Genomic DNA, 251,460 nt, shown 5'->3' on the forward strand with positions numbered 1-251,460 from the left:
TTAGAAGCTAAGAAAATGGTGTGAGTTCAATTTTTAATGGTGTTGCTGCAATTACTGCATCTTTTCCTGAATATTAGTACTCTAGCTACTTTATTTTTCATTCTTCATCTGCAGTAATTAAATGAAGACTAATGGTGATCCTTCAATTAGAATGCCAAAGATTCCATTATATTAACAATCCCAAAAGCACAGAGGGTTGAGGGGGGAAGGGATCTGGGAAGGAATCGGTTCCTTCGGTCCCTTCACCCTCTTTGTGGCCCTTCATTAGACTTTCTCCTTCATGGTCACAACACTTTCGCACTGGGGAGCCCAGAACAGGACATGGCATTCCTTGAGTGACCTCACCAGAGCTGGGCAGAGGGGAAGGGCTGCTTCCATCAACTTGCTGGCAGCAGGAATGGCCTGTAGGCCATCCCACAATGTCTCCGTGATTGCAACAAGGTTGTAGCCCTGCAGATGCACACAGACCTCTAAATCATCATGTTTATTCCCTGTGTTATGTACATGCACTTCAGAGAGCATCCTAGAACCCAAAGGCCTGGATTTTTCCAGTGATGTTGCTTTGGTCACAAGCAAATTCTGGAGGTGTCCCTGTTTAAGTCTTGTTTTCTGCTTTTGTGACAATATCACCCCATGCATTTTGCTAATCAGCCCTATCCACCCCAGTCTCACAGGACTGCTGGTAATTGTCCCTCCATTGCCATTCCTAGTTTGAATCCTTGAGAGTGCCCTTGATCCCACTGTCCATGTCACTGATCCAGATGTTGCACAGCTCCAGTCCCAGCATTGACCCCTGAGGAATGCTACTTGTCACTGGTCTCCACCTGGACACTGAACCACTGACCATCTATTTGGGTGTGACCATCCAGCCAATTCCTCATCCACTGATCCATCAAATCCATGTCTCTCCAGTTTAGAGACATGGACATCATGCAGGACAGGGTCAGATGCTTTGCCCAAGTACAAGCAGATGACATCAGTTGCTCTTGACTTATCCTGTCCATGTTATTGTGATGATTTGCAAAGCAGAATTTTGAGAAAATAATCTAATGTGATTAAAGATTTGACATCACCTTGTTGCTGGCTTAAAAAGTAGGATTTTACTTTTCTTAAAATCCTACTTCATATAAGCCAGTGGGAAAAGAGGCTTGTCCCAGTACAGAAGAGCAGGATTTTTACAAGTTTATCTCAAGGCAGTGTCAAAAGTAATCACTAAAGTCACTCATTGGGTCAAGCTCTGTAAGTATTTTTACAAGACAAATATTTGAGTCAAGTTAGCTTGCACAGAAGGGGAAAGGGATTCTGGTGAAGGTTTTGCTTTCTGCCCCATGTGAGCATGTGTGTAGAGGAGAAAATGTTGCTTCAGCTCAGCTGTACATGGAGACAGCAAAAGTGCTGCATATAATTCTTTCTGGGTTTATTCATATAAAAGGAATGTGTGACATTTAGCCTGAATGGAGCCTTTCAGTGCAATGCATGTACTTAATATGGTTAAGACTTTTTTTTTTAAAATATGCTTTAAAACTATGTACCCTTCTGCTCATGATAAATTAATTTAGTATACTAATAGGATCAGTGTTGCCATGTACACAAGTTTAAATTACAAGCAGAACATCTATTTATGCTTGGTTTTCGAGTTGTCCCACATGCTCTGCTGAATAATTTCAATTGCTTAAACAGTTTGTAAACACTGACTTAGTGTCTCATGTCAATACCAGAAACTTCACCAGAAACAGCTCTGCCATTTCTGGAAATTACAGTTTTTTATGAGTCTGTCAAATAATTGATTAACAGTTTCAGTGGTTTTTCATTTTGGAACACGAACTCAAAAATGGACAGGGGTATAGTGACACTTGGAAGGGCCACCAGAAGTACTGAAATATCCTGTTTCGCAGCATAAACTGCTTGAAATATTAGAGCATTGCACAAGTCATGTTTTGCCTGTAGGTTTCAAGGATGCTTGCTTATAACAGAAGTATCACAGAGTTTTCCTTCTTCTTGTCATGCTGCCTGGCAAAAAACTGATTCAGAGTTTGTAGAGGAAAACTATATATATATGCCTAAACATTTATTTTTGGTGTATTTGCTACCCAGTGTCAGGTAACACACCAACTCCTCCTTTTACTTCTGCTTCCCAACTGGCTTCCAGTCATCTTAGCTTTGTCCTAACCTCTCCTCAGCTTGTTATCCCAGGCTTTTCACTCGGTCTTACTCTCCTTTTTTTTTTCTGTATTATACATCCACTTTCCCACTCACCTGTGTGCCCAACAGACCTTGTCTCTTCCTTCTCAAAAATCATCTCCCAATGTAAGTATTGATGGGAGATTCCTTCCTTTCTAGGATTTCCATTGCAAGCTATTCCTCTTTGCCTTCTTTGCCAATCAGCCCCAGCTACGTGAAAGATTTAACATTTTTTTTTTCCAGTGCTTTTTATAGTACTGTGAGGGAGGGGTAGAGTAGGCAGAAAATCAAATTAATTGAAATTAAGTACTAAAGACCCAGAAAATGCCAGAATTCTCTTGATATGTGGCCTTAATTTGTACCCATCTGCAGGGTTTACTACAGCCCTGTCTTCAAGTACATAAATTTACACTCTTACTCCTTCAGAAGCATGTACTAAAATATGTATTTATAGATTTCTTTTTTCTAAGGTGCTTTGTTTAAAGGAGAAAAATGCAGAAAAACAGATACTGAATCATCTGTTAAGCTTCTGAAAGTGTATTGCCAAACCACTGTGAAATTATCTATTTAGCAGCTGATCATATTCAAAGCCAAAATGTCATTCAGAGTTTCTGGATAAATTGATAAACCCTGCAGTACTCCTAAGTGAGTACTCAGAATGACTGGCTTTTAAGGAAGCCAAGGCACAAGAAATGACTCTGTGAGTGAACAACTTGTTAAAAGAGAGGCAAAATTTCAGGAATATAGAGGCAGCAGAGATTTGTCACCACTGAAATTCTTCATATATTGTCCTGCCTGCCTTATCATAGAACCACAGAGTGGTTTGGGTTGGACTAAGGGACCTTAAAGACCATCTCGTTCCACACCCCTGCCATGGGCAGGGACAACTCTTAGAGCTTCATCCAACCTGGCCTTGAACACTTCCAGGGGTGGGTATCCACAGCTTCTCTGGGCAACCTGTTCCAGTGCCTCCACCCTCACAGTAAAGACTTTCTTTCCAATATCTAAATGTGCTCCCTGTCAGTGTGAAGCCATTCCTCCCTGTCATTAAATGTACTTGTAGCCTCTCTCCATTCTTCTTGTGGGATTAAGTGAGGGCAGGCAGTTACAGGAGTGCTGTGCAGTGAACTTTGCTGATGAGAGTTTTTTTAGGTAAGGATGGGACAGATTAAAAAGAATTCCAGAAGGATCTTCTAAGAAGGAATGACTGTAGAATTAAATGATAGATTACATTAATGTCTACAATTTGTTATAAATTTATTCAGAGGGAGGAAAATCCCAATTGCACATAAAAATATATCTAAAGTGCAAATTATTGAGCTTATGGGAGTTCCATGAAGATGTCATCTTGGCTGCAGTCAAGAAAGCACATCAGTTGTCTTCCTCACCAGAAAAAGGAGAGAGTACATTGCTATGTCACTCAAGGTATCTTGGGATCACCTGCATCGTGTGCAGTTATGGTTCTCTTGACTCCACCAGAGATCAGAAGTTATGTCCTAGAACACAGAAGCTGTGAGAAAGACTAAAAAGATAACGAGAGGTGTGGAATGGTTGCAGTACAAGAAGCAACCAAGTAAGTTCACACTTAGTGCAGAAAGAAGACAAGTAGAAAGGGTATATATAGAAAAGAAGTATCTTAAGTTGCAAAGGGCATGGAGAAAAAAGGGTGGTCACTGATTTGGTGAACCCTATTCAGCACAAGACCTCAGATACATCAAAGAACATCAGCAGGACCTACGCTGAAAACAAAGAAGAAGAAAATACATGAAATACACAACTGAGCCGTGGACCTCCTTGCCAGGGGATAGGGTAAATGCCAACTATTTGTACATGCTCAGGAGAAGCCTAAGCAAAAGATAAATCTTTTATCTTTTCTAGTATGGTTCTTAACTTGCTCAGGCCTTGGTCCAGACTGCTTCTCTGACACGAACTTTGCACGAGAACATTTCCTATGAGTCTTATATCCTACCATTATAGAGGATAGAAATGTGCAGCTAAGAAATTTGTGTTGCAGTCAGCAGGAAAGAAAAAAACACCCTCTGATGAGAAATATAACAACAGCCAGCCAGACTAATTCAGTAAATGGCTAAGAACTGCAACAGCAGAATTGTGGCCTGCCATTTGGAGTCTTAAGGAGAATAATCAGTTGACAGAGCTAGGGGAAGTAAACAAAACTTCTGACTGGAAAATGGAGATTTTTAGCAAGAAGGAAAACACCAGCTTAGTTGAAGACAGCTGGACACAGTACTGAAGGAAAGCACAGATGTCCTAATTCAAAGGAGTCCTGCTGTGTTTGAAAAAGACGAGACAAACAGCAAGGTTAAAACCGAGTGGATGTGTACAAATGTCACTGCCCTTGTGGGGAGAAAGATATATAAGGGTAGATGGATACAGCAGACACAGAAATCCTGCACTTCACTAATTCCTGGGCCTACAAATAGGCTCTGGATACACAAGAAATCCCAGTGACCTACAGCAGTGGGGGTAATAAACTGTTTGTACTTAGGGATTCCTCCACAGCCACCCATTCAAAACTAACGGATTGCAGAGGTCAAGAACATACTCTGTCTTGTTTTCCTTTATCCAGTCTTGGATAATGATGTTGAGTACTGGCCAGATATCCATGTTACAATGTCCAGCAGAAACTAAAAGCACTATCAGCAGCATTTCATGTAGATTGTTTGCATGAATAGCATATTACTTCCTTTATTTCTATGGGTTTTCTAAAATTGGAGGAAAAATCCATCCAATAAGTCTTTGCTGTGTATACTGTAAAAATTCATTACAAGTTTTATAAATCTGGAGACTGCTTCTATATTTGTCTCTTGAATAAGTTAGTCTGCTGTAAGATAGCAAGACAGACATATGTTTACCATATATACTGGACTAAAAACTCTATTGCAAGAGGAAGGATTATGCAGGTAAGCCACTGACATTTTGTGGATAGAGAGACAGAAAGTTCCTTCTTTCCTATCAAAGGAAGGAACTGAGTTAAAATATAGTTCAACAGGACTAACAATGGTTCTTGGTAGCTATTGCTAGATATAAACATGAAAAAAAAAGGAAAAAAATGGAAAACTAAGTCAGGCTTACATACATACATGCTTACTTACATATATTAAGACATTTTCCATGAACACTTAAAACCTCAATATTTTCTCTTAGGATAACATATATATAATATGCAAGATAAAGGCATAAAGAATGATTTGACCAAATGTTACAAACACTGTTCCTGTAAGTAGTGTGGTTGGTGGTAACAATGGAAAAATTTCAGGGAGAGAGAAAGCAAAAAGATGAAACATTTTTTAAGCCCTGATACAGTACTATGGGCCTGAAAACAGGGGGGTTTTGGTCCTCTGAAGAAGATAAAACTGTGTGAGTTTATATTAAGATCCTTGATTAAAGATAATTTGTTCTCTTCATTCCTTGTCATTATGGAGGACATGGATAGCCAATAATACTGGTCTGCAGCTTAATTAAAATTGTACTTGGAAAGATCTGACCTGTTGTGATTTCTAACCAAAAAGAGAAGTCTGGAGTAGAATCAGTCCAGATTTTAGTAGAATAGTACAATATTCTAGATTTTTAAAGCCCTAAACTCTGTAGTTCCTATTTAACAAAATGTAAAGAAATAAACTAGCAATCTTAAAACACCAACAGCAACAACAAAAAGCTACTAAAATAACCCAGTAACAAACCTCCCCCAAAATAGCCAACTAAATACCACCACCCCCAAACTCAATCATTTTATTCAGAGTAAAATGAAAATCTTCCTAATTTTGTTTATTGATTGGGATTGTTCTGAAAAAAACTTTGCTCCTGTCTGTCTTCCACCTTCCATCCTAGGTAAATCCATTTTTAGCTTTGATTCTCCTAAGGTGATCTTCAGCACTTTTCAGCCTAGATCTACCAAAAGCCCAACTGGTCTCTTTCCATACGCAGAACTTTCCAAGCTCTCTCCTGCCCCAGTCAAAAAGTGACAATTGCAGCCTTGGTTAAACCTCAGATGACTTTAAAATTGTCAGATGAATTTCAAGCATATCCTTGCAGAATTTCTTCCCTGGGCAAGTGCTTTGTGGAACTACAAGTGGGAAAAAATGCCTTTTATTGAGTTAGGAGGGAGGAGTGAAGTAACACTTTTAATGGAAACTATTAGAAATGCTCAGCTACAGGATCTCTATAGCAGACACATAAATGTGCAGCTGCTGAGGTAGGGACACACTCTCAAACTACATGCAGGGTGTAAATCTCTGTAAATATGAGTATTAAGCTTAGCTTGTCAGAGAAAAGGGTGTACTTCAAAATGTCTCTGTAGGTGACAAAATCTGTAAGACACTGTAGGTGTGAATCCCAGGCACTGGTTGCCATTTAACTGCTGCTCTGTCCTGCTCATACCTTCAAACTTGCTTCTGATACAGTTTGGCTAAAATGGCAGGAGAACTGTCCATTCCATATAGGAATTTGTATCACTGCCTGTGTAACGCTGGATGGAAGGATGTTGGAGGTCGTACTTCATTGAGTAAGTGGAGGTTATGAGCAGGCAGGAGGGGAAGCTGGAGAAGCTGTGCTGCTGCCTGTCAGGGTACACAGCAGTTAAAGACAGGGCTGGGTAATGACAGCGCTGGGATGGTGTACAGCAGTAAGGGGTGTCCGTCCATAAATACAGTAGGAAGTTTTCAGCAGTGGTCTGACAGGAAAGTCTACACGGAGTCAGATTTCAGAGCTGGAGCAGTGAATTGCAGTGAGTCACACAGAGAGCCTGAGTGCTGCCTTTGTTCCACTTGTGTCTGAACGTTGGAGGCGAAGCAGCAGGCTCCAGTTTTTATTAACTTCTTATTTTCATAAGCATAAAACTCATGTGCACTGCACTTTTTTCTCACTTAAGTTCTTTCCACTGACTTTCAGAAAATGCTCTCATGGTAAGAACTCTTGCTTCTAAGTTTTACTATTTCTATTCTTCCCCCCATGTGTTTCTGTGTTACACTCTCTGGTCTCATTCTTCCCCCACCTCCCCTTTTTTTTTTGGCACACCTGCTCCAGGCATGCCTGGTGGACCTGGGACTTGTCGCTCCTGCTCTTTGGCTTGTCAATCCATGCTGGTGCAGCAGCTCAGATCATAGAAGGTAAGGCTTCTCCAAATCATGTTTATAATTTGAGAGTAAATGTGGATTTTAAGAGTTGCTTTCCTAATATGGAAAGACACTCTGCCATTTCAGATCTTCATTTTATCTGCTGCTTATTGTTCATCACTTCATATAGGAAAGCTGCTGTGAGTTAGGAGCTTAAATTCCCATTCATTCTGGATGAGTGTAAATAAATGCATTGGTTCTCCAGCTCTAAGGCAGCCTATCATGACAGCTTTCTCAATATATCTTCAGAGTTAGCAGAAAGCACTTTAAGGAAATTCAGAATACTGCATGTTTTTACAATTAGGATTGATAGATGTGTCCCTGTGGGCATATCAGGAATGTGCCAGGCATGGTGTGAGTGCAAAGACATAGATGTGATGCTCCTTCCAGTGCATAGAGATTTCTCCTGGTAAAAGTCTGAACAAATTGAGATTTTCTAATCTCTTGAGTTAAATGTTTCATTTTACCAGTACAGTCTTCATGGACTTTCAGTGAAAAGTCTTTTTGTAATTTCAGATCATACGTTCTTGTAACACAGCCAAATTCCTCGGCATCTCCGGAAGGCACAGCCTTACATTTAACTAGTGAGGGAGAACACTGATTTAAAAGTTCACATGTAAATTTGAGAAAAACGTTTCACATATTGCTTTGCCATTAGGAACGGCGATATTTACACCAAAGAGCTTTTTTAACTCTCTTGCAAAACTAGTTGGCATTTGTTATGTAAATGACCTCTAGATAACTGTGTGACAGGAGCATTAGAAAGTATTGATGGGAAGTCGATACCACACATGAAGACTTTAATGTTATTCAATGGTTTTTGCCTTTTCATTGACACTTTCAGTGTCACTGACACTTTGGCATCTTAAAGCCAAAGACCCAGGTAGTTATTTCAGCAGGAGAAAAACCCACAGATTAGTTATCACTAAAAAATGCTATAGGTACAGATGAGAAATATGTAATGTTGTACATGTAATTAATTAAGGAAACAAACAGAAACCAGCTCTTAGAATTAAGAAATGTATATCTAAATGGTGACTGATACATAATATATTGTCTATCCACTGGAGGCAGATCTGTTGCATCAGGTAAAAGTGTTTTTCGTGAGCTGATGAATGACAGTGCCTGAGAGAGATCTGGACAGGAGAGAACCAAATTTTGGCAAACACAAGTAAATGATCAGAAGATCATTAGAGCTGCAAGTAAAGTGACAAAACCTGCAAATATTTATTTGACACACAACTTCTTTTTTGGTGGATCTGTGCTTGTTTCTATTACCTGAAGATCTGTTTTTTTTAAAACTCCTACATGTGAAAGTCAGATCAGATGTCAAAAGTAGGAAAGATAATCACTATTGTCTCTGGACAGTTTCTTCCGGTTCGGAATTTTACTGCTGTTGGAAGGACTCCTAACCTTACCATGAATGAAGATCAAGTGAGGTTAAGGAAGTGTCCTAAGATCACTGGGGACTTAGGCACTGCTCTGGGAATATGTTCCATCATGATTGTCTTGACCTTATATTCCCTACTCGTCTGTCTGTTAATACAGTTCCTGTTCCCAAATGTTTACTAAATTTTTTCACATCTGATTTTTAAGTGCTTGACATAATGGGGGTCTCATGCTTTCCACTACACAGCACCTTTTCCTAACACTTGATTTAAATTATTTCATCTTCTGTAATCAGGTGTTGAATGCCAGAGACAGGAATAATATTCCTTTCCTTCTGGTGCTGCAAATACATGACTAATAGAAATCCTACCTGTAACTGAAGAGAAGAGTTTCATACTTTAAATCTTTCAGTCTAACTTCTGGAGAAATAACCTCATTTTCCTTTCTCACAGTTCCTTTCAGCAGTAGAGTGCACAGAAATAAACTGTGTATTTAAGATGAAAATGCTTGGAGACACAGAGTGATGAATTGGCCCTCTGGTATTCAGGCCTTTTGCTGCTAAACATGTGCTTTATCCAGTGTCCTTTTGGTCACTGTCTCCTTCTAGGTAACTGCTTTCCAGGATACTCCAGCCCTGTGAATAATGCTGTACTGCTTTTCTGAGCCCAGCTCTACTCTCTACCCATGGCACAGATGGGTATCTCTAAATTCATCTGAATGAAACAGAAACTGTGAATGAGTAAGTGCGGTTTAGGGGAACAGCACAGGTGCCTTCTGTTGTACCATTGTACTGGCTACATGCAAACAGGAAAAAATACCTTGAGATGTTCTTGAGTTGGTTAAATAATGGCATGAAAATTGTTCAGGGATTGAACTATTCACTGAGGGATTGGGAAGGGGTAAGTTATTTTTTACAAACCTGAAAACAAAGCAGTGACCCTCAAATTTAAGAAAAATTTGCCATCTTCGCCTTCTCCATCTTTGTCCTCTTGTTTTCCCCAGGGGAACACTGAATTGTGGAGCAGGGTTGAGAGTGCTGCATAAAACAAAAGCCTCAGCAGATATCCAGCAGAGGGCTTGAGATCTTTTATGACTTTGTGAGAGATACTAGAAAGACTAGTTAGAAAATTTTAATCAGTTTCCTATCAGGAACAATGTTTTGACCAAGTCTTGTTTCTCTTGAGGAAACTGTGTGGTTATGATTATTTCCTACATAGAAAAAGGGGGGGCAGGGGGAAAGAATGATGGGAAGTTGTCATTCTGATGACAGTCTTTGAAATTCTTTGAGAACTTCTGGGCTCTACTTTAACTTTTTAGTAAACTTGTGACTTTAACTCTTTAGTAAACTTGTGAGATATTGGGTCTTTTAGTAGAAGTGTTGCTTTCATTTCCAAGTTCTAGAATTTCTGGCTATATTTCATGGTAAAATAAAACAGCAAATAAATAAAAGAAAGTATATAAAAACTTATATTTGAAGTAATATACTAGTTGTAAAACAAATATTTAAAATTTTGAAATATTTGGTTCAGAACTTTAAAATTCTATTGCATGGTCTGCAAATTGATGGGATTTGGTCTTTACTTCAACAAAACTTTTAAGAAATAATGTGACCTTGCTCCAGAGTGAAACTGAACAGTTCTGAAATCTCAGCAGTTTCTCTGAGTTAGAATGATGAATTTTACCATCTCTATTGAAAGTTTTTAGTCCGTTTCACTGCAACATGTGCAAATAGGTAAGAAATAAACTGTTTTCTTCCTCTTCACCCAAATGTAGTGTTATTTGAGCCATGAGGAGCTTTTGCAGTTTTTCTCTTGTGTTCACAAAAATTTTGCAAATACAGTACCCTATTCCTCTTGGGTTTGTGCAGGAGAACTGAAGACATGTCGGTGTCTTAATGAATTACCTCATCACTTCTCTCTTGTTCAATTGACAATTAAGCATGGATCTATCTGTTCATGAAAGCGTGGTCTGTCTTATTTATCTGGTACTGCCTTGCAGTAAGAGTCCCTGGCCCTTAATCATGCCCAATAATGTATCTTGATTTACACTAATTACCCCGGCTGCTTTTAACATGATTTGCTTCTTCAACAACAAATTTGTTAGTGAACAGAAGGTACTCAGAGCAAAGCCTTGAGCATGCTGGCACCCAAACTGTGGACAGACATAAAGTTAGAAAATGTCAATGCTAGCCCTGCTGAGGTTTGAGTGATAGACTCCTCCCTATGATTTGCTCCAGCTTCTTGCAGTAGTGACATTTATTTTTCTAGGGTATCTAGGCATTTATCAGTGTTTCTCAGCTCTTTACAGTCAAATCAGTGCCTGCATTTTAAAAAAATATTTTCAAAACGTTTAAATGTGTGTGGTTCTGCAGTTTATGTTATGTTTATGAGCTCTAAAAGAAGCTTTACAAATTTCTCATTGACATCTGGGTTTTATTATTAGCCAAGCTGAACAGCTCTTTCTTGGCCTAAGTAACATGCTTAGCTATAGTTTACATAAAGTAAATATTTGTCTCTTTCATTGGCCTTCTGTACACAGAGGCTGTCATTAGGCTGTTGACATAAACTTTGCACTCCTGACCTGCTGAGTTTAATGGAGGAATTGTGAATTATTGACTTTCATTGGCTGACGATCAGCTGGTGTGATTCTTACAAGCAGAGAACCGGAACTTCCCTTCACAGCAAACTGACATCATGAGCGTAAACAAACTTGTCTATGCATCCAAAATCTTGTTTCTACCAAGTAATTATTGTATGTGCTCAAATGTGTGCAGTCACACGTGTGATGAGGATGGCTCAGTCCATTCTTTCCAAAGACAGGACACAATTACGGTGATAATAAAGCACACTCCTCCTTAAAGAGAACTCAGATGGCATTGCAGTCCTCTTGTACCAGAATGAGCATTTGGACATCATCAAGCTGCAATTGAGTCTAAATTGAATGAGCCACTGTGATCCCTCAGGCACGTCTTCAAGCTGTTACCAGCTGTTGTGCATGTTTTCAATGTGGAGCTGAGCCTGATTTCGTAGTTGATAAAAAGCCTTTCCATGCAGAACACAGTAATTTACAATAGAAAATCACTTTGTTTCAGTTGGGGTCATCCCTTTCAGTAGCTAAAGAGATTGATAACACCAGTAGAACAAACCTGACTTAGAAAATTTGTTCCATTCTGTCACTTTCTAAATGGATTCTTTTCCTATGTAACACTCTCTACATGTTAATTCTCTTGGACAATAAACTACATGCTTCCTAAGCAATGCTTCCAGGCAACAGAAGACAATTTTTAGCTTTTTTTTTGAGGCCTCAGAAGAGGAAACCAGCTGGGGTGGATATAGAGTTATAATGACTGTCTTCATTTCCTCTCTGGAGGTGTCCTTGGGCACACTAGAAGTCTGGAGTAAGCCGTTGTTTCCATGATCTTGAACAGAACTCAAAATCACATTTGTGCTTGTGTTTGCCACTTGCATTTAGATTTGAAGGATCTTTTCAATAAATGAGCGTCAGGAGGAAAGATTTGACTGTATTATTACTTATGTTTGGTATATTCAAAGGGCTCCAAAGAACATATTTCTTATTCTAACATGTTAATTATGAGATCAAATGCTTGTTTTGGGAGACGTCTGTCCCTTTGGTTGTGATTTCTTTCCCTTTCCTTTGCTGTGTTAGCCATGGATCAGTTTTGTTTTCCTTGTAGTGGTGTCTCACATTTGACCAAATTCATGCAGTACCTTTGCCAATTTATGCAAGTGTGCCTTGGCTAGAAAGACAGTCAATTTTACAGTTCAGTGAATTCTGATTGCTTTATTTAGGCTGTCATTGATGGTAACTATTTAAGAGAGTATGTCTATTTATCATCATTAATTTTAAGTCCTCAAACAATCTTCTCCAATTTGGCCAACCCACACGATTACAGCAGGTTCATTAAACAACAAAATCAAACAGCAATTTAGACTGTGGTTAATTCTCTTCATGAAACCTTCCCACCTCTAGTAGTTACTGCTCCCAAACCTAAAAATTCATAAATGTTGCAGAGAGTCAAATACAGGTAGAATTCTCCCAAAGAATTAGTAAAATGAGCAAACCTCAGTTTTAATGTATTTGCATATGAGCAGCATGAAATGACAGATGTATTATTCAGGATACTTTCTGGTCAGAAAACCTTGGAAAAAGCAACTGGCAGAGCTGAATGTGTCCTGAAAAAGAATTGCAGTATTTAAAATCATTTGTGGCTGCCTTACAGCCCAGTCTGAGAAGAACTGGGGTCTGTACCAAGTTTTCCTGAAGGGTTCTGAGAAGAACCAGGGTTTTCTGGAGGCATTCAAATATGTTTTATTCTAAACATTCAATTGCTGGAAGCCTAAATCTGGTAACAGTGATTCAGCAATGAGATTTGAATATCAACTGCCCCATCACTCATGGTCTTTCGCTTCATCTTTAGTACAGAACACAAAATATTAACAAGTAAGGGCTTCAGCCAGTTCATTCTATATTTGGGAACCTCTTGGGTCTTATAATACTGTGTCTACTTCCTCTGCTGCCACTGAATCCACTTCTTGCTGTGAAGAGTTACTTATAACTGCTCAGGCAGCATTAAATTCCAGTTCTATTTGTGACATTTCTTCCTCTGAACTGTGAAATCAGAGTCCCAGAGTGCATAGCCATGATGTCTGGCTATGCTTCCTTGGAAAGCTGAATATAGCTTTTGATTTTCTCTGTGCTTTTTTGGTGGTTGGTGACCAAGAGGGCATTATAGCATCTGTCATTACTCATTGCATTTTATACTCACTGCCCTTCTTGCAAGTGACACACATAACCTAACTCAAGGAGAACAGAACCCACCCAGAAACCATTTTGAATTTTGTGCTGCCCGCTAAAGAGTAAGTGGATGACTCTTGAGAGGAAAGAATAGAGCTCCAAGACATGCTTCAAAATTTCCTATAAGCTGGGGATGTTTTGAATAGCCTGTAACTGGGGTTTGCTGAAAAATAGTTTCAAAACATAAACCTGTGTGACAGCCATGCTCTGATTCATCTCCAGTGGTACTTCATATAAGTACACTCAAACAGTAAAATGAAACATATGAGAGTTGGAAACAGGGTCAGATAGCATGGCAAAAATACAGCGACACTGTCTGAGAGCATGGAGAATGAGCTCAGGAAAGTCAAAACCCAGCTGGAATTAAATTTAGCAAGGGAAGAGAAGAGCAACAAGAAAGGCTTTTACAGGTATACCAGCAGAAAAAAAAAAAAAAAAAAACCAGATTAAGAGAAAATGTGGATCTGCTGCAAAATCAAATGGGGCAAGGAATCTGGTGATGGGGCATGGAAACAACCCAGGTACTCAATGCCTTCTTTACATCACTTTTTAGTGCTAAGATTTCCCTCCAGGAAATTAAGCCCCTGAGCCCACTGGGAAAGTCTGAAGGCATGAATTCAAGTCCTCCATTGAGGCAGACTGAGAGAAGGGACATTGAAATCAGCTGGACATCTGCAAGTTGACAGGACCTCATGAGACATGTCCATGAGGGCTCTTCAAACTGGCTGATATCATTGAGATAGAACTTTGGAATGCAATCTTTGAAATATTGTGGTGATCAGAAGTTCCTACAAATGGAAAGAAATCCAGTGTCACTCCTATTTTCAAGAAGAGCAAGGGGATCTGCAGGCTGAGCAGCTGACCTCAGTTCCTGGGAAGGTGTGGGAGCACATAATTGTGGAAGACCTAGTAAGAACAAGGTGATTAGAGTAGTCAGCACAAAATGGGATGGGGAAAATCTTGCTCAGGAATCTCATAGTCTTAAGCAATGAAATGACCAGCTCAGTGTGTAAGGAAAAAACAGCTGATATTTGTGGTCTTGTGTAAGACTTTCAGCACTATCTCCTTAACATCCACGTAAATAAACCCATGAAGTAAGGACAAGATGAGTGGGCAGAGGTGTGTACTGACACCAGCCTGACCTACCCGTGCTCCAAGGGGTGTAACCAGGGGTATGAAGTGCAGTCACTGGGTGCCAGTTACCACTCCATCAGTGTACTGCTCTGTGGGGCACACTGAGCCCAACACCCCTTCACATCCTCATTCCCAGATGTGATAGACTGAACCCCGAACATCTCAGGTACAATCTGGTCCCATAATCAAGAGTGATCCCTTCAAAAATTTTACAGCTTGAGTGCCGTGGCTATTGGAGCCCGGCTGGCTCTTAGAACTCCAGCTCAATGCCAGGAGAGGGGAAATGCCTCGGTATGGGGATTTACCAGAGGCAGAAGCTTTAGAGCCACTTGCTCTAAGATGCCACACACAAGCCTTGACAGGGACCAGGCAGAGGAGAAAGGAGGAAGCTCTCTATCTTGAGGTTCCACAAGGAAGGGCTTACCCCAGCTAAGGAGATTAGATACCAAGAGCCCTGGACACTCCTGTGCAAGGGGTTTTATTCAGATACAAGTCGGGGGGGGGATGGAAACAGCTAACCAATAGGGAATCCTCAGAGGAGGAGTGAGGGGATTACATCCAGTGTCTGGGACACATTGGGGTAGAAGGGTGGAGAGGATGGGTCACATGGGCCAATGGGGCTTCCAGGAGTCAGGGAATTCCAAAGGGGTGTTGCAGACAGGGATTGGCCCGAGGTTTAAGTGGCAGAGAAGGTTTGAGAATCAAGGGCTGGGATGCCTTGACAGGCAGGGAAAGAGCTGGAACAAGGGGTGGGGAATGACATGAGAGACAGCTTGGAGGGAGGGTAAAACCCAGGGGTAAACGAGCTTGGGAGAACATGGGGGTACAGCAGAAAGAATCACTTTACAAGGAATCAATAAAATAAATTCAAACCACAACACTTGAGCTTGTGAGCCATCCCATTGGAAAAAACAGGCAATTAGAAAGAGCAGATCTGTTTGAGGTTGGAAAAGAACCATATAGCTTTTCTAAATTTATTATTTTCTCCTCTTTGACAGTACCAAAGAAATGGAACCAGGTGACATTTCTTCACCTGTCCCTTTTTTCTTCACCATTATGCATATGCACTGTATCATGGTATGTTTGATGTCTTAATTTAATAACTAACAGCTGTCAAACACACACTGCAGGTACAATATTTCTTGAAATATATTAATTTAGAGTTGTTGCTGCTTGTCCCTGTGTTTCTTTCTGTCCCACAGAAGATGGCTGTCTCAGCACTGTCATGTTGCATGAGAAGATAAATCTTTAGGTGTAAAAGAGTGCTGTGGATAATTGAAACAAATGTGCTGGTAGCTTGAGTAAATATTAGGCATTAATGTGTACATGGTGGTCTGCAAAGCAAACTTTGGGGAAAATTATGCAAAACCTAAGGCTTTTCTAGGAATCCTCTCATTTTTGGAATTCCTAACACCAAAACGTCCATTGATCAGGAATCCTGCTTGCCAGTGCTTTGGCTGCCTCACAGAGGGAGGTGTGAGGGAGCAGTGTGTCCTCACAGTAAGGATTTTCACTTCTGCCATCCTGCTTTGGTTAGCCATGGACCATCTTAATACACTGCGTCACTTCTGTGAATGTGATGCTCTTTTATTCTCAGAGGGACAAATCCTGAGCTTTTCTTAGTCTTCAACTTTCCAAAGGCTGTTCCAGTTCCATCTGTTTCACCACTGTGCCAAACCAGCTCAGCTCTTGACTTGGTAAGGCGGAACCACTCATCTGCAATGAATGCTCCACAGTTGTGCTGCCACTTTGTGGTGCTTGTGGGTGTGGGTTTACATGACTCGAACCCTTTCATGCTTTTCACAGTAAAAAACAAGCAAACATTTCATCCTGTTCAGGCTAGCCATGAATGTGGTTTAACTCACATGGTTTGGTTTTTTTTCGTTTCTGTCTTAAGTTTCTTTCACATGCGATCACAGGAAAGTTATAAAAGACGTACTAGTTTTGAAAGTTGTCTCAACTGAAAAAATCTGGCTCTTGATCAAAATACCCTATTAGTTATTGTAGTGAAATGGTATTAATGTAAAAACACTCACCTGAAAGAGTTTTAGTTTTCAGTGTTCTATAAAATATGTCATATTAGTGTATAGCTCCGTTTGTTCTTACCAAACCATACTTGACTGAACTCAAGTACTGCTTAAGGTGGCCTTACAGTATAATCAAGGCTTTGACTCTACATGTATTTTTGTTGGGTTTTTTGTATGTTGGATTTTCAGGGGGTTTTGGGGGTGTATGCTTTTTTTCTGATGCACTTAAAGTGAAACTTAAATCTGTCTCAAGATGCAGATCTGACAAATGAGTACCACATGGCAACATCCTGGTCCAGAGATATGATGAGTTGGGGAGTGGGTGTGGTGTTCAATGCAAGTGTAAACATTCATAAAATTTCAAGGATGCTTTCTCAGTGGAAAAATAAACAAAACCACTGGTGACCTGAAGTATTGTAGACCATTTTTTATACTTCTCTTACAGAATTCCAAAAGACAGGATGGAATTGTGGCAACTCTGTTACTGCTTTGCCCACATGAGCTCTGACTTGTTCAACAAAGAAGTTTTCATTAAAAAAAGGAAGTGGGGATAAAACTGCTGCTCCAACTAGGAGTTAACACAGATACTCCCAAGTATTTATAGTATGAGTGTTAAATGAATACTTGCTTGCAAGTCCTCTGATACACTGAAGCTACTCATATCTTAAGTGTCCTATTCCAAGACATATTGTTTCCAGACACATTGCAGAATTCCCATTAAGAGCATTCAAAAGAAGAAGCTACTGTCTCATTTAGCTCCTATACAGTCAGCCAAACAATAGTAAATACAGTAATAATAGTAAATTTAGTACAAATGCCTGAAACAACTATGGGGAAAGCAAGACTATTTACATGAATACCTTGTTTTTTCCTCTGTTCTGTGTGTAATTACAGTACCATAGCCATACACTGAAGTATTTTGGAAATATTAACTATCCCTGTGTGTGTGATACGTTTATCTGATATGAACAAAAGGTTTTCCTGTTTCTGAATACTTGGCTCTGCTGTGTTTTCTTCATGGGTGAATTTCTAAACCTAGGTCAGTGTAACACAAACAATGCAGACTGAAATCATGAAGGAAAATTCATGTGGGACAGTCTGTTAGAATGACACCATCATCAAAGTGGTTGACAGGTGGTGTTTATTTCCTTACTGAGGAGACTGTGACAACTGTGTGCCTCCAACTTCTTTCAGCCTTTCAATTTTTGATTCACAGTATGTAAAAGGAGCAATCTTTGCATTTTGATACCAGAAGAGGCAGGGAGACACTCAACACTTGTCTCCACATCCTCTTGCATCTGCACAAGGTTCGGAGAGGAACTTGGTCATAACCTGTCCTGAGGTGGAACTGGATCAGTTTGACAGGCTTCAGATGGTTCTCTACCTCTGCAATGAACATGAAACAAAGAGTTCTCAACTGACAGTTTACTTAAAATACATCTCATAAGTTGTAGGGAAAGCCTAAAGATTGAGGGTCACATTCACGTTTTCTGTGGGTTTCCCAAACTGAGCCTGTCTTGCTGCAGTTTAGAAACTTAAGGCATTCTTCATCTGAAGATGAAGCTTTTTGTTAAGCAGCTAGAATAGCCTGCAGTGCACAGCACTTGTTTCTGACAGCCTCTCTCTCTCTCACTTCATTGGTATATCACCATTTTGTCAGCTGCTCCTGTTCAATATTCTATTATTGTTGACTTGTAGATCCTAGGGGTCTCTCTTAACAACTTCAGCCACCCTGTACCTCTGGAATTTTCCACTCTTGGGCCAGGTGATGACGTGGTCCTCATCATCGCTGTTTGAATGGTGGTAGAGACAGCAGAGGCAGACTCTTCTTAGAGGATAAAACAGAGCAAAAGAATAAGTAGCAGCCAAAACATGCAACAAAGGAAATTTTGATTGAACAAGTGGGTAAAAAATCTTCATCATGGCAGCAGTTAAGTCCTTGAAGAAGTTGGTGAGAGGGTTTGTGGAATCTCCATTCTTACAAGTATTCTAACCTTGACTAGATAGGGCTCTTGACAACATTATTTTTCAGGATCGCCCTGCATTAAGCAGCACATTGGATTAGATGACTTTTGCAGGGCTCTTGCAAACGATTTTTTCCTGTGATTTTTAAAAAGGGAACTTAAAATTGGGTTTTGCCTAATTAATTTGTTTCTGAGCCTCATTCTCAGTGATGTGATCACAGAAAAGGGCAGTCAAAGATGAGGAAAGTGAATGTACTTAATGCTAAAAGACCTGGATTGTGCTTGGCTCTCAGTCCCTTGCTTTGTTTGTGAGCCTTGTTTGTGAGCCTGAGAACAATCAGAGACTGATAGGCTGTTAATACTTATACCCAATAACCATATGGAATCAAATTAGCCTTTTCCACTTTATATGCTTGTCTAAGATAGGTCACAGGATATACCCTTTTCATTATCCATTTTTCTCTTTTTTCTTTTTCCCTTTTCCCCTTTTCTCTTTTCCCTTTCCTTTTTCCCTTTCTCCGTTTTTATTTCTCCATTTGCCTCTTTCTCCTCCCTTTCAATTTCCCCTTCTGTTTCTCATTTTGTTTTGTTTTGAAGTTCTGTAGAATGCTTTGGGGAAAATAATCTTGGAGCAGAACACAGGAACATGTTACTATAACCTTATGATTTCTCATCTTTCCTCGTGGTTCTGCTGATCATGAGGCTCTTTAAACAATGCTCTTGTCCTCCCTTTCCAAGAGAGTAGAGGTGAAAGATTTTTGAAATTTATGTGCCTTCTTGCTCTCTGACCTTTCAGGGACTCATGGCCAGGCAGGCTACACTGACCACAAACTCTGTGGTCCATCCTTCTCTGCAGCTGTTTGCACTCAGTATCAGAAGGACCCCATCACAGTGACTTCAGGCACAAACTTCAGCTGTTTGGGACAGAGGCAGACTGGACCTCTGCATTAACTCAGGCAAACCTGTTATTGTCATGACTGTGATGGCATTTGCTCCTGAATTATTGTCCTTCTACTAATGCAGTAGATAAACGCTCAATATACAAAGTCTCTGATTTCAAGAAATACTTCTCAAACCAAAACAGACCCGAGCATGGACACGTGTCTGAAGACAGAAAATGAAAAGCTGTCATATTAACTATATGGCTAGCAAGACCAATATAGTACATAGGAGCAACTGCATTTTTTTTTTTGATGCAGTTTGTCCTGTTTACATATATTTTGATTTTTGCGATACAGAAGAGTATGGAAGAGAATTTCCCCTCTGTCTACCTCCAGGACCTAATTTTATATCTGGAGCTAGTTATTTTAAACTATCCTATTCTATCTGATAGGCTTGGCTCGAATTTAAAAAAAAAATTCAGACTAGAAGACTGTCCTAAATGGGCCAGAGTCCTAAAATATCAGTGACTCTGTGAGGTAAGCTGTGATTTATTGTTCTTATTCTGTGTCATTCCTGCTATATGCATGTCACAGAAAGCAGCATTCTAGTTTAGGGTAATCACTGAACATTATGAAGGGTTTCTACCCGCAATATTAATGGAAATTTTAAACTTAAAACTAACAATGAGTCCTTTCTTAAACTGGTGCTTTATTTAGCTCTTAAAAGCTAATCTCAGCCCTGTAGGATCAAGGCTTGAATAAACAAAAAAGAGTATGCTGCAAGATCAAGAAAGCAAACACATATTTCTTCCCTTAGAGGCCAAAATTCATAAAATGCAGTAAAACCTTGCTCAGTTGTACTATCATTGTCTATACTGCTTTCTCCTCATTTTAACTCAGAAACAAATATATCTGTTCTTTAACTGGAAATCATTCTGCTGGAAGAGACTTGGGTCTGGATTAGTTGTGATATAAATCACTAATAAATTCTTATGTGTATTTCTCATGATATAAAGTTTTACAGACATGCCACCTTACAAAAAATTAGTTGGCTGAATTCTGTCTTTGCAGAGTACAAATTGCTGCACTTAAAAAATTCTTTGTGTCTACTTATTAATCTGATTACACATTACATGTTTCTCTAGATACAAAAAAGTTTTGATGCTCCATTACATGAATATATTTTTTCATTCATAGTTTTTCTTCATTTTGAAGCCATATAATGAATATATGTATGCTCGAAATATATACTTGGGAAGATGTTACTGTAGTTTTCATTTTCTTGATAGCAGGTGTAGGCTGTCAGAGAGCACCAAAGGCAGGCTGCTCTGCAGTGGTCAGGGAGCAGGAAGCCAAACCTCTGAACAAGTGACCTCACCAGCAAGGACACGGTTCCACAGAAAGAAAGCAAAATCATCAGAGTGTGCTTGTTGATGGCAGCCAAGTTCAGCCAAGAGTCTGTATCATTGCACAAGTCCACAGTGATGAGGGAGCCAGAAAGTCAAGCCAGGAATACAAGTTTTTGGGTAAAGCTCTGGGTCTGAGTCAGCAGAACTCATGGCTGGCTGGACATGGACTAGCCAGCTGCAACATAGCACAGGCACGGACCAAAGGCAAGATCCTCAATTTAAAGGCAAAGGCCAAAAGAAGGAGTGAGGGAAAGGCCCGCTGTGGCTTCTTCAAACTGTTTTTACAGGGAATGTTAATGCATGAAACCTACACTGTCACAGAGCAACGGAGTTTCTGTACCTGCTCTGGAGGTGAACTTCTTTGTTACTGAGTTGTCTTCGGAATCTCTGCTGGTCAGAGTGACTCTGAGATACGTACAAGCCTCTCTTTTCCAGCCTGGCACTCGAAAAAGGAGTCAGAACTCTTCTATTCTCATTTTCAAGGTTGCTGATTGTTTCTTATCTATAAAATTCTTTCTCTGACCCGCCGAGGTTTGTCTGGCAGGTCGGGTTGAGGCACACTGACCGCCTCAGAGGTGGTGTTGTCTTTTTATACTAAAAACTACGTGTACATTATTGACAATTATTTCCCAATACCTATCACCTATGTTAGACAGTGAGCTTCTACTCTAAGCCAATCTAAAAGTGCCACCATCACTCAAAACATGGAGGCTAGGAAGAAGAAGGAAAAGGGACAAGGCATGCCCAAATTCCTCTATCTTGGGACCCCGAGCCCCCATTCTAAAAACCTCAAAAATCTATTTTTCACCCCGTGATAAATTCATTATCATTATACTTAAGCTCTCTTGACTTGTAATTCTGAATATAAAAGATTTCCATGGGTCAAGATCAGAGGCACAGGGGTCTTGGGCTCTGTGCCAAGGTCTCCCAACCCCCTGACAGGGTCTCCTCCAGGGCAGCCAGAGGAATTTCCTGGGTTCCCACATCACAGTAGCACAGGCGTTGTATGATTTGGAGATTGAAAAGCTTAGAGATGTCACTATGCAAAACACCCTCTTTTTCACAGCCAGATGTTACTCTGTCACTGATGATGATGATGATGATGATGATGATGATGATGATGGTGATAATATGAAATCTTTCTGGGTCCTGGGATTCCGTGCTCCATCATACTTTTACAGGACTATTTATGCTTACACACTGAGAAAAAATGCCTATTTGCCAAAGCAGAGAACCAGATATTTTCTGAATTTGCAATGCCATTTTAATGATTAAAATTAATAATTAATGAGGTAATTAATACAATAACTTCCAACAAGAAAACTTAGAGAGACCTGTGTGCAGCTCATAAAGCTTTTGGGGTACCATAACTTATCCTTAGATGCATGATATTTTATCCAGAGAAAACCATGTTGCCTTCATATTAATAGTAATTTGGTTTTAGGTTTGCTGCCTTGCATCTGTTGTTTTAATATGGCCAACAGTAGAAATTTGAGAGATGCAATGGCATGTGCTACTTGAAAACCTCCTTTCTAGGCAGACAAGAAAAATAAAGGTGGCCTGAAATTCTCTTTACTCTGTCTGACAAAACCCAGTGGCCTTGTGGCAGCTGTAGAACCTGCTGTATTTCAGAGATCAGTTTTGTCTGTGTTCATGGTTGTCTTTTTTTCATGCCAAGGGTACTGACCAAATTTTTTGTAACTGTCATTTATGAAACTGTACATTAGGAATAGTATATGGGAATGGCCACATTGCTCAGAGAGAAATTGCTACTTATAACTGCTTCCAGCATGCTCTTTCTCTGTATTGAAGCATTTCATGCTACAGCCAACTGTTCAAACATATAGTTCTGTGTGTGTAGAACAGTGACACTTTGAAGTCTGGATAATTTCAAAACACAATGTCCTCTGCTTTCTGAACTCAGTATTGTTACTGGCTTCTTTTTCCCCTGATTGTTTTGAATTTCAGCTAAGTGAAGGCAGTTTTGCAGTAGTTGAATGTAGCTCTTCTCCCAAAAAGTTGATTGCAATGTGTTGCATAGAGAAAGTAGTTTTATTTTCTTAAGCATTTCTGTAACACCTCTGACCCCTGGCCATAAACCAGCACATTTGTGAGGGGAGGTGCTCCATGTATCCAGAGTGAGGATACACAAGTCTGACACAGAGGGCAGCCCTTGATCTACAGAGATTAATGAGGGAAAATTGCCTTTGGATATCTGTCAACTGCTAAAAAATTTTGGTTGCAGCAGATGGTCTTGGGTTACTACTAAAGGAAATGAACATTAATTTGGATAAACTAGATGCTAAAATTCATGCAACAGCCTGAATTTTTTTAAGGACTTTTTTTTTAAAACAAGGACTTAATTTAAAAGACGGAAAGAATACAGCTCTTGTTCCTCCAGGAACAAGCTGACCAGTAAAAAAGATATAAGGATTCTGCAAGGTGTGAAGGATTAATTTTCTCAGCAGACAGTGTACTCCAGAATTACTCATTTTCTTGTGCTCTGACTTGGGCACCAGCCGCCACTGAGGACTGAAGCAAGCAGATGTGAGGTAGCAAGAGGGTGCCTTCTTTGCTGCTGACAGACTATGGCTCACGCTGTACAGAAAAACAGCTGGCACCTGCTGAGGCTGTGCTAGGGATTTTATTTACATCTTTTACTTCCACTGTAGTCCAAATTTGGTCCAGTTGCTGCTGGATGTACCCTTTCTGCTGGATAAATCCTACATTTGAAACTGTGCCAAGGCCAAGGGAAACCTGCTATCATTCAACATAATAAGGGGTTTTAACTTGTACCTTTGCCTTCCTTAAAAAGGTTTATGCTTTCCCCACTTAAAAGTTTGACTACAGAAAGACTGCAGAAGTGAGATTAAGCTGCAGAATCTTCTTTCTATATATTTACTCTAGATAAAGTCATCATTTGCTTTTCTTAGGCATTTCTGATACTCTTGAAAATGACAATAGCAATAATAATTTGGGTTTCTTTTTAATGTAAAGTGAAACATTGACACTTTCTCAACGATTTTCCCCCACTTATTCTGTAAGATATGAAACGTTACTGACATTGGAAATGTGTTCCATCATCTCCCAGTTCATTGGTGGTTTCAGAGAGTTCAACTCCTACCTCTGTGTCAGCCACAAAATGGAGATTTCTGTATTATGGAACTGTCCTGAAGCCTTGAACTTGAGATATCCATGTGAATTGAAAAAATCAGTTACAATTTTGTCCTTGATTTTACATAGCATGCCAGACCCATCTAAAGAAGCATGATTATATTTTGGCAGAAGTTCATTGGCACTCACATGTTTTCTAAAAGTCTTTAATCAGTAGGCTTTTTTAAAACCTTACTTCATTATGAAAATCCTCCTCAGAACAATTAGGAAAAAGAAATCGGAGCTATGGACCTGAATAACAGGAGTAGTATTAATAAGTGGTATTTACTGTGGGAGATGAAAATTCAGGCCAGCTGGATGCTGAAATGAATACAAAAGCAATGGAAAACTGGAGCCAGAGGGGTTGAAACCTTTGCTGTTTTCTGCGAGCTTGGATCTTAAACCAGCACACGGTGTGATAAAGCCAAAGTAGCATCATGAAGACCCAGCACTGCCTTGAAAACTGAAACTGCCAGAGAAAACAGTAAGGGCAGATGGGATATACTGAATGCTGCCAATTTTCTTTCAGCTTTGGCAGTTAGTGACTGCAATATGATCAAACTGCTGCAATCTATGGCTAATGAGTGGTTCAGTCATTCCGGGTTTGAGCTGGAAACGTTCAGTAGACACTGGAATGGTGTCGACAAAATTGGTGTCAAGGCACTTTGGTAGATGGCTTCATTGCACAACAATTAGTAGTTGTCCAACATAATTATGAGTGCTTTATAAAAATTGCTATTAATTCCATGGATGAATGTGGATTCCCTGCTGTATCGAACACATACAAGTTCTTGAACAGAGAAAGCAATTTTTTGAAATTACTTGGAACCTTATGAATACTGTTAAGATCAAGAGGATTTTCATAAAAGATATAAATCAGAGAAAACATTTTCAACCATCTATATGGAAAGATTGTGAATTTGTTGCTAAATTTTGTTTTCAGAAATTCTGATAAAAGTTTGAGCCTTGAGGAAGAAAGGAGAAAAAATTGTCTTAAATGAAAAATTTTATAAATATTAGAGAGGAATTTTATTTGACCAGTCTTGAATTTTTCTAGTTCTAGAATCTGCAATGAAAAACGACCTCATGAAATTTGCTAACTGATTCTTTGTGTTTTATTAATAATAAGCATAAAGATAACCAAAAGTCTGTAAGATGTCATTATCTGTCTCCCTCAGCTGACTTAAATGGGAAATGTGAAATAACTGGAAGAATTAAGAGCTGATTTGTCTTTCTACATTATGTAAGAAGTTGTACAAACAATTTTAATTGCATTCAAATGAGATAAATGTGTCATGTATTACAAATTATATATATTTCTTTCTTTAATACTATAATGGCCATAGTGCTTGATTCAGAAAGCCTGGACAGGATGTTTGGATGTTGTTATTGCTGTATTTGTTAAAGGAAGTTATTTATAAAGCAGGTAATCAAAGGGAAAACATTCCTGTGATGACTGAAAAGTAGACAAAAAATACACAGACAAAAGGCATAACACTGGCAGTGTTTCAATCGTTTCATCACAGTCTACAATCAATCAGAATACTCAAAAGTAGAAGACTGAGTATGAGAAAGATGTAGACCTTCGTGAGTGTGTCCTGAAGAGGGCCATGAAGGCAATCAAAGGGATGGAGCACTTCTCCCATGAGGACTGACAGAAAATTGGGGCTGTTCAGCCTGGAGAAGAGAGAAACTTTTATGGCACCTTCCACTGCCTTGAGGGGGCTTAAAAGAGAGCTGAAGAGTGACTTTTTACAAATGCACTTTGTTTTGGGACACGGTGAATGGCTTTAAGCTAAAAGAGGGTAGGTTTAGATTATATATCAGGAAGAAATTCTGCTCTCTGGGGGTGGTGAAGCACTGGCACAGTTTGCCCAGAGAGGATGGGGATGCCACATCCCTGAAGTGCTCAAGGCCAGGTTGGATGGGGCTTTGAGCAGCCTGGTCTAGTGGAAGGTGCCCCTGTCCATGGCAGGAGGTTTGGAACTAGGGGATCTTTAAGGCTCCTTCCAGACAAAACCATTCTATGATTCTATGATATTCTGCCTCTGAGCTGTATAAAAATAAATTTTAAAACAATCAGAGCACAGTCAGACACTGAGACATCTCACAGAGCCCCTGTCTCTCCCTTGCCATATGCCAAGTTCCACAGTACATCCTAGTAGCTCGGGGTGGGTGCTGAAATGCAGTTTGGTTTATCTCAAGGAGGTAAATTCTTGCCAAGTAGTTTTGCTATACATTTGCTAGGCTCACTGCTGGCTTTTCAAAAATGACAGCATATGCTTAAAGTGCAAAAGTAGTCAGAGTATTGTAACATCAAGACTTGTTTGGAAAAATACTTTGCAATGTTTTCAGTAAGATTCTGCAAGATTTCTGGGAGTTGCTAGTTTAAGAGGATGTATTTATTTCTTAATGTATGCCTCATTTGTATCATTTTCTTCCTCCACATTCTCCATGTGCTTTCTTTAATCCTATTTCAAGGATTAAAACATTTATAGTTTTTTTAAAAAGTATTTGCTTGGTCATCTGCTCATTTTTATGTTATCTGTTACAGGTCACAGAGGGGTGTCTATTCTGAGGCTTTTGAGCTCATAGTTCTCCAAGACTATCTCTTGTATACCAGCAAAAATCCCATATCATTTAATAAATCTAATATTGACAAGTTTCTTGATAGACTGTTAACAAGATAACAGAAAAATTTTACTCCACAGTCCTTCTAAAATAATAATATTTGTGAAAGGAAAGCTAACATAAATGCTAATAAATTCTGTCATGATTTGCTTCCGTAAAATGTTCTGGACTAGATCACTTAGAGTGCTGTTAGTATATACAGCCATATCAAGCATGTTAATTATAAAAAACCCTCCCTTGCTGCATGGAAAATATGAATCATTCCACAGTGTGTATGATGAGTGATGAAATAAAAGTCTGATTTCCTGCTGGTTACAGTCAGATTAAAGAATTACACAAGGATAAATCAGTTCTGTAAGAAGCACAGTAACAACTAGATCCACTATTACCCATTATCACAGAGCTGGACAACCTGTCTGTGACTAAGAAACATCTGTTTTAGTAACTCTTCATACAAAGGTGCTTTTTCTTTCCATTTTAAATAAAAAATCCTTTAGCCCTTAGCTTTACTTTTGAGGGAGTCACTGCTGCCTATCAGTAGGATGTCTGTTAACTTTTCACAGTAATGCTGTTGGATAGGATTATTTTGCTGTAGCTATGAGAAGCTTTGCGAGATGTGAATTTAACATCAATTTAGCCAGAAAATACAAAACTGTGTTGTCAAGAACAGTGAGGATATCACCAGACAACAGAGGAAAACTTTATCATCTTTTTAAAAGCACTAGGATGCTCAGCCTTTTAAATACACCATGAGTTTTGATTGTCCGAGACTTGTTTTGGAAATTTCACATTCCTTTTCTAATAATGAGATGATCACGAATAAGAAAACAGGCCCAGCCACAGCTCAGGAGAGTATTTGAGTACGTCCCTGCTTTTAGATACATGAGTGCTCACATCTGTGGGGTGATGTCCCAAAGGTACATCCCTAAGTACCAGTCTGAACCAGTCTAAAAAACACCATCCTGCAGCCTTGAGATATCCTGCCTACCTTGAGATGAGGCTTGAAAATATCCAGTATCTTCTGAAACTGATGGAAGCAGAACTTGGCAAGCTGCTCTTCTATATGTTCCAGGATGTTCATATGAATTATTAGGAGGGAAAATACCTGGCAAGCAGAGCCATATGAATGTTTTGATGTTAGTAGCCTTGGCATTTACCATGCCTGGATTTTCACAGCACTCCAGGAGACTGCAACGTCTCCCAGGTTTCCTTTTTACTGCATTTCCTAACATTTGTTTCTTACAGCTCCCTCTCACCATCACATGCTTCTCTATAACCTTTTTGTAGAGGTTTCTTCAATTCTATCTACAACTCTTCTGCTCCACCAAGATTTTTCTAAAGTCTTGTTGCTTCCCTAGCAAATGGGTAGAGCAGGCTCAAGTGCATGCATTAAAGTTTGTGAAATATGGTATCAGCATTCTCACAGTGGAGAAAATCCCAGTAATAGTCACAGCTGTATGGCAGCTACAAAAGATTATTTTCTACCTGTAAAACAAAGTCATGGAAATGTAGGTTGGAAGGAAAGGAACTCTGAAGATCATCTATTCCAACTTTCCACTGAAATTATGATTATTATTAGATCAAATCAGCTTTGGCTTGGCCTGGTTAGCCTTAAACTTCCTAGATATGATGGGCCTACTTGGAGATCAGTATTTTAACCCTTCTAATGGGTCAATATACATGGCATTCCCTATAGCCTGGCAATTGAAAGCAAAACATCATGTTTTTTGGGAAGGTGGTTCTGCAAAGCAGCACTGGCAATGTCATCTTCTCCTGTGTACACTTTTGCTCCATTCCACCCTGGTAAAAAACTGAATTCCAGTGTGTGCTAGAAGGGTTTGTACTCCAAGGCCAAGGAAGAAGTATTTGGTTTTATTATCTTAAGCAGTTTCAGTGTCAGCATTGAAGAAATGGGAATGAAAAATGAACTTACATTTTAAATACATAAATGATGTAATTATTTCAAGAGAAGTTACTTTCATTCTGTAATCAAATATTTCTACATTATCTACTTATTTCACTGGCATTAGAAAACAATTTGTTTTGAAATGTGTGCATGGAAATTCTATTAAATAAGCACAAAATTCTGACTGCTTCTAAATATGATTTGCAAAATCTGTGCTTAAAAATCTGAGTTATTAAATGGGATTCTAAAATAAATAGTTTTGTTCCTCACAGCCTTTTATAACCCTTAGCGCGCTGGGGACAAATGAAGTGTTGCTTCACAAAAGCATATTTAAAACATGGCAGTGGCTCCTTTTTTTAACAGATCTGCACCTAGAAAAACATCTTTCACAAACTGTGAAGCAAGACTGCTGTAAATCAAACAGTAACTCCATTGATCAATGTAAGGAATGGAAGAAATTCCTATGGAATGTAGGAAACTCTAGAAAGAGAAAGGTAGCTACTGGAGCACTTTGTACAAAGAAAACAGTCAAACAGTGTGTGCTTTGAAAAAAAAAATCTCCTTTTCTTGCAGCCATGATTTGGATCTGATGTTCATTGAAGCATTTAACATTTAGATGATGTGTTTACCAGATGATACTTTGCTGGGCTTCATTTTTTCAGCTAAAACACATTTTGTCATAAGTGAATCTGTTTCACAAGCTAAACAATAAATTTCCATCCATTTTTACCATTAAAATGAAAACTGAGAAATTAATTTTAAAACTGGTTGTCAGGAGCATGGCTACCATAAATAAGTATGATGGAATTATAAAAACATGAATAAAAAAGTGAAGCAGGATTATGTTTCAGTGTCCAGTTAACTTGCTTCTTCTTTCAGCTTGGGCTCCTCTCGGAAACTAAATAGAAAAATGTGACAAATATTCAATAGTAATTTCAATTTACCTTTCCTTGGCTCTAAATTGTTAAAAGTTGAAACTAAATGTGTCCTGTAAAGCACTGTTTCTTTTCTGTAGTGGAGAATGTTTAGTTCACTGAAGAGAATTAACTCTGGGAAGTATAATAGTGGAGTAATGCCTGCACTGTAAAAATCTCCTGTGGATTTGGTTATATTTCACAGTTTCCAACAGAAAATAAATTGAAAGAAAAGGCTGCAAATCTGTCAGCCAAGTAGAATAATTTCAGCAGTCAAAACCCAATCTTCTGAAAGAGCTGAAGGAGTTATAATTTTCACCTAGAAGTAGGTCTCAGAATTGGGCAACCCAGGAATTTACGAATTTAAACATTAATTTGAAACACATTTGAACATTAAGCTCATTAACTGAGCTCAAGACTCAGTCCCATCATATTGGCTCCACAGTACCAGCAAGGAGACAAACAATTCCTGGCAAACTGTAAAGGCAGACTCTACAAAGCTAAACTGGAAATTTCTGCCTTAACATTAGGTGATGAGGACATTTTTAAACAATTGCAGAAACGTAGGAATCTAAATTTATTGTATTCTTAAACCATGCCAGAATTACAATCCAAAGACATTAGGCATGGCTTCATGTTTTATTTTACAATGAGATAATTTATATCAATGCATCTATTAAAATAATTATTTTTGTGCAACAAGAATTGTGTTGCACTGACTTCATCAATTAAAAAAGGCTAATTAAAAAAAGTTGTAGAGCAAATGCAAAATGGGTGCATGAAAATAATCACAGTCCACAAAGTATTTCCTATCTCTCTTGGGGGATTTTCTTTGGCTTGAACAAAATCTCCTTTTTACTCAAAAATGTCACAGTCAGGTGGTTTTATTGGTGATTACAGTAAGCAAATGCTTCAGTCCTGTTAGCTGTTAACAACCCAACAGTAAAATAAATTTTCAAAGGGAAGTATGGTTTTTTTCCCAGTTGTCTGTGGAGGGTATGTGCTTTGTTTTTCACTTTTCAGCATATTATTTCTCTGCCTTCTGTCCACTACATGTGGTTGGGTTGGGTTTTTTTTCAGGAGAGAAAACCACAACCCTTCCTACTTGAAGAGCTCCACATCTTCATGTTTGTTGCATTTGGGTACAGGAAGCATGACACAGAATTAGGCTTTTGTTTTTATTCTCTTCCACTGCTGGGCTGAGTACAAATACAAGGACTCATTTCAGACTTGTCTCAGTGGAAATGAATGAGCAATAAATATCTGATTTTTAGTTTGGAATATCTATAGCTGCCACATAGGCAAAACTGGATCGAGCAGCATAAGGCCCTGCTGTTAGCAAACACTTCACCAACTGCTTCAAAAACTAGACTGAGCAGCTCTTGTTCAAAAAAAAAAAAAAAAAAATCTGCTACCACATACTGTTTTAATGTTTATGGGAATTCCAGAGTGGTTGTATAATTTAAATTAATTTGTCACACTTGCATGTTTTGTATCATGTAGTGTCAGAAAGAAATTTTTTATCATTTTATAGTGACAACAAGATAAGTTAATTTTTTATAAAATTGTATTTTTATGTAGAAATGTGTCTATACACACATGTACCTCAGCAGCTTTGATCAACAAGAGAGCTCAGGCTTGTAGGCTTTTGGTGCACCACCTGCTATCATGTTAACTACCTGAGCAGTCTGGCTGTTTGCCCAGCAAGAATTATTCAGTTTTTGGTTTTTAGACAATTTCTCCTTAGTGGCACATTATGTTAAATGACACAATAATTATGTTAATAAAGTGATGCTTCCAAGTGGGAAGTCAATCAGCGGGTCTTTTCACTATGAAAAGAGGACAAAAAAAAAGGGGGGGGGGGGGGGAAATAAATACTTTATAGTCCATTTATAAGTTGAAGGGGACCTCTGGAAGTCATTTGGTCTAGTCTCCCTGCTCAGCTGTTGCCCAGGATCATGTCCAGGCCATTTTTTAATATCTTCAAGGAAGGAGATTCCAGAAACTCCCTGCATAACCTGTCTCAGTGCTTAGTCATCCTCAGGGTGAGAAGGGGTTCCCTCATGCTCAGAGGGTTTCCTGTGATTCAGTTTGTGCCCATCCTCTCTTTTCTAGTCCATGAGCACCACTGAAAAGAGTTTGGCTCCATCCTCTTTCCATCCTGGCTTCATGGTTTTATATAAATTCGTAAGATTATAATAATTAGTCCGATCTGTGTGTCAGATCTTTGGCACTTCTTTGAGAAAGTTGCCTCTTATAGCTACAAATATAGGAGACTTCAAAGGATCCAAGCTCTCTTTTCTCCAGCCACATTTCCTCTGGAAAACATATGCGTGACTGCCTGTAAAAATATGAATATATATATATAAAGAAGCTCTGTCAGGTTCTTTTCAGCTCATTCCTCCTTTGCTTACAAGGAGTTCTTTGCCACACCCTGAAGTCTTTGACACTGTGATCAAACCAACGGATAAGGGTACCACTTTCTCCAAAAGTGTTTATGAAGAAAAGTCAAGAAAGGAAGGACAATGGTGAAAACATCCATTCTTTAATATCTCCATGTATTATGTTGCCATTCAAATACAGCACTACTTCATGAGTAGATTGTTTGTCACTAGCAGATCTGCCATTAACTGTGTTTCTAAGTAGATATTACTTTTTGTAATTAATAGCAGTTACTATTAACCACCAAAAATTGCCAAGTCAGACAGATGTAATAAAGATACTGACAGTATTTCTGGTATTCCTTTTGAGCACTGTTGTTCCTGCTGATCAGAATGTGTATCTTTCTGTTTGTTCCCTTTCAGTCTGGCACAGAACCTCTTCTGGGACACAGTTCTAGATATCAACTAAGTGGTTTTTAAAACCTGTCTTTATTCTCTGGCCTACCAGAATTCACCAGGTTACTTCAGGTCACTGCAGATGTTCAGAGTCCAAATATGAGAGTGTAGCCAAATATATTAATATCTGTGTGACTTTGGCTATGTGGTCATGTAACAGAACCACAAAATTTCAGCTGCAGAAAGAGACATCCTGTCAGATCCAAGATAAGCCTCTTGCCCTGTTGAGTCTGAAGTCCTGTATTTGCATTTCATAAGCCAAAATAATTTTGTGATTCTTTTCCTTACTTCAAAATAACAGAAAAGCTCCTACATATGACCTCACAGGCTGTATCAGCTAGTTCCTTGGTGTTGCTCCAAAGCAAGCAATGCAGCTGCCAGACAGACCCCTGGGAACTGACCTGGCTCACAAGGAAGCTAATCCATATGGAAAAGTTCTTGGGGATGGATCTTTCAATCTCTGCACTGCAAATTTCAGTGTTCTGTTTATACCCCCTGCATTCAGCTGCTGTGATCTTGCCAAATTGTAATTTATGTTTCTATGGAATATACTTAGCATTTTAACAAGAAGGTGATGATTAAATAAGAAAGTGATGAAATAACTGATGCCTACAAGTTTGGGGTTGCCATCAACCATGTGTTTCCACACTTGCAGTCTCAATTTGGGTATTGAGAGTGGCTGCTGTATTATGTAAAATTGTCATTGCTGTACTGAAAGCAACAGAGCTACCATGATTCATCCCATGTGAAAACTTCTTACACTTCTATTTTTGACTGTATGTCCAGAGTTCCTGAAAAGCAAAGAACTATTTAACAGCAATATCTTTTCCTCAATTTTCATAACTGTTTCAGGTTTAACCTACTACAGCACGATTCTGCTGTTCTTTGAATACTTTTTATTACTGCTGAATTTTGTGCACAGAGTAGCATGTACAGAGAAGGTGAAAGCTCACTGACTGTAAACTGAAGCCCTAATGTTCAGCTTCCAGGGAATGAACCTGAACATACCGAGGCTTTTGTCAGCAGGATTTGTGACCTATGGATGCCAGAAGAACAGGTTATCTCTACGATTCCAGAGCAGTCCTGTTAATTGCCACTTGCCCAGAAAAGTGTATGTTGGTATTTTTTGGGGAAAAAAAAAAATAGACCATATAAGAATAATATTCTTTTCAAAGACTGATAAGGAGGAGGGTAGTTAGATCCTGTTCACCTTAAATTTTCTTGATGGGTCTGCAAATGTGAGTAGGGAATGGGAGACAGAGAGGGGAGGTTTAAAGGGTTACTGTGACATTTTTGTTGACAAAAATGTTGACAGACTCAGAAGAGACTGAAGACTTTGGTGCCTGTTGGCTTGTACAAGCTCATTACTGCTCACAGGCCTGGCAGCATGTGCTGCATGTGCCAGAGAACAAGACTAAGCTGTGGTACATTCTCAGGGAAAAGGGTGACAGCACTGCCTGTGAGATTTATCATAAAGCTTGCAGTTGGAAAAATGCCTCCTGAAACTGCAGCTCAGCACATTGGATGGCATGTCTTTGTCCAGTGGTTTTGCCAAGAAGCTGCTAAACAAAGAACAAAGATGAGGTGGTGTTTGACTATATAGGGAATGTTGGAGGTGGGGGGTGATTCCAGCTGATGGTGGAAGAAAAAGGAGGTGGGAGAAGACAGCTGAAAGGTCTGGAGAACTCACTGCTTGCAACATGGAAAACACAGCCTTTAGGCTGCATGATGCTGTAATTTCCACTACCTGGAGACTTCTGTTGGAGTCTGACCCATCAAAAGGCATGCTTTAATTCAGACCTAATTAGAATTTTACGCAACATAGCTGTCCTATTACTAACACACAGCTGTGCTTATCATGGGCGAAATTGGTGCAACCAGGGTCTTAAAATACAAATGAGGGCTCAGGCAGTGAAAGTATAGAGCAAAGCATATAATCAATGCCAAAAAATGCCAATAGCATTCTGCTTTGTTGCTTATTATGTGAGTTTCTTTTTTTGACTTTCCGAATCTTCGGTTCAAACGAGAATTAAGAAAAACACAATAAATTCTAAGAACATCACTCTTTCTTATCACAACACTAATGGCCTTGAGAAAGTAACCTTTGAAATTTAAGCCAAAAGAACAACATTTTGTGTCAACCAGCTTTTTAAAAGCAGAAGGCCAATATGCCAACACATTTTAAATGGATTTATAAACATTGGATGCAGATGTAAATCAGCTATATTTTCCAGGTTAGGAACAGTATGCAGTTGAGACTTCTCTGGGAAAGACTTTCAACTGTATATCAAGTATCAAGAACTAAGAATTACTGGTGTATGCTACTTTTATCTCTTTCTCTATTTTCAGTTCTTGTCTCAAATAACATTTGAGGGAACTAAAAATATAGTATTTACCAAGAATAAGACTACATCTATTCTCTAAATTCTCTGGAGGAAATGAAATTATTTTTGGCCATGCATGTGTAAAACATAATATATCCTCTGTGTGATTAAAAAAAAAAAATCATTTTCTCCCTTTGTTCATACAGCTTTAAATCCTGAATAAAATATAACAGATGTTTCAGTTATTCTAGGCAGAAGCTATTGATTTTAATTCACACTGTATACAAGCAGTGGAGAACTGCTCATGAGGGCAATAAGCTGCACACACATCACAATTAGATCAATGATTCTTCATGATAGTAGACCTATTAAAATTAATGTTACCAAGCTAGAAAATGTATTATCTTCTACTTCCCTCTGAGTCAGTGTTCTTATGGTTAATTGTGATCTGGCAATCTGGTCTCTCTGATTAAGTCATCAGGCAGTGATCAGTGATGTCACAGCTAGATAACTCAAGATTTGATACATACCTGTGTACATAAAAGGTCTCATTTACATGCTAGATCCCGATTAAAACAGTGAACTGCATTGCTGGAAGGTCTGATCAATGGGGCTGTTCCAACGTTGCCACAGGGCTCCTGCCATATTTCCGTGGAAATACACAAGAGAAATGCAGCTTTGAATCAGGGTGAAAGGTTGTTTCATCTCTCTCAAGTTTCTCAAGCCCCTGGTTGAGACTGCCCTTTGGGTCTTGTGATGACAGGTAGACAAGGATGGAGGGAAAAGGGGGAATATGTACCTGAAAATCCAGCTGCACCATAAGGAAGGACTCCTGGTCATCATCTACATAGAATAACACATTTCATGGCATGGTCACTTACTTCATGATGCCTTTTTGGAAAAAAGTCAGCAGTTTATTGGTGTTCCATGGTAGTATGTCAGTGAAAATAAAAAAAAATTATAAGTCTTGTTTGTAGAACTGGTTGACACTTTTTGAACTATTTGACAGAGACAGCAGTGAGTAGGTCTATATCTGAGGATTTTATCTGAACTTCCAGGGTTTCTGGTTGTGAAAAAGTCCCAAAAACATGGATAATGTAATGTATGAGGCTGTGCATATTTGAAGCTGGGTGAAAGCAAAGTCTCTGCACTGCATTCTCCATCTGTGTGAAGGGGGTAAAATACCTATATCCAGCATCTCATTTTTGCTTCATTTGTCTTCTAAAGGAAACTTCTATTTCTTCTTAATAAAGATAGCAATTCCTCTAAAAGATACTTGGCAAAATATTTGTTTATGAAGTCAGGGAGCTGAAACCAGATTTGCTTAGTTTGCTGTTGCACGGGTCCATGTGTGAGGTCCCTAGTGGGAAATCTGTGGTTTGTAAGGAGTAAAAGTTGTTACTCCACTGAGCTGGAAAAAAGAACCCCTTATATTTGTGTTTAAGAGGATATCTGTAGGCAGGTACTCCAGTAATGCTTTGAGTCTAACTTGGTTTCACTAGGAAATAATGCACCTATTATTGCAGCACGTGTCTGTGCAATGATTTCTGAGTCTGCTGATTTTGAGCCCGAACTTCTATGCACCAAATCTGACAAAGACACGGAGGCCTGATGGCCATTAATTCCTTACAAACCTCATGGATCAGGAGCAGAGTAAGGGTGGGAAACATACTTGTGTCTCCACTTAGAGAGGGACTGTTTGGAAAAACAGCATATTTGCATAAGATGCCTTAAATGCTGGAAAAGCTTTAGTGAGTGCTTACTCTTTCCTGGCAACAGAATCCAATCATAACACAAAATTCTAGGAATTTATATCAAGTAATCGTTGTAAAACCAGAAGGTCTTTCACTTAGGACTTTAGCCAGAATTTCAACCTAGAGCTTTTTGACTAGAGATGACATTTTTATGATATCTTGTTTAAAATCAAGCAACTTTTTTTAAAATTCAGTGTGTTCACTGGGGAAAGGCAAAACACTAGGAGCATAATAAAAGCATATGTGATTTATACTAAGATATAAAAGTACTGTAGCACAGCTCTTGGGAAATGAAATTCTTGGGAAATAGGAAGATGGAAAAAGAAGGACTATGTTGGCTAGATTTTATTTCTATGTTTTTACTGGTACATTCATGCTCTAAAGGCATTTAGCTGTCAGAAATGTTAATGTTCAACACAAGACACTTCTAGTATTTACTGTTCCCATATCATCTACCTCACAATCTTTTTTTAACTTCTCTGAATCCTGGCTTTTTATAAATCAAATCTATTAGCTACTAAATCCAATAGTGTAAAGAATACATGAGAATACATTTAGAAGAATAAAAAGAATTTATAAATATCAGGTGTATAAATTTAAGAACATTTATGAAAGGGATGCTCCTGGAAGACAATAGAAATCCTCCCAAGGACTTGAAAATGAAACATTAGTAACAGAATATCGACTTCTGTTGCTTAGCATAAAAGGATGGATAGCTTAGTCATCTGAGAGAGACACACTGTCCACCAGGTCTCAAAGTGCTGTGGAAGAGTCAAGTCATGCATAAAAAATCCTCTATTTTTCAATATTTTTCTCGGTTTATAGCCCATAATTTTTAAAAATAAAAAACAACAATAACAAAACCCCAAAACAACAAAGAACAAAGCAAGAAGTCCAAAACATAGCCTCAGTTATTGCAGCAATATTTATCTCCTTCTGTTCTCACCTAGTCTGACCTGGAATGAAGTGATTGTCTACTCTCAGCTTAGCTGTGTGAGGAAGGTCTTATAATGCTGTGCCTAAAGCTCTAAAGCTGCGTTATAAATGTATCAGCCCCTACCACACAGAGACCATGACAGACTGTAGAAGCTACAAAAATATCTATCAGCACTTTGTTTCTTTCATGCTCCACTCAAAAACTCCCTGCAGGCACTGTTTCCAGCCGTATTGGAGATAATGCTTGTCCTTAGGAGCTCTTGGGTAGGGTCTGCTTGCAAGAGCACACTGCACACAGCATACAAAGCTGGCCTTGAGGCTCACTGACCATACAGACTTTTACTGCTGTGATGATGGAACAGATGTTCTGACAGTGGTGTGGGCAGGCAGCATGACATCTGTCTTCTTACACAGGCACTGAGTACATACATGATTGTCGGGAGCAGGATTTCCTGACAAGAGAGAGCTTTCTGGGTCATTCACAGGGTCAGAGGAAAAGCAGGAAGGCATGACACTCGTGGGAAACACAGGGAGAAGGCAGTGTTCAGGTCATTCAGGTGTGAGGAGCAAAGGAGCATTTCTGGCTGAAGGCTTCTAATTTTCATTGAGCAAATTGTAACTCACAAATCCCACCTGTCCATATCCTTCTTCTGCCCCTGTTCTAAGACAAAACCTTGTAGTGGAGACAGGGTCTGGCAAAGACAGCAGGGGCATCTGCAGGAGCTGCTGATTAAGTGTTCTCTATCCTTGCTTCCCATTCAGCCTCTTTATATGGGATGAGAATTTATATGCAGGTCAGTGGGCCAGACTATGCCAGTGTCTGTTTTTCCACATTTGGGCAGAGACTCTCTGCTGGCATGTACAGCTGTTAAATCTAAGAGCATCAGCTCTCCCTCTGCCAGAATTTTAAAAGTGAACTGTCTTCATCATCATCTTAGAAATACTTTTTTTTTTTTTTTTTTTTTTTTTTTTTTTTTTGCAGTGGGGGTGTTGATCATTTTCTCGCTTAAAATTAAAGATAAAAAAAGAGAGAGGGACAGAGAAAACAAGAACAGCAATATATCAATATACCCCCCCACCCTAAATCCCCCAAGAAAATACACAGAAGACAATGTACTTTGTCTGATTTTCAAGGTCATTGTGAAAGAAGAAGGGGAGTGTGATAATTCACATCTGCTTTGTTGGACACGTAATGGAAATTAAAACATCCTAGCTTGGATGCTGTAAAAGAGCTTTCACAGCAGACACTGACACTGGTGATTCATAAGCAATGTTCTCCTAGGCCAAAGCTCCCATCTGATTTATGAAGTGCGGTGTTGCTTCCTAGTGGTGAAATGCAAAAGCTCCTGCTCTCCTGCAGTCATCAGGGGCTGCTTGTCTCTCTAGCTGGCAGTCAGACTGCTCACTCACAGTTGCACACGTGCAGCACCACAGACTTTATTTCATAAAGTCAGTGTCCAGCCTGGTCACAGGTGCCTGCTGTTGAACAGCTGCAATATTTGATGCAGACTCTGTAATTCTTACACAGGTTAGCTTTGTTGAGTTATCTTTAGGGGTCTGGATGTCCTAGCAAGTCTGGAAATCTTTTTCCATGAAGGACTTCTGTGCTATTTGCCTTTGCTTTTTCCACTAATGCATAGGGAATGTATGGAATATATGCAACTGTAAAGAAAAATGTCTTGAAATTGATGGGCCTGGTACATCCCCAAAGGATTAGCATGAGAAAAAGGATCCTTTCCACAGGTAATTAAATGGCTCTAAAGGCCTCATAAGTAGAGTGTGAACCTGGCATGATAGGAGCACAGCAAGTCCACATTTGCTCTACAGTCCTCACTCTCAGGGGGGCTGCAAACTCAGAAAAAGGACTCTGAGTTTCCAGATAGTGCTTTCAGTCTCTTGACCTGGTTATCAGCTCAGTTAGCTTTGCCTCACTACTGGAGTTGAATGGCTAAATATTTCCCACTTTTTCCTCTCATTTGTTTGTAAGGAAAGAAGGACAATGAATACTTAGTGTATATACTGTATTTTTTATTCTCTTCTGCAGTGTGTTTAAAACATAGGTTTTTGTCATTATAGGAGAACAGTTAATTGAGTACACATTAAAAGCCTTGGGTTTATGTACAAAAAAAAGGTGCCCAAAAATATGTAGAAGGACTTCTAGTAAAACAACTGACAAAACAATAAGAAAATAGTGCAGTATTAGATCAGGGTTAAAAAAAAAAAAAAAGGAAAACCAGAAAAACAGTATGAAGACAGTATGTTGGTGGTGGTTAGTTTGAAAGCATTGAAATGAAATATAGTTTCTCAAACAAGATAAAACAGGGATTGGGGAGAGACCCAAACAGTATTTTGTGCAAAATAGAGGTCTATTTAATTAACTATATTTAAGCTCTTTCGCCCGGTAGAGGGCAGAATGACAATGACATTAAAGCAGGAGCCGGCAGAAAGTGTTGGAAAGCGGTTTTCTCAAAGGAATGCCTGCCCTGCTCTGGCGTGTCAGCGAGTACCCCGATTCCAGCTGGCTGCAGCCTGACTTCCAGGTGTGCAACACCACCAGGAAGCGCTTCTGAGGTTTCCTGAGGCATCTGGAAGGAAATGCTGCTGCCTTTAAAACCAATATATTCTATTCATGTTGTCCAACAGCGTATTAATGGCAGCTAAAAATGTGTCCAAGCAGAGCCAGCACTGTTTTTCCTGGTAGCAGCAATGATGCTGGCCTCTTCCATTTCGTGCAGCACATCTGGGACTGTGTTACAATATTGCCCTTCTTTTTATCTCTGCAGTACTTGATTGAATTTTATTTGCTAGATGTGGAAATCCTTCTCAGCTTAATGGTATTGCTATAAATATTTATTGTTAGTTCAAAATAAAAGCACTTTGGCAGCAGGGAAGAAGTAATTCTCTTACTGCACATCGTAACTGCACTCTGTATAAAATAATTTCCTGTTACACTTACAGTATCTCTTTGAAAGCAGAGTAGAGACAGCAGAGGCACTGCACCACTGAGACAGAGATGGTTTATTTATGCTGCTGGAAAGGGAGTTCCAACCTGGAGTTATGATAATTTGGATGGGAAGAGGACAGGGAAGCAGGGTCACCTTGGCTCAAGTTTACAGAGAGAGAAGTGCCTGATCTTGGCTGCTCTGAGCCTGGTTTGGTTATGAAAGCCTCAGTAGAGTACTGCTTTTATCTCATTTCCTTAAAAGAGCACGGAGAGGAGCTGCCAGCAAGGCTCATGCAGCTGTGGACAGCAGAGGAATGAGCTGTTCTTGCACAGGATGAGAGTCAATCTGATGCTAAGACTATGACAGCTGGTTTTAACTCACTTAAGGGAGGACTTGTGTGGCTCCACAGAGATGGATCACCATTTGTTGTCTTAGATAACATGAGTTCTAACATCATTATAGTGCAAGGATTTCACATCATCAGAGCTTCATACCTCCTCTATGTTTCTCTCAGGCAGCTCCTCTAAGCACTGACTGTTCCTGGTCCTTGCAGCAGTCCTCTGACACCATATCCCACCAATCCACTCTTTTATACCACTTGTTCTTATTGGCTACAGGTGTGGCCTGTTAAGATCAGGCCTGCTTCTAATCTTTAGTAATTGGTCCAGCTGCAACTCATTGGGGGATAAGATTATCTTCTATACCACCTTCATTTACCCATACTGTATCCCCCTACATACAGGTACTTAAAGTAGCACAGCACTTACCTATTTATGTAAGGGAATGAGAGAGTATTTTTATTCTAACATTAATAAATGGAGCATTAGAGACACATAAATTTTGTCAGATATAATTGAAAACCTGTGGCTGTAGGTCTGAATTTTGCTTTTAACTGTGTCTCTAGGTCCTCATAAATCCATTAAGAGCTGGGTATGAGCTGTAACATGGAATTTGGCTGGACATTTCTTGTTCTGTTTTGATTTTCTGCTGGATAGATGCAAGTTCTACCTCCAACCTCACTGAAGTGCAGACTCTTCCTGGCCCTCCTGACTTATTTTACTCAAATGAAAATTCCTGACTCTTTGCTGTCTTTGCTGCCGTCTTTTGTTTGTCTCAGAGGCTAAAAGAGCTCGTGTTTGGGGCTCTGTCTGTTACTGTTGGGTGAGTGACTGGGAAACTGCAACTAGACCGCAGCTCCACACATTGTGTGGGGAGAATGAATGGCTCCTTTCCAATCACTAAATCTTCCCTTGAGAATGGGAAATGTGAAAACCACGGTTGTATTTATTGATTTCTCTCCTAGGATGCATCCTGCTGTCCAAGCCTGATTGCTGAACATCTTAGATATTGCCCATCTCCTTTCCTGGTCGCTTTGCCATGACTCTTTGGATGTAGCTTTGGTATCAGTGTACAGTTCCTATATTATCCCTCCAGATCACTATTTTCCTTACCTTCTTACCCTTGTGTAATGGCTTATGTAGTGCCATTACACTGTAGTAATGACACTTCATAAGCCATTAGGTACCACTTAAGGTGTAGTACACCTGTTTGTAGTGCAGGTTTCTTTATGTGTTTGTGTGAGTGAATAGGAAATGTGACCCAATATTAGACTCACAATCAAAATATTGTTATCTATGTTTGGCCAGAAAATAAGTATATCCACTTTTTAAGCTGTTGGGGATGGGGAAAAAAATCTATCTGGCAAAGCATTTAAAATTGTCAAAGGGATTTGGTTTCTGGATGAGGAGCTAGTTTTTCTAAACAAAACATCTATACTTTCAAAAATATTTCAGGGCAAATGTTTCTGTATGAAGCACATCAGCCTTTTTTTCAGTTAATGAGCTCCCCTTGGAAGTGTTGAAAAGGTGTGTGGGTGTGGCAGTTGTGAACATGGTTTAGTGGTGAACACGGTGGGGCTGGGTTAACATTTGGACTCCATGATCTTGGTGATCTTTTCAAACTTTTTTGATTCTCTGATAATAAAGTACAGAGAATAAAATAGATTAGGATTTATTTCTACTGTGCTGTAGCATCTTTGGCACAGGAAGAACACTTTACTATTTCTTTGCAAAGCCATTTGTACAATGGAAGACACTTGGCCATGCATAGTCCAGGCTGGTGCTCCATATGAGCAATGAATAACAGAAGTACATTGCAGTAATTTTTTTACAGAGCAAAGAATAAGATTCTTTTCTTTTGCCTGATTTTAATCAGGTATTTTAAGCAGTTTTTCAGTTCATTTTGCTTGTGGTGTTCAGATGCACTGTCATACATTTTCCATTAATGATCCACTTGGATTTATTCAGCCCATATAGCTGTTGTAGTCACAGGTAACTGAGTAAATTTAAAAATTGAAAGATTATTTCTGTATAGATTCAGATCTGAGTTGGTCATTATGATTAAAAATGTTATCTTTTCTTGCTTGCTTTTACTTAGAAGAAGAAAATTGGTAGTTGTATTTGTGGTATGTTGCTAGAGTGTGCCTTCCCAAGGTTCTAGGTAAAATTGGGTGCAGATACTTAGCTACTGTCATTGCTCCTCCATTATCTGGTAGGAGTTTTCTCTCTGGGCATGTTTGGCAGAGATACATAATTCTGCCTTATGCCAAAGCATAAATGCTCTCCTTTTAAAACTGAGTTTTGGTTGCTGAACAGTATTTGTTATGTATGCAGTGCAATTTAGGAGATAAATGTGAAATTAGGGCATAAATAAAATCTAACCTCTGTTGTAGACACAGGTAACTGCAAGGGATGAAGCAAACCCACTGTAAATTTTAGCCTCTTTTGTGAAGCTGTGCCATGCTGTTTGTAGAGAAATATTGCTGGTTTTTTTGAGAAAAAAAGGATCTCAATATATTTAAGAAATCAAATGTTGCTCGTTTTCCATTGAATTCACTATGCAAGCACATTCAGCATTTTTTTGCAGTTTATGGACAGCTGAAGTAAATATATCTTGCAGGAAATACTTGTTGCCATTCAATTTCACCAAATGTTCACCTGTGCCTTCCTTTAGCATATGAGTAATCTCCCTTAGTCAAAGGACAAATAATGACGTGTGTACATAGCTGGTTATGTTTAAGCACTACCTGGACTGTGGCCTGAAGTACCAGAAGTATGTCCCTGGTATAAAAACACTGCATTTCAGTTTTTCAGGCTTTTCTTAAATCATGTGAATCAAATGCGCTGTGTATCTCAAAGACGAATAACACTTCTTTTCTCACTCACAGAGCGAGGCTCGAAAGGACACCTTGACCTCACGGAGTTAATAGGAGTCCCTCTTCCTCCTTCTGTCTACTTTGTCACGGGCTATGGAGGGTTCCCAGCTTACAGCTTTGGTCCTGATTCCAACATCGGCCGGCTGACCAGTGCTATCATCCCATCGCCTTTCTACAGAGACTTCGCTGTGGTGGTCACCGTGAAGCCAAACAGTGATCGTGGAGGAGTGCTCTTTGCAATAACAGATGCCTTCCAGAAGACAATCTACCTAGGACTGAGGATTTCGCCAGTTGATGACAGCACCCAGAGAATAATCATGTACTACACAGAGCCTGGATCCCATGTCTCCCGAGAGGCTGCTTCCTTTAAAGTGCCGGTGATGACTAACAGGTGGAATAAATTTACTGTGACTGTTGAGGGAAATGATATTGCTTTGTTCATGGACTGTGAAGAGTATCAGAGGCTTCAGTTTCAAAGGTCTGCTCGAACCTTGGTGTTTGAATCTGGCTCTGGCATATTTGTTGGTAATGCAGGAGCCACTGGACTGGAAAAGTTCACAGTAAGTGCTGTCTGATAAATTCACATGCCTCAGTGTTTAATGCATGTACTCCCTACCCAAGAAGTCTTGCTTGATGTGGTTATATCCCAAGTGAGGATCAAATCATACAGCTTGTATTTTCCATACCTAGCTAGGGTTTGACAGTGAAGTTATATAACCTCTGGTTTAATATACAAATGTTCTGAGAGCCTCAGAATTTTATTAATAGTCCAGATATCAAGCACAATCTTCAGTTTGAATATTAGAACATTTAAAAGTAAACATGTCACATAATTTTTTTTGGCCTTTCTAAGAAGGGCAGATTTCAGAGAATTAATTTTCTTAATTTCTGAGAATACTGTACTATTAAGCTAATGATTGAAATTCTTATTAGTTAGGTATTCATATTCAACATCAGAAGGAGAATGATGTCATCAAAGGTAAAGATAGTTGGAAGATAAGGGTGTATTTTTACAATTTATTTGTTATTTGAAGCTTCTCAGGTGCTTTAGGAAATAGAATGCACCAAAACCACTACTACAAGGCTCCCAAGCCTTCTTAGATTGAGTGCAGGCATCCTTTCTGCTGCATCCTGACTGAAATTCTCAGCCACTGAGAGCAGACGCTGTGTGTGAGATCAATTCTGTCAAATGGAAAAGAAAATGTCACATTTTGTCTGTCCTATTTTTGTATTTCCTGTACTTCAGAACTTGTACTGTGTTTTGTGAGATTAATGTCTCCTCTAAATTAGTCAAACAGCAGCACAAAGCAGAGTGGATCTTTTTCTTTAGGGAATAAAGATGTTCTTTCCAAAATTCAGGCGTACTGGCAGGTTGTGAGCTCCACCTGGTAAGCAGCAAGTTTAATGTTCTTTTATCATTTGTCTGACTAGTCTAGAATCACAGAACTACATGGATTCTTAGGAAATAAAGGGTGGAAAGTGATATGTAGGAAAACTGCATGGTGGTGCTACCTTTCTTAGGCAAATAGGAGGACTGGAGTATTGTGAGTGCCTGTGAATCACTAAGTAAGATTGAGAAACATTCAAGAAAAGGAAACCACTTTGGTTTCTGTCTTGGTTTGAAAAGACAGGTGTCTGCTAAGGAAGGCAGGAGCTTCCCCTGAAATGGAAAAAAACCCCTCCCTCTGAATTGTCATAATTTTGAAATTATGGGGCTCTCAGGCAAAGATATGGGAGCTGGAATAACAGTTCTTTATTAGGGGAGAAAATTAAAATAAACAATGCAGTAATACAAAACATCACTGACAGTCAGAATACCACCTCACACCCTGTTGGTCAGGGTGTTGGTAGCAGTCCAACTGGAATTGTGGCTGCAGTCCTCCTGCAGTGACAGATGTGGTTCTGTTGAAGCAGTGATCCTGCAGAAGGGTGTAGTTTTCCTCTGAAGGCCCAGTGGTGGTGTAGAGGGGCCTGGTCTTCCTCTGGGAATCCAGTGGAAAAGGCTGACTCTGGCGTTTCAAATCTCAGATTATATCCAGGTAGGAATGTTTGACTCCTTCCTTTGGGCAGAGCATCTCACAGTGGGATGATGTAATTTTATCAGTCATGCAGTGACACTCAATGGCCCATTAACAGAAGATATCTCCCAGGAGGGAGGACAGGTTTGTAGAATAGAGAAAGAAAAACTGCCCAATTAACAGAAGATAACTGCCCCACCTCTAACAGATGGCAATAGAATACAGACCCCCACCCACATCTTGCAACCCAGGACATTATCCCACCTGGAAAACACATGCGATGATCACCAATAAATCTGTAAATATGATGACAGAAGTGCATGGTGGATGACACTGTAATGCATTTCCACGGAAACAAGCTGTTCTGTATGCTATATTGAGTACATAAATTTCAGCCAATACTCTGAGTGCTTCATTAGCACTAATTGTGACTTGTAGTCTAGGTTCCCGTGCCTTTATTTCTTCTTGCATCATATGTCACAATCGCTTTTGAGTAGAAAAATGAAATGCTTGAACCTCACTCAAACTCTGTTTCTATGCCAAGAACTGTTTACATTAATTGCCCAAAACAGAAACAAATCATAGCAGTTTGTGCAAATGAATAGATGTCAGATGTCGGTTTGCTCTGGCTAATGGGAATTCATGTGTCTAAGGCTGTGGTTGTCAGACACAAAAGGACATAACTATCATCAGTTCTATTGAAACCAAAGGAAAATCTAGCCCTGATGCTTGTAAAGAAAAGAAACCAGACAACAGCCAAGTACAGCTGAATCACTGATGATGCCAGATGCTGCAAACCAGTTTTCACGGGCAAGGCAGAAGCAGCTATGAGACCCAGAGAGGGAGTAAATATCACATCCCTAGCACCCCTATCATGCAGATTGGTCCATGATTTTCCTAGTTGGAGGAATAGGCTAGCAGTAACATTTGGGAAGCATTAGAGCTCTCCACTTTGCTTTCTTTATCATCCAGGGCCACAAATTAGAGCAAGAGGAGAAAAATGTGTTCTCCAAATGTGATTCACTTGTACTGTGAAAGAAAAGATCACTTCCAGGAGACTGCTTAATTGGTTGTGCCTCCTTTCACGTATGATTTTTCAGTGAACTGTTCAGTCAGTCTGACATCGTTCAATATCTGAGTTGCCCATTAAGTTTTGAGAGAAATAGGATGTTGAGATTGCAGAGCTTTTGCCTCAGAAGTCCAGCAAACTCAGGAGGCACTAAGCACATGAGTTTCATAGTCTTCAAAGGCAGATAAATTAGAAGATTTTTAAAGATAGAATCAAATTTTTTATTATTTTCTAAAATATTCTAGGTTGTGTGTTATATGCAAACAGGTTCTCTACCTGAATATCTGTCTTTGTGCTCTATTGTGCATCATGTCTAACTCTGTAAGATCTTGTAATAAGGAAACATCCCCCACATTTCTTAAAGCACTTTAAGTCTTTGCACAAACAATAGTTAAATGTTTTAAATGAGATTGTTACTCCTCCTTCAGCATGTCAGACTGAGAAGAACAGTTTGTGACTCTGAAAAAGGAAGCAATTATTATCAGAAAATCCATCTCCTTTATTTCCGTTCTGGAAAGTTTTAAACTGGCTTCTTCCTGACTCACTTTGTCACTTATTGGGGACAAAGTGACTTACTCATCCCTTCCCATCCTTTGTCTCCATTTTTAGGGTTTTCACATGCCACTTCTGGAGCTGCAATGCATTTCTTACCTAAAAAGCCAGAGTTTTTTACAGTGTGACATAATCCATAATTCTTCAGCTGGGACACTAACAATGCAGTGTGATGATCAAAGTGTCATTGGGACATAACAGTTATTTTGTTCTGGCAGCTTCCGTTTGCTCTACATGTTGTAAAAGAAAAATTTGTGAACATATTTATGTCTTAAATTTGGATTACTATAATGAAATTTTATACTTTGGACCATTTTCCAAGTAAATCAGAACACAATTTGGGGTATTTTTTTACTTTGTTTAATTCCCACTCCTCCACCCTCACTGCCCTTCACACATGCTACTTAAAATATTACTTCCTTGAAATGTTTTTGGTGTTCCTTGTAGGGCTCGATTCAACATCTGACAATCAAATCTGACCCAAGGGCTACTGAAGATCATTGTGAAGATGATGACCCTTATGTAAGTATTCATATAAACACTACCTCAGAGCCTCAGAGATTTCAAAGTAATTTCCATTTGACATCTTTCATAACACTAAATGTGGAATTTTTTTCTTGGAAACATCATCTCATACTTAAAACATTCTGTGGGGTGGATTTTTTTTCCTGCACAACCCCCTAACCTATTTTTTCAAAAAGTATCAGTTTGTTTCGTCTTAAAGAGCTTTCAGGAAATGAACTGTGGCTTTTATTTTTCTGAAGGGTCATTTTCATGGAATGCTGTAAGTACTGAAATAAGTTAACATCATAATGACACTGAAGCTTCACCAGCCAAAAAAGGGGCATTTTTCTGCATTAAATAGCCAGTTCCTTGGAGATCATGCTTTTTTCCCTGACTTGTATGAACTTCCTCACAATAATTGGGTTTTGCACAGGCTTCAGGGGACAGCAGTGGCAATGGCAGCATTCAAGAACATGACAGTTCTGAGGCACAAGAAGCCCTTGCACCTTCTCGTCTTCCCATAAGGGTAAATTTATTTGATTCATCTACTTTAAAATTCTGTTTTAATATTACTCTTCTAAAGGGTGGGGTCTGGATTTGATGAATAGCTTTGATATTTGGCAATTTCCAAAGGCTCCCATGAGAACAATGTGCACCCATCCATGAGAATGATCGCACAGTTCCAGATAAAAATCTGGTATATTTGATAACAATCAGCAACCAGGTCTTGGGAAGAGATCCAAGATCTTTGGAAGAGTATAATAGAAGATTGGGAAAATATATATGACATTTCCTGGAAACACTCTTACTCTCCACCAATTTTTATCTCAGGAAATGCATGCACCAAGACCATATGTGGTTTGTAGAACTCAGCTGAGTCATTCATCCTTGAATTTCTTGCTTTGCTGTTTGGGATTTTTTTAACACATGAGAATTTTACCACCCTCTGATTCCTGCTGCATAATTCCTTAGCTAATTTAATGGCATGTTTTGTGAAGGACACGCACCTTTTTCTTGCCCTTCTGAGCATGCTGACTGTGGCTGCTCTCATTTGGTGGTTAATTGACTGGATAACAGAGTAAACAGCTGTTTCTTACCATTTTTAGAGATTTCCAACACTTTGTGTCCTCCTCAATTTTTGTACCTTAAATATTAAGGTACAAAGGCTTAAGGCTTTTATTAAGGCTGAAATGTTAAGGCTTAAATATTCTAGTCCATTCCACACAATGAATCTTTCCATGCTGCTGGTGTCAAATGTGTTTTTTTTAAATACAAGTTCTCATTGGTTCCTTTAGAGAAAATCAGTTTTCTTCTGAGAAATGCTTTCATAGAAACTATGTTCACATTTGTCCGATATTGTACACACTTCAGCTATTTCACTGTTGAATGTTACAGAACCCATGGGCAAATACTTTTTGGTTGTGATGTCCTGTCCTTCACTTACTGTGTTTCCAACCCTTTTCATACAAAGACTTCCCTTTTAGTCCTATCCACTGCTGAGTTTCCCAAGAATATTTTTCTGCAAGAATTTTAACTCTTCTAGGGTCTACATTAATGGAAGAAAAGCTTTTTTTTTTTCTATTATAGACTTAAATTCTCTGATCCCTCTTTTTATAATTTTATTAAGTATTGACCCAGCCTCCTGTTCCCGATGTGTTTGAATAAAATTTTATTAATTTTTTGCCTTTTACATGTAGCTCACCAAACTCATTTTGGCCTGCCTTGTGCTTTGCGCAGAATCACAGACAGCTGAGTTTGAAAGGGACCTTTGAAAATTTCCCTGTCCAAGTCCCTTTTCAAAGCAGAGCCAAATACAGCAGGTTGCTCACTAAACAGGTTGTTCAGTGCTGCTTGGTTTTGGATTTCCTCAAGAATGGAGACTCCACAGCCTCCCTGTTTCAATGTAGGTTTTTTCCTGACATAGAGCCTGAATTTCTTGTCTTTCAATGTGTGTCCACTGTCTCTTTTCCCTTCACTGGCTATAGAGAAGGATCTGGTTCTGTCTTCTTTACTCCCTCTTACAAAGATCTTCTACACATTGATAAGATAATCCTGAGCCTTCTTGAGGCAGTCCTTGCTCTCCCAGCTTCCTCTAAGTGATCAAAAGACAGGCAGCTGGCCCAGCTGGTACTGCTGCATGGGCTAATTCCTCACTGGATGCAGGATTTGCACTTTACTTTTCCTGAATTTTTGCAGCCAGGTAGGGTTTTTCCAAATGGCAGCAAAATTGCCCTAGTGCTTGATGACTCCTCTGCATTTTATGTCACACCACTAAATTTAATCCAGGAAATCTTACTGTGGCTTGACTTTTTCTCATTTGGATAAAACTGTAGCTCATTCAGGAAATATGTCTAGCTTCTCTATGCAGAAAAATATCAATTCTTTTAGCTATTGTTTTTAGCTTCTGTTTAAGAATCTTCATAATTACTGCACTATTCAAAATTACACACAGCAACAGTAGAATTTTTGGCTTTTATTCTTCCTTATGAAAGATGTGATTCAATCCCAGCTGGCCACTAAGCACCATACAGCCATTTCCTCATTGTCCCACCAGTGGGATGAGCATAGAATTGGAAGAGAAGTCAGAAGACTCGTGCGTTGAAGTAAAGACACTTTAGTAGGTAAAGCAATACTGAGCTGGAATGAACCAGACTGGAATGAACCAAGCCAAAGGTCCTGCCTGAAAACACAGTCTCTGACAAGTGTATGTTGCTTGTGGTTTCCTCCCTCTCCATGGGTTTCTCAAGTATACATCCCTTGCTTTGGAGGAATGGAGTCCCAAGGTACTCCAGGATTTTTTCTCAGAATTCTGGTTTGCTTCACAGATGTGGTAGCTCTGATGACTGTGCTTTGAGGAAGGTAATGTAGTGATTCTTCATTTAACACATGTGATAAGCCTTTACTCTAAACCGTTCTTTGGGATTTTTTTTTTTTTTTTTTTTTTTAGCCTGAAGAAACGTTGGCTGAGCCAGTGGAAGCCCCCCCAACCATACTGGCTTATCTGGAAGAGGATGATTTCTCTGGAAATCACAGATCAGAAGAAACCTCAGAAGCAGCTAAATCTAAAGAACAAGGCACTGCCTCAAGTTTTGGGGCTTTTTTTGGGGGGGTGGGGTCATTTACATTCTCTGGTTTTGAGTCTGTCATTTTCCTGTGTATGGAAAGCCACTGTCATATTTTGAGTGCTGCCAGGAAAGAAAAATCCTATGGTTTTGGACATCCTGTGTGCTAGAAAAGAATTGGCACATCAAACATTTGGTCTTTGAAACTGCAGTCTGTTAAACTGCAATTTATTAATAGCAGCAAAGGTAAGTGGTAGCAACTACAACCCCTGTTCAAAACATCTCTCACTTCTCCCTCCATATAGGGGCTTATCTCAGACTCATTGTTGTTAAACATGCAGAGGATGAATTTACCCTTCTGTAGAGTGGAAATTTCAGTTACAGAATTGTAGTTCATATTTTAACATCTTTAAAAAAAAAGTACTTGTCTTAAACTAAGAAAGTGACCTGAGGAGCTGCTGCTGTGACAATCTACAAAAAAAAAAAAAAAAAAAAAAAATTAGTTCAAGTGTTAGGCAAAGGGAATGAAAGGGGAAAAATCCTCTTCATCCAGCTCAGGTTGGTGAGAAGCATGGCACCCCTTGAGCCATACCTCTGCAAACAGTCTTGCTGGCTCTAGAACCACATGGCACCTTTAAAAGGGATCTGAGATGGATATTTATGTGGCGACTTGTACAGTAAAGCACAGCCTTTCAGTAAAGCTGAATCCTGCCAAAGACTAAGCTACTATTTACTGCTTCTATTGCCTGCAAAGGATGTGAATGTGCCTAATGCACCAGTGGGGTGTTTTGGGTGCAAGTGTAGGCAGCAAAGCAATGACAGCAAGGCATAATGCTGGGAGGAATCCTGTTCTCCACTGCTAGGGCAACTTCAGGACACTCCTAGAAAACAAACAAAAAAATCTGAATATATTAATAAGGCAAAAGACAGTGTTGCTATTTTAACTCCACCCATACTTCAGATAGTACCTGTTGTAATTAACTCTCATTTGTTTGTGTTACATGGATGACAAATAGGCAACCATTAGACTACAGCTTGAGGAAAACATGATGATGCAATACAGTTCTGGACATTAAAATGTTTTGTAATTTTACTCTCACCTTTCTGTTTTTTTTTTTTTCTTTCAAACTTTTCAGAGTTGCAAAATGACTAATATTAATCTTTGGAATGTATTTTAATCATAATCTGAATAATTTCTTTTTTCATAAAACTAGTAGCATCTGTCTCTGATAAATACCTCTGAGCAGGTTTTGTTTTGCTCTCTCATTAATAAGTGATTATTTTATTTAGATTTAGCTGTCATGGAAACTGGACAAGGCAACAGTGAGTCTACCACTGTCACACAGAAAACATTAAGAGAAGAAGATGGCTCTGGTGCTGATGTTTTGCCAGGAGTAAGCAGAGAGGAGGTCGGTATAACAGGTGGATCACATGCCTAATCTTTTAGTTCCAAAACAGGAAAATCTGGGCTTTGAAACATATGGCACTTGTAAGGCAGTGTGCAACCTGAATTCTGTGTGACTCTACAAATTAGAATTACACAGGTCACCCATTTGGAATCCTGTGAGCTACTGGAATACTTGCCCTATTTGTTTGTATGTTTCAAAATAATCATCTGGCAGTACATTTTTTATTGATCAACATTCCTACTTCAACAGCCGCCACAGATTTTTCTAAGCAAAAAAACAAATAATGACCTTTCCTTCCTCTTGCCTTGAGACTCCTACATCAAAAGTTTATTCTTTTTGTTGCTTGAAACTACAGTCATGACAGCTTCTTTTTGCCAGTAAACACACTGTGTCATAAATGACAGAAATTTAGAATAAAATTTCCTCATTATGTGTGCTTAGTTCAGGTGTTTAAGGCTGCTCCTTGCAGGGTCTTCTTGTGTTCTTGTGTTTACTGTTGTAAAACATTAAGTCAAGGATCGTCCATTGGAGCTGACATAAAGAAGTTTTAGTATTTGTTGGAGAGCTTCCAAATATAATTCCTCTAACATTTTCATGCCGGCATTCACATATTTTTAAAGCAGCAATTCTAATATTAGTTTATATAAATAAATAGATTAACCACATATCAGATGAACTATTACCTTTATTTTTTTTTTCATTTTGGCCATTTTTCTTAAATAAAAATTCAGTCTTGATTTAGGAATCGTCCACATTAAGCTTAAATCTGTTGTGACAAGTAGTTGTGCTACTTTCTGATCTTTGTTTTCCTTAACTTTATTTCAATTTCTACATATTTTTCATTACTCAGGATGATTGTATATTATAATAATGACCAATCATTTACAAAATAATACTTATAAGGAGTTGTTACAGCCACTTCTCTCTCAGTTTTTGCTTCGTTTCATACTATTAATCACTGCTCAATGCTCCAATCTCTCCCTTTGTAAGACCTTCTGTCCTCCAGGAGGGCCAGAAGCACTTCCCAGTTTGGAATCATCAGCAGACTTGCTCATGGTGCATTCAATTTCTGCACCAAGATCACTGAGAGATATATTGAACAGAACTGACTCTAAAATGGAGCCCTGAGGAACACCCCTGTGATCAGGCACCAGCCAGATGTGGCCCTGTTCACTGCAACCCTTGAGCTCTGTCCTTCAGCCAGATCTTCACCCAGCACACCATGAACCCACTCATTCCACAGCTGAAAAATTTGTCCCAAAGGATGCTGTGATGGACAGCATCAAAAACTTTACAAAAACCTTGGGAAATTACATCCACCTCTGTCTCTTCATCCTTCACCACTGAAAGATAGCAAATTAGTTAAACAGGATTTTGCTTTGTGAGCCCAGGCTGAGTGTTCTTGACAAGTGCAGCGTTCTTTAAATGCTTTTCAGTGGTACTCAGTATAATCTTCCCCTTAATCCAGCCTGAGTTTAGGCTGACAGGTCAGTAGTTCTGCATCTTCCCTTACACCCTTTTTGTAGACTGGAATAACACTATCTTCCAGTCAACAGGAACCTGCCCAGACTCTCAAGATCTTTGGCAAATGATTGAGAGGGGTCCTGCCATACCATCTGCTACCTCCCTCAGTACTCTAACTCTGAATCAAGAATCCTGTTATCTCATTCAGGCTATAATCTCTACCCACAGTCAAACTAAATGGATTCTCTTCTAACACTTTTCCAGATGGAAAAAAATTGTGTAATTAGTCCAGATTAAAAAAAAAAATTCCTGGTCTTTGGGACCTTTCCTTTTGGCAAAACCCTATTGGTCTTTTAAAAAACCATCTTACAGTTCCTTCACTGAAAGCTGTCATCCTGTTAACTTGAAAATGCTTTGAGGGTTATTACATTTCACCCCTCCTCGTTTCATTAGCTGCTAGCAGAACTCAAAATATTTCATTGGTATTTTAAAATGTGAGTAAATTCTAGTGCTTCTTTCAAAATACAATACTGACTTACGTGTTTTGTTCTGTATACTGGTTTTTCATTGAAATATGTATTTATGTCCAAGCTTCATTCCTGGAAGGTTTTGTTTTGTTCCTGGAATATTTGAATTATTCCTTTTGTTGTTATTACTTTCTCTTGACCAAATACTAATGTTTAGCAATATTTTAGTCTTTCTGTCGTCCGTTTTCACTCTTTGTTATCATTGTTTCATCTTCTGCCACTTTTTAACCCATATGTAACTCTCCTTTGCTAGAGTCGTGGATCTTGGGGAAGTTGGCTAAAAAGCTCCAAAATATATCTTAACTCTTGCAATTTTTTTCCCCGGCAGACTGAATATGTGAAAACTGTATTTTTTTCAACTCTACGCTTAGACTGTGCAGATTTATGTGGATATGAAATTAGATCATGGTCATTTGCATCTAGGTAAATTGCTCAAAGAGCAATTTATTTGTAGGTGCATGAATGATCTTTAACATGGATTGTCTTTGCTGTATGGAATATACAGTTTGCATGGTGCCTGTCAGGTTCTGACTGCATTGAACAAAGCAAGGGTTGGAGCAGAAAGGGAAGGGAGGGGCAGCTAGAGACAGAAATGGGGAAAGTAATACAACACGTTTTTCATATTTCACGTTTTAATTACTCAGGGCCAGAAAGGTCAGGAAGTAGAAGACGGATCCACAGAGTCTCTAGGAGGGTCTGGAATAGAAGATGTGGAAAATAAAGATCAAGGACCTCCTGGATCTCCAGGGAAACTTGGGCATCTTGGTCAGCCTGTGAGTATTTTCTCTCCATTGAAAGAAAGCATGTATTTTAGAAAGGGTAATAGTGATCCATCACACATGCATGGAGAGCTGGAACTCTGCTCACACTGTCCACACTCTGGACAGTGTGCACAACCTTGCACACTCTCACCAGTTACACATCTATGAGATGGGTTTTAGCCCAGCAGCTCGGGAGGATCCTGCCTGCACTGCACACATGCTAGGGGCAGGGGCCCAGGGACAACCACCAGGAAGCAAAGGCAAACAGCTGCTGTGCCAGCATACAGATATTCTCAGAGCAGCAATTCCACCAACTCCTTGGGCAGTACTGCAGCACCCTCCCAGCTCTCACATTTGAGTGTGTACAAAGGTGCAGAACTCACAGGCCCCCTTCAGTGGCTTCTTTATATCCAGGATGTTTCACACTTCCTGGATATAAAGAAGCCACAGATCCTTGTGAACTATCAGCACAAGATTAAAGAGAGGTGAAAAACATTGCACTGTGTTTGATATAGTTCTGGTTTGTCATTTTGTCACTGCATGGCACATTGCAATTCAATTAATTGCTTTTATCTTTTGTTACTTCTATGTTACAGTGTTTTATTTATCTTTCTAACAAAGATTTTCTATTTTAGGGCATTCCTGGTAAAAATGGGTTACCCGTAAGTACTTTTTATACCTATTTTGGTTAACTGAATTAATAAAAACACATTTTTTTATGAGGCTCTGCTACATTGAAGCTTAAGTAGCAAAGTGTTTTCTTTGTATCCTCTCTTTAGAAAAAGGTTTTGGTGCCATAGTTGTCACCCTCAGGTTGTTAAGAGGGCAAAATCCAGGTTTCTAAGAGAAATTTTTGATTTCCCAGTTGCAAAGAAAGTAAGGGGCATGGCATGGCATAAGCAGCTGTACCAGGAATTCAGCTCTGGTGGGGCTGGCTTTTTTTGCAGAGGGGAATTTCAAAAGGGGACATACTCAGACCCTTTCTAGAGGGGTGCTTCATAGACCCTCCATAGATACATGATTCCATTGTGCCTGCTCCAAACCTCAGTTGCAATTAACTTTGTAGTTAATTGAGAGTACTTTTGAGGTAATTGAGATGTACCTCTCACCCCTTAACTCTTGTGCATTAATTCAGCTGCACCTTCTGTTCATCATTCCTGCTTTCCTTTCTCTGAGTTCTTCTACTTTACCCTTCTCTGTCACATTTGCTGTCCTCTTCCCGGGGTGTTCCTTCCCAGCTTCTCCAGATAACTCCCACCCCTGGGTCAGTCCACCCCCAGCTGCAGAAAGCCAGCAAAGCACACAAGAACAAGCCCAGAGCTGTCACATTCCGTGCTCTTCTCAGCTGCTGTATCTGTCCCCCACTAATGTTGTGCTGCCTGGCTTCTTTGTTTGCTTTCTCATTTGTTTGTCACTGCCACTTTGTGCATCCTTCCCTCTGCAGGACCTTACCACCCAGAGGCTGGCACCATTCCCATGCCTGCTCCTCCTTTTCCGTTCTAACATGTGCCACTGCTGGGAGCTTCCTGACCCTTCCTGCCCCCTGCAACTGAAGCTCAAATGAAACTAGTGTCTTTTAAGATATTAAAAAATAATTCAGTGGTCATTCAAGGGGTGCATTATTGAGCTCCTTCCTGAATACTGCCTTCAGACACTGGTATGTTTAAAGAAATATAGCTAGGTTTGCAAATATTTAACCAAAACTCAGGTTTTGTACCATTAGGGTGTTTTTGGACAAGAAGTTTATATTTTATGCATTAACAGAAGTCTGACTACTTTCATGCAGCATATCTTCAAAGAAAATTCTATGAAACCAATACATTGTAGAGAAAATTCTTCAAATGTAATTCAAATGCTTCAAAACCAATTGTCTTCTCCTTGTGAACACAATCCGAATTTCTATTATTGTGACACATTTTGTGACAGTGTCTTACATTTTTTGTAGTTGCTCTTTTGTCCATGTGCATCTGGTTTCCATTACATATACCCATGCAGCTTTACTTCTGGTTTGGTGGGGCTTCGCTCAGCAATGAAATTAGTGTGTTCTGCATTCATGTTGGTGATGTGTTTGCTACTTTTCTATGAACCTGCTACCAGTTGCTCTACAGGAAAAATCATCATAGGAAAAAAAACATCATTCAGTCTTAGAGATACATTTTTCTCCCTAATGACTTTATATAGCCCATCTTTAAAATTAGGACAGTCCTAAAACTTGTCCAGTAGAGTCCATAACCACAGATGTTCTGATTCCCAAAATGCTAAAATAGTGGGGAAATATTATTTATTTGCCTTCTGAATATTGTCTTGAGTGTCCTAACTGAATTCATAAGCAGCCCCATTTTATAATAGCACTGACTTTAAAGCTGGTGGAGTTCTTTCTAGCCAATAAACAAGCATCTAATGGAAGAGCATATGCATATTGTATGTAGGTGATATGAAGATGTAAAGAGGAGTAATTTGGAATTCATTTGACTGGTGAAGTTTAGAATGGAAAATGGGGTGAATCTAGTATACCACATTGCCAGTCAGAGGCTAATCTTCAGGAAGGATACTAGTTTGTAGAAGCTGGATAGATTCAAGTTGGTTAAGAAAAAAAAAATATTTTAGTAGATGGTGGGAGCAGGCTTAAGTTAATGGTATGATTTTGTGCACTCAGAGCAGCAGCTGGCAGTAGTGTGTAACAAATATTACAGTTTTAAAAATCCTTGCCATCAGTGCTATGGCAGTCCTGTTAGCACTCTGCCAAATCCAAATGCAGCCTGCAGGTGTTTCCATCTGTATCCCCCAAACAGGCCTCTCTTCTCTGTGGGAAGAGTAGGCACATTTTTTGGGCACTGCCAGGAGCATTCTATGCCAAGTCTCTTACTTCATCCCACTGTATAAACCAAGAGTTAGAAAGAACCTAGCACCATTAAATCCAGCCTCTGCTGCTAAGTGTACAGCCTGTTCAACCTACGTGAAAGAAAATGTCCAATTTAAAAAAAAATTATTTCTTTTTAGGGTAAAAATGGACTTCAGGGGTTACCAGGACTGAAGGGAAAAGCAGGCCCAAAGGGTGAAAAGGTATGTGTCCTGTTAATACCCAACAATCAATCAGATACAATTTATTCTTAGACATGTATTAATTTGGTACACTCTGAGAATCACAGGAAGAATTTTTAACATCCTACTGTTCATTCATGAATGGCTGGATGGCACCACACCAGAATCATAAGTATTTTTCAAGGATGTGAATAAACTTCAGCAGTAGAAAAAGTTGGGCTTTCACAGAAGAGATAAGGAGAAGTATTGAACACTTAATAAAGAAAAGTCAGTTGTTGTATATAATTGCTCTGGGCAACTTACTCTACTGGCTAAGTGATTTAACAGAGGCAATATAATCATATTACCATTGGGAAATGAACATAATTGAAATAAGAGTTAAACCATCTGAAGTAACAGCTTGTATCTCTTCTGAGATGAAGCAAGACGTAATGGATTAATCTATTATTAAAGTATGTGTTGTACACAAAATTGACGTACAGATAGCAAGTCCAAGTGTCAAATTAATTAATCCCTTTCATCTGTTTAACAAAACAATACAGACTTCATAAATTCACAAACATGACCCATATAAATCTCATCTATTCAGATTAGTTTGAAATTATTCAGAATAATTTTAAAGGTAAAATGAGTCCCCAGTACAGGAATCAGGTAAGGAGATTGCAGGGCAGCCCCCCATCTCTATGTCCAGCTGTAATAGGAAGATGTTGAGCAGAGGGCTCTCACAAACCCTAGAGAAGTGAAGGCATGTGGGGCAGTCAGGGAGCATCTCAGGTACATCATGATGGGGACACTCTTGCTCTCCTCTGGGACCTGTCTCAGGTACGTGTCCACAAAACCAGGGAGCGTGGGAGACAAACAGGAGGACTTACAAGTCCATGCACAGTCACAGGGCTACCAGCCCTCAGAGGTTACAGAGACATGGTGGGATTACTCACCACAATGGGAGTGCTACAGTGTGTGGATACAGGCCCTTCAGGAAAGACAGGCTGGGAAGGCAGGTTATCATTAAAACACCCTATCAGTTGTCAACAAGCATTACAGGCACATAAGTGTCATTTGACAATTAGCTTTCTAGGTTTCTTGCAAATCTGCCTTGGTCCTTCTTGTGACCAGAGTTATTTCTAGGGTACGTGGTACTGACATAAATAATTCGTGTGTAGGAAACCATAAAATCAGCCAGGATTCTTTTAATGAAAACAAAGCAAATAGAAAAGATGCCAAGATTATTTTGCAGCTGCTACAGCTGCAGCTCCTGTAAGGTGATCATTCCAATCTTCAGCAACAAGGGCTATACCTACACTGGCTGATGGAACAAGCCCAGGAACTGATTTGCTGATGGTTCAGACTTGCAGCCGTGGTCCCTGACAACATTTTGGCCTGTATCAAATAAACCTCACTCAGGCAATGCCTCAGGCCATCAGTTGTTAACTGCTCCCATCACACTGCAAGATGAGACTGAGCATAGGCTCTGTACTCTTCCAGTGCTATCCCAGTAAGCTTTTAACTTTTAAATACTCATGCTGATGGATTTCAGTGTATGTCTAAAGTTATTTCATGCAAAATGCACAAGAAAAGGTGCTCAACATACTGGCTTTGAACATGCAGGGCTAAAAGGAGTCCCAGAGTCAAGTACCCAAAGGCCATCCAGCCTTAGTTTATGGATCAGAATATCCATCAGAAGGAGAAAATTCTAGCAGCAGGAGAAGTAGCTTAGCTGTAGAGAGCAAAAGTTATATTGGAAAGGAAAATACTCCACTAGTCTATTCCTGATTGCTTTTATGTCTACTTAGTAAAGACATCTTAAGCTTCGTTTTTCATTTAAAAATTGGATGAATATTTTCAAGGGACACTTCAAAGAGACACTGTGTGAAGTTAGCAAAATAGTGCTAAAAATCCTAATGATAAGTTCAAGAGCACCGAGGAAAGCTGACAGCTTCACAATCAGAGCTTTGTCTTGGCAATACTTTAAACAGACAATTCCTGCAGTAAAAACAGGACAAATAAGCTCTGATCCTCTTTTATACATGTGAATTATTCTTAAGTTATCAGTTGTTCAGCAAATTGCTTCAACATCCTAATCAGTATGATTTCCTAGGCCTGGCTGTGTTGGTAGAGTGACCAAAGCTTAAAGAACACACAAATATTTATAACTGTTATGCTGTCTAAAGACAGTCAGCACCTTTTCCAGCATAACAGTATCTAAATTTCAGGAACAATAGTGGGATCCACTTTCCTCTTTCTTGTTCTTCTAACTGAAAACAGAAAGCCAGGAATGAATGGGACACTACATATCGGTGGAGAATGGGGAGCTGCTGTCACTTTTCCACCATGGTCCATGTTCTGTGTAGAGATACAGCCATGAGATTCTCCTTGGGAATGGATACAGTCAGGCTTCCTAAAAATGACCATGACCCGAATGTGATATCTGGGGTTTTTTTCTTCCTCACAGCGCACACAAAGTGGAAGAAATTGCATGAAAACAAGCACCAAACAAGCACTGCCAGGAAGTAATGTAATAGTCATTGGAAAAAAGGAAGGATGTGTTAAAATGAATGAAGAGCATCTGTAACTGAACATGCTGGCAGACAGTGAAAATAGCCCCAAATTAATTAAACACGCTCTCTGTGGAGATGACTGAAGTATCACTATAGGAACCATTTGACAAAGCTGCAGGGAACAAAGAAACTGAATGAATACATTTATCTAATGAACTCTCAAGCATAAAGAGCAAGTGACCAAGAGACAGTTAAAAGTCAGTGTTTCCTGCTATGTAACCAAATATGTGAATTTATAGAACACAATTTAAATGCTCATAAGCCCAGATAGCAAACTGGAAGGTTAGAGGGTAAAGCACAGATCAGTGGAGGCAAAGCCTCCACTCTTGGCTCAAGTGAAAAATACTGGACTTGAGCAGAAAAATTATTATAAGTCACAAACCTCTTAAGCTGAAGCAGTACAAGCTAACTTCAGCAAAATGTCAGAGGTGATGTAAGAAAGACAAATTATAACAAATGGTAGTAATTATGAGAGGAAATGGCACATATTTGAACAGCATCTTTCATTGCATTGGCAGTAGATAAAGGTCAACACACAGAAGAAAAATCATGTTATGGTAGTATTGAAAAAAGCAGTAGAGAGGTTAGCAATAAAATCAAGAAATTTACAGATTGAATACCATGGTGTGACCACATTGACTACATTTTTCTGTGGTTTGGTTTGGTTTGGTTTGGTTTTGAGGTTTTTTTTGGGGGGTGGGGTGAGGGTTCCAGTATAATACACCCTAAAACTGCAAGATCCACAGCTAAACCTTTTCCTGGCAAGACATATGCATTGCCTAATCTTGTTAATGCTACTTGTACATTTTCAAATTCATTGCAGAAGTTTGAAAAAGAAGAGTTCTTTCTTCCTCTTCCAATGCAAAGATCATGTTCCTTGGGAGCTTGTCTTAGAAATGAGCCAAGTCCAACCCTGCTCATGGCATCTGAGCAGCCACTCTTGTGACTGGAAATCCACACAGATTGTAGCTAGTGCTTATAGTCTTTATATGGTTAAATCCTTGCTGATTTATCTTAATTCCCATTTCAGGGTGATCCTGGTGAGGGATTGCCAGGACCCCCTGGACTACCAGGACCCACAGGACCATCTGCTCCTTCCAGAGGATTAGTGAGTATTTGGGGCTCTCTGTCAGTGAGCTCAGCTTGCCACAGAGGAATCCAGAACTAAATAGAAGGTTTTCTCTGGGAAAGTAGCCTGACTGCCACAGAGATAATCATGTTTTCTAAAACATTCATGCAGAAATGCAAATAAATGTCTGACTGAAGTGTGTGAATACTGTAAGCTACATAAACACCCAGTATTCAAATTTTAAAACATCGGTGGATGTGTGTGCAAAAGCAACAATATATGGGAGAACACAAAACAAAACTTTCCACAGAAAGGCATTCTAAACTTAAATTATTAATTTCTTTCTGCTACTGAACAGAGGAGTGGTTTGACAGTCAGTTATGTTTGCTGTCATTAAATACTAGAACGCATACCCACATGATGACAGTGTTTGTATTTTGAATGCTCAGTACTCAGGCAATGTTAAAGAATGAATTTCAGATCCATCTCACTGCAGCACTTGGACTTTTCTCGCTATATCCATGAGGGTACATGTGCACGCAGCTAAAGAAGGAATCTGGTCTGAATTTTGGGTTCATGGTGTGAGAGCTGATTTTATGCTTAGACATAGTTCACCACTGACACCAGTGGAAATCCTGGGGTGGACTTTTACACAAAACCATCTGTCACACTGGGTATCATGAGTGTTGAACAAGAGAGTTTGAAATATATTCCACTGGCCAAATTGGATTATATGCTCCCCTGATTTAGTCTGCTAAATTAAGCCAATATATTTCTGCAGCATAAAAACAGATTGACAGTGTTCTGCTGCACTGCTGAGCCTGCCCTGATGCTGACTTCAGGAGACCAGCAGGGCAGCTCCAAATCCCTAGGACAAGGTGCTCCGGGCCAACAGTTTTACCCAGTCAAAGGTCACTTCTACAAACGTGGCAGGGAACACCAAGTCCTACACTGCCTTTACTTGCTTGTTCTCTGTGATAGCAAGTTTCAAGGCCTTTCATTCTGTGGTGAGGTGGAAGAAGTCTCAGTGCAGCCAAGGAATGCATCCTTAACTCCCAGACATTTGAAACATTAGCTTTGGTGCTGTGATAACTTATTCAGATAGTGCTTCTCTCTGTGCTTTTCTTTGTAGTCTGCAAAATGTACACAGCTGTGAAACTCACCAAGCACTAAACACTAAGGTGTTTTTTCAACAGGAGGTTTTAGAAATGGCTTCAGTATATTGATTTCTCTTTATAAAAGAGAAATCAATATACTGAAGCCATTTTTTTTTTATTCCAGTTGTGGTAATCTCAGAATTAGGCTTTTTAAAGGAGGGATGCATTGTAGGAAACCGGGGTTATTTGTAAGATCTGCATTTTAGGATATTCTTAATGTTGGCAGGTACCTCTCTGAAGTTAAAATTTGTCTGAGACATTACTTCAGTTCACTTAATGAGTCTCATGGCATGTGTGTCCTGCAGGACAGTTATCCCTGTGCTCATAGAGCACCTGCAGGTTAGTACAGTGCTCAGTGACTACAAAAGAAGATGGTATGAAACACCAGAAACATACGTGAAATGTTTTTGTTGTATTATAATTTATTTTACCAGTGACAGACTGCTGTAAGGATATTGATGATAGCTGTATTTCCTGTTAATGTCAAGTGATGTTTGCATTTGTCATCTTTAGAAGCAATAATTTAAAATGGAATTCTCCTAATTTCAGAATAGACTGGAACCTGAAGAATCGGGTTCTGGAGATACTGACAGAGAGACTGAGATTTTAAGGGTAAGCAAACAATGATATTTCTCATTATGAAGAGTTTTATTTTACTCATGCAAGTTGTAGAATTTTTCATACTGCAAGTTTTATTCAGGCTTCATTTACAGCATCTAGAAAGGATTTGCAGGGTTTCTTTTCAAGGTCAGAAAAAGTCCAAGTGCTTGTAAGTGGGGAAGAAATATGAGACAGGAGACAGCCACCAAAGAAATAATGGCAAGAGGACTTTTTGAAATGAGAAAATGCTTTTAATCTGACTATGAGAAGACAGTGAAGAGAAGAGAGATGGGAATCATAGATTCATGGAATCATAGAAAGACCTAAATGTCATCTTGTTCCAGCCCCCCTGCCATGGGCAGGGAATCCTTGCACTAGACCATGTTGCTCAGAGCCCTATCCAGCCTGGCCTTGAACATTTCCAGGGATGGAGCATCCACAGCTTCTCTGGGCAACCTGTGCCAGTGCCTCACCACCCTCAGAGTAAAGAATTTCTCCTTAATATCTAATCTAAACCTACCCTCTGTCAGATTGAAGCCATTGCCCCCTATCCTGTTACTACAGACCCTTGTAAACAGCTCCCCTCCTGCTCTCTTGTAAGCCCCTTTTAGTCAGTGAAAGGCATTATATGGCCCTAGTCTTTGCTTTTTTCAATTTGGAGCACCTGTTCTAAAAAAAAAAAAAGTGTATCTGTATGAAATGCTCTATGGTGCAGCTTTCTGGTGAACTGAACATCAGTAACATTGCAGCTTTCTGAGTTCATTATGGTTCCTATGAACTCCAGAATGCTATACACTGGAGGCCTCTGCTTTGCAGCACAGCTAGTGATATTTTTCATTCTCTCAGATTGGTTTCTATCTCAGGACTCCTCTTCTGTTTCTTTTTACTCAAAAGTGCTTAATACCTTATTCCCAAGGCCCTTCAGGAAGGGAATTGCCACATGCTGAAAGTTAGCAATCCTGCCTAATTTAGGAGCCTCTTCAGATGCCCTTTGTAGGTGACAAGACAGATGAGTGCCCTGCAGAAGGCTCTGTTCACTGCACTGAAAATCCAAGATGAGCCTCTTCCAGATAGAATCCTGTACATGGCCCCAAGTCAGAATTAAAGATTTCCTAGTGCCATGGCCCAGAACTTCAAGCTCTCTGTCCCTGCCAGCTAATGCAACCAGTAACACAGGTGGACTTGGACGTGAGAGGGAATATTTGCAGATGCACTGTTCCTCCTAAGATAACGTTTTTGCTCATTTCATTCCATTCAATTTAAATACCTCTGCTCATGTCCATGCAGGATCGGTCTTTAGGGCAGAGGCCAGTTTTACAGCATTAGGCAGGTATTGACCATGAGTAGGGATTCTCAGTGCTCCAGCAATAACATGGAGAAACCCAATGAAATGGTAGAGGAGAAAAAGCCAACCACTTCCCTCTGTACAATGATGGTTTCTTTATGGTTAGGTCTCTTATCATTGGATCGATCCTTGGGATTTATCTGAGATCTCCACTGGGTTACAGAGAGCTGACACAAATTTTTGGTTTTCAATGTTTCTATTTCAATGCTGTGAGGGGGCACAGTTCAGAGAGCAGGGGTGAGGGAGGTCAGTGTGACCCTGTGTAAGGGCATATCTGTGAAACCAAAATTGGGCTGGAAACCCCAGTTGAGTTTTGTGAGCCTGAACAGTCCATGTGAGCTTTTCTCTGTTCCTTGTATATCAAAATGAACCAGGCTAGGATAATTTCTAACACTCCTGCTGATTTATCCAGGGTCTTCCGGGGCCACCAGGCCCCCCAGGACTGCCTGGTCTTCCAGGAAACCCAGCACCTGATTCAGGTGTAGGACCTCCTGGGTCACCAGGAGAAGATGGAGCTTCTGGGGAACCAGGCCCTGAAGTGAGTACCCTTTTGTGCACAAAGCTTGAATCTTATGCAAATTTATACAAGGGGAAAAAAAAAAAAGTCTTGTTAACCAAAGCACAGCATTAATGTACATTTGACAGACAGATACTGGTGAATCTGGACCAGAATAAAGAAAAATTAAGAATGCTTTTGCTAACACTGAATAAGGTTAAGTGTCAGTTTTCCTGTGGTGCTTTCAGGAAAATGAAGTTTGCTAAATCACATATATAAGCTTCAGAAAATTTGTAAAATAAACCTAAATTTTCCTCTTTCCTCTTCCATCCTTTTCTTCAGCTAAGTAGAAACACTTATTCCCCTGCACAGGTGAAATATAATTCTACTGTAAATAATGTTGCTAGAGATTGACTTGCAAATAAATTCTCAGTAAAGTGTTCTTTTCAGTGAAGAAAATATTTTTTTTAGCATTGAACAGCTTTAAAATCCCCTCTGGAATGATGAGATTAGCTCAGTTTTTTGGAGCATGGTGCTAATAAAGCCAAGGTTGTGGGTTTGATCTCTGTGCTGTCCATACATCTAAGAGCTGCACTCAATGACCCTTTCCAATTCAGAACAATCCATATATTTCCATCTATTTGCTAATTATGGTTCCCTTATTCCCTCTCAACCATCTGCCAGCAGCAGTTGTTCTCAGGACAGGGTTTGTCCTGCCCATCACATGACCCTCAGAGTGAGTCACCATTTCTGTACCTGACAAGGTGTCATTAGCACGTATCAAGGGACTGTACAGGTGACAGGTGTTAAAAAGGAGATCTCACTATTTCTCAGCTGTCTTGGAGGGGATTTTTTTGAGGATAACCAAGTTGGGAGTTGATACAAAAAATGTTTGGCCATCCAGGTGGAAAGCAGCATCTTTTATGCAGAAAGAAATTAGGCACCTGAAAGTCTTAATATGGGATTCAAGGGTCAGTGCATGGCAAGCCAAGGAAATCCATTATTCTCTGCATCTACTGATTGTTATATGGATGGCAGTATAAAATAAAAAAGTCTGAAATGCTGACCAGATTTCATCTAATTGCTAAACTCCCAACAGCACTCTTTTTATTTTCTGAATCCAAGACAGATCAAATTGTACTGAGGATTACAAATGTAATTTTAAGTAAATGCATTGGCAAGTCTTATAAAAAAGACAGTTACCCTAATGTTTTATTTACTGCATTTGATAAAATGCAGTGTTAGATTAAAAAGTTCTCTCTAACAGCTTCATTGCAATTCAAACTTTCCTGACTGTGGCTGTCTCCATATCCTTAGAATATGAAGTAATTCAAATGGTCTAGGAAATAGTACTAAAATTTGCCATAAAAGAATAATGTAAAAAGGAATTAAAAGAAAGTGGAGAAATAAGTATTGATTCATTTTTTTATTTTTAAAAATGAGTGTATTCCCTCTTGTGTAATTTGGGATTTCACAGGCAATAACATTAACTACTTGTAGACAGTCAATTTTCTGATGCAACAGAAATCATTGTTTCAGAATAGTTCCTGGGAAACGTATCCGTTAAAAAAAGTAGAAGCTAAATGTTAATAAAACTAGTAAAGAACATTTTCAGAAGAATCAATCCAGGACAAACCTGCAGCCTTCTGATGGAAAACTCCAGCTATTAAGAATACAGACCCATTCATTCCCACAATTTCAGATGACCGGAGAAACTGCCATTCTGCTATTCAAAGATTTGCACACATTTGCACACTCTGGATAAATGAAGTGAGCTCAATGCCCAACAGAAATGTTTTGGTTGGGAATCCTCATTAAGTACCAATTAACACATTTGTGTTATTAAGGGTTTTCAGCTGTGAATAATAATTCCAGAAGACCAGCCAATCACTTGAAGTTGGGGACAGGCTGAAGTTCTTGCTAAATCAAGAACTTTGTGATGTAGCACCTCTTCTCTCTACAAACATGTCTTAGAAATGTTTCAGTAAAGGCTGCATTTATAATGGGAAATTCCCCCACACAAACTGCTTCATGGTGCATCTCGTACTGATATGGTATTGATCTGATTAAACAGACATTTTCTAAATGCTACATGAAGTTAAATTGACTCATAGCATTGTATAGGGATAGTTTCTATCATAATTTTTTGTTTGAGGTAGCTCACAAATGCATTAATATTCCCTGACGAGAATAACAAATGTCCCAGTGTTGCCTGCTAGCTACATAAGAGAGACCCTGCGAAAGCTCTTGAGGAAATTAGCAATTTTAGCACAATGAAGCCTAAAATTGCCAGGCAGTAGAGTGGAAGTAATCAGTAAACTTTAGAATAGTTATTGTTCTTAGCTCGACCTCTTTTCTTGCTCTCTTTTGTCTATGTAATCATGCCAAAATACAATATGATAATGTTTGAAACATACTGAAAACATTTCTGATTATTCTCAATATTTAAAAAATCCATTAGTTACTCTATGACTTACAGTGCATCCAAAGAGCAAAAGCAGGGTGGGAGGGACAGAGAGAGCCAGAAAAATGAGGCTTTGGGACAATTCTGAAAGCATCAGAGGGAAACAATATTTTCTGCCTGCTTTGCTTGCCATTTATATCCTTCCCCGAAACAGATGAGTAAATAAATATTAAAGATCCCCAGAGGCCAGAATACTCCCCTGTAAATGTAGTCAAAGGCTTTCAGAACCCAATTTTAAAAATGTAGGCTGTGAAATATACCTCTTACCTTTCATGCATGTCTAGTTACTGTAGGCTTGACTTCAGTACCTGTACAGATTTATTGGTTGACCCTACAAACCAGTCTTTCCCAGCCTGCCTGCTCACTCAAATGCATGCAGGATACAAGTCATGGATACAACACCAGAAACTGGGTGGAGAACTTTTCAAGGCAAAACTAAAGTGAGGTGTCATGAACAGCATGAGCGCCGTCAACCAAAGCAAAGTGGCGGCGCCTTTTCTTCTGCAGGACTCTTTAGGAGTGCTCCTGAAAGTGTAGGAATGCACCTCCAGGCTCAGCTACCCAGGGACACCTGGCAAAGTGAGTCTGAATAAGCCAAGTGCTGCCCCATGTGGGGAACTGAGGCTCAGCCTCGATGTTCCTACATGAGGATATCACTGGAGTTTTATGGATCAAGACCTCTGTCAACCTACAGGCTTTTCTCCTTGCAGTGACAGCACAGAAGTCTCCTGTTTGACACCATTCCCGCCATACCACAAGTGCTTTTAGTGATTCTACCACACAGAAACCCTGGCCATGATTTTGTCAATACCGAGGTTTCCTCAGCTGGGTCTCATCCAGCTCTGACATTGCCAGAAGTGTAGATAAAGGAGGTGCCTGGGGATCTCAACCCCATCGTGTCTTTTACAGCGTTGTCAAAACCTGCTTGGGTAGCACCATAATCTCTCATGCTAAGGTCATATTTACAATATGCTGGGGTTTAATTTTGCTTATAATTTATGATTGTTGTATATAGTTTTCTATTAAAATACATTAAAATACTGGTTTGATACAAAGCTGAGCTCTCAGAAGACAGGAAATCAAAGTGTTAAAGCCTAGTGGCGACTACACATTAGTCTTTCATAATGCTGTATCATCAGTTGGTCCCTAATGCTTAAACACATGTTCTAGAAATCGAGCTCTCAAGTGGCACCTGCTTTAGATTTTCTGTCATTCACAGGGCCCTCAAGGTCCTCCTGGCCGTGATGGAGTGGCTGGCCCACCAGGAGGGAAGGGAGAAAAGGTGAGTTAAATGTCTCTCTTGCTCCTACTTCAGTGCAAACTCTTTGTCAGTTCTAGGCTGTAAAAATCATAAGCAGTTATCCCTGCAACACAATAGCATCTGGCTTCAATATTTTTTAAGGGAATCCAGATACTGATGGCTTATTAGAACACATCTCAAAAGGCATATTCAGAAATCCAGAATTTCCTATTGGCTATTGTCTCATTTTCTGAAGCATGCACTAAGGGATACGCAGTGTGAACTACTCTGTGGTCATTTGCCTCTCAAAAACCAGTAGTGACTGGGCTCAGACAGGTGAGTCTGGAGGGGAAAAGAGAGAACTCCAGTTAGCCCAGCCTGGCACAGAGTGACAGCACATTATATGACAGGGGAGAAGAGTCTGAAGGAGCACAGACTATTTGAATTGGCAAACAAGAGACAAAGCCATGGCCTACACTGGCTGGGCAGCAGATGCCCATCAGTGAAATGCTGATGGGTCAAGGTAAGGACGGAAATATCACTCAGCTATTACTGTCACACACAAAACAGACTTGACTTGGGGAAATTAATATACTCCATTGCTAATCAAAACATCATTTGAGCACCATTTTTTTATACCCCACTTCAAGAAGGATGTGAAGAAAACAGAGTACAGGATAATTTCATCATCTAGTGAGCTTCAACAACACACCCTACACACAAGAACTTGAAAGTAAATTCCCAAGTGCACATTTTAAGCTCGCACACTGTAATAGAAATGAAAAGGCAAGTCTTAAATGGCCAGAATATTGATTTATTTTTATCTCTGGAGGCTGGAGGTTCTGAGTTGTGATATCAAAAGCCTGAGGCTGGTGAAAGTGCACACACATGGGAACCAGCAGCCATGCAGAAAGTGCAGTATGTGTGTTGCAAAGCAGGCACCTGAAACCCCTGTCCATTGTAATCAGTGGTATGTGTTTTACATGGGGGAGCCTAAGAACAGAAGAAGTCTGGCTGAAGTAAACTGAACATGAATCACATACTATAGGAGGAGATTGATGGGGAAAGAGAAGTAATTTAAGAGAAATTAAATTTCTTTTAAAATTATAATCTGCTAAAAAAAGGTCTACAATATTTTGCCTCACTCAGTCTGTTGGTGCATTCTGTATATTTGATAAAAGTTCAATTAGAATTGAAGCACTGTGTATCTGCATCTGTTCAATACAAGTAGAAGTATTTTTCAATTTTTACTATTTTTTTCTGAAAGCCTTGATTTATTTTATATTGCAGTATCTGTTTTGTTCTTTATTTCAAATTAATCCAGAGAAAATAACAAGAAACAACAGGATTCACTGAAAGTAAATTCAGTTTGTTCATTGAGTGACATTCGACATGGAGTTTAGCCATTGCTTTTAGAAAAAATAACATGATCATATTACTCCTGCTGCTTACTCATTTTTTTCAGACTTTACTCAAGAAATATTTCTGCTGAGTGAGTAAGGACAAGAGTTTGCCAACATAAAATTATTCCACTAGATCCAGAGCAATTTTGAATATAATTATTAGTGTGTATTATTATTATTATTGTCTTTCTGTCTATTCCGTAAAATAGAAATGGAAAAAAAACAGTAGGAAAGTAAAGTGTATAAAAGCAAATGTTGATAAAATCTTCATTGCAGCAGAGGAACCTGAAAATATTCCTAGCCATCACATCCTGTGTTTGGAAGGGTGCCCTGGACAACTTGAGTGGGAGCAATTTCCAGTTCTGTTATAGCCCATAAGAATTTTGACATAAATTTTTTAATTTATGTTCAGAAGCATGAGAATGTGATCTGCAATGTTGAATTCTCTGTGCTCCAAACCCTTAAAATCTGCAGCAATATTTGAAATATAAGATTGAGTCCAGTCAGCATACCAGACCAGAGCTGTTAATGTGTTATTGTAATTCCTGAGTTGCAGAGTGTTTTCTTTTTAACTGAGAGGTCTGATGTTTCAGATAAAGGGCTTCATGTAAAGGACATCAAATTAAACAACACAGAAATCTGTGGGCATTTGTATTAAGGAGAAATACCAGAAATGTGCTTTTGTTGCATAATGGTCTTATTCTAAGAATGTGCAATTTATTTTCTTTTACAGGGTGATCAAGGTCTACCTGGTTCTGCTGGTCCAAAGGTAATAAAAAAGTGTCTTTATAGAATGACAGTATCACTGTGATACAGCACATTACTGACAAGGGCTGAGAAATCTTAGAGACTCTTGTTGTGTAACCTAAGTTTCTCAGTTGGCCAGCATGCTTCCCTACGGAGTGTCGTGTAGTCAGGTAACCTTGGCTGGACACAGCTCTATCACTCCCCTTCCAAGAGGGACTGGGGAGAGAGAATAAGATGGAAAAAAGCTTGTAGGTTGAGATAAGGTGGTGTTTACTAAAGCAAAAAGAAAGTGAAAGTTTGCCTGTGTATAAGCAAAGAGAAGAAAAGTTTAATCTCTACTTTCCGTCAGTGAGTAATGTTCAGGCACTTCCCAGGAAGCAGCTGCTCTTTAAGGCAAATACTATAAAACAACAAATGCCCCCATTCCTCCTGTCTCCCACAGCTTTTATATCTGAGCTGACATCATATGGTATGGAATTTCCCTTTGGTTAACTTGGGTCAGCTGTTTTTACCTAGCTGGGTTCCCTTCCAGGGTATTGCCCACTTCCAGCCCACCTGATGGGAGAATTGTTAAGGAGACAGTGCTGATGGTGTGCCAGTGCTGCTCAGCAGCAGACACAACACTGGTGTGTTACCAACTTTTCTGGCTACCAGTGCAAAGCACAGCACTCTGAGGGCTGCTGGGGGGGAAACAACCTCCAGCTCAACCAGAACCCACAAGCATCATCAGCAGGTTGAGAGAGGTGATGCTCCCTCTCTACCCTGCCCTCATGAGAGCCCACCTGGAGAGCTGTGGGACCCCCACCCAACACAAGGAAAGCATGCACCAGTTGGAACAAGTCCAGGGGAGGGCCATGAACATGATCAGTGGATGACCTTTTCCCTCGGATGTTCAAGGCCAGGTTGGATGTGGCTTTGAGCTGGTCTAGTGGAAGATGTCCCTGCCCATGGCAGAGGGATTGAAACTTAATGAGCTTTCCAACCCAAACCATCCTGTGATCCTGTGAAACTACTTATTTGCCTTTACTTAAACAAATTCGGTATATCAATAGTCTGAATTTTTATTTTAGGGTGATACTGGAGTCACGGGATCAATAGGCCCCAAAGGAGAAGCTGGCCCTATTGGGTCTCCTGGAAAACCTGGACCACCAGGACCTCCTGGGCCTCCTGGGCCCCCAGGACCTCCTGGACCACCAGGACTAAGTTACAGTTTGGGATTTGAGGTATTTTGCTCTTCTGAAATTTGTTGTAACTATGGATATATTTCCTCCAGAAGAAAGACAGTGTGATCACCTGTATATTTCACAGGTATTTAAGTCTGAATTGATGACACAGTAATTGTTCCGGATTGAAATTTGCCAAGGACTGTAAATACAGAGACATATGTTGCTCATTTCCGACCTCATGGTCTGTTCTACTTAGGACAAAAATGTTCTATTGAAAATATAAAATTGCAGGTGTTGCTTTTTCTACTTCTGAGAATAATACCTTCATCACTTAAAAATATGAGATCAGGCCAGCTCAAGATAAGTTTCGCATATCATTTCAGAACTGTTCATTTGGGTGATGTTGTTGGAGCAGAAAGTGGCTTTGCAGTAAAGAAAGGCAAGGGAAGAACACTCAGGTTCAAGAATCAGAGCTGATGCATTAGCATTTTTGCGAAGAGAGGCCAAGAAAGTGTCATTATCAATACTCATATTTGTGTCTTCACTTTTTTCTTCCTTATTTTCCATGCATTTTTCAATTCTAATTTACCTGTGTGGCTCAGCAAAGTCTTTCTAGAGTTGTTCATGTCATGGGATAGAATAAAGGTGGCGCAGTAACTCAGGGTAGTCTCATCAGAAAAGTTACCAAAGTTACTGGCCCTCTGTAGAATGGCAGCAGTAAGGTGGTAGTGTTTAAAAGATACCAGTTTTCCTGCACACTCCTCTTAGTATCTAACCCAACTCTTTTGTATTTTTCTTTTCTTTACTCTACACACACTTTGAGGTGTCACAGACGTGACCACTGGAGCTTGTCTAGAGACCAAATTTGATTTCTAATGTCTGACTGAAGAATATTGTACTATGTACACTACTGGTTAATAATCTCACTGATGTCAGTGAAATTCAGTGGACAAAAATCTCTCTAGCAGTCCACAAGTTCCTAATTGCCAGCACTGAAATTGTAAGCAAGAAGCAGCTTGAAGTGTAAGCAAACAGTCCTTTGCCTTGTCTTAGGCACACTACACTGGTACACAGTCTCCCTGAATAAATATCTACTTGTCTCAGAATGAGTTAAGGACCACTGGCAAGTCACATCTTCATCCCAGGCCTGGTCTGAGTTTTAGCCCGGAATGATGGCTTCTCTGACTTACAGACATCTTCTGTGACCTGTGAGGACCCACTCTTTGAGAGATTCTCCACTTTTCACCATTAGCGCTATTTGAGTAAAAGGCAGTGTGCCCTTATTATGTCACCAAAGAGTTATCCTAAAATTATGTGCTTAGGGTCAAGCTCTGCCACTTTTAATACCTAAGTCTCAGAGGAGCAAACTTAGCAGATGAGCAGGAAAGGGTGAAAACTGGGAATCCCTTCTTTTATGGATGCAAACACAGAAGGATTTGAGCCGTAACTGTAGTGACGGTGTCTTGAGTGGCTTCATCTTGAACTCTATCTAGTCCAAATAAATTGGTATGATTGTCATTTCCCTGAGAGGAATACTACTTTAAACAGGCTTGCTAGCTGTAGCTGATCTTTTGGATGCCCACCCCTGCCATCTGTTGAGGCAGCACCATGGTCTGCCAGTTTGTTAGGGTGACACTACCTTTTGGTTGGCAGTCTGTTTATTGCGGTAAGGCTGCTTCTGCAAAATACTCCTGTTAGCACTTGTTAGCGTCTGTGATCAGCTATGTGCAAAAACCAAATGGCATGGTGTTTGCTGGCACTTATGCTTGCCAAAAGAACAGTTTGAGCTGCAGAAGGTACCTGGTAAACCCATTAAAAACATGCAGATGTCAAAAGAGATGATGTGTTATATAAAGCAAGCATCAAGCACTCTCTTTAAGGGAAAAACAGACTGGCACAGTGCAGTCAAGGGAAAGGGCTCAGAAACACAGTGTGGTTTACCCTCCACGGTGAGAGTTTGCTTAAACAGGCCAAAGAGAATATGAGGAGATTTTCTGTTGGTGATTGGTACACTGATAGCTGATGGAGGAGCAGTATGAAAGTCTGAATAACATTAAATCAATCTCAGGTGAAGTTGCACAAAAGGTCTCTCACCTTGGTCCCCCAAAAGGAAGGACCTGATTCCAGCTGTGCATTCCTTCTGCTTCTCTTACTCTTGTGGAGTTGGCAGAAAAGGTCAGAAGGACAAGCTCTAACTTTTTCAGTGGAGTCAGGTCAGATGATGTTTTCCATACATTGGTGTTGAGCTGTCATTCAGTAGTAGCTGCAGGTGATCTGACTGGTGTCTCACCCTTCCCCTTACACCATCTCCTGGGTGCACCACAGCTGGGCTAAGCTGGGCCATTCAAGTCACTACCTGGCAGAAAGCTAAATGGGCCAGGAGTGGGTCCTCTAAACAGGGTAAGCGTACACAAGGGCTTGTTGTCACTAGGAGGTGGAGGTTCTGCTTTGCTCCTCTTCCTTCCCCATCTGCAGACATTCCTGGCACATTCCCACCCTTCACATGCACTAACATTCAGTATTCCATCAATTCTTCCACGAGCCAATTTAATGTATTAAAATTTTAGAGAGCACTCGCACCCCAAAAGTAGCATATTTTCTGCCATTTGAGTCATCTAAAGGAAAGGGAGGGGATTCAACACCCACTGCTGATGTTGCAAATGAAGGCTGTACGGCTGTGAGAAGGGAAATAAAACAAAGATTAAGACTTTCTCTTTTCAGAAAAAGGAAACAATTAAGCCAGCACAGCTGCAACTAAAACTGCAGCTAAAACCAAGTGAACAGTTCCCTGCTGGCATGGCTCATGCAGGCGTTTTGAAGAACAGTCTGACAAGTTTGGACTAGGCACAAACCAGGGGATAGGAACATGAGAGGCGCTGGGCCTGAGACAAGTAATTATGGCAGCCTGCACATTTACTTCTTTACTGCTTTGTAACTGGCAGCTCCCACTTCTGCCATGTATCTGGAATGTCATAGTACAATGAAAGCTGGAGGGAGGCTCCTGCTTTCTGTTTTCCTTGAAAACTACTAAAAAATCCCCATGGGAAATAATAGGTAGTCTGCTCTCAAGGACTCCCACTACACGGAGACTTATTTCTGAAGTTAGCAGAGGGCAGTGGAAATGGACAGTGGGCTGGAGCAGATGACCTGTAATGAAAGACTCAGGGGACTGAGCTTGTTTAGTCTGGAGAACACTTAACCTTAATCTCTGTAAGGTTCCAAGGCCTGAGTTTCCAATGTCCCAAACAACCTGATAGGAATTCAGGGCTGACATTGCTTTTGACAGGAACTTGGGTAGGCAGCCTCTGAGAGACCTTTCAACATAATTAATTCTACAATTTGATGGTGGAATTTTTTTCTGCTCAATTTCAGAAAGCAGTATTTTAGGCAGGAGTTCAATATTTGACTGTAAGAATTGGGAAGAACCTTTATTGGTGAAAAGTGATTGCTGCCTTTAAACTGCAAGCTCTCCCTGCCATAAATCAGTTCTGCCCTTACTAGGCATTAGTGTTTTAGTAGCTGGGTGACAGGTAAATGCTGTACTGCTTAAATTGTGCTTAAACACAGTACTTACTGTCTCACTTCTGCTTGATGCTCTTCAGCCTGAAGTGCCAGAGCAATGGTGTCAAGTTGGCAAGACAGTAAAGACCAGAGTTTCTGTAAGGAAGACCAGCATGTTTTTATCACATTTGAGCAAAGCCTATCTCCAGAACATCATCTGTTTTTCTCTGAAAAAAAAAGTTGATGAGAAAAGATTAAAATATTTGTGTTCAGTATGTTTCCAGTTTTTACAGAACTTCAGAAAACAGAGCAGTTGGAAAAACAAACAAAACAACACAACCAGGAAAAAAAAAACCCAAAAGATAAATTCTTAAATTCTGTAGCATTTTGTTTCTTCCATTAGGATATGGAAGGATCAGGTAGCATCGACCTGTTAAGTGAACCAAGAATTCCCAGACCAAGGGGACCAAAGGTGAGTGGGTGTTTTAGGGGAGGGGAGTGTAATTTGTTACTGGGTTGTTTGGTTTGTTTTGGGGTTTTTTCCAAACAGAGGTTTCCTCCATTCTGCTTTTTGGACGCATATAGCCCCAGTCAGCTCTAGAGTGAGAGTCACTACATTGAAATGGATTCACTTGCCCTAGAATGTCATTAAAATAACTGTGTCCTCCAAAGAATCTGAATGGTATTTCTCTGACACCTCATTCGCTAATGATTATTTTTTTTATTCTGCTCTGATGTATGTTTGAGATATCAAAGGGTGAAATAAGGGTTTTTATGTTATCTAGCTCTCTATTTCTCCCTTCACCCTAATAGATTCCTTTCTTGCATATGAAGGTGACTCACACATACGAAGATTAAACTCAAATGTTACAGTTTGACAAACAAATGTGCTTAATACAACTTTTAAACGAAAAATTTATTCCCAGTAATGTGGAAGAAATGTCACAGACAAAGGGATGCTTTTTTCTTCATCATTGTATCTCAGGAGATTTTTTTTGCTAGTGTGGGCCACTTAAATCATCAAGTAGGGAATATGGGAATATAATCTATCAGTACCAACCAGATCATTTGGATTTATTGTCATTCTTAACAATAGAAGGAGTTCCAGTGGTTTAGTCTGGCCACAAAAGGAGACAAAGGCACAATCCAGTAGCTACTTAATGAATCTCTGAGGAGCAGCTGCAAGGATGGTGAAGCTGAACTGCTCCTGGTAGTGCCAGATGGTACAACAGGGGACAGTGGTGACAATTTGCAGCTTGTGATGTTCAGGCTAAGCCTTAGGAGAGGGCTGTTCCCTAGAAGGTTGGAGCAACTGCCCAGGGAGGCTGCAGAAGGTCTGGTCTTGGAGCTATGGAGGCTTTGCTGGACAGAAGCACGGCTGACCCGATCTGCAGCTGGTGACAGTTCTGCTTCAAGGGGGTGATTGGATTAGATGGCCTCCATAGGTCTGTACAATCCTAGGCCTGTGATTCCATGAATCATCAGACACCAACTGAACACTGGAGGCAGGAGTGGCTTTGAGCAGCCCTTCATTGTGTTGGTTTAAAGTACTAATGATTGTTAGTCAATGAAGCTGCAGCTGATGGCTTAGAGAACTTTACCCCCTCTTATGTCTTTTCCTAGATACTAAAAATAGTACAAAAATACAGTTACAAAAATAAGTATTGAATCTGTTTGCTGAAACAAGGAGGTATCCACAAGCAGGGCCAAAATTCCACATTCTGACCTGCCTGAGTCACAGCCTTACTCTCACATTTGGTTTTATAACAGGCATTGTTTCCAAGTCACTCAGCTATAAATATTCAAAAAATATCTTGTTGCAGTTAAACAAAATTTTCCTGTTACTGCTTAATTACTCTGCAAAGTTTGAGTCAGTACAGAAGACAGATGAGAAAAAGAAAATAAGAAAAATAAGAATTTTGCTGAAATCATGAAAATGTTTTTACATACTTAGTGGTACTTCACTTTGAGCCATTTACACCTTATCACAACTCCAGAGTAACTCCAGAGTGGTGCTTAGGTGAAAACTGAGAATCTGCTTCAAAGGGGGCTGCAAATCAAAACAGCTGCTAAGAAATAAATTACATTTATTGGCACTGTCATTGTATCTGTTGAGATTTCTACTAATCTTTTATCAGAAAATAGTGATTGGGGTTTGAAGGAGAAATATAAAATTTTTTTCTGACAGCTCAGTATAAAGTTTCAGTGGTGTTTTCTCATTATTTAGCAATACCATTTATATCTGCCTTCATATTCCAGATAAAGACAATTCAATTACTTTGTTGAATTCCTTTCTCTTCCATTCAACTTTCCACAATGTCCAACAATGAACTGCTGTCCATTTTACCATCAAAGAGCCATAATTGTTCTTTACAACCAGTGTCACCATATAGAGATGAGAGGAATTTGAATTTCCAAATAATTTTTGAAACAAACCTTTTGGGAAACTGCTTTTAAACCTGGCAAGACTGTGTCATCTCTAAACTGGCAGCATATCTTGATTTCAGCCAAGAATGCAAATTCAAAAAATTGTAAGCACTTGAAAGCAATACATCACAACAAATGCACTTGGACAAATTTATTTCTAATATTTTCTAAAACTATGTATAGTATGCAGTGACAGCACAAAAGTCGTATTTGTAAGAAAAGGTGCATTTTATTGCTCTCTGTTAACACTACAGGTCTCCAGCATTGTTTTTGGAACAGTCGTGGTAGTGAGTTGCTTTTTTTTTTTTCTGAAAAAAATGTATTTTGAAGTGCCATGTGGATTTACTAGTAAATTTTTATAGGGTTCTGCAGGAAGACCTGGACAGCGTGGACCATTAGGACCAAAGGTAAAAACACTTGAAAGGTAAACTATATTGCTTTAGCATATTTTTTTATTTCTATATTCCCAGAATTTACCTGAGCATAACAGCTTTCCTTTAAGATTCATATACTGATTAAGCTGGGACAAATTTTGTCCCCATTTACACTGGATATCTATGCAAAATGTGTATTATTAGAATAACTTCACATCCAACAAGAGCAGTGAGTAAAGACTAACTGGGCTATTACATTCCATCACATCTTTGTTAAAGTTTTTTTGGACATCTGGCAATTTCTCTTTGTTGCTCATTTATACATCACTCTGGTCTCAGAGAGGTTACATGTATGCTGTTGAAAGAGAAATCTGCATGACGAGGCCTTCTGATCCCAGAAAGTGATAGGAAAACATTCTGGAAGGTGCTGGGGGGAAGAAGGGAGGAGCAAGGACTACTTTGCCTTGGTTTTATTTGAGCATAGAAGTGACTGAATTTTTCCACTTTGATGCTGCTACTGGTTGTGTAACCAATGAGGAAAAAATGGAGAGATGACAAATCACAGAAGAAAAGGGCAGATTTGCAGAATGGGTCCTTAGATGGGAAGAGGCTTTTCCTATTCCCAGTAAAGCTTGACTACCACTCAGGTTAACAGTGCAGCATGATAACACCTTAAATATGAAGTCAAAGAAATTTAAAGTCTTGATTGTCCTGGGAAATAACATTGAAAGAGCAGGAAGTAGAAGATGAGAAGTGGCAGTGCCCATCCTCTCACTGTGAAATTTTCGCCTGAACTTACACCCAGCACTAATCACTGACTGCCCATTGCCAGCAATAACTGCACACACCTAATTCATAGCACAACAGCCACCAAAGATTGGGCCAGCCCCCTCTGTCTAAAGCCTGTAAAGCTCAGCTTCTAGGGCTGAAAAAAGTCCCTCCATAGTATACTACTCCTGTTACTGCTGGAGCACATTACTTATGAGTGAAAAACCACAATTTGCACAGCACGTGTTGGTGAGTGATACTGCAGTGGACTGGCAAGAATAGATGTGCTCTCACATGATGCTGCTCTGTGCACATGTGTAGGTGCCGAGTCTCCACACTGTAAACACTTTTTTTTTAAGAACTTATTCTCTGCCCTTAGCTAGAAATTTTGTTTCAAAGAAATTCTGCTTCACAAAGATTTCAGAAATTGAGGTAGCAAGATTCCTAGGATTTGGGAAAGGGGCTGGAGTGGTAGAGATAGTCATAAACCTTGGCCAAGAGACCTCACCATCACCTTGGTTTAATCATGAGTCATTCACCCCCGAGATACAGGAGAAACAGAAAGGAACATGCTACTGCCTGACGTCTTACAAAACCGGGTATACTAGGGCAAAATTAATATAAAATGGTTATAATACACTATCATTCTCATGGGGATGAATTTTACACCCACTTTTCATGATTATAAATGACTTCACTAGGCAACAGCGGCAAAATACAACAACCACCCACCTCCCAAAACCAAGAGCTAATGCATCACGAGGCGTTGAAGGTATAGCTCTGTTTCGTGCATCAAACACCCCAGACAAGTACAGCTGTCAGAGAAGAGTAGCTAGGATCAAATTTTTTCTCTTTCCTAGCAAGTAAGCATGGATCCAAATTCTGCTTTCACTTTTATTATTATGAAAAGCTGTTTTTGTTAAAAAACAGTCTACAGTCTTCATACACTCTTGAATGTATGAACTCCCAAAAAAGCAGTAAGCATAAACACAGCATTTGAGGCAATGGCTGATTTATTCCAGTTTATATTCTCTATCTTCAAAGAAATAAACTAAATGGATGTTCTCTGTTAGAAAATTAGGAACCATGTCTGCTTGGGGCTAAAATCCTGCAGAATCAATCCCAAAGGTGGAAGAGTGCAGTGCTCATTATTTCACTCCTGGTTTGACGCAGTGCCTGGGTAGGTGGAGAGAGCAGCAGTGTGAGGGGACTGAGTTAGCTGGTTTGGAGGAAGATGGTGAGTCCTTTGTAGGGGCACAAGGTGGTGGCTGCAGTGGTAGAGCTGGGGAATGTCACCATGAGCTGATTTCAGATGTCAAAATGAGGCTTTAGGAAGGAGGCTTGGTTGATGCTCAGCGAAAATAATGAGTCATGACCACAAACTCTTCAGATGTGGGTGGCAACTGGGTGGTTAAAATCTCAGAACCAAAGCACAAATGTATGCTGGGTGGTTAAAATCTCAGAACCAAATCACTTTACCAAGAATATGCCATATTTTTGCTAATTGCTTTACTCCATTTGGTTCCTTTGTTTTTAAGGAGAGTAGCATACATGTTTTAAATCCTTGCAATTACTGCTCACTTTGATACTTGAGCCCTACTGTGTCTCTGTTTCAGGGAGAAAGAGGCAACATGGGTCCCCCAGGTTCAAAGGTGGGAAGTTTGTTTAACCTGATCTAAAACCTCAGCTGTTTCTTTCCTCTGTTTCTTTTTATCTCTTCATGCACTTAGGAAATGCACTTCATGAATGTTTCTTAGTCTGGCAGCATATTAGAGCCCAGGGTGTCTTCACAAACCCCTTTCTCTGGTGAATTGTGAGTATCAGGAGCCAGTTTAACCTGGTGCTTAAGACTTCCGCCTAAAATATTAAAATTGTATCTAAAATTCCATCTAAAAGGTGCTTGTCTTCAAAGGCATCTTGCAAAACCCCGCACATTTTCACCAGAAGGAAGATAAAAATCAGCAAAGCTTAGACAGAAAACTAAGTTCCACATGCCTCTGTTCCTTCATCTGGTGGTGTGTAGCTCCCAGCCCACACCAGAGCGCCCCACAGGTCTGTGCTGCAGTAGGAGGCTCATGTCTGTCTTAATCCCTGCCTGTTCTGCTTTGGGCTCCTCTTGGAGCCCTCCCCAAAACTCCTGTTGGGACTGTGCTGCTCCTTGCTGCTCCCTGTCTGACCTGAGTGTCTTTTGCAGGCATAAGCCAGCAGAGAGCGCTGATGTGACTCATAGAAAATTTTTTAAAATAAATTTTTTTTAAAATAAAATTTTTTAAAATAAAATAAAATAAAATTTTATAAAATAAAATAAAATAAAATAAAATAAAATAAAATTTTATAAAATAAAATAAAATAAAATAAAATAAAATAAAATAAAATAAAATAAAATAAAATAAAATAAAATAAAATAAAATAAAATAAAATAAAAAAAAATAAAATAATAAAATAGCCTTCTCCTGCATTTGGGACAGCCCTGGAATCAAAATTTACTCTAGGAAACAAGATAAATGCAGTTGTACTTGCTGAGTATTTACAAGAGTATTATCACAGTCTTCTAGCAGCATCTGCTTGTTTATTTTTTAAAAATACCAACAATGTAGCAGGACTCTTCTTGCCATAAATTCCATCTGCTGTACATATTATGAGTGTTGTCATTTCACATAGATATTTGTCAGCATGATAATTAAAGCTGATGCACTGACACACAGGACAGTCGTTTAACTCTTCTTTACCAGTTTGAGACTATAGAATATTTTCTTTATGATTCATACATGTCCTTTCTTCTGAGGTCCTTTTTCTAGTAGTTATTATGTTTTATGTGAGAGTACTTTTGAAATATGTGGATATTTTAAGTGGAGTGTCTACAGAATTATTTTAAAAATAAGCAATTTATCCCTTTGAGCCTCAAACTAAAAAAGATATTTGTTCTCTTGTACCTGAGCAATGAGCTACATTCTTAAAATATGATGCAAGTTAGAATTAAGGATGTCTCTGGATACATTAGTTGCAATAAAACACCTTACCTCTCCTGAACCTTTTCTGCCCATTTAAATTTCATTAAGAAAACAAATGGGAGAAATTACTCAGCATTTGTAATGGTAGGAAGCTATCCTGCAAGTATCAACATGCCTGAAATGACAACATTCTCTTGTAGAATAGCTGTTGTTCCAAGGTTATTTCCTCTGCCCATTTACCTTAGCTGCAGATAGATGCTTATAATTTTCCATAATCACTAGAGAAACTTATTTACTGCTCATGCAGAGATGAAAATCCTAGTAGCTGCTTTGATGCCTAAATTCCATTAGCTGTCAGACACCCTTTATCCTGTCTATAAAATTGTTTATAAAATGAAGAATAGAATACTTCAGAAATCATACTTCATTCCTGACCCACATGCTTCACTGATCACTGACAAAAACAGAAATAGCAGTGGCAATGTCCTCTCTTAATGAAGCAGGCACATTAAATCTCTTATGGTGGTACTACCTACTGTTAAAACCCAAAAAATAATTTCTTCAAGCAGAGCAAAAAGTTGGAAACAAAACAGTATTTTCCAAAAACCAAAATGAAGCAAAAAAATCCCCAGCATATTTTAAAAACCCTCAAAGCCAAAAAAAAAACCAAAAAAAACCCTCAAAACCACATACAAAACAAATACCCAAAAAACCCCACCAAAAAAACAAGCTAACAAGAGTAATTGGTCCCTTGGATGAATCATTAGGCTGCTCTGTGTCATTTCCTTTGCTCTTTCATATGATGCAGAGAAAAACAGATGCAAAAAGTGTAGCTCACTGTTTATCTGGTCCTTTAAGAATTTAGAACTTTCTTTTATCCATTTCTCTCAGAGGAAGCTGCATTATCCTTAGTGCTTCTGTTTTTCCCATAGAGCAGAGTAGCTGTCAGACTCCAGCAGTCCTTTATGGGCCTGTATTAAAACAGAGCAGGGGGTGGTTTTGCCCCACACACTGACTCCTGTCTACATCCAATGCCAATATCTACATCCCTTCTCTTCCTGCAGCTTGAGAGTCTCTTAGCTGAAGGGTGGAAATCACTCATCAAATGTATCATTTGAGGAAAAGTAACAAAATTCACCCTTTTGCTAAGCAGGGGTGGAAGCAGTGAAAAACGATTGAAGCTGCAGGGGAAAAAAAGCAGTAAGCCTGCTCTGGAGAGGGGGAAAGAGCAGGAGGAGTGGAGAGAGCAGATGACTAATGAGATAATGAGCCTCCCCCAAACCTGCCCACCAGCCCCGTATCGTGACCCTCCCCAGTGGCAGCCTCCTGCAGGTGTGAAACTGAATGCAGTTTAGAGAGAATAACTGAATGTTCTTTGTGGCAGGGGATGCCGGGCACAGATGGAAAACCAGGCTTTCCTGGCATTGCTGGGCATCCCGGAGAAGTGGTGAGTAGGGTTATCATCCTCTCTGGTCACTGACACACACTGGCTCCCAAACCTACCTCTTACAGGTCAGCAGGATCAGCGCTCACCAGCAGAGTGTGAAGAGCTGGGGCTGTGCTTGTCCTGCCTAACCTGGAGCAGTTACCTCAGACCAAAAACACAGAAGCAGAGTGTAAGAGTGTACCTTGCCCATACCTCCCTCATCAGTCACAAGAGATACAGGCATCTCCAGAGGCTAGTTCTGATTCCTCAATGCTCCTTCTGCTTTTAATTATTCAGAAATCAGCTCTGCCTTTAATTAGAGGAAAGCCAGCAGGCTCAGAGGTGATTTTAATGTATTTCTCATGCTTAAGACCCTCGAGGATTACAGCGTGCTTTGCTTGGGAAGTCCCACGGCTCATGCCCTGGCGCCTTCCTCTCACTTGTGCCAGACAAGTGTCTGCATTTCCAGCACAGGGAGTTCTACAGAGGGGCTGATCAAGCTTAGAAATAAGCTGCCTGAAAGATGACAGTTTAGCTTCCCTGTCTTCTCCTATCGGGTCCCCTGGGAAATCCTGGGCACATCTGATGTGGTTGGTGCCGGAAAAGGACAGCACAGCCAGGGATGGCTGATTTCAGCGCAGTGAAAGAAGGGTTCAGTGGATTAATTCCCAGCTAATGAAATGTTTTGTGCCCATTTGCTTCTAGTTGTCTGTGAACTCTGTCAAAGTTCTGAGAAATACTTTTAAGCATCAACCTTCAGAAGATCTGAGTTGAAACTAGTTGGCCCCATGTGTGTTTTGAGAGAGCTGGGAATTGATCGTTCTGTACATGAAATTCACTGCTGTGCTTTTCGTGAAGCAAGAGAGAGCACATGTCATAATTTTAAATCACTTATGCTCTTTTTTTTTTTTTTTTTTTTTTTTTTTTTTTAATCACCTGAAGGGTCCAAAAGGAGAGAAGGGTGACCCAGGACCTCGGGTGAGATTGTGTGGATTTCATTCTTTTCGAGAAACCTATGTGAAATGTTGTGCTTAGTGCGTGGGTTTTCCACATGAAATGCTTTTGAAATAGGGTGAACCAGGACAGGACGGGAACAGTATTGTGGGACCACCTGGACCACCAGGACCACCAGGACCAGTCATAGCAATACCTGAGGTAAGTGTGCATGTCGAGCATTGAGGTCTGTAACTCCCCTTACAGAGAAGAGGGCACAAGTGGTTAACACACTGGCAATTCTGCTGCTCACATTCAGGTCATAAGTCTATCCTTCAAAACAAAAAATCTCAATATGTCTCTGTATCAAATTATTTAGTTTTGAAAATGTTGGATTGGAAGAAATTGGGTAAAGAGCTTAACTACAAGAGTTGTGAGGTCATATTGAGCATCTCGCACAAACTCTTTAGGTGATTCTGCAGGAGTTGTGAACATGAAATAGAAACCAACAGAGAAATACAAAATTGGGAATATTTAACACAGCAAAGCACCTGAGGCACAGCAGTATGTGGGGGAGTGTAATTTCCTGATTGTTGTCCACTATACAAACCAGAGCACTGACTCTGGAAGCAACAAAGGGTAGAGCAGTATAAGCCCATAAAAGCTCTCCAGTATGCTTTAAATGCAGGTATATTTTCAGTTCGTTTTGCTGTGTGTACATCAGCCTTTGCAAAAACAGTTCTATATGCAGTAATGAAAGCTGGAGATTAGGATGAATCCCACTTGGAGCTGATGACAAAAATCTTAGTAGTTGGCCTGGTGTAACATTAAGATCTGGAGGAACTGTGAGTGACTGCAGGAAACTTCACCTCTGAGAGGTGGAGGTGCCTAAAGCAGCCGGACATGTCCACTGCATATAAGGGCAGTAAGAAGTGGTTTGCAATTGCAAGAGAAAATGCCCAGCTGAGAAATCTATGTTAAGGAGAGCTTGGCACCATCATTATCATCAAGCTGAACTACACATAACCTTTTTTGACTGAAACAACTGAGCTTTCACTTCGGCTTCTGCTACCAATAGCAAATATAGCATCAATTTTCATCCCATTGGACACATCACCCATCCTAACTGAAGTGGTTTTTTCTTTACTGAATTTACTGGGAATCCATGCAGAATTCTAGGATCTTGGATCCTGAGTCTTAGATGAGCAGAATTGTAGACTTACAGAAATGTTGGTTATGTTCAAACTGCTGCTCATAGTGGGACTGTCAGCAGCTCTACACTTTATTCCAATTCTGTTGGAGTTTCTGGGGAACTGCTCAGTAGTTGTGATAGAAATGCTGATGTAAAATTCATGCTCTTTCTCACAGCCCTGCCACGGTGCCACTGTGGGACCTTAACTCTTATCAGTGACTAAACAGCTCTGTTTGCAGTAAAAATGAACCTCAATGTGTTGCTCCATAGCTCATTAATACTTGAAAAAAAAACACTGGGACAGCCTTAGAGGGGGGACAGTACATATAAAGAACATAAAAAGATTATTGAAGCTGACATAAACTAATGACACTTGCTTGCTGGAGGCTGCATGGCTCCCTACATGGATTAGTCACAGTCCACACATCTGTCAAACATGTAGCTATGTCTGAAGAAACCCAAAGTACATCCTCTGAATCCTCCTGATCCCCTGTATGAACTACTTTTACCATGTATTACAGAAATGTATAGAGCCTGGTAGAATCTGTATTGCATTAGGTGTATTACAAGTCCATAGAGATTCCCATTTCCTTCTCTAAGTACTTTTGGGTTTTAGAAGTAAGCTCTTTTAAAAAACTGAGAGCATTTATGGCTTTCTATACGTTTGTAATTTAGGTGTTCTGGGGAGGTACAGCAAGAGCTGCCAAATCCTCTGTATTGTTAATCAGAAGATTTCTCTAAGAACTTGTTGTACTGGATTTTGATACAGTTAATGAACCGTGTGGGGAAGTCTGTGTCACTTTGTATGACATTGAATTCTTCCTATCTCACAAATGCTTGTGTAAGAACAGGACATTTGTTTGCAGTAAGTTTGCTGAGATAGACATTAAATTATCCAAGTGTGTTTTGTTGACTCAGTCTCTCATCTTTCATAGTAAGCTTCAAATATGGAAAAGAACTATTCCAAGCAGACCTATCAGTTGCAGTTGGAATTGCAGAACTAAAATAAATATCACTGCCAGCTGTTGTAATGTGGATATTGGCTTGATGTGGGTAGAGCAGCAGAGATCAGTGACCTGAGTGAACCACAGGGCACTTGGAGAGATCACTCTCCAGGTCAGGGTCATTCATTTAACCATTGTGTAGCCAAGAAAAATACTTCTTGAGCTGCAGAAGTCCAAGACTTATCCATCAGAGTTGGAAGGAAGTTTTCTTAAGAAGGGCTGTGTGGATACAACTAAACCGACTTTATGTTACTTGACAAAAAAATAAGCAAATAAAGAGTTAGTTCAGTTTCAGCACTGTTGAAATATTTAGAGCTGACATGGGCAGCTGTGGCTCGGGGCCAGGCCTCACCAGTAAGAATCTGGCTGATAGCACATAGATCGAGCTGCACTGAAAAGTGGACCTTGATTTCTTCCTCATTGCACCTGGCCCCTATGTGAATGGAGGAGATTTAGTTCCTTCCAGAACCGCTTCTCATACCATGAAAATAAGTGTTAGGGGAAAACTGAGGTCTGTAGTGGAACCTATCCATTTCCAGGCTTCTGCAGTTCCCACCAGCAATGTGGGTCTCAGAGGCTTCCTGTCTTTGCTGCCTCCTGTGTTGCCTCCTGTGATTGAACTGGAAGTCTGTTCTGATTCATCATGTTTTAAAAAAGTGTCCCTCTGTTTGCTGCTGTTTGATATTCCAAAATACTAAAATCAATATTTCTCGTCCTATATTGGCTATTTCACTCTTTCAGAGCATAGTTGCTGATACTCAGTGCATTTTCATGAATGGAATCGTGAAAACCAGAAAACCATAATATTTGTTCCTATGATTGTATCACACAAATTTAGTTTGGTATAGTACAGAAGTAATTTTGAATAGAGAAATGTAATTGGATTTAAATTTCAAACTTTCAAACCTTTATTTTTGACTGGCACTATTCACCCATAGTTTAGGTACAAGAAACAAAAGTCAAAAAGAACTGTTAATGCTGAGGATGTAAAGCAGATGTCAAAAGATTTTGTTCAGCCTGTTCTTTCTATAATTCTGACAAGGCCAGAATTTCTGTAATTCTGACAAGGATTTTCCATATTATAGAAAGAAAGGAATTTCTATATTATAGAATTTCTATAATTCTGACAAGGCCTTTTGGATGCAAAGCTGTAGGTTTACTTAGAAACCAATCCAGACAATCATCCTAAAATATGGAAAACAATGTTGTCCTTACAATTGTAGTTAGCACTTTCTGAACTAATTTAATGTGTTGAAGAGTTATATTGCTGGATTGTTGTTATTAAAGCTGTTTGCACTTCCAAACCCGATGATGAATAATTATATACCTGGAGGAGGCTGTGAAGAGTGCAATCTTTTCCTCTAATCATCACTCTTCTACCTTTTGTTTTCAAATGTTCTTCAGCATTATGTAGAGGTTTTCCAATCACAATTTCCATTTGCAGATCAGCTGTATGTGTAAAATATACAATGTGCCTGATCCCAAACTCAGCAAAGCCTTTGGGATTCTTTTCACTGACTTCAATATAGTTTGGATTGAGCCCAAAAACAATGAATAATGAGTGATTCCACAATGAAAAGACCATGTAAACCCAGGGCTCCTGGATTTCTCCCACCAGATAAAATAGAACAATCCCAGCAGCAGGACTCTTTTATTACTGTCATCAAAGTAGCAGCCTGTGTCCTGTTCCTTTTCTGGGCTGTGTAAAACTGGAAATAGAGTGAGACCGAGAGCATCATACTATCCCTGAAGAGTGCAGCAGAGTTCTTGCAGCCTGGGAGATGGAGTGCTGCCTGTAGGAGCTAAACCCTATTTTTACTTGACAATTTTTCCGGTGGTTTTTGTAGAACATGAGCACAGGGAGTAGAAAGAAGAACCCAGCAGAAGCAGCAAGCTTTAGCTGTATGAATTATTCAACATGACCTCAAAGTACAGAAAGCTGACCATACACTGCCATGCTTAGATGACAATGGGTAGGATAGGATAGGATAGGATAGGATAGGATAGGATAGGATAGGATAGGATGGGATGGGATGGGATGGGATGGGATGGGATGGGATGGGATGGGATGGGATGGGATGGGATGGGATGGGATGGGATGGGATGGGATGGGATGGGATGGGATGGGATGGGATGGGATGGGATGGGATGGGATGGGATGGGATGGGATGGGATGGGATGGGATGGGATGGGATGGGATGGGATGGGATGGGATGGGATGGGATGGGATGGGATGGGAGGGGATGGGAGGGGATGGGAGAGGATGGGATGGGATGTGTGATCTGGATTAGAAAAATAGTATTCAGAGACTCGTAAGAGTATTGGAAGTGACCTCTGGAGGGCATATGGTCAAACCTCCTATTCAAAGCAAAGTAGTTTCAAACTCAGTTCCTGGATACTGTATTCATAACAAATGTTGGAAAATATTGTGGTCTGGTCATGTTGATCTACACATGGCTGCAGGCAGTAAAAGAAGCATTCAAATCTCACAAAACCTCAGTGACAACGTGTTTATTCATGGGCTAAGCAAACCCCTGGCACCTGAAGGCATGCCCTGTCCTGGCATTGAGGAGTGCTGGACCAGAGCTCCAAAGGTCCCTGTCCATCTTTGTTATTAGGATTCTGTAATCAAATTATGCAAAAAAGCCTGGGCTAATGGGGACCTCACCAACTCCAGGATAGGAAGCAGTGCAGTGAGCTGTTTCGGCATCCTGAGACTCCTGGGTGGTGCAGGAGCTGCTCCACATCACAGTCTGGGGTTCCAGGCTAGTTTCAGACACAACAGTGTGATCAGTGCTGACTTAGGAATCACAGCATGGCACTGCATGGTGTGATGCAGACATGTCCAGAATATAATTAAAACTTCAACTCTGCAGCAGAGGATGAGTGTGCTCAGACTGATTCACCATCTTAGAATGCCAGTGACACACTGGAGCATAAAACCTCCATTTGATCTTTATCTTGCTGAGATATGCATAATGGCTTCAGGCTGCAAAATTTGGTGTCTTAGCTTTCAAGTTAAAAATGTGACTCAGTTAATTAAATTTCTGAAAGCATTCTGAGATCTTTACAGAATTAATGTAAAATAAATTCTAGGGTTTTTTATTCCAGATGTATAAAGAAAATTAGAAGTAGAGAGCCTTTTCTGTAACCTTATTTATTCTTGGGGTTTTTTTAATAGTTATAAAGAGATAACTTTAATTATAATTTCCAAAAATGTGTGTGTGCCTTACATAAACCATTTGAAATAACCTGTTCCTTAACCCCTTTTTCAGTTGCTTCTCAATGACACAGATGGAATTTCTAGTTTTACTGAAATTAAAGGACTCCTTGGGCCTCCAGTGAGTATACACTGCTTTATTAAATCTTCAGATTTGCTCTATCTTCAACATCTTCTTTTGAGTATCAACTAGAGATGAGTTTCCTATATATTAGTATTGTGTTTCTGCTAACTTCAGCACCAAACTCTGTGAAAGTACTTACAGGCAGAACTGAGCTCTGTGTAAACAAACTACTTTTACACATTTGTATGGAATAAATTGGCTTATCTCTGATTCTGAACTATATGCTCAGAATTATAGAAATATAGAACTGTTGCAAAAGTAGAGACCAAGATTTACATTTATTCCAATTTTTTTCCTTCGTGTTTTTCCAGTCACAAACCATTGGGATAAAAAGTATTTTGCCCAGTTCTGCTTGAGATTTCAACTAGAAATGCTAGGCTCCTGTGTGTGAATTTTGTCTCACACAAGTTATAGCTATGAATGAAAAACTTGGAATTTCATAAGAGAACAACAGATGTGAAATTGAAGTTCTCTTCTAGCTACAAAATAGTTCCGTCAAATACTTGAAATCCTGAATGCTTCTTGAAATCCTGAATGCTTCTTCAAGTTCCTAGGACTGGATCCAAAGAGAAATCTACATTTTCCAGTCGTGGAGTCTGTTCAAACTTGCCCAAAAGTGTACAGCATGTTGTAATTTGCAAAATCTTACCCACCACAAATTAAGCACCTTACTTTACAGCCAGTTTCATTTGTGAATTCTAGTTTGTGTATTTTATTTTATCTGTCTTCTTGTTGGTGAGCACAGTGATCTCCTCTGCATTAAATCCCTGATAAATCAAGGAAAGTCAGAATGTTCATAGCCAATAGCAGAATTGCACTGTACATAGATTAAGTTTGCAAAAACTTTGTATCTTATTATTACAGCTGCCCCAAAACAAATATTTACTGAACCTGCCATTGAACTGGAAAGAAGAGCAGTAGCTCCAGCAGCAGCTTGTAACCTTTTTCTGCTAGCCTAGCATGGCTCTTTCCTACTGTTAAACCACAGGACAACTTCATTTTATTGTGGCTGCATCCAGCCATGCTTATGGTAAAACAATTTTCATGGAAGAGTATTTTCATGTATTTCCCAAAGACCTGGTTCTCCTAATCCCTGGACATAACAGGATGCCAGGACAGTGTGGGTCCCCTTGTGTGAGCTCTGCCACAGTACTTGCCAGAGGTAATTCAAACCTTTGTTTCGTGATAGATGTTAGAGTCACATTCCCACAAAAAAAGAAGCAGGTCCTGTAGCTTGAAGAGCAGCTGCAGTGAGAAAGATTTGAACCTCAGACTCAAAGCTCTAACCCTAGTCAGGAAATTGACCCTAGTCAGGTGCAGTCTCATAGTGGATGGGGAAATAAACATTCTGCTGATCTGAACCAAAATTAAAGTGTCTCTCTGCAGTTACCAGAGCAAGGCTATCTTAAATATGCCCAATACAAATCCCAATCTGTGATTTTATTCACAGCCCATTACACACTCTGTTTTCTATCCAAAGACATCCAGGACCAAAAAGGGAAAGGTGAGTGGCTGCTGTGGTCTCTGTGCCAGCATCTAGAAAAGATTCAGAGGAGGCTGAATAATGGTTGCATGCCTTTCATATGTAGAAAATGTCATCCTTTTTCAGTCTTCTCTGGATATCTGCCTCACCAGTTTTTGCAAATAAATTAGAAGCATAGGGTGTTATGGAGGTTCACACCTTTACTGTCAACTGAATGAAGTTCTTAATTCAGTAGCAGATGAGTTGATATTCACAAATCACACAATACATGAAAAATGCATATTCTGTTTTGCAAGTCTGTAATATGTGTTTGTAAGGGTGTGAGTGTTTTAATTTTGCAGGGGCCAGATGGCAAGCCAGGTCTACCAGGATTTCCTGTAAGTATTAATTGCCCAGGATTTAAATATATTTCCTAGGATTTTTAAGTATTTTTCAATATAGTTTAATATTTTTTAAAATGTATAAAATTTGCATGAAGTCTAATAACTTTTCATAGAGGATGCTGCAGGTCTTACAAAGTTACCAACCAAGCTAGAAATTTATTCTGTCAGAAATTAAGTGTATTCTGCTAGGGTCATCTCAGTGTCAGTTCTGTAGTTTAAACCTGGGTGTAATTAATGGAAAATTACTACCTAAGGGAAGCCTATGCCATATAGGAGAAACAAATGGAACAAATGGAATTCTAAATGTTATCTGTGTGTATATGCATGTAACTGTGTTAATCCTCAGGCTTTTTTGTCATCACTACAGAGTACAGGAAAGCCCTATAAGATGCTCTCTTGTTATTTTATCCTTTAGGAGATATTTATGATTTTTCATAATAACATACCAGGGCTACCATATAAGCATTTCACAACCATAGTATCAAAAGGTGCCTTTTGCTATGCGACCTATCTATTGCATTCATTGTCTGCCATGCAAACATGTATAAGCATCTTCCTCCATGACTTAGACATGGGACTTGGAGGGGTACCAAGTTTGCAGATGATACTAAATTGGAGGAGCTGTTAACTCCCTCCGAGGCAGAAAGAGCCTGCAGAGATGCCTACATAAATCAGAGGGCTGAAGGATCACCAGCTGTACGAGGTTCAACAAGGGAAAGGGGCAGATTCTGCACCTGGGATGGTCACCCTGGTTGTGCATGTAGACCAGGGAATGAGATGCTGGGGAGCAGTGCCAGGGAAAAAGACCTGGAGGTCCTGGTTGGTGTCAAGGTGAATCTGAGCCAGCAGTGCCCTGGCAGCCAGGAGGGCCAACCATATCCTGGGGGGCATCAGGCACAGCATGGCCAGCTGGGCAAGGGAGGGGATTGTCCTGCTCTGCTCTGCATTTGGGCTACCTCAAGTCCTGGGGACAGTTTTGGGTGCCACAGTGTAGGACATTAACCTGTTAGAGAGTGTCCAAAGGAGGCCTGTGAAGATGGGGAAGGGCCTTGAAGGGAAGCTGTGTGAGGAGCAACTGAGGTCACTTGGTGTGTTCAGCCTGGAGAAGAGGAGACAGAGGGGAGACTTCATTGCAGTCAACAACTTCCTTGTGAGGGGAAGAGGAGGAGCAGACGTTGCTCCCTTCTCTATGGTGACAGGTGGCAGGACCTGAGGGAATGGCCTGAAGTTGTGTCAGGGTAGGTTTAGGTTGGATAGGAGGAAAAGGTTCTTCACCACAGATTTTTTGGGCACTGGAAGAGGCTCCATGGAGAAATGGTCACAGCACCAAGCCTGACAGAATTCAATGAGTGTTTAGACAATGCTCTCAAGCACATTGTGTGACTCTTGGGTGTCCTGGGCAGAGCCAAGAGCTGGACTTTGATGATCCTTGTAGGTCTATTCCAGCCCAGAATACTCTGTGATTCTGTTATTATTTGGCTTATGACTTCAGATATTATTGTTCTAATTATTGTATTCATATTCTGTGTGATGTGATGGAATTACTTTTCCTTGTTATGATTGTTCAACTGTTCAGAGCATGCATATGGTCTCAGGATCCTTTGTCTATTGCCTGAGAACAATTAAGCAGAAAACTGGGAAAGCTGACAAAAGGTGTTAACAAAATGCTGGCAAATTGCCTCAAATTCCACAGAAGGTTTCTTGCTGAGTCCTGAATATCACAGAATGCAAAGAAAGGGGAAAAATAACTCCTTAGACATACATTTCATTTGAAAAAGAGCTGATAACATTTAGAAGGTAATATAATGAATTCTTGGTCTCTGTCCCTTATAGAATTTCTACAGACATGAAAATACCATTCTTCATCTCACCTCATGTCTTTTATTTATCTCTTGACAAATGCAGAAATTATGTAGACTTGAATTTAGATCGTGGTGGGTAAAAAGATTGCTTCTGAATGTCCTGATTGTAAAATACAATTTGATCTGATGGGAATGCTTTCCCCACAAAGCAGATAAAGAAATAACCTTGTTTTCCAATAGAAAAACTCTATTTCATATACGCTTTCTTTTTTTTTCTTTTTCTTTTTTTTTTTTTTTTTTACTCTTAAAAATATACCTTCAGAAATTCTGTTGAAAATCAGTCTGGCTGAATGATCATGGAGAGAGAGGATTGAGTACAGAAGAAATAGAGAATTTTAGGTTGAATTTTCACTCTTATTAATGTTTGCATATTTCCCTTTGTGAATGTATGTATCATCTACACTGTGATAAACATCAGGTATTTTTCATTTTGGTCTTTCTAAAAGGCTTTCCTTATGTGATATCTGGTTTAGGGAATAACTTTATTCAGAGAGCAATTTAGTCTAGTAAGAATTCTTAGATTGCAACCAGAGTGATTTAAGTTCAAGTTTGCCAGTAATTTAAAATTACATTTAGTAAAATAGCCTAGCTCCATATTGTTCACAAATATCACTGTGGATTTATGTACTTGTTTTTGCTTAGGGCCCTCGGGGTCCGAAGGGTGATACTGGTTTGCCTGGATCACGAGGACCTAAAGGACAACAGGTATGAAAAAATGCATAGGGGAAAGTATAGACTGAGAAATGTGTTAGATGACAAGTACTCAGTGACATTAAAAGTTTAATGATTCTAATTTTTGTAGGAATTGGGATTTTAATAAGTTCATGTGAAAAATGTACTAGGGGGAATGTGAAAATGCTAAATGACATCCCCAGATATAATCTTACCAAGAGCTAATCTTCCTGCCCCAGTGTTGAAATTCATCAGTGCAGTGTGCACTTATCAGGTTAAGTCTCTTTAAACATTAAACATGAAGTGAACTCTTCTTGCCAGCTGATTGTTGTGCTGACACCCTGGGATCCTATCCAAAAGCCCAAATAAAAAAAGATCGATCTTTTCCTCCTCCTATGCCAGAGAGGGCTTTGCCTACAGAATGAAGACTGCAATTTTCAATTCCCAAAAAAAGTTTAAGACTTGAGGTGCTCTCTTCATAGGATTCTTTCTCTTGTTTCTTCACAAAAAGTGTGTATTTTATAGCACTGCTGAGAGGGTACTAAAGACTGACTCTGTTCTTCTGTAAATACTGCAGCTCTTCCAGTTTTTTCCCCTTCTTATCAACCTTCAGGAAGCAGGGGACAGGAACATCTAATATACTGGGGATACCAAGAAAGAAAAATAAAAACACTTTCTGCTTATTCTAAGTAGCTGAGCTCACTTTCTCACAAGTAATAGGAAGACTTGGAAATGGTTAATTATGGTTTAAATGGGGTAGCAGATGAACAGCACTGTCATTGCTCAGAAGGAAAGCTCTCAGGCTGTGAATACCAGTCCCTGCTTATCATAAGATTTCCTGTGCTTATACAAAATGCATTAAATGATCAAGCTCAGCCTTAGAACTGGTTGGGTGATTTTTGGTTTAGGTTGTGGGGGTTTTACTTTTGTTTTTTTTTGGTTTTTGTTTTTGGTTTTTTTTTTTTTTTTTTCTGGTGTCCACACTGGCAAGAACCCAAAGCTTTGAAAGCATTTAATTTTGGACACACCAAGAACATGGTGTTTCTGAGCTGTGAAGACCAGGCTACGCTCAAGAGTGATGAAGTTTGGGAACCCCAGTGAAGATGTACAGACACCTTTACTTAAAGGATCGTGAAATTCCACCTCAGGTCCATAAACTCAGAAGATAAAGTCAGTGAAGCCAACCAAGTCTTAGGGAGACTCCAAAGTACCCAAAGTATCTTCAGGGAGGCTTCAAAGACTTACAACAGTTTAAGAACCTGTGAGAAGAACTGAGTCACAGCACCTAGAGTTCAATGAAAGGTCTATAACCTGTAAAAAGAGGCAAAATTTTGATCAGCAATGCAATTGCTAGCTTCAAGCCAGATTTCTTCCATGACATCTTGGGAGAGATGTTGTAGCAAGCTGCCTGAGGTAGGAAGTGGAAAATTACAGCTGAATGATCCAGCCTGGGAACCATGTGCTTAGTTCTGAGAAGTGATAATTCATGGTGGAGGAACAGGAATGCAGAGGGTCACACTTTGAGTGCTGGGACTTGACCTTCACTAAAGTTCATGAGGTTGCATCATGCAAGGCACAGAGAGAGAATGAGTCATGCTTTCCTGATAGTAAAATCTGAACATTTACTGGTCTATCAAGATGGGACATTTCCAGCAGGGTTTACTGACCATTAAACTGATGGTACACAAGAAGACACCAATAACCTGTCTGCCTTTGGCAGAGACCTTTTGTGAGCACTGCATGTTTCACATAGTTACTCTATGGAGGGCAAATTAAGTCTTTTTAAAAAATAAGAACTAATTCTTCTCAAGGAGGTATTTTTAGTGTACTTTTTATTATGTTTTTAGAAAGATCATCTCTTTTCTTCCCCAGAATCAAGATTCACCCTATTCATACTGATATCACTTTATGTTTGATATCACAGCATGACTAATCTGTCATGCTTCAAACAAAAGTAATACTGCCTTGACTTCAACTGATTCACTGGGAACTGCTTTGTAAACAGTAATTACTCTGATAATTGCAGGGTGAAAAGGGAGAACCGGGAGCTATCATTTCTGCTGATGGATCTTTAACTGAATTATTAGGAAGAAAAGGGGAGAAGGTGAGCTAATACTGTGTTGTGTTCCTCCAGAATTATTTGGTGGCCATGTTACCAGCCACCTCTGCTAGACATTGCAGGAATTCACCTTGTCCTTGCTCTCTCTGTGTTGGTCCTCAACAGGGTGAAGCTGGAGTGATGGGACCAGCGGGACCAATGGTAAGATGATTCCAAAGATGAATTAGTTTTTATTTTTTAATTTTGCTTTGGCCTTACAAATATTAGTAAATGTAAAGGTAGTATGGTTTAGCTTTTTTTTTCCTTCTGAGTAGGGATGATAAGGAGTATTTGTGTTTCAGGGCCATCAGTATCCTTCAGGAAAGAATATTTGTTACATATGTGGTGCTGTAACTGCTGACTTGGTGCAGAGCTTAAATTCTGGTAGAACAATTGTGTCTGTTCCTGTCTAATCTGACAGTGAAATATCATCAGAGCCAGAAACTTACATGATTTATGACTCTGAGTGAACTGGGCTTGTTGAGCTCTGAAGATAAAAGACTGAGAGGAGCTCTAATTGCTCCCTGCTGCGGCCTGAAACGGAATCACAAAAAAAGCCGGGTCCTTCTCAGAGGTGCACAGGAAAACAACAAGTAACAGAAATCACAAGTTCCAGCTTGTGACATATATAGATATAAAGGCAAAAAATCACATTAAACATGATTAAACACAGAAATAGGTGCCCAGAGAGATGATGGATTCTGGAACAAGGTGTTGATTGGCATGACCTAACCTACAAGCCTAACACTCAAGTTTGTCTTGTAAGCAAGGGGTTGTGCAAAAGGATCCCTCTCATTCCACCTAAATTATTCTCTGTTTATATGATTTGCATTAAAACAACTAACTGCATCAGCTCAATTTCTGTCAATGCCAACAAACTGCAACTGAGTTGGATTCTGAGAAAGCTGAACACCAGGCAGTAGAGTAAGACCATGTACCAAAATCAGGATTTAGAAGCCTTCTTTCAAGTATTTGGTCTGATACTTTTGACTGGACATGGGAAGCTGTACGAAAGCACAATAAATTAGTTATAAAATAAGAACAGTTGCCCAGACTCAACAGTGTTAGGATGCCAATTTCTTCTAGTTTAGTATTCCAAAATCAAGGATGTCAAGGATGTTTCTTTGCTTCTGCTTTTGATGTAGCCTGGTCACTGTTGTGCCTTAGTGAATGTTAGTAAGATGTTGACATTTCTGCACACCAAAGTGAGTAGGAGGTTTTTACATCAGTTTCTGTAGCCTTCCAAAGGGGATAACTGGGTGTGCTGAGTAACTGCTTTTTTAATTGCTGTGTCTCAGAATACCCTGAGGAGTCTATCCTAGCTTACCAGAAAGGATGCTCCTCTCCTTCTCCTTGTATGACTGCAAGATGATTTACCCTTTCGACTTGACACAGAATAACTTTGAATGAAAGTGGACTTCAGAGATGATCTTCTGCACACCACTGCCTGGAGCAGGTCTCTTTAACTCAGGAACTTGTCAAATGAAGTTTTCAACAGTGAAATGAAGTTTTTTTCTTAGGATAGAAATTCCACAACCTTTCTGGGCAGCACATTTGGAGTAAAAAAATTTGTCCTTATATTTATTTGGAATTCCTCATGTTCTGGCTAGTGTTCGCTGCTACTAGCTGAGCATCCTGCATCCAGTGGACATGTCCTTTTCCTCTCAGCCCCAAACTGTGTGTTTTACATCTCCTTTTATATGGCCACGGGTTGCTTCATACAGCTCAGCAAGCACACAAGGAAGTACTTGCCAGCACTGGTGGGAATGGTTACACTTCAGGAAAGTTTGGCACATGGAGCCTGTCTCAAGGCTTTGCTCAGACAGTTCCCTTCTGAGCGCAGAATTCCCATTTGATCATCGCTGCTAATGGGGTGATACAATTTGGGGTGGTCCATAGAAAAAAATCTACCTGTAATTAGCATGAGGCCTGTGCACCCAAAATATACAGACTTCAAGTGCTGCCCCAGAGACTCTGACAGGTAATTTGTTAAATGTTTTAGTGCAATGGTTCTGTTCCACTTTGCTCCGAGAGAGTCCCTGGCCCAGGCACAACTTTGAGGTAGTGGGGCACTCTGATTGTTCCTCTCTGCTCTCAGACCCATGCACAGATTTCCAGAATTTAAAATCAAAACCCTAGTCATTGCTCTGCTCCTCTTTGAGACTTCAGCTGGACAGAAGGTAGGATCACCGGAGCTTGGAGCACAAGGAGCTACAGAGAAATAGTAGTTTGGCAGATGAGAGCTAGGGATAGTCAGGAGGTCAGTACCATTGTTAGCAAAAGCAGAAGCAACAGATTGGATCCAATCTCCTGCCACCAGAGAAATGAGAATGTTTTACTTGCTGGGTTATGCCATTCCCTGTGGGTGAAGGAAATGGCTGCTTATCACTGAAGGAGAGCACTTAGTGAGAACCTCAGTGTCAGCCTGCCCAGATCTTCTGTGCTGCTGTAAAAGAAACTTTTGTGGTAAGCAAAACTCCTGTGGCTTCCACGCTTCCTTCTTTCACTTCTAGCTGTGACTGCTGGCTTCTCTCAGGGAGTTGCTAACACCTGACAGGCTGGGCTGGCACTTAGGGAAAATAGTAAAGGTGGCCTCAGCTGAGTTGACTCTCACATTGGTAATGTTTGAAATCCCAGTTAAAGCATGGGATCAGACAGTGCTCTTTTTTTTAACTGAAAAAGAAGCCTGTTCCTAATTGTCCTCACTGATGATCAAAGCTCAGATTTACGTAATCTTTAAAGGCTCAGGTACCAGGGCGTGAAATAGGAAAATGCTTTTGGATTGCTATTTTTTAACATTTTGGATTGCTTTTTTTTTTCCCCCCAAACCTCATTACTGGATGTGGTATCATGGAAAGGTGAATTTTGACATTTTGGGGCACAATATTGAAATTCACCAGCAATCTCTTGCCTGATTGAGACACAGGCATTAACTTTGATCTCATGGGTAGAAATTACCTTCAAACAGGAAATAAAATAGAAGAAAAGTCTTAGCAGCTGCAAGTAGTTTCAGCTGACATTAGTGAGCTTTAAGTTCTGATCACAATGGTGACATTATAAATTAATATGTTCATATGGTAACTGCTTATGAATTTCAGGTCTAATCCCGTTTTCAGTTTCAGCAGGAGAAAAATTACAACAATTAATCCATGAATTTCAGCTAGATGATAAGAGAAATTATCTTCTTCATCAGATAAATTTTTCATTAATGTACATATCACTTTTCACTGAAAAGATATCATGTGAAGGGTTAAACACACCCACTGTCACATGTAAGTGGTATCTGTGTGAGATCTACAGACAGATTATTTAACAAGTAATGCAAGAAGGAGTATCTCAGCATTTCAGCAGACTAAAAAAAGGAACTGAAACCAGAAAGGCTGGCAAAATGTAAAGAGGTTGTCTAGACCCTTGTGGTTTCGGTGAGTTTCAGGAAGCTGACATCAGTTGAAAGTTTGTAGATCCTCAGATTTGCTGCTTTTTGTTGATCACTTGCAGGCTGCCTAGAAGCTGCATGTTTGCAAATGCCCCATCATAGGCCATCCATAGTCCTGGACCACCTTTCCCAGGGAGCCTGCTTGTCCCCTCTTTTTGCAGTGGCTTGTATTACTTTGTGGAGCCTGGTGAGTCAGTCAAACCTGTCTAAAGAAGGAACAATTCTGTTTCAGCTATCAGCCCCATGAATCCTCAAACCCAGGCTGGTGAGAGGCAAGAAGAAGCCTGGCACTTAGTGAATTCTTAGGCCAATCCACAGATGTTTCCCCATAGAGCCTGATTCAAAAATAATTACAAATAAAAAAGGGGAAAAAAAGAAGATGAACAAAACATACATCTCTAACTTTCTTTTCCTGACTGATGCATTTAATTTTTCTTCAATACATGGTGAGTCAGTTTAGAACTGCATGCCCTACAAGGATCTGGGAATTCAGACTTCATTTCAGACAGGTGGTCTTCTCCAAACCAGAGCTGTTACATCTCAGCTTCTGAGATCACTCAGCACAGCAAGCAGAGACAATGTTCTGTGCAATCACAGGCAATCACAGACTGGTTTTTAATGTAGATATAAAACTATGTTTCTTAATATAAATAATCAAATATAATCACTTTTTTTTTTGATCAGGGACCAATAGGACCTGCTGGACCCAAAGGAGAACTTGGCTTCCCAGGACGCCCAGTATGTATTATGCTCTCAAGTGGGATAAAGTGGGAAAGCTTGCTTCTGACAGGATATATGACATTTGTATCTGATAAATAATTATTATTATTTATAATAATAAATTATTTCTACTTGTTTCAGGGCCGTCCAGGACTGAATGGACTGAGAGGTGTGAAAGGTGATCGAGGTGAAGCCATTAATGTAAGTTTTTTGTATTTCAATTAGGTGAAAAATAAAATCTGTTAAAATATGTAATCTGATTTATACTGATCCCTTTCAAATGATGATGGGACTAAAAACCTGAAATGTTCTAGAAATAATTTTGTTGGCTACTTTTCCTCTCAAGCAGCAGTCATAGAAAGGTCAGCTTCTGGGTCTGTCTGGGCAGTTCTTGCAGATACCCATAGTTGTGTCAGCTCCCTGGTGTAACAGTTATGTGTGTCACTCATTGCTACCATAGCAGCTTCAAGTTGCAAAAGATTTAAAATTCCAGGGTTTTTTATATGTGTCAAGGACTTCCTGATCCAGGCCACCAGTGTGACCTCTCATGCTGTGAAGATACTCCCACAGGCTCTGACTTTTCTAGCCCAGGTACAAACAGCACTTGAGCACATCACAGGGAAGTGGTATCTACCTTACTAACAAGGAGATGCTCACTAATACCTGCTACCTGCTGCAGCACCTATGTGCAAGTATCCAAACCAATGACCTCTGCACAGGTGACAGCATATTCATGCTCACCTACAGCCTGCAATTGTGGAATGACAAGTGATGAAGCAAGCTCCTGCTGCTGCAAGTCTGTTCTCATGAAGAGATTTCGGACAAGTTGCCTCATGACAAACATTGAAACTGGACCACACAAGAGCCAGCACTGCTGAGCATAGACAGCAAGCTTCACAATAGCAGAGTCATTTGTGTGGTTGTTCTGATGCCATGCCACAACCTGTGCTAGGAAGATTGGTACCCATGCCACAACAGCAGCTAATGGTATTTCATCTGCATCAGAGATAATGCTGAAATAAAATGGCAAGGGTATGTTACTGTGCTAGCATCACGTCAGTAGCACTGTATTTCTTTAGAGCAACTTTTGTAAATGGATTCCCTTGTAAGAAGCTTCTGGTTTTAGTTTGTTCAAAAGAAAAAAACTATGGCACACAAACTGCAAGACACAAGTGTCTTGTCCATCTAGACAATAAATATAAGTGAGATGAAACTGCTTTATGTGAGTAGCAGAGAGACTGAGAATTGGTAAGTATCCTTGCAGAATTGTTTTGGTATTTAGGTGTCTCCACAGTAAAGAAGACCAGGTACTGAATGTGCCTTACCCCCCTAGAAGAAGGTATAAATAGAAATACATTTCCTAGAAAGTGAAAACAGACAAATTAGACAAATTCTAATTGGAAGAAAATGACAGGAAAAATTACTACCCACTGAGAGAAAATATAAGAGTAGATTTTCCTTTCCTCCATATCTTCAAAAAATATTAAAGTTCATTTTCTGGATTGATTGCCTTAACCACACAAAAGCTATTGTAGCAGCATAACTAGATGAAGTACATCAGGCTGACAGGTTAAAGCAAACAAGCAAACAAAGGAGGCTGCATGTTCTAGTGGTCCTTCCTGGAGTGCTCAGGGAAGATAAAATCTAATGGATCTCTAATTATTGATGAGATGGCATATGTCACCATACAGAAAGTTGAATTTATGTGGACTGAAAGGTGAACACAGCCTTGTGCCAAGTTTTCAAATTAAACAGTTAAGAGCTGACACACATTTTTTGTAAAAGGCAGTCACGCCCTCAGTCTAGCAGGGCTCCTCAGGGTTGCTAATCAGCATGTATGTATCTGACTGGCACTTGAAAAATTGTGAACCTCAGCAGTCTTGAGAGATCTAGATCAGTGAGAGATCAGTGAGAGATTCTAGATCAGAATACCTAATTTTCCTTGGATGAGAGATACACTCTTTAATTTGTTTCAATATGCAGTGCTTTAGGTGTTCCAGTTTGCAGTTGGGGTTTATTTTTCTCTGATATCTTCCTTCTCCCACTTTCTCTTACCAGGGCCTTCCTGGCTTGCCTGGGCCCCCAGGGCCCCCCGGACCCCCAGGACGAATCCTTTATATCAAAGGAGTAAGTGCCACTGGGCACCAGGGACTGGTTTGCAGCACCAATGTGCTGCTCTGGAAGAAGTCTGCAAAAGGAAATATCCAAACTGGTTTCACCTACACAGCTCACTACACTACACACCTTGCTTGTGTGCAGAGAAAAAAGATCTCTTTACCAAAGCCACTGTCATGGAAGTTTTGCCCCCATGGCCCCACAGAGAGGGACATGATGACAGAGCTGGCAGCCAGCTGGGCTTTCTTCTAGGGAGGTGGGGGTTTTGTTTCAGGCTTAGCCTCATCATGACTCTTAGGTTGATGTGGTGTGTTACGTGCTATATCATACCTATGCTCACTAAAGCAATTTCCCTCCTGTTTTCAATAGACAGTTTTCCCTGTCCCTCCCAGGCCTCATTGCAAAATGCCAGTAAGTGACACATGCAGAATCTGCTCTTAGCAGGATGCATGGCCATGACAGAACATAACCAAAGCAGCTGTACACCTAAACACCATAACCTTGCAGCTTTTCTCCCCCTGCCTTCTGCTTTGCACCAGGGATGTGTTTTACTTATTCTTCAGGACAACAGATTTTCAAGTGCTTAGCCATTAATGAAAACTTAGCCACGTATAAAATATGTAACAGAACTAGAAACACTAGACTCTTTTGCTTAAAGTACTTTGATTACTTGTTTTTTTCTAATACTTTTAATGCCTTTCAAAGCTTGTGTTTCCATAGTTTAGGAGTTGCTTTGGGGACCTGAATGTGTATGCACACAGGTACACGTATTTTTTAGATATATGTATAAATACAGTCCCCATGTTGTCATGTCTTTAGCTGTTTTTAATTTCCCTGCCCAAAATAAGATTTGTTATGTGTTTCATTGTGGCATGAAAGATGCATCAGAAAAGAAAGATCATGTTCTTTATTTGACCCTCAAATGCGCTCTGTCCACACAGAATTGCAGCAGGTGAAGACCTGCTCCTCCTTTTCAAAGAGTATGACAAAGCTTTCATCACCTTCAAAGAAGCTGCAGTTTCACACATAGTATGAAAAGAAAGGAGGTGGATTTCAGATTTTCAGAATGTCCTAGTGCAACTTTTCTTTAATGAATTACAGAAATTGCATCCTAGAATGACTGGTGAAGGTGGTTCAGTCCTGGAAGTATTTTCCCTAGGGCAATATCCTATTGTTGAGCTGTGGGGTATGTATTTGGGAAGGATTCTGTCTTTGGGAGCCACAGTCCACCCCTGAATAGTGTAGGGTTATACTTTTCTGTCAAACAGCTGTAAAAGCTCCAAGTAATACTGTGCCCTCTCCTCCAATTTGCATCCCAGTTCTTTTTCACCGATTTTAGAGAAACAGCTCTTGGCTTCCTCCATGCTAAATGTACTGATACTCATCATCACCCTAACCTTGCTGCTGAAAAAAGTTGTATCCCAACTTGTGATCTTTTTAGGAATTAATGATAAATAGCCATTGCTCTATGGTAATTTTCCATTTCTACAGTTTTGTCCTACCACCTCCACACATCATTTTTTTACCTCGTTGAGTTTCTTCCTTTAATCTTCTCATTCCCATTGTAGAACATTGTAGTACATGGATAATACATGTCCATAATCACACACATTTGTCAGCCTCACTTCTGAAACCTGACTGGATGAGGCCCTGACCAACCTGCTGTAGTCAGTCCTCCTTTGGGCTAGACAACCTCCAGAGATACCTTCCAGCCTCCACTCTCCTCTGATTCTCTGTGGAATGAGTCAAACAAACAAGCCTATTTTCTCTGAATTTCAGATAATAATAGCCACTTTTCCAGAGGGTTACAATCAGTGAAAAACAGCACTAACTTTAATGTGCACAAGTAATAGAAACATGTTCTTGCAAACATCTCTTCATGCCCCTGAGTGTGCTGGATAGATCTGTCCCACATTTGTGAGTAATCTCCTAAACTTATCCAAGTTTATAGATAAGAAGTCTGCTGTCCATGCCTACATTAGTGAATGTCGATAAAGAACTACAGACTGAACCCCACCAGGTTTTCTTCATGGGGACTGAACTTCTGAAGGTTATGGAGCCATCCATGTGAGTAAGACTTCTATGGGCTGATACTACAGGATTAGCCAGATGCAGCAACTTCCATTTTTTTCATACAGTTGCTTGGTTTCCTATAAATAGTACTAGAAAGTACCAAGATTTCCAAGCACAGTGTCGCATTTCAGTTCCTGCATTGTCCCTAGTTTGAAGCCAGGCACAGAGGTAGGTAGCATGCCCACTGTTACAGGCAGCTGGTGACAGAAGAGGAGAGACTGGAATAGCTTCTGTCTCCCCACTGTGGCTTCAATGCATCTGGAGCACAAGTTAACAACAAACATAACATAGCCCTGGTCTGATGAAGAGAATTATAAACACAAGCTGTTATCTCACAGTCAAAAATCAAATCCTGCTTCCAAACAGAGTATTGTAAATTCAGAATTGTTCTTGGAGATTGAGTTTTCTGATGCTTCTCTGGCACAAAAGAGAGTAGAATTTGCTGATGCCTCCAAAATGCATGATGTTACCCTTTTGCTGAAAGCATGTTGCATGTCAAAGAGAACATAATCCTCATAAAAACTTGATCAGCTAATACTCAGACCCTGTCAAACTGGAGATCATCTCAGAGTGTTGTTATAATATTTACTAGCATGCAAACTTGCCAGGCTTTTCAGTCACACAAAGTAAAGCATTTCCATTGATTAATATGTATGGATGATTTTTAATAGATTTCTTTGATTTCTTTGTCTGAAGGTGAACCTTCCCTCTCCTGGAAATCAAGAAGTTCTTAATGACCATGGTGAGTAATTCTTTCCTTGTACCTTGTACCTTGGTTTAAATAAGTTCTTTTTTTTTTTTTTTTTTTTTTTTTTTTTTTTTTTTTTTTGGGTGGGGAATGGTGTTGGTTTTGGTTGTTTTGGGTTTTTTTGGTTGGGGTGGGGGTTTTTGGGGTTTTAGGGGGGGGTTGGTTTTTGTTTTGGTTGGGTTTTTCATACTTAAGAGCTCTTTGCTTTTTCTTGATTATTGTATAACAGGGGAAGGGGAAGGGGAAGGGAAATTCAAGAACTGTTTCTGCATCTGCTCCAGCGAAATTCACAAATGGAAAAATAGAACCAGGTCTGTTCAGAGGGTCTTAGGCTGTGTGGTTAGGGAAAGGGGTGTAAAAGATTTTTGTGAGAGAGATTGTCTTGCACGTGTTGGGGTTGCTAAGAGAGTACAGTCAGGCAGCCATTCAATGGTCCTGAGTGAGAGAAGCATCGAGGGACAGGAACCATGTGCCCCACCTTTGTTGAAAAGTCTGCTCCCACTTTCAGTGGTTTGGTTGTCACTGCTACAGTCTGTGCTGTTTTCAAGTTCTTATGAATTTGTGATGCTATTTATGGCAGGTGCTAAAGCAAACAGAGATTCCTGGGGACAGCACAGTTCAGCACACTTAAAAGGAGAGAAGGGAGACAGAGGTGCTCCTGGACCACCAGGTATGCTAAATTTAATATGTCATTGACATCCAGTGGAGGAATATGTGTCTAACTTGAAAAGCAATTCAGCAAGATGCTTGGATACTTATCTCTGCAGCCTTACCTGACCAGAGATTTATGCCAGGGTTCACTGATGAACTGACACACAGAACAGCAAAGCTCAGAATGTTATCCAAAATGTCTTCTGAAAAGACAGACTGCACATTTGTGAGCATTAGGAATGTGTTAAGTATAAGAATAGATATCAAAATGTAAGTGGCTGGTCACAGATTTCTGACATTTTAGAAGGACATCATGGGCACTCCCTGAGATATCTTTTTGTGTCAGTCTTTCTAAGCCAGTTGTGCTCGCTTCCAATGCTTCACATTTCAGGGTGATACACCTGTGCATTCTGAGTTCAAGGCAGTCAATTGCTGCTGACAGTCCCACTTCTAACAGGAGGTGGAAATAGATTATTTCCATTTCAACCAATTTTTTAATACTTTCTGATTTATTTGTGAAAATTATGAAGCGTCTGTGTGCACTGAAAATTCCAATTCACTAGTGGTTGGAGCACCATAAGAATAGTTCCTCACCCAAAGATTTGCTTTCTGTATCAAAAAGTGGATACACATTGCTAATTCCTACAAATTCAAAAAGAGTTGCAGAAACAAGCATCTGTTTGAAAAGATTGTATTTACAAGCACTTCATTTTCTGTACACTTTTTTGAAATCTCATATACTGAGATAAGGTTTTGATCAGTGACAGAAATAATTTGAAATAGAAATGCAATATATTGAAGTAATGTTGCTATACCATATTTATAGTGATTTTCCTTTAATGCATTGAAAATAACTATATTCTCCCCATATAATAACTGTATTAGCCCCTCTCTAGATATACATGGATATTTCTATCTTTGTTCCAAAGACATAATTCTGCTGACTGAAGACAATGTTTTGGTTATTTTGAAGACAGCATCTGTTTGTTTTGATAAAATCAATTTTCCTGTCTTGTCCTCGTTAATTTTTATTCTGATCCAATATCTTAAAATAAGCAGTTAGTGATTTCCAGTCATCAATAAACTTGTCAAAAGAAGAAGCAATAAACTTTCCTAAGCAGAAAATAAGAAAATTTTCTCTTCAGTGCTAGCTTATCTGCCATGAACATATCTGCTCCTTTCCAGGTTCTGTATGGAATGCAAATTATTATCTTAGGAGTATTTTCTTGCCTATATCTGATGATTTCAGGTGCTTCATAAGGACAAGATTATGAGAGGATTGTTCTTAAGATTTTGCTGTAAAACTACAGCTAGTAAAGGATGGTGAAAAATAACACAACAGTTCTGGTTGTGTTAAACTGAAAACTCAATTCACTTTTCTCCTAAAATAGCAGAGATTCATCCACTTGATCCAATAGAGCAACTGGCTCCAATGTTTTCTTCAACATTAGGTTAAAGCATGCTAACTAAGACCAATTCTCTTGCTCCTTTAAAAAATATTCCTATTTGGTTTTTGCTTAATGATGTAGTTGCTAAAATATTCTTTCATACAAAGCAGTTCTCTAGTTCTCTCAGGTGTCCACATAACCACTGACAGGGAAAATGTACATGCCAGTAGTTGCATAATTAAAGTACAGGAAATTTTTCAAATCCTTTTCTGAAGGGAAGTTGGCTGAAGCTCTTTCCACTACATTTGTTGAGTTCCAGGAACCAGGAAAGCTTTTTGAACTCTGGTATTTGTCCATGCAGTGGATTTATTTTGGTTCTCACTAAATGTCAGCTCTCCAACCTTATAAACAGGGTCTATTAATTGATAACATGCAAAAATATGAAGCCAACACAAAAAGTGTGAGAACAAACTCAACAGACATGGGCTTCATTCAGACCTAGACTCCTTGCTGATCATCCTAGAAAGACCTCAGATGGTGCTCAGTGTGGAGATTAATGCTAAGCAAAATCTGAGAAGGACAGCTGCCATTCCATTCCACCAGTCCATTGCCTTCCCCTCAAGGATCAAGCAGATCACTGCTGCAAGCTGTTATTGATAAGGTTGGAATAAAATCCAAACAGGTGCCGTACTGAGAATAGTTTTCTGCCCCACAATGACGGCTTGATTTAATTTTATCTGAGGGGGCACACCGGGAAATGAGCCCTATGGCTGGCAGAGGGTTGGGCCCAAAGATCTCAAAAATTAATCAAAACACATTTGAAGGGAATGCATTGAACTGTTACAGGAAACTGCAAAATAAGGGTTTTTTTCCAAATGTATACCAAATGTATTTAAATGTAATATTTAAAGGCTTTTTGAACCTTTTGTGCTGGCATGACAGCTTTGGCTGACCAACACTGGCAGACAACACAAGTGGTATAACCATTGAGTCTGATACCGGTTTTCATTGCAGAAAAATGTCAAGGAAGAGCTATTGTACAATTGTTGCAGCACAGCAGCAACATTATCTCTTTGTCTTGTCAGCTCTGGTACCATCTTTGCAGGAAAGATCACATATCTACTGAGGGATCACCCCACTACCTGCAAAACATATGAAAATCTTCTCTCTTACCTTGGCTTGCATCTAAGGGGTTAACACGGATACTTCTCTTTCACTCCTTTTCCCAGCTGCTATGTTTTCAGAAAATCGGGAAATTTTTGTATTTGAACCTTCTTTGCTTCTAATTTTTCTGAAATCCCCACCAGATTCAGAAGTTTTTAAGGTGGAAGAGTGACAGACAAGGCACAGCAAGATAAGCTGTATAAGTCTTGCTTTGTTAGGGAACCAAACTAAAAATATGTTTGATATAAAGGTTAATGCCATTATTGTAAATAGTTTTCCTTTAAACTCATAAACCAGTGATACCAAAAGCAGTGCTTTTAAAAGGAAAATTACAGATAATTATTGTACTTTATTGTATTTTCTTCATTTTTCAGGTCCACCTCTGCCTCCATCATATTTCAGCCACTTTATTAATAGCATAAAGGTAATTATATCCCATTTGTGCTTGAGTTCTGTTAAGCTTTTTTTAAAGTGTACTTTACTATAAATTAAGCACAAACCAATGCAACATGGTGAAATATACAAATATAAGGGCATCAGCAATTGCAAATTATATTCATTTCTTAAACTCTAGCTACATAGGCAAGTGTATTACAACTATAGAGATAGCAGCTGTCAGAGGTCTATAAAGATTACTTTTGAAAGAAACTTTATTACTGAGGCTTTTTACTTTCCCAGTGGTATTAAAGTGAGTCATAATTCACTGTTACCTAACATATCTGCCTTAAATGAATGCTTTTGTTTCCATGCCAGCTCAGGTAAAGACATCCATTACCTAAAGGGCTTCTAGAACACTGGGTGAGGGGAAAGAGGGGTGGAAATCACTTCCATGTCATGTTATTTATCTTTTAAGCACACTGAATAAAATTAAATTATGGAAACTACTTTTCCTGGAAGCTCTTACAGCAAAGTATATCCATACCTTGATTTGTTTAGTCTCTCTCTGTTCCATTATTCTCTTGATGCTTCAAGTGACAAAAAATAATAAAAATGTGATATTATTTTAAATGTTTTTAGGTGAATAGGACTCTATCAGTAGAAGAACTGAAAAAATGTGAATCAAATTATCATTTAATGATGTTACCAAAAGTGTTGTGCTGACAGTCTCTTGGAAGGACTCTTAATGCTGCCTGGTTTTAGGGTTTTATTTCTGCTTGGCTGAGTACACCCAAGTTATTCCTATGGCAGAAAGTGTCCCATGTATGTGGCAAAGCTGACAGGGTTTCTTTGACCTTACAGTGTAATGTCTGTAGCTTTACAGATTTAGCTGCCAAGAACTCATTTTTCATCTAGTTCTTCCACTCCCCAAAACAGTCTGGAATAAAGAAACTTTTTGAGTCGTGTTTATGGGAATCTACACAGACCTAAAGTCGGAGGAGGAGCTATACATAGCCATATCCTCTGGCTGTCTGCAGATACCTGCCATTCTTGCTTTGCCCTTTGCCTCTTCTATCCCCAGGTTTATTTCTCAGAAGCCTGAAAAAAGTCGACCAAAAAAAAAAATATTTGAAGGGGAAAAAAAGCAGACAAACAGAATAAAATAATGTGAGGAGGAATGTATAAATTCTGTGGTTCATCTTGAACAGATACATAATAATGTAGTAATTAAATGCTGCTTCTTACCTATTGCTCTGTTTCCCAAACTAACTGATAATCAGCCATGCAGAACAGAAGACCTACTGTTTCAAGTGTCTGCTATTTTGTGTGGTGTCTCTTCTGTTATCCTGGTACATGCTCCCACCATGCTCTGCTCACTTTTTCAAATACTTTCAAATAGCTGTCCATTCGATGTCAATCTTGCTTTGGTTTGTCCTTGGTGATAGAGGAAAGCACAAAGCTAGGCTTTTATGCCTCCTCCAGCTCTCTCTTCGCCTCCAGCTACAGCACCGAACAAGGTTTTGCTGGGCAGAATAGCAGGAAACAGCAACAGAGGCATTTTCTCTGCCTCCACCAAACCCCACCTCCCCTAGCCCTTGCCTTGAGTGAGCCTTGCAGCCTCAATAGAGAAAGCATTCCTTTTCATCCCATATCACAGAAGAAGAAAAGTGATGTTAAAAACATTTCAAGCAAGTGTTTTCCTTTACCAAACTCAGAGATTTCAGGTAAATTTAAAAGTTCAATACATCATGTTCTGGTCTCACTTCAGCTCAACATTTTAAAATACATTTTCTTCAAAGGGTGAAAAAGGAGACAATGGAGTCACTGGTGTAAAAGGAGAAAAAGGAGAACCAAATGGAGGGTTTTTTCTGACAGGACCTCCTGGACCACCAGGAAGACCAGGATTAATTGTAAGTCATGCAAGTTGTAGAATGGGAATATTTGTGACTCCCCATTTAGAATTAATTTAGAAGGCACTAAAAAGAGACAAACATCAGGATTGCCAGGAACTATGTAAAAACTTACATGCTAAACATTAGGTGAATACGAGAAAATGGCATTGAGTGTAAACACAGACACTTCACTGTTGTGCATAGAATTACTTTGCTACGAAATACTGACATAATGTTGTGCTCAGCTGCCTCATATAGCTACACCAGTATGTAGATCTTGCTATTAACAGCATTACAAATCAAAGCAGCATGTATTTTTTGTGATACTACTACTTATACCCCCATAATAATAAAATAAGCCATATAAAGTTAGTCAGAGGCTGACTTGAAAATTGCTGGCTATCTAAATAATTAATTCTAATTTCCTAGTAATCCAAAAACATGACTGAAAAGACCAGTGTGTAGCCATTTGGACCATTTCTATAAAATTCAACCACTGCCTACTGTCTACCTTTAAATTTTATCTTCTGGCAATTGCCACCACAGCTGCTTTGGAATAAAATGCACCAGTTCTTTGGAATATAGTTGATCCCTGGGATCTGGCAAGAAATACATGCATTGCATTCCTGTACTGCCATGTCTGTGTCAAGAACCATGAATGAGTGGGCCACAGCTGAGGGTTAAGAGTTAGGATGGCAAGACCACCCTTAATAATCCCCCTGGTTCTATTCCACATTGCTGAGAACCATCTCCCTGTTTAGAAACTGTTCTCCTGGCACAGCCGAGCTCTCCTTGTCCAGGGCCCAATGTGTTCCAAGTCTGCAGGATGGTGTGAGCACAGGGAGCAGAACTCCTCCTCAGTCAGGCTGAGGACACACTGCTAAACTGGAAATGAAGGGAGCTGAAGTCTTTTTATTCTGCAAGTCTGGCAGCTGGAGAGGTTAAGGGCTAACCTTTGATCACAGGAGGGAGAAGACAGCACTCGTCATGAGGTGTACACCTTGCATAGACACACTTTACATTAAAGTTTTCCACAGACTCTCTGAGCCCATCAAAGCAAGCAGTCTCAGCATGAGCCGAGTAGAGATCCAGGACTTTGAGAGCACTGTTGAGAGTTTTGCAGGTATCAGCTGCACAGGGGTAGCTATGAGATTTTTCAGAAAGCTTTCTAAAATTTAAATCCTTGACTTTATTTCAGTATATGGTTAAAATTTTCATTTTCCATTATGCCCATGCCTCCTTGGAGAAAATTACATACAGACTTGTGCCTAAACAGTGGTGTAGTGGCAGGCACCTGGTAAACATTGCCACCAGAGATGATGGCCCTGCAGCAGTGAAACCAATACATTCAAGGAAATACTTTTCATCACTGACAGGGACCAAAAGGGGACTCAATTGTTGGACCCAGAGGACCTCCAGGGTTACCTGGCCTACCTGGCTTACCAGGTTATGGAAAAATTGGACCTCCTGGCCCACCTGGACCACCTGGACCACCAGGCCCCCCCGCAATATATGGCTCAGGTGAGCTTTTGGGTGTATGTTCAAGTGTACAGCCACATGCCTACAACCCACACATGACCTATTCTTTCACACCTGGCAGGTTGACCCACCTGCCCACCCTCTCTGCATGCCTGAGAAGGTTGTTCCCCACTCTCCCTCCACCAGTTTCTCCTGGGGGCGAGTTGGAACTGAGAGCACAAAAGGGACAATTTCTCTGCAGACAGTTTTCACTGACTAGTGCCATGGAAGTGCTATTGTGTGAGGGATCTTGCTGTGGCTGTGGCTGGGAGGAAATCTGCATAGTAGAGATTGGTTACCTTGACAGTTTTGCAAAATCCATCAAATTGACCAGCTGGCTAAATTTGGGACAAAATGCTCTTCTTGTGGGAAATGGAAATAAATCCAGCTGGTGGCTCACACGGGGGGTTTTCTCAGGGCTCAGTATTGAGTCCAGACCTATCTAATATTAATTATCTGGGCTCAGGGATAAGTGCACACTTTAGTGAGTGTGCCCCCAAACTGGGTGGGAAGGTTGATCTGCTGAAATGTTCTACAGATGGGTCTGGACAGACTGAGCCAATGGGCCAAGGTCAGCTGTGTGAGGGTCAGCAAGGCCAAGTGCCAGGTCCTGCATTTGCATTTGCGTCACAACAACCCCATGCAGAGTGGCTGGAAAGCTGCCCAGCAGAAAAAGACCTGGGGGTGCTGGTTGGCAGTGATGAACCTGAGCCAGCAGTGCCCAGGTGGCCAAGAGGGCCAATGGCCCTGGCCTGCATCAGCAATAGTGTGGCCAGCAGGAGCAGGGCAGCGATGGTCCCACTGTACTCAGTCCTGGTGAGGCCACACCTTGAATCCTGTGCTCAGTTTTGAGCACCTCTCTACAAAAATGACATTGAGGTGCTGGAGCATGTTCAGAGAAGGTCTGTCGAGCTGGGGAAGGGTCTGGAGCACAAGTCCTATGGGGAGTAGCTGAGAAAGCTGGGGGTGTTCAGCCTGGAGCAAAGGAGGCTCGGGGGTGACCTTATCACTCTCCACAACAGCCTGCGAGGTGTAGCCAGGGTGTAGCCAGGAGGGGCAGTCTCTTCTCCCTGGTTACAAGCAATGGGACAAGTGGAAATGGCCCCAAGTTGTACCAGGGGAGGTTTAAATTGGATATTAGGAAATTTTTTTCACCTAAAGGATTGCCTCTGGAACAGGCTGCCCAGGGAAGTGGTTGAGTCACCATCTCTGGAAGCGCAACCATGGCACTTAGGGACACGTTTTAGTAGCAGACTTTGCAGTTCTGGGTGTTGCCAGTGGAGGTGATGATCTTAAGGGTCTTTTCCAGCCCAAGTGCTTCCCTAATTTTCTGGGGGGAGGGCAATACCCACAGCACAGTTCAGGTCTAGATTCAGACTGCTGGAGAACTCCTTCTAAAAACTAGTTGCTATGCAAATGATGAATAGAAATGGAACTTCAGGTTGCTTACTCTGCCTTCAATGGCTTTCAACTCACTGGGTTAGAAAAGGAGCAAAATGTGCCGCAATTAGTCACATCAAGAGAGGAATTTTGAAAACAAGGTGACGTCAAAGGGACTGTGTGGCTAGAAGTCAGGTGCCACAGTTCAAGATATTTGTGCTTTTGGCTCCTTTTGGGTCACAGGTTTCCTAGTGACAAGCCTCATAATGTTGATGTCCAGCCTTGGGTTCTGGTGGATGGGTTCTTGGGCTCCTCTGACATTACTTGACAGGTATGCCTGAGAAAATGACTGATTCCTCCCTCTAGGATCTGTGACCAGCATGGGAATCCAGCCAGGTAAAACCAGAGCAGAGCATCCTTTAATCTTAACTGAAGATGGTGGATGGTAGAAAGGGAGACTTTACCTAAATAGAGATGCTGTAACAGAGATCTGTTCTTCCTAAAATTTTGACAGGTCTAGTAAATACAGTTCTCCATTCCTGAGAACAAACAATTACACTGTTTTCCCCCAAGACCTGTGCTTCCAGTGTGCTAGTTTGGGGAGAAGACATATTTCTCTTCAATTTGTTCTCTCCGGGTATTTCTTAAACGTGGTCAACCTCATTTATACAGCAGGTGAGACTTTCAATCTGTCATCCAGTCAATACTATTAATTTAGTGCCTATCAGAAGTATTCATCCTCTGAATAATATTTGAGAAAGAAAAAAATCCTTAATATGTTCAGCATTGGAACACAGGCTTTATGTGAATCAGCCCCTGATGATCATGACACAGACAGACCCACAGCATCCATGAAGCCCATAAAGGTCTTCAGGCCTTTTCCTGTGTAATTTACATTAAGTACTTCTGGATATTAGCTAAGAGACCCAGTCAGACAAAACAAATTATTACTAGTATTCCATCCCTATACTTTCATTTATGCTCTCTGCCATTAGTCTTCATCATCCTCCTACACATTTTCCTCTTTGCTTTGTAAAAGGGTTCTTTAGGCAGCACACATTTTACTAAATGTTCAGAACAGATGTTTATTTATTCCTTATCTTTGAGGTTCAGTTATCTCTTTTAAAGCTATTACTATCTGTAATTATGGAGTTCACATATTGTAGTATGGAGTTCACATATTGTGATATGGGGAAAGAGGAATAGCTTATCTGTAGGTAAATAGCTATAAACACTTCTGAGAGCTGACCTCCTTCCCCTGCCATTGGCATGAAGGACCTGCTCTGAAGTATCCTTGCAAATGCCTCAGTGCATAGATTCTTCTTGCAAAAGGTGATTTCGAGGTTCCTCTGGGATTCACAAAACCAAACAAGCAGGGTCCTTGTGTGGAAGCTCCTTACAAACAACTTCAAAGCTCCATTATCATGTCATGCATTTGCACAAAATGCATGCTTTTAGTCTTCCATATCTTTCAATCTTTGCTGCCTTAAAAGAAAGAAATTTTTACTCCAGAAAACAGCTCAAGATGAAGAAATTCACTTTCAGGATAGAGACAGATACTAGCTACCAGGTGGTGTGGACTGCAGCCTTAGCAGTCCAAGTTCATACCCCTGAAGAATTTATTTTTTGCTTTGTAGCACAAGCTGAGTTTACACACATGAATATTTCATCTAAGGAAAAGTAAATTTTTGTTTGCCCTTAGAACAAAAGATGCTATGACTCCCTCAAAGTTTTTATGGGCAGGAGCAAAAAGTTCTTCCTCTTCCATGTGCACTAGCTAACAGAACAGCATCCCGGTCATTATAAGTGGGTTTTGTTCTTCATTTGCAGTTCCTACAACAGACTGCAATCTGTTGGCCTTAACCTCCCAAAAAACAGAGAAAAGACTGTTCCATCATTGCTTCTAAAAAAACAAATCCTTAGAATGTATTTTCTGTAACTGACTTGAGCTATTAAAGACACAACTATGGCTATTTAAAACTTCTGCTGCTGCTCCTGGACACCATCACTAAGTCCTTTCTTTCTTTCTTTCTCTCAAAAAAGATGACCTTCAGCATGTATTGTATGCTTTTTTTTTTTTTTAGCAGCTGCAATGCCTGGGCCACCAGGTCCTCCTGGAGAGCCAGGGTCACCTGCCACCAGGAATCTGGTAAGAGAGCAAAAGAAAGAAGTTTGCTATAAAAAATTTTCTTCAAAACTTTTGGTGGTCACTGGTAGCACTGAAAGAGGAGTGAAAGTTCCATCCTGTGTTTTTATTTAGTACAACATTTTATAAACCATTTAATTTTAAGATGCAAACTGTAGATTTCCCTAGCAATTCTAAAATTGTTGTGCCAGAGACCACATGTAAATTTATTTCCTTTTCTTATATTATGAAATTAATCAAAATTTTGTCTAATATATCAATGAAGAAATAAAAGCAGCTAAGGCAGATGTCTTAGTAGTTTTTAAATTAAGAACTCATCATTTCTGTAAAAAAAAAACCAAACCAACAAATAAACAACATAACCCACCAAAAAAGCCTGAGAAAACCACCCCCAAAAGCCCTATTCAAGCTAGCAGGGGGCATTCATTGCAATTCTCGGGGGAGGAACAAATGTTCAAAGGCTGATGCCCCAAGACAGAAGACTGTAGTTGCAGGCTTGGAGCTACTGTCTCAGATAGAAGGTCTGAGCTTACTTAGGTCAAAACTAAGATTAAAAAAAAAATATACAAATCTGTAGTAGGGTCTGCATTATTTATAAAGCATTCCCATGCCTTCTGTCAATGAAAAAAATGGGGGAAAAAAATGTGAAATTGACTGCACTTTCCTGAAATTTGTCCCAGTTTTAAACTACAGCGGTTCTCTTCTGAACTCTGCCATCTTGACCCAGGATGCTAAATTGTAGGAGTGCAACAATCTTCACTCTGCACAAAATTAGTACAAAATTGCTGTCATTCTACTACAATCCACAGAATGAGGATGCTGGTATGCCAAAGTAGCAAGATATTCATATTACTTATGGATTAAATTACATAAAACTGACTTTATGAGCATTTCCTGCGGAAGAAGCCTTGACATTTATGTATCCAAATGAGACTATTTAACTTGCAGGATGTTTTGTGTGTCTGATGAAGTATGTTTCATTTTCCTATTTGACAGGTTACGACATTCCAAAACATTGAGGGCATGCTGGAAAAAGTTCATTATGTAGCAGAAGGTACACTAATCTATCTGAGGGAAACCAGTGAGGTTTTTATCCGTGTTCAGAAAGGATGGAGAAAATTGCAGGTACTATTGCACTACACCCTCTTCTTTTCCAACTCCCTTCCTCACAATGAAGGTGAGGGGCATATTTTTACAGAGGGAGAGAAGTGTGCATACAGTGACTCCTTATTTTGAATTCAGAAGCTCCTGATGATACATTTTTGTTCTAATCTCCTTTCTGGTTCTTTCAGCTTGGTGAGCTAATTCCCATCCCTGCTGACAGCCTTCCTCCTCCAGCCATATCAAGCCATGTAAGTACAAAATACTGGACTGTGGAAAACTGAGTCTGGATGTTTGATACACTTGGCAGAAGTAATATGCAGATCTCTGCACAATGTGATTTTCCACCATGATTTGTCAGTTCAAAATAAGTATCCTACCACTGCATAAGCTTGCAAATTTATTGGCTTGGACAGTCATCTGTTTCCAGTATCTTTTGAGATTCCAAACACTAAAGACACAAAGAAACATTAACAAAAAGCTGAAAAAAGTAAGAAGCCCACCAAAAAAAATCCCAAAAACCAAAAACAAGCAAAAACCCCGAAAACAAAACAAAAGAGACCAAAAAACTAACAGAAGAAAAACCAAACAAAAACCCACAAACCCACAGAATACTGTTTTATAAGCCAGGAATCAGTCATATCAAGCCCTGATCCCCTTCAAGGAAGGTCAGAAGAGGGTTTCTGAAAAGCAGAATTTCTTTAAAAGGTTATAGTTCTGTATTCAGTGTACCATAATCATCACCTGAATGTGGTTTACCCCACAGAGGGTGCTCTTTTAAGGGGTGCAGAGGGTGCTCTTTGAAGCCTCAATTGTTAGTTTGGGCCTGACCCCGTTCTGCAAGTTATTGTACCAGCCCACATGTGAACATGCTGCCTGTCCCAAAAAATTGTGGGAGGATGAAAGCCAAGAAATGACAAAAGGAATAGAGAAGGGTTTTTGATGACAAGTTAATTGATCTGCTGAGAAAATGAAAGGGCAAGAGAGTGCTAGGAAGGAGCAGTAAGAAGGAAGATGGCCAGAAACAAATAAAAAAGGTTAGAGTAGGTCAGGGAGAAATTGACCTAGCACACTGGGAAAATGTCTAGACCTCAAGTTATAAGAAATTTTCTGCAGCCTCCAGTTGACACCATCTGAGTTTCCCAGCTGCTCCAGCTGGTGGCTTGTTACTCATACTTGCCGTAACAGGGTTGAGAAGTGTTTCCACCCATTACATTTTCTGTTTTCACATCCTCCTTACCCTTTCAGTTTTGATTTTCCTCAGCTGCTCTTCTGCTCCTACCAAGAGCAGGCTGCTTTCATGCAGGACTCCAGGTGTGATTAAATTTTTATTTAAAAAATTACTGAGTGTGTAAAATTCTGATATTTAACTTTTTTTTTTGTTTGTGTTCGAATAACAGGGATTTCAGTCTATTCCAGCACTGAGACCAATATCAAATATGAACAATAGAAAACCAGCAGTAAGTATGAGATTTGTATTGCAGCTGCAGAGCCATGCTTTGTAACGTGGCAGTTTGCATCTTTAGGGATGGTTGCTCTTTAAACTCAGAGGTTTTACTTCAGAAATTTACAAATACACTTCTTTAACTTATTCAGACATCTCAAACACAATTTGAAATTGTTCCCTCCAAATCTGTTTCCATCATCCCAGCCCCTTTCCCATCTCAAAGGGAAAAAACTCCCAACTGAATTAGGAATACCTCTTCACTTAGTGATTGTACCTGCAATACAGAGTAACTTCTAAACTAACAATTGTGCTACAAATAATTAAAATATTTGTAATCATTGTTATGATATTTTCAATCTTTGTGGTGCTGCTTGGCTTACATGGACACTTTAGAACTTAAGCCACTATTTAAAAGACTAAAATATTTAGACAAAGAAAGCAAGGTAACTGACATGTCAAAAAAAATGAAGCCAGAAAGAAATAAAAAAGGAAAAATGTGGACTAGTTCTTGCATCTGTGCTGCTTGACTTAAGCATGCTACTTCTTCTATTTTTAAATGGTACCTAGTCACTTCCAACTACTTTTTTCCGTGTTTTCAGGATTTGTGATTTTGTTCATGTGAAAACTCCAAGATTTCCAATTGAAAATATTAGCTGCTTCTAAAAGATTTTTATTCTTGGGAGTACATAATCTTCATGGTTTCCTTAATGTTGAAAGATAAAGTGATATTTCTGCTAAGGGTCTCATGGCTCTGAGAAATGTAATGTTAGGGCAACAAATAACTTTAATACCTGTTATGAAGGATATGTGTTCTGTGCTGGCAGGAGGAGCAGGCACTTTGGTTTCCAGGATGTATCTTCCTTGTGTCACAAACTTTTTGAAAATTGTTCCCTTTATTCTTTTTTCTTCCAGTTGCATCTGGTGGCTTTGAACTTCCCATTGTCCGGTGACATGCGAGCAGATTTTCAGTGTTTTCGGCAGGCCCAGCTCGCCGGCTTGACGTCTACCTACAGAGCCTTCCTCTCATCACACCTGCAAGACCTGGCCACAGTTGTCAGGAAAGCAGACCGACACCATTTGCCAGTAGTCAACCTTCAGGTAAAAATGGGTACTTAGTGCTTGTTTTTTTAGTATAGGCTGTAGGTTCCCCAAAAATCTTGGAAAACAGCAAAAGCACTAAGTTTCAGCCCAAACTGGGTTTTTTAAGGAAGCAGCTTTACTTCATATTTCACAGACAGATTCAAGAAACAAAGAAGCAGTGATGAAGTTATTATGTTCTACCTTCTAGTGTGATCACAGGATAAAATGCCTATTTTTTCTCATTTCGAAGAAAAATGCAAATTCTGTGCTGAGGCATGACGTTGGATATACCCCAATGGAACTGAGAGGAGAGTCTAGAGCGTGAGTCATTTTGTGGTCTCACATAAACAGACACACTCTAAAAGTGAGGAAAACAAACCAAGTCTTTGTAGCATTGGCTGGCTCCCAGGACAGGCGGCCAAAGAAACCTACAGGAATAACACATGATGCTTGGAACACGTTGAACGGATGCTGCTCTGAAGTGCAGGCAGACACAGAGCCTCAAGAGAAATTTGTGAAGACAATATTGTTTCAGCCTTGACTGGAAAAACTCAAAAGCAGTTTGAGAGCAAGCCAAATGCAAAGGTTTTGCCCTGAATGTTTGCAACACTTTTCACAAAACTGTGACCTTAACAGAAGTTCCAGTAAAATTTATGTCTATTATTTTCTCTACAGCTACAGTAGTTGTGAGCAATGTTTCAAGCAATGCCTTAGGAGGAAAAGAACAGGGGATGATCAAGCTGAATTTTTGGAGTGACAGCAGAACAGAGAGACAGCTTTGAGGCAAGGGCATGGACCAGACAGCTATTTGCATAGAGTTGACAGACAAGACAAGTTTGTTCAGGAACGTCATGCAGAAACTGGTGTGAAAGATGAAATCACAAGGGTCCTTAAATGCAGATAAAATTTTCTATTTCCAAATAAGTCTATGAAGGTAGACTTGGGATTAGGTGTAGATTAGGGGTTTGTTTGTTTGTAAAAGTGGCTTTGAAATTTTAACAGGGAGAAACCCTTTTCAGTAACTGGGAATCTATATTTGATGGAAATGGTGGACAATTCAACATTCATGTTCCAATATACTCCTTTGATGGCAGAAATGTCATGACTGATTCATCTTGGTGAGTTGTCATTGCCATTTATATGTTACATGTAAGGGTTTTTTTCCTACCTTTACCAGATAGTAAAAGAAATAGTAGCAGTATCTTGGGCTACTAGACGTGTGATAAAAGTTTCTCTCTTTCTTTATGCCATTTTTCTTTCCCTTTTCTGATAGTCTATAAATGGGATATCAGATTGAGTTCTCCTTTCTTTCTCTCCTTTCTGTCTTCGTCTTTACCTAACCACTCTTTGCTTCAAGCATAAGGAATGCAGATCACCACACATAGAGGTGTGCAATTGAATAAAGCAAAAGCGACTTTTCCAGTAACTAACTTCTTAACATTACCTTTCAGGCCTCAAAAAATAATATGGCATGGTTCAACTGCAAATGGGATCCGACTGGTTAGCAACTACTGTGAAGCCTGGCACACGGCTGATATGGGAGCTATGGGACAAGCATCGCCTCTGAACACAGGGAAACTTCTTGACCAGAAAGTATATAGCTGTAACAATCAGTTTATTGTTCTCTGTATTGAAAACAGTTTTGTCTCTGATCCCCAAGGAAAATAATTCACCTGCTGCACATAGGAATATTCCATTTGACGACAGAAAAAGCTGACACTGAAATTTCATTTGTAATGATGTAAATATTTTAATTTTTGTAATTGCACATTTCAGGAAAAAAATAGACAAAGAAAACATACCTCAACACAAACCACATTCCAGTTAGGTGGAACATCCAGTGCACACGACTGGCTTAAAGCCCTTACTTCCCCTTGAACCCCGTGCGGTTTGAAGCTTGCCAGCAGTTAACTCATGCTCTACCTGAGCTGGAGGTCACCTAAGGGCATGAGCCAAGTGTGGTCTGTGAGGAAGATCCAGTAGCCTGCCTCGTAAGCAGTGTGGCTCAGCAAGGCAGCTGCTGCTGCTGCTGCTGCTTCACAGCTGAGAAGCTGCATGCTCCATGCTCTCCTTTTCACTCGCGTAGATTTTGGATACCCAAGGCACTGCTCATATATACTCATATATACAGGGAATACTGGGAGGCTCTTTTGCCTTACAGGGCTCACATTTGCAAAACAAAGCTTTAAGAACAAAGGTACTCACCTCCTCTGAGTTTTGGTGGAAGCCGAGTACCTGACTCCTGTAAGCTTGTATGGATCTCAGCCTGGTGCTTACACAGAAATATAGCAGCTCCCACATCTTATTTCAGCTTTTCTCTTTGCAGATTCTAGGCATAAGACTTTATTCAGGAGGAGTAAATTTCACATTAACAAAATCTTGTCTTTATTTTGGTGCTATTGTTACCAGGAAACCTGAAAGCAATGCTAATAGAAAACATCCTGTTTTACTGGTAGAACTGAACAAAGCAAATGCAGACAAATGAACCATCTGACCTTTATTTATTTCATTGCATGTTAGAGGGAGTCATTTCCTTTTGTGTCAGACTGATGAATGAAATATGTCTCTCATGGTTTCTTTAAAATAGGTTCTACACATTGTTATCCCACTAAGTTATATGTAAAGTGATTTTCCTTTTTGTGAATTTACCCTTCTGGCATTCACGTAATTAAAGAATTGTTAATATAAAATAACTGAAACAATGATAGGAATGATCAGGAAATTGTAATATTCTTCACTAACAGTATCACCATTATATCTGAAGTCTTTTGCTGATATATTTGTCTACTGCATACTTTAAACAACATATTTACTTATGTTTTATCAGGCAGTGACTATGGAGGTCAAACTCCACATTATCATTTTTTTTTAGATTTTAACGAGAATCCATGTTGGAAATACATGTTCATTTGCTGACAAATAGAGTACTAAATAACTAGACAGCTTTTGTCAACAAAAGCAAATTACACTTACAATACTAAAATGATATAATTATACAACTAAATATTTTGAAATGCAGCTTTATTTTTCCAGTTGATTATAAAAACTTATTTCCCATGGTCAGCTGAATGATATCTTCATTTTTTTCTGGAAAAGCAAAAAATGTAAATTACTCCATTATTACAACACGGTAATAAGGCAAAAGCCATTTGTATTACATTTAAAATGCATGCATAACAATTCATTGCACTCATTTATAGTCAGCTTTCCTAAAATACTGAGCCATTCTTGTGCCAGATTCCTCCAGTTCACAGAGCTGGAAGAGTTATTTATGTATAGCAGGGTTTTGCTCTGGGTCACAGAAGGATCAAGGGGGGAAAATAAAGTGCTTCTACCTACTTCAAGCAGGAGCCATCTACTTTTGATCCTTTACAGGCCAGTGGGGGGTCTCTGCTTGCAGCCACTCATCCATATCAGTCCTCGCTCTTCCTCTCCTGAGCTCAAGCAGCACTCGGGAAGCTGGCTGTCCCTTTGCCTGGAATTGCAGTGACAAGAGATAGCAGAGGCATGGGGTCACACAGAAGAGCTCTGTGAAGGAGGACAAGAGAAAACTAATAAAAACGTGCAGGTTTTAGGAGATACTGAGCTAGAGTTTAAGTTGGGTCCAGCAAAATGCATCCAGAGACCTTTGTGCCAGACCTTCTACAGAGCCAACCTATCTCTGTAACCTGAACAGAGCTTAGCAAGGAACTGAAATGGTTAAGCACCATCAATGGGTTGCTAAAAAACTCTCGGTGCTTGCTTCCCACCTCTAAGACTAATCTGCAGGCTACAGCAATTTATTGCACACCGCTGAACTGAATACAGAGCATGACCTGTGCACCACCTGGGCTGCTGTGGTGCTGAGTTCACAGGCTTGCTCACGCGCCAAGGGAGATACCTTTACCAGAGAATGGCATGAGAGGCCTGTCGGAAAGATGATGTTTCCCTTGGGGAAAACAACACCACCACACACTTTTTTTTAAAACCAGGGATGTTCTTTAAATTCCTTAGTATAATTGAAAAGAAAAAATAATATTCATCAAGGGTATGACAGAGAAAAAAATTAGTCCAGTACTCAAGAATAAGTTAGGTTTCTCTATCAAAGGAGAGTATTTTTTTTCAGCACAGGTCCAATACAAAGGTCAGCTGCACTTGAGGAAGAACATCTGCTAATTCAGGTAAGAAACTGTGTATAAGGCAAAGTAATCACCAAGAGGGCACTAGAGCAAGTTTGAAAACAGTAACTGCACAAGAAATCAATGTAGCAGTCTGAATTGTACTGAATTGTGAATACCCCAATATCCTGATCTGGCCCGCTGGTTTTGTTAGCAGTAGGTAATCAGCAGGTCTTTCACGCATCTCAGTTCAGGGATCTTTTCTCTGGGCAATCACAAACCATGTCATGTTTCCATCAATCAGCAGCGTGCTGCTCTGCCCAGAACTGCAGCAAGAGGAGCAGTTTCTCCTCCCATTGCTGTTATAATCAAGGCAAAGCTGTGAATTTCTGCAGGGCACCATATGCATCTCAAGGGCCTGACAATTAACAAAACTCATTTTGGTGTAACCAAAGACTGCCAGCCTTGCTTCTGAGCTGTGCAGTGAAAGAAGAAAGAATGACTTGCAGTGTGCCCTGCCTGGAAGATTCCACAGTTCCTCTTCTTTGGCATTGATATTTAGGTATTACTTCTGTATTAATACTTGCAAGTCTTGTTTTCACTCCAGTACTCTCCTGGAGAAGAGAACCTGTCTTCTAGATTTTTAAAAATTAGATACTAGAATTGCAACTTCATTTTGGTGTTCAAGTACTGGGATTAATGCCATGTATGCATCTTGAAAAAACATCTGATTGGGGTTTGGCTTCTATTTGCTGATCTGATGCATAGTTTGAGCCTGCATTCTAACAGTTCCTCCCTGCTGTCTCTCCTTTATGCATCAGCAGTAGCTGCCCAGAGGTAGAAATACTTCTAGATGAACACCTACTTAACTCCTTTGATACTTTAACCTGAACCTGGCTTCTGTTTTTTAACCTGTCAGAGGCCTACTATTTGCTGCATCTTAAAAAGCCTATTCTGCACCTTGGTGCAGTTTCACTGTTACCAACTGATCTAAAATTTTTCCTATCATATTCCCTTCCAGTGTATCCATATTAAAAAAAAAACCTAAAACACCATGACTCCACCCTGTTCTACTCCTAAGGATCCTACTTAATGGCTCTATGTACACACAGCCTAACCTGGAGGTGCACCCAGAGTGGATTTCTTGGGAATCCACCCAGAGTGGATTTCTCAGCTCCAGCAGTCGCAGACTTTGCGTGGGGAGAGGAAACACAAAGTCAGAACATCTCTTCCCCCTGGGTGGGCAAAAGAGAGTAATGGAATTACAGACAGCACAAGCTGTGGGAATTTCTACATTGTGCCAGTTTGCCTGGGGTAGAGCTCATTTTCTTCACAGTAGCTGGTATGGGGCTGTGTTTTGGCTGTATGCTGACAACAGTGCTGTTAACACAGAGATGTTTTCGTTCTTGCTGATCAGGGCTTACAGAGCCAAGGCCTTTTCTGCCTCTCACCAGCGAGACAGCTGGGGGTGCACAAGAAGTTGAGAGTGGATGCAGCTGGGACAGCTCACCAAAGGGCTATCCCACCTCAGATGGCATCATGCTCAGGATATAAAAAGGGGGAAGGAAGCAGAAAGGGTGAATAATTCCAGCGATGGCATTTGTCATCCCAAGTCACCATTCCACCATTCCATTCCAGCCCTGATCTCCTGGGTATGGCTTAACAATGCCCAAAAATGGGAGAAGCAGTGCATTAATTCCTTGTTTTGCTTTGCTTGTGTGTGTGGGTTTTGTTTTATCTATCAAACCAACCCATGAGTTTCTCATCTTTACTCTTTCAGTTCTCTCCCCTATGCCACCCTGAGGGAAGGAAATGAGCAGCTGTGTGGGACTGAGTTGCCAGTCAGGGTTAATCCACAACATACATACGAAATCAATTCAGCATCACACCCTGGTGTTGATTGGAGGTGACTTTTAACCTTCCCTCAGCCTGTGTCAGGGATACTGCTAATGCTTCAGCAGAAAAGGGGGGGACAGCCCTGTTGGACCTTACAAGAAGTACCTAAGGTCACATGTAAGTTTAAGTGAGGACAATGATGACATTGCTTTAGCAGGAAAGATATGTTTTGTGTTGAGCACTTTGAATGTGTTCACTCTCGGAAAAACATTATCTCCCCTCTGAGTTAGATGGGTTGGTTTTAACACCCCAAAAATGATTTGCCAGTATTTAGCTTTGCTCTACAGTTATATATTTTCACATTGCAGGCCTCAAGGTTTCAACTGAGGCTAGTCTCATCTCAAAGGCTAATAATATACTAGAAAATTATCACAGTCAAGGCAGAGCTGTTAGCAGAAATACATCTGACTGACAGCTGAACTGTTCCCTGACACAGTTCTGGCCAGTGCCATTTGTAACCCTTCCAGACACTTCTTTAGGGGATGCTTTGCAGGGAGAGCATATGCCAAGAACTACTCTTGTAGATAGTCTGAAAGAGCCACCCTATTTTGGAATAGAAAGATTTAATTGTACTCACAGGTGCTTAAGCATTGTGCTTGGTCTCAGGGGTAACTGGAGTCCTCCTGCCACTGAAAGTCTGTAGGGGGACTGCCGGACATGCATGTCTGATTGCCCACAGAACACACCCCAATGGCTCTTTATGTCTTTTTGCCAAATTTATTAGTACACATTCATCCTGCAAACATTCTCCACTCATGTAAACCCCATGTCCAGACTGTGTTCATTCAGGGCACCCCCTAAAGCCATCATTGTCCTACACAAAGGTTCTCAAGCTGTGTATAGATATATTGTGTCATTCCGTTATCCTCACCTCTTTCACCTGATGAGCACCTTGATTAAAGCATGGATTGACTGTTCACAGAGCTGGGATGTTTCAAACAGCTGAGATGTTTGAAACATCCCAGCTACTGATGCAGTCATCCTGTACAACTGATAACTACTACCATGATGCCTTCAGTAGCAATCAGGGCAACACAAGACATTTGTTTATGCGCTTTACCCCAGCTGGTGGATCAGCCATCAGGTTTGTGTGCACAGCCTGCCTGTTAGCACTACTGAACAGCCTCCCATTCTAGGGTCAGCAGCATCCTCTCAGTGACTTTTCAGAGTCTGGAGGTGTGCTTAGGTACACCTGAGACACAAAACATGACTTCCTAGGATCATCCCAACACGCTTTCAGCCAGCCTACAAGAAGCCTCCCTGATACTTTGAAATGTGAGGCTGCAGCCCTTGATCCTACACCATATTAGGGTAGGGTGAGTGGTGTGTTTGAACTCCTGTGTTGACTAAATTCTTATTGTAATATTGACCAAAACCAAGCCCAAAGTCATGTCACATTTCCTTTTTTCAGCTGAGTGATTTGGGAATTGTTCATCAGCTTCATCAAAGAAATTTCCAATTTGTTGATCCCATTATTTCGAAGTCGAAGTTTCCTTCCAAGAAGGTATAACCCAGTGGGCTCTGAACCTCCACAAGTCCCTGTGTTTGGGAAGTCCCTAGGGTACATCTGTGAACAGGTTGTTTCAGAAATACTCACTACTGTATTTCATTGCCATTAGTTCTGCCTACAGAGTAAGAAACTGACTTGCTCTCAGCAGCTTTTTCCCACACTATTACTTGGCAAAGTTTCTCCATCATTATAGCAAAGCTGTTCTTAATCCACAAATTTTTCTTGGACATTTTCTGTTCTTGATCTCAAACATCCAGGATTTGGAGGTAGTCTATATCACATCAATTTTGACATAATACAATCATAAGCCAAGGTCTTTTAAACATATCCTGAGACTGTTTGCCTCTTTTGCTGAGAGATCTGGAGCCAAAACCAATATGAGAATCTAATTGCCTCAAGAATTTGGAAGAGCACACTAAAATTTGCTATGGCAGAGATGATCTGGGTAATTAAAACACTTACCACTGACACAGCTTAAACTTTGCGGCGGGGGGGTGGTATTTAAAAGGGTTTTCATCATGCAGAATTCCCATCTCAGTCTCCATGTTCATCCAAATAAAGCTTACAGAAATTCAAAAGAGCAGACATAGCACTGCTATTTGTGTAAAGGCTTAAAATCCAGCCAAAACTGATGCTATGCATTAATCCACCTGAATCAGAAATGGACATACAGACAGCTATTCAAAAGTTTAGAAAAATACTTACTAAAAACCAGAATTCATCAAGATTCATAGTTAAATGTTTATTCACTACCTCTCTCCTCACTTTACTGTAGCTTGATATGCCTTAGAATAGTAGAATAATTTAGACTGGAAACAGTCTCAGCAGGTCATCTAATCCAACTGCCCGCTCAAAGTACAGCTAAGCTAAGTTCAAAGCTTGATCTTCTCAAATTGCAAGCAAACAAACTGAAGGTGCAGCAGTGTGCTCAGATGTCTACGCCTCCGTCTTGAGAAGGCCAGAAGTCGGTATTATGTGCCATGATTCTTTTCTGTTAGGCCAGGAAAGTGTCCAGCTGATGGATAGAGGTAACTGGCACCAAAGTCAGAATGAATTCGTGGCTGGGCCTCTCAAAATGTATCTCCTGATGGAAGATCTCTGTTCTGACAAAGAAAAGGTTGAGGGAGAGAAGCAAGATGAGTTAGCAGCATCTAACTCAGTCACCTCCCAATGTGCATGCTTTTTTTTTTAGAAAGTCAACTCTCCCAGCCTAGCTATTGATGATATATCAGAGGGCGCTGCAAGCCTTGGGCACACCTTTGCAAAGTCCTGTTCTCAACTGAGTGCCAAATAATGACAGGTAATAAGCTACTCATTCTATCAAAGCTACTGATTCATATTATCTTTCTTACAAAACCCAATTGCTCATCACCAGGAGAAAAGCTCAGGGAAACTGATGAATGATCTAGAGGAGGGATCAAAATAGTCACAGCTGTGTCCTGTTGTACTGGTACACTCAGTAAGATATAAGGTGGGAAGAAAGCAGGGCAAGACAAGTCAAAAGGACTGGGGAGGAGGAATAATAATGTTCTGAAGTTGTGGTGAACTCTATGAATGAGAATGTAGAAGGAGATATAGAATTATCAGCTCTGTATAGGTTCTATTAAAGGAAATATGAAGGCAGTAAACAATGCTGACTACAGTCAGAGCTATAAAAGGGAGAGTGAACTAGGAGGAGGTGGTTGTGAAGGGCAGCCCAACTGAATCTGATAGATGTCAAACACAGTGATGAAAAGGATTTATGTATCCATATCCAAGATTCATGGTCCTCTAATTTCTCCTTGGCCATAAGGTAAGACATCCATGGGCAACTGTGCTGCCATTGACACTTCAGGCTATTAAAGAGCAAGAATCTTTCTGTAGTTCATGAATAGGAATCCAGAGCTGTTGAAGTAGCTCCAGTAGGAAAGACCCTAAGTAGCATTCCAAACATCCTTAGTCTTGAAAATAAAGTCTGTCAGCACAAATTACTTGGGCATTAAACCTGTATTTTCCACTAGAATAATGTGTCAAAATGTAACAGCTCCCAGGAATACTTCTGCAGGAATACCCTGATTCTAGATAGAATCTATTAACTATGTGGAGAGATTGAAGTTTAGGCAGCCTTGCTTTAAAATGTTCTGTTAATTTTTAAGTATCTCTCTCTACATTGTACAGAGAACTTAAGCACACAGCTGTAAAAATGCTACAAGTGGCAAGACTTTAGCTGCTTAATCTAAATTAAGTTACTTCTAAACTACTAAAACCTATTTTAATCAAAGGCTGGTCAAGATAAGAAGTAGACCAATGACTTGTTTTTACAAAATTAGAGCTTGTTTCAAAGTTAGTCCTAGTTCATAAGCAAGCGAAGAATAGGATAACAACCCACATACTTCACTGTTTCTGGGAAAACATGTCAGTGTCCCAGTAAAGTGCAGCTGTGACTGGTCCTTTCAAGCCAACTTGGAACAATACAGAGAAGTTAACTAGAGGATGAAGTTAGGACAGTACAGAACAGGACCAGAACCTGATGAGACCAAATTATTCCTTTGCAGTTTTTGACAGCAATGCTCAAATACACATTGCATTTCAGGCTCAAGTGGTCTATGGCAGTTTCCTTTTCACAGGGTTTCTTCCTCATTTTGCTCACAGGAAAGCAATATCCAGAGAATCAGGATTACTCATCAAGGCATGACTAAGGCATGGTGTGGCCCAAGAGAAAGGATGATCTCATGTTTGTGGCAACAGAACAGTGCCCAAAGGAATGCAATTCTGTCCCTGATTCACTCATGGAGGAAAAGCTCCACATAAATGTGTCCATTTTAGAGTAGGCGACAGATAGTGTGGAGTAGATCAGCATGCAGTACCAGGCTAAAATAGACTAAAGACAGTTCAACCAGACACAAACATCTTTGTGTTCCACGTCCTGCATTCTTCCTTATGCCCACCCTCAAAATTATGAAACCCTAAAGACAGCACAGTGTATCAAAAACACCCTGTGAACTAAAATATATTTGTTCCTTTCTGATTTTACTCTTTGATTTGGTTCCTGTGGCTAAGACATGGGCAAGTGTCAGCAGAAGGGAGGGCAGATTCCCATAGCCTCTCGGGCTCAGAGAACAGTTATCCTTCAAGTGCTAGGAAGCATCTCTTCTTAGCTAGGCTGTAAGAACAAACTAATGCTGGTGTGTTTGTGGGCCAAGCCATTTCTGAGAGTTGATTCAAGTGGAAACTAAAAGTGTATTTAAAAAAGAGTCCCAGTCAGTCTCTAAAGTGTAGCATTTACACAGTCCTTTGACCTTCAGCAAAGTTCTGAGAAAATATGTATCCTGGAAAAAGACAAAGCATTCAGCTTCTCAAGAAAATCTGGACTTCTCATGGCTTAACTACAGCTACAGAAGTAACCTCGTCTATGAAACTAAACTGCAACAGAATGATGCACAGATACACTCGAGTCTTTTGCTCTACTGAATTTTGAACATATTTGGGCTCTGCATTTTTTGTCTTGTAATACAATCATTAATATTGGCAAAACAGCCCCATGACTAGTTAGTTGAACTGAAATTATCTCCTTGCCAAAAAGGGCTTTTCCTTTCACATCTTTTACTCTTCTTTAGATCAAATAAATATATATACTTACTACCATCATTTCCAGAATTCTTTTGGCAGAATAATCCAGTGCCATGATGGTCCTGATATTCATTTAAAATGCCCTTTTATTTCCCTCCTAAATATTATCCTGTCTTTAAATTAGGAATGCATTTCTCTTGGTTTTTGGCAGTGGTTGGTTTTAAATATCTCTGACAACAGGCAGTTGTTTTGTGCAGGTGCAATGAAAGTATTTTTGCCACTACTATTGCAGAAGTTCTAGGATATTAGCTTATCTAGGATCTCAATTTAACATGCCTAAATTCTCAAGAGAAACAGTTTCTTCAGCAATCTAGTATCCAGACTACTAAGACTTCTTGGGTAAAAGTCAGCCTTTAGACTTACACTCAAGGGATATGGCTGATGGAAAATGACCACTGTAATAGAGAAACAGAATTCTTAGAAATAGAATGAATTGATTGTTATTTGCAACCAGAAAAATGTTGTTCAGCAGAATTCCCATGCTAATTCAGACCTGAAAACAGCATGAATTATTATTTTTATATAGGTCCAGTGTCAAAATCTTCCCTCTTAATTATGTCACTTGGAAATGTAAAAATAACCAAAGACTTGCACAATCTCAAAACTACATATTCTTGGAAAATAGTTAGATACTTAATAGCTAGTAAAGAATGAAGTTTAACAAATTATTTCCACCATCTTTCTCATCATTGCATAATTTGTCATTTTATTCAAATAAATCTTTTGCCTATTTTTGTCTTCTTCAGTTTTTATTCCTGAGTATATACAAACTCCATTACCTGATTTAAAGGAAAAAATGCCTTTTTAGAACACATTACCAAAAAATTGCATACAATTTTTTTCGGACTGCTCAAGGTGCAGCACCTTTAGAGAGAACTCTAGCTATCGATTGCAAATAAACAAGTGAAAACTTACAGAAAATACTGCTTAGAGAGACTACAGCAACAGGATTTTGAAACAAAAATCCTGAACTGTGATAGAAAGTTTAATGCTATCACCTCAGGCAGCCTACAGCCACATGTTCTGAAGAAAGAGAGTGGATGGGAAATATGTATCAAGTCTAGAAAAGCTGCAGCAAAGCAAGCAGTTACTATAGCACATGATATAAGAACCTCTCTTTTATCTTATTTTCAGTTTGCAGGGTTAATAAATCAGTGTTAGGAATTAAATTATTTTAATTTTAAAATATTTAATTATTTAATTTAAATTAGCTAATTAATTAAATGTTATTTTCTCGCCTCTTTTTTGCTTTATTTTTATTCTGAGTTTATACTCTAGCGAACAAAATGTTATTTGAACAACAAAGTGAAAGTTTTATTAAAAAACTTGATTTTTTAAATTTTTTTTCAGGATAACTGATATTTAATCCAAGTTGTGATCTAGATCCCCAAAACTAATTTTGAGGTCTTGGCAGCTTGTCACCACAATTCCCACTTCCTACTCTAGGAAATTTCTTGTCTGCAATGAGTCTTTATTCCATGGAAGAAGAAATCAATCTTGTCAACACCACAGTATGCCTGCCTGCTAATGGGTACACAGAGAATTACAGTAAGAAAACCTCATGATCTGTGCACTGCCAGAAAGACATTAACTTTTGGTAAGTTACAAAAGGTATTCCTTCCCCACTCTAGGCAAAACTGAGTCCAGTCGCTGGAGGAAAATTACTTTCCTTGATAAGCAGAACGATATGCATTATTCCTTGCACCATCAAATTGGAATGGATTGCGTCCAAGCAGGCAAAAGCTGTACCTCCCCAGGAAAAGAAATATCCTTTCTTGATTAGAGGCAAGCTACTTTAACACGTGTATCCTTTGCTGCAGCTGTAGGTGAGAGGCCCCTGCCATTACAGAGTTACCAGAGTTACAGAGTTACTTCAGCAATGTAAGGCCTTCAAACAGATAACAAACAGTCTCAAGTAATTTCCAGACACGGCTGATGTCAGCCTTTTTGCTTCTGGCAACCACTCCCTAAGTTACCAGTCTCCCTAGTCACTGCTGTGTTTAGCAGCATGTCTTGGACTACACACTTCTTCCCTACTTCCAGCATCCATCAGACCTCTCTGTAAGGAGACTTACAGTCAACACCTCTCTCTTTGAATAGATCATACCTGATTTCAAGAGAAGCTGCACCAGGACACATGTAATAAGCCAGCTCAGCAGCTGATGGACTCTACAAGCTGGAATGAAACACCAGGTTTAAGGGTTTAATTGTTGTCACTGAGATCTGCTTACAGAACTTAGGACATTGTGTGATGTCCACAAATCCATTATCTGCGGGGCAAGGTAGGTCTAGCTGCAGGGATCAAGCATCTGTGTACCTTTGTGGTGCATTGCTGGGCTGCCCAGCTCATAGCTCTGGGGTACAAAGCGTTCCACAGGGACTTAAAAGCAGAAAGGACTTCATACATCTTAAGCTGTAACTGGCCTTCAGTTAAAGGAGATGATTAACTGGGTGTTCAATAACTAAGATCTCACAGGATTTAGTTCTGGAAACATTGATGAGTCAAATCAGGCAATGTTTATAAGGTTTATAAAATGAGTAATTCTGAATGTTTTACAAAGCAATGACTTCAAAAAAGTGATTCCTTTTGCTCATCTCTGATTTAGAAAGATCACAGGCCTTTGTGAAACTCTCTGGTTTGTGTACATACAGAAACTGCACACTAATAAGCACTTTGATATTTTCTGTCCCAGTTTGAGTAAAACTGTTTGGAAAAATCAAGGGCTAGGTGGGGAGGGCAATGTTGGGGTTTTCTCAATAACTTATTCTATTTTGGTAAATGTTACACATTCAGTACTTTTCCTCTTCCTGAGTTCCTTGGTGAAAGTAATTTGTAAATATCATGATACACTGATGGACTCATGTCCAGTTCTTCCAAACAAACATAACATTTAGCTACTTACCATGGACAGAAAAATGTAAAAATTGAGTTTAGTGCTAAAGCAATAAAAATAAAGGTGATTTTCTTTTTATTGCTTTAGCACTAATTGTGCATACACTGTGAGAGAAAGATTCTTTATTGCCCTGATACAGTACCTCTTACACCAAAAGACAAATAAAACTTTTAGCCATCACCATTAATACTATTTCCTATCACACTTCCATATTTTTTTAATTTAAAACCTAAGGAGAAAAATATTTATTGGTGTCCATTTCTGGAACTAAATCAGCTTATAATACAAGAATATTCATATCCTTGATCTGTCTCAAAGACTAACCTATAGAACAAATTGGTTTATATAATTGTCTCTCTATCCACTTGCCCCTTTCCAAAATGTCTTTTATTTCAATGCCCTACATAGTTTCTTACTTTGTGGAGCACAGAGTTCCAGTAGTACAGAGTTCTATTTGAAGCTCTCATGCAATTGCAATTCTTTTGTTTTCCAACTTCTAGAAGGGAAAAGAAAAGCATAAGTAGTGTTCATACACTGACAATAATTCTTGCAGAAAATAAAAGTAGCACTAGGTAAAGTTTAATTATTTCATTCTCTCTCCCTGTGGGTGCTGCACATGGATATGACTGTCACATTCTAGTACAGAAGAAAGAAATTAATCAGTGTTTAAATTGCAGATATTCCCTGTGTAATAACCTGATTTACTCAATCTAAAAAGCAAGGATTTTTCAAATCTGTCCAACCAATTTGATGATTTAAACAAATCTCTTAAATCCAGATAGTTCGGTTTTTCTGCGTCATCTTGCTTTGTGTTCTACCTTGCATTAAACAATTATTACTTTTGTCGCATATTTCTATAATTGGAATATAATTATGTCATAAATTCATTAATTTATTAGAAAAATGAGGCTTGGAAAAAGGGGGAGTTGCCTGTTCTTTAAATTTATGTCCACTGATGACATTATTTCCATCCTCAGTAAGCACTGAGTATTTCAGTTCATAAGAAGTGCTTTCAAGGGTTCCTTTACAGGAAATACTGAATAATTATATTTCATTCATCCAGTTAAAATGTCATAACCATACAATGGTCATGCATTGTTTTCTATTGAACTTGGCAAATTTGTACTGTGAAATTGTTTTTTCATGCTATTTTGGCAGGAAAAGGCCAAGCAATTATTGCAATTTTGAAGAATCTGTGATCACAGAACAGTTATTTTCTTCTTAAACAAAATGTCACTTTACAGAAAGGCATATCTTGGAAACAGTTTTACTGACTGTGTCATTGTCTGACTTAGCCTCGCTTGACTAACTAGCATGTTTAGAAGATGAAAATAATCAGATGCAAGCATCAAGATCTCCTCACTTTCTTTGGATTTGCATTCACTTTGTTTGTAGAAATAATGATTTAAATCTTTTCAGGCCATAATTTTTATTTTGTAAATTTCATTTAACTGCTCCATTTTTTACAGCAAAAACAAAGGCAGATTTTGTTGTTACCACACAGGACATGTAACATTAATTACTTTGCCTCTCAACCAGTGAATCCAACCTCTCCTACAGCCCTCCTAAAGATGCCAGGTACTACCCAGATGAGCAAACCCCCTGCTGCACCAAAAGCAGTTATGAGGCTCATAAGAAGGAAGGGGGAGGCCTAAATGTTGGAAAAGGGGAACTGACAGCAGAAGTAACAGTGGAAGAAAGACAATGGAAAAATACCAGGATGAATCTTACAGTAATAAAGGGGAGCTAATAGGGGAAGGTGCCAACAAGAACAAGACCCAGATGTCTACCAGAGCCCATTGAATACCAAGAGTGTGTATCATAATCAGAAGTTCTTAGACACCACCTTAATCAAGACCAGAGAAGTCTTAGGACTTAGCAGTCCTAAGAATCTGGAGACATGGAAGCATAGCAAGAAAAGGGGAGATTCTGGACATGCAGAACCCATTTCGGTAGCTTTGCTTCTGGCCCACTTTTACTTTGGCTTTTAAATCTAACTTACATAAGATCAGTGAGAGGTACCCAGGGATCAGGACAGGGGATGACATATTTTTAGATATTTCTTCTGTAGTTGTCTTTACCTCATGAGTGATATAAAAGAAGAGTGGGGCCTGGCAAAAAATACTTCCTTTGTAGTGGCACTATTGGAGGTGACCTGAATCCATCTTAGTTGGTGAGTTGCTACCTGGAAGTTATTGATTTGTTTTAATTTTTCTGTGTCTGTCAGCCAAATGTCAATCAGGACGTTAATTCAAAATGTTTCCCATAGAATTGAACTTGGAGCTGTGAAAAAAAAATCCTTCACCATGCTCTGCTTACTGCTCCCTGTCTTCCTTCAGAGATATAGTCTGTGACCTATCCTTAAACCCAGGAGATCTGCAATGGGGAAATGAATAGTGGATTTTTTTCCCCTGAGCATATAGCTTCCTTAATTTATAGTTTCAATGCTGTATATGAATTTAAAAGGTGTCTCGGGATTTGAGCAATGTAACTGAGTGCTTCAGTGTTTCTTTCTGATGCTAATATATTTATTTGAGGACTAGCCCTCTAAGTATTTCTGCATATGGATAACTGAGAACATGTTTGCCTGGTGTTGTCAGCTTCAGTAGTTCATTACAGCATGAAGCTATATCAAATCCAGACATTTGGTTCAACATCTGTCATGAAGTACATGTCATTAAAATGTTATTTTGTGAGAGAAAATATAACTAGGATGTGTTTATGTATGACACTGATCAGAGAGAAAGGGGAAGAGAATGAATTAATAAATATTTACCTCACTTTGTACTATGATACTATCAAGATTCTTATCCAGGTGAAGTGTACTGTAGGAGAAACAAGACTTCTTATAAAAGCAGTGTTGACTGAACAACTGCTAGTAAAAGGGGGGCAGGAGATCAGAGTGCCATGGTAGTGAATGTGATTCTGGAGAGTGGGGAGAGTGCTGTGAGCTGGGAAGGCACCATCTGGCAGAGACAGTGCAAAGAGCATTGCAAGTAATATGGAAAAACACCTCTGATCTTCGTGACTTGGCCTATGACGGGAGGGTCACACTTCATGCAAAACAAGCAACAAAGGGAGTATAAAAGCATATGCTGAGAAACTCTGAACTGATTCAGGATCTGGACACCACAGTCAGATATTGGAGCTGGCGCGGCCGGTGGATTCCCAAAGCAAAAGGTAACTGCTGGGAGAGTGGTTACCTGATCCCAAGAGGGAAGAGGAGAGCCACTCCTCCTGCTCTGCCGCCCGTGCAAAGCTAATAAAGCTTTGGATAGAACAACCTCAATCACTGTCCTTTTCTTCACGAGGTACATCCTAGTTGCCCCAGGTTTAAAGATTCAAGGCGTACCTCAGACGGGTATTTGGACTGCGCGAGTTTGCTTCCAATTCCCAGTTAACTCCTGAAGTTACCTGCAGACTGCAATAAGCTGGCAGCTACACCTGGCGCCTGGCACCGCTCTTCCCTCACACGGGGACAAAGCCTGTGGGCTCAGCGCGGTGGCTATCGCTGCTGCGGAGGGGAAACCCCCCGCTCCGGGACGGCGGAGCGGCCGCAGGACTGGCCGCGGGAGCGCCGGGCTGTCCCGTGCCGCCGGGAGCTGCCGGGAGCGCGGGGAAGGAGCGGGAGGGCGGGGAAGGAGCTGCCGCTGCCCCTGTGCTGCGACCCCGCAGAGACCGGCCCGGGGCTCCGCACGCTCCGCCTGCCCTCCCGCAGCGCCTCCCAAGAGGAGCAATTCCTCCACTACCGCTCCTCTCCTCCGCTCCGGAGGCAACTGGAGGGCTGCCCACAGGCTCCCGCACCTGCCCTGCAGCGGGGCCGGTGTCCCCGGGGCTCCGCAAGGCAGTGCTGCCAGCGGGTCCCTCCCCGCTGCTGGCAGCGCCTCAGCCGCTCGCCCGAGCGCTCTCGGAATGCCCAAAAACAGGGCAACTCCAAGCCCAACACCCGAGTCCCTTCGGGATCCGCGCCGAGGGGGCGGAGCGGCCGCTCTCCTGCCGGGACACCCCCGGGCCGGCCCGGCCCGGCCCGGCCCGGCCCGGCCCCGCCCTGCGCTGCCCGGCCCTGCCCTGCCAGGAGGGGGCGCCGCCGCCCCGCCCCACGGCCGCGCGGGTCGCGCCCCACTCCCGCCGCCTGTTGTTGTCGGGGCTGCCCGCGGCCGCCGGGGGGCGGGGCCGGGGCGCGGCGACCAATCAGGCGGCGCCGCCGCCGCCGCGTCGGCGGCATTCGCGGCCGGAGCGGGCCGGGAGGGCGCACGCAGCGCGAGCGGCGCGCCGGTCCCTGGGCGGGCGGAGCGGGCGCGCGTCGCGAGGCGGATCCCGGCTCCGGGGAGTCGAGACCGGGACATGGCGGCGGCCGCTCGGCGGCCGCGGCGGCGTCCCTGGGCCGTGCTGTGCCTGGCCGTGGCCGCGCTGCTCTGCCCCGCGGCGGGCGGTGAGTGCGCGGGGGGGGCGCGGGAGCGGAGGGAGGCAGCGGGCTCGGCGGTGGCGCCCGGGGTTGAGTGTGGCGGTGCGTGAGGAGAGCGGCGGGGGGCGGCGGGTCCCCGCCGGTTCCTTTCAACAACATGGCGGAGGGGCCGGCTGGGGCGGAGTCACCTCCCCCCCACCCCCGGTGTCCGAGCCCGGCGGGGACCGCTCGGCCCTTTGTTGGCCGAGAGCGGCGGCGGCTCCGCGGGAGCGGCGGCGGGGAGGGCTCCCCTCGGCCCCCGCCGCTACTTCCTCGCCCCCGCTGAGCAGCGCTTCGGGCGGTGTCTGCCCTGGGTAACTTTCTGTCCCCGCGTCTGCCCGGGTGGGTGCGTGTGGCCTTGGCCCGCGAAGGCGACTTAGGTACCTGGAGCTGGCGGAGCTTCCCCGTCTATCTGTCCGCCAGCCCCTGAGAGCCCCCCGGCTCCCGGGCGAGGAGCGGCAGCCCCCGGGCCGCCGCAGGGCGCTCGCAGCAGTGCCCGGGAGGAGCGGTCGGGGCAGAGACGTGTTGAATGTCCCACGTCGCGGAGGTGACAAGGGGCTGCCCCCGCTGTGCTGCACGCCGCAGTCCGTGTGCTGCTGTCGCAGTGGTGGGGGTACAGGTGAACTTTTGGTCCAGCACGCCCTCGCCTGTGTTCTCTGCGAGGATCGAGCCGTGTGGAAATTAAAGCTTTGGGTGAATATTGTACAGTGAACCGGTTGTGTTCCTCCAGTCTCCTGTACCTGTGGGGTTTTTTGTGAGAGAGATTTGATATCAGAGCCGTGCTGTTGCATTGGAGTGCTTAACAGCATTCATAAATGAAATATTTGGGTAGTTTTCTTTTTTTGTTTTGGTTTTTTTAAATGTGCAGGTTGTTCTGCGGTTACCAGTTTGGGACATACGGCCTAATGGATTGTATATTGCTTTGGGTTTTAAAGAGGAAGTGGAGAAGCACCACAACTTTCTCAGTTACATCTTTGAGACATCCCTCAATCTGGATCTATACCATGCTGTACATAATTCAATCTTAAATGGTACTCATGCTGAAAAAAAAAAGTTACTTAAAGCATCACTTGCTATACTAACATGTAGTGTTAATCACCCATATTCTTATTGAAGGCGATGCAAGATCTCTGATGTGGAAACAGTGAAATAAGCTGAAGTTACCCATGGGTTGTTCTTGTATTCTTGAAAAGGTGCGACAGGCTTTAATAATTTAAAGCTTTCTTATGTACCACGTTCAATTTAGATGTTGAAGGAAATTTTAGCTCGATTTGAGCTTTGAACTTTTTCCCTTTTAATGCCTCCCATCAATCAACAGTTTTCCCTTAATCTGAGGCATGAAATTGAGGTCTAAAAGCTTTGTGTGAAAACAAGGCAACAGACTTTAATACAAAACCTTATGGGTGGAAGTGGTGGCGTACTACCTTTTGTTTAAAAAAAGAGAAATCCTCTGTGTTCAATGGAATTGGGAGAAATCCGGGGTTCCTGATCCATAGCTCATCCACAGGCCCTGGTATGGGTAAGGCAGTTAATTTGCCTGAACACTGTGGTCTAAGTTGATAAAGTAATTCAAGGTTTGGCTACTGGTACTTCTTATTGTGGGTTGACAGAAGTTGGGCATTTTCTGATTGCTTCTGCTGGGGCTGTTGTGCAATGTGCTGATGTTACTGTGTGGATGAGTCGTCTTGAGATATGGTTTATACGGAGGTCAGGCATGTAATGAATCCCAGCAGCTAGCTGAACGGTAGAGCAGCCTTAATTTTTAAGACAGAGTCTGAAAATAAGCTTTCTGGTTTTCACTGTGTAGGCCATAGTCTTTAGTCTTCTGAAGTTCTGGGAAGTCACCGCTTGGAAACTCTTGTATTCAGACAATTGCTTCTTACTGTAAATAAAGATAGCAATCTGATTGATATGGTGGAATAAATTTAAAAGTACAAGTAAAGATCTTTCTGTTTTCATAATGCTTTTAAAATTATTATCTGGGCCTTTAATTTTAGGTTTCTTCAGTTTGGTTTTTTTAAAGCATATTCTTCTACCAAAGAAGAAATAAATTGTTACTGTTTCATGCTCTAAGAGGCATGAACCTATCTCTGGGTAGTGTTTTGAAGAGAGGGCAAGAAAACTAAAGTGCCATTTGGCACCTACATTGCAGGGAATGTAATATCACTTTTTTGAAGTTGGGGTTTTACACAAGTCTTTATTGTTACTTGCAGGTTGTGGGTACTAAATAGTAGCTTGTCTGTTTTCTTGAGTGCAGCACTTTGTTTGACAAGACCTGCTGTTTGTAGGAAGGAAGTTTTGCTTAACAAACATGGATGAAATCTATGTGAAAGTTTTCCTGAAAACTTGATACCCAGTGCTGTTACTTTACAACAGTGAAACTTAATTAGTGCCTTTGTGAGAAAAATGTGTTAGTGAAGGTCATGAACTATTGTGGTTTTAAAAATTGTACCTATATCCCAGATATTTTAAGACATAGGCTGTCTTAAGACATAAGATATTTTATTTTATTATCTTGACCTCACAGATGAGTCAGGTGTATTGTTGATGGGATTGGCTGAATTACAGACTTATATTTGCACTGTTATGTATTATGCTTTTTTCCTTTGGCAAGCTTTATTGGACAGGGAAAGAACTACCAGTGAGCATCACAGCCCTCTTGCTCATATCCTTAAAAATCTGTCTTTGTTTCTTGCACATCACAGCCTTGCTCCTTTATCCCTTGAACTTCTGCATCTTGTGGAACCAAGAATTGTGATTGGTCTTCTCTGATGAAGTTCTACTTTCTGGTGAAATTTTTGCTTTAAAATTTGTATTTTCCTTGTAAGAACATTTATAATATCACAAGAGAAGTGTCTTTTTCAGCATAATGTTGCTTTTGGGTGCTGCAACTATTTGTCTTTTTTAAATTTGTAAAGCAAAGATCTATATTATTAAAGTATTAACGATGTAAAATTGTTAATTGTTTGCAATTAGATGTGAGTTTGAGGTTTTTTAGAGCGCCTCATATGTTTTAACTTCTGTACTGCTCCTTGTTAGCATCCTTTGGAAGACTATGTCTCAACTTAAAATTTCCAACTAAAAATTCTTTGGCTGAAGGTGCTGTTCTGTGCTAAACTGTCGGGTTGAAGTAGTGATTCAGGATGTAAACAAGTGTTATATAGTGATTCATAGTGTTTTATGTAACTAAAAAGTCTTTCTGCAATTTTCTTTCTTCAGAAAGACAGCAGATACAAAGAAAAAACTGTCTCAACATATAACAGTCTGGTTTTGATACAGATTTGTAAAACTTAAGTGGTTAGAGTGTACTTAATTCTCTGTTCCCATTTTGTATATAGTATTAATATCTGAGCTCCTGGGAGCCAGCTGATTTTAAGTCTTGTCAAGCTGAATAATTTCAGGGTTTCATTTATGCAGCCAGCTTGCTTTACTCTCATTGGGGGTTTTCCAGACTGCAACATTCATAAAAGAGAGACTTGGTAAAGGAAAGGCAAAACTGTCAAACTCAGAGTCTGAGCAACTACATAAGTAATGGTATTCAACACAGGATGTTAATCTTGTGGTATGAGATATGAGAAGTATGCTGTTGATAACTTGTATGACATGATAATGTCATAATGCACACACCCCCACTTTCACAACAGCATTGTCTCACTGTTTCTTTTAGGGTAGTCAGTCTCAAAAAGCAGAAATTACTATGTGGAGTAGTAATGGTGCAGTGACAAAATGCAATGCACAAGGCACTACATTGCTATGTTGACCCAATTTCTGCTCTTGGGTATGTCCCTGATTGTCTATATGACTTCCAGTGCATTTGTTTAGCTGTTTGTACTGTCATTTCCCCAACCTCGTATCATTTAAACAAACATGAACTTTCACTAGTTGGTAGTGGAGTTTCATGCTAGTAGTTCCATCCAAAAACTGCTATAATGATTAAAAAAAAATTAGTTGTCTGCCAAGGACAGACTTGTTGGAAAACTTTTTTACTCTTCTTCAGTAGTTTTGAAAGTGCTTTTTGTGGTAGTAGAAAGAATTTGGTGTTTACCAAATGCATTGAAATGTGTTTTACCTGAGAGATTTCTGACTCTGGAAGATAGCTTATATCAGAGTTGTCAGTTTCTCATCCCTTTCTGTTATCATTCCATACTAGAAATGTCTGTATTCTTTAAAGTGTGCCTGGAGATCTGACTGGTTTCAGTCAGAGTTTTAAAAATTACTGTATCATTTCTTTGAGAATAACAGAGACTGCTTGGACAAAAAGCAAAAAATTCTATCTATGAAAGGACAGTAGTATAGGATATTTTTTTTCTTTTATATCAGTTATAAGTGAAAGCACTTCCTCATAGGAATTAAGTGATTTAACTATAGTTGGTTATTGACACCTCATGCTGATGTTAAATCTCATCTATGATGTGTTTGTGTAGTTGTAGTTTATGCTCTTTGCACACAGATAACTGGAGAATGAGACATGGACAAGGATATTCCAATTCCTTATTTTTGCCTCCTGGTATGGATTGTTGCTGAAGATGCTGAATTAGTCTTCCTTTTACTAAAATGCGGGAATTCTACTGTTACTTGCTCCAGTTGGAAGGCATGAAGAACTGTTAAGTGGCCAGAGTAGGAAGGAGGCTGAAGCATTTTTAACTAGTTGTTTTATTGGTTTTTTTTTTATGGTGTGTCCACTAGAGAGCAGCAAAAACCTGTATTCCTAGAAGCTTTGCTATGCAGCTGATTAGGCATTGTTTTCCCCTCTTATGGAAGGGGGAGAGTAGCTTCAGAAGGGAGTAGTGATTTATTTATGCTGAGAAAATCATTTTGATGTGTGTGACAGTGAATTGTGTCTTGTCAGGAGACGAGAAGATAGTGGCATCAAACCAGAAAAAAAGTGTAAATTTTATCAAATTGCACTAAGTGGGAATTCTGTAGCAAAAGAGAGATGGGAACAAAGTGAATGAGGAAGATAGGGCGCAAAATGCTTCATTTAGTCACGGTTGTGAACAGTGTGTCTCTACAGCTTCACAAAAGAGGAAGATGAATAAGTGTAACAAGGGCAATCCAAATGTAATTTTTCACTTCAATTAACTTGGCCTCTGCACAGTGACTCGATGTAAATATATCTCACTGAATATCTGTCTCTTGCTGTAGGCATTCAGATGCATGTGCTGTTGTGACGAGCAAAAATTACTGTTCAAGTAGAAAAAAGTCACGGATTAAGCAAGTGAGATAAAGGTGTGCTCACTTTAAAAGTTGAAAGAAATAGTGTGTGTAAATATTTTAGGAAATTTTTAGTGGTTTGAATAGATTGGTAATTTATGCCTGAACAAATATTTGTTCAAAAGGCCAGCAACATGTAAATAAATGTTAAATTTTCTCGTAGTTAAACTCTGAATAATAAGACTTTCCGTACTTCCCTGATGAGGCAGGGAAAGATGTGCAAAAGGTGATGCTGTTAAGCTTTACCTTCCTGAATGCCAGTTCTCATTTCATCTACCTTCTAATTATTTTTTTTCAATAATCTTCATAGTAAGAAAAAAAAAATCTAATCCCATTTGTAGGGTTTTCTTCCTCCCTTTTTCTGGCTGGTCTCTGTGCTGGTGAATCTCTCTGAAACAGGGTTATCTTTCTATAGTGGGTCTTGAGAATTTGGTCAAATCTCTTCAGTAACAGTAGAAAATGATTGTCAGTGATGTGGTTTGATTCAAAATCTTGGGGGAAGGGGGTGTTTTAAGAGACTGTTTTTCAGGATTCAAACTTAGAGATTGCATACATATGTGTTTGAGATCAGATTGCCATTTATTTAAATCCATGATAACCAGTCACAGAGAGGGCTGTAAAATCTAAGGCAATCCATGTGGTTATATTAAACTTGAATTTAGGTGAAACACTAGATTTCAGATTTGGGGGACCTTTTGATTGCCACCTGTTATTCCTCATTCTTTTGGTGTGAGTTTTTGTATGTAGCCTTGAAAGAGACTATTTTTATGGCTCAGGACACTTTCTGTTTTTCGATCATAAATGTTGAAGATTTTAAATTTGTCTAAGTTCTGTATTTTAATGTTTCTTTGTGCATGTACACAAGTTCTAGGCCAGCTTTTGCTCTTCACAGTTGAGCAGGTGGATGCAAGATGTATTGATGCTTTATTGTTGCTCCTGCACTATTTTCTGCATGGCTTTGGTGCTGTAAATAAAGGAAGGAGTGCAGAAAGAAATTAGAAGTAGTAGTCTTCCTTCTCCAAGAACTTCTGCAATGTCAAGAATGAAACCTGATCATTGGGTGATTAGCCTGTCATTCCTGCTTCCTTCCCATGCCCTCTCCTTTACTAGTGCAATTGATAGCTTTAGTAAATCATCACCTTGAGTAATGTAGAGTGTTTTCCTGTGGCTTCATAAATAACAAGTCTAAACCACATTCTGCTTCTGTGAAAGTATCATGCAGGGTTTGGTTTTTAATGAGAATTAAGCAGATATTTGCCCTTATGGCACAAAATGGAAGCCATCAAGTAATGCATAACATACTAATCTTGGGTAACCAGCAGCATCCAATTTGTCACTTACTCAAGCTGTACCTGAGGTTATTGTCAAAAAAAGGCATTATTTGTATTTGGTTTGAAAATAGCAGACCTGCATGCAGTGTTGTTTTAAGAGTGTAGAACTTTTGTAGGAGGAACTGTAGTGGTGCTTCTTTACCTGGAGGAACAGCTAGGATTTTAGCCTTTGTCTTTTAGTACATTACTGTGTAGAGAGGTGACTTCAGATCTAAATTTTACTTTCTTCTGCTCATCTCCCAATTTTATTGTCCCACTAAAAGGCCTTGTAGTGTTGGGTTTTTTTTAGTGTTGCTGTTCTGCATTTATGTAACCAAAACAGCCTCCTAGCATTCTGAATTTGTATTTCTTTAGTCATTCAAATTGCTTCTCAGCTCGGAACATGTACCAATACTAACATTAATGCTTTTTTCTCAATGCAGAATTGGAGTGTTACTGCCAGCTATGTACAAAAGACAACTTTACTTGTATGACAGATGGAGTATGTTTTGCCTCAGTAACACGAACTGCAGACAAAATAATGCGCAACAGTATGTGTATAGCAGAAATTGATCTGATTCCCCGAGACAGGCCATTTGTTTGTTCCCCCTCCACCAGAGATGGAGTCCATACTGTGTCTCATTGCTGTAACACACCTCTCTGCAATAAAGTAGAACTTCCAATTCCTACACCAGGTAAGGGGGTTGGGATTTTTGCTCTTTTGTTTGTTTGAATTTTTTTTTTTCATTTTTTCAAACAAAATTTTGTAAGAGTAGGAGTATAGGTAAATTTGAGGGCCTAAAGTACACCTTAGATTCTGTAAAAACAATTTCATTATATTTGAACAAAAGTTGTTATCTTCTGGGTAGGGATGTTAGGGACAGTTTTGAAGACTTAAATGAAAAGTGTAAATAAGCACATTGCTTTTGTCCTTTTTAGTACTTTGATTCTGAAAAAAGCTATTGTGCAAAAGCTTTAACACATGCATTAAAAAAATTTGAGTATTGCTGTGGGATACTATAAGTTTAGTAGAATGAAAGGAAATTAATGAGTTTTATAATTTTCTTTTATTTTAACTTTCAGGGCCTACTCCAGAAAAACCAGCTTCTAACCTAGGACCTGTGGAACTGGCTGCTGTCATTGCTGGACCCGTCTGTTTTGTCTGCATTTCACTGATGTTGATTCTATACCTTTGTCATAATCGTACTGTAATTCATCATCGTGTGCCAAGCGAGGAAGACCCTTCATTGGATCGTCCCTTTATATCAGAAGGAACCACTTTAAAGGATTTAATTTATGATATGACAACTTCAGGTTCTGGGTCAGGTAATGTGACACTTCTAGTAGTAATTACTTTGTGCTTAAGAGCCTTGTAAGACACCTATATGTTTTAATATTGTCAAATCTACTTAAACTTCCAATTAACTGGAGAAAATACTAGAAAAGCAACTTCCATGTACATTCAGTCAACATCAGTGAAGATTCAATGTATGGAAATAAGTGAAGAAAAAGAATCACTGAATTGTTGCTGCCCTTCCTTATTCTCAAAGTAGCCTGATTTATATAAACTATATAATTCAGGGAATAGCGCAGTCATCTATCGCAAATGTTTTGTGTTCTGTAAGGCTGTCATTTACCTTTTTTGTTCTGTACAGCCTATCTAAACAACCATCTTCTTTGGTTTTTAGATAATTTTGTAAAGGGTATTTTTTAGCTTTAAATTGGAAAAAAAAAATGTACCTATTGGTGTATGAAGAAAATTCTGAGTTAATATTTTAGCCGGTTCTCTCCTTACCGAAGATATTTTTTCAATTGCAAATAGCATTTCTGTATATAGAATGGATGCAGTATGCAGACCATGTCTGATGAATGTCTGTCCCTTGATTTTGTGGTTTTTTTTTTTGTTTTAATTCTGACTTGAAGAGGTGTTGCTCTGGGAAGATGAGGCATTAGTCTGTTAACTGCATAGAGTTTCAGCTATTTTAACTCTGACCATTAACTGCTTATAGGATTATGGTGGTCTGTGTCACAGAAATGTAGTTTAATTGGTGTTGTTAGGGGATGATGTGCCAGGTAAATTATCATAAATTAGTTGATCTTTGGTCCGTGTTAGAGAGAGAGACATCAAATTGTGTACTGCAACCCTTTACCAACCTTCTACTATATAGAATTTAAATAATTTAATACTGAAAATATTTCCTACTACTTGCAGACATATGTGTTGAAACATCCATGCCCTTTCAGAACACTTTCTACAAAGAAAGACTAGTGTTTGATTCTCAACTGCTGGTTTTTTTTTTTTTCCCAGAACTGGAAAAAATTTAAACAACAAAACCCAAGCATCTAGGTTGTTTTTCTTTTCCAAGGACAGTAACTGGTAAAACTGTTAAGAGTCCATTGCTTTGTCAAATAAAATTAATGTAACTTGCTGAACATATTTAAAATCTAGATCAAAAATTCATTTTAGTCATATCTTTTCTAAAGAAGGTGAGTTTGCACTAGATGTGTAGGTTATGTGTCAGCTGAGAAAGCTTTTGTGTGTTCAATAAGATTTGATCCTGGTAAGGGTAAGTTGTTCTCTGATTAGAAATGGAGTTTTAGTAATTTGTATTCATATCAATTTTCTCAATTACTAACAGGAGTAGCTAAGTCAGATAATAAAAGTGATTAATAGAACTTCCAATATATTTGGCTTGATAAATGCAAATGCTGGACTTAATCTCCAGTTATGTTTGTTCTAGGAGGAATATGCAGTAGTCAGATATAGATAATATAGAGGAGTCAGAGATTTACTTATTGTGAAATCCAGAAAGATTTGATATATATAATTGTTACGCTATTGGAAGTATAATACTCTCTACTTAATGTCTGCAGATCTAGACTTTTCTTAAGGAAGGCTGAAAACAATTTCTAATTAAAATTCAAACTTAGTTGGTAATTGGTCTTTTCATTCATTATCAGGAATAATCCTCTGTTTTTTCTTCTGGCCTTCTAATCTGTGGTGATTCTGAACCTGTCTTTTTGTTTTGAGAACTCTGGAAGTACTTCTTCAGAATAAACTCTTGAAAAGCAGAGAATCCAAGTTAGAAGAAACTTATGATTATTCCTCTGGAGCACATGGCTAGAAACTACTGACCCTTCCCTTACCTATTTGCAAATTACTCTTTAAGTAAAAGGGGTGTGCTAGGGAATTACTAAGCTTTCACAGCTGAATTCAGGGCACTCAGGCTGGTCTAGACTCCCAGAGCACCTGACCTACTATGGTATTTGAGCACTGGCTACTAGCGAATGCATCCAAGGAGCAAAACCAGCAAAGGTGGTTAAATTTGACTTATCCCTGAGGGTGCCTCTTCACTAATTTGCTTTTATGCTTGAAAGGCTGTAAAACAAGGCTGAATGTTTCCTTAAAAGGAATCTTTTAACTTCAGCTGCAGTGAGTTCCATGTTGAGCTGTTTGTAAGACCAGTATTAGCCTTGTTTAGTGTTGTCTACTTTGCTTTGATTATGACAGTGAAATAGGAGATGCCTCAGGTATTTACTTTCTGTACTGTTGGCATTGTGTGTATTTGCAATGACGGGTATCACTTTGTCTCAAAATTAGTCAGTCAATGACTATACAAATTCACAGTGCCCTAGTACTTGAATTGATAACTTTTGCGTGTCCTGAAGTATGCCTGCAGCATTTGAATCTCATTTAAATGTGTATTTTAGTCAAGACTTTGGGTACAGCACATTTAAAGTTGAGAAGGCTGTACCTTTATGGAATAAACTGGGGGTAGAGAAAAGGGTCTCCAAAGGGAGAAAAGTCAGAGCTGCTAAAAACAGCTCTGTTAAACCATTGCTTAACCCTGTCAGAAACTGAACTGTCTGAAAGGGATGGTGTTGGGACAAGAGGCTGCCAAAACACAATGGAAATTTACAAAACAGGCGCAATAATCCAGACCCAAGAGGCACAGCTAAGGAAGTGTTTCATTTGGTGACACAAAAGCCATGTTCTGCTCTTAAATTCATGCTGAGAGACCAGAAGAGCTCATAGTAAAATAAAAAGAATTCTACCGATTTTGTTAATTCAGTATTCTCTGATCAAAAGTGTATAAAACAGAGAAATAATCAGAACTCTAAAAATGAGCTTCCTATTCAGACCAAAAGGGAGTAGGATTCATTTGCTGCAATGATGAATAGTAAGCTACTATTAATTATTCGGTCTTGACTTAACGTTACTGTTGCCATGTTGTTCCATGACAAACAAGACCTGAAATAAAGAGATACTCCATGAAAGGAATTAATGAAACATCTAAAATAGATCCTTCTGGCAAAGCTACAGCTTCTAAGAGAAGGATTTCAAAGCCTTTTGGAGCTGAGAATGATTTTCAGATCATGATGCAGATCTCTAAATATCAACTACAAATTGTATAGACAGATGGGGACGCCCATCTGTTACTGTCTTAACTCACAGATGACGAAGTCACTTAGCTACAAGAGAGTAGGAAGAATTGCCTACAACGAGGAGGAGCTTTGGATAGTATTGGTAGGCGACTTCCAGCAGGAACTTAAGCTATTTAGAAATCTGAAGGGTCACAGAAATCAATGCAAAGTTGAGTCAGTTTAAGTGAATATAAAGCTCCTTAAAAACTATTTTGAAATTCATACAAGCTTGAAGGGAATAAGATTTTTCACAGTTCATGGAATGGGTTTGGTTTTTTTTTAGTACTCATCAGAGGAAGTCTTCTGTGTAGAGACTTATGAACAAGAACAAAATTCTAGCAGCTACTTTTTTGGCTACCTGTAGTGTTCTAGAACTTACTTCCTGAATTATCCAATTTAGTTACAAACTCCTTTTACATTAGAAAGTCACTATACTAATCAGAGTACACTTAATATATGAAAAAGAAAATGAACTTTATTTTTTTGTTAGACTTCCAGAAGGATTGAGGACACTTTGATATAAGAAAATTCTGATGATGGTTTCAGGAATAAGTCAGATGACCTAAATACAAGGTGTCCGACACTGAGCTGCTGTTGAATTTAATATGGGCTCAAATTTTCTTGTTCTCCTGATTGGCACAGTGGCTATCACCTTTCTTCATGCACAGTTAAAAGATGTGTCCGAGAGCTTGGAGTACCGTTGTGCCCAATGTGTATGTGAAAGGCTGAGGCTATAGCTGTCTCCTGTGAGATGCTTTTCAGGCAGTTTGGTTTACAGTACAGCAGTTGCTCAAGTTCCTGGTGATACAGGGCTGTGTATCTTCTATAGCAAAATGAGGAAATTGCTCAGTTGCAACAGAAAGTCTGTAATGAATTGCTGTGAATGCAAGATAAATATGGATTCCAATCTTCTAGAAGAGGCAGTAGTAAGGAAAAGATTAGCTTCAGACAAACAGAAGCAAGTTGAATCTTGTAAATATTGTAAAAGTAAATATAGGAGTAAGTGAATAGATCACGGTAGGGCTTTTGTCCTACAGTGACATGTTAATGTGCTAAATGGAAGTTTGTAATTTGAAATTGAAATTAATTTTCTCAAGAAGGTTTAGGGGTTAATATATGTTTAGCTGATATCCTTGGACATGTATGTTAAATGAGGAGAGATACCTATAAAAGGTGCAGCAAGTTGAGAGCAGTGCATCTGAAAGTGGGAATATACAAAGAGTTTTCTGATGCAACTGTATGGCCTATCACCCATTTCAGGTACACAAAATCAGCTTGTATTTGACATATGCTTGTAGATTTTGCAGTAGTGCATAGATTCTAAGGAAGATGCTTTCTCTGACCAATCAAGTAAAAATTTACATTTTGAGGGTTTACTTTGCTCCTGTGGTTGTTTTCATCTGGCCTCTTCTGCATTTCAAAAGTCTGTCCATAAGGAATAAAGGTTAGGCTTCTCAGGAGAGCCTCTATAGTTTGGACATGCAGCACAATTCACCTGAGGACTATTACAGCAAAAGTTTTAACTTTCTCAGTAGACATTATTACAATACCTGACAATGATTATATTGCTAGTGTGGTGTACGGTTTTTTTTTTCCTTCCTGTCTTCATGTAGGTATGTTGTCAGCATAGACCATGCAGAGAATTCCTGTAGATCTAGAATTTTTGAGGAGCTGTTCCGAGCATAGCAGTGTTTTAATTTGCTCTTCTCAGACTGAGACACCAGTGTGGCAGTGCTGCCAACCAGATCAGATGTTCTTCTAGTGTTGCTGTTAGCAAAGATTTTCCAAAGGTGGACAAGAATTAATTATCTGAGTATTAGTTGGGATTTATTTTCTATAACATAAGGAAATGCAGGTGTTCGGTCAGATATTGGAACAGTGATTATAGAAGAACAGATTACTTTGTAGAGTGTTTGGTTAAAGTGAAATAATCCTATACCAAAAGAGCTTATCGTAAGAAGATAACCTGGCTGATGTTTTCATCCTGCAGTGTGGTATCCGTGTGGAATCCAGTGACAAGCCCTGCAGTTACAACAGGAAAGATTTAAAATAAACAAAAACCCAGCCTGGTTGAGGGATGCCAGTGCTGCTTGTTGTATAAAATTACTGAAGTGTACTGAAGAGGTGCTCTGTGTTGAAAGCATGTAAATGTTCCAAAGCTATAAAACCTTGAGGAATGTAAACATTTTTCTCAATTATAATTACAGTGAGATGCACAGGAATGGCCTGTAAAGCAGGAAGCTTGCATTACAAGGATGTTTTCCTATTTTACAGTGACTCAGGATTGCTAAGATGCTATTGGCACACTTGGGCATGAGTGTGGATTTTCAGCAGTGTTGCTGATAAATGTGGTTTAACCAACTTAGAAATGGACTATCTAGTGATAAGCCAAGTAAATTACCCAGTAGCAAAAGTGCTCTTAAATTGCTTTGCCAGGAGAGTTATGGGCAGGTCCTTTTTCCAAAAATAAAGAAAAAACTCACTTTCATCACTAACAAGCAACCAAAAAAACCCCTTAAACCTGGTCCTGACTGCCTCATCATTGCTTCTTTTCTGCATTTAAATAAAACTTTATGGCTCAGCAAGTGACAGCATTCCTAACTGAAAGGAAGTTTGTGTTGTGCTTTTGACAGCCATAGAAGTAGTTTGTCGCATAATCTCCATGAGTACTTGTTAGCTGGCCTTTTAAGGGTGAAGGCAGAATGTACTTGCTAGCAGTCCTCAACAAGCAGTTAAAATCTTAGAGAGTATGTTCATTCTAAGAGAAATACCTTAATAGGAATAGGATCTCATATTCAGTGTGTGGGATAAGTACTAATTCTGTAGAGTAATATTTAAGGCAAATGTAAAATCTTCTTTTTAGGTTTACCTTTACTTGTGCAAAGAACAATTGCAAGAACTATAGTACTTCAAGAAAGCATTGGGAAGGGTCGCTTTGGAGAAGTCTGGCGGGGGAAGTGGAGAGGAGAAGAAGTCGCTGTGAAGATCTTCTCTTCAAGAGAGGAACGGTCATGGTTTCGAGAAGCAGAAATTTATCAGACAGTTATGCTACGCCATGAAAACATTCTTGGATTTATAGCTGCAGACAACAAAGGTTGGTGACGCAATGACTTCGTTTTGCTGATTCTGCATCTGGTCAGAATAGACAGTGCGTGAAGGAAAAAAATGTTGCGAGGATCCATTTAACAGTAGCAAAAAATAGTTTTGTTACTGCAGAAGTTCAGGGTTTGGCACACTTTTCATAGGTTTAATGAAGGAAAAAGTACATTTTGTCTTTTTTTCAGAAGAATATGCTGTGTTTAAATTTGTTTAAAATGCTTTGGTATCAAAAAGGAAGATGCCTTATCCTGTGAGCCCACACATCTGCTGAATACTTGTACCTGTCATTACCTCATAGCTTAATAATACAGATGTGTGGGACTGAAAGAGATCATGTCTCATCCTGTTGTCCTCATATAAAGTAGGAGGTAGAAGATTTATTCTTAAAGCTGAGTTATGAGATGTTATTCTTTTAGAAGTCCAATTAGAAAATCTATTACAAAAATGGAGTTAATTATTTGTTTCTAGTAGTAAAAAACTATACCTGCTTCCTGAAGCTCTCCTGATAAGCCTTTAATCATCCAGTTAGAGGAACCATTTTTTCAGCTTTGATTTGCTGTGATTTTGGACAGATAAAAGTTTCTTGGATTTTCCTGCAATTCCAGTAAAGAGCCAAGAATCTGACAAAACCGAGTTTTAAGTTTTTCATTAAGGGGAGCTAAGATATTAAGATGCTGTTTTATTGAGTTATTTTGATCTGAATTTGCATGTTTCACCACAAATGGCATTTGACTTCTTTGTGAAGAAAGCATTAACAGAAAATTCTGTCACATTAGGGAGAAGTCAATAATTCACACACATGCTGAATTTTTAAAAGGCTCTGTTTTGTGGGAAATTCCTAAATGGTTTTAGTAAGGGTCAAATATATGTGTAAAGTTCTTTTTAATTACCATTAGATGAATTTCAAGTTTTTATGTATATCTGCAGAATAGGAAGAGAATCCAAAAAATTGTGCAGAGCACTTCTCCAGAAAGGGTTGTGTAAGTTAACTTGCTCCTAACAGATGTTTCTGCTACTTTTTATCCTCCAAGAGCTTGCAGATCAGCACTATAGCAGGCAACTTCTTCCTGCAGCTTACTATGCTTACCATGAGAAACTGTCTTATTTTCATGCCTAGAATTGTATTTGGTATTACCAGCACCTGCAAGAGCTTGAGTTTTCTCTGATTGGCCTAGGGGAGTGAGTATCTGGAACCTGAGTTTAAAATTAGATCAGCTGTATTAAAGCCATAAATGAAGAGCTATCTCTGCAGAAGCTTTAGTTTCTGTTTCTCAGTTAAAAGCATAAAGGATATATCGCAATACCTTAGTTGTAACTTTTCACAAAATGATCTGTAAGTATACCAGTGTCTCATTTTGCCTGAAACCTCAAGGTAGTTTGTCCCAAAAATACATTGGACTGCTGTGAAGAGGAGGTATGAGGAAGGTTTCCTAAATTGATGGGTTTTTAAAACAATTTCTTGCTTGCTGGTTTGTGTTGCAGCTGCTATAGCATTTGACTTTGTCATCTTTAGTTTCCTTGTAACATCAAATAATGGGATATGAAATTGTTTCTGTTTTTTTCTGTTAATATGCTTTACATGCAAAGAAGAAATCCTTAACTGATAGGTCATGGCATTATTTGAGGTTTTGGGCCTTCAGGGTAGGGCTCTTCTACTTTGAGAACTAGTTGGTGTCTGGTTTTTGAAAAATAGATAAAAATGTGTTTTGAAAATGCCACTGTTCTTGACTGTTTTCTAACAGTATTGCTGTCTGAGCAGAGGCAGAAATGTATGTTGTTGTTTTTAACCCATCAGTGCAGAATTAATTCATAGTATAACCTTCTCCATTCTCTCAGCGTGGAAATATGTACAATTTGCTCTCTGGGCTAAGAATTCAGTCCTGAATATTGAAGGAGGTTAATACTTCAATTCTTGTTTCGAATACTTCAGGCCACCTGTATCCCATTAAATGAGAGAACATAGAGGGACCATTATGGAGGTAGTTCTCTCAGATTAGCAGGTGCACTACTGTGGTATTCCAAAAGGAGAAGGTGTATCACAGCATGGGTTTAAAGAACAATGACTTTAGAACACCTAAGTATTCCAGTGGCTTAAGGAGCAGTCCTCCATTGTAGATGCTGGTGCTACCTGATGAATGTTCATGTGGTGCCAGGTGCAAGATTATGTATTTGTTCACAGCAGTAACGTCTGTGGAGGGTTTGCATCCATTTCTCTGCAGGGCTGACTTTTGAATGTATTCAGGAGTTACTACAGTTTAGCTGGAATGCACAAAGTCATTAGACTGCAAGAATCTGTGTGTCTGAGGTACTGCAAGGATGACTGCAGAGATACAGGACTACTAGTAATTTTAAAATTAGCAAAGGACTAGTAAAAGAGCTGTAGAACCAAGGCATGCTTCAGTTCTTGCTGCTGCTGAAGGCATTAATAAGGTCTTTTCTGTTACCACAACTGCTGAGGAACATCTGGCTGGCTTTTTAGTGTAAAATTGGTGGAAGGGGTTCCTTTGGGTAGGAGGATATGTTTTGATTAGACCTTGTGACTGAACTGCTGTCTTCACTCTTTTTTCTACTACATTCTTTAGACTGTCCATGTGCCTTAATGGCATGTTCGTCTTTTCTACTTCCCCAGACCTCTGTCATGTTCAGAAGGCTACAGGAGCTGGTCCAATCTGTCTGCTTCCCATCCTGTAATCTGCTGGGAAATAGGTGCTACAGTTAAGGCAGCTTGAGGGCTGAGAAGCAATGAATGATTTTAACTGCAGTTGTGGTCTGCCTGACAACCTCTTCTGTGTTCTGGGTAGCTCTTTGCATAGCGATTCTATGCTAACTTCCAAATTCTGCTAGGTTAGGGATTTTTTACTTTCAGGGCCATCTGTTGTCTTGTTTTGTACCATCTAAACACATAGTTTGTTTTGTGCATGGTTTTTTGTGTTGTTCCTTCTAACCCAGTTACTTGAAAGTAAAGTGTATCAGGGACTACTTAACTGTACTATTCTAGTAGCAAAAGAGTAGTGTCAGCAACCACAGTTCACAGTACTAAAGGTTTCTCTGCATTAGCTGGATGTAATCTTAACTGTCTGTAGGCAGATGAAAATAAGGTGAAGTCTTGCACTGCACACTTCCAGATAAGTTTATGCACTAAAATACCTTGACTTCTCCATTCCTTCCCCTTAACTCAAAGCATATTCCTCAGTATGATAGTTTATTTCAGTCAGAACACCTTTCATGGTAAGTAAATCCCCAAAAGTGATGTTAAACAATATGGTGCAAAGAAATGAGCAGAATTCCTGACTCTTGAGAAGTAATATTTCAGTCATTTATTCTTTTTTGAAGCTCTGGCTTTACCCTGAGAAGAAGGAATCTGCACAGCTCAAGTGCTTTTCATCATTGAGTCAGATGACTGTGTCAACATGATAGTCAAGCTGTTATGCTAACAAGACACCAGTCATGCTCTAGTCACTGACAAAAGTGCTATCTCCCTGAATATCTCATTTCTAAGAGATTTCTAGTTGGTGATCCCATCTGAATCTGATCTTTTCACTGCTTTTTCCTGAGGTTTTTTTCTAATATTACATTATCTGTGTGCCAAAAAAGGCTAAATAGCTGCTTTCAAACACTTTGCTACATAACACCACAGAAAACATTTTTGTTTTAGTGGTGTTGATGTGAAAAAAACACCAAACATTTTTCACTTAAGTGATTCCAGTCAATTCAATTTTAATTGAAACTTGATGTCCTAGTTTAGGTCAAATCTGGGAGAAAAACTCTAAAAGGGGGCCCCTCCAGAGAGTAAACCCACATGGCCCCTCCCCCCAACCGGTTTGAGAAGGATTCCTCGGAGAGAAGTGGAAAGAACCTGTTTATTTAACAAGCACAGCACCCCCCAGCACACAAAATGAACAATACCGGATGACACCACTCTGTCACAGCTCTGAAAAAGATGACAAATTCAGAAAGTCTCTCCTGGGGTGGTTGCTCTGGTATCAGTCCCTCCAGCGCTGGGGCAGCTGCTGCAGCCACAAGGTGTAAACTCTCGGTGTTTCCCAGGTCCCAGTCCAAAGCAGGTTCAAGTAGGTCCAAAAAAGGGAAAGGAAAAACAGTCCAGGAAAACATTTGGACTGCTTAGCTAAACTAACTAATGAGCAGAAGCAAAAAGCAGGAGCAAAGCAGAAGCAAGAGCAAAGCAAAAAGCAAAAGCAGCACTATGTACTGCCCCGTCTGTGTGTCCTGCCAGCTGTGGGGGAGCGGCTGGTAGCAAAACCAAAACAAAACTTCGCTCTTCAGAGCCAGTCTTGAAAGCACAGAACATAATAACCAGCATGACCAGAACACACGAATGGGGATTCAAGCATCATAACGTCACCCTAGGACATTTGATTATATATTTGATATAGCAGTTTATAAATTCCTTTCTTCACGAGTCAGCTCTACTAAGATGGATTTTGCTTGAACATCAGTAGTGTTTTTCCCAAACTGTAATCAGTCTCCTGACAACAATCTGAAAGCTTCTTTTCTCAGAATTTCAATATTTATTTGGAGTAAAAAATTAAAATTTTTTACTTCTGAGTGTTCTTGGTGGTATAAAATACTTTCAGATGTCTTTAAATAGCTGAAATAACCATAATTAATCTCTTAAATATGTTTCAAATAACACATGTAATTTTTTTTTAGATTTTGAGTATTCTGAAATTGTTTGAGATTCATGATCATTGTGAGTTCGTGAACTAAATTAGATTACCTAATCAAGGAAAGCTGGGCTACTGTATGTAATTACTATTGAGAGTAATTACTTTTTCCTACCTGATAATGCAAATCCTGTGATTGAAAGCTTCATGGCAGATGCTGTTTACTGTGCAGCTAAAAATACTCAGGTATTTTACAGGTCAGGTTAATTATTACTTGGTAATAATCAACTACTGTCAACAGAATAAGAAGACAGGTTTATTGTGACATGTTCTGCTTAGAGTGCTAAACAAATGTATGGCTTGTCAAATACAGCGAGGTAAGGAAAACATAGTAGGTCCCTTCTGATAGCTGGACACTGGACCTACTGCTGCATTTCAGCTTGCCTGCAATTATTTACATAACTGGTTTCAATGTAGCACTGTCCCTTCTTAAAATCTGATTGAAGGGTCACAAATATGGCACATGATAGGAAAGAATCATGGTTTTTCTCAGACTGGATGGTAAGCCCAGCTTATATTTCTTCTTTGGAAGGAAGGCAGAGTTTGAATATTAAAACTTGAATATTAATACATAAGATAAAGCTGAATAGAAGAGTCTGTAACCAGCAGCATATTCCCTTCTTAGGAGGAAATGTAGTGTTAAGAGGGGGGAGGAACTTTATGCAAAGGCACCAGAGTCTTGAATCAAAGCTGTGATAATTCTTCAGAAATTAACTTCTTTTGTAGAGCTTTTTGAACACAATAGGTCTGGTAGACTAATTAAAATTCATTTTATTTACATCTTACAGCTAGGTGTCTAGTACAGATACCTGCTAAGGTATCCCACTCCTAGGAAACAGGAGAAGAAATAAAATACAGGACCAAGTAATGAGTGTGTATGATGTTAATACCCAGGAGAGGATTATTTCAGGCAATGTAGGGTCATAGCTGATGAAGCAGTAGAATAAAACTGACTGCAGAAAATATTTTCATGTGATAAGATTAGTTTACTTGGAACTTCTGCAGCTCTTTGAGTATTTAAGAGAATCTTTTCTATGCCTGTGAACTCATACCTGTTTCTAATGGCTCTGTAAGACTAGTTTAGTGAAGCCAAGACTGTTGGATTGATTCCTCAGAGATCATAACTCTCTTAGGAAAAAGTCACATTTAATGTTGAGTTCTATGAATTTGTGCTTGGATATCACCAAGTAGTAAGAGATGCAGCAGTTCTAGCTAGAAAATAATTTAAGGTAGTTTTTAAAAAATCTTTAATTTCCTTGTTCCTTCTTAAAAAACAACACTTAAGCATCCCTTGTGTAGTTATAAAAGATTCTTCCTGCAGCAGTAGGAGTATTTTAGCAGTCTTGTACAGGTTGGAGGATGTGACTGGTTTTTTTTTTTTCTTTTCTTTTTTTTGCCTGTTTAAACAACTTTGTTGAGACTATTCTGTAAATGTAGCAAGCCAGAGTTCTCTTTCCATTATGGGAATTGTTTGAATGTATATTAGTCTTTTTCCTACCCTGAAGTGTTCAGAGGCCTTTTAATTTTGGTGGCTTTTTTGATTTTTATCTTTTATTTTTAGATTTTTTAATGTCATCACTGATATCCCTAAAAGCATCCAAATAAAAGGGATGTTTACAAATTTTCCCACCCCCACCAAAGTGTTAAGTAAATAAAAGTGTCTCTATAAAGGTGGTTTCTGTCAATCTGTAGAGCAGGCGTTTTGTACTTCTGGCTTTTCTGGACAAATGTGTTCTTTAGAAAGTAAAAATTGTTCAGTATGTTTGCAATAGGAAGCAAGTTCTGAACTTCTTTCCCTTTTTCATGTTCTTCATATTCTTGAGCAATCTTTAGGGACTATTACATAATGAGACATCTTTTTGACTTGTGCTGAGTGTTCTTACTTGTTCTGAGAGAATAGAGGCTATATAATTCAGGCTAGGAGTCCAACAGATGTCTTTTATGGGATAACTGCTCTTCTAAAGAGATGAAAAATTCTTCTTTAAAACTAGCTGGCTATAAAACCACTTTTCAAGTCTGCCACAGGAGAGGTGCTTTTATAACACAACAAAATTAGAAAACCTATTCAGTGGCAGGGTTGTTCTTTCTAGGTATGTTTCTACTTCTTCGGTAAAAAAATACTTTTGCTTCTGTCTTGATTTGAATTCCTTTGATAGTCTTCTTTCTGTGGCTTAAACTAAAAGGTATTTTGTGTCACTGCTTTAATAATGTGAACAACTAAGTTCTTTTATGTTACTTGTATGTCTTGGGATAGCTACAAATGTATTGTGGCCCATCTTGTTTGTCATAGTTTAATAAAAAGTCATTTAGCTAACTGATTTACTCAGTGGTTTTTGCTTTCTTTACCCTTGTGCCTCCTGGAAACCTCAATTTTGGCCAGAAATTTGAGGTCTTTGGGGGTGGGATTTAACTTTGTGTCTGATTGCTGCTTGTAAGCTTATACTGGAGGAGGAAAAATCCACTGTGGGAATTGTCTCCCAAGCTGATAGGTTATGGGAAGACTGAAGGAGTAAGGGAGCAAAGTTTGAAACACTTTTATTTTTTATGGTTAGCCTGGACAATATTGTGCTAGACTGATAATGATGGGATTAGTTTTGTATCATGCATTCAGCACTGTTCCCTGTGCCCCACTCTAGTAGGAAGCCTAGGGAAAGGCGAGACCTGGCTAATACCCTGAGCAGTTCACCCTGAATATACACCTCAGAATTATAGTGACATCAATTTTCAATGGTTTGTATTTATATTTAAATACAAGAATACTCACTAAGCTTTTCAGAAACTCTCCCATGGTATTACCAACCTTTGCAGAGGCATTAAAATGTTATAGGAATAGAAGAGCCTGAGAGACTAATAGTAAGAGTCTAACTTTGAGAGGTTAATTGCAGACCATAATTTGCACTTCATAAGTGTTGTATAGAAGTGGAACATATTGTTTATTTGTCCTATGTGTGTGTATGTGTGGTATTCATGCCAGTTTTATTTTGCAGACAATGGTACATGGACTCAGCTGTGGTTAGTGTCAGACTATCACGAGCATGGATCACTCTTTGATTACCTGAACAGGTATACAGTAACAGTGGAAGGAATGATAAAATTAGCTTTGTCCACTGCCAGTGGTCTTGCTCATCTGCACATGGAAATTGTTGGCACACAAGGTAATCTTACAATTATTCTGCTTGTCATGTGGATAATACTGGTTGTTTTTTTGTTTTTTTTCACGACACATAAAGCATTTATGTGTCGTGAAAAAAAACAAAAACACATTTCACGACTCTGTGATGATTTCCAACTTCACAGAACTTCTTAATTTGAAAGGTTTTTTGCCTTCTTTTCTCTGGTATTGTGATGTAACAATCCTTCCTACAAAATACCTGTTAAAAGGCACCAAGTAATGGTGTGTGAAGCATCTTCATAACTTGGAGTTGAGACAATGTTTGAGTAGGATGTGTGTGCAGTAAATACTTGCAGGAAGAGGGAAAGCAGCAAATGTGGTGTAATGGAAGGCTCTTTCCTGAATAGCCAGACAATCTACAATGAATGTGTTCTGGAGGTACCCTGGTGCACATAATGTGTCACAACTGGAAGGAATTCTGTTCCTTCAAACAGAAGCTTGCACCAGGCTTAGAATAAAAGGAGGTTGGTTTGGGGCTTTTTTACAACTTCTATTTTTTTCTCCTTACAGGCAAACCAGCGATTGCCCACAGAGATTTAAAATCAAAAAACATATTGGTGAAAAAGAATGGGACATGCTGCATTGCAGACCTGGGATTGGCGGTTAGGCACGATTCAGCTACAGACACAATTGACATTGCCCCAAACCACAGAGTGGGAACAAAAAGGTAAAATCATTTATGTGATATGTCAGGCAATTTTTATGATAAATGCTTTGGTTTTCCTTGTCCCATATAAATTTGTGTTGATAGAAAAATAAGCAGAAGGAAAATGTAATGGCAGAGTTCTTAGGCACTTTCTTGTCAGCTGGTGTTTTAGTTAGGTGGAAGGCACTTAAAAAGCATATTCAATGTTGGCTTGTGTAAATGCTGAAAACTTGCTAAATATTCTAGGGCACAAATATTAATTAAAATGATTAAGGGACTTAATGACTGATGATTTTAGAGACTTCAGTGCTCTCTTTCTTCTTGCCATGTATTGCATGGAATTGTTATTTGCAGCCCGATCAGGAGTGTAAAATAGGATATTGATAGTGACAGTAAAAAGCTGTGGTTGTCAGTGTGAAGCCTGTGTGGAAAAAACATACAAGGTGCAGAGTCTTGGACATGGGGCTGTCTTGGAATCACATTTTTAAAGAAATACAAGAAATTAAAACAGTCATCTTTGTCATCTAATGCATAAATAGAATCTTAAGTGGATGAGTCAATATAGTCTCCTAAAAGCTTTTTCTGAATTTGGAAATACAGGTTTTTCTTGCCCCAGAAGCATTCAGAGCTGTTTAACTGAGTCAGCATAAGTGCAATAAAACTTACTGACAGTAACTTATCATTAGTGAACCTTCAGGCAATAATAACTGGAAGCTATAAATAAATTTCCCTTAGTAATCCATGCAGCTATACAGCATACAGAGATAGCAGCACTAACAGTGAACCACAGCAAGCATTTTGGATGTGGGCAACTTGTCATTCTTCTGATGCCTATAGGTTCAGTGTTATGTCAAACTGGAGTTTGGACTCTGCTCATAGAGAAATGTGAGACAGCTAAGTCCAAATGGCTTAGCAGTGTTGGAGAAAATTGTGCTGATGTTGTCCAATCTCCAGCTTATATACCAAAACCACTTTTTTTTCTGTATCCTTTAAGTAAGTGATACTGCTGGGTGTGGGGTTGATTTGGTTTTTACAGTGAACTAGGATGGTCCTTGAGCTGTGCCTTTGTGGAAGGGAAAAAACCCTTGAACATTACTTTAAGGCTCAGTTAACTAAAGCTTTTAGAATATGTACTGAAAATTTGTTTTACTGACACGTACACTGCTGAAGTTACTTTTTTCTAAAGCTCTGCTGTACTAGTCTTTTGCCAATTTTAAAAATACCACACAGATAGTCAAATAAGATTTATTTTCTGAGCTACTTCTAAATTATAAGGAACTGAGTAATATTCCTTCTCCAAGTGTCCAGTAGCAGGCTTATTTCAGAATTCGTCATTGCAATCGCGCATACCATGTGTGATTTTGAATTTTCTACTACACCTACATGCAAAGGAAAATGACATAAAATCAGTTACTTTCTTTAGTCTAGTCACTGGAGAAAGCATCCTTTCAGCTGTGTTTGCAGATCCCACTTACTGGATCTTTTCCTACACAGACATTATTAAATTGCTTGTTCATCTGCTTTACGCTTCTTCTCAAGGGTAAAGCTGTAGCAACTCTTGCTTGCTGCAGTGGGCAGTAGGAGAGCTAAATCTGTTTCCTCTTTTAAAGATATTAGTCATTTCTACCTCTTTGAAAATTGCTCATTCTTGTGAAAAGCTTAGACCCTTCTTCCTCTTGTGCATTCTTAGGTAAGTAACTCTACACCTCTGATCAATTTTTCATAGTACAGTTCAAGTCTTACATGTTCAGTGGCAGTTTTAAGTTCAACTGATTGCCTCTTCTGCACATGGAAGCTTTGGGTACGAGTTCAGGGAGATTTGATGAAGTCTGTACTTTTCTAATGATTGTTGTAAGAATGTATGTCTAGGGAGCAAAAAGACTTAGTCTTGTGTAAGTGATCAGGGTGTTGAGTCAAACTGATGATCCCTCTTTCTGACTGAATTTTCGGACTTTGTTTTCTGTTCAGAGGCTTAGCTTTACCAGAGGGGTGAACTGTGTGCTTTCACAGCTCAGCCTGCAACATAAAGCAGGGAATGTGAGCTTTAAACTGAGAAGGAAATAGAATCTCTCTGTCATTCCCTGAGGCAAGTAAAAAACCCTCATTCTCCTCCTATTTTTTTTAGAAGTGTGGCCCAGCTGTTACTTTTGGTAGTTCAAATAGGTTGTGTTTTAAAAGAAGTTTGGCAGCAAATTCTTACCATGGGTGCTTCTCAGAAGTTTACCTAAACAAAATATGGGCAAAATTCTACCTTGTAGAGTATAGGCTTGATGAAAGGAGGTGCCACACAACATTTTGTGTATGGGTCTAGTTGATGACACAAAGCTCCCTGTATGTTGTACAAGAAATTTAGACAACTAGTACTGAGCTTTTGGACTAAAAGAGATGGGAGAAAGAGATCAGCAAGCACCCAAAGTTTGGCAAGACCATGCTCAACATATTTCAAACCCTTCTTTGTAGACTTATCCTTTTGTTCGTGGCTGATAATTGAGCTGCAGACCTTGCTCAGAAGGTCAGAGCTACTCTATGAAATAGTTGCTCTCTCCAGAACCTAAGATACTGCTCTGCCTGGCAATGCATTTCCAACACATAAGCTGACAAGGAAGTGCCTACTTCTCTCCCTTTTGTGTAACAGCCATGAAATGGCTGAGCTGCTGACCTCGCTTTGGCCTGTCTTGTTCCAGCAGTAATCTCTCAGCAGTCATTCACCATTGTGTGTCATGGAAGCCAAAGCCAATCTAAATGTACTGATGGAGGACCATGGTAAGAGGTCAATTTGCCAATGGAATTCACATTGAGGGGGATTTTCTGCCACATTCAGACCTCTTGTGGTCTTTCCTGTTAAAGCCTTGTTCTTTGGATGGTTCACAGAAGTCAAGACGATCTGCTTTACTGTTTGTTTAGTGTTTCTGGCTGACATCTTGCACCATGGTTGGGGTTTCTAGTTGTTGTTTTTTCAGGTCCATCACCCTTTTCATCCTCATGGCATCTTAAGGTAGATCAAATATTCTTTCTGCTAGGCTCCAAGATAATCAGTTACAGTGTCAAGCACATGAAGTACCATAAGAGTATCCTGTAATGTAGAATCCTTGGAGAGCATTAAAGTATTCACCACAGTCTTCCATTCTTGATTAAAACATCTTTGATATGGGTAGACCAGAACAATTTGAGTGTTGTCCATATCAAAGACTGCAACAATACTTAATATTCCACTTCCATTCAATAAATACTGTAAAAGTAAACCTTACTCTCAACTCAGACAGTTGTCCTCTGCTTGTGCTGTGTTTATTACTTGTGAGGAATTTGTGTGCCTTAGGAGAACTCTCATCTCAGCAAACTTCGTTGAAGTTCTGGGTAGTTCAGAACAAATGTAACTGTTTGTTGCATTTTTTTACGTATCTTGATAGTTCTTGCCCCCTTATATCTATGTAATTTCTGTAAGAATTTCTGTAGTACTGAGGGAGTCCTGAAATTTCTTTAAGGAGTGTGTCTTACAATTTACCTACCATTCCTGGTACTGGAAAAGAAAATCCTACAGTGCTGTTGATTAAATGAAACCATGTCTAGCCTTCTGTGGTTGTTCCAGAGGTACAGCTATTGCATGGCACTGTATTCCATTCCAGTAGGCTGCATTTGTTGCTTTTTTACCAGACAGCACTGCTCTTCAAAGCCCAGGTGCCACTGTTGGCCTGCTTCGTGGGTATGTCAGCTTGAGACTGCTGGGGCAGTGGTGTGGAGAAGCACACTGAACTCTGCTAAACATCACATACTGGATTTAGCTGCCAGAACCCGATCAGAATGAGAGAGCAGTGATGTTGATTTGATGCAGCAAATAACATTCATTCTTTCCAGCAGCCAGTGGGGATGCTGCTGCCAGTAGCTCTTGCAGTAAGGTCCATACTGACGTTTTACTTGGCATTCCCATGTCAGACTTACTTACTAAACAAGGTAACAGCCACTTGGATGCCATGACCGGTTTTCAGGCCTTATTTCCTAAGGGAAACTTTGTTCCAGATGTTTCTCCTTGCAGGAAATGTGGGTAAACCAAATTGATGAGCACAGTTTTTATTTTGTAACCCACATAACTTACTAATTTTAAATAAAGTATGGTTTAGGGTGGGAATTGTAGACTGTATGATGAAGAATCAGGTACTGCAATGATAGTGGGCCTTTGTCAAGAAATTTTTAACAGCGCTGGTTTCTTAACCAGCGCTTGTCTATTCCTGCTGTAGGCTTGTTAGGGGGTATTTTTAAGTGGCTGCTACGATTTTTCAGATTTCAGGAACTGGGGCTTCCTCTTGCCTGACCTTTGGAGCCAGGTGTGTTCCAAAGGGCTGGGGCTCTGTTCATCTGAGGCTCATGGATATGGCTGCTGCTTTCTTCCTTGGGATCCAACCAGTTGTACCCAGACACATATAGTATGGATAGAGCTGATTATACAGATTGCTGTGCACCATGTGCTGTCTTCAACACCCACATAAAACACTGTCAGAACTTGTATAAAACATAACTATAGACAGCCAAATCTCCTTCCTTCTCTTCAGCTGATCAGGATTGAGCTTCATTAGTGAAAGTACATACTCCCTTCTGCAGCCTCACAACTCCAGGCATGTTTATGAGCCCCTCAACCATCCATCCAAGGCTTGCTGTGTCTAATGCCCTTTCCTGAGCTCCATGGATTTCATACTCACCAGCTGGGTTAATGTGTAGCAGCAAACAGCTGATGTATTTGTATGCATGCCCACCTGCATGGATTCCCTTAAATATCAGTATGGGCTCTTGTCCTGGCAAATAGCCCTGCCTGGGCTGCCTGGGTGCTGGCTAGACCAGCTTGAAGGTTGCTATTTAATTACAGTCCTGCACATCGGCTGTGCAGGGTTGGAGAAATGCAAATCTTCTTGCCCAGCCTAGCAGCTGGTGCCCAGGCACACAGACCTTACAGCCTGTGACTCCTACTCCAGTTGCTGGTGCTGAGAGACCCTTACTCTGTTTTCCTCATCCCCTTTTCTGTGCTGTAGCTGGTATGTGTAAGCTGTGACCATGAAGCCTGTGATCCATGGTCTTATTTCAGTAGCTGAAGCAGACCCACTCATTTGATCCAGTTGCTGGCACCAGGGTTTCCTTTACCTTCTGTCAGACTACAGTCGCTGGCCCAGAATTCATTTACAGAATGACCACTGTATAGCTCCAGATACGTGCTCTTACCACCTGCAGACATGCTCCCAGGACCTGTAGTTCCCCTTCCAGCTACTGATGTTGAGCACATCCTTCTCTCTAGTTTCAGCTTTATCCCCTTTGCTGCTGCAGTGCTAGACCTGAATAGACTGATGCCTGCCTTCAGCTGCTGACACACAGTTCTTAGAGAGCACGTGCACATAGGCTTGAATGAGATTGCACAGGATAGTTAGGATTTAAGGAAATAGGATATACTGGTGAGCATGTGCAGACTGGCAACCTTTTATGCAGCAGGCCCTTTTGCTACCCTTTTCTATCTGTTGCTGCACTTCTGTTCCCTTTGTCCTGGACATTCCTTGATAAGCATTGAGTAGTTGCACAGGCCTTCCTTCAATATCCCCAATCCTCATAGAGTTCTTCATTCCCACGTATTAGCAGTCACAAGGTCCAGACTGCACCTCTATAAAGTTATGCCTGGAGTTTCTTAATAGCCTGTCAATGAAGAACTGGAGACTTCCAGTTTAATTCACTGTCTCTGTTGTGCCTTATCTACCAGGTTTATAGCTCTAGTTTATTGTTTCACATTTTACTTATTCCCCCTATTTCTCTGCTTGTTTCTCTGTTTGCTTATCCCTTTACATTGAATTGTCTCTGATTGGATAATCTTAATGAAGCAGATTTTTCTTTTATCTCCTTTTCCCCAAAAATACATTATTTTGTATTTGAGCTGATCAGTAGTGCTAAATTTTTTCTACTCTTAAGTGTTTATGATTTTTTTTTTCCCACACAGGTATATGGCTCCTGAAGTCCTAGATGATTCCATAAATATGAAACATTTTGAGTCATTCAAACGAGCAGACATCTATGCAATGGGATTAGTGTTTTGGGAAATAGCTCGGCGGTGTTCAATTGGTGGTACGTGGCAATCTTTATAAAATGGGACATATTAAGGAGCTATAAGGAACTTAAACTTCTTCAGGTTCTGAAGACAGTTTGCTCAAAAAACAGTGCAAAGTAATAGCCAGTTGATCTCAGACTTTCTAATTGTTAATCCTGTAAATGATAACTGATCTATTCAATCTCTTTCTAGATTGACAGACCATACTTATTGAAGAAAATAGGAAAGGTTCTTTTTTTTTTCCAAATATTTACATAGAGGGGAGAAAAGGGTAAAATTTAATACTCTTGTGAGCAAGAGGCAAATATCACAAGACCCTAGCTATAATGTGTTCAGATAAATCTATATCTTATTTAAAATAAAGCATGCTGTTATAAATCATGTGCTCTGAAGAAGCATGATTTTAGTATAGCATGTGTAAGATTTGTTGTAGCTTATATCTCTTCCAATTTTATAAATTTTAGATCCTTGAAGGGTAATGTAAACACTCCTAAGGTGTGGTTAAGGATTTTTGTTTATTTGTCAGTTGTGTTGTAACTTTTAAAAAGGAAAACCGAAAACTGGTAGGGTACTGATAAGGAACACAGTAAAAAGTGAAGAACACGTAATCCAGAGTTAGCTAAAATAAAGCTATTTTCAACCTGTTACAGGAATCCACGAAGATTACCAGTTGCCATACTATGACCTCGTTCCTTCAGACCCTTCTGTTGAAGAAATGAGGAAAGTTGTGTGTGAACAGAAGTTAAGGCCCAATATTCCAAACAGATGGCAGAGCTGTGAGGTATTAACTAACCTTGCTAAAGCTGCTTTAATGGACACTAGAGCTTTTAGTGATTTCAGTGGCTTAAAAGTCATGCTTATTGTTGAAGGGAGAAGAGCTGCTTTTAGGAGAACTTAATTTCATTCTAATCATTATGGTTTTATTAAAAGCATTGTTCCTTGGTTATACATAAGTATTTAAATGTAGTTTCATGAGAGTTAATAGCTAACTCTGCATGGAGGATTCTAGGATCTCTTCCTGTGAAGCATAGATGATGCTATTTTAAATTACAGCTAGTCTGAATTACATTTTGCAGGAAGCATCATTGTAAATAAATTGTACTGTGGCTGGCTGGGATTGAGCCAGCATCCTTCATAGGCTGCACAGTGCTGTGTTTTGGATTTGTGACCAAAGCAGTCTGATAGCACACTGATGGTTGCTGAACAGTGCTTGCACTGGCATTCTCCGCTTCAAGGCATTCTCCGTTTCTCAAGTAGGTTGGGGGTGGACAAGAGCATGAGAGGGAGCAGAGCCAGGACAGCTGACCCAAACTGGTCAGACGGAATATTCCATAGAATTGCTCTGTCACAACCAGTGACTCACAGCTTGGGCAACAGCTTCAGTGGGCAGCAGGAACAGTGAGGTACTGATAAGGATGAGGTGCTTTGGATAGAGGAGGGAACCTGGGTTGTGGCCTGTGTGGAATGAATGCATGGCTAAGAGTTGGGCAAGAGTGCACAGGAAGGAGAGAAGGGTGGTAAATGCACCAACAAACTGAGGCAGGTAGTTATCAGGATTAAAATTACTAAGGTAATACAACTTTCACGGCACTTTGGAGCTGTTACTTTATTTCATCTGCCATTTTTGTTATTTGCTTTGTTATAAATAACATGTAGAAGGACTCAGATTTCAAAGAATGGCTGTCTGAAGGATAAAAAGACTTCAAAAATTTTTAGAATCCTTGCAGAGCTTCAGTTTGAAGAAGATGGCTCATGAACTTAATTGCTATGCATTGAAGTAACTCCTTAACTGCAAGTACAATTAAAAAGTGTATTTTTGTCTGATGTGAAAATTCAAAAAACGTTCACAGATAAGCTAATAATTTTTCATTAAAATGTTATTTTCATGGGCCAAAGTCTGCTGAAAAATACCAGGTTTGCTCTACAGCGTTTAGAGAGTTTTACTTTTCTGTAAATAAAGTAAGTTTTTTGGTTTGTTTTCTTTTTTAAACAGTACACTCTCCTATGCACCTGTAGTAATATTAATGGACTTCAGAAATGCCTGAAGAGTCTAAGGCAGAGCAGCAGTTACATGGGCTACGCTGGAACAGCAGTGCATCTAATGACTTGTGTTTCCTTTGCAGGCATTGCGAGTGATGGCAAAAATTATGCGGGAATGCTGGTATGCCAACGGAGCCGCTCGGCTGACAGCTTTGCGCATTAAGAAAACATTATCACAACTTAGTCAACAGGAGGGGATCAAGATGTAATCCTGGATTTGCTACCGAAGAACACTGTAAAAATCCCTATCTGCACCAGAGTGGCGTGTTAAGAAGGTTAATTGTTCTACCTCACTGGGGGAACAGAAGGATATTGCTGCCTTTAGTACTTCATAGGAACGTCACTTATTAGGATTTTTGTGGATGTGCTAAACAGTTGTGTTGGGTCTTTCTGTGCACTATGAACCTCTTTCCCAGGTTATTTACAAAACATCATGTACTCTAGTTTCATTAATCTATAATTTTTTCATTTGGGAAGTTGATAGCTGGTCTTAGCTAGTTAACTGTGCTAAAAGTAGGAGGTCACTTCTAAAATGAAACTGGTTTGCTATATTGTTCTACAGTGCATTGATGGCTCTTAAAGCAACTTTATTCCTGCCTGGTACATTGACTACTCTGAACCACTGTCTCGATTCCTTGATTCAGATTGTGAATGTACTATTGGAGTATACCTTGCTAGCTATTAAGGTAGTGCATCTTTTGGACTCTTACCTTGACTTACAAATTGACCTCATTCAGTTGTGGGAACATAACTTATGCAACTATACTTTATACGTGATTACTGGGTTTTTTCCACTTTTTCAGAACATTACATTGCCTTCAAAATAGATTGTATTACACCAGTAAGTGCCACTTTTGAGTCTTTTAATGCAAAGTAGGGATGTACAAAGCCTATGGTACTTTTGGTTTCAAAAATACAAGTTAAAAGTTGTTCCTTTGCCTAGCTAAAAGTGCTAAATCTCATTCATTGCAACAGTGAGTACATAATTGATAAAATATCTTCAATTTTACCAAAATCTGACTCTTGAAACCACTGTGGGAGTTTTCAATAGTGTAAGCTAGTAAATTCACTGTCATATTTTGTAATTGTCAAGTTATGAGTCATAATTATGTAGGAGATATTTTTTTATCAAGTGGTACTTCTAAAATTCTTGAAGTACCAATCTACTTCAGAAGAGTAGCAAGAAAATTAAAATACTAAGGGAGATTTTGCTTCATTAAATAAGTATGAAAAGCATATTTTCTGTGCAGTTCTGCCGAGTCGTAAGGCTCAAAGAACAATATTTGCGATTACACAATGATTAAATGCACCTGTCATTAGAGAAGTTATTTGGGCTTTTGTACTAGACAGTTCAAAGCTGCTTATAAGTTTTTTGTGCATGTATGTTGTGTGTGCCTCATACACAAAGTGGTGATCTAGAGAAGGTGGTGGGCTGCAGGTCTTTGGATACAAATATTGGAGGATTCCAGCAATCCTCTTCATTGTTAGAAGAACAAAGTTTATGGTAACTTGTGTTGTCATAAGAACACAGAAGAATATGCATGGCTTTAGTCAAGATTTCCCTGAGTTTTTAAGAGTATCATAATATTTTCACAAACTTGTTTAGAAATTAAATTGCTTCCTGCCCAAATGTGCAACAAAAACCTGTTGTTACCAGGATACTTTGTTAATTGCAATTTTTACAAGAGTCTGGTTGACCTTTGGTTTCATTAATGTCCAAAACAGTCAATATTACAGTATGTAAATGTGCCTGGTAATTAATATGCTGCCTAACCTGCCACTCTTCAGAACACATCAGTGCCCATCTCATTACACAACACACATGGCAAGGTTTAACTTAGCTTCCTGTTCATCCCTTGGCATGAACAGGAAGCTAACAGCTCTACCAAGAGGGTGGTGGCAGTGGCAGAGTGGTTGCTGGCAGCAGCACAGTCGAGCTTCTGTGCCATGGTGATGTGTGGCAGCTAAAGCAGGAAGAGGCTACATGGGTGACACAAGCCTTACCCAAGAAAAGCCTTAACCATTCATTTTTGTTTATTTCTGTATTCTTACTGCTTGCTTGGAGATGAGTTTAAACTATGTTAGAATTACAGACCTTCAGAGGTCAAACTGCAAATGAAGAAATGCTTTTGTCAACAACAAAATGGATGAGTTTATTCATACTGGAAGACAGTATCCAGGAGAAAAGGGAAAAATAAGAGAAGTTCTTAGAAACCAATTAGGCTTAAACATACATACAGCTGTCACACTTATGTTTGGCATTATCTGACAAGTGAGGCTTATGTGCTTCAGGCCTCTGTCAATCAAAGCCTGATAAAAAATTACTTCATGTAGGTATTTTAAATAAAATATGCCTTTGTGCATATGGACAGTTGTGCACCACAGTTTTTCAATTAGCTGTTCAAAAAAAGATTCTGAATATAACATAACTGCCAAGCCTCTCTTCTTGGCAGCCTCTCTAGCAAGTTCTATGTATCTGTACAGATACTTTAAAAAAACAGGTCATCATGAAAATAGGTCAGGGTCTCCATCTAATTTCTAAGGCTTCCTAGCTAGTAATTCAACTTTTCTGTTTTGTGACTTTGTTACATTTCGAGTTTTCATAGGTGTTCTGGGATCCTTACCATAGATACGAATGGTACAGCTCCTACTTCAGAAATATCAGGCTCCTGGCATGCCTCAGATCTCTATAGTAATTTTGGTGGTAACAGGAGTGTTTACAGTACAATTAAATAATTTTTAGTGGCTCTGTTAGCACCCACAAAACCTTATCAGCAAAACATTTGATTTCCTAAAATATACAGGACAGTTCTGTTGCATTTTAAAGAGGATGTACAGCGGCTGAACAGCCTCATGGCACGCAGATGATTCTGTCAACAGTATAACTGTGTGTTATATTGTATCAACCACCTGCAAATCTTCACTCTCCTGAATTGCTCTTACTTTGTTCAAGATTTAGCTTTGTAATGGAAGTTTTCAAAAACAAAGCACAGAAGGATGATTGACACTGTGTATGACCTAAGGAACAGTATTTTAGAACAACCTTGTAATTCCTTTTGGGCTGCAGAACAGGAAAATTCTGAGTAGAGCTATATGTATCCTCAGTTCTGACACCACAACTTCAAGCTTTGTTCTTCTTTTCCATTATATGAACTGAACACCTTTTACAAAGGCTGTGTCTGTATATATTATGTAACTTTAAATGTTACCTGTGTAAGATCATATCTTATATATATGGACACAGGTACACATTAAGTATTTTTTAAATTAAGATTGTAATATCACCAGATCTGCTCTTGGAAATCCAGGGGGACCAAAATATTTTAGCATTCAGAATATTAATTTTGTATCATTTCAAGTATATACCAAAACAGTTTCTGATTAATACTGATGCAAATGTTTATTGTAAATATTACATACATTATACATTCACTTAAGTTTTGTGGATTTTATCAACTTTACATTTTAGTAGCATTGAAGCCTCAGTTTGGTTTACAGACTTGTGACCAGATGGATATGGACATGGAGAACAAGGAGCATTGGAAATAGTCTGATGCTGAAAAGCCTGAATTGTCATTTTTGAAATGCTGGAAATTCTTCAGGGACCTTCCAACCTTAAAAGCTGGAATTCTGGGATGTTTCTCAAGCAGACTCTCCAAGTATGACACACTGTCACTCTCCTATGGTTCTGCTTGTGATCCTAAGAAAGACTTTGTATATAAGTAAAGATGTTGGTATTGACTGTCTGGGGACATGAAGGTGTCAAATGAAGTAAGAGGCTATTTTATTTTTTCAGTAATAGCTCTGAGTGTGATTGCCATGAATTTCACCTTTTAGTTAGTTCCTTGTTATATTGTGCCATTGAAATGATTGCAAGGTATTAATCATTTTGTGTTTAAAAAACAAGCAAACAAAAAAATCCCTTCACCATATCCGTTGCTTTAAACTCAAATTACCTCTTAAAAGACCAAGGTACATTTACCTCATGTGTATATAATGTTTAATATTTTTCAGAATCTTCTCCAGGTTTGCAGTTACATGTTTCTAGAAATATGGGTATTACTAAATTTACAACTTAAGTGGTACTAAGTGTATTATCTGGTGCCCCAAAACACTTTATTTTCTGTATTTTATTGTATTAGCAAGTTTGCTGCTTTGTCACTGTAGCACCTGCCCTTACATAGCTGTGTGGATACTGCCTTGTAAATTTTACTTTTTGGATGATTTGAGGATCCTGTACAGATGAGTGTCACTTTTTTAAACCTTACCAAATTGTGCATTTCCCTTACATTTCTGAAAATATGTATTGTATTTGTAGAGTATACATTTCAATGGATTGTAAATAGGACAGTAGAAGAGTGGATGCTTATGTTAAGTGCTAACACTACAGTAGAGAGATTAAAGCAATGAAAATAAATAACTTTTTTCAAAATCACGAGTTGTCTTTCAGAACAAGAGGTTGCAGGTAGATACAGGTTTGTGTGCAATGTTCCTACATGCTAATATGTGTGTTTATTGTGAATTCCTTTCCTCAGAAGGAATTTCTTCTAGTACAAAAGTGCTAAAAGTATTTGCTACTGCTGAGGCAATCCCCCTCATCTGTGCTATGTACATAATGCTAAAGTGCCTGCTCTTCCTTGCCTTCTACAGTAATGTTGGTATAAGAACATTGCTGGTGTCTCTCATCTCCTGGACAAAATTAGTAATGACAAATTGTTCCCTCTCTACATTTATATTTGCATAAAAATAACATTTAGTCTATTTTAGTCTGTTTAAGCAGCTCAGCACCTCAGTGCATCCCATAACTTAAAGTAAAATCTGCTTGTGTTGGAGTATTTCTGTACGAAACTCAGTTTCAAGCTGGTGTTACATTTCTGAAGGAAAGTGCATATTTAGATACAACAAAAATAGGACATCTTGCCCTCATATAAGTTTAGGTTCATCCTTCAGTTTTGGCTCAGACAGAATTACCAAAAATTACTACTTTCAGCAAACTTTATCCACAATGGGAAGCCATAAGGTGTCCAGAGAAAGCCTATGGCTACATCAAAATACTGCATTCCTTTCAAATGCTTTTACAAGAGCTAAGATTATTTTGGTGAGAATATGTCCCTCTCCCATGAGTGCTAAAGGAAAGTGGCTAAAACTTTGCTACCCCTGGAAGCAACCCAAACTCAGTAAAATCCTGAATCCCTCTACTGCATTTACTAGTAGAGGAAATGAGTGGCCTGGAACTAACATAGCAATGTTGCTGTCTACCAAACTTAGTTTTCATGAAGTAGTTTTCTCTGTTTCATGCTTTGAGGGCCTAAGCCTAACAACTGAAAATTCAAAAACCGCAAACCATTACCACAAGTAACTTAAATGTGAGGATGTTTTAGGATCGTTTTAGAGGAGACCCTGAATTCGGGAGATCTGCGTGCTGGTTTGGATTGCAAGTCAGCATAGAGTGGCAGACTTTCAGCTGGCTGTTTTGCACAGTATAATTACTTATTAATTTTTAAAGTGTGAGACTTTTGAAAGAAATTGTTTTTAATACCCACTGCAGCCAAAGCATACTTTCTGTAGGTGCAGCATAGCTAAGAGTATATAAGCAAACCACTTCTATGCAGTCCCAAGCAAGTACTACACATTTCCATCTGTCAGTTTTTGTGACATGGGTAACTGATGCACAGTGATGTACCCGGTACTTGTAGTATAGCATAAGGGTGGTCCTGGCAAAAATAGATTCCTTTTAAATAGGAATCAGATTTTCCAAATCTCTCACTCAGTGCTCTTACTAGCTTTTTTTATCTATCCAGCTAAGCCATAATGTTTTAACTGGAGCTAACAGTGTTCATTCCTTTGCTGAGGAAGGGTAACTGGAATCTCATACTGCAAACCCCCTTACCAACATGATGGGCTGCTGGGGTTTTGAGTCTTGTAGTTCTGTTTTGGAGTGGCTGGAGTTGTTCCCAGGTCTTCTAGGCTGGAAAAATAAAAGAAATGTTGGCATAGCATTTCCTTTGTCAACTTGCAAATAAAATCCAGTAGTGCTCGAGAAACCCACACCCTTAAGTCTTCCTCAGAGTTTCTTGAAAATAAGATTTAAATCTCCAGTCTCTGAGGTAAATTGGTACCTGAAATCATTACCTCTCTTGAGAAGAAAAAAAAAAAGCCAAAGCAAACCATACTCATAGGTTCCTATGCAAGATTACAGTGTTTAATGCTATGAAAAGATTTCTCACTAGAGATGAAGAGTCTGCATCCTCACAAGGTGTTTCTAATTAGCTCAATTAGGAAAATGAGAAGAGCTCTCCCACCTGCCAGTAGCAGAAAAAATGTGTAAGCAGTTGAAGAATCAGGCATGTGATACTCAATTTTATAGAATATCAAATATATTTATGTAGATTTTTAAAAGAGGAGTGAAGAAGATAGGAATATGCCTTTAAATCCAAGCAGGATGCGGGACTTGTGGGATGTACAGTAAAGGAAAAAAGTACAGTACAGAAAAAGGGAGAGGTTTAGGTAACCTGGGGGGGAGTGAACATGGGAAAAGAGAGGAATAAAGAGATAAAAAGAGCGGGTCATATATAAATAGCAGACCAATCAGTGTGCCAGTCTGTCTGTACCCAGCACAGCCTCTTCCTTTATTTTTAAATCCCTTCCTGCCTGAGGAACTCAGTTCTGGGCCTGCAGGGATGTCTGAGCACAGCAGCTGGAGCCAGACCACAGCGGGAGGGTCTGTGGAGAAGCAATGGGAAAGATCAGAGTGAGCAAACTGGAGTGTCAGCAGCAGGAGGGTGGCCACAGGTCACGGGTGCTCGCGTGTCCGTGGTGCCGGTGACTGGAGTGTGGGTCTGGGCACCAGCGGCTGGAGTGGGACTGAGCCCCAGAGCCAGCGAGACTGGGATTGGGGCAGCTCCTTGTGGAGTGTCCGTCTGTGCCCCTGAAGACATGGGGGTCCTTAGTGTTGGCTCTTCTGATCTATCCTGATGTTCTGGTGGCTCTGCATTACCTGCTAATGTGGACAAGCAGTTACTTGTTTTCCATGAGGATTTGTGGCCCAGTGTACTGGCCCAGTTCTGAGATTGCTTGCCTGACTCTTGTAGCTTGGGCAACAGAAACTTGTACATCCAGAAATGGGCATCAGCATCACTCTCTTGATTCTTGACATTGGTCATCAACCCACAGGGAATAGGAAACATCTACTTTATTGCAGTATTAAATTAAGTATCTAAAAACCTAGAAAGCAAAGGCAATAAGTAACAGTCTTAAGAAAAGGTGTAGAACAAGAGTTGGTGATAAATTCCAAGTTGACTATATTGTAATAGCTTCTCTACTGCTCTGGACTATTACTAATTTGCATTAAGGAAATTTTCCCATTTCCTTCTATGCTATGGGAAACACATGTGTGTAGTCCCACTGTTCAGACTCTTAATTAGTACAGGAATGGGGTAAAGAATGGCAAGAATTCTGTGATACTACAGTTGCTGTCTAATTCTTAGGTGTTTCCAAAGAGCAGAATCAAGCTGTGCTTTCTTTTGTTATTGCCCTCCTGTGGCTTGGACTCTCTGATCTGCATCTCCTACCATGATGAGAGTTTTGTTGCTATTACCAGGAGGGTCAGTGAGATTCAGTTCTGAACCTCTCTGGAAAATTCTTCATGGCAGCGAGCTACCTTTTTCTTACTTTTGCTCAGGAAACCATTCTGCCTATGCTTTTTTTTCACAAAGGTAACTCTTTCCCACACTAGATGACAGAAGGCTTTAAATTTTTGTATTGTGAGATCTGAGCCCTTGCAGAGATCCTCATTTCCATCTATCCAAGTCTGAAAGTCCATGGACTGTTGGTCCCTTCACTGCAGTAATATTGTCAAATTGCTAATTTCCATTTCTTGCAAAGGCTCCTTGTGCTGAGGCTCTCATGGTTGCAGGCATGCAGCCTCCTAAGCCTCATGTCATTGCTGGTAGAGCAGGTAAGCACGGCCCTTTCTCAAAACCCTTGGAAGAGTATTGAACTTCTCCCTCTCTGGAGAGACTCAAAACCCACCTGGACACATTCCTGTGTAACCTGCTCTAGATGACCCTGCCTTGGTAGGGGGCTTGGACTAGGAGATCTTCAGAGGTCCCTTTCAACCCTAACAATTCTGTGATTCTGTGAACTTCAAGAAGAAGAAGGGAATATTGCAAAGAAAAACATATTGCAACTTTATTATCTTCTTCAGGCCATGTTATCAATATGTGCAGTATGCTCACAGCCTCTCCCCTAAAGTCCATCTCTTCTGATTCTTCAATTAAGAGGATGCTTGAGAAGGAGAGGTGGATGGTTTGCTGCCTTTACTGTTGCTGCAATTGCAGGAGGCTTGAAGTACAATACTGAGGAAACTCATATGGTAAAATTTACCTGAGAGCTTGCATACAGATAATCTCAGTGTAAAGGTACAAACAGGTAAGCCATTTTAAAGAACAGTTCCAGGAAAGTAACTTCTCTCTGTTGATCATTCTGCTAGTCTGTGAGTTCTAGCTCAAAAGCAACAGTTAGGTTCTTAATGATGTCTTCCTTCAAAATGATCTGTTGCTGCAGCCATTTTTGCAGTTTCATGTAGCCAGATGCGTTTTGTTGTTTCCTCTTCCAATGATGTTGCATTCAGCAGCTGAAAATATTTTTTAATTGTTTTAAAAAGAAATAATTTATGCTAAGGCAGTACATTTGATATCCTTTAAATTAAGAACAGATGTTTTCTTTAGACCATTTGAAACCTGGATGAAGTTAAAGAAACTTATTTAATATGTGGTTCAACTGATAAATGTTTAGATATCACTGTTTTTCACATCATGCCACTCATTTGTAGAAGCTGAATGACAACTTGAGGTTTTTTTTCATCCAGTGGATCTTCTCTGTTGGGAAGAATTATCTTGGGATTTCTGTGTTGCACCTTCTGTGAATTTCGTGTTGTAGTATGGAGAAAGACTATTCCAGCACTCATCTTGCTGACTTGCTTACTTCACCCTTCTGTTTTAGCTAATGCAAAATTCTGCCTGCTGTCATGTGTTCTGAGTCACTGGCACTCAGTTCTCCCTGTATCCCCACAGTTCCATTTCCTACTCCATGTCAGAAAGCCACTTGTAAAGCTGGAGGCAGTTGCTTTGGTTTAGTTGATTTGAAAAGGTTTTTTTTCTCTGAAATTTCCCAAGGTTTTCTTGTTTTTTGTACAGTCTGGCTCTTTACTGGAGACTTTACTGAGAAATTTTACCCAGCAGTGGATCTCCCCTTCCTTGAAGTCCTACCATGATTGTGGATGAAGGGAGAAGAATTCTCACAGACCTCTCTTGACACGAGCTCCCCAACTTGTGCACCCCTGCACACAGAATACTTCACATGCGGTTGTTTTGCTTTTGCTTTGTCCCCTTACTCCTCCAGATTTACAGGGTGAAACATCTCTGTTGTGTGCTTGCAGTTTGCAGAATAGAACATCTCTATTGATACAGACTGTGACTCCAGTATCCTGAATGTTCAAAGCCTCTGCAAGATTTTTACACAGTTAGGCAGTTCTGAAGTATACAGTAAAATACAGCAAACTGTAATGCTCTATTTCTTCTGTATAATTTTCTGTTCAAAATAAGTTGTGATTGCAAGATTCATGGGGTGACTTACAGAAGCAGACCTTTGTATTGTTTATGATACCATCCTGGAAAATATCTGAACTCAAGCTAGATAAAATTCCTTTAATGAAATTGCTTTGGTGGAAAAGGAAGGAGAGAGAAGACTAAAGATCATTCGGTGTTAGCTGAGGTGAAAGGATCATTATCATGTTATCCTTGTTTTAACTGTAAAAAGATAGAAAGCTGTTCTGGTTGGAATTATTTAAATCTGTGCTTTAAAGAATTCTTTGTTTACAACAGCCTTTAGAAAAACCAAAAAAAAAAAAAGGTAAAAATAGAATCAAATCAAAAGACCAGTGATGTCACTTTGAAGCTCGTCAGCTTCAATATATACCAACATGTTTTCTTTGGTGTCCATCTGTTAGACATGATTACTAAGACAGCTACACCCTGGGATAAATATAAAACTTATGAGAAATTCTAGTATTTATAGACCTGGGTTGGTTTGAATTTCTCATTTAGAGATTCATACAGTCCTGGGTTATGACAATTCTTACACATAGTGACTGAGCTCCTGAAGATTCATATTTGACCAGGAAGCAAAGAGATTTAGAAGAAATTTGAAAATATTTTTTCTGCACTCCTGAAGGTTTTAGTTGCAGCCACATGCCTTATCTAACTGATACTGGAAAAATTAGCTGGTCTGCTCAAGGCAAAGACATACTTCTGAAAAAGCAGTGGTGTTTAAGGAGCTTCCAAAACTAGCTCTGTGTGACTGAGGCAAAACTGCTCTGGCAGGGGTCTGGTCACTGGGGGAGCCGTGTGTTTTCATGCAGTTGTTTTTCCTTAAAGTCTTGAGCTCAATTGGAGGTGATGTATATAGGCCAAAGTTCAGGAAGGTGTCATCTCTCCAGTGACTTGTTTACTGTGTCTAAGCTGGAGTGCAGGAACTTTATAAATTATTACAGATGTTTTACGTATGAGTGACTGATGAGGGTGTGAATCAATCCCTCAAATACGGACCTGTGTGCTTTTTCTGGTTCCCTGTCAGCCTCTTTCAAACTATCTCCCTAGGTGAATCCTGACATTTGGAAAGTAGGAACTACAAGTCCTTGCAAAGTATGTGACTGTGGGCCTGAAAAAGGTGGTCAGGCTGAAGGGACATTGCTCATCTCTGTTTTCACAAAGTTTTCTCAGACTTTGCAGGATTGATGGAAGAAAACAAAGCTGATTCTTAAGCAAAGATTTTCATGTTCTCAAAGAAATGCATTGGAAAATTTCCTAAAAAGCAAAGGAGGAGGTTTATCGGAAGTCAGAGGTGATCACAGACAAGATAAGATATGTGATAGTTTTCCATCACTTGGTGTTGCTTAGGCACAATTCAATGTGAACTGATGGCTTTTTACCTGGTCAAGTACCTCCACTCAAGTAGACAAATATGCATGTATTCACAGGTGAGACAGTGAAACACACACCCTGAGAAAAAGACTCATCTCTCTTCCTTAAGGAAGGCTTGGGAGTTCTATTCTAAAAATAGAGAGAAAATCATAATACCAAGGAACATAAGACAGATATTTTTAAAGGTCTAATAAAGAAATGGCTGTGCAAACAGACTAACACGATCTGATGCAATAAAAATTCAAAAGACATGGATATGACAAATCAAGGATGAAAATGCAAGGCTAAGAAAGTGAGAAAGAAAGAAACAAAGCTGTATCACTACAGTTCTCATGCCATCTGTGCCTAAGAGGAGGTGCTAGACAGAATTTTGCTGACACATCCTATTTTGAAAGCAATGTCGAAGATAACACAAGCAGTGCATTGTCTGTACTGTAATTTTTGGTCTTTCATACAGAAAATCAACCCAGAATCAGTTTGTTTTTGTATGGGCTTTGAACTGCAGCAACAAAACCATGTGAAAGCCTGGCTTGTTGTAATCTGGACAGTTGGAACACAGAGATACAGAGAAAGTTCAGCTCTCCAGTACAGAAGAGTGACAAGATAGCCACTGAAGGAGAGCATGCTCCATGTCTAAGAGGAAAGACTCTTTTTATATATCAGACATCTATAGTGAAAGGACATAGAAGAAGCTGGAAGAGACTGATGTGGTAGATTACGTTTCTGCTGTGAATGTGGGGCAAAAGTTATCCCAGATTATTCCTTTCTGCAAAAGGCATCTTGCTGATGGCTTATGGGAGCCAGAAAAAGCTGTGAGCTTTGTCATCCTGGTCAGTGATGAGCCTTCTTCCCTTGCTTTCACAGTAAACCACAGATAACTTTATCTTGTAGCAGTAATGCTGGGCAGCTTTAACCTTTCTGTCTGCAGACACAGTCCATGTTTTAGCCTCCCACTGCACGCTCTGATTAGCCCTGCAGCTACTCGGGAAAGGACCACATTAATTCATGTGGGATGAATGCACAGTGAAAGCATGGCCAAGTAGTGGATCCGGGAATGTGAGGACCTCGCTGTAGGTAGGACAAAGATTTGCTGCAGTCAGGAAAATTCCAGCATTGCTAATGATTCCAGACTGCCCACTGCAACATTTGCGTGTTCCTGGCTGAAAAAAGTGGGTTTCCATTTGGGTACATTTTTGTGCATGCACGGTCTTATCATGACTGCAATCAGCAAAGCTACACTTGGATCTCTTGGGAAGGGGAAGCTTGTTCTGCCAGGAAGCCTCTCACTACTGGTGTTTTCCCTGGGTTTACAGCACAGTCCTCTCCTGTCTTGTTCCAGGAGTCCAGTGGAAAAAAGATGTCCCGGACTGCATTCTCCATAAGTCAGGTTGTTGCATTTTGTTATGGTCACCACCACAATTGGAAGAACAGTGAAAAGCCCCTATTTTCAGGTAGAGGTGTTTTAATTTCTATTATTCTTGTTAATGCAATTAATACACAAACTAATAAATATAAAACTACTTTCCATATGTTTGTTGTGTAATTACAAACCTGTCTGGATGTCTGGATACAGCAAGTATTTTGGCATGGCTACCATATGATTTATTGTCTTCATGCTCTCGAGGTTTTTCGGTATTTCAATTCTGGTTTTATTACAACTGACTGTGCTATTTAGATCTAAATGGGATATTTCCTTGCCAAAAAAATCCCCTTATCTACAAAGACACAGTACCATTCTGTGCAGGTGATAACAAGCATTCATTTCTTGTAAAATATTTTTATTAGTCTCAGTCTAGTTCTTTATTACACTTTACAAGCTTGAAGTTTGGCATCTCCCACACTTGGTTCTGTATGTGTCTTGTTTACTGATAAATTAAAAAAGCTTATAGAGAAGAAGAACAGGTCAAGAAATCAGGTTGTGGCTGCTTTTTTTTTTTTTTTTTTTTTTTTTTTTTTTTTTTTTTTTTTTGGTAATGCCTTTATTCTCCTGGCTACAATACCTGGAATTTTCTGTCAATGTACATAGTAAAAGACTGGCACAATTTACATTTTCTTCTTTCACTGCCATGTTCAGGCAACGTTTATTTGTTGGCTCTGTCCTCATTTTTTTCTGTTTCCTTAGTTTCAAAGTCATGAGCTTGACAGTCACGTAGGTAGATTCTTCCAGGTACCTGGAAGAAAGAAGACAGGCTGCTGTGTAATGATGTCTGTCTCCATTTTATGTGGGTGCTTCATGGGAAGCTGCAACCAGAGGCAATTAGTTTCTTTGCAATAAATCCTCAAGCTTCTAAAACTTCAATACCTCTATGGAGGAAATTTAAGTTAGGTGAAGTAAAAGCAGGTATGGAAATGGACCATATGATTCCTTTTATTTTTGTGTGTGATACAATACAAACCACTACTGATACTTTTCTTATTTGTCATAAGCCCTATTGTAGCATTGCTAATTCTGTCATTTTTGGCTGTCAAAGCCTGTCACAAAATGGATCAAACTCAATTGCATCAATTATATGTACACATTAATGCTGAACATCTAAAATAAGGTATTTCTTTTCTAAATATTGCATTTAATACTCACTGCAAAATCTAGTTGATTTTTGGAAAATAAATTTTCTTAATACTGAGAGGGGAGGAGAGGGCAATTTTAAGAGCTGCCAGTCAAGAATTTTTAAAGGCTGCTCTTTATTTCAATGATTTCTTTGTTTTAACTGGGGGAAAAATATCTCCCCCACATTTAGGAATTGTAGGGTTGTTCTTGCACCTCAGAAAGTGGCTCAGCACTGCTATTTTTACTGCAACATGCTAGTAGATGTAGGTAGGTTGAAAGTTAATCATGTCTTACAGCAAAAATGTAAAAGCATCAAATCAAAACACTTTGTCAAAACTTACATTATACTTCTGAAGCATTCACACCTGAATTTATAAATTTTACAAACCTTGTTACGTGAGATCATTCTGCCTTTAAATACTTTGATACTTTTACTCTGCTGAAAGGAAAGTTGGATTTGGTGGTTCCTCAGCTGTTTTTAGTGATCTGCCTGTGTATGGTACCAAAACAGCCATGCCAGTACACACTGGTATGCAGTTGTAGTTGGAGTCAGCATGGCTTGGGCTGGAAGGAAGCCTAAGGATCACCTTGTTCCAGCCCCTGCCATGGGCAGGGACACCTTGCACTAGACCAGGTTGCTCAGAGCCCCACCCAGCCTGGCCTTGAACCCTTCCAGGGATGGAGCATCCTGCACAAGCTTCTCTGGACAACCTGTGCCAGTGCCTCACCACCCTCACAGGAAGTATTTTCTTCCCAATATCTGAACTAAAACTCTTCTCTTCCACTTTAAAACCATCTCCCCCTTGTCCTGTCACTTCATGCCCTTCTAAAAAGTCCCTCTCCAGGGAGGGACTCTCCTGCAGGCTCCCTTCAGGTAATGGAAGGTGCTGTAAGGTCTCCTGTCCTTCATACTGCCTGCATCTCTACCACCTGCACCTGTACCAGATGATGTACAATTGCAATTCAGTATTAGAAGCCATCTCAGTTTCCCAAGTGATCTTCAATTTTCAAGTATTTAGTAGCATATTGTTGTCAACAGACTAGAAGGGATTACTGAATAATTGTGTGATTGAGTTATTGTACTTAATTCATGGAAGTAGAAGGTGGCTCTAGTTTGAGTGATACTGTGCTTTACACAGAATGAGAGAGTTTTTCTGTTGGACTTTCAGGTTCTTTGCTTGCTTTTCTCAATAACAAACACCACATTTCATTTTTTCATTCTTGTGAGTCAGTTTAGGGAACCACTCAACTCTATGAGCTACCTGTTCAGACCTATGAAAATAATATTTCCTGCAACTTTAATTAATTATTCTGTTGCAATTGAATTAAATATTTTAGATAAGATAAGCACTGTGGGAAGAAAGAGAATGAGAAAAAGCAGTTGCCAGCTCTACTTTCCATCCTGAAGATCAAAGACACCAGATAGCAATAAATCTTTTAACTGAGAGTGGAACTATAACTCTTATGAGTCTTATTCTTTCCCAAAACTAAACATTTTTGCTTTAGGCATCAGTGGGACATTGTTTCTTAAGAACTGAACAGCAGTGGATTTGTTTACAAAACCCGTTGCAATTCTGCAGCCAGGTGATCTACTGTCCAGAGCACTCACTTTAAAATCCTGACATCTCCTGCCCTTCATCTTCTTAAAAATGCTAAAAAAATGTAGACAATAGTAACCAAAGTCCTTAATACATATCTACTTAAAATGTGCCCAGGCCTGAAAAGAAATATATGTCATCATTAAACACTTTTTTTTACTTATTTTTTTCTTTTTTTAAGAAGAGGCCACAATGCAGAAGCTGAAAAGCTCAGTGGCAAGTGAAGAATGTTGCTGTGAGATTCTTTTCCACAAGAGATTCAAAAATTCATAATTTAAAGAAGTTGATATTTTTAGTGCCATACTACTTCATCATGAATGTATCCTGGTATCATTAGTTCCAAGTGAAAAGGGCTGATTTTTCAGATATTTATCTCTTAATGAGAAAATCTTAGTCATGTCCTTTTAAGGCTCTTTCTAGGGGGGAAAGGGAGTTAAGATGTGCTTCATTTTTGTTCAGGTTTATAATTCACTTGATATTTTTGATAGAGAAAATAACTTTTGAAGTGTCTGAATTATATGGCTTTGAAACATTTTTTTCTTACATGCCTGTAACTTTTCAGATAGTTATCTCTGGTTTTGCTTGCTGTTGCTTAGGGAGAGGTTAGAAAAGAACATGTGATAGGATACAGAGGCTTTTAATTTCCTGTTTTCAAATTAAAACAACAAACATTCAGGTTACCTTATATGTTATGGAACTGGCAAAGGGTGCCCATTACAAATCTGTCTAACATTATTTACGTTGTTTATTCACTTTAATCCTAATCAAACCAAATTTTATTTAAAAAGTTTTTGTGCTGGTTTTGGCTGGGATAGAGTTAATTTTCTTCACAGTGGCTAGTGTGTGGCCATTTTAGATATGTGCTGAGCACAGGGTTGATAATTTAGAGATGTTTTTGTTATTGCTGAGCAGGATTTGCACAGAGCCAAGGCCTTTTCTGCTTTCCATACTGCCACGCCGGCAAGGAATGTGGGGGTGCTTGGGAGGAGACCCAGCCAGGACAGGTGAAGTGACCCCAACTGACCAGAGGGATATTCCAGACCACACGACTTCATGGTCAGTAAATAGAGTGGAGGGAGGAATGAGGAAGGGGGGACATCTGGAGTGATGGTGCTTGTATTCCCAACTTGTGACATGTGATGGGGCCCTGCTCTCCTGGGGATGACTGAACACCTGCCTGCCCATTGCAGGTAAAACAATTCCTGGTTTTGCTTTGTTTGTGCACATGGCTTTTGGTTTTCCTGTTAAACTGTCTTCATTTTAACCCATGACTTTTCCAGCTTTTACCCTTCCAAGTCTCTCCCCAGTTCCGCTGGTAGGACAGTGAGAAAGTGGCTGCATAGGGTGTGCCTGCTGGCTGGGGCTAAACCAAGGGAGTTGTTGAAACAAGAGCACCAAGGAGGAATTGATTTCATAGAATACAACTCTTACTGATCAGTGAGTTCATAGTCATTGGCACAAAGAGATCATTTGACAAGGAACAAGGAATGTGCTTTGATTTTTTTTTTCTTATAACAAATACAGGAGTTAGTTAGTAGCTCTACTGAGAGATTTACCAATCCACCCCTGCTATATCAAATTATTTTCAAATGCAAGCATAGTAACACAAGTTAACGAGAAGAATTTCCTTTTTCTTTTCGGTTTCATTGCATCAGACATGATATCAAGAAATTTCAGTAGAAATTCAGCCTTACTACTACGAAACTGAGTCACTGCTTAACTGCTTGCAGTTGATAATTTATAACTGTTTCATTTTTTTACTTTTTGTTGCAAGTGGTCTTGTCTATCCACATATTGAATGGTTTGCTCCAGAGGATAAATGGGCAACAGCACATAGGCACTAAAAAATTAAAATATCTTCCTTAATTGTGCCACTGCATTTCTGAGCTCAGTAAGCAATGTTCATTGTTTGAAAAATATTACTTTTAATGACAAATTCTGAATTAAAAATAACCTTTTCTTCTCAAAGTTCATAAATCTGCTGTGAGGAATATGTAGCATTTATTGGGCATCTCACAAAACACTTGATGGTATTTAGTTTCAGGAATAACAGAGCACTCTCATCAGGAGTCCTACCACCTAAACTCTGATACCTCCCAATTGATAGGACGTGGCTAATGATTCATTCCCTTGTACATGGAAAAGGCTGAACAGGATAAAAAGACTGTGAGGAAATCCTCAGTGTCTATTCTGTTGCATTGTACTTCCCAAAAGAATGTCAGTTTTTTATTGACAAGTGCTGATGGCTGTGGTGATTATAAAAACTGTGATGCAGAGACAGGGCAGAAGCCCAGCAAGGAAAATTTCTCAGTATATAATAAATATTACTAGAAAAGAGTCTTAATCTAAACTGCCTTTAGTCATGACGCCTTTTCAAATTTTCTGATTTTCCCCTCTTGACATTTAAGATTACATAATAAAATCATTGAACAATCATTTTAAGAATAATTTAAATTGTTACAAAAGTATTTAAATGTATTTTATTTAATTTAAACAATTCAATAGTTGTTTAAAATAATTAATATAAGTTGTAAATGGAATATTATTTAATTTTGCAATGTCCTACATTAAAACACATAAACCACTGCATAAGTGTGGAAAGCTAATTAGATTATGTTTTTGGAGACTGAGATAATTTTATTTAACTATGTATTTTCTGCACTGTGCTTTCTCAGACCTCTGTTATATGTTCTTCTGAAGAAAACAGTTCTATAACTATACTCAAAGCACAGATTTTTTTGCCAAGATTTACTGCTGTCAGTCATACACTCAAGCAGCTGCAGTAGCAACAGAGAAAGGAAGGGATATAGAACAAATTTTCTTGAAATTAATGATATGCTGTTATTTGTCACTTCTTTCATAGTATCTCTAATTCCTCTGGGTCTGATTACTAGAACAGACTGTTTTCATTAGCTCTTCTTGGAAAAAACCCTCGTGGAGCAGAGTGGTGATGTCAGGAGGTTGCTGCAGTGGTTGTGGGTACAGCACTGCAGCACATGGGGAGCCTGCCCAAGGCAAGAGCAAACAGAATTTCTCCTGCAAATACATAAAAAACATCCTCAACATCTGTGTCCTGGGAAGCATTTGAGGCCATGACTCCAATGATATGTAATCCCAGTTTGTTTCTACTACATCTTAAAACACAAGAAGCTATCACACAGAAAATTGGATAGGCAATAAGGAGTTTGAATTTTGTGCTAGGAAGGGATGAAAACTAGGAGGTTTTGAATGTGGGAGATGGGTCTTGACCTTTAGAAAATGTCTTCAAATTAAGACGGTTTCCTAGAGGTGAAACAGTTTTGTTTGTGCTGTCTTTTGAGGTGATCAGGTCTTATTCTGAGATTGAAAATGAAACTTTTGGGTTTTAATGCCTAGAAAGGCTGAAAAATCTCAGCAGCCCCATTTGTTAGGTTTCTCTTCCACCTGTAAGCAGATACTTACAGGTGGTCACTGGCAAAGGACCAGCCAGAAGAAGGGTGCTCCAGCTGCTCCAGATTTGTCCATGAACACTTCAGACTCCAAAAAAAAAGCCCCTTGCAGCAGTCTCTGCCCTGTTTGTGAAGGCCCCATATAAAGCCTGAAGGATTGTGTGGAGATTCAGGGGAAAAAAAGGCCTGGAAAAGGTTCTGGAAATCATCAAAGCTTTCACACCCCTCCCAAGGGAGAGAAGCTATATCCATGTGCTTGGTAAACACTTACATAGACTATTACTGAAAGATTTGCCAGACTGTTCCTGGTGGATATTATTCAACTTCCCTAGGCAATACATTCCAAAACTCCATTAGCCTTACCTTTAGAGAGGTTTTTTTCATGTCCAATTCAAATTTTCCTTGCCTCTGTTCTGGTGAAGGAAAATAACATCTGTATGCCACAACCCATCTGCAACAAAATACTTGCTGACTCTTGCTTGCTCTCATGGTGGTACTCAAAAATAATGTCAGATGGCTGATTCAGGGTGTATTTTTTTCCCCCCAAACAATCAAAATAAAATGATTGGTGTAAAAATTCTAATTTCTTTCCTTTGCTCCTCTTCAAAAGAATCACTGCCCACCATCCCAATCTTTCAGTACATTCCCAATCCTTCACAAGCTACCAAAATAACACCACGTCCCAGCATTGCTTCAGCCGCGTTTTTTAATTGCTGTGATGAGCGACCCACCTTGAACTAATCTGAAGACAGTACTCTACTTGTCCCACTTTTTCTCACTGAGTGATACAGTCAGACAGCTATCAACTTCTAGAAGTTTGGAATTAATTACCTTCAACAGTTTGGAATTAATTACTTCCAGCAATTTGGGAGTTGGAGCTACATAATTCTTACGGTCCTTTTCAGCACTAGCCAATCTGTGATAATGTCAAGGTTTAATTAACACAGATGAAATAATCTGCCACTTTCTGAGAGAGCATTTCTGCTTTGCTGCAGCACTTCAGCCTTTCTATGTCTCTGATTTGGTATTAAATAGATAATACTGATCAATTGAATGTAATAATGCTAACTTCAAATCTATATGAATTAAAGTTTCATTTTGAAGCACACTTACCTTTATTTTAGGCCTTGCATTTGCACATTCCTGGACAAAGAACTGATCAGATGTCGGAAACAATCCCAGATTTGGCAGAAAATGGTACACTGCAAAACTTCTGGACAACTCAATTTTGGCTGATGGCTTTAATGAACATGAGTGCATTGACATGTGAGCATTTGCTCTTATTCTGTGAGCAGTAAAAAGAACTTAGTAATGGCGAGTCAAAAAGAAAAAGGAAAATTAGAGTTTTTCTAAATCTGTAAGTAGAACTAGGGATGCCTTGCCAATGAATCAGTGCTCTAGTGACTAACTAGCAGCACTAGAATTGCACTACTAATACAAAAATCGTTGTGTCACAAAAATAAACAGGATAAAAATAACAAACATTAACTTCACCAGCCAGAAAACCCATGTGCTTGGGTCCTCTGTTCCTTTACCTGCACTGCACCTGGAAGCATGCCCTTGGTGTCTTCTGGAAAGAATGACTTTGCTTAGTTTGCTGCTTCTGCATCTTTTTAGGACCAAGTTGGAGTCTTTAGGCCTTCTGTAGAAATAGCACCTTCAGAGTCCCACACTGTTCTTTAACACACCGTGTTTTGCTCATAGGTAAGATATTCAGAAGCTGCACATGCTTCACAGGAATTCATGACTGATAATATGCTCCTTAGAGAAAAATTCAGGGAATGCAAGAGGAAGGCTAAGGAATGCAAAATCCCTGCAAGTGTACTAGCTCTAGACTTGTGCTCTGCTTTCAGCTGTTGAGCTTTTTCTGTTCATTGGGGGTCTTCTTAACCTGTTTTACTTCCATTGTTGCATATGTCCTTCAAGTTATACTCTGAGCAGCTTTTAATAGGTATGATAATTTCTTTTTTCCCCATTCTGGTTTCCTAGCATAACTATGAAATCCCCCATGTCCTTTACAAAGAAGAGCAAGTCAGCCTGGTTACAAAAGGCTGGTGAAGCAGAGACAGCTTCCTGATTATGTGTCCTGGTTTTCTTGGGCCTGCAGGTAACACACTGAGAGATCAGAGTGGATTATATTACCTGCTCCAGTGCTGGCTGATGTGAGGAACAGTTCATCCCCACAGATACAAGAAGCACAGAGGCAGGATGGGGAATCCCTGTAGCCCAGTAACAGGAATGAAGCCCTTGTCCCAAAGCTTCCCTGGGAAAGCCACCAGCCTTGCTGCCTGGCTGTGAGTCCCTGTGGAGACCCTGCTGCTGGACAGGTTCTCCAGGCATCTGGCCTCCAGCTGGACTTGCCACAGCACATTTAGGGGAGGAACCAAAGGTGGGGAAAGGGAGGAAGGGAAGGCACAAGCATAAGAAAAGGGAGGGGAAAGGGGATAAAAGGGGCTGCTTGTGTGAGAACAGGTTGCTGCCATTACACTTAAGGTCATTCCATTAAGGCTGCACCCTCTGCTGCTCTCCCACATTCTGTTCTGTTCCATCATGAAACTCCATTTCTAACTACTATAAATACACTTTCATTTAAAGCCAGCTCTTTCTTTAGGAATTACAGAAGAATTTTAAGTACCACTTAGGATTGTGTTTCACTATTTTTCCCATATCTTCAAATCTAGGAGGTACAGAACAGCAAAAAACACACCAGAGAGCTTTCAGACCCTGTAAGTGGTTTTAAAGATAAAATTTTGGTTCTCTTTTTGAAAATGCTCTGGCACTTCTAAGTGTACAAGATACAAGTACTGCTTGATAAAGAACACTTTCCCCCCTCTCCAGGTTTCATTTCATTCATGCATCTCCCATATGTGCTGCCTACTGAATTAAAATAAAACAAATAGTGCATGTGAGGAATACAGGTATGCATAAAGGACATCACTTATTTAATTGGCGACATCAGTAAATCATTAATTGATTTTCCTTTTTGGCACTAGTAAGAACACTTTTAAACTAAGCTGCTCTTCAATTTCATCCTTCTAAGATGCCATGTGATGGATTTCATTATATTTCTGAGAGGCTGCTTATTCTCAGGCTTTCCATGAGAATAATGTGGCCACACAGAAGGATGAGAGGTTCACAGCTTTTGGGATGTCGATACCCACATCTGCCTCTGCTCCACTGGAGGAGCTGAGCTTTGGAGGATGGCAATCCACCAGCACAGCTAAGAATGCAGGAAGAAGTGTCTGGTGAAGGAACTCAGGCAGCTGAAGCATGAAGTGTATGCAGTGTTTCCAAGCAGTCAATTTCAATTTTTTGTTTCCTTATAGAGCTCTTGCCCTCACTGCCTGGTCCCTATGCTCAGCTCCCTCTCTCCACTCTTCTCAGACACACCTTGCTTCTCCCGTCCTAGCAGACATCCGAGTTCTCTAAATAACTTCCTTCACTCTCAATACACATCCCTATATATATCTTTATTACTAACAGCTACATAAGATGGGATAAATAAGGCACCTTTCAACATTTCTATTAAAGCATTTTGAGAAGCATTCAGGATTAATGCATACTACCAAAGTTCTACCCTAATTCACTGATGTCACTCAAGCGTAGGTACAAATGGGAATAGGCACTGATCTGTAATTCATGTAATTATAATGTCATCTTGACAGAACTTGATAGTTAATTTATGGAATAGCAAGAATAAAACAATTTCATTGTAGCTAAACTGATTAGTTTTAGCAAGTTTAACTAAGACTGATTTAAATAGTATGACACAAACTGGTTGCAAAAAATGGAATTTTCTGCCTTCCCCTTACTTTTTTATTTAACCTGCCAGTCTAAATTGATTTTTTTTTCCTGTTTGAAAGTAGAAGCAACTGCACAATTGTCAATTAGCAGCATAAATGATTTCATACCCGCCCACACCCCTTTCTGCAAAGCTTGCAGACTGTTCACACAGAAATAAATGTATAGCAGAGAATGAATTATGTACAGTTCCTCAAAGGTTACTAATTGAGAGAGAATTATAGCTGTTAAAACATGGAATAAAATGAATAAGGCTCTTTGCATTCTTTAAAATATCTCACTGTAGGTGCAGGTTATGATGTAATTTTGAACTCAATTCCGTAGTACAGAAAAACATAAAAATAACCTTTGGAAAACATTCCAGAAGCAATTTGGTCCTTAAACACCATATGGAGAAGTAACTAATCCTATACACAACTAGATGATTCAGTGGGATAATCCACAGAAGAATTTCCATATGGCATTCTCAGTGTTCTTCAACACATCCTTTTCTATCTCCAGCCCATGCTTATGAAATGCTGGCAGATGCACTGCTGCTACAGAAGCCTGAGTTGAAAAGCAAAATGAATATCCATTTTATCTGTATCCAAAGACACAGATGACACATGGATGTGTCATCACCAGCTAAATGCTGTTATTTGTCCCCTTGGATGGTGAGCCAAGGCCAGCAAGAAGATAGAATTTCAACTGGCATAAGAACAGCCCATCTCTGCTACGGTACAGGTGTGCCAGGCTTGAGTTTAGATTCAAATTTAGATAATTTGGATGGTTGAAGGATTTGACTGGACTGAACACGATTCCATTTGAAACACTCTTTTCCCACATTCCCAAACTCCAGGATGTGCCAGTGTAATCTCCCTCATTTCCAAATTCTCAAATTGAAAATCAGCCTTTTTTTTTCTATCAATCCCTCAGTGTTATTCCAGAAATAATTTTGAAATTTTCTGTCCAGTTAGAGGGTCTTTAACATGAAGGTACTCCAGACACTTTCTAGCAACCCTGGCCCTCATGCAGTGGTCTTGAAGGCAGCAAATTAATACAGATTCATTAATACATATTTCCATTATAAAGAGTCCACAGCACAGAGACTGCAGAGCATACAAAGCAGCACAGAGAGATAAAGGCATCTGACCAAATAGCAGACATGTATCTGAGTGATTTCTTTGGGCATTATTTTTAGCATTACCTTCTTTAGCATGGAAGGACATGGTAATTACACTTCACTGATTAACTTCTTCTCTGTCAAAGAGAATGAATGGTCTTGATGCTCCCATCAGTGCACAACCTGGTTTTAAATTATCCATTCCATAAGTTCTGTAAGAAGTGTATTTTAGTTCACTCAGCATTCTCATTTGAGGAGAAGCAGACATGGATCTAACCCTGTAACTGATTTCAGCTTAAAATTTAGACTGACAGGTAACTTTAGTTTCAGGGGGTTTGTCCTGCTGAGAAAGTTATGCAACGTGAAGCAGAGCCAGATTTCTTATAGTACCTTTATGAACATCAAAACTGTCTCTGAGCAAACAAGAGATCCATTTCAAATTAGTTTCTGAAACAATAGAATAGTTACTCAACTTATGCTCACTGATGATGACACAATCTTATTTACTTCTTTATTACCTTCACAGCAAATTTTAATTAATTATATATTCTTCAATTATTTAATCTCTTTCAGTTGACTATCCTTCCAGACTTGATGTATGCAACATTAATTATTTGCCTATGGCAAGATTTTATGAACTCTAATATGCACCACATGTTCAACTTGCTCAAAATTAATTGCAGACATTGTATTTGGCATTAATGTACAGCTTTAACTGTCTTTAATTTCACATCTGTGATGCTTTATATACAGCCTTCTTTATCAGCATAAATGCACAATGCTTCTGATGCGTGTCGTGGCCATCAAACCCACCTTTTGTATTAATACTTTTCCTCAATATAAATCTAGTTTTCTGGGTTAAAAAAAATCAAAACAAAAAAAAAAGTAATTTGAAAATAATCTTCTTATTCATATTAATTATTTGAAAAGTCAGGTGGAAAACGCTGGCTGAGATCTAACAGAGAAAATATAAAGTCGCTAAGCTTTGCCTGAACAAGGAGGTTTGCCTATTGAAGAAAAAAAATCTCCTTTCAAAGAGGCTTTGTTGTGGAAATCCATGGTTAGCCCGAAGAAACAGGCAACAGCCTGAGTCGCTAGCCAGCAGCTTATTAGGGACAGCCCCAGGACTGCTCCCACGGCTCCTCTCAGTTTGCCTGGAGACACCTCTGAGGCAGCTGTAAAGCCCTGCCTTGGTCCCAGCCTGGAGGGGAAACCGAACAAGCCCCAGCCCAGGAAAAAGATTCAACTCTCACTAGGAAGCTGGCACCGGCTTATCATGCAGGTATCTAGTTGCTGATACACAGATTAGGCAAATTAATGCTAATCAGGGTAGGTTCACAAGTGTCGTAAGCACCTTTCCAATTGCCAGGTGTAGATATCCTGAGAATTACCGCAAAGCAGCACGGCACGTCTCAAATGAGACACAACCACAACGCGTATTCAAACACAGGACCCTCTCTTCGGTCCACAAAGGGCTCTGCCAAACACACGGAGATTTGCCACACTGACAATTTGGATTTAAGAAAAACATGGCACGGTTTTACTTTCTGAGGGGATCCTGCTCGCATCAGAGCTCTGTCAGTAGAATGTGGTTTGGGACCAGTAACTCAGACAGTGACCATCAGAATCTTCACCTTCAACATAAACTAGGGAGTAACATTGAGCAATTTTTAGGATAAGAAGGCAGGACCAAATGCTACTCAGCACAAAATATAATGAACTAATTATTCAAGGTAATACTAAAAGTGTAGCTGAATGAGCAGGCACTATTATACTCCAGGCAACAGGAAACCCAGAATAAAGTATTCCTTTTCTCTTAGCAGTTGACAGGAGCAGCAAAACCGAAGATAACACTTGAAAAATGGTTTCTGTCTTACCACCAGACTTTAAAATTATGCTGTCAGCATACTTGCAGCAAACTGCTTTACACTGAGGCATTTAACTATTCAAGTCCCAGAATTCCACTCCTCATTCACTTCTACCCTTAAATACTGGGTAGGACTCGATTCCAAACGGATGCTGCTTTGAAAAGGCCGATGCACATGGTTTAAGTGGAAAACAGTTGCCTGCAGATTCAGCATCCAAACTCACAAGGACAAAAGTCTTTGCTTTCTAGAACAATTAGTTTAAGCTTCATATCACCCTCACAGAAAGCCAAATCTTAGAAGCTTATGTCATTTCAAAGTTCAGTTTGCTGCTTTGAAGTGAAGGAAACACTTTCAGTGGTCTCAAATATTTCATCTGGAACTGAAGAGGTGATTTGGAGTGACAACGATCGACCTTTGAATTGTCAGCCCCACTCGCATCTCCCTGCCTGTTTGCTTGGGGAACAAATTATTGCTGCTGATGCCTGGGCACGTAGGCGGCACTCAGGGGAAGCGGGATGCACAGCAGGTCGCCCTCATCCAAAATCAAGCCAGATGAAACCATTTAGCATTACTGGGAAGAATGCATCTAAACTCTTCAGGCCCCCGGTGTTTTCAGAGAATCTAAACTAGCCCACCAATTCAGCCGTCGTGCTAATTTTCCTTTGGGATCTGCTGCCGCCTCGTGGGCTCGCCGTGAATTTTAAGTCCCAAGATAGAAAATCAGCAGAAGTTAACCTTGGGCTGCTGGGGGAAAGCCCAGATATTCAACTGACACGTAACCTCACTTACATTCCAGCATCATTTCTGTCCTGGTGTGAAAAGATTTTTGTGTAATCAGGTTACAGTTGAGACTTCACTTTCTTGAATTCACAATTATAGCAATAAAAGACTTCAAATTAAAATACAACTAACTGTACTGTTATTGTTTATGGCTTTGGTCGACAAAGAAGTAATACACTTTAATCACTCTATATTGGTGTAGAGAGAGAGAGAAAACTTTTTCAACTTATTGGAGTGTTCTCCTGTATTGCATTGGTTTGTTTTTTGGACCATTTATAACTTGATATTGGAATTAAAGGACTTCTAAAGGTTGGCCAGGCTATATAAGATCATGGAGTCATTAATAGCTTGGTAGCTTGTCTTTGGAGAAGGAGGTTACTGGGATATTAGATTGGAAAAAGGAAAAGCAGTTTGTGGGACACTGAATTCCATGGATTCTTAAAAATTTTCCTGTTTTATTGTTGCCAGAAAATCTGACAGTGGTATGCTAAGGTGCTCATCCAAAAAGCCTGGAGTTGTCAGAAGCTGATCCATTCACCTTGGAATGACCAAGGCAAAATGGTTGCACTAGTAACTTTAATTCATTTTAACTTCATTGGATAGCTTACATTTCAATTCACTTTAATTCTTATTTAAAAAAAAAAAAAGGTGGGGGGAGTAGCTTAATCTCCACATGGAAAATTGACTGCAGTGGTGGCCCTACTGTACAGAGGCTTCTTCAGTTACAGACTCTTTAATTGTACACCCTGTGGAATGAATCTGACACTGATGATGGATCAGCATCATGGTGTAGCCACACAGCCTCCTCACCTCTGTTCTCCCAGCCCAGGGGCCATCCCCCTTCGTAGCCCGTGCTTAGGGCCAGTGAGACCACTTCTCCCTCACAGTCACTGGATACACAAAGTAATTTCAAGCAGAAAATATTGCTATAAAGTTGCCTTACAATCATAGAAATCACAGAATGGTTAGGGTTGGAAAGGACCTTAAAGACCCGTCTTGTCCCAAACTCCCTGCCACAGGCAGGGACACCTTTCACTAGACCAGGCTGCTCGGAGTCCGATCCAACCTGGCTGAACACTGCCAGGGATAGGGCATACATAGCTCCTCTGGGCAACCTGTGCCAGTAATGCGCTACCCTCTGAGTAAGGAATTTCTTCCCAATATCTAATCTCTTTCAGTTATAAATTATTCCGCTTTGTCCTGTCACTTATTGCCTGAATAAGAAGTCACTCTCCCTTCTCTTCATAAGCCCCCTTTAAGTACTGTAATGCTGCAACCAATGCTTTAAAAGTGATGTCTAGAATTATACTAATAACTCAAGTACTATATAAAAACAGAAATAAACTAATTGAACCGAGTCTGGGCCCCCTTCTCCTCTCCTTAGTCCTCTCTTCAGACCGAGCCCGAGCCCTCCCTCCGGGCATGGCCCTGCCGCTCTATGGGCCGGGGGAATAAAGGCTGCGGGATGCCTGCGGCCATGGCAGGAAAGAACGGGCTGCCGCAGTCAGCCCGGTGGCGGGCCGAGGATGGTGATGGAGGAGGAGGAGGAGGAGGAGGAGGAGGAGGAGGAGGAGGAGGAGGAGGGCGGTGGCGGTGGCGGCCCAGCACCTCCCCCCGCGCTCGGCTCCCGCAGGAATGTCCGCGGCGGCCGGGCGGGGGCGGGGCCTGGCGAGGCGCCGCAGCCACTGGGGCGGGGCCTGGCGGGGCGGCTCAGCCAATGGGCGCGGCGGGCGGTGGCACGGGGCTGGCGGGAGGGGGCGCTGCCGGCGGCAGATCCCGCCCGTCCCTCCATCCCTCCGTCCGTCCGTCCGTCCGTGCGGCGGCCGGGGGGCGCGGGGCGGGGTCGGGGTCGGCGCGGGTTCGAGACCCGGCCATGGCGGCGGCGGCCGCTCGGTGGCCCTGGGCCCTGCTGTGCCTGGCGGCGGCCCCGCTGTTGTGCCCCGCGGCGGCCGGTGAGTAGCGACCGCGGGGGAGGGAGTGGGGGGAGGCGGCTCCGCGGGTCCCTCGCTACAACATGGCGCAGGGGCGGCGTCGCCCGCGGGGATGCGGCGCCGCGGGACTCTCCTGTCGGGCCGCTGTCGGAGCGGGATGCGGGAGACGGGGAAGAGGGGGGACGCCACCCCGCACCTGCTCCGCGCCCGGGAAGCGGCAGCGGCGCCGTCCCGGTGCCGGTCCGGGCTGGTGCTTGCGCCGGCTTCCCGGGGAGGGAGAGCGCCCGCCGGAATCCCTGCGGCCAGGACCGGAGCCGGGGGAGGCTCTTGCACAGCCTACACAGCGGCCGGATCTCCGGCATCCCGCCGGGCAGCGTGACGGGCACAGAGCTCCTGGTCTGCCCCGGCGGGTGCCGTGCCTCGGGGCCGGGATGTGTGCCTTCGGCTGCCGGGCTGCCTGCGGATGAGTTGCCAGGACTGTGGCTTGAAATGGGTAAAACCTGACGCCTGGGTTGCCATATGCAGTGTCAGAGCAGGCTGTTCCTTGTTTTCAGTAGAAGAGTAGTGTCAGACAAGGTATCGAGTATTTTAAAAAGTGGCTGCAAGACGTTTAATAAAGAGAAGGATAGCGGTAAAATAGCTCCCCACACTGCAGATGTCTTGGCAGTGTGTGCTTGCAGCCCAGAATTCCAGTCGTGTCCAGGTTTCCCAGAGGATGGTTGCTCCATTCCTGGATATGTTCAAACCAGGCTGTATGCAGCTCTAAGAAGTCTGGTCTAGTGGGAGGGCTTGGAGCTAGCGGTTCTTTAAGGTCTCTTCCAACCCAAACCATTGTAGGAATCTGTGTGTCTGTAACTTCCTGACAGGACCAAAAAAGAGTGGTGGAAAAAGAAGGCAGCTTTAGACAGATACTGGAAAACACCTTTTAATACATAGATTAATTAACACCTTTTAATACATGACATTGTTGTCATAGGAATGGAAACTACAAAACACGTAACACCTTAAAGGGGAAGACTGTATTTATGGGCACTTCACTGTTGTTCTGTAGTTTTGGTTTCTAGGGAGGCTTAGTTCTAGGAGGGAGACAGCAAAAAGCTAGTGGAATTAAATATGATGTACTCTGGCCCAGCTTTCCATTGATAAACCTACTAATATTGCAAGGAATTCATGCCCAAGTTCCTTCTTGCTGGTTCAGTCAAAATCTGTTTGGTAAAGTGTTGTAAAAAAGACTTCTTTTGTTGTTGCTGTACCAGTGTAATACATAGTTCAGATGCATCTCAGCAGAGATCTGTAATCATTAAACGATCCTGTGTGTAGAGATGTGGGTGGAAGTAAAAGTTTTGAAGGACACCTCTGTCTGTCCTCTAAAACACTGGTCCAAAAACAGGAAAGTGAGGATGCAAATGGATATTAAGGCACTGTTCAATTCCTTTTATATTTGCCAAGCTTAACTATGAATGAACAAAATATTTGAATGGCAGGGGGTACAAAGCACAGCAGAGTATAATGCTAAAAATGCTTCTTTAAGCTTCGGTCTTTCATGACTTCTCAGTGCTTCAGTTGTTTTTGGGGGGTTTTTTAACCCTTGATGTGTTCATATCTGTGTTTGCCCTATAACTTCCATCCAGTCTTAAACATCCATCACTAGTGAAACAATTTACGTTTTTTTCCACGGCTTTTAGAACAGAATTCAATGAAAAGCTGTGTGAAAAGAGACCCCTGGTCTGATTTCCTTCACCACCTGTTCCTAACTGATTCTTGCACTTTTAAGATTCTGTGAGATGATTCAATTTACAAAGGCACATATTCTCTACAGAGATTTTTTATGGGTTTTTGTTTACTTTTTCATATTTATTCTCTTTAAAGTTTCCCCTGAGTTAATAAATTGAATTGTCTCATGAAGGAATTTGCCATGTACTAAGCTAGTGGAAGTTAAGTAGCAGAAATAGGACTAGAGAAAAGGAGTGAGATCTCATTTTGGTGACAGTGAGTGAGTGTTCAGGGGTAACTGTGCAACTTCTTGTAAGGATCTTCATCATTTTCAGAACAAAACTTGTTCATTTTTTGCCTTTTGGGAAGGAATATTTCCCGCGGTCATCTGTGGGCCAGAAAATTATCCTGCTAGAACATCAAGTGTGTACTTGTCTTCAGAAGTGATGGTTAAGTGTTTCAAATCTTTTAAATATCTTTTTCCCTCTCCCTGCTTTTCCATAGGCTTGTCTTGTTGTTACCATGCGAAGGACAATTTAATGTGCCGTGATGTCTGTGAACAGGTGAGCTTGTTTTAAATTTAACTCCATCAGAGTTGAAATTGTGCCTTTACACAATGATGTGGCGGCATTAAGTTTGTAAGCTAATGATCCTCTCTCTGGAGGCTGTGTGTGAATTGTGAGATGTGATGGTATCAAAATGAGAACTTGGAAATTTTAGAGCCATAGTCCTCTTTCCTTTTGTAGTGAAAAGTGGGTTCTGCTGAAGTTGAGGAGAAATAGAAATACCAACCTGAGGCCACAATGGTCAAGAAGTGATAAGCACATTGGGAAATGAGAGGTCTGAAGGTATTTTACAGAATGTATGAATCTTATGTGTTTCTAAGTTCTGCGGAGTTCAAACTGAAGAACAAGATGCTGGTATTATTCTTTCTTCCTTTAGGTTCTTGTTTGTTCACTAAGCATCTCGTTATGGTACTTTATTCATAACGCTTTGTTTCATAACATTTGTTCTGTATTCAAGCTTGAAAAGTATTTTTCCATAACTTATGTTTAGATTTGTACCTGTGGGTAGTAATTAATACAGCTTTGTGTGTGTGTGTAGTTACTTTTATTCATCCACGTAAGCATTCTACATCAGTAAAACTTACGTCAATGTAGACACATTTTTTATGTTAAAGTTGTGTTCTTAGATCATACCTGCCCTCTTTTCTTGTTTTCATTGCTCATTTTGGGGCTGTTCGAGCAATAAACCTGGTTATGATTAAGTTTATATTTATCTCTGATTGTGCTAGCAAAACTTTCACTTTAAATTGCACTTTTCACTTCCTCATATATCTAGAGAACACAACCAAATCTTCTGTCAGCTTTCATATTGTTAGGCCAAACAAGGAAAAGTCTTACAGTCTTTTTGCATAAGATAATCCCTCAATTCCTATAATAATTCTTGCAGCCCTTCCAGCATAAGTTTACCTCTTTTAATATAGGTATGCAAAACTATACATGGCATTATAAAAAAAAAGTGTGGCACTCAGTCTTAAAAATTGTGTTCTAACTTGGATATAAGAGAAAGATATCCATTCCTGTATATATAAAAAAAATTGGTGAATTTAGTAGCTGCATTTGGAATCATCTGCCCATTTCTTTCTTGTGTTTCATTGGTTTGAAGTTTCCAGCTTATCATGTGAATTCCTGTTGGCTCTTCATGAAAGGCCTCCAGCTTTTTACTGTCAAATTCCATCCCAATTCTGCTATACTGGTTCTAATTATTACATAGTTTTCTGTGGGTTTTGTAAGACACGCTGATCTGGCCTCATGTGGATGATCTCTCTCCACTCAGATAATCAGCATATCCAGAATCTCAGTAGTGAGAGGTCTGGAAAAAGTCTGAAGCAGGACTGGTGCCCCCCAAAGTATTCTATAAGGAGCTGGCTTAGCTACCTCACATCAGGCTTGTGCCATCATTTTCTGTGTGATCCTTTGATACGGTGCAACCGAAGGAGCTGTCTGCTGTTATTTTACTGGTTTCCATCTTCTGTAACTTAACTGTTTTGTGCAGCTGACAGGAGAAAGAAGTTTCATGGATGTCTTTGGATATGCACTTGTAGATTAGATTTGGGGCATCAGAGCAGATGAGGAGGAATGATTTGTTGAGGAGCCATCTCAATCCCACCAGGAGAAACACTCCCTTCTGCAGGGCATGGAGGCACTCACCTGCAGGGGAGACTTTCTGGCTAAGGTCATCTGGTTTTCAGGGACTCAGATCTAGGATGTTGTAGGAATCACAAGGGTTTTTTTGACCCTCAGACTGTTACCCATTGTCTGCACGTCTGTATGGACACTGGCTATAGTATTGAGGGAGGCCTTGCCTGGGAGCCTCCCCAGGGACTAGGGTGAAAAGGCACACAGGACACCCAGTGCTGTTGCCCTGGATCCTGCTAGTTAAGGAAGAAGGCTTGATTAAGGGTTAGGAATTCTACTAACCAGTAAATCAGCTACTGTGAGACTTTTGTTTGTCAACTAACATGGTTCAAACACCTAATTATTTTGCATTACTAATAAGTATTACGCCACTGTTAGCTTTAGTATCATCTCCTTTTCACGATTATTTGATTAGGCATGTCAGATACCATAGCAAGGAATAAGCAGGCCTCTCTTTCTTCAATTGACTTTTTTTTCCCTAATCTTATTTCTGAGAAATTTCATTGTGATAAGTTTCCTGGCAACATTCATTGTGTACCATTCCAGAGAACTCTATCCATATCCTTCTCCAAGCGTAAGGACTGTCCGTCCATCCCTGCTCCCAGGAAAGCACCTTAATGTTCCAAGAATCTGATTCAGATAAACAGAGAAGTTATGAACAAGATTTGGTGCAGAAAAGATATGGTATAGAGAGTGTAGAAGCAGGGGAATGTTTTGCAAGAGGAATTTAGACCTTTTGCCAAGGCAAGTAAGGTTATATAGGGAAAGATAAAGCTCAGCTGGAAATGAGACTTGTAAAGGAAGTCAAGGGCAACAAGACATTTTATGGCAGTAGTTAAAGGCTGAAGAAGGAAAAATGTAAAGCTGTTGCTGAAGTCAGCGTGTGATTTAATGTCAGTAAATCATTCCTGGCCAACCTGGTTTGATAATAAGGCTGGATGTCTGGATGGGGGGAAAGGTGTGGATGTCACTTGTGTTGTCTGTAGCAAATTTTTAAACATTAATTCCCTCAATGTTTTTGTATCAATTTTAGGATCATATGGGTTTGAGGGATGGACAATTAGATGAATAAAAAACAGGTTGTAAAATCAGGCTCTGAGATAGAGGTTAGTGGGTCCTACTTTGTAGGCTAATAAGTGGGATACCAAAGGGGTCTGCCCTGGCACCTCTCCTGTTTAACATCTTTGTTAACAGTCTGGGCGAGGTGACTCTCATTGAGTTTTCAGGCCAAGCTGAAAGGAAGTGTTGATAATCTTAATGTTAGGATTGTCATCCAGAGGGACCTGGACAGATGGAAAGAATAAGCAGATGGACACCATGGTCTGGTCTCATAGTTTACCCTTCTTACAGCACGAGTTTGAAATAAATGATCCTCTGAGATCCCTTCCAATCTGAATTATTTTATTATTCTGTGACCTCAGACGAGTCAAAATACTAATGCAGTTGTTTTTTTTTTTGCTCTCGTTTCTGAAACAAATGCTGTTGTTCTCTTGATTTTCTTTCCATAAGTTTATCATGTTAGAATAGGACTGATAGTTTATCGTGTTAGAATAGAACAAATTTAGACTAGAAATGCAATGTACTTTTGCTTCTGAAATTCATGTTTCAGTTATATCATTTCCAGTTTCATATCACACATTAATAGGTCTGTTTCCATTTCTCTTGTTGACCAGTTTCTTGTTTTAATTTATAATTAAAACTTTATTAGGCTGCTAAAGGAACAACATCCTCAGTTGTATTCCATACAGTCTAGTGAGCTCCTGGGTTTTCAGTTTACCTGTGGGTACTGTGCATCCCCTGTTAGTTTTGACTAGTCTTGGTTTTGTTCTACCTTTTCTACAGAAATTGTATGTTTCAGGGTTTTTTTGAAGTTTAATTGCTTAAGGTCATGTAACATGTAGCAGAAGGTTAAGAAAACAGAGTTGTATAGTATTTTGATATGTGCAGCAGAAATCCTCTCATTAACATTGCCCTTCCACATTCAGTAGAAACTTTTTGATTGAAATGTTTGTGGAGGAAATTCTCTAAATAGAAAAAAAATACATAAAAAGAAATCTTAAATTTGAATTCTGTTCATACTAACTGTTAGGCAGAGTTGTCAAAGAGTAGATATTAGAGAAACTAAAAACAGTGAAGTAAATTGAAATTAGTATTTGATGTGCTTGTCATTCTCTATGTTTTAAGGTGTGTTTTGTTTCTAACAGATTTTGTCTTCTAAGAGTGACTCCCGTTTGAAGCACTTACTGCAGCGAGCACCTGAGTATTGTCCAGAATCCATGGTAAGGCTTGCTAGAAAAGCTCTTCAAATGAGATTTGAACCTCAAAGTAGAATTTTTTTCTAAAGCCATCATAAATTACTTTACTTGCAGTAAGGTAGCATGTATAAGCTATAAAATGCAATGAAAATCTTATCTGTGTTGTAAAAACTTGTGTTGGGTGATTGTCACTTGGATGTTAATGGTAGTGACTTAAATTAGATCATACTTTCCAACATGTGTATGGCACAAAGCCAAGAGGTCTTGGGCTAGGACAAGAAGGCCCTGATAGCTGCCCCAAATTGTTGAAGCCTTATATGAGAAACTAAAGTAATGCTTTTATTGGATAAGTAAGATTATGGTTTCCTGAAAGTTCTGTAGTGTCACTAACATTCTTTAGTTTAACTAAAAAAAGAGTGTAACCCACTCCCTCTTCTAAGGATGATCTAATCAGGGAATAGATAAGTATGGTCATTCAGATTGTAAATTTTAGAGTCTTATCTCTTGGCACCCTTTTGCAGTCAGCAAAGCCTGCTTTCTTCTGGTAATTTCTGTTACTTCTGAACAGTATCAATACTGTTTGCAGCAAGCCTAAAACATATGCTCAGCTCAAGTGAGCAGTGAGTAAGAGTAGTAAATCTGGGAATAACATTTAATTAGCAACTTCACAAGATTGTGTGAGCTTACAGATCCTTTCCTTCTGTGTGTCAGAGTTCCTTTAGGGTTTTTTTTTCTGTGGATCAATAGCTCTGAGGTCTCAGAAGGTTATAGACAGCTCCTGATATGAGTAAAACCTGTCATGAACACCTGTTGAAGTGATGAATAGCATTTGGTTTGGTACTGGTTTTCTTTATCTTTCATTCCCTGATAAGGCAAGTAGAATCTTATCTGTATAGTAGAGAAGTGCTTCTGATAGGACAGGATTGGAGATTATCTGAAAGGGGAAAAATAACACAATGATTTTCATAACTCCCAATTATATCTTTGTAAGTGACAAATCAGCTGTCCAGTGTGGATCTTAAATTAGTATCACTGAACTGGTAATATCTAGATACATGAAATAGTTAACCTTTCAACTCAGTACCTTATTTGCTGTTCTCAGAGATCTCTTGTCTTGTTGGACAGGTGTTCTGGTGCAATTTCACTGATGAGCAGATGGGTTCAGATTTAATCAGATGGTCAATATTCTTGAGCACTGGTTACAGACATTGTGTTGTGTGTGTTCCTTCAAGGAATATGATAGAAAGGATATTGCCTGGTATTAATTTCAAAAGTAACTGTCAACACAAGAGGTGATTTTTTTTTTTTTTAATCATAGATGCATTTAGGTTGGAAAAGATCTTAAAATCATTGAGTCCAACCATTAACCTCCTCACGAAATAAAGGAAGTCAGCTGAATCAAAGGGATGGAACTTGCAGAAGTAGCAGCTCTTTACCATCATTGTTTGATCTTGCTTTGGCTCTTGTCTAGGTAGAAAACCTCCACAGATACAGAGGAGGACAGTGTTAGAGCATTAAATACAGATCCATTGCAACTTTGGACGGTCATCAGTTCCTGTGATGAGAGGGATGGATGGATGGATGGATGGATGGATGGATGGATGGATGGATGGATGGATGGATGGATGGATGGATGGATGGATGGATGGATGTGTCACTGTGTGACAATATGGTTTGCTGTGTCAGTGTGATTGAAACACTTGTCAAAATTTGTTTTTTCTGTGTGGTTATGTGTGTTTAGGGTATTTTTAAGTTGGTGGGAAGGAATGCTAGGTCAGTAAGGCTCTCCACAGGTCTTAGTCCTAGACAAAGCTTGTTCTTTGTTTAACTTGCAGTTTAGTTCTGTGAACACTGATGGAGAGAGTTGACTAGCTTGTGTATTCCAGATAACTACATTATGTTCTGCACCTGCAAAAATGCTGCTTTTGAATCCATAGTCTGTGCATAGCAGCCCTCTCATGGAAGGAAGTGGTGCTCAGCTTCCATCACAGCACTTCTTTAAAATATGTTTAAATATAAGAATTCTTCCACTCAGATATTTAAAACCCAGTGAAAAAATGCTGGAATTGCTGGTTTGAGTCTGCTATAAACTATCTTATTCTGTAGACTTGCTTTTGCTTAATTGCATTTTTACTTTTCAGAGAGAAGTGTGGGGTTGTATAAATTCTTCTTTGCCAGGTAAGAAATACCAGTTGACTGTTGAATCATGTTGCTTTTTCATCCTCTGTGTGTTTTGATATTGTGTCTGCCACCTGCACCTGTCGATTTCATGATAATTTAACTTCCATTATGCATCTAATATAAACTGTGTGTTGTTAAGATTCGTCTAGTATATAATGAGTCATCTGTGCATTTTATTAATAGTTTTCTTTTTCTAGTTTAAAAATATTTAATATGTTTGTATAATTAAACATGTTCTGATGTGACAAGTCAGGGAAATATCAGCATTTCTTTCTTTTCAAGATTTTTTTGGTTTTTTGATTTTGTTACACCTTAACCTGGTCTACAAAATGGTTGATAATTATGACTTTACTCTAGATGCAGCATAATTTGAACAAAAACTGAGTTACGCAGGGAGGTAGTAAGAATTAGGCAAGCAATTTAAGTGCAGGGGCTCAGATTATGAACCAAACTGCTTGGTACAGGTGGATTTAGAAAGTGTGACAGGTTGAAGCTGGCCAAAAGCCAGTTCACCTATGAGAAATCATTCATTTTCCTCTGCTGTTGTTAAGTGAAGGGGGGGGTGAAGAAGTCTCATGGGTTGAGATAAGGATTAGGAGAAAACACTTTAGGGGCAAAGGAGGCACAAAACTTTAAAAGGTATGAAGAAAAAGATATCATTCACAGAATTAAAAGAGGATGAAGAGAACAAAAATAAAATAAACCTTTAGAACACCTTTCCCCCCCACCCCAGCCTTTTTTCCTTCCCACTGAGAGTGCAGGAAGACAAAACATGGCATCTTTAGTCAGTTTACCACTTTTTAAGATCTTTCTTCAGTTCACTTAGGGAGAGGAGTCTCTTTTGCTATGCCTTGGGGAAACAGTTCTCTGTGACCTTTTCCAATGTGGTTTTAATTTTCACGGCTAATAGTCCGCCCGGAACCTGCTTGCAATGTGAAGTCCCTCCCACTGCTTACAGTCTTCCCACAACTGCTTTTTGGGGGCCATTTAGAACAGCTCATCCTTAAAAACTGCACCCCGTAATCATTTTACGGGGTGCAGTTTTTAAGGATGAGCTGTTCTAGAGTATAAAAGCAAGGGTCCTCTTCCTCTGTCTCTGCAATCAAGGGCTTTCTCTCTGTCTATCTCTGTAAGCCTCTCACCAAGTCTCAGCTTCTCAGCATCCACAAGCTCCAGCATGAGTGCCTTTTTCTCACGGGCTGAGGGTGAATGCTGCATCCCCCCATGCACTTCATGAATCACAGGGAAATTGTTGTATTATGAGTCCTCACCACGGCTTGCAGAAGAACCTCAGCTCTGACACTCAGAGCACTTTCTCCTCTCCCTCCTTCCCTTGCAGCAACCTTAGTGCTGCCGTGTTGCTCTCCTCGCCTGTCTTCTGCTTTTCCTTTTCCTGACTTGGGAGAGAGTTGGTGTTCACAGGGTCATTTGTTCTCAAGTTCTATCAATTGAAAAGATTTTATAGAGTTCTGCAGCGCTGAAAAGTTGGTTTTGTCCAGGCTTTGCATCAGGGAATTGCTTGCTGTGCCTCTTGCTGTTGGTGACACAGTCCAGGCCCCGCAGGTCCCCGTGTCACCAGGATGTCCCCTGGCAGCAGGATCCCAGCAGCCAGGATGGGCCTGGAAGGGGCTCGGCCACAGCACTGGCCATCCCTCCAAGGGCAGAAAGAGAGCTTCCCATGGTTCCTTCTTTCTTAAATATGTTGTCATAGAGACATTACTAGCTTCTCTAACTGGCACAGCAGTGTGCCAGTTCTCAGAGGCAGCCAGCCACTGGCTGTGCCAGGCATGGAGGAAGCTGCTAGCTGCTCTCTCAGAGAATCACTTCCGTGGCTCACCCCTTCCCTCTTCACCAAAAGTCAGTTAATGCAAATCCTGCACAGAAAGTTAAAGCATAAATCACAACATAGGGCTGTAATGTTAAAAGCAGAGATCAAAAATAGATGACATCAGGCTTGACTAGTCCATTGTATCATGTGTAATTTCTAGAAGACTTTGAAATTACAAAATTAAAATGCTTTTAAATGAAAATGCTGTATTTGGAAAAGTGGGAGTGCAGGAAGAGGAGGCTGTAACAGTTTTAGAGCATCTGCTCAGACTCCCTCCCTCCTTCCTGTCCCTCCCACCAGGCCTTGGAGGCAAACTGTTGGTTCTGGTGCGTGTAAACAGACTTTCTGCCTTATTGGTTAGAAATCTGTGTGCAGAAAACACATGAGGGCACAGGCAGTCTACTTGGAAGAATTCCATGGGCCATGGAACTGGAGAAAAGGAGGGTCCAAGAGAGCTGCTTGACTTTCAAGGATCACCTTATCCAAGCTCCACTTAATGCATGGTGGGATTAGAAAAGCCAGAACCTATCAGGAGTTGATCTTCATTAATGATGGGGCAGAGTTCATGCTCAGTGTATTCACCAGTGATGGGAAAGGAGAGGTTGCTAGACCAGCCAATTGTGCTGCCATTCACAGGGATGTTGATTAGCCAAAGGAATAGGCAGACAGGAACCTCATGAAGTTACAGAAAGGGAAATGCAAAGTCCTGCACCTGGCATGCTCCACAGCACGCAGGAGGCTTGGCCAGCTGGAAAGCAGCTTGGTAGAAAGGTACCTGGGAATCCTGGTGACCAGCAAGTGGAACATGATGCAGCAATGTGCCCTTGTAACAAAGAAGACCAGCAGCATCCAGACTGCATCAGTGAAAATGTTGCCAGCAGATCAAGGGAGCTGATCCTTTCCCTCTACTCAGCATTAGTGAGACCACATCAGGGATATTGTGTCCAGTTCTGAGCATTTTGGACAGGAAAACTATGAACACTCTGGAGCAAGTTCAGCAAAGGGCCACTGTAAAGTGATTAAGGAGCTGGAATGTATAGGAGGGCAGGCTGGGAGTTTGTGTTAGGCAGATAGATGATTTGTTATGGCTCAGGAATCTGTATGGTACAGATGAATGTGATGAATTATCATAACTGTGGGCTCCAATCAATTGATTGTGCACTGAAGGTGTATTTTCATCTAGAAATGCACATGATTACCTTGAGGACAAAATTAATTTACAAGTTACTGTATTAAGATTCAGAAGTTCAGTGTTTCTTGAGAGTGTGACATCAATTTATTCACAAGCTTGTCTGCTGGTTGGATATAACCTGGAGAGAGGGCCACTTGCCAAGAAAACATTAACAACAGCTGAAAATTATCAGCCTTCTTAATTTGGTGTGTATTTGTAGCTTGTTTCATTCTTTTATCACCATTAAGTTTAGTTCCAGTATGTCTGAAACCACAGGCCCTGTATTGCACAAAACATGGATGCCTGATTACTCAGTGGTGACTGTTCATTGGTGACACTGCTCCTGAAGCTGTCCAGCTGCATTTACCATGTGTTTCTCCTGGATACAGCTAGTTATTGCAGCAGAGATTTCTGGAAATCTTTGTTCATGTTGCACATGATGTTTCTTTGATGTTTTTTTGGGTCGCTTATGCCTTACATTATCAATCCTACTAATAAATGTTCTACCAAACATTACTGTTCTGATTGAAAGGAATCCCCACACAGGAGTTTATGCAGAAATGACTGCTGTGTTATTTTATGCCTAAAACAGAGCACAGTGAGTGGTTGATTTGGCCATGAACTGTACACATGTAGTGAAACCTAAATTCCAGATTCTTGAGCACTTGTTGCAAGCTACTGATGTGTGCAGTACAGCGATCTCTTTGTCACAAAGATGTTTAACCTCGGAAAAATGGATTCTGCACCCCAGGTGTGGCAGGGAAAGGTGAGCTGCACTTGCAGCTGTTAGTGACCTTCACAGCTGCTTTGAACTAGTGTGAATTGGAAAGCTGAGGCAATGCTCTGAATAGATGTCAAGAGGATTTTGGGAGTCTCTGGAAAGACCTATGGAATTGGCCTGCAGAGGGTCTGAACCATTCAGATGGTCAAAGTGACAGAATACAGGCTACAACCAGAAGCTGTAGTGCACCTTTGCCCCTCTACTCCCTCCACCTGCTGAGCAATGCTGCTACCTTACTTGTGTCAGGCATTAAGCTTTTAATTTGTATTTTAGTAACTGTTCTGTGTATTTTAATTTCCACAGGGAATGTGTTAATTTTGCAGATTTTGTGCAGATTTTGCTCCTCCTTTAAAAATTTGCCATTAGCACATTTTCTTAATTTACCCATTGGAATGTCATGAAAGACAGATACTGCCAGGACTTTCTATGCCACCTGTGTTTGTAAAGCTGATCAAGTGTGATTAAAAGGCAATTTTCTTCATTATAAATACCAGTTGCCCGTTGTTTTCCATTGATTGCAGTTATTTTTTATTACTTTTTCCAACACTTTTTTCCAAGTGTTTTTGTAGCATTTAAATTTAAGATCTTACACCTAGCTCCTTCACTTCCCTTTTTTAAAGCTAGACATCCCATGTGGCTCTTCTAAATGCTAAATAGGCATTTCCACTGGGCTTAAGAGCATTTTTTAAAATTAGGTTGTTGATATTGCTGCTTTCTGATTTTTTATTTCTTCATAAAGAATATAATTTATGTATGGAATAAAGAACTGCTTTATTTTTTAAATATTCGTAATAAAAATGAGTGGTTCATTTGAGTTAAATAATTCTACCTCCTGTCCTAAGAAAAAGAATGCAACAAGTTAGTCACAGCTGCTGGGCAGCTGCATAGATCAAACCTTCCCTTTACTTCTGTCTTTAAGGTTACATGAAAAATAGATACAGGAATGCATTCTTTTATTTTCTTTCTGGTGTTTGGAAAACATTAGATAATCTATATTTATTATTAAATTAAGAAGATTAAACAATTTATGGCAGCAAATTGCTTCTTACTGTATTTCTATGTAACCTTGTGGTAAGAAATGATGATCATGCAAAGAGTGAAATAAGTGGATTAAGAGAGACAGGAAGATGGGAAACTGCTATTGGCAATAGTTCTGGCAATGGAACCGTGTTGCTTGGGAGAGAAATGACAGAGGAAGTGTTGTGGATTAACCCCAGTAGGCTGCTCATTGCCACACAGTGTTTGCTCATTCTCCCACCAGTGGGAGAGAGGGGAGAGTCAGAGGGCAGCACTGAGAGAAAACCCATGGGTTGGGATAAAGGCAGTTTCTCATTTAAAAATGGAAGGAAAAACAAGAAAGAAAGGAGGAAAAAACCCAAACCCAAGAAAAACAAGTGAAGCAAAAAGAAAATAGTTGCTTACCACCAACCAACTGATACCCAGCCAGTCCCCAAGCAGGGGCAGCCTGTGCCATCCTCAACCCCCAGCTTTTATGGCGGAGCATGGTGCCATGTGGTATGGAATGTTAGCTGGGGTCAGCTGTCCTGGCAGTGTCCCCTCCCCATCTCTTGTGCACTGTCAGCCTATTTGTGAGTCCCTGTGAAAAACAGAAAAGGCCTGGATGCTGCCTGTATTTGCAGTGACTAAAACATCCCTGTGTTATCCACACTGTTTTAGTCAGAAGTCCAAAACATAGCCCCATGCCAGCTGAGCTGAAGAAATTTAACTCCATCCAGACCAAAAACACCACAGGAAGTTTGGCGAAAACACAGAATGTTTTCTGCATTGGCAAAGTTGGTAGAGACACATGCTATTGAAACAAACAACAGGGTGTATCTGTAAGAGATGATGCTGTAATGAGATTTTTTCCTGATGTTTTTTGTTGTCTTATATTTCAGATTAGATAGATTATCAAAATCTATCATTTCCATTGAACATATAACGCAGTTTACATAAAGCATCTTTATCCTCAATGTGTGGAAGGTACATCATTAATTGCTAGTTTCAGCATTTATGAAAACACAGACTTGTGGTTTTTGCTTGAAGGTGATTTGGAATTCCAGTAAAATGTAACCTGTATATAGGCTTCTTGAATGAGAACAGGATTATCAAATCTGAAAAGTCGAGGGAAGGGAAAATGGTGGCATAGTTCCTCTTTCTACTCTAATAATTCTGTCATCTTATTTCCCAAGGAGTTTTGAAGAAGTCTGATGGGTGGGTTGGTTTAGGCTGCTGTGAGCTGGCTATTGCTGTGGAGTGTCGGCAGGCGTGTAAGCAGGTAAGGCTTTCACCCACCCTACTGACTGAACCCAGGCTGCTTCTGCAGCTCCCTTTGGCTGTGCTACGCTTAATTCTGGCTTCTTGTCACAGTCTCTGCATAAAAGTTGTGACTTTAAAATAATGTTGAGTGAAAGGCAGCACGTGGCTGATCCTAAGCTCTTTTTCATAGTGTCATGTTTAGTGATACAACATTGTGGTTACAGCCCCAAATAGATTTTTTTGCCTCTTCAAAGAGGTTTTTGTATAGATGGAAGAAAAGGGAGTTTTTGGTGTTAATAGAGCCAGTGCTTTTGTCAACTAACAGTTTGAAGCGTAATTTGTAAATTTAGCAATGACCTTTTTATTAAAAATCTGTGAAGCCTTTCGTGATTTTTTTCCCATAAATATGTGTTTGTGGCTTTAAGAACATCTTCAAAATCTAGGAGCATATTTTTGTTTATCATTATCCTTGTAATTCATTTGTGAAGCACAGATGTACTTAATATTCATATTTGTGAATGTTGCCTGTGAAGTCTCAATCTTGACCCAAGCAGCCTACTGCAAACTGCTGTCATAACAAAAAAAATTCTACTTTCACCCAAAAGCACAGGGTTTAAACTATGTGGCAAGAGATGAGCAGTGAGTACAGAGTAGTGTGAGAGAGAGATGAGGAGTGAGTAAACAAACTGGATGCTTTTGATCTTCAGAAAGGAAGATGTGTGTTTATTCTCAAATGCATTTTTAAGCCATGTTTTCAAATATGTCCTAATGCTTAAGTGTCTCCAGGCCTGATAAAGACATTTCTGTTTATTGCAGTCTTACTAAATTCTGTTAGTTTAATCTTAGGATTTTTACATCATTTCTCATTGTTCTCTAAATCAGATGTTGTGTTGTTTGATTGCAGAATGTTGTTTCAGAATCTCAGCTTTATTTTGTATTTTAGCAGACTCTGGTTAAAAGATTTCTTTTTTTTTTTTTTTTTCATTTATACTAAAATCTAAATACCTGCCAAATATTAGGGATAATGGGAAATATTTGGATTTTGATTTTGATCTTTGAAACTTGAGGGGATTTTGGAGTCATTTTGAAAGTGGTGATATAATAGGTCCAAGGACAGACTTTACCCAGGTGTTTTAAATTACTGGAGGGGGAAATAACATGTTAGTAGTTATGATAGTTTGGAATATCTGTCCTATGAAAAAGGAGCACAAGATTTTGTATAGAACAAAGGGATCTGCAGTTTGTGGGGAGAATTTCTGCTACTCAGTTTGACAATAGGAACCACAGAAATGAACAGAGAAGAGGGAGGAGAGTGGAAAGTGACACACAAGTGATAAATCAGCAGGGAAAACCAGGAGATCTTTGTGCTCAAGCTCTTCCATTTCTTAAATGCTTCCTGTGTTCTGCAATCTGGCAAACCTTTCACAAAACCTAAGCTGCTTTGTGTGCTTTCAACTAAATTGGTGCAGAAATATGAGGGTCTGGGTTTTCATTAAATGTCATATTAACAAGTCATGGTGTCTGCTTTTTTTTTCTTACAGCTTTACATGGATTCTTTAGGTTCTTAAAGGAACATTTTAATAGATCATGAATCCGTTGTTATTGCAGTTAATTTAAAAGTAGAACAGTCTTTATTTTGCAACATGATTTTATCATTTTCTACTACAAATGGAGAAATTTATCTGTCTTTCAGGCTTCTGCAAAAAATGATGTTTTAAAGGTCTGCAGGAAGGAATACGAGGTATGTTTTTATGTGTCTGAATATATCTGAAAAAAAATCAACTTTTATATCAATCATTTTATAAGTCCTGTAAAAATATCCTGTAGAAGAGGGAAAGTTCAGTGTTTTTAGAGCTGTGTTTCTGAATGTGCTCATTTTCATATAAATGTAAATTATCTCTCTACAGTTTTTGTAAAAGTATAATCACATTCTGAAAAAAATGTTTTGGATTTTCTAGACTTGCATATACCTTGATTTAAATGAAAAAGTTGCAACTGTCAGATTGGATTCCCAAAAAGTTAATTTCAGGAGTTTTGATCAAAGTCAGCATTAGTTGTGATCATTCAATCTGTCAGAAACCTTTCAGCTTGGACAGTGAGAGTCAGCTTAAAAGTGACCTAATGAAATAAACTCAGGAAAAAACAGCCTTAAGTATCCTATCTGAATAGAAATAATTTCAAGTGTATAAGCTTTTATAACATCAGTGAAACTGTTGATGCTTACAGTTATTTTTACTATTCTGCTCATAAAATTAATCATCAGGATATCTTCAGAAATCTGCCTTTACCTATGTTCTTTTTAACACAGTGTGTGGAAATGCTATTCTGCAAGGACTGCTTTTCTTTTGATATTCATCTTAATTAAAAGCCAGATTCCTCCCACTCCCTTTCATCTAATTTCCTTCAGCCCTAAGTTAGGTAGTCCTGCATCAGTTCTGCTCATAATCAATAGTTTGGGATATCAGACAATTTTCCATTCTTTTGATTTGAGCAGAAGTGGAGCAGTTTTCCTGTTTTTTTTTCTAGGAAGTATTGAATTACTTTTTTGAAATTTATTTTATCCTTTTATCTAAACAATCTACAGAGTATTTTCCTAGACTCTTTACTGTGGAAGTTAGCATGGGTTAAAGTTGCCATAGCTTGTTCTCTTAAAAATGCATTTTCATTTTAAGTAGTTCTGTCTCCTTTCGTGCTATAATATGCTATACTGTCAACATCTGCAAGCTTCTCCTCTATTATGCTGGTCTGTTTCCTTCTTTTTTTCTGGATTTCTGCATTGCTGTAGGAGGTTGGCCAGTATGGGTTGAAGGAGAACGGGAGAGGAAAGGTAAGAGAATAAAGAATGACTTTTATGGTCATAGTCATCTCATTTACTTTTCCAGTTTTTATCTGGAATTTTGAAAACTGGGCATCTCACTCTCAATCAGGAGTGATCTTGCTGTTATTGTACAGAAAACCTTAATGCTTGCTATCTGTGCAAGACTAAAAGAGAAGGAGAGGGAGAAAAATCATAGTAGAAGGTATCAGTCTTCTGATTAGGGAAGGAAAAAACTTATTTAATGAGGACTAGGTGTGGTAGATTCAAATAGTGTGTCAGAGACAGAAATTAAGCATCTGATGTGCTAGATCTTCAGTTATGACAGAATTTTGTATGACAATGATTTTTCATATGTATCCAGGCTTACAGGTGCTCATGGAAAATAGTACTTAAAATACTCATAGGAGGCTCATTAGTTGAATTAAATTCAAGGAAGTTATGCCTAAGATTGAAGATTCCAAGTACAATTTCTGGAGGGAATCTGCAGTTTCCCACACCCTGTCATTATTTCTCTTTTTAAAAAAAAAAAAAACAAAAAAAACCCACTGTTCTTCCCACTTTGGTGTATGAGTCCTGCTCCCTCTGTAGTCTGAGTAGCTGAGTAGCTTCTGTGTCCTGTACTGTGCTTTACATTCTGTGGAGTTGGCTGGGGAAGCACTGAGCTGGGGAAGGAATGGCTGCTTCAAACTGAAGGAGGTGACATGAGATCACAAATAGCACATGAATCACATAAATACCATGTCATACATACTGTGTTTGGTTTTGCATTTAAGAATTCATACTTTGCTAAAAATGAGGATCCAGTTAGAAAAGTAGTTTGCAGTATGGATCATAGTGCTTGGTAATCAGCTCTCAGGTCTGTTGCTGAGGTATTTAATAAAGTACACGACATAAAAGTAAAAACTATATGAATTAAGGATGTAAAATATAATTCCCTATTTTGTAAACACTCTCATAGCTTACCAGTCTTCTTAACTTACTTAGCTTACCCACATAAGGATTCCCCAGAGAATTTTCACAAGCTGCTAAGAATAGTCTGAACTGTGCATAGTACACTTCTGTAACCTTTTGAGATTAGGGAGGCAACTTTGTGAGTTACCCTTCAGCCTCCCACTAAGTTAATGAGGGTGAAGAAGGAGGTAAAACTGCAGGGGTAGGGCAGAGGGTTCACAGCAGTGAAAAAAGCCAAACTTCATGCAGGAGGTGTCCCCAAGTTTGAAGTCACTAAGTGGAGACTCAGGTCCTGCAGTAGCAGAATCACTTCAGCATTGATTTGCCAGCCTTTCACAAGATTAATTGAAGGTGCTTTTTCTGCTGATCACATATTTCTGCATTACTTTTACTATAAATATTTATGTTTATTTTAATGTGGAGGTTTTGCACATTTTAGACAAGTGTTGTGTTGGAATAAGGTATTTGTTTTTTATCAGTGCTTTGAAGATTGTGTGTCCTGTAACAATTTTTGTTTTTAAGTAACACTGCATACACAAATGAATAAATTTTACACAACTTGCCCAGTATTTTTGAGTGTTACCAAAAGGTATTTTATTTGCCTTCTTCTAAAGGTTTTATTCTAATAGTCCTTTTTTCCATCTTCTGCTTCTCAGATACTCCTTTTGTCGTCTTCATTTTTCCTCTAGTTCTGTGCACCTCAGTTCTTTTATCTTTCACTACTTCTTCCAGCTTTCTGCTATCCTGTTCATCTTCCTCTAAAAAGAAGGTAGGTAATAGTCAAAGGAAGAAGAAAAAAGAAGTGGAGATGGTATGGATTATATGTAGGATTTTCTAATTTTTGAATTTTTAGAACTTTTGTGTAAAGTGGGGGTTCATTTTTTAAAAGACCACATGGAATACGTGCTTGGAGGAGCAGCTTAAAATAGTTCATTCATCTTAAAAGAAGCTGTAAAGGCTTTATTACTGTGTTTAAGATCCCTTTTCTTTCTTTTGTGCATGGAAAGAGTAGCACTGCATTTTCCATTAGATTGCAGCTCTTGAGTCCGTGCACTGCATATTGTGAGTTCACCTCTCTGAATATTAAGAACTCCAGTTTTCACTTCACATGTTCCAAATAAGACATACAAACTTCTCTAGTTAATTGGCACTGTGAGAGCTTTACTGCAGCTGAGCACAACTAACATCTCCCACGGAGTTGAAATGCAACTGAAAATGTCACCACTTATTTAGCCTCTGCTCTTAAAACTACTTTTGGTGCACAGTAGTGAGCACTTGATGTCCCTGGATGGTTTAAAGGTAGTTTTGCTGTCACAGATTTGAGCACTCTAGCTGAATCTCACTTTGCAGCTTTTAAACACAGAAACTTAAAATGCGGTGCCTGCAGCTTCAAGTGCTGTAATGGAGCTTCAGAAAAGTGTTCACTCTGCTATGGTATTGGTTTGGTTTTTCCTTCTAGGGTCATATGATCCTGCTTTTTGTTGAGATTTTAGTGAATGGTGACTATTATAAGTATCCCTGCTGAAAAATGCAGTCATCAGTTTTTAGCTCTTATCTAAGTGTTTGTGTGGATTGCTCCAAGACAATGGATAATAACTCAAGGAACTGTTTAGGACATTGTTTAGCTAAAGGTTCCTAAGCAGTTTTAATGAGCTCCTAAGGCACAGGACTGTGTATGGCCTCTGGAAGTACAGCTTAATGAATTCAGGATGGACTCTGACCATACACTACACCTCATAGATGATGTTATTGTCATCTGCTGGTGCTTTTTGTCTCTATTCTCTGCTGTTCAAAGAAGGTTGATAGAACACTCAATGATCTTGCCAAAATTTGAGTTCCAGTAAATTTTGTACTACCTCACTGTGCAAGTGTTTTCAATTCTTTACTGGTTTATATAATAGAGGAAAATCTTGACCTTACTTGTTATTACTGCAAGTTTTTAGCATTTTTAACAGATGTTCACTATCATTTGACACTTCAGCTGATTCCAGTAAACCTTAGTATGTTGTTACCTTCCGACTTTTATCTTCTCAATAAATTAAAAGATTAAATAGAGTCAAGGAGAGATCAAGAGGGTTTTCTTTTCTGTGCTTATCTGCACAGAGTTAAGTATTTTACTATTGTATTGGTTAACAGTAGGTAATACTTATAAACTAAGATGGCCTTAATTGGGTAGGATCTAGATTCAAATATTTGTCGTGGTTAGGTTGCCCAGGACAATAGGACTGAAGTTATTTTTCTGCCAAAGGTAGTAGAATATAGATACTGTGATAATTTTTAGGGAGGAAAATAATTTTTTGTGGGTTTTTTGTGAAATACTCCTAATTTCTCTTGTGAAACAACAGCTTCACTGTTGCTTTTCATTCAAGACACAAGAGGCAGCCATTTAGAAAAAATGTGCTTATAATGTGACAGCATGCTTCACAATGCAGAGGACTTCTTCCTTCAGCAAAATGTTCTGCTCTGTTTGTGTTGGGGTGTGTGCATTTTTGGGTTTTGAGCCGTTACCTGCAGCTGATGAGCTCCAAAAAGAGCGAAACCAGTTAGGTCCTGCAGTACTGGCTAAAATCTTCCTTCAGGGGTGTTCTGGTGGGGAAGACTGAAAAATGTTCTCTGCTGCATAAACCTCAACAGCCTTTTTCAATTTCCATAACACCAAAAAGAAATCTTTGAGAGCCTTTGCTTTAAGGTGTATGTGGTTGTGGTGCTGGTGTCCACCTGCCACTTTCCACTCCTCCTGCTTGTAGTCTCACTGGCTTTAATCACCAGGCTTGGAAACACCTGGCTTTAAAAAAAGAGAAATCTGAAAGATGGGACTTGTGCGCAAGTAAAACAAATTATTGTGTTTGTGGTTTAGAAATTTTGATGTTGCCATCTTTGTTCACTTAATTTAGTATTCAACACAAGTTAAAAATGGAGTATCAGACTGTGTGTACACAGTATTGCCTTTGAACCACCATTTTCCCAAATCCTGATGACTTAGTCATTCCTTTAAAGAGAGCATACTTTTCTCCTCGTTTGCTTTCTGTGTTGATTGGCTGGTTTGGTTTTGTTTTTCCTTTCCTATATCTGTCTTTTACCTTCTGCTTTGTTTTCTGTGTCTTTCTTCACTGCCAGTTCACTCAAAGATTCTGAAGAAACCTCGAGTGGGCAGAAAAGCTGGTGACCTCTTAGATATGAGTGCTAATTTAGTAGAGATGGACATGAACCATGTGTTCTGAAAAGAAGTTGCAGTTAGTAATTCAAATCAGACTGACTGTCTAATGCTCTTAACAACTTTATTTATGAACACATGATTAGTCACTCATTTTGAAATCTTTTTTTTAAGATTATCTCATATGTATGTAGCTATACCCCTCACATGTGTGAGGGCTATATACATACACATAAACTGAACATTATCCAGAACTACCCAAAAAACAAAGTCAGCACCCTCAACTAACATTCCAGTGGTGGCTACAGACACAGTTTTGTGAAATATGGTGAGCTGCTGTAACAACTCAGTGCAGCTGAATTTCTTCCCCTGCCTTCCTTCAACTGCCATTTTTCCACACACATTCCCTCCCTCCCCTTCCTTGCCTTACTCTGCCTCTGGCATCTGGCAGGTCTTTCTAAAAGATATCTAAAAAATGCTTCTTCTCTTCTGTTCTAACATAGTATCATACCTGTTGATAGTGCTGACTTAAACCCTAGGGGATGAGAAAAATGAGTTTTCATCAGGGTTAGTGAGAGAGATCAGGTCATGACAAGGTCATGGTGTAAGGGCATCCACAAGACTATACAGCTGGGAACAGGGACAAGGTGGAAAAGAGAAGCCAGACCACCTGCTCTTAACTGAAATGTGAGGATTATTACAGCGATTCAGCAGTCTGTGGAAATGTAGTTTCAAAATGCAGAAAGAAGATTTATTATTAGCTTAGGACTTCATGTATAAAATCGGTGTGTGAAATTGCTGTGAGAAGATAATTTTGTTTCAATTTGAGCCCATCTTTAGAGGAGGAATATTAGGAAGTATCATCTTCTCAACATTCTCCTTTCTTTTGTGTCCTCTGAGCAGGGCAAGTGACACTATTATTCATTAACTGCTTTAGAATCACTTTTTTCTATCATCCAACTTCTAAATAACGTGACAATTTCTATCTGAGTTTATTGCAGCTTTAGAGTATGATTCTAAGTATTGTTTGTGCTAACAGGATGGTCAAGTACTCGGTATAACCATGGCAGACAGACTTTAGACTTTCCAGCAGCCTCTGCTGTCCCAGTGCCTTAAATAATAAAGTTACGGCATTCATTCTGCCTGGCTGGTTTGTGTGCCGCTGTGGGAATCCATAAAAATCAGATGGTTTTGGGAAAGCTGCAATAGGCAGGCCTCAGAGACAGCAGAACTGTGACTAGAGCTAAGCAGTAGCCATGAGATAGGTCAGCAGAAAAATTATATAAGAAGTAGAAAAACAAGGACAAATAGAGCAATGGTCTGTGCATTAACACTTGTCTAGGATAACTCCCTAGGCTGCAGAAAAGTTTATCTAGTGAAATATTAGGAAGTTCTAAGCTTAGTAATGGAGCTCTGTGCCTTGTATTTAAAGGCTTACAAGCAGGTATTGTATTCAGAATAAGCAGGCATTACTTTAACCACAGGTACATGTGCTTATAGTGGTTGGATGGAACCACTGTCAATGTGCTTCTGCTTTGTGTGATTGGTCAAAAAGCTTATCAAGGAGGTTGTAACATTAAGTTCTTGGTCTGCTGCCTGGGATGTGAGCTGATGGCATCTTCCCATTGTCATAACCATGTAATGAGACTGATGCTGGAAAATAAAACAGCTTGACATGCCTTCCTCAGCAGTCCTGTCCTGTTCATGATTTGTGCAGAGACCCCTGGCCGGCAATCTGCCACCTTCCAGTGCTCCGTGCAGGGTGGCTCTGGAGAAATCAAATTTCAGCAGCCTCTGAGAGAGTCAGTTTAGGGGCAGAGTGTTGGTGTGTGTGGCAGGTCCCAAGGAAACTGAGTGGCCTCATCAAACAGGGCCTTTCTGGTAGCTTTGCCTGGCATCCACAGTGGAGGATGTATGGTACTTCAAAAAGGTCATGACCACTTAGGCAGCAGTATCAATCTTTTCTTTAGAGATGTAGGATGGTGACTCCACCTCTGTTTTTTCTCCATTAATTCTCTTGTCCCTCATCTGTGTTGCACAGATGGATGTGTAACAGGATTAGGTTTGTGTGTAGGAAAGAAGGGAACATCTAAAGTTAATCAGATGAAAACGTGCTGCTGGGATGAAGAATGTTGCTGCACGTTCATTGTAATCTGAGAGAAATAATGCAGTATCTGTGGTTTTGGGAGAAAAAAATCTGAAATATTGTAGAGGATGTTTTTGGCATGGAAAAAAAAAAGTCTGAATTGCTACTTTATGAAATCTAGGGCTTTGTGTCATGTAAGGCAGATTTTTCAGTTTTTGTGTGAGGTGTACCAATAGATCTGTGCTTTATTTATGATCACTAGAATTATAAATAGTTGCTGTTTGTGGAAAAATGACTTATACTTTCAAGTTAGATGTGTGTTTATTCTCTTAGGGCCTTTTGTTGCCACATCTGCCATGGCTTACCCAAGGTTTAAGTTAATTTCTGAGTGCTAAGAGAAGGAATTTGATGCTGCTCATTACAGTATTGGGACTGTCCTGTTTAAGATCTTGTGTTCAGAAGAAAACAAGTCAAAAATATGAATGAAAAACAAGTTCTTACACACTAAACAATATCTAAGTCAAAAGGAAAAATAAAATAATCAAGTTAATTCCCAACACGTTTGTATTTTCGTCTGTTGGCAGCAGTACAGATCTGCACAAAAATAGCCCCAAGATTATTTGGGATACCCACTTTTCTGCAATGCAGTGAATAACTAGTAACTAAGATAGATGAGGAATGGTGAACTACTGAGCTAGGTCTGCATTTTGAGCTCTCTTCCTTGTCTTAGAGGTAGTAGCACATCTGATGCTTTCCTGTTTTGAAGCAAGACTTTAATCCCACATGATTTGGGATCAGTCTGATGGTGTTTCTGTTTTCTTCTCTAGATACTCTCTTCTGTGTGAAATACAAATTTGTTCAATTATAGGGATAGGGGAAATGGAGATCAGGAATTTTATTAAGATGGGGATTGTATTTTGTCACTATATTGATCAGGTTTTATAATCTGGTGTTCTGACAGTTGTAGAGGTTAGATATTTCTAAATTCAAATTTCTCTTTCTCACAATCATATAATTTCAGTCTTTGATAACTGGCAACTACATTTTGGAATTTCAACCTCATGACTTCATCTTTTCATAGAGTTCCAGACAGCTTATATGCAGTACCTAATTTTTTTAATGGGAAATGTGCTTATTCAGTGTGGGGAGGACTGTGGAGGGTTTTTTGGTAAGAGTTCAGTAGTCATGAGGGAGGGGATTCTGCCCCTCTACTCTGCTCTGGTGAGACCCGGTATGGGATGTGCTACATCCAGTGCTTCATCTTCAGCAGGGAAAGATGTGGACCTGTTGGAATGAGTCCAGAGGAGAGCCACAAAGAGAGATGGAGAATGTCTCCTATGAAAACAGGCTGAGAGAGCTGGGGTTGCTCAGTCTGGAGGACAAAAGGATCCCAGGAGACCTTATAGCACTTCCTGGTGCACAAAGCAGAGCTACAAGAAAGCTGGAAATAAACCTTTTGGCAGGGCTTGTTGTGATAGGGCAAGGGTTAGTGATTGTAAACTAAAAGAAGGTAGTTTCAAACTAGATACAAAGAATAATTTTTTTTTTATGGTGAAGGTGTTGAGGCAGTGGCACAGGTTGCCCAGAGAAGCTGTCGATGCCCCATCCCTGGAAGTGCTCAAGGCCAGATTGGATGGGGCTCTGAGCAGCCTGGTCTAGTGGAAAATGTCCCTGCCCAGGGCAGGGGGTTGTGACTAGATGAGCTTTAAGGTCCCTTCCAGCCCAAACCATTCTGTGACTGGTCTGCAGATAAGAGAGCTCTGAAACAAAGCAGCAGGATGTGTGTGTTCCCTTCTTCTGACATTTGAGATGTACATCCCCCAGCTGTGCCTTTCGGCCCCAGCTCGAGGGAGTTGGTTGCATGCTTGAGCTTTTAAGGTACATTGTCATGGAGTTATTTTGTTGAGATTTACTATTTGCATGCCTCCATCTGCGCAGAATTATTTTTTTCTACATAGAATCTTTAAAATTATTGTCCCTAAAAAAAATCCCAACATTTTGGGACACCCTGTTGTAGCAGTTTACCCTGTTTCTAAGTTAGTCCAGGAAAGTCTTCCAATTTACTTGTTTGCTTGAATATTTATCTGTTTTATTATGAGTACACACAGAACTTTGGTGACCCTTGATTTCTTAATTTCCTGATTTCACTGTTTTTATAGTGGTTTTGTTTTAATGGAATCTAATTGAAGCAAATAGTACCAAAGGTTTATTAGCTCATTATAACAAGTGACTGGATACTTAAATATTTATTTGAAGTTTTCTGGCTTGTAACACTGCTTTTGTTTTGATTTCAGAATGCTCTCTTTAGTTGTATTAACAGAAATGAAAGTAAGTATATAATGAATAGTTTATTTTGTTTTTCTTTTGTATTATTCATTTTTTTCTCTAAACTATAAGAGATTATGTAGGTGAACAGATACACAAACATGTGGATTTCAGACCCATATAAGCAAAAGCCACGAGTAAATTGTCTTACTCAAGTAATAAAGGAATTTGGTTATGTGTATAATTAATATCAGTTTTTACTTTGTGTATCTGTATTTATCTTTTCTGTCATGTTTTTCTTCTGCTTGTTCATTTGATGCGTGCTAAGCAGCAAAATTAAATGCATAGTTGAAATGTTGAAGAACCATGCCTGATATCTGTTTATATCAAATGAAATCAGTGTCTCAGAATTAATTCCAGTGGAAGCTGTTGTCAAGAACTATTATATGTATTTAACAAAATAGCAAAAATGGGTGAATCACCAGTACCATCTGTCTGGGTTTTTTGAATGGCCCTACTCTGAAATTTATTTGTTTATTAGTAGTATTTCTCTGATAATTCAATTATTGGACATGTCTGGTTACCTAAAATAAGAACAAAACAGCTGAAAATGAGATTCAGCTGGCTTGCTCATGTCTTGAGCTTGAGTTCAAGGCAGCTTTAATACTGACTTTTTTCTCCTGCCAGACAAACAAATGTAGTTTGGCTAGTTACAGATATTTCCAGTCATTCTGTAGACAGAGATTTTTCAATAGAGCATAGAATTTGTCCTGTTTTTTTTTTTTTCCTTCTTTCATTTTCTTGAGCATCCTCGTGTGTCGGACTTGCTCGTCTCTTCATTTCTCTGCGTAGGAACCCACAGATTTTCTGTTGTTTGTCTGTTTGCCTCCCCAGTGGGGTCAGTCTGTTGCAGTTACGCGGGTCACCACACCAACTGCCGCGAGTATTGCCAAGCAATTTTTCGGACAGACTCCTCTCCTGGTCCCTCCCAAATTAAAGCAGTTGAAAATTACTGTGCGTCTATCAGCCCTCAGCTCATACACTGCGTGAATAACTACACACAGTCGTACCCAATGAGAAACCCCACAGACAGTAAGTACGAGGAAATCCTTCTTTCCTGAAAGGAAGTCATAGAAGATACTGAAGATGTACTTCCTGTACATTTTATATAAAATGTGTTACTGTAGAAGTCTATCATATAAATTGTATTACTGTCATCATATGAATTTGTATGATGATAACTTTTGGTTTAGATGCATTAATAATTTTTATTGACTTTTCATTTTTACATATTGGCTTTGTAGTTTTTTTCCAGAGTTGATTCTATTTAGGAGAAGCAATGTTATTTGAGATTCTTTGGAGGAGGAGAAGGCACCTTACAGCACTTTTATTTCTCAGGGCTGTTATGTTGTGCATCTTTAATGTTGTTTTGTGCTTGACTTGATTTTGTTAACAGGTTTGTATTGCTGTGATAGAGCAGAAGACTATGCGTGTCAGACTGCTTGTAAAAGAATTCTAATGTCAATGAAAACAGAGCTTGAAATTGTGGATGGACTTATAGAAGGCTGTAAAACCATGCCTCTCCCTCAGGACCCACTTTGGCAATGTTTTCTTGAGAGTTCAAGATCTGTTCACCCCGGAGTCACTGTGCACCCCCCACCTTCAACAGGCCTCGATGGAGCTAAGCTCCATTGCTGTTCTAAAGCAAACTCTTCCACATGTAGGTCAGTATCTCTCTAACCTCATTTCCAGTTGTGAAAGTACTTAGGAGTTTGTCTTGTTTCTGGCCTTTGCCTGAATCTTGCTGTGTACATCCAATAGGAACTTCTGGAATTCTTAGAAAAAATACAGGTTCAGGTAACCAGATAGTAATCTGTTGAGTAATGTGTTCTGTCCAATACTCTGTTTCTCAAAACATACTGTTTTGTAAGAGGAATCAACCTTTTCTTTCATTTGGCACTGGCTTATTACAGCAGACAGAGTAAGCTATTGAAACTTGGACCATACTTGTGGCCATAATAGCCAACATTGCGGCCTCTGGTTAAGAGGGCTTAACGAGATGCTAAAGAGAGACAGAAGGACAGTCAGCTCCACAGACTCTCAAGTGCCTGGTTGCTTCATATTAAAACCTTGGCAGTGTTCCTTTCTAGATGCTCTTCTGGTTTTTGTCAGTGAAAAATGACTTAGGTAATTTAGTAATTAAATAAGGGAACTAACTATTCTGACATTTAGAAAAACAAAGGTTTTCAGCAAATTGTTGCATGCTTGCAAATTATTGAGGCATTTTTAGTCTAGAGTGGTTTTCTGTCCACTTTAAAAATAGATGTTGATTGCATTTTAAATGCATCAGTGTGTCTGAATAAATGGCAAGCATTTTTGAGCTGATAATTCCTTTTACATCAAAGTTTTCAGTAACAACATCTCATGAATGCAGCAGGATCTTTGAGAGGTTTAGTAGTAGAGCCCTGGAGTTACATTATTTCTTAGGACATTGTAGCATAGGATAGTTAATAAAGCATCTTTTATTTCCTTGCTTTGACGATGAGTTCTAAAATGGATCCTTCTGTCAAGTTTTCAATAGGCAGGAGATCTAATAATACACTGAAGTTCCATATCTGGGGATGGAGACTTTTGTAGTTTGTAGGACATTGCTGTGAACAATGTGAGCTGGGTATTGCTGGAAACATCTCAAGGAAACAAAAGCAGCAAACAGTATCCCTGTTTCAAACATCAGGGCAAAAGAAGGAATGTATTTTGCTTGAGAGTCATTTCTGTAGGAGGAGAAAGTGTGATTTGAAACTGAAGGACGGAATTAGAAGTTGTTCATTGTGATGTCAGCTTGGATTTATTACCAGTTAAAATCAGCTGGATTAGTTTTCATCTCAGAGTTGTAAGTTCAGGTTTCCAGGTGTTACATTTTTATTGGATATTGCAGTTTTATATCCTGAATTCTTTCGGTCTTACTAGCTTAAAGATGTGCTGACATGCTTGAGCAAAATGGGTTATTTGCACTGAGCACTGCATTTGGGTGCCCTTGGAGACTTTGTGGGCTCTGACACAATCCTCTGTGGTGAGTGGGGGCAGAGTGATGGAGCAAAGAAGTGATGGGCTACGTCTGCATGGCTGTTGTTCTTTTAATTGTATTTTCTTCATCTCTATTTCCTTTTTGTTTGCAGAGAGCTCTGCACTAAACTTTATAGCACGAGCTGGGGCAATTCACAGAGCTGGCAAGAATTTGATCGCTTTTGTGAGTATAATGCAGTTGAAGTTTCCATGTTGACCTGTTTAGCAGATGTACGAGAACCTTGTCAGCTGGGCTGTAGAAATCTTACTTACTGCACTAATTTTAATAACAGGTAGGAGAGAGACACTGAATGTTTTATAAAGGAATTCCTGTGCTTTGATTTCAAAAATAAAATGAAATGTTTTTTAAGACTTATTTTCTTACTGCAAATATGGTTTTAGTTTATTTGAAAATAAGTAGTTTTTCCTTAGAATGAACTTTTGGAAATGTATTTAGCAGCAGATGTAACAAAACTTAGGAGAATAAAAGTTAACCCGTGAACTTGTAAAATGTCACAGTGTATTACCTCTGCATATTCCTCTGCCTTACTGCATAGACGAGTAAGTCATGGTTACTGGAATGTTGTGTCTTATAAATAAGGTTAAAGTGTTTGTTAAATTTACATGTTACTCATTTTCATAATTCCTTTTTTGCAGAGATGTTTCTGTGGGTTTGTACTCTATAGAACAAAATTATTTAAAAGTGGTGTCTGAAAGTAATTGCCAGGTTAAGTTAGAGTTTAAAAAAAAACCCTAAATTTTATTAGCTGTTAGAGATCTCTGGTTTTTTGGGGTTTCTTTAAATAGTATGTAGTGGTGTGAGTATTAATAGGAGAATCCTAAGCCTGGCTAAATATAAATCATAAATCAGCTTGCATTAGTGATTCACCAAGAACCATTTACAGAGCTATTTGGGCTAAGACAGTTGCTCTTGGGTCAACTTCAGGTGAGAAATATTAAAGTGATATTTGATCTAAGAGATAGAGGTGAGAAGGGAGTTTCAGCCTTGAGTCTTAAAGACTTTGTCTTCCTTAAAGACAGATTTCAAATTTATTCTTATCTTGCTTAACTGTGGGAGGGATTAATTGCTTGTATACCACAAAAAGCAAGCCATATGAAGGATGTAGAGTTCTTATGGTGAAAAGGGAAAATGTGTAGTACTTTATTTTTCTTTTATACATGCTATATCTTACCTTCTCCTTTTAAGACCAACAGAACTATTTAGAAGCTGCAATACTCAGTCAGACCAGGGAGCCATGAATGACATGAAGCTGTGGGAAAAAGGGAGTATTAAGATGCCTTTCATAAATATTCCTGTGCTTGATATTAAAAAATGCCAGCCAGAAATGTGGAAAGCAATTGCCTGCTCCCTGCAGATTAAACCTTGTCACAGCAAATCTAGAGGAAGTATTATCTGCAAGTAAGTACCGTGGGGAAAACAAAAACCATTTTAGGGGTTTTACAAAGGATTTTAATGAAAACTAAAAAGCTGCAGGACCGTCTTTGCTACGTTAGGAAAACATGGCAAGGCAAACATGGAAGGAATATGAAATTGCATGGTTGCCATTGCTTGAATCTCCATCACTGTAAATGAAGATATTTGCCTGTTAATGAGATGGATGTATATGCTTGCATTGTAAAGTGAAAGAAAAAACAGATGTATTGAAGTTTTTTTAGCTCTCCATGGGGTCTTACACCTTTCCTCTTTTTTGGTTTTGGGATCTACTGATGACATTCAGCTGACAGAAAGATCTGAAAAAAAAAAAGTTGTTTTTTGTTTTAGTAAATTTTGAAAGTAGGTGATTGAGTAGAAAAAAGAGCAGTTTGTAGTGCAGGTAGTGAGGTAGAGTTCAACCCATATTAGACATTAGTAAATGAAGGAAGTGCTTGGTCTTGGAAGATACATGCATATGATGCCATAGGAAATGAAGATTACCAAGCCCAAAGTCAAAGAGGAGTAGTACAAGCAGTAATTTCTGTCTTTGTGTCACAAATTTCTTCCTTCCTCCTACATAAAATGTAGCATATACATATATATGTATAAACACTCTGCTTTGAGGCATATTGGGAAAGTTGTGGATTCAGGGAAGGGAATACCATAGAAAGAAATCTTTTTCATATAAGCCCTTTTACCTTCAAGTAGTCTTCATGAAGTTCTGTCTCTTTATTTATCTGTAGATCAGATTGTGTGGAAATACTGAAAAAGTGTGGAGATCATAATAAATTCCCTGAAGGCCACTCAGCTGAGAGTATTTGTGAGCTCTTGTCTCCAACAGACGACCTGGAGAACTGTATACCCTTGGATACTTACCTGAGTAAGTACTAACATACCTATGCAGCAGAATTAGAAACCAGGATACTTTGAATGCTTGTCATTACTTTTAATAATCTTCATTATTTATTTTCAACAAAATTGTATTGAATTTGAGACATTTCATTTGGTGTATTAGAGAAAATTTGAATTTTCAAGTTGCCACAGTTCATTGATTCTATTCCTTCTTGTATTGGGCATATGTGACAAGAAAATTATTGGGCAGACAAAATAAATGCAAGATCCTTGCATGTGAAGGATCATCTGGGTCATTATTTCCAGGACTGAGGATTAAACTATTGAAATAAGTTGCGACCTGGTCATATCACGCTTCTACATCTATAATTAAAGTAAAAAAATTTCACAGAATTGTCAAAAATGTTATTTTACTGGATGTACAAAGTGCCATGTTTTGCTGAAAGAATATAAACCTCATTTAAATCAGCGTAGATGATGTGTATTCTACTTTCAGGCCCAAGTTCTTTAGGTAACATTGTAGAAGATGTCACACATCCCTGTAATCCAAACCCATGTGCAGCTAATCAGCTGTGTGAAGTAAATAGAAAAGGATGTCAATCTGGAGAGCTGTGTCTTCCATATTTGTGTGTGCCAGGTAAGGTTTTTAGGCTTCTCTTCACTGAATTTTGCAGGTAAAGGTGTAATTGAAATGTTGTTGAAGTGCACTGCTGTGCCATGGTTTAACCCAGCTGGCACCTGAGTACCGCACCCCGCTCGCTCGCTTCCCCCTCTGGCCTGGGCAGGAACAGTTTAGTCACTGAAACAAAGTTAATAACAATAATTGTGATGGTCCTGATGATGAAAAGGAGATAACAAAAAGAGAGGAATACAACCCACAGGAACCAAGAGCTGCACAGTGCCACAGCTCCCCTCCCACTGACCCAGCACCCAGCCCTTCCCACCAAAGACGTCTGGACGCGCAGCCGATGGCGTTTCTGCTTCTGCTCCCTTCAGCGACACTTTTGATGTGGTTGCACCTCACCAGAAAGACACTTATGGTCATTTGGGAACTGCTCTTTTGGAACCCTGGTGTTGTCTAACCTCAGCACCATGTGTAAATGTGAGCTGACTGGGGAGAGAGCTTCATGCAGAATAAGTTTCAAGTTTTCATAATGCTGACTTTGAAATGGCTGGGTTGGGTGGTGTCAGTAACAAGGATCAAACCTACAAAAGGAGATGTGAGACTCTGCAATGTCCAACTTCTACAGCCCCTTCATTGTTCTGCCCTAGGCACTGGTAGTGCTTGCCACAGTTTTCCCCTTTCCTTTAAAGCAGGAGGTGTCATTCAGTGACATGAGGGGTCAGCTGTGGTTCTTGAAGCCGAGCAGAAAGAGTGCATTTGGTGACCACTTGAACATGGGTGTGACTGAGCAAGTGAGAGCAACACTGATTTTTACACTGAATTGTGTGGAGCAGCCTCCTTTCTAGAGGAGGTGATGGAGAACATTGCCATGGCTGTCTCACATCAGTTCCCTGAGCCTCTTTTCTTCCAGCAGTTCTGTGGCTGATCAGCAGTTTCCCCAGTGGTTCCTAATTAAAAAGGAAAGCTGGATTTTGCTTCACTCATATATCTGCTCTACTTGAGCTCTTTTAAAAGTGAGGATAGACTTCAGCTCATTCTTTTTGTGAGCCTAGGGACATTGTTTTGGTTATGCTTCTATGACCCTTAAAAATATTTTTATTTTCCTGGAAAGCTGAGAGCTATTACTATAGAGGTTGTATTGTCTTCACTTGCTGCAAAAGTCAGTCAAAGTCATCTGAAAACAAGCTCTGAATACAGAGCTTTCAAAGTGACAATTTGCTTCCTCTGAAGGTTGGAAAGTGACTTTTATGTTTTACTTCAGTCTTTTTGTTGGCTGAAAGTTTCAGGGAGTTTGTTGCAGTTCACCCCTTGCAGGGTTATTTCAATCTACTTATTTTACTGTTTTTCCTTGCAATTTTTTTTTTCTTTTCCAGTCTTTCTTTTTTAAATCTACTTTTCCTGCTTTTTCTCCCTTTCTCCTCTCCTCACATGTCTTGTAAGACTCCTTCAGTATTCACTTAAGAGGTACAAGTAGTGTAGAAAGGCACAATAAAATATGTGGGAGAAGGCAAATGACTGGGCTTTGCTTGTGAGACTCTTCAGTTCAAATTCTGTATTGGAGAGGGTGAAGTATTTGTCATATGACATGTTTCATATGGCTACAGAGCTGAAAAATGAAAATACTTGAGAATTTTTGTAATTTCAAGTTTATTTCTCAAAAGTAACCTCTTTACAGGTACTTCAGAATTTTGCAACTGTCTTCTATTTTTGCTGCTTGTGGCCTCTGAAATGGGTGAATGTAAGAGCAAGAGTAAGGCTGCTCAAGAGCACCTTATGTTTTCTGCAAGTCAGGGTAGTAATTCATTTCAGTGGTGGCACTTGCCCACGTGTTTACCATTTATGAGCTAAAATTTTTCCTTGCATGCAGGCTGCAAGCTGGGAGAAGCCTCGGATTTTATTGTCCGACAAGGAACGCTCATCCAGGTTCCATCCTCAGCTGGTGATGTTGGCTGTTACAAGATTTGTACCTGTGGGCACAGTGGCTTGCTGGAGAACTGTATGGAAATGCGTTGTGTTGACCTCCAGAAATCGTGCATCGTTGGAGGACAAAGGAAAAGTAAGTAATAGAGCAGTGATGCATCCAGCACCTGCTCCTTACCTAAGGAATTTTGAGCTACGTGGGAAGGCACAGAGGATCTGAATTCGGAGTTTATCAGAAAATACAGAAGCTGATGAGTCCATCCCTGTATTTCATACTGGGTTAAGTCTTACATATGCTGGAGGGTTCCATTGTTGAAATCAGTACTGAATGTGCCTGTCTCGGTCAGTCACAGTCCTGTGTGAAGGGTGTTCTTAGTACACCATTTCTTTTTAGCATGGGGTGGTTTCTTTACTAGCTCCAAATGGTTGGTGAGGGGTTGTTTTGGATTTGTTGGGGGTTTTTGTCTTCCTTCCAGTGGCTTGTGGCATCTGGACCCATGAATTCCCAAGGTTTATGTTTCCACTCCAGTGGTTGGCACAAAGACCTCTTTCCCTACTTAGTGATTCATTCACCTTAAGGTTTGTTAGTACTCAAGCACATATTCAGAGTAGGAAGCACACATCTTAAAATTATAGAAATAGGAGTGGATAAAAATATATTATAGATGGTGGTGATCAAGTGTAGGGTTCAGTGAGAAGGGAATCTGTCCAGCTACCTGTCTACATTGGACCATTCCCTTTTTCCCCTCTTCCCTTTGCTTTCCCACACATCTTCCTGCTTGATTCATCTTAAGTCCTCCTTTTCCTTTTCTTTGGCTCTTCCTCTAAACATCCCCTAATAAGTTTTGCACAATCTCAGTGTTAAATAAGAATTACAGTTTAAGATATTTATCCATGGGGCTAACATATGTCTAAAAATAAACGTGTAAGCAAACACATGATGATGGTGAAGGTGTATTGAACACTATGGTTTTTAAAGTCCTCTTCAGCATGGCAGCTCCCTGTTAAGAGTTCAGATTGGCATGGGTAACAAGGATTTATTGAGTTCTACCTAATCTGACTGTCAAAGGAGTTCAAGGAGATGTGACAGGTGATGCTTCTGAGAAGATTATATTGATTTATTTTCAGATTTACTCTTTGCTTGAGACCTTTAAATGTGTATTTTTGTCATGCAAGCTAGCATTATAATCGTGGAAAAAGAAAACAAAAAAAAAAAAGCTTCTACTAAGGTAGGGGGAAACTTCTGAAAGGTCTTGAATATCAAGTGGAGTCTGTACTGAGCTGTGACCTGTCTGAATTTGGTGTCTTTGAATCAGCAAGCAAGAGATATTCTGCCAGTGACCAGTTACATATCTCAGCATTGCACACTGTTTAGTGTCTGTAAATCAGCCCTTTTAAACTACTGTCAGACTGTTGTCCAAGCAGAGCTAAAGCAAGGTAAAAATATCTCATGAGCCCAAAATAACTGAGGTTTCTTTTTTACCATGTTAAACGAGTTATTTTCACGCTAAGTAAAACTTAAGAAGCAAGGCACTTGCTGTAGTTTCATTTGTCACAAACATAATTTTCAGATTGGGACTCAATCCCTAAATCATGAAAGAGCACGAAATTGGGATATTATTTTCATCACTCAGGAAAGTCTGCCTGCAGTATTCCAGGGAATGGAATGGGGGATTTTGGAATCTGTTTTTTTGTTATTGTTTGTCCAAATGAGATAAAAGGCAGCCTAACACACTTAAAACTTTTCTTTTGGGTTTTGGATTTTTTTCTTTTTTCAGAGTCAGTACTATTTGTTCATGGAAGCAGAACAATGAACTCATCTTATTATTAACAATATATTTGAGAGGCAGTTGTAGAAAATATCCGGTGAAAGTGGATGCTTTTAAGATACAGTTGTTAACAAATGCAGTTTTTAAATGATGACTGTATCTTTTTATGGACCATTCTATCCAAGGAAACTTGCAGATCATTGGTGAAAATAATCACAAAGGTGTTTGATGCTGTATTTGTATTTGATGGTTGTACAGTGTACAGCTCTCACTTGTTCTGGGAACCATATTATGTGTAGCTGTAGGTATTCAATAAGTGCAGTCCATTTAAAAACTAACAAACCTACCACAACCCCAAAACCAGACAGCTTGCTCTTTTGCCATAGTGACTTGTGAAGTGTTTATGGTGATTAAGACTCAAGGTATTATGTAATAAAAAATAAAAATTACTAGGTTCCAGATTTGTTAGATGATGCATTGAAAGCAAAGCATTAGAAGTTTGTGGTCACCATGTAAATATTTTGCAGTAACTGTATTTCATTGGTTTAAATGTCAGTCATAAAAAGCGAGGGTTTAGACATAACATCTGAACTGTGTTTTTTAAAACCATTCTCTATAAAGAAAACAGCTCTGAATGTTTGGAATGATGCTGGGGATTTTTGTGTTGGGAGTTTTACTCCAGCCAATTAAATGATCACTGATGAGGACAGGTTGCTGTGTGCACTCTGACAGTGAAAGACAATAGCCCTGCACCATTTTCAGGTGGATCCTAAGTCAGGTACTCTGAAGAATCACCTGAGATCCTGTGTTTGGCATTACCTTCTAAGTTTTTCTTCCCTGCTGGCAAATTCTTTGCTCCTTTGAGTAGTACTGTGGTGTACTACTAAAGAGAGCTTTTAGTGCTACAGAGGCTTTCTCTCCCACCCCCTCTTGTTCTGCCCTCATTTGTCTCTGAGCACCTCTTCTGAATTGCTCCAGTGCTGAGGGGTTTCCTCGTGCCTGTGTAATATTTTCTTAAAAATTCTAATTCTCAATCTCAACCCTTTGAAAAGAGATGAGAGGGAATTACCTTACTCTGTAAGGTAATTACTATTACATTTTCCTCAAGAGCTGTGTATTTGTTGGTAGTCTTTGATGACCAGTTTGGTTATGGATAGATCAGAGTCTGACATCAACATGAATTGATTTGTCACAAAACATACATCACAGTGAAGGGCAGTCATGGGTAGTTCAGAAAACCAAACTGGAGTTGCTAAATTGAAGAAAAATCCCCTAAGTTTGCAGTTTGATTCTTAGATTCAGGAGTTAAAATGTTACTGACTTATAAAATATGTTCAAATTCAATGAAGGCTGGAATGAAGCATTGGCACTTTTACCTCTTGACAAACACATACAAGTTGTGCTTTATGTGTGAGACTAAAAGTTTAGGAAGCATATATAAATTTCATTTAGAAGAATGTGTCTTTACAAAAGCTTCACCTTCAAGAAAACATGAAACCTGCTAGCCAAAATTTATTGTTCTTAAAAAAAAAAAAAAAAACAACCAAAGAGAAAACCTGATTTATACAGGGTTTGAAAGGACTAAGTGCTTGCTTCTGTGGTTAACTAATTAATCAAAACCACATGTGAACAGACTTTTCCTGTAAGTGAATAAAGCAAAACTTGAAATCTGTTGAAAAAAAAGATGGAAATTTCAGTGGGAAAATATACTGAAAAGGGAAATTACAGAAGCAATTAATGAGAATGTAATATCTATGTAGTGCATATGAATATGTAGTCTTTGGGTGTATTTGCATTGATTGAATGTATTTACTTAATTCATTTGAAGGCCATGGAACATCCTTTAATATAGATTGCAATGTCTGTTCCTGTTTTGCTGGAAACTTGATTTGTTCCACACGTCAGTGTCTAACTGAGCACAGCTCGGAGGATGAACGCCGGAAGTTTACAGGTAACTTTCCAAACTGTGAAAGCACTAAGATGAGTATTTTTAGAGCAGGAATTATCTACTAAATTCTTTCTACAGTATTAATGGAGCAGATAATTAATAAATTAATAAATTAATAAAGCACCAGATAATTTGTTATTACTATGGTTTTTTAACTTTTTTTTTTTCTCACGTCCAACCTGCACTGCAGAAAAAAAAATCAATACTGAGAAATCTCAAGTAATACCTAAAAATAAGTAGAGACAGAGTGCACTAGGGATGAGAGATAAGGAGTTTAGGGGAAAAATGGAGGAAGCTGAGTAGAATGAGCAAAGAGACAGGACACAAACTTCCCTTCCTGCTCCTTGTGCTCCAGCATTGCCAAATGACAGGTGGGAGAAAGGGGCTGAAGGCAGAGACGCCTCAGTGACTCCTTTTGTATCTTGTGTGGTGGAAAATGAGTGTGCACCCCATCCCTGTTGTGTGTTGCTCCTGCAGGTTTGCCCTGTAACTGTGTGGACCAGTTTGTCCCAGTCTGTGGCCAGAACGGGCGCACGTATCCCAGCGCGTGCATAGCTCGCTGTGTTGGGCTCCAGGACAACCAGTTTGAGTTTGGCTCGTGTATTTCCAAGGATCCTTGCAACCCAAACCCTTGTAATAAAAATCAAAGGTAAAAGCAGAACGTGTTTTTCAGCTTTTCAGCTTTTCTTTGGCTTTGTCCACTCATACAGCAGATTTACGTGTGCTTCGAATGCCTTGCATATTGTAACATTCTACTTTGGGGCTAGTCCAACAAAAATAACTGTTTGAAGTAGCTGCTTTTTATTTATCTTAGTTAGTAATACTGGACTGTAATAACTGCCAGTTCTTGGTTCCAGTTTTGTAGTGCTGTGCCAATTAAATTCATTATGCAGATCTCAGTTTAGCAATAAAGGAGACTTCACATACATTTTCAAAGGTGGGAGAACCGGATTTTGTCAAAATGGCAATAACTGCCATTTTACCACTTTGTTTCACACCTTCTTTTTCTAGTTTACAAAGAAGACCCACATCTGAATTCAAGACTTGGAGTCAGTCTTGCTTATTGAGTCAGTAATCTGTGCTTTTTGTCTCTAAAATAGGAAAATATCAATCACCCTTTTTTTCTTAAACTGAAATCTTGTGAAAACTATGTCTGGGCAATCTCTGGTTTTTCAATATCAAGAAAAGCAAAATCTGCATAGACAAATACATTAAAACAAAAATATGCTTTGTACTAGTGTCAGGCAAAAAAAAAATCTGACCTTTCTTAGAGATCAAAGTCTGTGGCTCACAATATTGGTCTCTGTCTTCAATTTTCCCAGTGTTGTGCAATATTGCAGTCTCCTTTGAATTAGTGCATTTTTCTGTTTTGAAAGAAAGCCATCAAAATAAGTTGTGTAATATTGTACTTATGAAAGCTGATTGTACCAATTTTAGGGTTTTTTCCTTTTTCTGCACTTAAAATGCCATGATGCAGAAAAATATTGGGAAAACACTGTAGTTTTGTAGCTGTTACAGCCACAATGGCATTAAAAATTGGAATTTCAAACCTGCATTGTGGATAAACATTTTTTGCTTTTTATGTTTGAAATTTGGAGAGTACATAGAGGCTTTCCTTTTTTTTAAAACACCATTATGCTTAGAACCTCAACTTGTAGTTTCAGTAAAGGACTGTACAACACAATGCATTTTTCTGGGTCAGTTTGATAATGTAGCTCAAATTGAACAGGCTCATCTGAAGGTGCCCCTGATGCACTTGGAATGTATTTAGGATCTTACATTGCACTTGTGAGGTGTTTAAACCTCAGAGTTTCCAAGCCTTCCCTAATATCAAAGGCGTGTCTGTAATGCATGGGAGTGCAGCACTCAGAGAGAATAAGGACATATTGTGCATTTTCCAGTGGTGGCAGCACTGCTGTAATTTATGGAAGGAGGGAGTTGTCCAGAGAGGCCATGGGACCTTTCATCAGCCTGCTCAGCAGACTGCACTGGCTGGCATTCCTCTAGCAGAGGGTGCCTTGCAGGGCCTATGCCAAATGTTTTGCAGATAAGATCATGGAAAGTACATGTTTAATACAAAAGGGAAAGAAATTGTGCTGTTTTTCTGTCTGTACTTGTCTGTGAAGTACAGGAATGGATGCCAAGAGAGTGTAAATATGAGATTTTTCTGTTTGTTTGCAGTCATCCTCTAGGTGGGATGTCGTACAATATTCCGAACCTCCAAAGCTAGAATCCAATTAGATATTTGTAATTGAAACCATATAATCTTGTAGGTCTTGTTTTACCCCTTTCTCAGAGAAGGGTGAGACTAGACCTCTGCAATACAATTTTTTCTTCTTGCTGTTTCCACGTTTTCTCTAGCCTAGCTGTTCTTAAATATTCATTTACAAAATGAAGTATGGGAGTAGGTAAGAAGTTTATCCAAGCCTTTGTCAATAATCCATTGAAAAATACTTGGTAAAAGATAAATGTTAGTGGAAACTGCAGTTGTGTTGACATACATTGAGTAAACATGGTGTGAAATTGTTCCAGGCTTGTGATGAGACCTGAAAAGCGCTATTCAGAGTGTTCTATCACTTGTATTTCCTGCAGCTCTGCTGAACCACAGTTAGTTCTAAAGCACTGGAGAACATTTCACTGAAAATATTTTCCCTCAATTTTTGAGAATTAAAAACAAAATAATCCCATGACATGAAATTATTATGACTTTCTGCAGGTGCATACCAAAGAAACAAGTTTGCTTGACCAGTTTTGAGAAGTTTGAATGCAGCCAGCATGAATGCGTGCCAAGGCAGTTAAATTGTGACCACACACGGGATCCTGTTTGTGACACAGACAATGTGGAATACACTAACTTGTGTACTTTGTACCAAAAAGGGAAAAGTTTGGCATACCGAGGACCATGCCAGGTAGGAAGTGGTTCTGGCAATAAGAATCAAATCTTCTTTGTTCCTCGGTGTTCAACTTCACAATTTTTAATTTTTTTTAAATTTTTTTATTTATTGTTCGTTTGTGTATTTTTTAAGTATTCTTTTTGGGGTTTACAGCTTATAAAATGTTCTAATAAAAAGTGGTAATCTAAAAACTTATTTTTAACTAGCATAAAAATAATCTCACAATCTTCAGAATTTTGTCAAGTGTTTCTCTGCATTAGTTAACAGTTGTCTCAAAGCCAATCAAAAGCTCTACTTATGCTTTCTTGGGGGTAGTACTCTTGATAGTTATATCTTCCTATATATCTTCTTAAAGCTTGCAAGCTAAGGTGTGTTTGCAGTAGTTAGTGCAGTTCCTTGGTCACTTAAATGCTAATTCTTGCTAATTTTAACTCACTGAAATATAAAATAATGCCCAGTCTTACAAAGTCTTTAGCTTTTTGCGTGATTGTGCCCCAGGTTTACGAAGTTCATTGCTCAGGATCTATTTAATTACTAGGCAGTCTGTAATAATTTTCTAGTTAGTCTGCATTGGATTAGTCTTCATATTAATCCTTGAGAAGGATTAAAATTAGGTTTCGTTTTTGCATCCCACTGCTCTCTACGGTGGTGTTAGACAAGGTGGTTCTGTCACCTTACAAGAACACACACGCAAATATAAGTAATATAGGTAAATAAATGATATCTAAAAATATACAACAATGTGTTAGAAATACATCTGCACGCACACTAAATTTTAAGCACACGAAGCCACACTAAGATGAATTAATAACTTACTAATGAGTTGTTTAAAAATCAATTTTATTAATAGAATATTTTAAGGTATAGTGAAATTATAATCATTTAAATTGATTTAATAAGTTAATTTTAATACGGTCATTTTATTTAAGCATTGCACAGAACAAAAGTTGTTCGTTTCTGAAATATGCTTTATTGTGCATTTCTCAGACTCCATCACCTTCTTGAAGTACTTACCCTTTTCATTTATGGCCCATTCATAAATGGCAGGTTATTTCCTCTGGACTTCCTGCCTTTCCAAAGGTTTGCCAATATTAGCAGTGAATTCCCACTAAGTTTGGCTTTCCCCGCGTTGGAAGGACTCGGCAGTCGGTGCAGCGGGGTGAGCTGTGGCTGCAGGCGTTGCCGTGTGTTCCAGCCCTTCTGCAGGTCGCCGGAGCCCGTGTGCGGGCACAACGGGGAGACCTACGGCAGCGTCTGCGCCGCCTACGCCGAGCGCGTGGCCGTGGACTACCAGGGCCCCTGCCAGGCCGTGGGAGCGCTCTCCGACCGCGGCTCCCACTCCGAGTGCGCCTTCGTCAGCTGCCCCCAGCTCTCTGCCACCGCCTGCAAACCCGTCCTGGCGCCAGGTGGGCCCCTCACTGCAGAGAGGGGAGAGGTCTCCAGTTCTCCAGGGCAATGCTTGGGATAAAACGCAGGCTTTAGCACCTTGTGGGAACAGGAAGCATAAAGCAAGGGCTCCGCTTAGGGCTAGAACCAGCCAGTGTCAGGACTCAGCTAGGTAAACCTGAATTGGAAAGGCCTTATAGGCTTTAGGGGGATGCTCCTTCAGGCTCTTAAAGACTGGCAGCTGGGATGCGTTTGGGAGAAACGAATGAGCTCTGTGGTGTCCAGGGTACGATGCTTCTAGGAATCTGGTGAGTAATTTTTCGGAAGTGGCAGCACAGATACCACATTGGAATGCTGGGCTGTCGTCAGCATCGGGTTCCCAGAAGGGCAAAGATGGTATTTAGTTAGTTAGGAGACAGAGTAAAATACCATATGTATTCACAGTACTGTGCAAGACAGCAGGAGTGAGTTTTGCAGTGTGCTGGTTTGAACCAGTTTTTTATTGTTTCCACAAGTGGTTCCTTTATGAAACAACAACTAATACACAGAGCAAGAAAAGCTCTGTTCTTAAAATGGAAGTTTTATTTCTTTTTCTCCTATCTCGCCCCCTTTGAAGAAGGTCTTTGTGCTTTGTAATCACATTTAGCACTGCAAATGTCACTCTGTGAATGTGAATGACATGTAAGTTGCTGAGTGGGTTTAATACACAGCCATGGATAGAAAGTTGAAATACCATCCCTTTGGTTTCTGACACGGTGAGGAGAAAAACAGTAGGAGAAATACAACATCTGGCAGACAAGCACTTTTTCTCCCTTGTTATCTCCAACATGGTGTAACTGCAGAAATTAATGCTTGCAATGTGCATAAAGCTTCTGTCATGTCCTAGCTATCTTGAAATCCATCATTTCTGTAGGTGATATGCATGCATCCATACCAAATCTTGTGGTACACACAGTGCCTCCAGTTTTTAGCTTACAATAATGAAAGATCTTAAAAAGAGTGAAAATTAATCTTGTTGCTTCATGCTGATAGTAGTAAAAGTGTGTTGAAAGGTGACAGATTTTACATTATAAATGTTTTCAGTATTTAAAAAATACTAGAAATGTGCAATTCTGCTGTCAAATTGAAACATTTACTTTGATAATTTTGCTATTTTCATACTTAGTTAATATTCAAATTTTGACTCTTCCTTACTTAAAAGTGAAAAGACTACTTGTTTTAATTACTGAGATTTCTTTAATTCACATAGGAGCCTGCTGTCCACTATGTGCTGGAATGCTGAGAATCTTATATGACAAAGACAAGCTGGATAATTTTGCAAGGGTAAACATTTCAATCTTGCCTAATGTTAAATGGTATATGAAAAGTCAAGTTACAGTGCACTTCCTCCTGAAAGGTTGACATGTTATAGAAACCATTGTTTTTTAGTTGTTACTTGTTATTGTTGGGGTTTTTTTTCCTTTTACTGTTTATACTTTCCTTTATTTCTTTATCTGAGTCATAAATTGAATTACATTGCAAAGCAAAACAGAATTAGAGTAGGCACAAACAAGCAGACTCAGGTTTGCAGTTTGTAATACTGCAGTTTGCAGTTTTTGACTTGTAACAATGCAGACAAATTATATGGGAACAGCATCTATGATTCTACTGCTTTCCTGTCAGAGATTTGTGTTTGTAGGTGCTGAGTATGTTGTTGACCAATTTTGTTGAGTAACAGTGTCTGTTGGGTCATGACTGCATCCTGGACTGTTGTCATCTCTAATGGTACGAGGGACACAGTGGCCACTGCAGCTTCTCAGTTCCTTCATTACAACATGTGACCACGAAGAAGAAATTTTAGTTTCTGTTAGAAGAAGCCTTTCTAGTTAAAGAAATGTATTGGTCTTGTTCAAGTAATTGGTGATCACTACTCTCACCTGCTAAGCACCCTAATACCTGGATTGTAATGGCTGCCTCTTTTAGTTCAGACAGCTGCTTCATGTGAGAAAAAACTGCTTCAAATACTCCAGAGTTCTATAAATCTAGGGCTGCTCTGCCTCTTGTTTTCCAGTGTGGGAGCACAAACCACTGTAACAGATAACCAGTTACATGATTTTGAGGTATGTGATACACAGACACACTAACCATGAAGATGGACAACAACACATATCAAAACCACACAATATAAGAAGTAAATCTTTTTCCTCTTTCTTTCCTTCTTTCCTTCACTTTTTTTTTTTTTTTTTTTTTTTTTACATTTTTGAGGGGTTGGTTTTCAGGTTCTTTTAGAATCAGTGAATCATTTCTTAGAATGATGTTTTAGAAACATTGAATCCTTTGGGTCTTTTGCTAGCATTTAGAGTAGAGTTTGGAACTGAGTAGTTTAATGGCTGAAACAATTTTCTGGCATGACCTAATGTTATAAAACTGAGGAGGAGAATTTTCCATAATATCACATCATCCACAGAGTTCTTTGTTTTCCTCCAGGTAACAAATAAAAAGCCTATAACAGTACTTGACATACTTGAAAAAATCCGCCTGCATGTGTCAGTGCCACAGTGTGATGTGTTTGGATACTTAAGCATCGAATCTGAAATTGTGATTCTCATCATTCCTGTGGATCAGAACCCCAAACCACTGCAGGTAGATGATGTTATTATTTTATTTACCCAGCATTGATTTTGGTTCACCTTTGTACGTGCTGGATGGTGTTTGTTTCTCAGGCAGATACGTTGTGTGTAATTTGATTGCTTATGCCCTGTTATGTCCAACTCAGCTCCAACTTCTGTCTCCTTCTCTAGCAGAGATAGCCCAAAATGTTACCAGGACTTAGGAAGGAAAGTCTTGCCAGCCTGGTCAGCTCTCAGTCCATCTGCAGCAGATGCTGCCAGATTCCTGGGGGGAGTAGGACTCTGAAATCAGAGGCCACCACTGCTTACCTCATTGGTGGCACCATTGCTGACACTCGTCAACTTTCAAAGCTTTGGACCTCCAGATATTAAGTTTGTCAAGTTTAAACTTCACCAGAGGCAGCTTCCAATGCTTTTAAAGAGACTTATTACTAAATTCCTTTCTAGGGTGCAGTAGAAAATGAAGTGGAAAAAATTAATTTCCTAATAGAAATGCATTAATAGCGTCATGTCTGTGGGGGAATGGAAACCTGCTGTTTCCCAGGTTCTGTTACTTCCATTCTTTTCTCCCTTTCCCATAAATGAAATGTTATCTCTCATTTGGAAAAAAAATCCCAGGAAGGAGAAAATGTGGGGTTTTCCACCATTGCAGACTTCAAGGAAGTGAGTTGGTCAATCAGGAAGAAAGTCTTCAGTTTTAGAGACACTTTCTTTAGTGATAATTCTCTGTGGGCTTTTTTGCATCAACATTCAAAACATATCACCCCACACTGACTTGTATATAGCTTCCTTCTTCTCCTTTTCTGCTGTTCAGGGTTTCCACAGGAGTTTTCATAGTACCAAAGTTTATGATGAGACCTCCGATCTGTTTTCAAAGTACTCCCCAAAATTATATCAATCTTTTGTGCTGAGGTGAATATTTTTGCATTGGCATTTTACAAGGTAAGAAGATAAATAATAACTTTTTTTTTTCCCTCTAGATTGAAGCCTGCAATAAAGAGGCAGAAAAGATCGAGTCTCTGATCAATTCGGACAGCCCAACATTAGCATCACACGTGCCACTGTCAGCTCTAATTGCATCTCAAGTACAAGTTTCATTTAGCATTTCTTCTGCTTCTGCTCAAGTGCTGCCTGCTCTGCACTCCCTGTTCATAAGCCTTCTGTTCACCTTGGCATCAGCATTGAGATACTGCATGTAACTGCTTGGGAGATTTGCACCAGCACTGTGGCATTTGTGTTGTGAAGGACGTTTGGAGCTGTTGATCACTGAACCAGAAAACAAAAAACATGCAAGATTTGATGAACTTAACATTCTTCAATGAAGGACTAAAAGTATTTGAAAAATGTGAAAAGATTACTCTCTTATTCATAACTAGTCAGATGACTGTTTCAGCACAATTAGATTGTTTTCCATGGATCTTGGAAACATAAATATGCTCTGGAAGGTTCTGACATTATGGATTTATGATTTTGAGAAGGGATCTTATGGGGTTTTTTCAGCCATGAACTAAACAGTGTTTTGAGTTTACTGAAGAATGCTAATTTTATATTATTCAGATGCATATCAGTGACAAAGAAAGCATGCACCTATTTTAAACATCATTTTTGGAAGAAACAGATTGCTGCTACTTAATTACCAAAAATTTAAGAGTTTATTCTCATGTAAATATGCTTTCATATTTTATTATGAAGAAAACTAATTAGCCCTGGGGCTATTTCAGTAGACATCTTTCCTTGGACTAGTGAAGACTTGCAGGACTTTGGGCTCACTGCTTGTAAAATGACAATCAAGCTCTATGCTAGTACCTGACTTCAGTGAAGAGATGTGTTCTTTTGATAGTTTTGTACATTTCAGAATCTCGTATTGGATGCAAAATATAAAGAATCTCAGTATCTATATTTAAGTGCCATTTAAGATATTGCAGTATTTGCATGTTATCTAATGAAATTTATACTTTAAATGTTTATACAAACAGTATGTTTTATTACTTATTGTATTTTATGCACCTGACTTTACTCTACATGAAGTATTTTATATCAGTATTATAATAGCCAAGTTTTGAAGTATATACAGAAAAACTTATTTTTGCCAAAATGCTGAACTTTGAAAGAAAGCACTGAAAACTTTTTTGAACATGTATGTTGTAGCATGTTTGTAGCAATTATTTTCTGCTAAATCTTTTAAATGCAAAAGCATTAAAGCTTTTTATTTTAATAAACACTTGTGTCTTGTGTCCTTGTGTAGAATGTGTGTAATTTTATGGATTCTGCAACACTGCATATATTTCCCTTCCTCTCTCAAAATAAGCACCTAAAACTAACTGCACTTACATACAGGCATGATGACTCACACAGATAATGTTCCCAAATAGATGTCAAGAGGGTCTCAAGGGTGAAAGTGTTCTTGCCAAATACCTTGAGGAAGACTCATGCAAATAATCATCCAAGCCTTTAAACAAAAAACTTGAGTATGTTGATAATCCACCTGTTTCTGAAATTTGTTATGTGTATTCTTTAGACTTGGACACAGAAATGGAATGGATGCATTTTTGAAAAGCTTTTTGAACTGAAATGGCTCAAATGATAGCCGCAGAAACTTCAAAAGATCCAGATTTTTTGGTTTTTCCAAATCATTAGCAAATATCTCTTCAATATGTAGTTTCTTAGCTTGACTAGCATTTAGCTGAAGCAAATCTGATGCCTACTAAAAAAGGAATTATAAATGTCTTAAGAAAAAAAATATTATATATACACACACATACATGTGTGTTTGTGTGCATATATATATATATATATATATATATATATATATATATATGCACAACACTGGAAAGCTTAGTAAAGAGCTTTAAAAGCACACTTTTGGTAGAATAGAATATACAGTGAACTTACTTCTACACATCTCTGAAGATTTTCTTTGATGAGAAATTATAACAAAAAAGTTGCCTTAATTTGTGCAATGACTCTGGGAGAAGCAGAATTTAAGCCCAGAGATTGTGATTCTGTAATTTATATGTCAGGGTCCATTGCTTGCTAGAAAAGAGTGAAGCTTTTGAGAGGTTTAATATGTACAGAACCAATGAGGTTTCACAGGATCCTAAATTCTGAAGCAAAAGTCCAGCATTCAGACTGTACAGGATTTATGCTTTTTTTTCTGGATGAACAAAAACACTGAAGTATTTCCTAAGTTTTCTCAAGACCTTGGACTACCTCAAAAGAATGAAGAAATTGTTTACTTGTGGGTTTTGAATTCAGTTGAACTGGGATAAAAAATAGAAGAAACCAAGCCCAGTCTTAATTGCAGCTTAGGAAGTTTGAACCTGAGGAGGACAAATCTGACGCAGGTTTCAGAGGAGTTTTCCATAAAGGTGCTAACGATCTTCTGCCACCATCTGTGTGGAAATCTGGGCTCACTTTAAAGGAATGGAGACAGCACGAGGGCACTTCAAAGCAGCACAAGCCTGTTCGTTGCTTTTATAACAGGACCCAGATGAAACATTTACAAAACATTATTTGCTTCTCTGCTGAAAACCAGCAATGGCAATAACTGGCTCCAGAGAGATGTCACTGTCCTCTCTCAGTTTGCGTAGTTTGGCTCTTCCCAGCAGGGTGCTACAGAAGCAGAGATGCCAGAGGTGCCACTTTGTACAGCCCCAGGAGAGGGTCAGCCACAGGGACAAACACCAGAGCAAGCAAAAGGAAGAGATTTCTGGCTGAGTTCTGAATCCAGCAGGAGCTGGCACCTGAATTTTGGAGGTGAGGAACAGTCAGTTCTGAGCGGGCACAGAATCACACCTGGAACTGCAGTGTCACTTCACAGCCCTGCTCCTCTCCCTTGCTCAGCTTTTATGGTGCTTTACCCACAGTCATCACTTGGAGATTTGCACGTGTGTCTCTCAGTCCAAAGGTTAAATGTTATTTGTACATCTCTCCTGAGTTTGTGACACTTCTCCAGCTCTTCCTTTTACACATAACAAAGGATATTTCAAAACTTCTCCCCACCATCTCTAGTCCTAGGAAGCCCTGGGAGCATTTGCATGAGCAGATACAAATACATGAATGGTCTGTGGGACTGCAGCCTAAGTGTTTCATATTTGAAGTCTGGACTGTAAGGTGACCCTATAATGAAGTGAATCCCAAAAAAGTAACAATTAGGGGAAAAAAGATTACTCTGCCAAGGTTGTGCCAAACCTGATTGCAACCTCCTGCAAGTTCTTTGAACTGGGGCTTCTATACAGTGAGTCAGAGGCTCCAGCTGCTCCCTGTGGAGCAGTAATGAAGGTGACAGCTGCAGGTAACTCTGTCACCTCCAAAGAGTGGCTGCAGCTACCACTGCTAAGGCATCCTGCCTCCCATATAGGTGTTCAGTCACTGCTTGTTTTGTGCTCTCTCCCAGCCTTCTCTGGGCTGCAATCTTTTGCAGAGCCTGTTGCATAAGCCAAACAGCATCTTAGTGCATAAACAAACAAAATCTCTGTGAGAAAAATGTTTCCAAGCCCTAGCAGGTGGGTTTGTCTCAAGTTATCACAACTACAGGCAAAAGGATATGCTGAAATACATCAGCTTTTGTTAATTAACATGAAGCTGCATGTTTCAGTTATATTTGAAGCTACAGTTCTGTACAAATTCATTGCTACCAACATTTGCATTATGGAAGGCAAACTGTGTATAACCAATATTGAAAGCAAAGGTGCTCACTTTGAAAACTGGGGAAACATCAATTGCCCAAAACCTTTCTTAATTTTAATGGACTTTGTACATGTACTGCTTAATGGAAAAAAACTGGGAGCATTTCATCTCAATATGACATTTTTTTACAGTGATAACAACAAATCCCTGGCATAAACTCCTCAGGGACATGGTGGAGTCACCCAAACTGAAGTTTTCAAGATGCAACTGGACATGGTGCTAAATGAACCAAAAGGTTTGACCAGATGATCTTCTGAGGCAACAGTGAAATATCTAAGGAAAAGCTCTTGTTAAAGGATGTTTTTTGCCTTTCAGTTCCTAGGACATAAAGGAAAATAAAAAAATAAAGGACAGCCTTCCCTGAAGATGCAATAGTTCCTGAAATAGTGCAGTAATCCTACCATTACTTACATAAAGAAAGGTTATTAACCTTAAATTTTTCATTAGCTTATCATATATATGAGAACAATTATGATTATATGTATATATATATATATATAAAACACATCTGTGAATCTATAAATTACTTTCAAACTTGTACTAACAGATTATTAGAGTTGACAGAGTTAATTAGATCTCAGTCCTTTCTTAAAACAGAATAAATCTATTCTTCCCCCCAGAGTATTTTCTGATTTGCCTTCCTCAAACCTGGATTCTGCTTCATTTGGCCAGGTCCAGTAAGGACAGTAACCTGAGCCAAGGGGTGTTGATGCCTCTGTAATTCCGACACTCCTGCATAATTCCATGGCTTCTTGCTGTAAAGAGCCACCCTGTGTTTTTGCAAATGCTTTCTGTTGTGCTTGGCAAGGTTCCCCCATTTGCCTCTTTGTGCTCAGTTCTCAGCATGAGCTGCAATATGTACAAAGGTCTTCAATCTGTTTTGTCCAGTTCTGACTCCACCTCTAAGCCAGCATTCCTCTGCAGCACTGCTGAAGAGTCCTAGGGGGTTAAATGATCCAGTCAGTGGGTTATGATATGCAGCAGAGCAGAAGTTCTCACCAGTGCTAATGTGGCAGCTTTCAAATTAAAGCCTGCTCTTCAGCTTGGTGTTCTGCAATTCCACACGGTTTGCTGACAGTGGAAGAAGTGGATGGGTTGTTACTACTGTTTGCTGTATAAATTTACTCTTTAGCCACATTTTAAGCTGCAGCAGCAACATTCAGTAAATATGAATAAAGATATATTCATAAGTATAAATAAATATATATTCATATTCACATATATGCTTGTATACACACAAATGTACACATATATATGCATATAAATATATTTATATCACAGTGCTCTGTATCAGGCTCCATATCAGCCTCTTCAGGAAGAGCACATTTGGCCATTGTAGAGAATTTAGCAATTTATTTTGGTAAAGAACCGAAATATGAGGGGTTAATACTTTTAAGTTTGAATTTCAAGTACAAGTGGCAATTAAAGATGCAGGATCACCCTGACTTATTGCCTAATTTATACACGATGTTGTCTGGCTATAAGCACACAAAAAGGTTAAGAAGATAACTTTGGATGGTTCCATTCTCAGGTGTATTCAGCTGCAGCCGTTCATTTTTCTCTGAGTTCCCTCTGGTGTTTTCAGTCTGGTCCCTCCTGCTCAGGGCAGTAAGAGCAGCTTCCAAGTGCCAGAAGAATCGCTGGCATCAGTCAGGAGCAGCCATCGGCCCCCGACTGCTGCATCACCTTCGGGGCCTTTGGCATAACAAAGTTTAAGTGTCTGCAGCCATTAATTCCCAGCAGCAGCTGAGCTGCTGTCAGCAAGGCTGTGGCCGTGTTGTCATTAGCAGTGGCTGTGGGCACCACCAGTGTCATCCAGACCAGAAGCAGGGACGCACCTTAGCCAGAAAACAAGATGCAACAAGCAGCCCATCCGGCTTCCATGCTGGAAAACAAATGCTGTCACACACACACACACATTTCCTGTGCCTGTGCTGAATATGGCAGGTTGTGCATTTTGCTTCTTTTACAGGCTTAAAATGGCAATGGAAACTCTGGAGCAGCGTCTTGTGGCTGCAGTACTTTCTGAAGTGCTGCTCATAACCATACTGCAGGATTTACTGCGTCCCTGCACCACAGCTTTAGGGCCTCACTCAAGGCCCAGTTGAGTCAAAGGAGATGTGAGAAATGCAAATACACATTTCTAAAGCAGAAAAAATTAAATTTATCTTATTTTCCCTTCTGGCTTTAGGCTTCAACAGGAGAAACTGTAAAGGCAGAAAAAGTCAGAGGAATGAAACCATGTAACAGAACGCTTAATCACAGAGACTAGCAGAAAAGAGAGATGGAAACTCTTATTTCTATCCATGAGACGCAGTAAGAATGTGCCATCACAAGCAACCCCAGCACAGACTGCCCACCCTGCTCTGGGAGATGGCACAGCCAGGCAGTGCTGGTCAGTGACCACAGCTTAGGAACAGAGCAAATGAAGCTGTGGCCTGTGGAGGGGAGCTGAATTGCCCATGTCCCAGGTCAGCCAGTTGTGATGGCAAAGCAGCTAACACAGTCCAGATGGTAACAACAGTGATATGTGGAACTGATTGAACTAAAGAAATGCATTTCATTATTCTGAGAAGGACTTTTAGTCAAATTTAAGCACACTCAAAAATATGCAAAGGCTTGATTACAATCCAGTGACAGCATCTGTTATGTTCATGTGGAGAAGTTTCTCTTGGCAACTGATTAAAAAACTTCAGAGGCAAACATGGGTGTGAGCAAGGGCCACAGCCTCGGAAATGCTCTTTGAACTTTTCACATCATTGTTGCTACATCAAGGGCATGGGCAGTACAGCAACACAGCCTGTTAACCATTCCTGTGGCCCTTCTTGCTCTGATGCGTGACCCATGATCCATCACACCTTGTGTTCATTCTCTGTTACGTACTCAGAAGCAGCACACTCACACTCAACGAGTAAATAAATAGCAAATACACACAGTTATAAGCACATCACTGTTAACATCACAGCAACCACACTCTGCAATAAAAAAAATTTTCAGTCCTTGTTCTCAGTCCCAAGTTTTCCAAACTGAATAATTCACCCGAGTTTCCTGTGTACAGCAGTGCTGCCCATCAGCCATGAACTGTTCCAGGTGAAGATCATGGCACTGTCAGCGTGGATTAGCAACTGTGCCATCCTTTGATACTCTGATTTTTAACAGCAGAGCAGCTTCCTACCAGAGCACAGCAGGAACATTAATCCACAGTAAATGGGTGTGCAGCTGATACATTTTTACTGCCCGCTGCAGCAGACTTTGAACTGCTTTGTCATTTTGCAGATGCCACTTTTCAAGGCCTCATTCATTATCTAGAAGTGTTAGGAAAGGCAGTTCAAGAGGCAGTGGACGCAAATGAGAAACCTCAAACTTCACCTGAACATCACTTTTACCATGAGATTGGTTAAAACAGCGCTTGGCACAGTTGCCCAGAGAGGACAAAGGTATTTTCCATCCTTGAAGATAGTCAACACATGATGGGACATGGCCCTGGGCTCTAGGTGGCTCTGCCTCTTCCCACATCCACAGTGCTGTAATTCTGTAATAAAGCTCTGAGTAGCTGAAAAGCACCACCACACATGCTAACCATTTTGCTGGTCTCCTCACTTACCTTGTATTTTTAAAATCTGGTCATTTCCAGTGCTTAGACTTGAATTCCATGACGTATTTTCTCTCTTCAAGTTAATTCTAGATCAACAGTTCCATTGCAGCAACACATAATCACAGAATCACAGAATACCAGGCTGGAAGAAACCTCAGGCACCACCGAGTCCAATCTTACTTGGCAAAAGCACAGTGTAAAGATGGCCCAGAACCCAGCCCAGCTCAACCTTAAAAGTGTTCAGTGTTGGGGAATCCACAACTCTCTTCCTGGGAGAAATTATTCCAATGCCTGTTTGTTCTCATTAAAGGGGGAAAAAAAAATCTTCTTGCACCTACTCATAATAAATATGAAATAACTTTGAAATGTTTTCCTTTGTACATCCAACCCACCTGCAGCCATCCCACAGCGCTGGGCTGCATCCACCAGGCAGGTACTTGACACCCTTGAAAAAACTAGCACTCATTGAGCAAGAGGGTTGAATTTGTCCAGTCCTTCCCAATCAGGATAAAAGTGGTTACTAAACATCCAGCAGTCTCCTGGCTTGAATGACAGCTCTGTGCTTTACTTGGCCAATTCAACCCACAATTCAGTGACAACAGTTCTGTGTCTGGAAAGAATCAAGTGAGTTGAAAATGCATTCCATACATTACGACTTATTCTTGAAGAGTACAAATCTTCTCTCCTATATTACGGCCTTTTCTCTGTTGTGGAATGAAAGGTCTTCCCCAAAATATACAGGCTAGTAAAAGACTCACAGCCATAACCCAGATGCTTCTACTTTGAATGTTTAACACTCAGGTCACTTGTCTGGAGTTTAGGACTAGTATTACAGTTTCAGATCTATTTTTTTTGAAGTTTGCATTAAATTATGGCTCCCAAATGCAAATCTTTTAACACAGAAAACCTCTGCTCTCCAAAACACGCATGAATTTCACAGGTTCAAAATCACTGCTGTGATGCCTGCAGAAACTCACAAGATTTTTCACTGATTGTACTACTCAGATGGTTTTTTTACAAGGCAGATCTAGCATGCACCAAGCATGTTAGAAATGCCTCTGTGGGCAGGAAGTATAGGAGGTGTTGGGCTCTGGTCTGTAATTGCTGACAGCAACGCACCAAAATTTCTGAGAAGGAATTCAACTTTCCTGAAATTCAATACAGAAATAGCTAACTACAGAGTGGGAAACATTTGTTTTGATAGACTCAGGAGGCCTCATGCTCTTGTGGTTTTAAAATAAACTTTCAACCCTAAGATTAAAAGTCTAAATGCTGTGGTCAGGGTTGTGTTCCCCACAGAAATCCCGTAGGTGGCATCACAGCACATGGGGAATTACATTTCAACTGCTTTTGATTTAGAAGGAATGCAGCCACCTTGGGATTTTTATTTTTCAATTGTTTTTGTTTAAAGCTAACATTTTCCTGCAACTTCAGTTCTATTTTCTGTGCCACTTCAATCTCAAGAAGATCAAATCTGCACAGGCTTAAGTCTCTCTTGCTTTATGTCAATTTATTTCCTCCTGCAGATGCCTACCATAACCTACTTCAGGGCTGCCCCAAGAATGTAATTCTCCAGTTGAGAAGCATATCTGACATCAAGGACATGTATGGATGTATTAAATTGCTGGCACGGAAATGAGTCAAATCCACAACCATAATTTTTGTCACCAGCAATCCAAAGAGTTCATTTAACTGGGTACTTCAGAGGCGAATCAGACACAGGCACAAACACAGACACATTCTCAAGGTTTCAGCGCTTGTTAACAAAGAAGTGAATTTTTTGAAGATTTTTTTTTAAGAAAACCCTGATTGTTCAAAGAACTCTCATGCAGACCTGAAATTATAATAAGTAACAGTAAATCCAGCATTACTGTCTTAATTCAGAAGAGGAGGGAAAAGCAAATGACTGCATTAATATCTGAACAACAACCAATAGATGTCAGCACCATTTTAAGTCTGGCACTGGGGGCTACCACAAGGGCAGGACTGGGAAAACCAGCAAGGAG

The 251,460-nt window shown here is 39.7% G+C and overlaps 3 protein-coding genes across 6 annotated transcripts; all 3 read left to right on the forward strand.

Moving 5' to 3' along the window:
- The first annotated feature begins 6,748 nt into the window (after positions 1–6,748).
- Positions 6,749–123,212, forward strand: COL15A1 (collagen type XV alpha 1 chain). Of its 4 annotated transcripts, none has more exons than XM_059850883.1 (43): positions 6,749–7,103; positions 7,225–7,307; positions 43,559–44,106; positions 47,633–47,707; positions 48,123–48,215; positions 50,637–50,763; positions 52,048–52,160; positions 54,796–54,924; positions 55,548–55,574; positions 57,913–57,975; positions 61,543–61,620; positions 63,288–63,350; positions 65,096–65,221; positions 68,863–68,925; positions 71,020–71,055; positions 72,104–72,256; positions 76,104–76,172; positions 78,490–78,534; positions 80,886–80,921; positions 83,605–83,667; positions 84,589–84,624; positions 84,718–84,801; positions 90,051–90,116; positions 91,944–91,979; positions 94,490–94,552; positions 96,546–96,623; positions 96,744–96,779; positions 100,738–100,791; positions 100,915–100,974; positions 102,832–102,900; positions 103,258–103,299; positions 105,658–105,703; positions 106,290–106,379; positions 109,287–109,336; positions 111,090–111,200; positions 112,559–112,703; positions 116,165–116,229; positions 117,223–117,351; positions 117,519–117,578; positions 118,728–118,787; positions 119,687–119,872; positions 120,857–120,972; positions 121,306–123,212. In XM_059850883.1, the coding sequence occupies exons 1-43, from the start codon at positions 7,093–7,095 to the stop codon at positions 121,520–121,522; spliced, it is 3,900 nt and encodes a 1,299-aa protein (XP_059706866.1). In that variant the 5' UTR covers positions 6,749–7,092; the 3' UTR covers positions 121,523–123,212. The 4 variants fall into 4 exon arrangements, with proteins under 4 accessions (XP_059706866.1, XP_059706858.1, XP_059706883.1 ...); XM_059850875.1 differs by having other exon boundaries at positions 6,750–7,103; positions 52,042–52,160; XM_059850900.1 differs by lacking the exon at positions 103,258–103,299 and having other exon boundaries at positions 6,750–7,103; positions 52,042–52,160.
- Positions 123,213–138,131: 14,919 nt separating this feature from the next.
- On the forward strand, positions 138,132–173,400 carry TGFBR1 (transforming growth factor beta receptor 1). The gene is made up of 9 exons (XM_059850913.1): positions 138,132–138,292; positions 145,272–145,523; positions 145,912–146,154; positions 152,117–152,347; positions 160,025–160,192; positions 160,720–160,876; positions 166,821–166,945; positions 167,579–167,709; positions 169,052–173,400. Exons 1-9 carry the CDS (start codon positions 138,205–138,207, stop codon positions 169,175–169,177), a joined length of 1,521 nt encoding a protein of 506 aa, XP_059706896.1. The 5' UTR covers positions 138,132–138,204; the 3' UTR covers positions 169,178–173,400.
- A 23,474-nt stretch (positions 173,401–196,874) lies between these two features.
- On the forward strand, positions 196,875–243,389 carry RECK (reversion inducing cysteine rich protein with kazal motifs). The gene is made up of 21 exons (XM_059850951.1): positions 196,875–197,027; positions 199,224–199,282; positions 203,125–203,199; positions 205,317–205,353; positions 211,329–211,414; positions 213,089–213,136; positions 222,699–222,732; positions 223,564–223,761; positions 224,126–224,393; positions 225,846–226,025; positions 226,940–227,152; positions 227,911–228,047; positions 228,516–228,656; positions 230,512–230,700; positions 234,162–234,284; positions 234,759–234,930; positions 236,998–237,190; positions 238,371–238,581; positions 239,811–239,884; positions 241,028–241,183; positions 242,151–243,389. The coding sequence occupies exons 1-21, from the start codon at positions 196,949–196,951 to the stop codon at positions 242,367–242,369; spliced, it is 2,892 nt and encodes a 963-aa protein (XP_059706934.1). The 5' UTR covers positions 196,875–196,948; the 3' UTR covers positions 242,370–243,389.
- The last annotated feature ends 8,071 nt before the right edge of the window (positions 243,390–251,460 follow it).

Source organism: Haemorhous mexicanus, chromosome 1 (genome assembly GCF_027477595.1).
Source record: "Haemorhous mexicanus isolate bHaeMex1 chromosome 1, bHaeMex1.pri, whole genome shotgun sequence".
NCBI lineage: Eukaryota > Metazoa > Chordata > Aves > Passeriformes > Fringillidae > Haemorhous > Haemorhous mexicanus.

Coding starts and splice junctions, on each gene's coding strand:
- COL15A1 (XM_059850875.1), top strand. Junction 78,535..80,885: donor GTGGACCATTAGGACCAAAG/GTAAAAACACTT, acceptor TCTCTGTTTCAG/GGAGAAAGAGGCAACATGGG. Junction 109,337..111,089: donor ACTTTATTAATAGCATAAAG/GTAATTATATCC, acceptor TTTTCTTCAAAG/GGTGAAAAAGGAGACAATGG.
- TGFBR1 (XM_059850913.1), top strand. CDS start 138,205: ATGGCGGCGGCCGCTCGGCGGCCGCGGCGGCGTCCCTGGGCCGTGCTG. Junction 152,348..160,024: donor TATAGCTGCAGACAACAAAG/GTTGGTGACGCA, acceptor TTTATTTTGCAG/ACAATGGTACATGGACTCAG. Junction 167,710..169,051: donor ACAGATGGCAGAGCTGTGAG/GTATTAACTAAC, acceptor TTTCCTTTGCAG/GCATTGCGAGTGATGGCAAA.
- RECK (XM_059850951.1), top strand. CDS start 196,949: ATGGCGGCGGCGGCCGCTCGGTGGCCCTGGGCCCTGCTGTGCCTGGCG. Junction 213,137..222,698: donor TCTGCAGGAAGGAATACGAG/GTATGTTTTTAT, acceptor TTTTGATTTCAG/AATGCTCTCTTTAGTTGTAT. Junction 228,657..230,511: donor TCCATATTTGTGTGTGCCAG/GTAAGGTTTTTA, acceptor CCTTGCATGCAG/GCTGCAAGCTGGGAGAAGCC.